Source organism: Sturnus vulgaris, chromosome 9, assembly GCF_052056855.1.
Source record: "Sturnus vulgaris isolate bStuVul1 chromosome 9, bStuVul1.hap1, whole genome shotgun sequence".
NCBI lineage: Eukaryota > Metazoa > Chordata > Aves > Passeriformes > Sturnidae > Sturnus > Sturnus vulgaris.
Window position 1 is genome coordinate 26,696,294 of NC_142251.1, and position 233,260 is coordinate 26,929,553.

At 47.9% G+C, this 233,260-nt stretch overlaps 9 protein-coding genes across 22 annotated transcripts; 3 read left to right on the forward strand and 6 right to left on the reverse strand.

Moving 5' to 3' along the window:
• Positions 1-16,386: 16,386 nt before the first annotated feature.
• On the reverse strand, positions 16,387-19,947 carry LOC106857934 (regulator of G protein signaling 1). The gene is made up of 5 exons (XM_014884308.2): positions 19,788-19,947; positions 19,332-19,415; positions 18,642-18,703; positions 17,954-18,117; positions 16,387-17,256 (listed from the first exon to the last, which is right to left on the reverse strand). Exons 1-5 carry the CDS (start codon positions 19,889-19,891, stop codon positions 17,071-17,073), a joined length of 600 nt encoding a protein of 199 aa, XP_014739794.1. The 5' UTR covers positions 19,892-19,947; the 3' UTR covers positions 16,387-17,070.
• A 29,454-nt stretch (positions 19,948-49,401) lies between these two features.
• LOC106857926 (regulator of G protein signaling 21) lies at positions 49,402-53,763 on the reverse strand. Its single transcript, XM_014884295.2, has 3 exons — positions 52,752-53,763; positions 51,015-51,181; positions 49,402-50,081 (listed from the first exon to the last, which is right to left on the reverse strand). The coding sequence occupies exons 1-3, from the start codon at positions 52,792-52,794 to the stop codon at positions 49,878-49,880; spliced, it is 414 nt and encodes a 137-aa protein (XP_014739781.2). The 5' UTR covers positions 52,795-53,763; the 3' UTR covers positions 49,402-49,877.
• Positions 53,764-60,943: 7,180 nt separating this feature from the next.
• Positions 60,944-70,347, reverse strand: RGS18 (regulator of G protein signaling 18). Of its 2 annotated transcripts, none has more exons than XM_014884311.2 (5): positions 70,084-70,347; positions 69,293-69,394; positions 66,776-66,840; positions 65,591-65,757; positions 60,944-63,303 (listed from the first exon to the last, which is right to left on the reverse strand). In XM_014884311.2, the coding sequence occupies exons 1-5, from the start codon at positions 70,194-70,196 to the stop codon at positions 63,049-63,051; spliced, it is 702 nt and encodes a 233-aa protein (XP_014739797.1). In that variant the 5' UTR covers positions 70,197-70,347; the 3' UTR covers positions 60,944-63,048. The 2 variants fall into 2 exon arrangements, with proteins under 2 accessions (XP_014739797.1, XP_014739798.1); XM_014884312.2 differs by having other exon boundaries at positions 66,776-66,837; positions 70,084-70,345.
• Positions 70,348-94,625: 24,278 nt separating this feature from the next.
• RGS4 (regulator of G protein signaling 4) lies at positions 94,626-102,653 on the forward strand. 4 transcript variants are annotated; one of them, XM_088170200.1, is made up of 6 exons: positions 94,626-94,874; positions 95,357-95,584; positions 98,254-98,358; positions 99,321-99,382; positions 100,064-100,230; positions 100,703-102,653. In XM_088170200.1, exons 3-6 carry the CDS (start codon positions 98,264-98,266, stop codon positions 100,952-100,954), a joined length of 576 nt encoding a protein of 191 aa, XP_088026326.1. In that variant the 5' UTR covers positions 94,626-94,874; positions 95,357-95,584; positions 98,254-98,263; the 3' UTR covers positions 100,955-102,653. The 4 variants fall into 4 exon arrangements, with proteins under 4 accessions (XP_088026326.1, XP_088026325.1, XP_088026327.1 ...); XM_088170199.1 differs by having other exon boundaries at positions 94,704-95,266; XM_088170201.1 differs by lacking the exon at positions 94,626-94,874 and adding an exon at positions 95,089-95,255.
• A 660-nt stretch (positions 102,654-103,313) lies between these two features.
• Positions 103,314-115,172, reverse strand: LOC106852279 (regulator of G protein signaling 5). The gene is made up of 5 exons (XM_014874793.2): positions 115,019-115,172; positions 110,071-110,181; positions 107,779-107,840; positions 107,504-107,670; positions 103,314-107,013 (listed from the first exon to the last, which is right to left on the reverse strand). Exons 1-5 carry the CDS (start codon positions 115,060-115,062, stop codon positions 106,852-106,854), a joined length of 546 nt encoding a protein of 181 aa, XP_014730279.1. The 5' UTR covers positions 115,063-115,172; the 3' UTR covers positions 103,314-106,851.
• Positions 115,173-119,210: 4,038 nt separating this feature from the next.
• HTATIP2 (HIV-1 Tat interactive protein 2) lies at positions 119,211-122,329 on the reverse strand. 2 transcript variants are annotated; one of them, XM_014874792.2, is made up of 5 exons: positions 122,133-122,329; positions 121,578-121,685; positions 121,346-121,483; positions 120,287-120,348; positions 119,211-119,713 (listed from the first exon to the last, which is right to left on the reverse strand). In XM_014874792.2, the coding sequence occupies exons 1-5, from the start codon at positions 122,289-122,291 to the stop codon at positions 119,488-119,490; spliced, it is 693 nt and encodes a 230-aa protein (XP_014730278.2). In that variant the 5' UTR covers positions 122,292-122,329; the 3' UTR covers positions 119,211-119,487. The 2 variants fall into 2 exon arrangements, with proteins under 2 accessions (XP_014730278.2, XP_088026328.1); XM_088170202.1 differs by lacking the exon at positions 121,578-121,685 and having other exon boundaries at positions 122,133-122,298.
• Positions 122,330-128,607: 6,278 nt separating this feature from the next.
• LOC106852223 (P-selectin-like) lies at positions 128,608-140,086 on the forward strand. Of its 7 annotated transcripts, none has more exons than XM_088170206.1 (18): positions 128,608-128,741; positions 129,939-130,026; positions 132,525-132,911; positions 133,001-133,108; positions 133,350-133,532; positions 135,456-135,641; positions 135,776-135,961; positions 136,097-136,282; positions 136,414-136,599; positions 136,731-136,916; positions 137,049-137,234; positions 137,378-137,563; positions 137,692-137,877; positions 138,032-138,217; positions 138,356-138,475; positions 138,860-138,890; positions 139,577-139,632; positions 139,766-140,086. In XM_088170206.1, the coding sequence occupies exons 3-17, from the start codon at positions 132,527-132,529 to the stop codon at positions 139,629-139,631; spliced, it is 2,556 nt and encodes an 851-aa protein (XP_088026332.1). In that variant the 5' UTR covers positions 128,608-128,741; positions 129,939-130,026; positions 132,525-132,526; the 3' UTR covers position 139,632; positions 139,766-140,086. The 7 variants fall into 7 exon arrangements, with proteins under 7 accessions (XP_088026332.1, XP_088026331.1, XP_088026330.1 ...); XM_088170205.1 differs by lacking the exon at positions 128,608-128,741 and adding an exon at positions 129,408-129,500; XM_088170204.1 differs by lacking the exon at positions 128,608-128,741 and adding an exon at positions 129,408-129,500 and having other exon boundaries at positions 136,731-137,234; positions 139,577-139,638.
• Positions 140,087-140,844: 758 nt separating this feature from the next.
• On the forward strand, positions 140,845-211,613 carry ATF6 (activating transcription factor 6). 2 transcript variants are annotated; one of them, XM_088170211.1, is made up of 16 exons: positions 140,845-140,946; positions 141,043-141,107; positions 142,738-142,825; positions 143,141-143,235; positions 143,717-143,846; positions 144,088-144,294; positions 146,744-146,964; positions 152,194-152,379; positions 152,758-152,849; positions 163,917-164,060; positions 165,813-165,932; positions 167,321-167,426; positions 168,449-168,513; positions 171,421-171,535; positions 194,107-194,191; positions 209,559-211,613. In XM_088170211.1, exons 1-16 carry the CDS (start codon positions 140,877-140,879, stop codon positions 209,765-209,767), a joined length of 1,998 nt encoding a protein of 665 aa, XP_088026337.1. In that variant the 5' UTR covers positions 140,845-140,876; the 3' UTR covers positions 209,768-211,613. The 2 variants fall into 2 exon arrangements, with proteins under 2 accessions (XP_088026337.1, XP_088026338.1); XM_088170212.1 differs by having other exon boundaries at positions 140,847-140,946; positions 171,424-171,535.
• Positions 211,614-212,005: 392 nt separating this feature from the next.
• OLFML2B (olfactomedin like 2B) lies at positions 212,006-225,747 on the reverse strand. Of its 2 annotated transcripts, none has more exons than XM_014874774.2 (8): positions 225,573-225,747; positions 224,135-224,398; positions 220,696-220,803; positions 217,623-217,793; positions 215,741-215,969; positions 214,388-214,855; positions 213,809-213,985; positions 212,006-213,505 (listed from the first exon to the last, which is right to left on the reverse strand). In XM_014874774.2, the coding sequence occupies exons 1-8, from the start codon at positions 225,714-225,716 to the stop codon at positions 212,904-212,906; spliced, it is 2,163 nt and encodes a 720-aa protein (XP_014730260.2). In that variant the 5' UTR covers positions 225,717-225,747; the 3' UTR covers positions 212,006-212,903. The 2 variants fall into 2 exon arrangements, with proteins under 2 accessions (XP_014730260.2, XP_088026336.1); XM_088170210.1 differs by having other exon boundaries at positions 214,388-214,852; positions 225,573-225,745.
• Positions 225,748-233,260: the final 7,513 nt, after the last annotated feature.

Sequence of the window (233,260 nt, forward strand, 5' to 3'; positions counted from 1 at the left end):
TTTTAGATTTCCCTAGTTTTTAGGGTTTTATTGTGGGGAGAGGAAAACAAAGCAAGAACCCTTCCTTGGAAGGAGGGGGAAATAGTGCCTTGTGAATTCTAACATCAACAGAACAGTTACCAGGTTAATAATAGTGTTCCCCTGCTGCCTGATTCCTCCTGTGTTCTTTACATCTTAAGCGCTTGTGTGCCAGAAAAAACCTTTTTTACATTGCCAGCCATTCTCTTCAATTTCCCACAGAATTGTTGCCATTAGTTAGAAGACTGTGCCTGAGCTTTTGGTGGAGCTGTGGTTCAGGGAATGGAGGGTAGGAATGTCTCTCCATGTGCCTGTAGATTATCCTGTGCCTCATCAAAGCCAGGACTGTGTTGAATATTCCTCATGATTGCTTTCCTTGCAGGACTGTCCATGTTTATCTGAAACCACGAGGGAGAAGCCAGCTCGGCCCTGATGATTGGGGTCAAGAGCAGGGGGCAGTCTGTGTGTGCAGAATGTGGGCACAGGGCTCCAGAGGCAGCTGGCCAGGATGAATTTGGCTTGCCCATCCTAGGAAGAACAAGAGAGCAGGGACAGTCCAGGCAGGAGCTGTCCTGTGGACACGGTTTAGATGGAGTGGCTGCAGTGGAAGGAGCTGAAAGTTGCGGGTATCCAACCCTGCTTTCCTCTGCTAAGAAATGTTCCTGGAGCTACAGTTAGATTCCAGAGAAACCCTGAATTCTGATGAGCCCACGTGCCTGGAGGTGCACAGTACCAGTGGGGGAAAAAATGACTAAAAGTGTCATGGCCTGAGATAAGATTGAGCCTATTGATCAACCTTGCTTAGGAAAAGTTTTAATTCCTAGAGTTTTCCTGCTGCTGTTCACGGTTTGTAGCAGATAAAATGAAGCTGTGCAGGTGTGTGACAGCAGAAAGGTCTGGTGGTGAGCAGAGACACCAGAGCCCTCTGATAATCCATCAGCTCATGATGAGTTCCATTGGTTGTTTTCAGCTCGACCTTGTCTGTTAGGGTGGAGAGGAGACCTCTAAGAATTGTTTGGTGCTAATGTCTTTTATGGGCTGAGATCTTTGTCTTCCAGGGGAGTCATTTGAGTGGCCCCTTTCTAAATGCTGCTGGAATTTGGATATAAACTGTGTTTGATATCCTCGTGAGCATGTAGTTTTTTAGAGTGGTAAGCAGTTCCTGTGTTAACAGTGAACATCGAGAAAATGTGAAATTGGGATGCTCTGAAGCTCCAGAAATTAGAGAGCCAATAGCAAGATTCAAGTACACACTATTTTAGAAAAAATTGCACAGCTTATATATAACTGTCCTGATTTAAGCCCTTACATTTGACTAATAAATTTGTGATTGGCAATACTGACATTTCTCTTTTGGAAGTGCAAATGTCTTGCTGAGTTCCCTATAGCTGCGCATACTAAAAATAAAAACTGAAAAAAAAAAAAAAGGACAAGAATGCATTGTCGTGCCAACTGGCATTAAAAACCAACAGAAGGAACGTTAAAATTTGCTCAATATTTGGATTAGAGGGAGTGGTTTAGTCATTCAAAGCAGCAACTGCTCTCAGCCAATATTTGGGAATGCAGCTGATTTGGGTTTGGCTTCTCCTCCAGTGCCAGCAGGGAGGCTGCATTTTGAGACTCTATAATAATTTCATTGTTACACATAAAGCAGCAAATAATGCAGCATGATCCTTTAGTTATGTCAGCCTGCCAGAGGCAGTGGCAATAAAAGCCAGTGCTGGCTCAGTTTTGCAAGAAGAGTAATAAGCAGGAATGATTAAAGGTCATAGAGCACGTCTGGCTGAGCAGGAATGAGTTTTTTCTATAGCCACGTGTTGGGGAAAAAATAGATAATTTACATACAAATCTGCTGTTTTCGTTTAAAAAAAAGTAATGCATCTTGGAATCTCTCTTTCACCCATTTTACAAAGGGGGACAGCACTGGGTAAAGTTTTGACTTTACTCTGTCATATTTACTCTTGCAAAGACCAGATTGAGACATATAGAGAGATATCTATATATGTAGCAATGGCATAATTCAAAATAGAGTAAAGTGATATCAGTCTCCTCTGGATTTGATGTTAAAAAGAAAAAAAAAAAGATAACAGATCCAAGAACTTGGTTCTTAACAGAGTTGTGCCTTTTGCTTGTGTTCTTGGTGGATGTAGTTGAAAGATCTACCTCTAGATTAATATTAAATATTTATATTAAATTAATTAAAACAATAAAATTAATACATTAATAATTAAATGTGAGTTAACTTTTAATATAAATATTTAAACTCTGTGTGGAAAAAGCTTGGGCAAGGATGAACAAGAAGTTTTCACTCCCTTTGGTATAAGAGGAGCTGGGCATTTGTTGCTGGTCTGCTGAGTGACACATTTCTGTAAAATAAAGAGCTGTGATCTTGTAATCACCTCGTTGGAGCCTGGGGGTGGATATAACTTGTAAAGAGCTTCCTGGTCATGGAAATCCTTTTCCTCTGTGATGTTATCATCTTATAAGCTTCACAGGCAAGCCAGAATTCTGTTTTCATCACTGTGTTCTGCCTTTAAGTAGATCTTGTAGATCATAGGCCCATCTGTAAATATTTCAGAAGAAAACTTATATTGCTTGTCTATGTGAATTGCCTTTAGAGTGCTTTGCAGGCAATAGGGACATTGATAAAGCAGTCTAATTCTTGATTGTGCCTTCTAAATGTTGTTAGATTATGTCAAAATGGGGAATTAATTTTAGCATCTCACCCCTACCCTTCAACCTCACATTTTCCTGCACAAGCAGGGCTCCCTAGTAAATCTAATCCCAGAGTAAATCTAAGGTAGGAAACACTTTGCCCACCTTTCCTAAAGAGCTGTAAATCCACTGGGTTTAGAGTCTCTGGCTCTTTATTGTGAGCACACCTTTCCTTTTTGTGTGTCATAAAGCTTTTAAATTAATTAAAATTCAATCAGTAGTGTTTTTAAGTGCAGTGAAGGAGGCATTTTAAACAGGGCATCATTCTGACTACTGCTGGAAGCTAGAAGTGTTTTATTTAAAGCAAACTTTCAGCATTCTGGCCTTTCACATTTGTGGAGGTGTTGAGCACAGCCTGTCCCCTGGCAGGGGTGGTGATCACTTGTGTGCCTGCTACTCCTGCTGTCGTTTTGTCTCCAAAAATGCAGTTTTCTGCTGAGAGGTTTCTCCCTGTGCTGTAATAACATCCTAGGTCGTTTCCAGTTTAAGATTTTAATGGCAAAATCTTTAGGGTTATGAATGCTGTTAATCTTCTTGCTCTTTGTAATTTTTCTGCAGCTTGGAAATAATGCCAGTCCTCAGGAGTCATTTTTAGAGGTCTGTGGTGTGACTTTTCATTGCTGTTTTGAAAAATGCAATTCAGCAGAGATGTTCTGCTGCCCATAGGAGAAATTTGGGAGAGCTCTGAGCCCTGTATGAGGCAGAGGGGGATGGAGTGGGAAAGTTCAGAATTGCTGCTGCACCTGCAGTTCTTCCCATCCCTGAACACTGGAGCTGCTTTCCAGGGCATTCCCCTGGATAGAAATGCCATTCTGTGGTGCCTTTGGGGCATGCAGGATTTCCCAAGTGAGCTCTGTCACTTTTCTGCTGCTGTAAGGTGCTGTTCAGTGCTCTGAGTGGGGATGTGGCAGATAAAGCATGCCCTCATCACATGTCTCTGAGGGAATCGGTGTGATTGCACAAATGGCAAGTTTGGGAAAGCATTTACAGCATGCCATGTTTATTTCCAGTGTGATGCGTGCTAGGCATGTCACAAAGATGTTTTGCATTAGTTGTGTATCAGGCAGCATGAATTATTGATTTTTGCTTTGTGGGAACTTTTCTCAGCCATCCATCTGGGACACAAACACACAATTACTTACATTTGCTTGTTACCCGATTTTCAAAAAACTTGGGCCCACTGTAGCATTTCCACCAAAGACACCCTTCAGGAAAGAGGTCATTATTGCAGGATTAGTTGTGGTTCAAAGTATAAAATAATTAACTTAATTACCTTGTTGAAATTCTATTCCCTAACTTAAATACGAGCTGTATGGAACTTACATTTTAAAAGGCTTTCCTGTGTCTCCTGGATCTTGTGCCTGCTATGCTGAGACAAATGTTTTTCTTGCTGTAACAAAGGCAGTTCCTTTTCAAGGTGCTCCATGTAATTCCTCTAGAAATGGCATTCACTTATTTAAACTGTGCTTAGGAGAAACACAAGTACTACCTTTCTAGACAGCAACTTCTCTGGAGACAGGAATCATCATAGAATTTAGGAAATACTGATGTTTGTACTTAGTAGAAAAGTCTTTGGGGCACAAGATCTTATTGTAATATTTAAAGGCCTTTAATATCTAGGTTGACTTATCAGAGAGCTGAATATAAGCTCCAAGCAGAAGGTAAATAACAAAAGGTTAATGCAGTCTTAGCTGGAAGACACTTCCATCTCTCACCAGCTGTTTGCAATGCAGCATGACACATTATTACGAACCTACACAGCCCTTGGAAGTGGCTAAAATCAGATTTTAATTTCATGTTTGCTATTCTTAAGCAATAAGTTCATAAGCCTGTAGGAGTCTCCTGCCTGATTCTGGGAAAGAGCCTGGAAGTAGTGAGATGAGAGACTAAACAATTTCAGGAAAAACAAATGTTTGAGGGCAGTAGCTCCATTTAAGTGCATGTAGCTCCATTTACACCAACAAACTGGTTTTCACGCATTGCAGTTTTAGGACACCAATGCTGGTAACCTGGAAAAAATGCTTATGCTTATGTTAGTAAAAGAAAGGACAGGGGATGTATTCCAGTGGGTGCTTTCCATTGTGTCAGCCAAATTTGGAGTGAGATCCTTTCTCATTGAGTATTTGCTTCTCATGGCAGCTGTAATTTTGTCAACAGCTACTTAGTATCACAGGGCTTTTTAACATTTAAATTAAAATCAAATTTGGCATTGGTATGAGTGCTGCGTGATGCTTTATAGATTTCTGCAGCACAACAGCCATTACGTGCTCTATAGCTTTTTCAAATTGATAATGATTTATAATATAACTTGATGCAATTCCCTCTTTCTCTGAAAAAGTACATGGTGTGACGAGGTGATAGTTTTCTCAGGCTGACATGGTCAAACAAATAGAGAGTAAGAGAAATGCTGCCACTATTGAAGTATAGTGTCAGTAACTCTCTAGTAACTCTTGCCACTAAAAGTTGGGTTTTTTCCTTCTTGTGAGCTATTAGCCTTCTCTTTGTAAAAACTCATAAAGCATGTGGTTATGGGGAGTGGGAATCTCTAGTTCTCTGCAAGATGGTTTTTTTTTTCTCTCCTTACAAGCTATTTCTGAGTCATATTTGCTGTTCCTGACGCAGATAACTGTTCCTCTCTGCCAGCAATAGCACTTGTATAGAACGAGTGACAGTCTCATCTGTCTCCCTGAACTTCATCAGGAGAGCCATCTTATTTCCATTTCTGATTATTTGTCTTCAGCATTAATCTGTGAAGCAGAAAGAACCGTGCCTGATGGGGCAGCTGACACAGAGGAAAACCTTTTTACTTTCCTTTAAAAATCAGGAAAATATCAAGGGAATAGGTGATTATGATCTGTATTAATGCCCCTTCAATAGCTGTTGTGCTGATAATAAATGTCTTGCTGCAATGATTTGCAACATGATCGGATTTGCTGAAGTACACATATTACACTGGGAAACAAAATCTTCAAAAATAACTAAGCTGGGGTTCAAAAATTTAAACTGTAGTGTCCTGTGGGAGCTATTTTTCACTTCTCATTCACCTCCACTGTGAGTGGCTCCCCTCACCACCATGGTGCAGAAATCCTCACCCAGTATTTGGAAACACTGTCTGGGTTTGTACCCCCAAGCTGCAGTTTCAGGGGTGCTCAGGTGCTCCTCAGCATTGCTGTGGGGGTTGTCTCAAGAAATCACTTCTGGGTCTGATGTGCTGCCAGCTGAACGGGGGCATTTTGGCTGGAAGCCCTCCCCTAACCCCAACGGGACACATCCCCCAAATTCCTGGCAGGGCTTGGCCCCACGGATCCTGGTGGCACCTGGGGACTTGCAGGAGCCACTTGGCCACCCACTTCTCTCATGCACCACTTGAATCCTCAGCCTTTGCCAGCAGCCTGAATCCTTCTAAAGGGTGGACCCAAAATATCCATCTTTCCAGTCCTAATTCCTCCCAAACCCAAATCTGGATTTAATCCAGGGGTGAGTGTGCTCCCCTGCCCGTGGAACACAAAAGGAGCTCCCGGTGGAAGGAAGGGGCTGCAGCCAGGGGCTCACCTGGGGCAGCTCTGAAGGTGTTGCTCTCTTTTGCACCATCTCAAGCTCACCATGAAAGCCTCCACTGTGAATTTTGAGGGGTTTGTTTCTCCCACTCAGCTGCATGGACTGCACAACATAAGATTCTTATCCTTACTTACTTAGAACTGATCCTGTTTTCTTCTGCTCTGAATGTCTTGCAAAGCCAGCAAGTATTTGGATTCATTCTCCTAAACATGGAAAATATGTGAGTTTTGAATCTGATGTGCTGAGCTCTGGCTTTCTCTAAATAAAAACTCATAATTTATACATATAGCAGTGCAATCAATTCTAACAGTATTCTTATTTTGTACATCTGATCTTTATCTGTGAGTAATTTGTGAAGCATTTGATGAAAATATATTTTGTAACATATGAAAAGTTAAAAAAAAACGCCCCAATGAATTTCCAGGCAGTGGAATGTCTCTCAGGGAAGAATAGAAATGTTAATAATTTTCTCTCTTTCCTTCTCCAATTGTTAAGGGAGATTGAAGCCTGACCCAAAGCAGAATGATACTGGAAGTCTCTTTTTCCCCTGAAAGCTCAGGGTGACCAGGATCAGAGATCAGAACTCAATGTAAACTGGACAATGCTGAGTAAGTTGTTACGTGAGATTAACATTGATATTTGTCCAGTGTGTATCTCAAAGTCAATAAAAGTCATATAAAAGTTGCCTTTATATAGGTATGATAGCCATAAAAGAGGGTGCAGTCTATTAGGATGAGGCAGTTTAAAATGTTTATCTAAAAAAGACAAAATTAAAAAAAATCTCTTTTGACCTAGGGCATGTTTAGTGCTTCTCCTTTGGCTTTCAAGCAATGCCAAATGCTGAGTTTATACTGGACTCTAAGTTTGTATAGACCTGCCTGAAATCAAAATAGCCTTATTTATTTGAACTTGAAGTTTCTTTCAGATTTGGGGTTGACTGGCACATATTATTCTTAAAACTATTTTTTTCCTTCCAGCTGAAGCAGGCAGTAAAACACAGGACAAGGTTTTATCTCCAGCTTTCTGAAGCTGTGAAATGTTTCCTTTGCCTTTAGTGTTGTTTTCCTTGTTTCCCTGAGGCCTATATTCAATTTGATGTTTTACTGGGTAAGACTCTCATATATTTGCTGCAGGGCATTGAGATTTCACAGCTTTGCCCAAATGCTTCCCTGCAGCTCCTGCTCACAATCCCTGCAGGACTGCCAGTGGCCACTGCCTGCTTCAGAATTTAAAAGTAACCTTTTAAAACTACACCATATTCCACGTTGAAGATGAAATTATGCAATATATTCTGGCATATGGTTATTATCACTTTATTTTAGGCTGTGATGCCCAATGCTCTCTGTTTTGGGTGTTTTCTTGTTGCAATTATTTGTCTTTTATCCACTGAAATGTAAATTAAATGCAGCCTTTGTGGCTTATTTGAAACCTGGAGAAATTAATGTAGGTTTTTTATGATACAGAGAAGTTCAAGAAATATGAAGCAATATTAAGTAATCTAGCTCAGCTACTTCCATCTGAATTCAAAGTGTGAATTATTAATTTTCTTCTTCAGGTGATGGCTGCACAAAGTGACTTTTGTGTAAGGAAATGTTACTGTTCTGAGGAGCCATTTTAATTTGAGTTAGAAGTTTTGAACTTGTTGAGAACTCACATTTTCCAAGCACACACATCCAGGGCTTTGTGGCTCTCTCTTCTAAGTCAGACTCATTTCCTAATGGACCAAGGAACAGAGCATGCTGATTTTATCTCTACCAGTGCTGATTTGGAACATCTTTTCACTGAGGCTTAGTCTGTGTTTCATTAGTCTGACATTTTGTGTTTCTGCTGGCAGTGACAGTGACTTAACCCTAAAACAAGACAGGGGCAGTGCAAAAGCTGCAACACACCCTGGAGCAGGGTGTTAGTTTAGGGTTGTCCAACCCCCACAGGACAGCCTGTTACCTGTCACAGTGTCCCATTAAATGGGAATTTAGGGTTGTCCTGCCCCCACAGGACAGCCTGTTACCTGTCACAGTGTCCCATTAAATGGGAATTTAGGGTTTTCCAGCCCCCACAGGACAGCCTGTTACCTGTCACAGTGTGTCCCATTAAGTGTCCTGTCATCTGTAGTAAATGGGAAATTACATCTTAACTGCTCCTCATAGTTTTGCAGTGCTCAGACAACTTGACTTGGATCATGGAACTTTTCTCCCCCAATGTTTATGTAGTGTCCTTCCTCTTTGCTTGTTCTAGGACATTATTGCTACAAGACCACAAATTCTTTAATGTGTAGGAGCTGTGTGCTTCCTGCAGCACTGCTAATCAAACAGAGCCACATGGCTGCAACTCTTCTGCAGAAGGAATTGCCTGACTGGTGATAAATTAATCTCTGTGCTGGAGTTATTCATGTCTGTAAAAATATAAGCAGTACTGATTTGGAAATAACTGGGTTTATATTTCATGTTGGAGAAATATGAGGAAAGCTGATTTGGTACATCAAAGACCATGCTTTATTTACCTTCCACATTACAACTTTTTTGATTTTTCAGCACCTTTATTTGTGCTAATGGATCTGTTAACTACCAAATGCCACAGCTTTTAGTGCACAGCATAACTTTCAGCAGAGAGAAACTGCTACATAAAAGTTCTGATTGCCCATATAACGTTATTCAGATTTTGCACTGACTATTACACCAAATATTCACGTGTATAGGGCTAAGGTTGGGTATACATCAGAAATATTTCTAACATAAATGCCTTTACAATGCTGAGGACTTTACATGCCACGAGAAAAAACATGTTTCCCCACCTACGCTACATTTTCTTGAAAGTGTTTCCAAGTGCCAAATCTCATACTTAGAGGGACTTCTTTTGGGGCTGTTTCCTTTGATTAAAAAGCTTAATTTAGTAGTGTCATTTGCCAGGGTAGCTTTCCAAATTTCTTGACCTTTTTTATTTTATTTCTCTTAGGCACACAATGCATGCCTATGCTGCTCATAGTAGTGCCTGACTCTTCTTTTATGCCCAGCACAGGCAAACAGTGCCCGTGGCTCCCATCAGAAATGCTCCTTTGGGCTCTGATGCTGCACTGATGGAGCCTGCTAGCACTGAGAGGATTTTGTCATGTCTGCTGATCAGCTGTAATGACACAAAGCTGTACTTTACTTCACTGAAATCTTGCATGTATTGTCCAAGTCCTGTGACTAATGTTTTCCATTTCCTTATCAAAGTTCTTTCTATGAAATCTGAGGTCCATTTTGAAATGAGACCAAAAGCATGAGTACCTTTGCACTGAAACTTTTTTCTTACAGACAGCATTATGAAACACTTTGGAGTGCTCTGGGAGAAACTTTTTCTGCTCTGACCCATCAGTGTCAGGCTTTTGTGTGCTCCTACCTGGCCATCTTGCTACTGCACAGCATCTGAGGGATGTTAAAACTGTTTAAACTTGTGTGATGTCCTCTGCCACTTTTCTTACAGCAGTTGCCCAGGTTATGGCTTCGTTTTCAGTTGAGACTCATCAAGTGTTTGGAAGGAGCTGTGCAGTGCAATAGCTCTGAAGCTGCTGTTTGTCACTGCAAGAGTGACAAAGACAAGATTCACAGTGGTGCTGGGGCTTTGAGAGAAGCACTGGCTCAGCTGCTTGCTGCAGATCAGTCACAGGAGGGGATCTTTCTGCAGGGCTTTCTGCCCTTCCTTCTGGGGTGGTTGTGACTTGGGGTCTCTGGGAATTTGCCATTGCCTGCGAGGCACAGAGTGACCCTGTAGGGAGGGGAGGGTTGGTCACGTCCTGCTCCCTCTGGCAGCCCAGCTCTGTGCTGTGACATTTCTTTCAGTCTTATCTCTCTGCTCTGACTCATCTTCTTTTCCTCTCTCACAGCCTCCCAGGCAGAGCGTGAACTGTGTAGGATTGGGACTTAATTTGAGGTACTCCAACAATGCAGTGCATTCATTTATTTTATTGCAGCTCACCCTGCTGGTAAACAGGCTTTGTGTATGGGATGTGCATCCCCTTTCCCACAGCACTGGTCCTGCTGGGGAGGAAATGTGTGTGGTGTGCTCACCTCCAGCAGAACCTGGTCAGAGCAGGGCAGCATCACACGAGACCTTGGCCTGTGCTTAGGGAAGGGCAAATATCACACGGATCTGTTTTCTGTGGATTGCTATTTCATTAAATCTCATTCTGTATTCTTTGTACACAGGATTTAGGAGTATTTTGCTCCGTTTCTCTAATGGGAATGGGCAGGAGCAAATTAACTTGAGTTGATTGTTCAAATAATCACAACAGTGAGATGTTTGTCCCATATCTCCTCCTGCTTCTAATGCTTCATATACAGGCAATTATATACTAAAGCATCTGAGGGCCAGAACCTGACATGTTAAAATATGTCCATAAAGAATCTCATTTGTGGAACTCCTTAAACTTAAAATAAGAAAAAAATCACCTTTATTAATAACTGTGACTCTGGAAAAGTTACAGAATGAAAATCCCAACTACATTGATAGTCACTAGTGATTTGTACCAGTGTTTAACTATTTGATCTACATAGATTTGGATAAACCTGATAAGTGCTTATGCACATTCTTCTGCAAGAGCCTAAATATATCTTATTTTTACTCTAAACTTTATTTGCATTAAAGTAAAACTAATCTAAAATCTCATTATTAAAATGAACAATAATGAACTATTTAGGGTTTGCTTTTTCTATCAGCTGATATTCAGGGAACCACATAAGATCATATCTTTGTAAAGTTAAATTGTGCAGTGTCTGAGAATCAGTAACCAATGGCTTTGTGTTCAAACATTTTCTTTCCTGTGTTACAGGCATTAAAATGTGCTGTAATATTGCTGAAAATTGAAATAAACTCATCCCAGGCTTTTCTCCCTAAGTTTGTTTTTACTATTAAGCTGAAGAAAATTCTTCTGCAAACCTCTCATGCCGAGGGGGGGGGTGAAGGAGGAGTGTTTAGGTGCAGGATTTGTTGCTAATTTCATGTTTTGTTGTATCCTTCACCACGTTCTAAAGAAAAAATTTGAATTTTAATGGGTTGCCAAAATGGTTTTGCAATGTGTTTCTCTGTGTCAGCTCTTTCCACTACCATCACTTACAGCTTGATACCCAGAAAGTTCCCTGCCAGAATATTTCAAGTCTTTAACTGTGGAGAGTTTAGTTGTTAACCAGGCGTGGCTGCTGCTCTGTAAAATCACACGATTTAACCCAAATCCCACCCTTCCTCCTATTGCACACAAATTCCACTAGATGTCATCTGGTGTCACGCTGAAGGAGAAGGGTTGTGCTGCACAGGAATCGATTCTTGCAGGTTTATTCAGTGGTTGGCTGGATGTGCTTTCCAGAGAGATAATAAGGGACGTGGAGAAGTATCAAAGTGAGAAAATGGCTGTATCACATCAGAGCAGCTGAATTTAGCAGTTATCAGAGCTGTTCTTTTTCTGGGGATTAACCCTCAGCGGCCAGTTTAGACAAGATCTGTTGGACATGTTGATTGCAACCATTTTTCTTACCACTGAGAATAAATCTCCCAAAGGAGTTCTTGCTCAGTGTTCGTTTTCTTTCCTCACTCACCTAGCATCACCTTCCTTAACTTTTGTGTTCTCTTCAGGTTTTCTCCCCTCCCACCCTTGTATTAATTATTCCCTACAGGGGTGTGTTAAACAGGAGCACTGAGGATGTGCCTGGAGATCCAGGCCCAAACACAGGAAAGGCAGTGGAATATTGAGAGGTTTGTTAACCCTGAGGAGAGCACAAAGTGGATTTGACTGCTACTCATCCTCATTGCTGCTTGAGTGGGTTTAGTACAGAAATAAGTACAAAATTTAGTACAGCTCAGTGCTCTTGGACCAAGCTTCTCAGTTCAGCCATAGGTGTTTCCAGAGAAGGGTCCTGTTTCTCTAATTACATCTTGGTGGCTTTGAGAAATCGTGTTGGGAACTTTCTCGCTATATATCTGAAAATAACCTCATAAAAAGTTAGGTTTTCTGTGCAAAAAAGTTCTGCTCACAGGGATGCAGGGAACAGTGTTCACAGTTTCAGTATTTACAGTGGGTCAAAACTACCAATAAGTTGCCTGCAGATATAGAGATTGAGTGATTTTTGTTTCTGGGTAGAAGTTGGCATTGCCTGCTAATAGGCACTGCATGAGGAATTTGAGTCATTTCCATATTCATGGCTTTAGGTTTTATCAATAAAGTTGGACAAATCTTACATGGTGACCCATTCCTGTAAACTCTATTAACCATTGTCCTGCTGAGTGAGAACAGACTGGAGTCTAGATAGCATTTCTGGAAACCTGACCTCAGCTGTACTCTCTGACCTTTCTGTTCCTTTTTTATTCCCAAAAACTGATGTCAGCGTGTGAGCCTGATGCTCTGTGGCCATCTCAGTAGCAGAGGAAATCATGCCATGAGAAGCTTGGACTAGTTTTCACAGGAACTCTCACCCTTCAGCCAGGCTTCCTAGAGGTGTGCTGTGGTTTGAACTCTGTGAGACTCTGCATTCACACTTCCACACAGCTCAGCAATGAGCAGGGCTTTGTACATCCCCACGGGTGTGTCCTCCTTTGGAAGGTGCCAGTTCTTCATCTTGTCATAGCTCAGTGTCAAATTACTGCTTAAAGTGTGGGCTGAGTCAAACTGTGTTAGTCCAGGGCCCCCCTTCCCTCCAGATGTTTGTTCCAGCACCTGGAGAGTTCCTGGCTGGGCTTTGAGCTTTGTTTGAACACCCAGAGTGTGTCCACAGTTTCCTCAGACTGGCAGGAACAATGAGCACGTTCCCAGACTCATAGCTGGTCAAATTCTGTTCAAAACCGAGTGTCTTCTCTGTATCTAAAGCTGCCTCTTCTTGACCTTCATGGTTGACAAACCGTTTACCACAGTAAATACATTACAGACTTTTTCCATAGGTGGTATGGAAATCATGGGTTGCTGAGTTATTAGTGTTATGCAGATAGTGTTTATCTTGTTTTATTTTTAAAGTTAGCCCTCTAAAAGCAGAAACCTTCTGGCCACAGTGACTTGAAGAAAAACCCCAAACCCCTTGTGGCTCCAGTGATGCTGAGTTTGTAGGCAGCTGCTGCTGCCACTTTAGTAGTGTACACAGTACAAAGGCTGTGTCACAGACGTTGAAGAGAAACACTGCTAATCTGCTCTTTTTCCTTCTCTCTCTCTATACAAGGCTAGAGTGGTCCTGAAAGGTTTACATTTCTGCATTTCATGCTCTACTCGGGCTATTTTTAACTTTACTAGAGAAAGGGACCGTGTGAGAGCAGGTCACTGAACGAGTTTAGATAAGTGCTTTAAGGCTGTGTGGTGCTTGAAGAAATTGAAGAGAAGTGCTCAGTAGAATGTAAATGTTGATCATCTTTGGGGTCTTTCAAGAGGGTGATTTCTGGGGATGTTTTGAGAAATGAGGGGGAATGTGTTTATTTCCAGAACAGGCACATTTGGTTCTTGATTGATGTAAATCCCTTTTTAGTGAGTAAAACCTTTGAGGTTTATCGACTCAAACAAAGCAAGGGGATAACCTCAAATCCCCTCTGACTTTGCTTCTGAGCATCCAAGACAAGTTTTTATCATCCAATGAATATTAAGTAAGAAATTGTTTTTCAGTTTCTGCCTCTGCTTAATGACTAATGATTTAATTTCAAAAAGCTTCATCTGTAGACATTACACACTCTGATACAACCAACTCATGTCTATGAATGGAAGATGAGAGCATCTATTTTTTCCATGGTCTATCTATTTTTTTCTTTTCGAACTCATTTCACAACCCTAAAGAAGGTGGCATGTGAAAAGCCTGTTGCTCCAGAGTGTGGGCAGGCATGGGTGGCACTGAGGAGTCTGCGGTGCTGAATTTGAACTGTTCACCACCACCTCAGCTTTAATTTCCTTCCTGTTTCACTGTTCATAATAATGCAATGTTTCCATGGGTGGCCTGTTCAATAGATGGGAGAGATTTATACTATGCTATACCATATTTTTATTTAGGATAATATTAAAAATATCTGTTTTGGGCAATTAAGTTTTCCAAATGGGAGAGGTCAAAGCTAGCCTTCTAAATACACAGTCAGGGTCTGCTGGACTCTTGAGTCCTTCCATAAAGAAAACTGCAACAGAGAGGAGTTAATTCACTTCAAAATTGCAGTTCAAAAGGTTCAGGTAGGATTTGGATTTTAAAAATCTGGGATATGAATCCCTTTCCATAAGGATGTACACTGTTTTTTGGGCTTCATCAGAACTTGTGTGAGTTGGGTCTTGAGCCTTTTTGGTTGTTGCTTCCCTCATCTGATAGTCAATATTGATCTGGAATAGAAGTTAGCACACTTCAAAAGCGTACCTGAAGATGGTGCAGTGATTGATTCTTCCACTGGAACATTAACAAACAATGAAAATGTTTTTCCAGGGGTAAGGCAGAACACTTAAAGAAAAGTCTGAGTCACTGCTGTCAAATCTTAAAGCTTTTCCATGCACTGCATCCTGTTTTCCTGATGGCCAACCTGATTGGGCCGTTTCTTTCAGAGTCAGTGAATGGAACAGCAAATTTCCATTCTCTTGTGGTGCATCTTTTCCAAAGAGGGGAAAGTGAAATCTAGATTTTAAAAAAGGCCCAGCCCACAGCTGTGAAACCAATGTGTGATGCTGGGGCTGTTCCTGGGCGCGAGTGGGGGGAGATGAGGGCACCCACCTTGTGAGGTGAGAGATTTGAAAATAGCCACAGTTGAGTCGTGCAGGGTGAAATAGGTACTTTTCTTCTTCAAAAAGAAGCTTTCTGCTCTCTCACTCTACAAATTTATGAAGCAGGAATAGATGATTGTGGAAGAAAAACAAAAGTCCGTTCTTCCCTCCTCAGAAACTCTGGTCTGTCCTAACTGTGCAATACAAGCTGGTGAAATTGCTATGACAGTCTCCTCTGTTAGCAACAAGCCGTTCAAAAATAAATAAAAATCCTAACTGTCCATGCTATGAAATATGATTTCAGTCAGAAATTTCATATGAGTGTTTGGCCAAACCATAGCAAAGCTGTGAAACCTCGAGGGAGGGGGGGAGCAAAGGAAGATCAGGGCCATAATAATTTAAAGGATTTACAGTTAAAAAATAACGTTACTTGGATGCAGTGTCTGTTAAGAGGGTAGCTAATATTTCAAAGTTCTCTTTTATCTTCTGTGAGCTGGAAGTTCTGCAAACAGAGACATTTGGTCCTTATAAATTGTGTCAGAGCAAACATGGTGATGTACCTTGTGTGGGAGGCACTGTTGTTATTCCTACTGCACAGCAATTAGATTTATTCCTAGTGACCCTGGAAAATTAATTCATGCAGGAATGCCAGCTGGAGGCTGGTTTATGTTATTCCAGGAGCATTCAGGTTTTGCAGTCAGGCACTCTCAGGAACACATAAAATAAAATAATACTGCAAGGCTGGGGTCTGGTCTTCTGCATTTATTAGCCTGGAAAGGAAGATGTAATTTGGAATGGCTTCCAGATACTACAGTAGGTGACAGTGGAGGATGGCACTTTTCTATGTCCCTTCCAGCTGATTTGCTTCTGACACAGATTTTGGTTCTCCCCTGGAGGTCTCAAAGTCCCCAAAAGGTGCCAATAAGAACATGTCTGTTTTCACCAAGATTTCTCTGAATTTATACCTTTTCCCTTGGGTACAGAGCAGAGTGGGACTCACAAAGCTCATGTTATTCTGGGAAAATGGAAAATTTGCAAGGGTGAGATAAAATCTTCTCTTGCCACCCATGTGATACAAGTGTCTCATGATAGGAACTCATAAAACCAAACCATTCTTTGACTTATTTTTGTTACAAGCTCTAATGTAACAAGGTCTCAAACACTTGAGTTTTGGCAGTGCTCTTGTTCTTAGTTATACATTTCAAGCATAATCACTTTTCTTTTTGGAGGGTTGTGAGGATGGGTCTGTGTAAGTCAGTATCACCTGCTCCAGGTAGCTCAGATTATGGTTGTGTAAAATGGGCAAAAAGAGAAAAGTGGTGGAGGTAAAATTAGTATTTGACTATGGAGATGAGAAGTAGTAGCACAGTGAGAGAAATTTTGTGTCTGAGTATTTCAGTAACCACAATGGAAAAATCACCTCAAGTAGCAAAACCACTATAAATCTTTATTTTTAACTGTATTTTAACGAATAGTTACTTATTTTTCAATAAATTAAACAACAAGGATTCTACATACCTGCCTCTTGAATACAAACTTAATAAAAATACAGCTTATATAATTCTTATATAATTTAAACCCTACTGATTTTGATTCACATGTCAATTTAGGATATATTTACACAGCACAACAGAGTTGTGGAGCTCACACTCACACTTAACTCTCCGTAGGTTTTTAAGAGATGTCAGTCTTGTCTTGGCATTTTCTTGTTATGCCCAAATTTGTCAGTCATCCTGGTTTTTCTCCTGAACCTGGTGATCTTTTCCCAATGCTCAGCTCGTGAGTCCTGCACTTCCTAACGATCAGCAGAGTTCTTTGGGATGTAAGACACGGTTCAGTGTTCACAGTGCAGGTCCAACAGGGTTTTCCATACCCTGCCTTGACCCCATGGCATATGGGAGGGGAGGATTTTCTCCCTGTGCTGCTCTCACCCTTCTGGCAGCCTCAGCTTTTATCCTGCATCCATTGGCCGTGGAGCTGTTTGCACCTCCCTCACACTCCTCCTCCCAAGACAGGGATTTTCCTTGGCAAGATCCAGCCACGGTGGAGGATCTCTTCCCAGGATATTTGACAGAGTCTGCTTGGCTCTTCCTGCTTCTGACACTTTATTTTGAAGTGTTGGTTTGCAGCTGGTTCAAAAGGTTCAGGTAGGATTTGGATTTTAAAAACCTGGGATATGAATCCCTTTCCATAAGGATGTACACAGTTTTCTGGGCTTCATCAAAACTTGTGTGCGTTGGGTCTTGAGCCTTTTTGGCTGTTGCTTCCCTCATCTGATAGTCAATATTGATCTGGAAGAGGAAAAAAATAAATGCCATTAAAAACTTAACTTTAAGTGTAGTCTCTTTCTAGATCTCTTTGCCAATATCTGCATCTGCAGCCTTGATAGTTCAGTGTCAGAACTGTATATTGGGGGAATTAAATATCTGTATCCCAGTTAGGCACCGAACTTGCTGTTCACTATAGAAATGTAGCTTGTTCTGGAGTCAGAATTAATAAAGCTCAACTTTGAGGAACAGCCTCCAGTTACTCAGAGAAATCCTGTGTTGGATGTCTCCAGTTTAAAGACGATCAAAGTCAAGAACTTTTAACTTTTCCAGAAGGTTGACATATTTTTCAAAGGCAAGAAATGTTCCGTGGTGCTTCCACCAGCAAACAGGAAGACTCTCCAGATGCTGTCAGCAATTCAAGCTGGGCTGGCTCAGCCCAGAGTGTCAGCACTGCCTGCTCCCTGTGACTGCTCGTGAGATCAGATCGTGCCACAGACACTGCAGACAGCTGTGATGCAAGGAGGGACCTGAAAGTGCCTGTGTCTGCTTCTTATGCAACTGTGGGAGTGTGTGTGAACATCTCAGAGGAGCCACACTCCTCCCTTCATATATACCTGCTTAATATGCATATTGTATATATATGATACATTAGAATTTATATTATACCTGCTTAATACACATATTATTTATATATGATACATTAGAATTTATGTTATACCTGCTTAATGGCATCTGACTGAACAAACTCTGCATAAATCTTCTCTGCTTTGCCGTGCAAGTGATCAGACTTGGTTTTCTTGTAATCCTCACAAGCCAGCCAGAACTCGATGTTTTCCTCGCTGAACTCGGACTTCAGGAACTCCCGAAAGACACCCTGGCCACCTAAATAAAAATAAATCATCATTCACTTGTGACCAGGAAGGAGAAAATAAATAGCAGAAGTTGTACTGAAAGCTGATGTAAAATCTTGCCAAAATACTCTTCTTCCCTTCTTCAACATCCTGCAGATAATCTAATTTTGAGGCTGATGGGAGTCTCCCTAATTATGTTCAGTGTTTTTTAGATCTAGACTCTGGATCCTGATCTACAACAATGGATTCTTTTAGGGTGTAAGTGGACAGAAAATTCCAGATTAAACTGATGTATTATCCAGGGATTGAAGTCTGATCAAAATGAGCTATTTAGGAGTTAATTGCTATATTGAAAATGGAAAAGGACCCCAAAACCCAGCCTGGAAGTCAAGCTGGGGCAGTGCCCATGTTACAGTAGAGCTGTAAAAAACTGAGGTGCAGCTGCCCATTGTCTGACAGTGTTTATACAACGCTGCAGCTTTGCCTGTTTGGTGAGATTAGATAAAATGTTGTCCCCAGGGTAAGTACAAAGTCCTACTGAAGTGACAGACTTACTTTGGCTGGCCAGGAGCTTTTCCAAAGACTGTGACCACTGAATAACTTCCTCTGCAGAAAGCCTAAGGTGACAAGAAAAAGAAAAGGCTTTAGGCAAGAAACCACGGGGTTTTGTTTGTATGTCTGAAGGAGACAAGTTTTATAATTTATTATTATATTCCAGGAATATGTACCAGGCATTTTACTAAATTTGTCATAATCAGAGATCCAGGAGACAATCCACGTTGAGAAAAATAGAGATGGAAAAAGTATGGAACTATGAGGTTATCTTGAATTCTGTTCCCAGGAAAATAGTCTTCGACTGTCACTGATAAAATTATTTTGTACCTGTACTTCTGTTTCCACATTTTTGCAGTGAGAATGGTAATACCTCTGCTCCTAATTTAAGTGAGAAGTATTTTTTCATGTAAAACTGTAGATACACTTACAATGTCCCTCTGATAAAAAATGGATTTAACTGAAGTGTCTTCTCCCTCACTGTTTGATGCAAATGTATCAAATCACTAATTAAAAATCCTTAACTCCATGAGTAGTTTCTAATTACTAATGTTCACCTCTCTTGAATTTTGGAGATTCTAGATCTTTTTACAATATTTGTTGTCCTAGAAGGTAGTTTAGAAAGGAATCAATTTACTATCCAGTAATCCAGCTATGATTATATTTCATAACTTGGTGTGTTTCTGTACTTACATGACATTTCTAGAGTTGGAAGTCTTGATCCCAGATTCAATATGTGGCACCATGCATTTCAAATAACTTTTGAGATCTGCCCCACTGAAACAACAAACAGACAATTAAAAAATCCATTAGAATTGCAGTTGCACTTCTATTTAAGTTTTCTTCAAACTTTCAAACAGAGACAGCTCTGTCCTATGAGTGAAGACTAGGCAGTTACATTTCCAAGTAATTAAAAAAAAAAGACTGAGGCCCTCACTGTATCCAAATTCTATTTCTGATTACTTAAAGTAATGAATTAATTGGTATGCCTCAGCTTAAGCTTTTTTTAGAGCTAGTGCAGTGCTGGGCTTTGAGCAGGTTTAGTTCGTTTAGCCTGAACCACAGTGCTAATTCATAATCTCCAAGATGAGCGCAGTGCTATTTTCACTCCCAATACATCAAATTTTAGAGTAAGTTGTATATACTTACAAAGCCTTTTGCTTCTTTTTGTGGACTTTGCCTTCTGCAAGCTTGCAGTCTTCTTTTCCATTTAACTCAGTCATGTTGTTGTGGGAGAAGAAGAGCCCTGGCATTTTCCTTGGTCAGGCTGGTGCTGCAGCCCCGAGTGGCAGCTCCTGCCTCTGCTGCTGCCTTTTATTGCTGCAGGCAGCCCTGGGAGCTGGGCTGTTTATCGTGTGTCCTCATCACAAACTCTGCAAGTTCCCCTTTCGGTGCTCAGTGACGTGAGTCTTTTTGAGAAAGAAAACAGACGGCGTGTCTCGTGGTTGAGGTTAAACCAGAGGAGGCTCAATTGCTGTGGGGTTGTTGTGTGATACTGTGCGCATCCGTTACCAAAAAAAAAAACAACAAACCAACCAAAACGCTACAGAACTTTGAATTCTTGACCCTTTCTGATAGGTACTTGCAAGTCAGAAGTATTTTTTTTTGTTGTTGTTTTGAACAACAGAGCTGCAAATACTGCAGTTTTTTCTTGACAAAATTCACTTGTTCCATGCCTGTGCCTTGCAATTTCATACTTTTCAGTTGGTTAGGTGGGCTCAGCAGAAGACGAGGAAAAGATACTTTAAGATGCCCCTGTAATAAAGTTCCATATGCAACAACCTACTTGCAAGTAGGGGAAAACCTGTTTCCCTTGCTGCTCTTCAAACTAGAGCGTTACTTTAGACATGCTGTGTGAAAATATTTAAAGTGGTTTTCTCAGGAAGGGGTTTTGAAGCAACGAGAACTTATTTGATTTGGTTTAATTTCTGCAAGTCGGGTTCTTTGGAAGCACAATGCCATATTTCAGGAATACCTCCCTAATTATGAGAGACTTGGCATGTATAAATATTAATTATGTTGGGGTGTTGTTATAAACACAGAGTGAATATCACAAGCTGTTTGAGGGAGGTGTGAGCTGTTTGTGCATAGTTGAGTTCCACCGTGAAAAAAAAAACAGCCATGGATATAAAGCAAGACAAAGAATTAAGTGTAACTCTATTTATCTGCCCAGGATGGTGATGTCCATGTTGAAATGCTTAATCTGGCCCCTGAGCATCCCAATTTCTGCTTGTTTGCTTGAGTTCATTTTTTTCTGTGATGTTTCAGACTTGTTGGCTTGTTTGCTTGGTTTGTTTTTTTGTTTTTTTTAACCGAATAACGTGCGCGACGCTGCTTATTTATAAATAGCTTGTGAATGATGCACGCAGGGCTGCGCATGAGGGTGATAAGTGCTGACACATCCTCAGCTTCCTCAGGAGCTGTGATGCAAAGGCAGCCCGGGAGCCTCCTGCAGAGGGAAGAGCAGGGACAGGGCTGTGAGCACAGCGGGCTGGCAGTGACACGGGTGTGTGTGCAGCAAATATCCATCTCCACGCTGGCAGTGGGCACTGCCCTTTGTGCACAGGTGTTTTCTGACTGCTCTCACCCGCCTGAACAGAAGGAAGGAAGGAAGGGGTGATATCAGTGCTGGGTTTTGGCGTTCTGCCCCTCTCAGCATCCCATCGCATTCCCTCAGTCAGGAGCTGGGAGGTTCCATTGCCGGGAAGGTCAGAGAGATGCTGCATCCAAACCCTTCTCATGGAGGGCAGAAAAAGGGTAAAAAGCAACAGGAAAAATAATTTCCCACCTCATCTATCTCCCAGAACTCTGTAGCCTCAGGCTAAAAGTGGGGCAATGTCTTGAACTTAAAGCAGCTGGTGATTGTAAGTAATCCACCAGTGAATTTCTGTGAGTGTGAGCGATGGTGTTGATTCCTTGAAGAATAGGATTGTTTGCTCTTTTGTACCAGGTAATTTTTTGTATCTGTTATCAATGGTGAGCTGTTGACAGTTCATTTACAAGATGAGGAATTCCTTTTCCCCGTTTAAAGTGAAATTACTGCCCATACCTTTGGGATTTGTTAAATGTGTCAATGGTAACAGGCGTCGGGTCAGACCTTCCTGTAGAAAAGAATTCTCGTCCTACTGAGTGTCATTGTACTTCACCTTCTTGCAATAAATATTCTCCTGAGTAAAGAAAAAATAGCATTCTTGTCATTTTACATCGGGGTAATGCTGCTGTCCCACAGCATTTGAATTGTTTCCAGGTCCCACAATATTTGAATTACTTTCCAGGTACTTTATTTGGTGGAAATCACTGATGTTAGTATGGGATAACTCACAGGTGACTCGTTGCTTGTAGAGATACCTTACCACTGGACCCTAGGGGAGCTGGAAACCTTTGCTTTTGGGATCCTGATGCTACTGGACTTGAATACAGTCAAAAGTGAAGTAGGAATAGGTGGAATACTATGCTGTGAATGAGAAAAAAGCTGTGCCTACCAAGCAGACCAACTGGAATTGACCGATGTTCTTATGTCCTGCAGTTCTCATATCCTGAATTAATAATGCTCCTAACACACTGGGGACTCCTCTCCAGTAATCCACATCACTAACCCCCAATCTCTGCATTACTACTGGTGCTCCTTATCCCTGGGAAGAAAAAAACAAAGAAAAAAATCAGTGCTGCCTCTGTGGTTCCCCCTAAGCCAGGTTTGTTCGTAAACTCGTGTAATGATCCATGCAAGGGGGCACGTGTAGAAATGTACAGGTGTAGAAAGAAGATTGGCAGTTGTGAGTGTCTGATTTGGAGAAGGGATGCACATTTGGCACATAAACTCCTCCCTTAGGATTACAGAAAGTGTAAAGGCAATGTAAAGCCCCAATACCCTCCTGCCTTCCTACAAACACTGCACAACCAAAGCCTGCTGCATTCACGAGCAGACACACCAGCGCTGGGACTAGCATTATCAGTCACTTTTTTCCTCCTCTGTGGACAAATCCTTTCTTCCCCTGAGGAACTCTCATCTTCAGGGCATCCTTTTTTTTTTTCTCGATGAATTATTTCCCTGACTCTGATTCACTCTTTCTATGCAAGCCAACCCATTTTTAGGGTTTTACTTGTAAAGCCTGGTGCAAGTTTCCCAATCTCAACAACGGGAAAAAATGTGTGTGAGACTTAGGTATGTGTACAGCTGAAGTGAGAGGGAAAACAGGAACTGCAAGATTCATAGGGCTGGCAAGAATTTATTTTTTTTCTATTGCTGGAGCAGCATTCTGCTTTTACAGACCACAGAAAACCAGGGAGACACCTGCATGGAGTTTCCCAAGTTAAAAAATCTTTGCTAACTCTGACTTTGGTTATGGTAAGGGATTCTGCTTGATGAAAGAGTTGGACCAGGTCCCACAGGTGGATTAGATGTTGGTTCCCCTACAGTTTTCATGATTCTATTGTCCTGAATACTCTGGCTTGACATTTCTAGGGACAAAAGTGCTACTTATTTTCAACTTTAAACTGTAAAAATACGATGCTTCAAACCCATACACGTTCATCCTTATTCAGGGCCACTATCCTTGTTTCCTGTAGAAGAAATGTCTGGTGGGATTTTACATGATGCTATGAGAAACAGTCGTGTCCTGACCAAGCAGAAAACTTTTCACAGACCTTCCTAATTTTCTGGATTTCTTTCAGTTTTATCATGTGAGGGTTGGTACAGGCCTGCCTTTTTCATCTCCCACAGCTTTAATATACCAATATAATACTTTTCTCTATTTCATGCATGATGGCCCATTGCTCCTTGAAATACTTTCTCAGTTAATAACTATTCTCTTTTCCTATTATTACAGAAAAATGCAACAAATATATCTTAAGCCTTACAGTTTTAGGGCTTATTAGAATAATCCTGATATTTTGTACAAAACCTTTTGTTTTAAGGTTGTCTTTGTTGATTCTGTCCAGTAAAAGGACAGTGGAAAACTTTTTGCAGGAACAGCAGCATAGCTGGCTGTCACCAGCTGGTTTCTCCTCTTTTCCACATCTCTTGTAGGTTTGTGATGAGTAATTGATCCAATTTTAGGTGCACAGAAGATGCTTATAAATATTTGCTAATATTCAGCCTGATTCTCAATCATTTTCTATTCTTTCTGGGGACGGCTTGGTGGAATATAAGAGAAAAAAATGTGAAAAAATTCCCAAGGTTACAACACTGGACAAGTTCTATTAAAGCAAAGAGGACGAAAAGTTCTGTGAAGTCCAAGTCCCATTTGCTGTTCAAAATTATTTCAAGCTTCTCCTTCTGACTTCTTCTTTTTTGTTTCTTTTTGGTCACTCTTGTCTGGCCTTACCCTCCCTCACTCTCCATTCCAGCTCTGCTTTGTTCCTGAATGTTCTGTTTTGGTTTATGTTGGTGCCTTCCACGTGTGGCCAATTTTCAGCTTTGCTGTGCTCTTGCTGTTGAGCATAAACTTCCCTGGGGTTAGTCTGGCCTAATCTGAGCTGAGCTCAAGTGCCCAGCCAGGCAGTGCTGTCCCCTGCAGAACTCTCCCTGCCTGGCACATAGCTGAGCTGTGAAAACAAGTGATTTCTTTGAAATGTGTTTCTTACGTGACCTGAAGAAATCAACTACTGATAATCCATCTCTCTAGCACTTAAGGGAAATAGAAACTAGTTTCTGTGGGAGAGGAAATAGTCTGTATTAAATTAAAAATAAAAAAAAAAAAAAGGGCAGTGTGTGCTTTTGAGCTGCAGTGATATTGTTTTGAAACTTTAACATTTTTCTCTCGTGTTATGTAGTCAGTCCATAACAGAGTAATGGTAGCCATCATAAATTAGTTTTAGAGTTAATTTCTGCTACAAGCAAAAGCTTTCTGGAAAGAAATCGTGAAGCCACCAAGATGAAAATCTTGCTGTTGGTTTTAGTGGAGTCGTTTTGGGTGTTGGACTGATTTGACTGAGATTTGGGTCTTTTTGAAAGCTGTTTGGGTTTTTTTGAAGTTAAGATGCTCCCAATGTTCTTTTGTTCCTGATTAATTCAATGAGTTCTAATTTTGCAACCAGTAAGGCATGAGTAGGGCTGAACAGCATCAGACTCCTCAAAATACAGGAGGAGTTCTGGATCTGAAAAATAAGTGGAGCTCAATGTCAGCCAGCATCAAAGAATGCCAAAAGCCAAACTTGGAGCAATGATCCACCCCCTGAGAGAGCCCTGTGGCACTGGGTCTATGAGAGACCTGACTGAAGGACAAGGGACCAGAGCTGTCCTGAAATCTGCTTTTGGCTCTTTCACTTCCTCCCTCTAAAATGGCAACGCAGGAACATTCCTGCAAAACTCCAGTTCAGCCCAAAATCGCCCCATCTGCCTCTGAAGGATCTGCAGAATGCTTTCAGGGGATTTTTTAAAATTTTTTGTAGGGTTTCCCCTAGCTTCTGAGGGAACCTTGTGGAGTTTTTGGGGTTTTTTTGTACGGTGGCAGTGAAGGAGAAAGCCTGGCAGGAGCTCCTGATGTCGCTGTGGAGAGCACAGAGTGATGTTTTCCCTGTTTTTATCAATCATATGGGGATTAAAATACAGCCCAGTCCCTGCATCCATTCTCGTAGCTCTGTAAGGAGATGACAGCAGGTCTTGCCTTAGTCTGTCTCAACCTCTCCATGTCTCCATGGGTGCTGTGCTCTCAGCCCTTGTGCCTTTGCTTGTGTCCCTGACCTCTCTGACTGCTTCACGTGGCTGCTGTAAGTCACCATCACCTGCTGGAAGCCTTTGGTTTGAAACTTTGCTGGATAAAATTGTTCTTATGGCTATTGTTTTCTCTCTGGCATCTTTTCAAACCCTCATAACTTGACTTTTCAGAGAAATATTATCGATATTTTATAATAAATCTTGTTGGCATTAAGGGTTGTGTTTGTATGACAGTCAGTGCAAGGAATTAAATGAGTATTTCCTCACCATCCTAAAGCACATTTCTCTGACATGCATATCCAGTAATTCCCTCTTTCTTACGACCACTTCTGAGTTAAACTGCAATAAGCTTAGACAGTTTATCAGAAATTTAATCCTTTACTTTCTGGGGCTTTCTGTCTGAAATAAATTAACTGTTGAATTTCTGTGAAATCAGGGGACTTTTGCTTCTCAGCCAGACTGTCTGACACCTGGATGAAGAAGAAAACACAAAATAAAAAAAAAAGGAGAAAAACCTGCAGTACAGTGACTTCTGGGTGCTGAGAGTGATGCTTCCTGTGTCTGCTCTTGGGTAGGGCAGGAAGTGTTCATCACTCACCATCTGGGAAATGCACACATTTCTCATTATCTCCTCATTTTCATGAGTCCCATACTGCACTGAACCTGCACCTTGTTTCTCTTGTGTTAAGCAAAAGAGAGAGCGAGCAGGGCCTGTGGCACTGGGGTGTGAAGCAGGGTTTGCTGAATTTCCATTGTCAGCGTGGAAATGTGATGTGTGAGCACAATGCAAGCTTGGCTTTCAAAGCTTGAAGGCTTCAGTTTCATCTTAATGGGGAAAAATCAGATGCTTTTTCTCTCTCAGAGATGGTAAAATTCTGTATCCTTCAGTGTATTATAATAACAAAGGGTTTGATTGAGCACAGCAAGCTAAAACTCACGGTATCCATTTAAAAATGTTTTTAAGAACTTTTAAACAGTAGAATTATTACTGAAGCTTTTCGTGGAGTTGTGCTGATAAAGACTTCTCACTTTTAAATATCTGTTTTGTATTTGGTGTTATGCATTTCCTGGTTGAATTTTCACTTCAGTGCCAGCCCAGATCCGGCTCCCTTTAACAAAAAAAAAAAAAAACCCTCACAAAGATGGGTTCAGCCAAAGATTGCCTTGATACTGGAGACCATTCCAGACACAAGGAGAATGTGTCCTGACATTCAGGAGAACAAGCAGATATATCAGAAGACTATCTTGGCTAAGCAAGGAACTCATGATGGTGCTCAGATTAAAAAAAAATCCAACCCCAACAAAAAACCCCCGACCAACCAAAAAACCAAACCAAAGAAACCCCAAAAAACAAAACAAAAAATTGCAGCCCCGCCTGAAAAAAACCCAAAAATGCTACTCTAACACCAACCAAAAAACCCAACGGTATAGAGGGAGTGGAAGAATGGATGTGCTAAATAAAATCTGGAATGAGATTATTAGATTGATGAGATTATTGTAAATCTGTTCCCAACATGATTTATCCTGAGATTCTATGTATAACTAGTGAATAATGGCTGCAATATAGAAGTCTAATTCAGTTACAAAATAACTACTTGGAAAGAATGGTAATTATAGAAATTAGTGCAGGTTTCCAGCTTGACTTTTTTAAATGAGAATTGCACTCTGGAAGTGTAACATTCAAATCACCTTTACTTCCATGTCCCTCTGAAAATACTAGCCTGGTTTATAGGTGAAGTAGCAGAAAGTTACTTCAAGGAATGGGAAAATGGAAGACAGCTATGAGGTCTCAGTTTAAACCTGTAAAGATTTAAAAGCTGCATGTTTCCGATGCTGATCTCTGAGAACCAGCTCTTCTTGTGATGAACCAGGAAACGAAGAGAGTTTAGTTGTATTTCCTGTCGTTTACTTTGAATCTCACCTGCTGTCTAATTTCAGTTCTTAGGAATGTTTGCAGCAGAAAGATGAATTTCCTTACATTGATGGTATTTGCAGCTTTCTGTCATGGCACAGGGACAGACCCCATCCACCCTGGTGGTGACCCTCCCTCCTGTGTGCCTGCACCTGACACTCCCTGGGACATCTGGGGATGCTCAGGCTGGCCAGGGCTCTCAGGTCCCTGGGCTGCTTGGGGCTGTTTATGTTTATGTTTACCCCTCCCAACCCAAACCCCTTCAGGATTTTATGCCTGCCCTGGGCTGGGTGCTGCTGGTGAGCTGCTGGCACCTCTGTGCTTTTTGGGACATTCCAGCTTATCATTCCTGGGAAGTACAGGGGCAAAGGCTTGTTATTAAAATACAAGTTACTGTCGTTCTTTGAAAAGGGAACTCCTCCTGGATCACACCCCATCCAGGTAAAGACAGTTATTAGTGAGAAACAAGTGGATCTGTGTTTGATAGGACAAATGTTCCCGAATGTATCCACCCATGTCACTGGTGCCTGTGTTCAAGGATGAATGAATGTTTAACAAAGCTTTCGGTGCCTGGGTTTGATTGGGAACAGCCTAATCCTTCACACACCTTCTCCTGCCAGGGCTAGGAGCAGAGTTCGTGTACTTGCCCACAGTTTTGCTAAAATGAATATACACCTCTTTGTGTCCCTGCTTATCTGTGTCCTCTCTAAAGTATGTGGGAAATGACTCTGCTCTAATTTCCATCTCAATTACAGGATATGGGCCCTTGTAATTCGGTAATTCAGAACCACTGCTCAGTTCCTCATTAATGATCTGCCTGGAAGCCGGCAGACCTGGGCTGGCAGGAGTACTGAATGTAACCTTTGTGCAAAAGAGGAGCTGTCATGGCCTCAGAATGGATTTTCCTAGTGTGCGTCATTATGAAAAACCAAACTCCCGTGTCCCCCCAGTTCCCCACCTGTGGTGAAAACTCCTTATTTCAGCCTCATTTCTCTGACCTCCACAGACAGTTAAAATTGCCATTCCTGCAGAGTAGGCTGCCTGGTTTGGAATTCCCCACGTGTGTGCTGTACATGTCAGTAAACCAGGTGAGCTTTGATAGATGCCACCACTTCCCTTTAATTTCGAAATTAATTTGAAGATGAACACCAAAAAAAAAAAAAAAAAAAACAAACTTCAGTGAGCAAAGCAAGATAACCAAATCTGGAGGGAAGGTTTCGTATGAGCAGCAGGAAACGGAACCTGCTGAGTTTCATGACAATAACAGTGCTGCTGTGAAGTGCTGAGCCTTCTTGTGTTTCTCTGACTTACTCTGAAAGGGTCACCAAACAGTGATGCACATGTTCTAACCACAGCCCTGGGGCCTGCAAACCCCAGGCTAACAAACCTGTACAGAGATGCCTGTTCTGCTGGCTGGCACTGCCCAGGCAAGTGCTGAAAGGAAGCAAAAAAAGACTCTTAAAAATATTTTTCTTTTTAGAAATTATTTTCTTTTTAGATATTTGATATTTTAGAAAATTTTTCCTTTTTTTATATTTGTAAAACTATGTGTGATGTGTGCATATAGAGCTTGACATAACCTCCAACATCCCTTTAAACTTAATATTAGAATGGCTTTTCTCTTTCCTCATGTGACACATAACAGCAGAATGTTTGCTTACACGTATATACATGTATATACATATCTACATATATATATGTAGATATAAAGCATATAGAGGTATTTTATCGATAATGTTATTAAAAAGCTACTTTGTAACACCCAAGTCACAAAGTTTCTTCTCAAAACCCAGTTTATTCTCGGCTTTCATTTAAACTGTGTCATGTTTAGCACTGGATTTGAACACCCTGTGTTCAGTGACAGACAGAAGGACACAACCTGTTGGTGTTAGAAAATAAAATACAATAAAATTATTATTGTTCTGCATAGAAACACGGGTGTAATTTTCTTAGAATCGTTTAGAATTTGATTGCACCCTTCAGTTTCACCATGAACTCACATAGTGTAGGAATAGCCCCAGCAAGTGAAGGAAAGGGAAGGTGACTTAGGTTTTCTGGTGCCACATTCTCATTTTCACACGTGTATTAATGCTTTTGAAGTCCTAATGCTCGCTGTATTTGGTTGGGATTTTTTTTAAACTGAAGAATAACAACCCCAGCTTATTTACTCTTCATGAAAAATCAAGCTAGATAATTATGCAGTTTGAATTAAAGTCAGGGGAGCTGGACTGATCACTGCCGAATTTACCCCTTAATGGTGATGGTAAGAGACACTTCCCTCAGCTTAGAAGCTTTTTCTTTTCACTTGTCACTTCCTTCCTCTCACTGCTGTTATTCAAACAGAGGAAATTCAAATTTGCAGCGCGATTTTTTTGCTCTGTTAAAATTTGTGTGGGAAAGACAAGTTCTAGATTTGTCTAATATACAAGTTGGGCTCTATGGCCAAAATAAGTAAAGACAGCAGTTCAGCAAATAAGAGAGCTCCCTTCTGAACTGGATAAGAAATAAGGCTTCACTTGTCCCAGGGAACAGATAAATAGTGGAAAATTAATTACAAAATTTCTCCTGGCAATACAAACTGGTCTTTACCTGCTTTGTTTGTCTTCTTCTAGTGGATTGGCATGCCCTGCCACTTATTTCTCATGTAATAATCAGTTATGAATTATGAGCTTATTTTCAATGGAAAAAACTTGGTAATGTTTTTGTTTGGTTACATTTTGCTTAGAATTTTGCGTGTGGCAGCTTCCCCCTCACATAAACAAATGTTGCTGTTTGGAAAATGACAAAATAAGGATGTTTTATAGCTACTGGGAGGGGATGAAATGTATAAAATGGCATTCTGCATGACAGGCCACTCTAACTTTGGCCCTCCGTGATAGTATGAGCAGCATACGCTAAACAGAAAGCTACAATGAACCTTGATGAGCTTTTAAAACATCCTTTGTGTTCTCAGGGCTCATGCAAATCACCCTGCAAAGTCAGGTCATAATAAAAGAGACCTGAGAACGCTCACTTGCGTCATTTGAAGCTCAGAATGCTCTTTGCATATTGTTCTCTTTCTGTAACTTGCTTTGCGTGCTGTTGTAGCAAGATTTGTATTTTATAGGCCAACCTCTTTTTGACTCCTCTTACGTTCATTGAATAACCAGCACCACTTTCACTTGTCAGCTGGTTTAGTCTCCCTGTGGGTTGCTATGGAGCATTCCAAATATTAGGGAGCTGTGGAACTGCATGGCCCAAGGCTCCATGTGGTTTCCAGTCACAGAGTAAAACAACCGGAAAAATCTGATCCCTGAACCCAGGAGCCTACAACAGGCCCCAGAACACTACAACACATGGAATACATCTTTTATGGAGCTCGTGGTTTGCAATGGAATGAGGATGCTGTTTACCTCACCTGCCTGCTGACAGGTTCTGGTCAAGACTAAACATGTTTTCAGACTACTCTGCTATTTCTGCAGAGGCAATTTCTGTGAATTTTGCTTTCTTGCTTTCAGTGACACCTGTTTCCTTTTTGCCTAACTTGTCATGACTCACAGAGAAGTAGGGATTTCTTGCCTGATTTCCCAGTACTGTATATGCTGCTTGAATTTTCAAGGAAAAAAGAGAGGGCTGATGTGAAGACAAAGACGCATAATTGCCCAAAAACTTTTTATCTATTTTTATTTAAATGTATATCTTTATGTATCACCTTGGATCTGTAGTTTATCTGGATTCTCATCCCTTTTGACCATCAACTTTTGCTTTTCATTCTCTTCTTTCTGCAAAGCATCTCTTCGGTGCTGGAGACCATTCAGCTCAGCCTCTGTCTCTGGCAGTGCTGCATGTAAATGTCGAGGTGATGGCAGTGTTCAGAAGGGCTGACAGGGACTGAAACAATGGAGCTGATAAAGAATAAAAGCAAAGGATTCAAAGAGTGGGAGGGCACTTTTCTCATACAATCAACTGCTGTGCTGTGGTGGAATGACTCCCAAACCTGTACTTTCTCAAGGCAATAAAAAAAAAAAAAAAAAAAAAAAAAAGGAAGCTCTCACATTGATTTTTCTCTCTAAATTGGATAGTAGAGTTCAGCTTGAAGCTTCGTGTTCTGTGAAAATAACCATGAAAGCTCAGTACTGTTCCAAAGGCAAAACTTGCCAAGGATGTGTGAAGTGAGGTTTTAGAATATATAAAAAACCTCTCAGTTTTAAACTCCTCGGTGTCCTGAGCAGGGCAGTGAGAGCTCATTCCTGTGCCCTGGCTCCAGGAGTGGCACAGGAACCCCAGCCTGCAGGAAGCTGTTCCAGAATTCCTGCCAGAGGTTCAAGGCACAGAGCTGACTCTCAGAAACTCCTGGAGCAGCTGTGGCCACCAGAGCATCCGAGCTGCTCTCCCCAGGGGCTGGCAGAAGGAAACCACTTCGGAATGAGTGGTTTTCCTCTGTCTGGGCAATGTTTATCAGCCTTTTTCAAAGGTAGCTGATTTCATCACTAGCGTGGCTGACAGCATGTGGAAAGGGGGTGGTTCACACCTGAGATTCAGGGCAAACCCAGTGCCGGGATTCTTTGGAATGAACTCGAAAAATCTGTCACCCACACACGGCACCTGTCTAGCAGTGCCACATTCCCCTTCTTTGCTTCCTTCCACATAAATGAGTCTGCCTGCCTGTGCTCTGAGTATGTGTTCATTGCAGCATATATTGCAGAGGCAGATGAGGAAGATTTATGCAGCATTCACAGAACTGTGAGATGCTCTAGAAATACAAATAAGTGACTGTTGTGAGCTTGCCTCTTATTTCAAAGGCAGATAAAAGGACCTCTAAGAAATCTGTGACACTGCTTGAGGTGCATCAGGAAGTTTATTCATCGTTCTTAGTAGGCACTTGGAGTTTTCCTGTGTATTTAATCAATAAGCTCTAATTTAAAAACAATACTTGAGTTACACCTATATTAATGAGAAAACTCTCTCAGCATAATGTGAGATAAATTTTCTGGTTCATTATCAAAAATCCAGCTCTTTAATTCCCTAATCACTGCTGAACCTGGCTAATGGTGGTTTTTCTCTTATACATGAGCAATTTGGAATAAATACCATGCAAGCATTTATATTTAAGGCTGACATCCAATTATAAGGGTATAATTGATCTAGCACAGAGTTCTGGTTAGTTATTGGCTATTTATATAGAAGTATATTCTACATAATAGAGAATTTTAATTTCTATTTTTTTTTCTGAAAAAAAGAATAAGAAAACCCCAACACTAATAAAATTAGAGCAAAGAAGTTTGGACACTCTGTTCTGGGGTGTATTGGTCTTAAGTCCCAGCATGTATATCAGTCTACATTTGCAATGCAAAATGTACTTTCGTGTTCCTGGAACAACTGTTCAGTGTAACACAGGACATGCCTAGTGCCACTGATACAAGTTTAAAAACAAAGCAAACAAGCTAAAAATGGTGGATGATGCTTTATTCCTTGGGCCTTGGACCTGCAAAAGTAGAACTCTTGTGCTTTTCCATAGAGCTTCTCTTTAAATTGTAATCTCTTTGAAGTTCTGTGGAGAATCAAGTATCCAAAAGTGGAGATTCTTACACAAACTGCCTTGTGAACCTGCCTGAATATCAAAGCACATCAAAGACATTTGTAGTTGGTGACAAAGTGGCTTTGTGCAGAGAGAGGGAAGAAAGCAGACCAGCTGGCTCCCTCAAAAGAATTAGAGGATTGGAAACTTGTATATTTTGAATTGAAATGCGTTTTGTATGGTTTTATTTGTAAGCCAAGGCTCCCTGCCAGAGAGCACACTGCGTGTGTGATTCTGCAGAATCAGATTGGCAGATATGAGACCTGGGAGCTTCAGAGGGGCTTAATCAGTGTGCTGGTCACACATCAGCATTATTTACTGATACAGCAGTGAGAACAGGACATGACAGAGCACAGGACATGACCGAGCAGGAGAAGGAACTAGATCAACTGTTTGTACAAAAATAGCTGAGAAGTGGTGTTGAAGTGATTGGAAGATAGAGCGTGGGGTTTTGGTGTCAGAGCTTGTGTAAAACAAAGGCAGTTTCTCACCACCAAATGGGGTGATCTGCTGAAACAAGTTTCATTGCAGCAGTACCAAAGGTCACATAGGTCTGGGCTGAAACTTGAGTAAGCTGGGTCTAATTCCTGTGCCGGCCTTGGATTTCCTGTGTGAGTTAGAGCAAAACTTGCCCTTGAGGGCTCACATCAGGCTCTGGGGCAGCGTGGCTGGGAGGTCTGGGCAGCCCTGGGCTCCTGAGGTGCTGAGAGAGGATCCTGTGCTACATCACGGGGTGTCAGGGGTTAATACATCACTGGGGATGTATTAATTCCATCATGGGATGGAGCCTTGCGTCTGTTTTGGACACCTGCAAAGCGACAGAAGGAGGGGTTGATTCTTGCTCCATTTAATTTCATTAAATGTCCAACAGCCAGGGTGTTCTGTGTTCTCTCTTTTTGAGCATTATTAACCCTACTGAGTTTAAAATAATCTTTCTAGAGGCTACAGAGGATATAAAGGGACTGTGTGACCTTTTTCTGAGCATTCACAGAAATAATACTGTCTCTTAAGTAACAGCAGAGAGGAAAAAAAATCCAACCAGCCAACACTGTCATTGTTAGCAGAGGTTTGAAAAACAGAATTGTGCTGTTATATTGAGGAAAAATAGGCAAGAGCCTTCTGCAAGGAAGGCAGAACCTGGCATCATTCGTACACAGGAATGAAAAGCAAGAAATACTCACACCTGTCCTGGGTATCCATAAGAAAGCAGCAAGGACAGAAATTGGAGGAAAAGGATTTCTGTGGGATTTAGCAGATGTGCTGCAGGTAGTAGAACAATAGACATCCAACAGAAAAACTTGTTGAGGAGAAAATGTAGAATGGACCTTGGCATAGTTTCATGTAAGCAAAGACCAATTTTGGGTTTTACTATCAGAATATTTGGATGCCTGCATTTCACACAGCCCCCAGGCTCTGAGCTGGTTTTGTTAAGGGTGTAGATGTCTCACCTGGGATGGGAATGCTGAGCTCAAAAGGTTATTAATTCAACTTAATGTGGATCTGAGGTGAATTAATGAGTTTTATGAGGTTGTCAAAGGTGCCTGGCCTGGGTTTGGCTGGATTTTTTGGGGGGGTTTGCTCAGGGTGTGAACAGCCAAAGCACACAGACTTTAGTAAGGCCTCAGACAGATCCTGCACCACAGCTCACAATACACTTGATGCTGGGGAATACCTTTAAAGTGTTCTTTCTCTCCTTATATCATTAAAAACACAAAAGAACTATTTTTTTTTTTCTTCCTTGCCTTGTCCCGTGAGTAAAGCAGAACACGGGGAGCTGCTGGAGCCCTTGTGCCTGCAGAGCTGCTCTGCAGGTCCCAGGCGTGGAGGGCAATGAGTAAGAGCAGTCCCTGGCTGATGAGTCAGCCTTTTAAAACGAAAGCAGACAGCTCCCACCCAGCCCCAGCTCAGGGGACTGCAAACAGGAAAAAGGAAATTGGGGAGCAGGAGGCTGAGGCAGTGCGTGTGAGCACACGTCCCACAGACACAGCCACAGACACAGCCCGGGCTGCTCTCACACACCATCCCCTCAATGGCCACGCCAGGGCTTCCTTAAATAATAAATTAATTATTTATCAAATAAATATCTATTTCAGTAGATAGAAATATATATACTGAAAAAGAAATCCATTTATTTATAAATTATATATATTATATTTATATATTAGTTATATTATTAAACTTATAAATCCCTCCCCTTTACAGGGATAAAATGACAGCACATGTCCACACCACTTAGTGGACCTTCATAAGATCAAAAGATGTAATCTCTTCTTCAATTACACTCTAAGTCATTTTCCAAAGGGAAAAAAAAAATCCTTAGATTTATTAATAGTGTGGTGGATTGTAGTTCATGCTAGATACTAGACCAATAAGAGTATTTTCACTATGTGTAATACAATTTTTAATGACTGGTTCTAACAAATATTACAGCAGTTAACCCTGAGCAAAAGGGTTCTAACATATCTTAATGGCCTGGCCAAATGAATTTCTACCTCACTTATTCCAGTATTTGGATCTGAGGATGAAGCAGATGTTAGGGCTGACACTGAAAAGAATATCTTTAATATATTTAACTGACATCTCTTTAAAATGCATCAATTATGATATTATGACTAAGAGCCCAAGCTCAATCATGTAATTGTGATTCACAAACACAAAAGGCAATTTATCAAAGGAAGTAGGACTGATCAATTTTTGATTTAAATTTCTGTGATTCCAACATATGTGACATTTATTTGTGCAGTGAGAAGTAACCTGGGCCTGTTTAGACACTGGAGACAATGAGGAAGGTTGGGTTTGTTTGGTTTGGTTTTTTTCACCTGACTAATAGTTGGGAAAAAAAAAATCATGAAGTCCCCCTAATACCACTCAGCGTGGGAAAAAATGTTCTGGAAAATGTGAAACATCTTAATAAAAATAGTTAATGAAAAACCAAAGAAAGTCTGTAGACAAAGAATTAAGGGGATTTTACTCCTGTCACAAAATGAAACAAGTTTTTGCCACTGCCCACCAAGGCTTTCCTCTACAGAGCCCCATCTACTTCCACCTACACTTTTTTCTGGAAAAAGTGACATCTTTTGCAATATATTTATACAAGACTATAAAAGGAAATATTTTAGACTTATCAATACATTTTGAGTGTCCACACAAATCAATAATTTCAAGAAAAAGATAATTAAGCAAAAACACTACACTATCAATTCTTGGACTGTGAAAGTGCCTCCTCCCTGGAAGTGAATAAAGTGGCAACCCATGTTTACACCCTGCTACTCTACATTTAATTTTTCCTCAATAGAATGCCTCCCTCCTAAGTTTCTCATGTCTTCCTCCTCACAGAAGTATGGAAAAGTTTAAAAAATACATATTCACCAGGTCACAGAGGCCTTGGAGTTCCTCTGCTGTCCCTCTCTGTAATGTTGGCCATGCACCAAACCCCAGGGAAGGGAATAGAGCATTTCCTATGGGCAAAACTGAGAAGTACCTGGGAAAATCTACCTCTGGAAATAGCGGTGGCTGAGAAAAGGGAAAAGGTGCTCAGCACACTAAACTGATACAGGTTTTAGCCTTATGAATATGTGTAGACATACTCAGGTTTATTAAATTTTGCCTTGGACAAAACTACATAAAGGTTTAAAGGAAATGCTAATCATTATTAATATTTGTGGCCTGGGGGTTTTTTATTATTTTTAGATTAGACACAACAGGGACAAGACTGTCCTGGTTCAGAGATCTATGGCTCCAGTTGTGAGTGAACCTGTAAAATTTAGGTGCATTCATATGCACTCCCTTCCATTTTAATGTATCATAACCTGGACATCTTAATGCCATAGTTTAATTTCACACTTCTGATAGTAAGGGCGAGGTAAGATGAAGTCTCTAAGAAATAAAACCCCCTGGTTCTGTGCCTGTAGCTCTTCAGCCCTCAGAGCTTCAACTCACTTCGCTGGGATCTGCAAAAAATGTAACTGGAGGAATGCTGCCTAACCCAGGCCATTAATCACTGGCCTGATTTCCATGTTCTTACAAATCCTGTTGACAGTGAAACAACACAAGTGCCAGAAGTTTAAGGCTGTTTCTGGCTCTTACTAGCAACCAGTGTGTATCACAGAATAAATGTCCAGCAGCCAGGGTGTTCTGTGTTCTCTCTTTCTGAGCATTATTTGATTAATGTTGGTACACTCGGCTTGCATGAAGTAAGATTTACTGAGGGGGGAAAGCAGGTGACAGGCACAGTGCTGCAATTTAATTGTGAAGAGCAATAAACCAGCAACTGGTTTGTTCTGCTGGTTCTGAAGTCCCTGTGAGGAGTTCTGAGCTTCATGGGGTTTGTTGTAGACTCCACAGTGAGTCCAGATGTCAGATCACAGGAGTGTTGAGAAGATTAAAGGGTTAAAAATACCTGCAAAATCAATTCATATAGCAGATTCAAAGGTTTTTAAACCCCTAAAAGACCTAGATGACCTAGTTTGATGTGCTGCAAAATAAAAGCTTTACATCTGTGGGCAAGTAAAACGTTCATTAGAATGCTAACCAGTCTGGATTTAGAGCTTAGTACCAATCTATTGTGTCTTAACATGGTCTTGTCATTAAACACTGTCTCATTCTAGTTTGAACTGGTCTTGCTTTTGTATTTCTATTTCTATTATAGGCTGTGATGACGTTATTTGTTGATCTGTTCCATGACAAATTAAATCGATTTAATTTCTTTGTTTCTTTATTGGTAAGGAGATTACTGGGCCCCAGTTCTGGTTCTTTTTGTGAGCCTTTTAAATTTGGAAGTGATGGTTTTAGCACGTGGAGATCAAAACTAAGTATGGGATTATATTTATATCCTACTTGATATGCAAGGATGTTAATGCTGCTCTGAGTAAATAATCAAAGTACATAAATGAACTCCCTAATCACATTTGGAATTCAGATGCATATGCTGTACTGCATTTGGGGATGGTCTCATTCATTTTTCCATATTTTGAGATTTTTACAAAGTAGTTCACATTCTTGGAAAACATTTTCAACAAAGTAAAAATGTCTTATTGAGAGTGTTTCAAAAAGGACGCTCCTTATTTGCCAAGGTTGAGAAGGAGAAACCTTGATTTTCCCTGGTCTTTTAAAGAAGAAATCTCTTGTTCTGATTTTTAAAGACACAACAGTGGAGGCTCGTGTTAATTTGTGGTGGGGGACTACGTAAACGTTGTCATTCCTTGGTGATAAAGTGTCATTAAGTCTTGTGGAATACGAAGTCATGAAAAAGGACAGCTATGAGCAGAAATTACTGCATGCATTTCAAAATTTCTTCCTCATCCCAAGAGCCAGCGAGTGTGAGGCAGCTGCCTAAACACAGGTGCACACTGTCACTGCAGGTGCCCCAAAATCATGAAGGTCCAGGGTTGTCAGCTGTGACATTGAACTTGCAGTTTCTGCCCTCCTGAAATAACAACTAAGGGCGAGTGGGAACCCTTTCAGAATGTAAAATAGCACTAAATAGCTTTAGTAAATAACAGTTAATTCTCCTCCTGGATACTTTTGGTGAAGTAAAATAGGGTTTTGTGTTTCTAACCCAAGACTGAGCCTTGTGACCTGTACTCCAGGTGTTTCACTATTGCTGTCCCACAGTTCTGGCTGAATTTGAGCCTGGTGCTGAAGGCAGGCAGGATCAAGAGCTGAGGTTTTCCGTGTCCAGATGATGTAACAGCTGTGCCAAGTGGATGGCTCAGTCATTTCTCAGGAGGTTTTTGCTCCTGGAGCTCGTTTATGTGAACCCTTGGCTCGTTCTCTTTGGAAGCCTTTGCCCAAGGATTTCTAAGCACTGGCCAGCCTCGTCTCCCAGAGCAGAGAAGCAAAACAGTCTCTCTGCATGTATAAAGCCCTGCTGTCCTCTGCTGGTAACTATTACAAACTTCTAATTTCTTGAAAAAAACCTCGAAGCTAGTCTGAGCCCACTTTTCTGCAAGCTGCTGTTCTTTGTGTCCCTCCAAACCTTGGTGAATTTGGTTTTTGCTCTATTTTTGTGCCTGTTTTGGGGTCAGTGAGGCCCCGGTGTCTCTGCCTGCCCTGCTGCTCTCGCCCTGGCAGGCAGTGGGGAGGGAAGGTGTGAAACAGAAGGGCCGTGGGTGCAGGGAATGGAACCTGGGGTGAGGTGGTGTGTGGGAGCAGGGTGAGATTTTGCCATGCTAAGAATAGCAGGCACGAGTTTCCCCAGAGAAAAGAGGCTGCCCTGGGCTCTCAGAAAAACTTGTTTAAATGGTGCTGCCAATGCTGCAGTCAGATTTACCCCTAGAGTGGGCAGGGGATGTCTTTGAGCAGCAAAGGGGGTCGTGCCCCAGCCTGGGGCAGGGCAGCAGTGGCCAGGAGGGGAACGCCCCAGCATGATTCAGGGGTGCAGAGCAGATGGGCACGATGGCAGGAACTTTCCACCACCTTCTGTCTGTTTTTTGAGATGGCTTTTAAACCCTCCAGTTGTGGAAACATCACGAGTAGACGTCTGTATATAGATGGGGAGGCTCAAGTGTGGGCCAGAGTGCTATCTCCATCACCCTCCCCAAGGCAGACTAACCAAAAAAAGCTCATGAGGCCACAAGTCCCCCCCAGAATGAGTAACTTTTAGCCTCTGTGGGCAGAGACAGGCGTGGGATGGCATCACCAGCACCTCAAAAACCAAAGTTTCACTCCAAATCAAGGGAAAAGGCGAGAGGGGGCAATGGGAAGTCGGGGGACAAAGAGTTTGGCGTAAAAAGAAACCCCAAACCAGAACTGAAAGTGTGTTCACAGAGGAACCCACAGCAGCCAGCCAGACACCCCTTAGTCACAAGATAAGCAGTGGCTGGAGTGAGGGAGACTTGACATAGCTGGCCTGGACTCTGCTGCATCTCCACACATCCCAACTTAGCTTGGAAATCACTGGTTATTTCCAAACGAGGGAGCAAATATTGCACTCACGAAGAAAATAGTTTCTATTCTTGTTCTTTCCTCTCCAAGCTTATCCTGAGAAAATCTCATGACAATCCATTTGAAACATACATTTTTTTTCCCCTATCAAAAATCCTGGCCTTGACATGCAGAAACACAAATTTTTTCAGATTGTTCATTCGTATTGCAGGGTCTGAACTTACAAGGGTCTTGCTGGCAAATGAGGTACAATTAAGTTGAGAGCAAAAAAATGTTCTCTATTACAGCAATATGTGATGAAAGCCTCCTCCAGCTCTGTGTCCCTGCCACCTTTCCATGCCCCACTTTGCAGATGGTTTGTGCATGGTGTTTTACAGCTCCCTTACCCAACCTGCAGGGACAGTGTTCAGCCCAGTCTGAAGCAGGGAAAAAAAAAAAGCCAACCCAAAAATGCTGTGTTTTCTCAAAATGTTCTCTCTCTTCCTCGGGCTTTTTCAGCAAGGACCTGACTTTCTGCTCAGCAGCTGGGAGGTGAGCTTCAGAAACTTTAAACACTTTCTGAACTGGCCTTCTTTCCCGAGCAGGGGATGTGTGACGTGGTGTGCTGCAAGCACAGAGTGATAAATGGGAGCTTGGTGTGTCGAGGTTAAAGAAACTGTTTAAGAAACCTTCCTTTAATTAGCTCTATCTTCCCTTTCTGCTGCCTCTCTTGCCATGAGTTACGAGTTATTTAATGTAGCATCAAGGCACGGGCTTATAGCTCCCATAAATGATGGATATTTGGGGAGATTATTTGACAGGTCACAATCAACATTGCCTTATAGAGTAGGCAGGGCAGTTTGGAAAACACATGTCCCAGGTACACAAGTGCCTGCTTAGTGGAAAAATGTTTTAGTGTTGTAGCAGGCTGGGACACTGCTAACAGGGCAGTGTGAGCCTTTAAAGGGCAGCTTTTAAAAGTGAGAGAAATGGCCAAAAGCATACATCTGATCATTGTGGCAGGAGCCAGTGTCCCTGTGGGGGCTTCAGGAGAGAGGGGTTTTACTCCTCTGATGGCCACCCTGGCACTCTCCTGTGATCTCTTTAAATCTGAGGTAGAGAGGTGGCACAGGGCTGGAGAGATCAGAAAGGCTGACGGGAAGGTGCCTACACAGAGAATGCTCCTGGGAGGGTGTAAGAGCTTTTGTTCACTTCTTCTCTGGCTTTGTGTTTTAGCCTCGTGCTGCACCCAAACCCACAGCAATTTTGCATTCTCGTATTTAATTTCTGACCTTAATCAATAGCTGCAAGGCACAGTACCACTGCTTTTCCCTTGGGGGCTCAGCTGGGGACTGAACAGCAGGATGCTGGAGAGCCAAGAGACAAAAGCCTTTGCTTCAAATTTGGTCATCCATGCCTGATTTCTGTGCCAGTTTTAGTCTTTTTTACACTGAAGTGGTGCTGGAAACAGAAGCACACCTGAGTTTAAGCTGGGATGTGGAAGCTGTTTCATATTTGAGGCATGAATTTGAAAAGTCACAGAGCTTCCTTGTACACACAATAAACAACCTGTGAACTCCTGTTCTCAAACAAAAGAAGCTCTCCTTCCTGCTCTTTGTTTTCAAATCAGTCAAAGCTGGAAGAGAAGAATTTGTCCCTAAGCTTCAGTACCCTGAGACAGCCTTCAAGCAAAGCACGAAGTGTAAACAGATGGTTCTTCTTGTTTAAGGGAAGAAATCTCATTTCCTATAGTGATGTGTAAAGGCTGAGGATGGCTGTGGGAGGGGCAGCCCAAAAGCTCCTGGATACACAATTGTTTGTTACACTTTGGAGTCTCTAAAAGGACTCAGAAGCAGGAGAGTACAGAGGAGCTAATCAGCTAAAATAAATGCTTTTTCACTTGGCCAGCTCTCTTGGTTGCCTCTTGTGCTGCTGATACCTGCAGGCTCTCAGCAGCTCCCTGAGCTGTCGGTGCTACCTGGCAGACAAACCTGGCAGCTCCTCCCACCGTGGTGCCTCCAAAAGAGGCTTGTGTGGATCCACAGAAATGTTTTTCAGTAGTGCTGGGACATTGATATCCAGCATTCGCTGAAATACGTTTAAAATTTGCTCCAAATGTCAGCTGTTCTAATTAATAGGAGGATGCAGATGGTTCAGAACACAGCTTAAAACTATGAGAGCAAGTGCTAGCCGTTCTAATTTAATTTTAAAAAGCCATTCAGTCGTAATGCCAATAGAGCTATCTATAAAGCTGCCACCAGGTGGTACCACAGTATTTTGTAAGATTTTGACATTTTTGTGTTAAAACAACTATTTTCTTAGTAGAGGTGCAGTGTAGAAGAGATGAGGGTGCAAAAAGGTGCCTTTATTTGAAGGAAATGCCCCTTTGGTGCTGCAGAGGGGCTCTTGCAGAACTTGGCACTGCTCCTGCAGAGGTTCCAGCTGTTGGGTCTGTCTGACAGCACCAATTTAACCAAGGTTTGCAATGTGCTCTCTCTCCTGCCACAATTATGCAAGATGGGTTGTTTAGGTGTTGAAATTTAAGCAGATTGATGTTTTCCTAACAATGGTATCTGCTTGAATAAATAAATTAATTTTGATGTCTGTCCTGATTTTTTCCCCTTCCATCTCCCACACGTTAGCCACTCTGGGGTTCTCCAGATAAGGACAGCTGTGCCTGGACTGTGCAAGGACATTCCCCTGAAAATGCCAGGATGTTTAAGTGCCAAGGGAACAGGAAACCTGGACAGTTCTGCTGTCTGGGAATTAAAAATTTTGGTTTTAAGCTCCTTTAAAATTCATGCTTCACATCTGCTTGACTGAGACACCGTTTTTATGATCTTCTCTTTAATGTTTCTCCATAAATCAAACCTCTGTAGTCCTAATTACCCAGTCAGAGTCCCTGCATCTCTCAGATAACTGAGCAGCCTCCGATTTCAAAATGCCAATGTATGGAAATTTTAGACAGCAACAGTTCTCTGCCTGTTGCATGCTGATAGGATTTTGAAAAAGAAGTGTGCCCTAAATAGTTCCAGACTGCAGCATTCCAGAGATGTATTGAATTCTAGGGCTCTGTGTGGGTCTGTGTGCTCAGTTCCATCTGGACTGCTTTTGGTCCTTGCAGCAAAGCTCAGTGGGTTGTTCTTAAAGCAAGACCGTGCCCCCCCTAATTCCAATTCTGGGCTCAGTGCTCTCACTGAAACCCAAAGGGGCATTGTACCCGTGTTATCCATGGGCTCAGACTGATGGCTTTGGTGGGAGTGAACACAAACCCGTGCAGGAGCAAGTTCCAGCAGCAAGGCACAGAGAGTCCCTCAAAAACACCCCCTGAGCTGTCACCTGCCCAAGGGGCTGCACTCCGAGCTCTCCTCCCTCTGATACATCGCCTTAACATTTATAAAGCTGTGCATTTGTCTGTCATCATCCTGCTGCCTCTGTGCAGCTTCTCTGCAATTACATTGTGCTCACCTCCCTTTTATAATGCCAGTGGATTCCATTTGCATATGAATTTCCCTCGCTTTTGTATAATTGAAGAATTTAAGGGCTCTCCAGTGGGCCGTAATTCCTTTTGTCATTTCCCTTTTGTTCATATGGACTGCCAGCAAAAGATCAATCCCTCGGCTGCTTTTAAACACACAATTTTTTAAAAATGGGTAGCAGTACAAAATAATATTGGAATGCGCTACAAAAATAAGACGTGAGATACAATTTTCTTGTACAATAAAGCCAGACAATTCTGTAGCACAGACTGCATTGTTTTGTAATGCTCTGTGAACACTTTGTGCTCTGTAAACACTCTGGTGAGAAACAGCCCTTTGGAAATTGAAGTTCAGCAGACAATTCCCATGCATAAAACTCTGCTTATACAGAGGATAGAAAAGTGTGAATTAATTCATATTTCCACCCATCCTAAAAGGAAACAAACCAAACCATTCCCTTTAAGAAAGGAGCAAAAGGGTTTATTTTTGTAATTATTAAATCCATAGATACCGTTACCCTAAATGTAAAAATGCAAAATACATTTTAAAGTTATGAAGTAATAATGGTGGTAGGCATATGGTTTTATTAATTCACTTCATAGAAACCTGGAGAGATTTTTACGAGCTTTTCTTAAGAACCAGAATCTTTGTGCCCTCCTTTACCATTCCTCTAATTCTAATTTCAGTCCAGTCTATAGACTTACTACCTCACGGTGCATGGCAAAAAAAACCCAGTGTTAGTTCTAATAAAAATGGGAGAAGAAGCTTGAAGGATTGCCATTAACAGGCGATTTCAGCCAGCAAGCAGGTTTTCAAAACATCAAAATATTCGGTATTTAAAATGTATGCCAAAATGCAGTCTCGCTATGAAAACCAATGTCTTTGTGGCAAACAGCATTGTCCCTGCAGAGGGATCCACATAAAGGGTGAGAAAAGCTGGGAAAAGGGATAAATATCAGGAAGTATAAAGTATGATCCAAGTACAGTTTGTTCTGGTAATTGCTGTCTCAGAAGATATGATTTCCAATACTGAGTCACTATCAACAGTGAAAAACATTTGGGGCTGTAAAAGGTGTCAGCACTAATGAGTCTGTCTAGTTTGGAATATGTTGTACTTGCCATTTGACATGAAAAGATATCATGCCACAAAAACCCCTCTCATGCCATTTATCAAGCTGCACTTTTCATTTTATTCCCCTGAAAAGCTCAGCTCAGACAAGAAATTCAATAAGTACGAGAGCCTCTTGCTAGTGCCTTTTTATCTCATTACAACGGGCAAAATGATTGCATGGAGATCAAAATCCAGTCCATTTGTTCTGGAAATTAAATTGTAATCAATTTGAAACTATTCCCATTGCACAGTCGCTGATGGCACTGCAAGGCAAAGCCGTGGTGCTGTGCAGATTGAGAATGGGCTCGGAACAAGAGCAGGGTGAGGAGCCTGGCTAAGAGACCCGGAAAGAAGAGCACAGAATTGGGGAAAATGCAGCTGCTGCCACAAGCAGCAGTGTCCTGCTCGCAGGCACAATGCCTTGGGCTGGCATCTCCTCGTTTGTGGCATGTCACTTCACGGTGCCATTTGCCTATGCATCTTCACTCTTGAGTGTAATGTTTTAAATAACAAACTAGTTCAGCCCTTCAAGGAGCTTCCCCTGCTCTGTGACGTGGGGAATGAGCTTTCTTGGGTTTGTGGCATTTGCATTTCTTTCTATTTTATGTAATCAATCTAGAAGTGAATGCCCCTTGAGCCCTGGGCATTTCCCAAGGCTGGCAGCAGAAATTATCTATAAGCAGATGAGAATGACTATTAATAACATTGTTTATGTGTGGTGGTGGCTCAGAGACCAAGGACTCTGTGGCCTGTAGTTAATGCAGTGCAGTTATTCGATATCTTGGAGGGATAAAAAATAATGCACTTTGACAAAAGTCTTTTTGCTGCTGGGATTGGGTTAAGAATTGAAAGGTGAATCCACTGCAGCTCAGCCTTGGGCTGATTGACCAGTGTGGGAGACTGGGCTGGGAAATCTCCCTGTATCCTGTCTCACTCTATTCCCCATGCATTTGGAGTCATGGAGGGCTTTTTGCAGCACATTTGTTTGTCCAAAATACCAAATCATTTAACTTCATTATTTCTTCTATTCTCTCCATGAAAACATGACATTTAGAAGTACAGCATATTTGAAATTGTTCAAGAAACAACTTATTTATGGATTCCCCTCCTCCTCCTCTTCTTCCCTGGTTTATGAGCCTGTAAATTGTAACCACTGTATTAGGAAAAAAATGTTTTCCCTACAGTTTTTACTGAGTACTTGCTTCTGTTTGTCTTTCCAGGACTGTTATGCATAGTAGAGAAACTATTCATAGAAGTAAAAATAACCTCCATGCAAACCTAAATGGAAGCAGATATGGATTGAGAGACAAATTCAGCTCTACTCATTTTATATGCAAATAACCTAACCCATGCAATACAGGGGGAAAAAAAAGACATTGGCACTTTGTGACAGACAAATTATGACATTGCAGCTAGAAACCATAGCAACAATATACATTTAAAAAAAAAAAAAAGTAGAGAAGCATTTGATCTAGTATTGACTCATTTTTCTTACTAAAGATCAAAGCACCCAGGGCCTCCTTTGAAATATGTAATACTACATTGAGTCTAATTTCCAGGACCTGCTATTATAGAAGTTGAAAAGCTGGGGAAAAAAAATGGAAAAGAAACTTTGCTGGGAGGTGTTTGTTCTCAAAATGAACAGCTTCAGAACACTTGAAGTAGATAATTTTAGCGATAATTTTGGTGCCGCTTGTCAGTTTGCCAAAACACTTTCTGTTACTAAATAAGTATTTCAAATTAATTCAAAATTACCATATCAAACAATTACGGTTCCTAGGCAGTGCACTATTTGCTGAATGAAGGTGAATATGCATGAGGATCTCTTTTTCATTGCTCAATTTCATTTTTTCTTCACGAGCACGGGCTGCTCCTAATTGATGTCAACAACTGTGACAAACGCCTCTCTTCGTGGTGTTCTCCCCACCTTGTTTTCCAGTAAACCAAAAGGCAGAAAACGTGCTTCAATTTCAGATCCATAACGTGCTTTAAAATTGCACCAGCACTGCAGAGTGTAATTGTCATGCAGAAATAAAGATATTCCATATTATTCGTTAATTTAATGCCCCTGCCTTGCTTTTGGAGGAGTCAAATTATAAATGGTAGGTTTCCCTTTCTAAGACATAGCAGTGAAGTCTAGAAGTAGCAGCTGCTCTCCCCCAAAATCCAGGGGAGGTTTTTTTAGTCAAAAAGGGTTAATTTCGGTGCTTCAGAATTCCTGGAACTTTTCTGTGTCTGGTTCAGGCTGGGTTTTGCTGCCTTGTGTCTGATCTGTCCCCCACAGAGGTGAGCAAAAGCCTGGGAGGTTCCTGAGCAAAGCCTGTAATTCTGTGTGTCTGTTCCAGCACGCTTCTGCATTAGTGTTAGCAGAGGCAAAAGAGAAAATACTGAGTTTTCATCACCAGCATTGACAGAAATTTGTTGAATTTAACAAACCTTGGACACACAGAAGAGTGTCACATAATCCTGAAAATGCACCTGCCTGCCTTTAATTTGTGCTCCTGAGCTTCAGAACAATCCTGATATCAGTCCTGTGCTGAGGACTAATTTGCATTTGCTATCTTTATGTACATGCCTTTATTATTTTTCTATGTGTATTTTATAAATACTACATATATGAACAGAATGAAAACAGAGACTGTATGCCTTTAATTTTAACCCTGGGGCAATCCTGTCACAATATAAGTATGATGGATGTGTTGGGATCTCTGAGTTTAGATGCTATTGGAGCTTTAGGATTGGCACTGCATGAAGAAACTGAGATTTTTTTAATTTTTTTTTTTTAATATGTGGTGTTCACATTTTTTACTCTCATTTCTATTTGGTAGGATTTTTTGGTAAATCTGCCTTTTTGTGCTGAACAAGATTGAGTCTTTTTGGCAAAGTTCAATCTAAATCCTCTAAATCACCCTTCAGTTCTTGGCCTTTCCTCAGTCAAATTATCAGAGCTTGGATGCTAAGCTGTGACCTTTTTTTGGTGATGTAGGAGTATGAAGCAGCAGTTTTAGACCTAGGAAATAAAGAGAAATAAAGAACTACTGCCTCCCATCTTTCACACCTGGGTGTTTTCAAACACTTTGTGAAATACATCTTTTATAATGCTTAAATGATAAGTTGCATTACAGAAATTTGATTGCTAAGATCCAAACCATTTCAATATGCTGTAGATTCTTTTGTGTAACTGCATGTGATACAGGCAGATAGTGCTCTGAGAGTTTGAAAAATTACTTGTGGATGGCAATCCAGTGGCCTTTGGATATGTATGAATTTATAGTGACCCTTTGTTTAAATTCTGCCAAGTTTCATCTCATGTTTAGCATCTGAAACAGATTAATAAAAATGTTGTGAGGCTTGATCAACAGCAAAAGTTTAATTAACTTTGTCAATTCGGAGTACCAAAGTTTTCATTAAGAGGTTATGAAAGAATTAGTACTGTTAATTCACCCCTGAGTCAGGGATACCCCCTAGGAGTGCCATTCCTGTACATTCCTCTTAAAAGCATTCTAAATTAATTGGAAATCTGTTAAAACCATTCAAGGTTCTTCGCTGTGTAATTATTAAAATTAATGTCATATGTGAAAATGCCAAGAATTATCACTTTTTGTGACAACAATGGTGCTGCTGATAACAGAGGGTCAGCCAGGCGTTGTGTGTGATGCTTCCTGATGCCGTTTTCATGCAGCTGCCAGAATTTGACACATTCTATTTTTATCACGTTTCACTGTTGTATATGTGATTGTCACTTCTCCTTGAGCTGTGTTTTCAGGAGCTGGAACCATCATTCTGGCACTTTCTATCCCAGGATGGGGCAGGGCCAGGAGTTTATAGGGGCACGCAGAGAATTGTGAGGTTTCATTGCCACCCATTGGTTTTCAAGGCACAGAAATTTTGGGTTTCTGCTTGCTCCAGCTACAAAGAGTGAGCCCAACACTTCATGTTCAGAATTTCAAGATTCAGTGGGAAGTGTCCGTTCTGAGAAGGAGGTTTGTGGGACACTCTGGAGTCAGTGCCATCACCTGGGCTCTCCTGGCTGCTGCCTGTGCCGTGAGCTCAGCCAGGAGAGGCGATTTTTTCCCCCGAAATGTCACCGGGGATGGGTGACACGGCAAGAGGAGCCCACATCCTCCTTGTCACCTCACCTCAGCCTGCGTGCTCGTCCTCTGCTAACCACCATTGCTGGGGGGAGAAAAGAACAGGAAAAGAAATGCAGACAGCAAAAGTTAGAGCTAGGCGATAGACTAGAGGTTAGGTGTCGAAGAACAGATATTTTCCACCCTGCCTGCTTAAGATGTGGCAGGGTTTTCACCTCACTTCATAGCTTCAGGCTTTCAGGCTGCTTCGTACCCTTTATGACCTAAAGGAGTCGGTTCCTTAATGCAGTTTGATAAAATAGAAAGGATATTTTGCATAGAGGATGTGGTGGGGTGTAGAAGGTACGAGCACAGCTCCAAACAGGGCAAGATCCTGGATGTTTATGGCACCTCAAAAGCATCAAATTTAAATGAAAGATTTAATTTTTTTTAACTGAAAAATCTTATTGCTGTCTCTAGTATTTAGATTTTTTTTTCTTCCGTAGCAAAGATTACTTCTTCCCTGTATGGTTTAAAGTATTCTTTCTTCAATACCATGGCACAGCTCCTCCCTTCATCTGAATATGTGCAATAAATCCTCAGGAGCAGTGAATTTGATCAGTGTGTGCATCTGTAGACACCTGAAGATTGCAGGTTCCAATCATCTCTTGCTGATTCAAAAGATAACACCATGACTAAATCCTGATTACATGTTTACTTTTCAGCCTGAAACTGTTTCTCATGCCTGCTTTTCTTCTTATTTGTATTTTATTGAAATGAAATTAGTAAATGAATTTCATTGGTAGCAATTAATGAAATTATTTCTTTGTGGGTAGATGGGGGAGGACAGTACCACCAATATATTTGGAAAAGCTAAGAAAATTAATTAATTGAGAATGCACAAAGGAAGATTTACTCAGCTGTGGTTTTCTTCCCAAATGCCTATGCAATTAATAAATTAGATTTTTCAATAAAGAATTAAATTAACACAAAGAAACTTGAAGACTTTATTGAAGACAGCTGTATTATGAAACATTAATTTGCTCTGAATGCCAAGAACATTTGCTATAGAGCAGCTGCTTATTTATTAAATATTATCATAGTGTGTTCTCGACCATATTTCTACATCTCCTGTTTTGAATTAGTATAAAACATGTTTAAAAGAGGATTTAAATTTTTTTACAAGCTACCAATAAGATGACAAATGAAGAAGTAAATGTATTCCAGTCTCCTGAAAGGGATTTATTTTGGAGGCCATACTTCTAAAGAGGAATCAACAGCAAACAAGAAAACCAAAACATTCTGCTTAAAAATCTCTTTGAAAAATGAAGCAAACACTGGGAAAAAATAACAATGGCAAACTTTATTAGGAAGGTAGCTCAAGTGCCTGGCATATTCCATCCTGCTCCTTGAATAGTTCTCTACTGTTGTTAGAAAGCATCACGTGCAGTTTGTACTTAAAAAAAAAAAAAAAATTAAAAATGAAAGTAAAGGCCCAGGTGATTCTTGAAAGTGGCTTCTGCAATCCCTGTAATAATGAAGAATGATCTGTTCTGAGCTGCAGTGGGAGGCATTATCAGCTCCTGAAGGCTCACAGAAACGGGAGCCACCTCTTGTGGTTTCTGTCCTGGTGCTTCTGCACCAGCTCCTTGTACAGGTCTGACCTCAGGAACCTGGGGAAGGAGTCCTTGGCCATGAGGGAGTAGATGGAGCTCTGAGCAGCATCAAAGCAGCTCCGGGTGGGCTCTGAGATGTGCTGGGAGATGTCACTTTTGGTGTGGAAATCAATGTTAATCTGTGGGGAGAGAGCAACGTGAAAGCTGGGTCAGTTTGCTGCAAAGCTGAGGGCTCTTTGTTGTCCAGGACACAACGGGAATTTGAATTTCCTCCCAAATAACCCAACTGATGCAAATGAAAAGGAAAACTCAGCCCTTCCTTTTCTAGCAGGGCGAACTCTTCATTTTTTTTGGCTCTTAAAAAGATGGCATCCCTGAAAAAAAAAGAAGGGGAAAACTTGCTTTTCCTTCTCCTCTTTCTGCCAGACCAAATCCTGTGAAGTACTGATTATCAAAGAGTAAATTAAAAGTGAAGGTACTCAGCATCATTTTAGTTTTTGGCCCTATGTATTTTTAATGGATTTTTGGTTTTTAACAATAAAAAGGTGGATTTCAATCATATGTAAGACATGGGGACGTTTAAAGCACTCATTGCCAGCAAAGGCAAAAACATCAGTGTAAAAGTTTAAGGTGCAGAAAGTGAGTAATGATTAATGAGAAGTTTGTTCTTTCAAAGTAAGTCTTTTTAAATAACCATAAAGCTGAATTCTGTGATGGAAATTTTTGCTTTCTCATCATGTCAAAAATACCTATACAAAAGAACAAATGCAATCACAAACCTATTAATGCCCTGGAACCTTAAATATGGGAGAAATGGTGCTTACTGCACTACAAAAAATGGTTAGAGAAAACAAATTATTTTGAGCAAAAACTTCCTTAAACCTTCAGGCAGAAAGTTCAGAAGGTGAGGTAAACTTTTTCCCATATGAGGAATTTAAAGTGTAAGCCACAACATCTTTGCTTCCCAGAACTGCACAAGGTAAATACCATGGAAATGAGAGTTCCAGCCAGACTAAATTGTATTTTCTGTCATTCCTTGAGGTCTGGATCCAAATTTCCACTTCATCCCCATCCTCAGAACCCAAAGCACACACAGAGAAAAAACTCTTTACCTCCTTTGGAGCATCAGCTTGTATAAAGTCAGAATAAATCTTCTGGGCTTTCAAGGCAATCTTGGTGGAGGATTTGGTTTTCTTGAAGTCCTCACAGGCCAGCCAGAACTCCACGTTCTCCTCACTGAACTCAGACTTTAAAAAAGTCCGAAAAGCTGCCAGGCCCTCTGGGGAAAATGCAACAGATAGTGGAGAATGGAAAGAGCAGTGCAATTAATGTGTGTGCATGCTCACACACGTGTGTGTATATTTATAGTTACAGCTATAGTTATATCTATAATTACATTATATTTATATTATACTTCTATTTATATTTATCTATTATTTATATTTACTTATACTTATTTATTTTTATATTATTTATATATTACTTATATTTACATTTATAGTTATAGCTATAATTGCATCCTATTATATTTTTATTTTTTTATTTATATTATAATTCTATTTACATTTATAGTTATAGCTATAACTACATTCTGTTTATACTTATCTTTATACTCATATTTATAGTTATAGTTATAGTTATATTTGTAGTTATAGATTATTTATATTATGTTTACAATTATAGCTATATCTATAACTACATTCTATTATAGTTGTTAGACTTATAGTTAGACTTATATGCTATTTATATTGTATTTACATTTATAGTTATAGCTATATCTACAACTACATCATATTTATAGTTATAGTTCTATTTATAGTTATAGTTTCAGTATAGTGTGACCTATCTGCCACTCCTTGACATGTCAGCCAGCAGTCAGGTTTGCTGCAGGGGAAATGAATAGAGGTTAAATTTTAGTGCTGATAAAGGGACTACTAAGAACTTTCTGGTGAGTTGCCAGCAGGGATTGCTCCCAACAGCTGCCTGCTGTGGTTTGCTGTCTTTAGCACAGGTGCATTTGTTAAAAGAGTTGTTAAAATCAGAGATTTGAGGCTGAGCCCTGGTTGAGGAGCAAATACAAATGTGGGTGACACTGCACGTGTGCTCCCCCCAGGGCTGAGGTGCCCACATGGGGATTCCCAAATCCTTCCTTGCAAGGAAAGATTGAGGCTTCCATGAAAAATGGGACTCCTTGCTACTTCTTTGTTCCCCTTTTTAAACTTTTTTTTCACTTTGGAGGGGAAAACAATGAAACTAATAAAGGTCTGTTTGGAAGAAAGTGTTTTAAAGTGGATCCAAATCACAAGGTCTGAGTAAAGAAAGCTGACAGTACCCAAATTTGATTGTGTTAGTCAAGTTAATGCTATCCAGGAACAGTGTGGAGGCACCCCAGGGTCCAGGCCACAACATTACTGCTGGGAAATGGAGCAGGGGCAAGGAAATTTCTAAGCTGCATGTGGTTTGTGGTGTCAGGTCTGTAGAAATGACATTTCTAGGAGAAGTGACTTTAGTAATGTCATTTTTCGTTTGACTGGAAGCCACTGCACAGCATGCACACTTCTCAGGAATACCCAAGCAAACGTTTGTGGGGTTTTTTTGTGTAAAAAATTATGAAAAATGAAACCATTGCAAGGGGAGTTTAGCAGTCACCTTAATAAAAACGATTTCGTAGCATTTCTGCCTGGCCCTGAGCACTGGCCAGAAGGAATATTGTGTTTGCAGCTTGGACAAACCTCTCAGCACAGCAGCTCTGCTGGGTTCAGGGCTCCTGGGGAGCAGTGTGAAAACGTGTTTGGTGACTGGGGTGACAAATGCTTTAAAATCACATCTATTTTTCCATCACTTCTTACCTTTGTTGGCCAGGACTGTATCCACAGACTCAGACCAGGCCATGCTTTCCCCAGCGTTTGACCTGTGGAAACAACACCTAGCCCTGAAAATAGCATTGTGGTCTTTGCCCCGTGCAGCCTGGGGTGGCTGAGAGCTTGGGAGAGGGGCCAGCCACTCATCCTGCCTGCCCTCCACATGGGAAAACTGGGATATTGGCACTGCTGACCTGCTTGTCCATCCTGGAAACACTCTCCAATAAAGCACAGGAGAGGCAGGAATGTTCTAGAGGGTGCTCTGAATTTCTTCTCGAGTTCAAAAGGGTTAGGCATTAATTTATAGGGTACTTTTTGCTTGGAATGACTGGGATTATGTGAAGTGTTACCAAGCTAACACTGGTAGGAAACAGGGGCCTCAAACGAGCTGCTCAGTGGTATAAATAATTGAGTAAATTCATAGTTTTGGCTCTTCCCATGCAACTTGCTGTAGGCTTCTGCTAGACGTGAGGGCAAACACTGTTATGTATAATATCTTGCCAGTTTTCTTCAAAAAATCCCAAAAAACAAACCAAACAAAAACAACTCAGCCCAAAAAAATCCCACTCTCCAGTTCTATAAAGAACATTTGACATTCCTAAGGGGGCTCTGAGAGCTCAGCTGTCAAAACCCTGCTCTCTGAATTATAGAGGCTGCTTTGAGAGCTGTGTTCACAAAATCCCACTTCTCAGCATCAGCAGTTATGGTGTTCTCTAATTGCAAATTCATAAAGAGATCATATAACAGTGTCAGGATATTACGTGGCTGTAGTTATAATTCTTACAAGGGATGGTGGCAGTGACACCTTAAACAAGCAAGCTTTTCTGTAGCTCTCAAAAATGATATTTAGGCAAGAAAAAAAATGTGCATATTTATAAGTATATATAAACACATACATGAGGGAAGCTGGAGTGCAAATATAGTAAGCCTGTGAAAACACAAATGAAAACTAAACATAACATTATGTCGTACTTTGTGAGACATCATGTGCTGATGGAATTAATCAGCAGGGAATTTGTTTTAGCAACGATAAGAAACTTTTATCGACTATATAACAGGTTTTCAGGATTTTTATTAAATGTTTATTAGCTTTCTTGTCAAGCAAAAAAGCAAAATGAAAGAGCAGGATAAGCCAGACAGTTTTGCTTCTTGTTCTTACGGGTAATATTAGTTCTTTTAATATTTACTCACCACTCAGAGAATGATCTCACTGACCATGTGGGATTTACTTGAATGGGAATGGCAAGCAGGATTGACAACAAGGAATCAAAATAGTCATATCCCCTTCAAAGGGGAAGGAAAATAAAGCTGGACAGATTATTCAAACTTGGTCATCCCGTCACATAAATGTCCTACGATTAAAATAGCCATAAACAGCAACTCACTTCACTGGCATTTTTTGTTCCACTGTTTGTCTGTCTGACTGTCTCAGGGAAGGCAGAGTTTCCTTTTCTGACTGATCTTCAAGCTGAAGGTAATGTGACAGCAGGAACAATACAGTTAGCATGTGAAAAACCAAGCAGGACAACGCACACTGACAAACCCTTCTCAACATTTGCTTTAAATTGTTTTTTTTTTTCACAAACACAGCCTGTTTTTAAACTGTGCCATTCTCACCTAGCAGTGGCCATAAGGAAGAGGACTGGGGGCAGGGGCAGCAGTTCCTGCCCAGGGTCAGGGTGGTGGGGCAGGTCCAGGGAAGGGCAGGAGGGGCTGGAGCACAGCTCTGATGAGGAGTAGCTGAGGGGTGTTCAGCCTGGAGAAAAGCCCCAGAGGGGACCTTGCTGCTCCCTAGACTCGCCTGAGAAGGGACTGTAGCCAGCTGCTGGTCTGTATAATTTGTCTCTTGCTCTTGATAATTATTCTGTCATCCCCAGCTCTTTGCTTCCTCCGTGCAACCCTTGCTGTCCCTCTCTCTCCTGAACCAGCAGACTCACTGATTGATTTCTTGCCTCCCTCCAAATCTTGTCCTGAGGCCAAAGCCTTTACTCAGGTTACTCGGATTCCTGGTTCTCAGTGTCTCCACTTGGCATAAACTCCCAGTGGTTCAGGATCTGAGATCCCAGCTGTCCCAACTCGCAGACTTAGGGATTTTTCTCAGTTAAAATATCTTACACCTAGTAGAGCAGTCTTAGGAGCTTAGATCCCGTTTCATTTTCCTCTATGGTAGAGCCATGAGCAAAGCTGCCTCCTGCCTGCTTGAAAACATCTTTCTTATTTTAGCTATGTCCATCTTCTAAGGTCAGAAAGAAAAACCCCAACACCACATGCCATCTTTCACCCTCAGCAATGTTAAGAGGTTAATCCTTACCTTTACCTTTTGTAGGTCTGTAAAAGAAGTTTCAGGCCAATCTATTTGATGAACTTCACATGGGACAAAAAGAACCTCAGTGAATCTGGTCAATTGTGCTGCAGGAAGATGAAATCAGATGGAAGCAGAGAGGGGCATTACTGGGATGAGCAGGAGAATGGAACTGTCTTGCAGGAGAAGAATGAAAGACCAGTCAGTCTCCAAGATGAAAGCAGAGAGGATCTATGATTGCCCCCTGAATACAGAGAGGTAACCTGGTGAGAAAAAAAAAATATTATTTTAGCATAATAGTTATATTGACAAAAGAAAAAAAGTATGTAAGCAGCCAGTGAATTCAGACTGAAAAACCAGAATAAGGCTTCACAAACTGTTGTTTTTTATGGTCTCCCAGTTGAAATTTTTTGCCCTCTCTATTCCTTTGTACTTTGAAGATGGAGCTTCGTGTATTTATGAGATTATTTTAAATTGTTTTGTTCATTAATAGAACACTAGAAATGATGACCTGAGATGCCATTTTAGTCCCACATATCACTAAAAAAGATTCCTGGCAGCAATTTCTGTAACTCCTTAGCTTTGCATCTGCTTGCTTCTGAACTATAGCAGAATTATATTATTATTCTGAATTATAGCAGAACAGAAATGTTAATTATCATCCTGATTTTCTGCCGTGATTCTTCTTTTGCTTCATTGGTTATTTTCTCTTATTTCCAGAGTACATCTTGTACATCCCAGAGAGGACCAAAAGTGCATTGTGCTAGTGAGACTAACTTCAGCATCTTACAGCTAGGGAGAAAACTTTCAGCATCTGCATTGGCATCAAATCCTTTGTGCCTGATTCAGCCCCAGGTTTGAGCTTTGGTAAAAAAGGATATACATAATACAAAATCCAGCCAATAATTATCTGTGGAGCTTCTGGCTGGGCAGAGTGTAAACAGTTTGAATTGTTTAACAGTGTCATGCCAGAAAAGTCAGTCCTGTTGTGAGAACAGAGGTGACACTAATTTAGGCAACTCATAATTCTTGGCTGGCCCAATTGATTTCTTAGTGTTTACCCTGTGGCTAATCCCAGTGGTTCTACTCCTTACCCACCTTAAAACTGTGACCATAAATTAATTCATTTTGCTTTTTTAAGAGGTATCATTGTTATATCATAATTCCATGATACGCATTAATTTCAAAACAAAATTCCAGATAGTGGCACACATGTGTTTTTAACATTTCTCCCTAATAGCCTGTTATCTGAATGAAGCACTCATGAACATCTCTTCATGAGATTTTTCAGGATTTTTCTCAAGATTTTTCAGGACTGATGGGTATTTTTCAAGTCAGTCTCAGCAGCCACAGAGCTATGCTAAAACCCAGGAATATTCTAGCACACACAATAACTGGATGGATGCAGTCAGATTGCTTTTGCATTCTTTGGGGTGCTGCTCACAACCCACAAAAGCACAAAGAAGCTGTGAGGGACTCTCATCACTGTACAACATTGTCAGCGACTGCTCAGTCTCTGCAAGCTGAAAATACTTCAGGCACCCAGCAGGTTAATGGAGTTGTTGTGATGTTTGTACTGGGACAATGAAAATAATTCACTGAGCAAAGTTAGGCACAGCCACTTCTTCCCATAGAAACCATAGGCTGGTATTTCTCTCTACTTCCTCTGCTTGGAACTTAATAATGTCTGGAAAGAAACTCTGGTATTTCATTGAAATGTCATAAGGGGAAAAAGTGACCTTAGTATTAAAACAAGTGCATCAGCTGCTTGTGCAAGCTGTTGGCTGTTCAGAATAAACAGCATCATGCAAACAAAAGGAAATATGAATATGTAGTGGAGATGGGCTGGAGATTGCGCCTAGAATTAGTGCTAAGCTTTTTGTGATTCTGGCCCCAGCTGACACACCCAGTCACAGCTTCAGTTCTCTCATAGGTAGGGCCGGACCTGCAGGGTCACTCAGCCCTTACCTGCTAATTACCCGATAATTAGCTAATTGCGGGGCATTTTTCTCTTTATCTGTCAAGCCTAAGGCTTAACCTTTCAGTCGCTCTGAGGACTGGACTGTGGATTTCTGAGTCCTCTGATGGCATGGGAGAGATGAAACCCCAGGAAAGGGAATTTGGATCTGACTCAATGTTCCAAACTTTGCCAGTATTGCCCCTGATTTACTAAGCATTTAAATCTCCAGAACTTTTTAGGCTCACAGCTTGACTTTTACTGATGCTCACCTTTTACTCTCTAACTATCTTTAGACATTAGTTTTGCTGAGTTTTCTTCCTTTATGAGAAGCTATTGGCTGTAGAAGGTCATAAGGGTTGCCTGTCATTTTTTGTTCCTCTGACCTGGGTACTAATCACAACAGACAGTCCAAATGGTCTAGGTTTTTAAACCATTGGTTTATTAACCTAAGAAATCATTTCCATTTCCATTTGTTTCTAAAGGGCTGCCTTGTACTCACCTGAGCACAAAGTGAGAAAAGCTCACTCTCTCCAGTGGATGTGCTGGGGTTTCCCTGGATCAGGTCCAGATGTGTTAATGCTCCTCAGCACCTGGCCTCTGTTAATTCCATTCCATGCAGAGATTTGCTTGGGCAGTGCTGGCTTGCACAAGGTAACCTCAGCAGAACAAAAAGTTGATGTCCTGCTGCCCTGAGCGTGGAGCCCTCGGGGATTTGGGTGCATCCCTTATGTTGGGAGAAGCCAACACGATCCAGGCACTGCTGCCATCCTAAGAGCAGGGGAACACCTGCTCCACGGGGATGCAAATACACCTTAATCACAGCACTATGGAAATGCCACCTTCCCACAGCACGGCACAGCATGGGCAAATCACATAATAGTGGATTTTTTTCCATGTGAATAACTCTGTGTGCCTTCAGTATGCCACAGAGTTGTTTTGCATAAGAAAATGAGCTGTTATTTTCCACCCAAGCAAACTGTGCCCTTCAGGTGAAGTGCTTTGATTTCAAGAACAATCTGTCAAAATATTTTACAGCACTCTGGGCTCCTCGTATTCAGGATTTCCAAGTGTTGTACAGTCACAAACCTCCGTTGGAAAAGAACTGGAAACAATCCTCAAGAAAACGTGCAGCCAGGAAAAACTGGAATAGCATAGCTATAGCAATAGCTGCAGAAATTTAAAATGAGGCCATGAAGCTGTGAAGAAACAAGAGTGTCTTAATTATGTGCAAATTTTATGGTGAAGAAATGAGAGTTCAGAGTTGTCCTTTTTTTAGGTTTCAGCCATATCTTCTGTCCTGCTTGAAAACCCTCAAATGGATGCTGTAGGATTGTATTTCTCGCTAGTTAATTTTAATTTTACCTTTCTTGGAGAAGGCAATGGTAGAGGCTAGATTGTAAATCGAGGAGTCCAGATAATTTTCTGTAAAGCATGAAGGAGAATTAGGAGGAGGTTACACAAACAGATTCTATTTAGCAAAGGAGAGAGAAAAGCTTCAGTATGAAACCAGAGAGAGCTTTTGTGAGACCAGCCCTAAGTGACTAGGGCACAACAAATGGAAGACAGCAGCACATTAACAGGCAAAAAAGTAAAAATGGAAGCAAGCTTGGGTAGTAGAGAGAGGAAATACATTTTTATCTCTGGCACAGAGCCACACAGGAGCTTAAAAGGCATTTGATTGAGGCATTTGACTAAAATGCAAAGAACAGAGTGGGATCTGGGATAGGCAGCTGAGCAAGGCGTAAGTTCATGGGCATATGAATCACTGATGAGAGGAAGATGATTTTCTGCAATTTTTTTCTCAGCTGAGGTCTTTGGCAGCATGTGTGGAAAGGAGAGGGAACTGCATTCAAAGCAGTAGCTAATTAAGGCAGGCTGAGCAGCTGGAGACAACAGGAAAATGAGGAAAATGATCTGCTGCTTGTGAGTCACTTGAAAGTTGTAGCATGTGAAAGCATGTAAGAGCTGTGTTATTGAGTGCCTGCTGCACTGGAAGATGGAAATCAGTCTTGTTCTCTGAGATTCTTTATCTTAGATTTCATTCTCACTTCTTGTCAGTTGAAAAATCAGTCAAGTTGTCTTTTGTTCCATAACAAATCCACAACCCAAAGAAGATATTTGGTCTCGTGTGTTTCCACCTCCCTCAAGTTAAACAAGAACAGCAGATCATAATTAAAGCACCTAATTAGACTGAAGTATTGAAACAGGAGGCAAACCTCAGTGCCACACAAGTCAGCAGATTGTTCCCCTCGTGCCTTGTGTCTTGAGGCTTCACCTATGTAAGGAGTGAAGTGCAGTGTTTGGGTAGGGTAAATTACTGTGTTGGCAGGAGGAATGTTTTGGGAGCTCTTGCTGAACCCTAAATGGCAAATATAAATATATAAATATCTGCTACATGAAACAATCTCCAATGAAAGCACTTGCCCAGCAGGTTTGGTATATGTGTTAGTTGCATGAGGACAGCTCAGTGAGAGGATTTACAGAACTGTGGCACGGGTTCTGCCAAAACTAGAGAAGCCTTGCTGTGTTCTCTGGTGCTGCCCCAAGCTCTGTGCTGTAAATACATCTGTGCAGGGCCAGTCCTGAGGCTGATCAATCCTGGAACAGCATCCCAGACTTGTACTAAATCCATGCCTAGTTCATCTTCAGGACTGCAGCACAGCACTAAATAGTAGAGTGCTCATTTTCTCTCAATAAAAGGAGCCCCTTCTAGAAAAAACAAAACCCTTTGCCAGATAATTATGTCTTTTTGGTTTATCTTTGTGTCCTTTGCCTTCCTTTCTCTGAGTTTATCTTGACTTTCTTTCTTACAGTAGTTCCCATGGCATTAGTCTGCTGTAAATTTAGCTAGGGTTCGTAATTATCTTTGGAAAACACACATGTATAAATAGCTACCAGGAATATCTTATTTGTTTGTTTTCATTACAAAACTCATAAGAGGGACTAGCACTGTCAGTACCACAGACTGATGGGTTTGAGGAAGGCCTCCCTGGAGATAAGCAAAATTTTCCATGTGTGTGTGGAATGAAATAAAGGGCACCTGATGACTTCTATTTATCATTGCAGATCCTTCTGACTAACAGCTGGGCTTTTGCTAGCAAGAAAAAGTCTTACTCAGGGTACTATATTTGTCATTTGGTTGGATTTTGCAACAGTATTAAATATATGTATTTTTTTCATTTCTTTCCTTCGTGGCAATCCATCCAAGATATGGATTCTTTGCTGGTATGAAGGGAAACAATCACACCAGGGCAGAATTTAGCTGCAAGTGTGTAGGTCTCATGTCTGTGTGACAACAAACCTGGTGCCAGCACTCAGGTGGGGCTGTTCTCAAATCTGCTCCCTTCCTCCAGCAAGGATCCCAGTACCTGACACAGGAACAAGCACATTTTAGATACCTGAGAAATGGCATTCAGACACTGCTGGGGACACTGGAGAATCCTCAAGGTCTGGTCCCACCATTAACCTTCTCCACCCAGAGTCACCCCCAAGCAGCAGCCCCCAGCAGCACAGCTCTGGAATTCTGGCAGGGAATGACCCCACTGCCTCCCTGGGCTCATCCCAGTGCCTGGCCGTTCCTTCAGAGAGAAAATCCCTGTGCCCAGGTCCTGACTGCTTTCCCTGGCAGAAAGAGACCATGCCTGGTGCTTTGAGAGCAGGGCAGGGTGATGAATAAAGCAGCAGGGATCATCATTACAAACGTGTTTCCTCTCTGTGTCCCAGGTAAAGGTGAGAGCTTGGAGACGGCTCCTGGGTCACTGTGGAAATGCTCAGCAGCATTTCCAGGTGAGTTTGGATCTCTGTGCACTACAACAATTTCATTAACGTGGCAGTGACTGCAGCTAGAATTGAGCCCTAGGTGAAGTGTCCACATCTTCTTCATCAACGTACTGATGATAAATCAAATCCTGACAACTCTTTCAGCAGATCAGATTTATTGGAATAAAGCAGACAGGGAACCCCCACAGACCCAGCAGTTCATACACACCCCAAATTAACAATAAACACCAAGTCCCATCCTCAGGAACTGCACCTCTTCTCCTTCACCACTTACAAAAAGGGGAGGGAAAGGGAGAAAGTTGAAATTCCACAAGAAGCAACTCCATATACAAGTCATAGTTACAGATAAATCCTGCAGCCCCTTCCTAAACTGAACCAATGTTTAAAGTTTTAAGAACTGCCCCAAGCTTCAAGGCACATCTGCATCAACTGCAAAAGAAAAGGACAGAATGGCTGTGTGTGCTGACTATAAAAAAGTATGTCTGTGTTTGATAGTAAAGAAATAAAAAAGATTTCTCCTTCCTCTTCTATAACCTTTGGAGAGGATGTTAATGACCAGTGGAACTGAAAGTTCTCTGCCTGAGTCCAAGAGCTGTTAATTTTCAGATACATTTTCAAAATAAAAGGCAGGAAAAAAATAAATAGAACAAAGTTTAGTAAGAAAGTTGGTATACCACAATAATTTATAAATAAAAGTAGATATATTTTATATATATATACACATAGACATGACCTGGTATTTAAGGATATACATTGTGTTAAAATAGCCTTGGCCTTTTGTTGCTGCTCAATTAGTTGCAAAATATTAGAATGCATGTATTTGATGCCAAAGCTAATAAATACAGCATAACTTAAAAATAAAGAAACAGATGTGTGGAATAAGAAAAATGTACCCCCCAAAAATTAAATAGGTATTTTTATGTTCCTCTTAAAATAGGCAATGGCTGCATTTTAATGATAGATTTAATTATGCAGTGTCTTTAAATTCATGTAACTTTGCATTATACCTAATAATGTTCCCGTGTGTTTTACAGTATGAGAAAATACCACAAATTCTCTGTGCTTAGTATAGGAAATATTGCAAAAACATAAATGTGTGCAAAGACTGGATACAGAGATTCTAACTGTGATGAAACTCTGGCCTAAATGGTACAGACACAGAATACGTGTTGGATAATATCAAATGGCACTTTATGAGACTTTTTAAAGCAGGAAATTCAAATTTTTCCCCCAAACGTGATCACGGCTTTTGCCTGAGTTTTAAAAAATATTCCTGTATGAAATCTCTGCATGCTGTGACTCACCAGTACGTTACCTACTCTTCTACAGAAGTGAGATTGTGCTCCAGACTCTGGCCTGGTGGAAGTGCATTTTATTTTGCTTTACTGCTTAGTTACAGCTGCTGAGGGTTTGGGGCTTGAAGCACACCCAGGTTGCTGCAGGAGCTGGGATGGAGGAGGGCTGAGCTCTGTTGGATAACATCAAATGGCATTTTAGGAGACATTTGAGCTCTGCTGTCACCACGGGGTGAGGTCCAGCAGCGTGCCCTGGAAATCATTGACGGTGAAGGAGCAGGAGGTGTATTGGATAATAATAAATGGCATTTAATGAGATATTTGAGCTCTGTTGTCACCACGGGGTGAGCTCTGGCCATGCACCCTGGAATTCATTGATGGTGAAGGAGTGGGAGCTCTGTTGGATGACATCAAATGGCACTTTGGGAGACATTTGGGCTCTGCTGTCACCATGGAGCGAGGTCCTGCAGCATGCCCTGGAAATCACTGGCAGTGAACGAGTGGGAACTCTACTGGATAACATCAAATGGCACTTGGTGAGACATTGGAGCTCTGCTATCACCACAGGGCAGGGTTGGGCCGTACACCCTTGAAATCATTGGTGGTGAAGGAGCAGGGGCTCTATTGGATAATATCAAATATTATAGATATATAAAATGAGATATTTTGGCTCTGCTGTCACCACAGGGCGGGGTTTGGCCGCGCACCCTTGAAGTCGCTGATGGTGAAGGAGCAGGAGATCTATTGGATAATATCAGATATTATATATGTATATATATATATATAATGAGATATTTGGGCTCTGCTGTCACCACAGAGCAGGGTTTGGCCGTGCACCCTTGAAATCGTTGGTGGTGAAGGAGCAGGAGCTCTGTTGGATAATATCAAATATTATATATGTGTATATATATATATATATATATAAAATGAGATATTTTGGCTCTGCTGTCACCACAGGGCGGGGTTTGGGCGCGCACCCTTGAAGTCGCTGACGGTGAAGGAGCGGGAGCGCCGGCGGAGCGGGGCGCGGGCGGGGGCCCTGCCCTGCAGCATTCCCAGGTAGGGAGCAGACCTCAGGAAGCGAGGGTAGCTGTCCTGCTCCATCAGCCTGTACACCGTGCTCTGTGCCGCCTCGAAGGTGCTGCGACCCGGCTGCCCCATGCTCTGGCTTGTGACCTCCTTGGTGTGAAAGTCCAAATTCACCTGGAGGAGGAGGGAAAGCGAGTTTGTTTATTGTGCATTCATGGATTTCCTGTGTTATTATCCACAGCACTGATACTGATTGCTGAAAGACTTTTCTGATAAGAGTGATGCCTCAAGTTTTATCTTTCATCTTTTCCAGATTCTGCACTGCATTGGGGTGTGGCTCTGAACTTCATATAAAGTGTTACAAGTTCTTCTCACAGCTCAGGCACACAAAACAATCCTTTGCCAGCCCCACAACCAAGGACACCGCTGCAGCTTCAGCCCCAAAAAGTGCAAACAACAGCGAATTGAGGAGAGAATCTGGGAGGATGGGACTGCAGAACCTGGAGCTGGGATTGGACAATGAACCCCAAGATGGAAATGCACCAAAACTTATAAAAGTGTGAGAACTTGGGACTCTGAGTCCATCTTGGGTGTAGCCACACCTGGGCTCTTGTAACTGCCCAAGGTGAATCCTTTGAAGGGTTTTTAATAAATCCCTGCTTTATTCCTTTAACTCTGCCCAGCCTCTGTTCCAGGGAGCCTCTCCAGGCATCAAGAGGACCTCGAATCCCCCATCCAACAGGATATTTACAGCACGGAATTCGTGCATTCACCTTCAGTGCTGGCTCTCAGAAAGTCTCCACAAATGTATCCTTTACCATGGAAAACTGGTGAAACAGAAGATAAACTCTGATGTTTGACTAGAAGTAATTTTCTAACAGTGATCCCTGTATAGTTGCAGCTTCCCAGCTTTGCAATACCAGACTATTATGGATCTCCCCTGCTCTCATGTAGGATTAAATTAGAACTTCTTCTAATGAGATGACATTAGTGAATAGCTAAAAATTTCTGGTTTCTGTGTAGTCTGGGTAATAGGAAGGTGAGAAAATTCTAGTTTGGTTTTTTTTTTTTTCAATTTAAATGGATCTCTGGAGGCTCTAGATTGGAAAAGCATATCAAAATGACTATTTACTCCATGTGCTGCTGCATTCACCCTGGGAAATACTTAATAGTATAAGAATTTTAATTAAGTGACAGGCACCAATTCAAGCACATTATTTTGAAAAATAAGATAGAATACATATAAAAAATTGTTGACCCAGTCAAAAAGTGACTTTTATAATGTTTTTCTTTTCCTTCCTGAGAGCTGCCTGTCATTTCCATACAACTAGTTGGGAAAAACAGCCTAGATATAAGAGCTGTAGGGTGATGAGAGAAGGTTCCACTCATGCGAAATGTTATGTTCCCACTGAACTGTAGGCTCAGAAATTTGTGTGTAAAAGAGTTCTGCTGGACAAGGAGTCAGAGGAGAGGTGCAAGCTCCGGAGCTGTGTGGTCTCAGCTGGATCCAAGGCAGAAGTCACACCAAAGCCAAGTGCCCAAGGTGAGCCACAGCCCCCCTGCTGCCTGCACCAAACTCAGGAGTGGCAGAGAAAGAAATTGTTCTGTTACCATGTCCCCTCCTCAGCTTTCTCCTGCTCATCTCTTTTCTTCCATCAGTCCCCAGCACTGACAGTGTCAGCACTTGTTATCTGCCCAGGGCTGCTTCCCCCCAAAGGCACCCAGCAGGGACAGGAATGAAAGGGGACCTAAGCCCTTAAAAGTGGGAATTGCCTAGGAAAAGCAGATCTGAATACTAATGCAAGCTATGGGAATTGCAGTGGAAACTGCACCACTTTGCAATCCTTCCACTTAAGATGAGAATTGCACCTTTTTCACCCTCACTACAAGGAAGCAGAAGTTGGTGTTTAACTTCTGCTATTCTGGCAAATTAAGAAGAATACAGCTGTTGGCAAGCGACATATTTGATCTGTTCAAATGTGATAGAATTACAGCAAAATGTAAGCACAAAATACCTATTCAAGAGGATGATTTCACAGACAAGTTGATATTCTCTCAACCTGTGCATCTCCTTCTTAGGGCAGGCAAAAAAATATTTATTTTGTTCATTTGTGAATTCTTTTTAATGCACTTCAGTAAAATGAAGAAGTTGGAAATACGAAAACTTTTTTCATTCTTGGGATACTAAAAAAAGCTCTCAGTGTTGGTGAGGATTGTCATATCAACACCATTTTGTGCTGGCAGTAACACACCAAGGATATACAATTGGGGGTGGAGGGGTGGAAAAGGGAGAGGGAGTCAATCAGGACAGGGCCCTGCTCCTTCCAGAATTCTGACTTTTATGGAATTCTTCTAATGCCAGGGGACTGCAGGATTAGCTCTTGAAGCATTTCTTAAAAGCAGATTTCAGCAGATGCAGTTGTGTCAGTCAGACACTGTGTATAATGAGGAAGGTCTTTACCTCTTTTGGAGCATCTTTCTGTATGAATGTCTCAAAAATGGTCTTGGCTTTTGGCAGGAGTTCATGTGCACTTTTGCTTTTCTTGTAATCCTCGCAGGCTATCCAGAACTCGATGTTCTCCTCGCTGAACTCAGTTTTCAGAAACTTTGTGAAGGCATCCAGCCCAGCTACAAAAGGGAAAGTTGAATTCCATGAAAAAACATTTCCTTATCAGACAGTTACTCTTTCAAAGACTTTCTGCAAGGTAATAAAGTATGTTTTGCTCCCTTGGAATATTATCACGTTACAGGTTATTATCTTAAAATACATAAGTGTTTTAAAATAAGTGCAATTTCTCCATTGTGATCCTGCAAATCTCATTACAGAATTCTCAGCATCAGTAAAAAATGGTACCAAGGTCTCATAAATTTAGAAAAAACATTAAGGAAAACATGTGGGATCTGTGGAAGTGGTGGACTTCATTCCAGCTGAATATGAATTTAGGTAGATCAAAAGGCTATTTGACTCTTTGCTCATAAGTAAACTATTCTTCAGAAGCAATTTAAAATGGATGCCTTTCAGCATCTCCATCATTTGCTTTATGCTGCTGTTGTTGTGCTGAGGATATTTTCTTTCCCGAGCACACTTTATCTGTGGAAGCAGTGCACTTGTGGGGATGTGAACTGCTCGAGGAGCAGATCTGAAAAGCACACAGTGTCCAGCACTGTAGCTCACACATCCCAAATGAAGGCAGGAACATATTTGTGCATTTGATAATTGTGGGAGCAGCAGGGCCTCCCACATGATGTCCAGCTTGGATCCAGTCACTGCCTTAGAAACAAACTCTGTCAGGAGTAACAAAGTCTTTTCTTAACTACATGGCACATATGCAGCCAGGAATATCTGAGCAATATTCAGATTAAATGCTCCTGTTTACTGAAGGGGCTCTTTGCTGTCTGTTGTATTACTTTGTTCAATAAAACACCAAACTCAAATACTATTTTAAACTATTTTCACAAGTTGACAGCAAGCTATAGCCTAAGAAAAGGAGAGCAGGAGGCACATGCTGCTATAAATGATCCATCATGCCTAGTTTAGGTAACTGCCACATCTATTTAAGGCCATAACTGGATTTTATCATTTTCCATCCTTTACCATTAGCTTTCCATCCTAACAGTCTGCATGGAGAGAGAAAAAACTACTGACCTTTCTCAGAAAGCAGCTTGTCAAAAGACTCTCCCCATTTCACTGCTTCTTCAGGAGACACACTGCTTGAGAAACAGAAAGGAGGTTGAAGGATTGTTCATGCTGTACATTTAGGAAGCTGTGACACTCATCACCTGGGGCTCAGGACTGTTTCACAAAACCTTTGTGAAATGATCACCTCACTAAGGGAGATCATTCCCTTAGGGACTTCGGGAACATTTCCTTTAACTCTTTCCTGACATTTTTCCCTGCAGAGTTAAAGTTCTTTTCTCTTTTTATAAAAAAAGTCAGAGCAGAGGTTTTTTAGCTGTGGTATTTGTGTTGCCCTACTGATCTTTGAGGGAATTGAGATCATGTAGCACGGTAAAAGTCACAAAGGAAGCAGGTCTTGTCAGCTATTTAAACCTGAGATACTCATACAGAGATGTGGTTTTGAATGTGCTCACTCTGAGGCTGTTACCACAGTCTGCTTTTAATGAAATATGCAGAATTCTATAGCCCGGAGACAAAATTGTAGCGATATGGTTTAGGTGTCAGTCTTGCAGGGCAGTAGCACATGTAGTCTGGTTTGTCTACCACAGACATTTCCAAGGCCATGTTGTTCTGTGCCTCATGTATAAAACTCCTCGTGTTCTTCATCAGGCATGTCAAGCTGCACGTGTTTCACTTTGATTTCAAAGAATCTGCCCTAGGAAACAGCAAAGAAGAGGGGGGGAAAAGCAATTTTTCTCAGTTACTCTGTGGATATGAATGCTTAGAACCATTTTCATTCCAGGGCAAACCACAGGACACTGAAAGTATCAATAAGTGACTGGTCCAGGTTTAGCTGGTCAGATCAACTTCTCGTGGACTGAACATGTCTGGAATGTGATCCCACTTCCTCATCAAGGCTTGCTGTCCTGTTGCCTGATTTACATACCTTGGGGTCCCTTGGCAAAACCTATAGGCACATGAAGTTTAGATGAAAGGAAATTCCAATCTCTTTGGGATGGAATTTAAGCCAGCAATGACCATGGTTTTGCACAAAACTCAAAAGGAGGAATTTTTTTCTTTTTTTCCCCAATTTTGATAGGTGTCACATGTTTCGTAGCTGAAGTCATTGCTTGCAGGAATGAAAATTTTGACTAGGGAGAGGAAAAGAGTTTGTGAGGAGAGGTACAAATGCTGGAGAAATGGAATTCAGGAAAGCAGGAGGATTCTGGAGGCAGGGAAAATGAGACCTCACTCCCTTAGAGAGTTCATTAGTTATGAGAATGACAAAAATTCCTGTACCTACAGAAATTAATTTGGTCATAGTGAAAGATAAAGCTTTATGACTTCAGAGCACACAGTCCACAAAGGCATGGGATGCTGGAGAGGATCTTTGCTGGGTTTGGAAACTCCTGCTGTGAGTTTCTGGTTTTCCTTCAGAATCTGCAACAACCCAGGAGCCCCAGAGACCCCCACAGCTGAGTGCAGCAGTGAGCTTGTGCAATAAGAGACAGAAACCAAGACTTGTTCAGCTTTGCCACTTTCTAAATATGAGAAGAGACTAATTTAAACATCTAAACTAAAAATTAACTTTTAAACTAACAGATTAATTAACTGTTGCCCCAATTTCCATCTGCAGTGTTTCATTAAATTCTCTTTCTACTTCTTTTAGTAACTCTGTGTGAAAAATGGAAATCATGAAAGATAAGCAAATCACTTTAAAAATGTCAAACTATTATCTCACTTTATTATATGAAAAAGAGTAAAATTTTGGGGTTTTTTTTTCCAATTTTGACAAATGTAATTGTCACTTTAATCCAAATATAAAGACCAGCAAGAAAGAAAGGTGGAAAGATGGTACATTTTTATAGGCCATGGTGGTGTAGAATTCTACATATTCCTTCTTCTCATTCAGGACCTACAAATGCAATTCTTAGTATGTCAGTGAGATCTTGCTACCCCATTGAAGTGAGGAATTAAACTCTTATGGAAGCCAGTAAACCCAAGATTGTGCCCTGCATCTTTATGGCAAATACTGGGACAATACTAACAGAGTGTTTGAATTTTGGAGACAAGAGTGTTCAACCAATTCCTGCAGTTACTGAGGAGCTCTGCATTCAGTATTTAACACATCTGTTAAATGTGTGTTAAATGCTGAACGAGGCATTTGTACATCACACAAGTCTTTGGAAAAGCTGCTTTGCCAGGAGCTGTATGGTTTTCCTGCAAGCTGCATTTCTGAGTTGGTTATTGCTCTGTGCAGTCATTATTGCTCTGTGCAGTCATTATTGCTCTACTCAGTCCCACCAAGGCTCCTGGCACAAGGTTTAAACCTCTCTGCAAGTGTTTGGGGACCAGTGGTGAGGAGACCCTGCTGATCACCTCGGTGCACACCAGGCACTTCTGCAGTGTTTGCCTGCTTGGGGTGCACTGAGAACTTCCCAAAGTGTGACTCTGCCCAGTCTGGGTGCACACACAGCTCCAGGAAACATCCTGAGCCACACAGGTAAGGAACCCCCAGCCCACACTGCCTTTTACAGTGTTTACCTTGCTGCTTTTGGCAAGTTCCCAGGTTTGCCAAGGTGATCCTCCTCATGGAACTCAGGTTTCTGCAGGAGCAGGCTCAGCCTGTTTCTCTTCTGCTTGGTTCTATGACAGAATTTGAGAAACTTTTCAAGAAACATTGAAGAAAGTTGGTTTTTCTCTCTGAAGCACTCTCTGCTTCTGCATTATAGATGTCCCTATTTTCACTTACAGTAATGTTGGTGTCACTTCTCCTACATATATTATTCACATTAATGGCTTTTTCTGCATAGCTTAGCACAAATTTACATATGAAGCACTGGCAAAGAAAAATCGAAACCCTTTCATTTTCAGCATCCTTTTAATTTATTTCAAAAACGAAGGGGCCAAACTTCCCATTAGAGAACATAAACAGTTGGCTCAGCGTCTTCTACTTTTAATGTTTCTCAAAGAAAAAAGGAAGTATTGCTTCCTGTCATTCGAAATGTTTTGAAAAAAAGCTTTCCCGGATCATATTCATGCTTTAGAAAACCATTTCTCAGAACTTCTTGAAACCTCTCTTTCTTAGTAGTTTCAGATCATTAATTTGATTTGTTTCTTGACCTCAAAAAAAAACAAAAAAAAAAACAAACCCCAAAACAAGAGTTTTTTGAGATAAGTCTTCTTAAAGAGTTTCTATTTTGCACATACAATTTCTAGCATTGCAGTTCAGGAGTTCTCTCCCACATGTCCACAATGAAATCAGCTGTGCCCTCAATTCAGAATTCTCCAGGCAGACAGAACGCTCAGAGGGTCGGTGTGACCCCAGCACTTACCCAGCCTTGCCTGCCTTCTGTGGCTCTTCCTTCATCACTGCCTTCTTGTAATAGCCTTTGTCCTTGGGAGCAGAAATGTTCAGTTGGGGGAATAAAAGAAGTGGGTTCTCCATCTTGCTTCCCTGAGCAAGGTTCCCTGGGCTCGCTGGCCCCGGCGTGTGCTGGCCCAGGCTCTCACATGCTGCAGCTGCCCTGGCCAGCCCAGCCTGTGCCCAGAGCAGGAGGTGGCTCTGTTAGTGGCCACTGCAGCTGTGCCAGGCTCTGGGGGCAGCTGTGGCTGTGCCCTCGTCACTTGGGGAAGTGACACTGCAGCTCCAAACCACAGCCCTGAGCGCGGCTGCTCAGCCCAGCTCAGCTCAGCCCAGCTCAGCTCCTGCTGCCTGTGGTGACACCAGCCTGTGCTCCCAAACACCTGCACATGCCCTGAAATTCCCCTGGATGACAATAATGTCACACGGAACGACACACAGCCTCATCTTCAGCTCCCAGAGCCATCCCGGGCTCCCTCAGCTGCCTGTGCAGCCCCGGTGCCATGGGCAGGACACAGCTCCATCCACTGCCAGCCTCTCCCCCAGGCTTTGCCTGATCAACCGTCCTGCAAGCAGATATTTCAGTTTTTACTCCATCCTTCAGAAATGACAACCACTCATTTCTAGTTCCCAGTTTGTCCACTAAATGCTCCCTCTTTCACTTCTCTGTCTGTGGATTCATTTTTATTGCAATCTCCCACCCAGGATAGAAAGTCTTTATAACAGATGGAAAGTCTGAACTAAAGATAGAAAGGCTTTAGTTCAGAAAAAAAAAAAATCTGTGTTTTTTAAAAGTTTTATTTTGTTACTAAATAACCCCAAACTTCTCATTTCAGTTTGCATAAGGTAAAAAATGTATTAATCTTTGAGGCTGATCAGCACAAATTATCTTCACATACCAGTCTGATGCCAGTTGTTTCTTGGGTTTAAGTTCAATTTCTTTTGGAGGTGTCATAGGAACAATGCATCTAATAAAGAAACATCTTCAGTGCTAGCTGAATGAGGTACTGGAAAGGGTTAAAATTAATGCAGTAGTTAATTGGTTAAGAATTAAATAGTTCTCATGTTTTTAATGGCAGTGTCTCGTTTTGATTTCTCAGGTAGGACACCGAGCTTTGAGGAGAAGACATGACCTCATTACCTGCCATAATTGTGTTGTGGTTTATTTACATAGGTAGTTCTGGTGAGAACTTTTCCTTGTGGAGCTGGGGAGCACAGGAATGGGAGATACTAATATTCAAGGAAATTTAAAAAAAAACCCAACTCTGCTAGGAATCCAAATTTGGGAAACATTAAAAGAAGAAAAAGATGTTATCTATCATGATTAAATTTTTTTAGGAGTGAAAAACTGAAAAATTCTCATGTGTTATATGTGTGATAAAATTTTAAAATCAGACTGAATGGGAAACTGCACAAGTGCCTTTTGTAACCCAAGGGACTTCAGAAGCAGGCTTACAGTTTAAACCTCATTTTCAATTTCAGAGAAGGCTTATGCATCATATCATGCATGTTTTAAACTGGCTTGAACTGCAGCTGTGTTTAATAATTTATTCTGCCTTTTACATATAAGTAAATAAATATAGACTCAATGATTTTATTTCACTTTTCTGCAATAGTGGTGGTCACATGAGCTTTTTTTAGCTGTTATGTGTATAAAATACATAATTTTGTTACCTGCTAATTTCGGCTCCCAGAAAACATTTTTAATTGTAGCCTCCACAGTCCGTCTAAGTGGATTTAAGAAGGATTTGGAGCATGGAGTATAATTCAGAAGTGAAAGATGAGTGGCCACTCAGGCAGCTCTGGATGGGGATGAGCAGCTGTGTCCCCTCTCCCAGCCCCACCAGCCATGCTCGGAAGGTCCAGCTCACTTTTCAATCGCCCCACATGGGTTTTATGCCTTAGACATTGGAATTATTCCTGTTCCACACTGCAGCAATCGTGCCAGTCCTGCTCTGCACCTCCTGAGAATTCACTTGGAAATCTGGAGGAGTGTGGAGAGGGAGGGAATAATCACAAACAATCTTTCCCCGAGGCACACACACTTTTTTTTTTTTTTTTTCTTCTCCATTAATAGAAAGCCAATATTAAATCTAGGCCACAAAGTAGCCAAATTGCCTCCAAGTCAGTCTGTGTTTTGTCAGCACTGTTGCTGGTGCTAATGAGCATCTCTGTTTTGCACGGAAGGCTACAGTAGTTATAGCAACAGGATTTATTAATGACCCTGGAAATGCTTCTGGGCCATTTTGGGTGCTGCAAGATGACGATAGAGGAAAATGAATAAGTTATTTTAAAACCAGAAAAAGCAGACCCAGAATATTATGTTGATGACATGACTAGAGATCTAGAAAGCTCTAAAAAACTTTGTGATGAGAACCAAATGTCCTGATTCCCAACTGTTTCACTGAGACGTATTCACAGATCTGTGGGGAAGGATGCTGCTAATTTTTAGTCCCTGAAATCAAGATTCTCTCTGAAATGTGAGAACAATATTGAGTTGATGTTCTGTTACTTGTAGAAATATATTTTTCAATGGTTAGATGAATACTAAATGTATTTTCATGTGGCACAAAAGTAGAATTGGATAGAGCATAGACTTCACTGAAGAGCATGGGCTGAAAACATGGATTTCCATATTTCTTTTTCATGCAAACACCTTTGAAGACTTGAAAATTAAAATTACGTGTTTCGAATGAATTCGGTTTTAATTAACAATTCTGCTCTTCTGACCAATTTATCACTCCTCAATATTTATGTTGTTTATCCCTCATTGAAAATATAAAACAATTGGAAATATTGAAATTTAAATATGTTTCCTCATTGGAAATGACAATTGGACCTAAAATTTAATAATAATTTAATCCAAGTTATGACTGGGTTTATTTAATCTCTTCCCCACGGAGCAAATCCAGAAGGAAAAGAGTTTACTTGGAAATGTCTCGTAGAGGAGCCTGCTGTCTGCTATTCCAGGGAATTGGTTTGGTGGTGCCCTTCAAGGATGCATCAGCTCATTGCACACAGCTCTCCTTGGAAAACCCTCCTTTGTTGCTGCTGTTTAAAAGGAAGGAAACGAAACTGCGTTGTTTCAGATAATGCAACGCAATAATGATGATAGTCAGATAATGACAGCAGGAACACGACGCTTCGTTTTGGGGTCTGCCAGCCAGGCAGTGCTAAAGGAATTCCGAAACTCCAGGCTTGGGAATCCCGGTGGCTTCATCGGAATTTGTGCTGGGGGAAGCACAAATTTACACCCGTGCGGAGCTGAGCGAATTGATGGGGTCCCGGGAGAGGTCGGGACACCAAAATTGTCCTGAAAGCCTCGCCTTCCTCGCTCACAGCGCTCCTTCAAAATGCGGGTTTTTCAGCCTGCTATTCACAGGAAACGCTGGAGGCGGGAATGTTCTCCAAGCCCTGCCCAAAATATCCTTCCCACTGGGGTTCTGCGCTGCTGGATTTATTTCTGTCTTGCAGGAACCCAGAAGGACTCCTCACATGACCACCCTGTCTTGGGGGTTTTTTTGTGTTTTTTTGGTTTTTTGTTTTTTAAGAGAGAGATTTTATCAACCCATGGCAATGGAGCAAACAGCAGAAAATATTGGGCTGAGAGTTTTCTGGTCCTCTTGGTCCTCCTAATCCACCGCCTGTTAACCATAAAATCAAATTCCCTGCAGCACACAGGGGAATAAAATCTGTGTTGCACCAGGGCTGAGACTGCTGTCACTGATCCACTGAGTGGTTTAAGCAGAGCCAATGTGCTTAATGCCAGGCATGTCCTTACTCTGCTTTTCCAGGCAGAAAAAAATAGAAAATATTTTTATTCTATATTTTATCTAGATATATTGTATTTATAGAATAGAAAAAAATGTAGGAATATCTTGGGATGCTGAGCTACCAGGGCAGGCATTGCCAAACCTCCACAGTGCTTCTGTAATTTTTTTTTCCAAAAAATATTATGGTAAATATAATATTATAATACATTTTAATATAGTAAAATGGATATACTTTTACTATATTTTATTGTTACTTCTTTCTGATAACACTTTGTTCTCTCGTCCTGATTTAGCTGAGGCAAATAGTCCTAGGGCTTACAAAGAGGTACAGTGCATTTCCCGTCAGAGCAGTAAAAAATTGGTGCCCAAAAAATTTGAAAATATATAGCTACATTTTCATGTGAATATGTAAATATATTATCTCCAAAGTCTGTCAAAAGAAGACAGCATCTGAAGATATAAAAGCTACATGTCACTCTGATTTTTCTCTTCAGTAATTACCCAAAGATGTTCATCACGAAAATTAGGTAAAAATAATAATGTTACATCACATTTCAGTGCACTCTTCAGAATGACTGAGAAATTTCCCAGGAAGATTCAACTGATGTTTGAAGATTGAAAAAAGCTGTATTCTACAGTGCAAGCTGAGACAGTTTTATTTCCTAGATTAAGAAAGTTTTGCAGTAGTAGTTTTCTTTTCCTTCTCAAAAAATGTAGAAATTTAATGAGGAGTTTGGCTTCGAGGCAGGGACACTCCTCGTTCAGTCTTTACCAATCTGTCATAGTCTCTCTTCCTCTTTGCTAATACCAGAATTTCCAACAAAAGCCTTCTGTCACCAGGCATCACTCAGGGTACTCATCTTTCCCAAATCTGCCACCCAATTTCTTCAGATTTGCAGGAACCCTCAAGAAAACTTGCTGGTTACCCAACCCAGGGAGAGGCTGTGAGTCCTGGAGAGCCTTCAGGGAAGCTTCAGGCACAGCAGAGAATTTGCTCCAGTGGAGTCCTTGTGGGAGTGTTTAATTCCAGTCATGCAAGAAATCTTCTGTGATTCATTCGTGGTGTTGTGTTGGAGACTCTGTGATCTTTATCTGTTTTGGGACCCAGCAGATGTGAGCAGCAGCAGCAGGAACCACTGAACCCATCCTTCATTCTGCACTCCAGGCAGCAGGATGGATTTTATGGATTCCTCACTGTCACCCGTGCTGGCATGACCGTGACAGAAGACCTTGATATTTGGGCACTATCCATTCCTGGAATTTTTTCAGGCTTGGAGCCTGAGTCACGGCGAGCTTCATGATTATTTGATGGTGGGTTTGATGATACATTTCTTAGCTTTTGCACGAGCTGTCCTTGGTGACCTCTGCTTTTCACACCAGATTCTCATCAGGCCCGTGCTGCCGCTCCTGCCTTTCTCCTCTGAGTTTTTCTGCCACAGCTAGAATAACTGGAATCACAAAAATAAGTTCTGCAAAAAAAAACTTCCTCAAAACAGAGGAAAGATGATATTTGCAGTTTCAGTGTGCACCCTAGGAAGGGAGCTGTTCTAGTCCCTCTGTTGAGTGAAAGCAGGTGATCATTTATCAGTTTATGCCTTCAATTTGATAAACATGAAACTTTAATGAGTTTGATATTGCTGTGGTCACCAAATCGAATTCAAATGCTGCACTTTATCTGTTTCAAATCAGCCCAGATTGCCTGAGGACAGACCCTTGATCTGAAATGGGTCTTTGTGGCATGCATGAAACAATTTCCATCCCAGTCAGAAAAGGTTTTGTAATTTCTAGGGAAGGTCTGCAGATCAGGACAGTTTGCTTAACTTGATCCACAAATGCCTTTCAAATCCTAATTTAGAGATTTTCACTGAGGCTATTTTTTTTTTCCCAAGCCAGAATGGTCTCCAAGTTTAAAACGTTTTGCTTTCTGATGATCAAATTCCAGCCTCACCCTGCCAGCGTAGATACATGCTGCCCAGAGGAAGGACATATGGGCACCCAGCTCTTCCAGTGCCAAAATAAGGCACAGCAGGTGATGGCTGAGAGCAGCCACGGCTGTCCCGCTGCTCCCTCTATTGGAAAAGTCCTGGCATGTCCTTTCTCCCCCGCAAAAAAGAGGACATGAACGCCTCTGCCTGGGAGCCAGCATCCCTCGTGTTGTCCAGAGAAACGCAGCAGAGCTGTGAGCATCCCTCTGCCACTGGTGCCTTCCATCCCCTGGGGGATTGCCTCAGCAGCAATGCACAGAGCAGCTCTTAAGGACTGAGAAATAATCACTGCAATATCTGATCTTCCAGAAATGTTCTTCCCAGGTGCTCCCCTGGTGAAAGGAATCAGTTGTGTGGGGTTTTCCAGGAAACACAGAGCCTGGTTTCCAGCACGGGGCACAGCTCCTCCCAGCCCTCCCACCCTCCTCACTTCCATTAACATGCTCTGTTTCTTCTCTGGAGGTGGTTTAGCCACAGCCTGCCCTGGCAAGGTAAAACCCCGAGGTTTAGAGCTCTCAGGGAGCAGGGTCAGACCTGCAGCCAGCAGAAGGAGCAGCTTTGGTACCCCACGTGTCCATCCCACACCTCCAGCACATCCCTGCTGAGTCACACAGAATCACAGACTCAGTTTGGTTGGAGAAGAGCTCTGAGATCAGCGAGTCCAGAGCCCCTTGTCACCCAGGCCATGGCACTGAGGGCCGTGTCCAGTCCCTAAACACCTCCAGGGACAGTGACTGCAGCATCTCCCAGGGCAGCCCTTCCCAGTGTCCAGTCCCTAAACACCTCCAGGGACAGTGACTGCACCATCTCCCAGGGCAGCCCTTCCCAGTGTCCAGTCACCCTTTCTGTTCAGAAATTCTTCCTAATATCCTAATAGCCTGGGAGGAGAGGCTGGACCCCACCTGGCTCAAGCTCCTCTCAGACTTCCCTGGTACCTGCAGTTTTGCTGCCTGGCTCACATCAGCTCATCCCAGACATGTGCCACTCTGTGAGGATCCTTGTCAGCTGCCTGGAGCGTTGTCCCTTGTGACTCTGCAAACTCAGAGCACCAGCTCTCAGTTTAAGGATGATCTGTATCACAGAACCCTTCTGTTCCTGCTGAGGAGGACCTGGATGCTCACTTCTGATGGATCTGCAGTACCTGGAGCTGAGTGATCACACACTGCCCTCCTGGTCACCCTCTTCCAGTGACAGACCCATCCATGACAAATCTTTGTGCTGATGGCACAGGCCCTGTTTATTTCTGCTCCTGTGTCTGCTGTGGCTGGGCTGTGCAGACGTGGCCAAAGCCACAACTGTTCCCTTGGTGTTTGCACCTGGAGTCCTTATCTGGCAGCTGAGTGCGTGCAGGAGCCCACGTCATCTCAGCTGTAAAAACCAGGGAGCTGGGAGCTGGGGTCCTTGTCTGCCTGATGAAGGATCACCTGGCACTGCTTTGCCTCAGTGCTGCACTCATTTAGCTGGTGTGATGGTTATCTGAGCAGAGCTGCACACAGGGAACCCCAGCAAGCCCCTGGGGCAGAGCCAGAGCAGATACTTCAAAGCAAAATCCCCCTTTGTGCCCAGGACATGTGAAGGAAAGCCTCCTGTGCTCTGAAGTCTCACTCAGGCTGCTGCAAAACGTGCTGCTCTACAGGTGCCTCATTTATCTGCACTTTCTGCTTCCCATCACTTGAGGGCAGTTAAGTCATGACAGGTCCTGCTCCAGCCAAGTGTGATTGGATCAAATGTTAGCATTTTAGCTGTTAAAGTAAAACCCAGCAAAGTAAATTGCCTTGGGGCTGACTGTGTCCAGGCTGTGCCAGGGAAGCTGTAGCTGTGGATCACTCTATTCCTGGGTGGGAGAGGATGCTGTCCCTTTGCTTGAATACCTCCTGTGTTGGCCAGTGCCCCCTAAGATCACAAATGCTACCTGTGAGATTGCCCTGCAGCATTTCTTGACACAGTCTGGCCTGTGCAGGGCTAGAATTCTTGGACGGAATTTGCTGGCAAACCGTGTTAGTCATATGAAAAAAGTTGTGGTCCAGTGACTAGTGTCCATCTCTCAGTGTGTGACTGCAGATGAATGCCACAGCAGTGACAGGAGGCTGAGTAAGTCCAGCCAAAATCAGTTTCTTGGAGAGGATGGAAATTTCCTCTCTCTCGTGCCCGCTCTGAGTGACTCAGTGGCTTTGTAGGGACACCGTGTGGGGTGTGTGTTGGCACACGAGAAATGAGCACCAGAGCTCTCCAAAGAGAGGGGTGCAGGGTCCAAGAGGGAAGGCCAAGGTGTGTGTAGGGCCATGAGCCTTCAAATCCCACAAGGTGTGTGGTGAAAACCACACCAAGGTGATGCTCAGGGGTGTTTATCTACCCTACAGCAGGCACAGAGCTACTGCTGCCCTTGCTGCCCTTCTGGCAGTCCCTGTGCCATCCCTTCCCCTTCCCTACGAGACCACTGGAAGGTTTCTCCTGGATTTTTCCCCTCTCTACATTAGCAGAGGTGTGGGTGATGGACACACACAGCTCCTGACCCTGCCCTTAGTGATAAACACTGGGATAAAATATAAGGTGAAGTCTGCAGTGTGATCTGAGGTGACACTGAAAGAATGAGCAATATTGCTGTGGCCTTGCAAAGCTCTGGGTAGGCTAATTAGCCAGGATGATGGCATGGCTAATTGGACAAGGCTGGGTGTGGTGCTGGTACAGCTGTTTTGCTCGTCTATACAGGGAGGAAGCCTTCTTGATTGAAGCTGAACTGCCTCTGGATCCTTCCTAACATTCCTGATTGAAGTTTCCTTTTGGTGGGATGCCTCCTGACCTATAGAAAGGATACAGGATGTCCTCTCTCTCCTTGCTCTTTGTGAGTGTTGGACCAGCCAGGCTCTGATTCCCTTCAGACCTCGGTTATTCTGTCAGTAAGATTTGAGAGTCTTCCTGAAAACAAAAACAAAAACAAAACAAAAAACAAAAACCAAAAAAACAAAAACAAAAAAAAACAAAAAACAAAAAAAAAAAAAAAAAAAAACCAAAAAAAAAAAAAAAAAACACCAAAAAAACCCTAAAAACTAAAAAAAAACCAGCCAACAAATCGCCCCCAACAAACCAGAAAATCACAGACCAACCATCAGCACAAACCCCATTAATCCTTGCCTCAAGCCAGCATAGCAACAGAGGAGCTGTACCTTGGACTCTCCACCAGTGTGCTCTGGGACACGTTCCAGGGCTGCAGCTCCCTGGTCTGGCAGGGAATGTGGCTCTGGCTGAGCCAGGTGCTGCTGCTGCTGTGCCTGAGTGATGGGCACAGGTCTGTGCTCCAGCGAGCAGCTGCTGAACTGAAATCAGGGGGGAATTGAGCTGAAGTGACAGCAGAGCCAAACAATGAATCCTCAGCCAAAGCAGCTGTGCTGTGCACACCAGCAGTGGGCACTCCAAGTCCATCCCAGTGTCCACCCAGTGTCCACCCAATGTCCACCCCAGTGTCCACCCCAATGTCCACCCCACACCCGGGGCTGGGGGCACGGAGAGGTGTCCCCCACAGCTGGCAGAAAGCAGAAGTTTTGCCTTGTGTTAGATTTCCCCTCGGGTTTAGCACTGCCCTGGAAATTTGCACCTGACAGGAGCCTGCTCTTCCAGGCAGTGGAAGGAAGAAGGTAAAGCAGCTTTGTTTTGTTTTCTGAGATTAATGAGGTAATTTCTGCCCTCCGTGTCCCAGTCCCAGGCTCTTGTATTTTTCATGCTTCATTAAAAGTGTTTGTAATTATATGAGTGGCTTCAGAGGCCAATTAAGCCTTCATTTGGAGGCTGCTCTGGGTGCTGGAAGCCCTCCATTAGCCTGGGCTTGTGCCAGGGAAAAACACTACATAGTCTTTAACAACTGTACCAGCTCCTATCTGCTTAATGTTGATTTTCCTATTAAGTTCAGCTAATACTTTTCTAATTGTGTGAGCTGGGCCTGAAGCCAGGCCCGGTGACTTTTGCCAGCTGCTTTCCAGGCTGAATCAGAGATGAGCAAAACCCTCCTGAACCCTTCCCTGCACACGTGCTGGGCCCCATCCGAGCCTGGCTGCTCTCCCCAAAAGTGACTCAGGCTTTGCTCTGTGCCCAGCTGCTGATTCCCAGGGCAAGCCCCATCCAGCCAGGAGGTGTGGATGCCAGGGAGCACACTCAGCAGAGCACCAGGAGCTGCCAGAAGGACTCAAAGCCAGCCCCCATCCCTGCCTGCCCATGAGGCACAGAGCAGGAATTATTGTGTGGGCTTTCTGAGGCAGGTGATGCACTACAAACTGTCCAAGGGGGGGATTTACAAATATTCTATTCTATTCTATTCTATTCTATTCTATTCTATTCTATTCTATTCTATTCTATTCTATTCTATTCTATTCTATTCTATTCAAATTCTATTCTATTCTATTCTATCCCATCCCATCCCATCCCATCCCATCCTATTTATAAATAGAAGGGCATTGACAGCTCTTCCACAGCGTGGAAGGGAGGATGCTGACACGTTGGTGGGGCAGGAGATTTCAGTCAAGGGGTGCCACTGACCTGCTGTGGATCTGCTGCTCACGAGAGGCTGGTATGACAAACTTTCCAACCCAAACCATCCCATGGTTCTGTGAAATTTAAGCAGATGTGTAAAGTCATTGCTGACCAGCAATGAACCTAAGCATATCTGATTTTATTTAATAATTGAACTGCTTTCTTTAATTAAAAATGGCCAGGCAATTAAATAATTTGATTTTTAAAATCTTATTTCATTTCAATTAGCTCTGATTAATGGCTATTCCTTCGAATCAAAATATCAACATGATAGAAAACATCAGTTTTGAATTTTTCATTTCAGGAACATTACTGTCTTTTAACTTTAAAACCCTCGCAGCTCTAATACAATTATCATGTGCCAGCCAAGTTTCAATGCCTTATTACACCCTAGCACTGACAAATACAAGAGGCTCTGAGCTTGTGTTTGGGGCTGATTGGCTTCTGCAAAGGCCCTTGAGTGAAGCCCCTGTGGGCTGCAGGCAGTCATTCACAGGGAGTGTGTCACCAGGGGTGGCCCCGGGGTGACAGCAGTGACCAGAGCTCACTGACAGCCACAGGGCTCCCACGTGCTTGGGCTCTGCAGATCTTCTGGAGCATTTGTTCTTCAAGAGTTTACTCCTCTGCTAAGGCAGGATTAAGATTTGCATGTTTGAAGTAGGAAATAAGGTCTGGAAGCCAAAATTGTATTTCTTTTCTTGAGCATAAAGATTAAAATTTAAAAAGCTGCCATATGACAGGTTCAAAACCCAATTCATGGTGGAATTTCTGGCAGCAAAACATGGCTTCTGTGTAAGGTGTTTGGTACACAGGGAGGGAGGTTTAGAGAGCTTGTAATTCACTGCAACACAGCTCTAGACATCCAAGGAAGTCATTATTGTAGATGGTTTCCTGGCAGCATAAAGAAGCAGGAGGGAGCCAGGCTGTTCCAGAGCAAAGCTAAAAACACTAATTGACTTTTACTCGCTGAGAGAGAAGATGTAGGATGACAAATGGCTTTGTGGTTAGGATCATTAAAGGCTGAGGAGAGAACTGTTGGTTAATGGGGTGTACTGGGCAGAAATGGCCACGGTAGGGTTGCTGTGGGCAATGTGCAAGGTGTGCTCACAAAGCACAGGAGGAGTCAGCAGGACCTGACTGGCAGGGCTGGCCAGGGGGAGCAGAGGCTGGAAAGGGTCAGTAAAATAAGGTATGAGTCCAGTGCTCCTTATTTCACATCATACACATCAGGGTTTATTCCAGCGCTTGGAAGAAGTGAGCTCAGAAATAATCCAAGGGTCAGTTTTCTAACATTAGGCTGGGATTGTCTTTATTTACTTTTACAGACTTGGCCAAAGCTCAAGGCACTCTAATGCTATGTATTCTTCAGTAAACACAATTAACTGGAAACTCAGAAACACTGATATCATCTTTTCCCTCGGGACTGGTCACTGTGAACTGCTGCCTCCAGCCAGAAATTCAACTTCCTTTTCCCCCTGGGGTTGCAGAGTAGGTGGAAATCCATTTAGATAAAAAAAAAAAAAAAAAAAAAAAAAAAAAAAAAGAAAAAAGTGAACCATTTTGATGATGCAACCCAGCTTGGCTTATGGCAGTGGGGAAAGGGTAACAAAGCTTGGGAAGAGTGGGAAGGTCAGGGCCAGGGGTCCCTGCTATTCAGCAAGGGCTGGGTGTTTGTCCCTGAGGCTGCCAGGTGGGATCAATAGGACCAGGACACACCACGCTCCCAACACTCAGGCACAAATCTCCACAAACCTAGAGACCAAGCTGAACTTTAAACTCCTGTTTTACCGTGTCCCCACTGACCCTCTCTGAAGGAATGCAGGAAGGCCCTCTAGAGCTTCACCAAGCCCCAAGGCAGAGGCAGATAAATTATGTTTTTAGTGGGAGCTCTTCAAAGTGGTGTTATAAGCCCTTGTCCAGGTGATCCAATCTAGTACTTTATGATCTTACAGCCAGAAAAATCTTGTCTGCTGCCTAATCCAATCCTCACTTGGTGTAATTGAGGACAAACACTTCTTGTCCTCACCCAGCATGGACACACTAACAGTTTATCATCTTCCTCTCTGTAAGTGCAGCCTTTTATGGCTGTGATGTTTAGGTACTTCATGTATCCTTACCCCGTGTCCCTTTGGTCACTGCCCACTTCCAGATTGAACAAACTCTCATTCTTCCATCTGACCTTGTAGGTCTGCAGTCTGGACCCCTGCCAGTCTGTCTGCAGCCTCCTTGAAGAGCAATACCCATCTTCCAGCCTCTCACTGAATGTCTGAAGGAGGCAGAGCACAGTGATTATCCCACATGTAGGTGTGTGAGAGATTTGTAACAGGAATACTAAGGTTGAAGTGAAGCCTGAATTCCAGTGCATGTAAAGAATGGGGAAAAAAACAACAGGGTGAGGATTAAAAGAATGACCTGTACTGATAAGGCAGAGCACTGCTCCCAGAACTGGGTTTTTAGGATGCCATTCCTGGTTGTTAAACGGAGGAATGTGTTTATGGCATGACCCAAAGGCCTGCACTCTGCTCAGATCACAGCACAGACCCCACGTCCTGCCCAGAGAATGGCATGGAGGTTGCAGCAATCCACACACCACTGCTTTTCCACCAGGAAAGCAAACGTGTCCAGACCAGGAGAAGCAGATAAGTCCCAAATCTGAAGAGTTTAGCCTGTGCAGGAAGGGCAGTGTGTACAGCTCGAGGCTCCCTCTCTGCACACTGTCCTGTGCTCCTGGCAGCACAGTCCCAGCCTGGTGGCCTTTTACCTCCTGGGAAAAAATTTTATCTGCTTAGCCATGTGGTTGATTGAAAGCTTCTGTGTCTCATCCATTCATCCTTCTGCAGCCTGTCTGTGTGTGTGGCACACTCTGCTCTCCCTCCCCTCGTTCCCTGCAGGATTGCTCATGTTCTCAATCTCCATGCTCATGTTCTCAATCTCCATGCTCATGTTCTCATGCTTTTCCCCATTTCCAGTCTGTAGTTAAACTGCTCCTAAGCTCTGCACATGCCAGGTTCAGCACTGCCCTTCCATGGCTGTGTGTTTGGGAGTTCTGGACTGATTGGGAAGGGTGGGAGAGTCTCCAGACAAGCCCCTGGAGCTTTGATCTGATGTACTTGCTGCTAAACGAAGTATTTGCTTCACTGAATTGCAAACCCTGGATAATTAGGCCAGTCAGTTCATCAGTGGAGGCTGGTTGAGATACTCATCTTTCTGCACCAGTACTGACACAGGTTCACTGAAAATGCATTAGAATAGCTGGATAAAAATCTGATGGGGTTTTGGCTGGGAATAATTTCCATGTCCTTATTTAATAGTACCTGATTTGGGGTTCCAGGTGTGTTACTGTTGTGTTGTGATACCCAGCAGACACTGTTAGACAGATTTATTTGCTGCAAGACTCTGTTGGTTGAGGGCTGAGGGCAGAATATCCTGCCCCTCCCTCTCATGAACAACTCCAGGCAATATATGAGAGGGAAATTGCAGTGGGGGAAGAAAATCCTGCTTTTAGAGCTGTTTCCATTCCCCTTCCTGTATGTACTGCATATTACCTTGTGTGACTCATACAGAACAAAGACAAGCAGGATTTTAGAGATAATTTCTTCAAATTTGGAGCCTCCTTTGGTCTCTGCTGCTGACAGAGTCCAGCTTGCCCCCTGAGCTGCCCTGATGGGGTTTGGACCAGGTATACATATGCTGGAGAATTAAAAAGCATAGTGGGGTTCAGCCTCTGTTGTCCAGGAGCTGTAAGTAAAGGCAACCTGTAAAGGTGGTATTTGCACCACTTAATTAGTGGCTTGTCTGAAGCTTCTTCTGTCTTCACTCAGAGCCAGGATTAAAAAACACAAAGGAGATGAATTTTCTCATGTTCAGGCCTGGCTGTTTATTAAATCTCATCTAAAATACAAAGTGTTCTGCAACACTTCTAGCTACCACCTAAAAGTGAGAAAAATTGAGCTGAATCTAGCTAGTTACAAGGTCTTTTAAAGCTAAACAGTCCAATAGAGAATTAACACCTATATTATTTATACTTTTGATCCAATAACCAAACACCTGTGACCTGCAGTGCAGCACTAACTGTCCAAATAAGAATTACTACCTGAAATCATGAAGAAGAAGGAAGAATACAGAAAGGAGACAACACCCAAATTCCTCGTCCCATACCTATTACTATATTATAAAAACCTCAACTTTAAAACCCTTCACCGTGTGAAATCACACACTTTTGTTTTAACTACACACCAGTGATTTTAACTCCATCACTCAAATTTGGAAGCTTCTCCAAGGCCCCAGATCAAAAGCAGTGTTCTCCTGGGGGTCAGTGCCAGAAAGCACAGAAAGCTCAAAACTCCCAGGCTTCTGGGATCCAACAGCAACCCACAGCTGGGTTTAGGAAAATGAAAAAACACAGCAGCAAACCCACTCTTGTCAGCACCAGGTTTCATGCAACAAAGCAACTCTGAGCAGCTCAGCAAGACCCCAGGGACGTGCTTAGGACATGAGGGCACAATGTGGGTGGCATCTCCTGTCAGACCCCGTTCCCTGCTGGTGTGAGCTCAAGGTGGGAAATGCTTTTGAGGAGCATCCCTGGGGATGTGGCTGAAGATGCTACAGTGGGATGTGCTGGCTCTAGGGCAGTGGAGTCTTGAGTGGGATCAGTCTGATCCCTCATGAGAAATGCCTGGAGCCTGCTTTAGGGGTCAGGGCACTGCTGGAGCAGGTGGTGCCCTTGGCCACAGCCCTGGGACTTTAACTTTGTGTGATGGGGATGCAGCTGGGCTCTGTGCCTCCTGCTGCCTTCCTTCACACCTCACGGATCAGAATCTGCTTCCAGAGGTGCTATTAACCCTCAAAGAGGAAAAGTCCTGCCTGAGCACAGCTTTTGCTGGGTACAGAGAGTAGTACCCCAGCACTCACCGGGAGGATGCAGCAGAACAGAAACACGCTCAGGGTGGTGCCTCCAGACCGCTGCAGCCCCGGGATCTGAGCACCAGCCATTAGCAGGGAAAGCAGGAGCCTTCAGGGCTTGTTTGGATTTCTGCTCCGTCCTCCCAGTCCAACACACTCAGCACACATCAGGGAGCAGGGCGAGGAGACGAGCTGTTCTCACATCCTGCAAAGTCAATCAGTTACATAATACGGAACACAGGCAGCAGGAACGTGATCAAGTGCAGGGAAGGGACGCATCAAGCACTTTATTGTGGCTGTGGGAGGGGTGAGCCAGGCCTCTCTCTACCCAATTTATCTTTTCCAAACTGCCTTTGGAGCCTGTTTTGCATCAGCTGCCTGTCATTCTAATTACAGCTCTGATTTCAAGGTAGCTTCCCCTGGTGCCCTAGTCTAAAGAACAGGAGGGGGAAGCACCCCCTGAGCCCCTGGAGCAATTCAGAGAGTTTGAATGAGCCACTTCCTCTGCATTAAACTCACAGCAGGGCAGGGATTGCTCAGGGGCTGTGCAGAGTGTGGGGAGAGCCAGCATTGCTGTGAGACAGGTAAGAGACAGCAGCAGGGCAGGGGGTCACCCTGTTGAAAGGGCTCCACCAAGGCTGGGAATGGTCTTTTTCCTTAAGATGAGGCTTAAACTCAGAGCTCCTGCAGCTTTTGAGAGGTCTCTGGGCGGCTAATCTGGTGAGGTGCAGGTAGATTTTCTCAGTGTGAGTGTCCTCCTGCAGCCAGGGGTGCCTTTTGCACCCTCTGGAGGAGTGAGAGCACCAGGGATTGGGGTATGATGGCAGCCTGAGCTCTTGGCTCTTTCCACTCCTGACTCTTCTGCTTGTCTCTCACCAACAAGTTCTTGGAGATTTCACAGATCCGTGGTGCTTGTTCAGGGCTGGAGCTGTGGGTGCACAAGCCCACGTCAGAAGGGACAGAGCCTCTGCACGTGGCAGGAATTGCAGCACCGTGAGGGTGAGCCTGGAAAAGGACAGGCAGAGTTGCCCTGTTGATGCTGACTTAGAAAATGACAGATGCCTATTCTGTTCTGAAGGCTGGATGTGATGGTTTACCAGATACTCTGCACAGCTGCTGGCAGCCCAGCCCCGTGTATTTTGGTCGAAGGAAACAGGGTTAAAAGATGGAGAGCAACAAGGTGTTGTTGAAGGAAGAGGGGGCAAAAAGAAATCACTCCAATGTGAAGCCTGTCAGGCATCTGCCACTGTCACAAGCAATTTGCTTCTTTGCCTAGCAAACAGCAAGAGCATTTGCTGTTCAAAGCATGTCTGAAAGCTGTGGGAGGATATAATGACAGTGAGGGGCTTCTGGGTTTTCTTGCTCCGTTTTGAAATTCATCTCTCATCCTTGTTATATTAGGACTATTTTTAGCTGCTCCTACTCAGAATGTAAGTGATTCTCCATGATGCATCTCAAGCACAAGATGACAGTGAAGAAGGTTGGGTGTTGCTGAACTGAAGAATCATGCTGGTGCCCATGTGTGGCACAGTTCTCCTAGAGATCCTACTGCACTGTCCCTAAAGCACTGGGGCTGCTTTTGGCTCACTGTGACCTCCCTGCAGGTCAGCAAGGCCACTCAGCACGTGCAGATGCTCCCTCCAGAGACAGCTGAACGTCCCTGGAGATCCTTGGCTGCTGGACAGCGTTCCCAAGGACGTGTCCTCCCCCTTCCCATGTTCCTGCTTGGGGCCTCTCCTCGCAGAGCTTCCTGCCCTGCTCTACATCACTGGTGATTCTTTCCCTCCCCAGCTCTCACGACCCCAGCCTTTCCCATTCCCAGCCAGCGTGTCTCCAGCCCATTCCTCAGCCTGGCCTCCCTCCAGAGCACCCCAAGATGTTGTGAAGGTGCTCACAGGACGGGAGAAGTGCAGCTGGTGTCTGGTGGCAGCACAGGGGCAGGACGTGTCCCTTGGAGCAGGGTGAATGCACAGGGCAGAGTGCCCAGGGACAGCACAAGCAATGCCCAGGCGGGATTTGCTGCCTGATGGGATGTTGGGCATGTTTTGATGGCCATCTAGTGCTGTGTAACAACCCAGGGTCTGCATCTGGCAATCCTTCCAGGTGGGACAAGTCCATTAGGGAAATTAGGCTGAGTGGCAATCTCACGTTAGATTTTGGTAGGTGAGGTTTAGCTGGGACTGCAGCATGATTTCACAAAATGGGGAAACACAATTTGTCACAAACTGTAGTTTCTTATGATGAACAAATTATAAGAAATTTGTACTTATGGAGTATAAAACTGTTTGTGCATGATTGCAGTCAATTTATACCATGACCATACTGAGCATTGCTACTCCTTTCAGTGTGATGCATGTCTTTAGGGCTGGCCTGTCTCTCCAGTGACCAGAGACAGTCCTGGAGCTGAACATACTCCATCTGAGGAAGTCCAGGTCCATCATGTACCTTTGTGGCTCCATTTATAAGATTATCCAATGGAGTATCTCCTTTGATTTTCTACATTACATCCTTAGGAGCACAAATCCTCTGTGGGTGACTGTTCAGGATTGCTGCAGTAGGTGTTGGTCAGATTCCTGGGTGAGCCAAGTGGTCCTGTGTTAGATGAGCCAGTTATGGATATACTGGAGGCTTGATTCATGTAGAAGCCCATATTTTTTTCCTTTAGTGTTAAAACTGATTTCTATCTGCAAGAGTGAAGCATAAATGTGCCTTGGGATAGCAGCTTACTGGAGGCTCACCTGCTGAGCCAGTAATTGCAGTCTTTAGCATCCAGCCTGCATCTGGAGTACCAGAAAGACTGGTTTCAGAAGAGACACTAAAATCTCAGCCTCTTGCATCCTGCTGAGAAGTTCAGAAGGATGAAATGTACCAACATGAAACAATTATTTCCTCTTTTTTTTTTTTTTTTTAAAAAAGCAGAAATTTCCAAATGATAAGGCATTAAATGTTGTTCCTCTGAGCATCAGCTGCAGGGCACAGCCGTGTACCATGTGCCATAGATTTTGCTCACAGCTCTTTATCTTTTCTTCAAATCTTCCTCTGTGGCACAGTGAAACTCGGGTCTGCTCGAATTTTCAGCACTCCTGCAAGATGAATTTTAAATAGCAAGGTGTCCTGACAAAACAGGGCTCAGCAAACAGTTGTTTTCCAGAAGCCTCTGCATGCCTGTCATACAGGGTATGCAGTCCTGTGCAACCAGTCTGCAGCAATTCACATTTTCCCGGGGTAGCAATTCCACATTTTTGCTAGACTGGATGTTTCCCACTTGCAATTTCATTTGTCCAAATCATCTCCACGACAGAGGTCAAGAAACTCCAGGCAAGGATCAATTGCTGCCAGCCTTTTCCTCTTCTCCCTGTTTGTGAGGTTTAAACTGGCTGCACATCAGAGCCCCTGGACACTTGGCACCTTTCAGAATTGCCCCTCAGGCTGAGCCACATGGAGACCTTTTACTTCTTCTCAAGTCAGCCCAGCCATTGTGTGCAGCAGCTGGCACCACGCAGCGCCTTTGAAAAGGTGCTGCCTCTCTGCTGCAGCCCCTTGTCCTTGCCTTTGTGTTTCCTTAGCCTGAAATCGTCATTCTTGCTTGCACCCCATTCACAGGCTTGTCAGATGTCACCTTTTAAATAACAGGCATACCCCTGAGACAGGCTCTGACAGATGCTTGCTGCTGCCTTTTGTGAGCTGGCTCAGAGAACTCAACATCTAAACTGTGACTGGACCAGAGAGCGACGTGCTTGGGACACAGAGCCACGACCTCGCTGACAAAACCTCCCCTGGGCTTTGCAGAATCAATAACGCTCCAGCTTTTGTTCCCTGGCATGGGCCTTGTGGTAGGCAACTCTAATCTTGCTAAGCTGCCACTGCAAAGATAAGAGGGGAGGGAGCCAGAAAGGTCCATTTGAGGTTAAGACAGCAGATCCCACTACATCTGCAGTGATGAAAGATTTCGTTTTGCAGCTTGTAACTTCCCATCCTGCAGGGCTTGTCTCGGCAGAAGTTAGCTCACTCACACTGGAGGGTTGGGCTTTTCAAAGCTGGAGAGCAGGAGCCGCTGCACAGCTGGGTTGCCAGGGTGCAGAAGGCACGAGAAGTGGTTTTGTTGCACACTGTACATAAAGACATCCTAATTTCTGACGCATCAGCTCTCTTCCTGCCCCCCTTTATGCCTCCTCTACACCTTAGGGTGAAGCAGCCAGCCCACGAGTGAGAGGTGTGTGCCAGCCCCTGGCTGTGAGCATGCTGCTGATGGGTGGGCCACACAGGGTCACTCTGAGCAGTCCCAAACACCCATCCCAGCTCCTGGCTCCACAGGAGATCTCCCACTAAGCCTGGAGCAGTCAGTGCAAGCAGCTCCTGAAGAGCAGGAAGGAGCACAGCGCTGTGCATTTAAATAAACAGCTCAGTGTCCATTGCAAAGACAGCGAGGGTCTCCCTGCACAGCCCTGGGGTGATCCAGTCCTGTGTCATCTAAGAGCAACAGGCTGGCACTGAGACCCTTGGAGGAACAGGCCAGAGAGCTCTCAGGACAAAGAGTGGTTCTTTTCCACTCATTTCAAAACCAAACAATACTGGAGGTGCTGGTCAGGAGTGGGTGAGCACGGGCCAGCTGTGCCCAGGCGGGCAAGAAGGCCAAGGGCAACCTGGCCAGGATCAAGAGCAGTGTGGCAGCAGGACAGGGAAGGGATTGTTCCCTGGTTGTTCCCCTGTACTGGGCACTGCTGAGCTCACACTCCAAGTGCTGTTTCCAGTTCTGGGACCCTCACTGCAGGAAAGACACTGAGGTGCTGGAGCAGGTCCAGAGAAGGACAGTGAAGGTGCTGAAGGCTCTGGAGAGCACAAATCCCATGAGGAGCAGCTGAGGGAGCTGTGGGTGTTTGGCCTGGAGAAAAGGAGGCTCAGGGATGACCTTGTCACTGCTGGAAAGGAGATTGGAGCCAGGCAGGGGCTGGCTTCTTCTCCTGGGCAACCAGGATGAGAGGAAATGGCCTCAAAATGAAGAAAATGAACCTCCAGCAGGGGAGGTTCAGTCTGGACACCAGGGAGAATTTCTTCACTGAAAGGGTGGTTGAGGATACAAAGAAGCTGCCCAGGGAAATGGTGACGTGACCATCACTGCATGTGGCACTCAGTGCTATGGTTTAGCTGGGATGGAGGTGCTCAGTGAAAGGCTAGACTCGCTGATCTTGGAGATCTTCTCCAGCCTTAACAAGTCCTCATGATTATTCTTCATGGTTAAAGTGGCTCCCCAAGAAGGGGTGAGCTGTCCAGTCACAGAGCTGTTAACCTGCTGATGAGTGCAGGAGCACTGTTAGTACAGACAATACCATGCACATTGGAAAAGGTGGTGATGTCATTGATACCATGATCTAATGGAAAAAGAGACCTTTTCTAATGAGCTTAATGGTTTTTTCATGAGGAAGTTATGGTGGTGAAATAGATTTATAAGTGAATATGATGTGCTATCAATATTTGGCTTAAAGTGTCAAAAAATCCATATTAAATGCACTAAAAGTGGCTAAATGAGACATTTCAAAGTGGTTTTTGTATTGAGAAAGCATCAGTGAACATCCATATGCTGGCTGGCTTGTGGTGCAGTGTTATTCAAATTGTCTTAGTGATTAGCAGGAAATGTTTAAGGGGCTGTTAATCAAAATGGATGAGGAGACAGAGATTCGGGAAATTGGAAGGCAAGTTACTCAAATAATAGATTTTCCTGTGGTCTGATGGCCATGAAAAAAGAACAATAGCCAGACAGAAAAAACAAACCAAAGCAAAAAAAAAAAAAACCCCAACCAACCAATCAAACTAAAACCAAAACGAAACAGAAAACCAAACAAAAAAATTAAAAGAAAAAAAACACCAAAAAACAACAGTTATTTCATTAGCAAATCCAAACCAGGAGAGGAAAAAAACCCATCCATTTGGGCTGAGGAAAATTCTTCTTTTGACACAAGTTGAAATAATTTTTTCTGGGTAGTAGGCAGCCCAAAACCTTGGGCTAAATACGACTCCCACCAGTCTCTGAGGATGACTAGGAAATTCCAAGCCCTTAGAAACGACAAAATGATGTTGTAGGTGCACACATAAATAGGAAACAAGTGAGAGCACGGGGAAATGGTCTGGGTTGCATGGTCGGTTGTGTGAACTGCGTGAAGCAGAGCTAAGGGAGGCTCCAAAGGAACGTGCTAACGTGTACAGAGCATCATTTCAGAGAGGAGCAGGGTCACCAAGGAACGGTGACAGCAAACCAAAGCTGCTCTGCCTTTAGTTCAGCTGTGCCTTGTGAATGCAAAGCACACCGGGGGCTGGGTCAGCCTGGGGGTACATCCAGGGGCTCACAAAGTTTCCCTGTGAGTGGGGAATGACCTGTGCTGCAGGAGGGTGACTGGTCCCTCCTGGTCCCTCCTGGTGCCACCTGCCAGGGCTGCCCTGGGAGGAGATGGCCCCAGGGATGGATCCCTGTGAAGTCGCACCGTGCATTGCAGATCCATGGGAAAGGACAATTCCCCCCGACTCTGCTGTGGGACAGTGTTTCTGGGAATGCCAGAGCTGGCTGGGGGACCCTGTGGGGACGAGTGTGGCCCCTCGGTGTCTCCCAGGGAGGTCAGGCTGCAGTCAGTGCCCTGGGACAGGAAATGTGGCTGCACGCAGTGTCAGGCACAGACATGGGCTGAGCTCATCCATCCCCGCTCAGACCCCATGGCCCTTCCAGGGCTCTCTGCTCCAGCTGTAATTCACGGCAGCCACACGCCTGAGGCAGCCCTCGGTGCTGGAAGGAAACCTGACCTGCCAACAGGTGTCCTGGAGAAAATACCAGCGGTAGGGGCTTACACTGGAAGGGGTTTTGTGCAAGGAGTGCTTGGGGCTATGGAGGAAGCCCACCAAGGAGTTCAGCAGCCCAGGTGCCCTCCCCACAGCAGGGCTCAGCCTGGGGGCACTCACCTGGGCAGAAATGTCACCACAGTGGCTGCATGTGGAGGGTTCTGCAGCCTGGGGGCTTGGGGACCAGTGCCACCCCGGCTGGTTCTCCTCAGCTGCGTGGGAGCTGCTCCAGTTCCTCGCCAGTGCTGTCTGCCAGGCAGTATTGGATGTGGATGGCCACGGGAAGGATGTGCAGTGCCCTGCCCGGTGCCCACTGTGCACACCCGGGCATCTGCTTGCCCCTAGGCTGGCTCTGGGAGATGTGAGGGATGGCAGAGGAGCAGGGCTGGATCACAGCCCCTGGGGCAGGCAGGAGAGGCCCTGGACAGCAGCACATCCTCAGAGCCCCGTGTCACTCCGTCCCCGGTGACGCAAAGACTAGAATCTTCCTGGAGCGCTCCCTTCCCACGGCAGCGCTCTGGGATGGGCTGGGATGGGATGGGATGGGATGGGATGGGATGGGATGGGATGGGATGGGATGGGATGGGATGGGATGGGATGGGATGGGATGGGATGGGATGGGATGGCAGCAGCGTGTGGCAGCTCAGCCCCGGGCAATGACCACGGGAGCAGCAGCGCTCATCATGCTCCTGCCTCCTTGCACGGGCTGCCTCTGGCTGCGGGGAGCCCAGGGACACATCCCATCCCCTCCCACACGGGCAGCCGAGGGACACATCCCATCCCGTCTCATCCCACACGCACTCGTGTGCGGGGATGAGCACGTCACACGTATGACGTTCTTCCCGGCAGTGGTGGGAGGGAAGCTCCCGTTCGGAGTTCGGGATGCAGCAGGGATGAGTGGGGCGCCCAGGGATGCCGCGGTGGGTACCACAGAGGTTCCTGAGAGCCCCTGAGTGCCCCCAAAGCACTGCACGGCCCAGGAATAGTCCAACCCCACCCCAGACCTGTGTCCCAGCCCTGCATCCCAGCCCATCCCATCCGAACCCATCCCAGCCCTGCATCCCAGCCCTGCATCTCAGCCCATCCCAGCCCTGCATCTCAGCCCATCCCAGCCCTGCATCCCAGCCCCATCCCAGCCCACCCCCAGCCCCATCCCAGCCCATCCTCCCGCTGAGCTCTCCATGAGCAGGTGAAGCAAGCCAGGGATGACGTGCCAGACGTAAAACGTGGCATGAGCTGCTGCTTCACTCGCTGGCAGTGAGGAGGAGGAGGAGAGTTTGGTGATGAGCACAGCACAGTCTGTACCCTGGGAGAAAAGGCCTGCCTGTGGTGGTGGGAGATGGAAGGGGATACTTCAGATTGGAGACCAGCTGGAGTAGCTGAGAGGATATTAAACTGCCAGAGCAGGGAAACACGGCTTGGAGGAGAAACAGTGCACAAACCCAAATTCCTCTCGTGGGGGCCAGGCTGAGCCAGTCAGTGTTAATGAACTGGAAAAAAAGGGAAATTTCAACTGCAGCACTTCCAGGAGTCTCCATGCCCAGTCCAGGGAGGATGGTGGTAATTGCAAAGCCCTCTAGGCTGGCTGTTGTGATGGAAGTGTCAGAGATTCCTGATTGCAGCCTGCTCACACAGAAGCTGGGAAATGCAGAAGGTACCCTAATGTGACAACACCAGCATCTGAGTCTCATTACAGCCATGCAGCAAACGTGCTTGCAATCCACAGAGAAGTGTGACATTCCTAAATCTGGCTATACAACATTTTGCAGACAAACTGCAGAATTTTTGTGCTCTGCACAGAAGTTCCTTGCCCTAGCAAGCAGCCTTTGGGACCAGCCTGAGCCAGAGCTCTAACCTTGCCAGAGAGAGCAGCAAGATTAAAGCTTGCAACACCTTGATTGTGTCAGCCAGATGAGCTCTTGAATTGTTTGAATGTCAGTAACGTTGCACAAGTTTGATAGTCAAATAAAATTAATTGTATATTTAATAATTAGTTACATTTTTTTCTCTTGGCCATATTCTGCCCTCCCCAAACAGAAGACACCAGAGAGCTCAGGCACCAACTCTGCCACTGCTCAGTTGCTTCCTACAGATCCACCCAGGTGCTGTCAACTCACCAGTACTAAAAGGACCAGGGCATTCACTCAGGTAAAGTTTTACACAGCCCCGAGCTGGAGTTGACTTTTAGTCCAAACAGTGCAGGATTCGCAGGCACATTGCCTCAGCTTTGGCAGCATGACAGTCACACTCCTACAAAAGCATTTTACAGTTAATTACAGCACTGCCTTTCAGCACAATTAATGATCTGAGAGGATGCAGTATGCCAAGACAGGTAAACTCTTCTGGGGTTTGGACTCTGTGCTGCTGGCTGTAGGCTCTAGAGGCACAGGAGGGAAAGGCTCATCCTGCACCTTCTGCAGATCATGAGCAAAGCACAGAAAGGTTTGTGAGAGAGGGGAAGCAGCAGTGGGCAGTGTGGGCAGGCAGCCTGCTGCTGATCCCCTTTATTTCACAGCAGGAGCAGGACTGGAAATGCAGCAGCCCATATGCACGTCCGTCTGCCCAAAGCCTTCCCCCTTTGATAAGGATGGTACAGGCTGTGCTGAGCGGCACCTCGATAAATATCAGCCAATTCTCTCTCTCTCTAGAGGGGCAGCTGCCTTCTGTACCATCCAAGGACTGAGGACAAGTAGCTGAAGTCATTCTGCTCTCCTTGGAAGCATAGCAGAGCCAGGGCAGTGCAGGCAGCCCCACAGGTGTGTCAGGGGTTCATTCTTTAGCACAAAGTACCCTCAGAACTGCTTCAAAGACTTCTCTGGGCAGGCACAGTTAAGCCTTTTATTTTAATTAACCATCTTTCCTTGGGTATACCAGAGTCCCAAGGTCTGGCTTTCAATTTTGCAAAAGGAAAAGGTGTTGCAGTGATACACTTATCTAAGGCAGACGTGCTGCCAGCCTCCTAAATTCCTTTTTTCCACGCATGTACGTGAGCTGTCCTCAAATCTGTGTGCTGAGACATGCACATCTTATATTCCAATAGTGCTTTGCACCCCCCTCCTCGAGCTTTTGTTGCAGCCCCACCAAAAATATATATTCACATGACTCTGGAATAAAACAGGAAAGTCTCATCTGCCTGGGTAGCTCCCTGGTGAATTTACATTCTTCTTTCCTTAAGAGCTCTATTTTTTGCATTTGTTGGGATTATGGTAACCTTTTCTGTTTAAAATTCTTGATCCAGGTTTCTGTAAATAGAAGAGGAGAGGAAATTAACAGTGGAACCAGCGAAACTCATCTCACTTCTCAGAATTGATTCTCTGACCTTTTTCACTGTCTGTGTCCCACCCCCCCGAAGATCTGCTTTTCATCTGCACCATTCCAACCTCCCGCAATAGGGGAAGTCCCCGAAGCTTTCTGAGCCCTTTTAAAAGAACCCACGCTTGCAGCCAGACGCCGAGCTCCGTTCCTGGTAAGGTTTTCAATCTCTCTCACCCCTCTGTCTGGGTTCTGTACGTCACCCCCTTTCCTCCGGGGTGGGCAGGAGGGGGACGGGGCTGCTGCTGCTGTGCTGACTCCTGACTGGGTCAGCAGCGCGGCTGGGCTAGGCTAGGCTGGGCTAGGCTGGGCTATAAAACCGAGCCGAGGCAGCGCAGCTGGCTCACACGGCCGCCGGAGCCCCGCAGCCAGCGCAGGACCCGTGCGCAGCTCTGCCTCCTCCTCCTCCTGCTGCCTCCTTGTTTTTCCTGGAATACTGACCCGACCCCGCCAGCAAGATGTGCAAGGGACTCGCTGCGCTGCCAGCCACTTGCTTAAAAAGGTACTGTTTATTTCTGAGCATCTGGGAACGGTCTCGGAGCCCGGAGACGCGCTGATGAGCTGAGCTTTGTGTCCGATTTGGCTCCGATTGTTTTGCAAGATTAGATACAAATGATTGCTTTGAGGCTTTTGTTTTTTCCCCAGCTAGAAGCAGAACCGCAGAAAGGTGTTGTACCGAGCTGTGGGAACTCTAAAGCCTTCCTTCCTTCCTACCCTCCCCATCATCAAACCCAGCAGCTTTCAGCATTGCGATGTTTTGATATTCCTGTCAGCTGCTTCTGCTGCAGTCTTTGCACCCTTTTTTTCCTTTGGGTCCTCTCTGCTAAATTTTCTTGATTCTTTGGAGGGGGGAAGCAAGGCAGGCAGGATATAAATCAAGGATTGTCCCCTGAAATGCGTTTGGGATGCAGAAATGCAGCCTGGCAGGAGTAGAGAGCCGTGTGCCCGCAGGCAGGGATGCGGGACACGGGGGTCGGGATGCGGCACCAGCTGCTGTGGGATCAGCCCGAGGTCCTGGGTGATGCTGAGGGGCCAGGTTAGGCTGAACCCCGGCGCTGTGGGGTAGGTGTGGGGCTCAGCACACCCCTGCTGTGTGGTGCCAGCCAGGATGGGCTGAGCTGCAGCCCTGCGGGACTGGCTGCACGCCGGTGTGTGGGATCAGCAGAGCAGATGTGCACAGCCCCAGATGTGCAGCATGGCCTGCCCCACAGCCCAGCAGGAGGGCTCTGCAAGTGGGACCAGCCCTCCTGGAGGGTGTTACTCGCTTTCAGGTGCTCTGGGGCCTGGAGGTGCCCAGGAGGGAGGCACAATGCTCCCTTCTCATCCAGCCCATCCAAACTCTGCGGGTCCCTGATGGTGCAGTGCTGCCTTTCAGCAGCTGTGCAGAGGGCTGGGAAAATGTGAGCAGACACTCAGGTGGCTCCCATCTGGAGGATAAACCTTCCTGCCCACGGTTGGATTTGAAAACAGGTGCTGAAAATGCAAGGGAAAAGTGTTGACATTTCCAATTTGCAGGAACATTTGATGAGGATTTAAAAAAAATTGAAAAAATGCAATGAAAAATAGTTCACATTTTTAAACACCTCTGTCCAGGATTCCCAGCAAAATGCCTCTCTCCCAGAAAGCTGTGGGACTGGCTGCAAGCAGCAGTGTCTTGTTTCTTCCTGCTGCCACCCTCCTGCAGACCTGAGCAGTCTCCTTCTCTGGGCAAGGAGCACGACAGTGCCAGGCAGCCCAGAGTGCCCATGTGTGCCTGGGCAGAGCCTGGATGGTGGTGCTGGCCACAGACACCCTGCTCTAAAGCAGCTGTGAGCTGCCTTTGCTGTCCCCGAGTGCTGGAGCTGTTAAGGAATCATTTCTGAGGCCAGCAGTGGGTTCAGGTATGGCCAGGACACCTGGCAGGGGGCTGGAGCAGGGAGCAGGGCTGGGGGGTGAGAAGAGCTCAGCCCTGTGGCACAGCCTCCTGCTCTTTTCCAGGCTCAGATCTGAGGAGAAGGAGAAGAATTTCCTGCTTTACCCTCTCACTGCACCTTGGGGCAGGCCAGGGCTTGTGCCCCTGGGCAAGCAGGAATGGTTTACCCAGCCCTCCCTCATTCTTAAACTAGAAGGAAACCCAGAGAAGGTGCCAAGGTATCAGCTGCATATCTAGAAGCTGCTATGAGGAAATGGTTGTCCTGAGCCTGCTGGGAGGTGGAACAGAATTCAGGATGAATCTTCAGAGGAGCTTGCTGTGGAGCAGGGAGTAGCTTGCAGTCAGCGTGGGCTGGTTGTGGTGGAGCTCTTGGCTCATCCCCTGATCTCAGCCCACAGTCCTGCTCCAAACCATTGGCTTCCTCCCTCTCCTCTGTGTCATGGGCTTGCTGGGGTGGCCTGGCATGGCCCTGCTGCTCCTGTGGCTGGCTGATGAGGTGGGGAAATGGCAGGGGCTGCAGGAAAGGATTAGTAAGGGTGTAAGAATCACACACTGGCAGCTGGGCAAATCAGCTCAAGGAGAGGTGACACACACAGCATGGTGATGCTTTTCTGTCACAATATTTCTACTGTAAACAGTAGGCAAACAGCAGCTTCTCCCTCTTTGCCATCTGCTTCCAGGCTGATGACCTTCTCAGCCAGAAGCTGTTCAACATGAAAAATGACTTCGTTGGCATGGTTGTATTTGTCTAGAAACAAAAATGTGCCTTATGTGATGAGTGGAAAACCAGCCCTGGAGTCCCTGTCAGCGACCTGCATTTGTGTCATTGAGTAATTCTGGAGGAGGCTGCAGAGGGAGTGCAAAGAATTGTCTTCAGCTCCTCCTTGATTTTTTTTTTTTTTTTTTTTTAGTGCCAAAGACATGAAGCACCGCCTGGGCTTCTTGCTGCAGAAGTCAGATTCCTGTGACTACAGCTCTTCCCAGGGCAAGAAGGAGAAGATATCTTCAAGCCAGAGGTAAGAGCAGGTGCTGTCACCCAGTCAATCCCAGACTGGCTGCAGCATGTTACTTCTCCCCGAGCTGGACTCCATCAGTGTTTGTGCTGCTGTTCCCAGTTCTTCCTGAGAACACCTGTGCTTGGATCCAGTGTGGCAATAGCTCCCAGGTGCTGATGGTCCTGTCAGGTGACTGTCAGCACCTGAGGACTTCCATTGCCACGAATAAAGCTGAAATAGCCACTTCTGTGATTCAATATGGATGAGCACAGGGGAGGGCGTGTGCAGTGTTCTGCACAGGGGAATGACTCCATTCCAGACCCAGTGCAACCAGACATTGCAGAATCAGCATGCCTGCCTCCTTGAGCTGGATTTGTGCAGTGCTCCACACAGCTGTAGGCACACACAACAGCCAGCAGCCTGTCAGGGCATCACTGCTCTCCCCGAGCTCCGAGGAGACAGTACTCTCTCCAAAGAGAACTCCAAAATCCAGGATTGGCTCCTGGAACAGATGAACCAACCCTAGGGTGTTCTAGTATGGTAGAGCGAATGAATGCAGGATGTGCTCCCCATGTGTTCCTACATTCCTCTCTTCCACATAGCTACTGTTCCCCTGGCAGGTTAAAGGAATCAGCCCTTTGGAGTTCACTGATCAGACCTTGAAGGGTGATCCCATGTCTGTGCTCCAGCAAGAGATGCAGCCAGGCACAAAATAAATACAAATTCCACAGTAATTTTCCAGGAAAATTAATTTCTAGCCCATGTCTGGTGATGAGGGTTGCAAACCGAAATTTCTGTAGGTTAGATCTGGGATCCCTGGGGGTATCTGTAAAACAAGCTGGTATTTCATTCTCAGTCTCTTGTGTATGCTCTTACAACAACCAGAAAAAAGATTTTCTAGTGGTGCTGAGAAACAAACCAAAATTGTCCTTTCTGTACTCTCTTTAACTCAGCCCTGTGTTTCTCCCTTTGTCTCTCCTTAGGCTTAGCCAAGAGGAAGTCAGGAAATGGGCAGATTCCTTGGAAAATCTGATCCATCACGACAGTAAGTGGAGAGGGCTCTCACACTCGTGCAGAGCATGTGTGCTGTGAGCAGGCTGGGAGGGGACAGGGGACATCACCTTATGTCTCCTGGGGCACCCAGGAGCTCCTCAGACCCCTGGCAGGGCTGGGGAAGGGGCTCTTGCTCCCATCCGAGGCAAGGGTCAATCCCAATGCAGAATGAGTGTGTTTTTTTTTTCTGAGCTGTCTCTTTTGTGAAGGCAACTGGTTTAGCCCTTGTGCAAGAAGAGGGCAAGTGGGACACGCAGTTAGTGGTGGGTTAAAGAAGAGCCAAAAAGTGGAGATGTTATTTGCAGCTGAGCCCATGGGAGACTTTGTCTTCCCATCAGCTGTGGGCTGCACTGGTGTCTTTGAGGTTTCCATCACATTGTTCCCATGGTCTGAGGCTCTGTGGAGAGTGCTGGATGTCTCCTCAGGGTCTCCTGGGAGCACACGAGCTGCTTGTGTTCCCCTGGCAGGAACTCTGAAGGTCACAGGGGGGGAAAAGGCAGCTGGGGCCCCACGTGTGACATCCCCATGGGGTCAGCCTGAATTCCTGCAGGCACCAGCTGTCCCCACTGCCAGCCCAGGGCAGCTCTGGGAAGGAGAACCCACAGTCACTGTGTGCTGGGGTCCAGGGACCAGCACTCTTACCTGACCTGCTTCTGCTCTGAACAATCCCTAGGAGGACTGGCTGCTTTCCGTGCTTTTCTCAAGTCTGAGTACAGCGAGGAAAACATCGAGTTTTGGGTCAGTTGTGAGGAGTACAAGAAAACCAAGTCACCAGCCAAGCTCAGCCCCAAGGCCAGGAAGATTTATGATGAGTTCATCTCAGTGCAGGCCACAAAAGAGGTACGTGGGCAGAGGCACCTCCCTAAATTCTGAACCAGCAGCACAAGCAGAGGTCAGCAGTTTCACAGGAGATGAAGGCTTCTGCTTCTCTGCTAGTTAGCAAGGACGTGGTGGGGTTTTTATTGACTTGATATTAAACTTGGATAGGGAGAAAGTGTGTTTACTTACAACCACACAGCCATCCATGGGCACACCCAAATGGGAGAAGCCCAAGAGGATTCTGATTTCCAAGGCTCCAGGTGCTGCCATGCAGTTTGAGTTTCCTGGCTGGCTGGATGTGTGTCAGTCCTCCCTTCTGGTAGCAGGGGAGCATTGATGTCCAGCTGCACAGGTTCTGCTGAGGCCACAGGGTGTCCATGGCCATTTCAGACAACTGCTTGCCAAGCACACGTGCTAGGGAGACTCTCGGATTTTCCCTTTCCTCTGCCCTTTCTGGGACAGGTTCCTCTCACACTGTGCCTTTGGCCCACAGGTGAACTTGGATTCATGCACACGGGAGAAGACCAGCCACAATATGCTGGAGCCCACGCTGTCCTGCTTCGATGAGGCTCAGAGGAAAATATTCACCCTCATGGAGAAGGATTCTTACCGCCGCTTCCTCAAGTCCCCTTACTACCTGGACTTGGTCAGCCCGCCTGGCGCCGGCTGTGGGCCTGAAAACTGCAAAAGAAACCACACTCACAGCTTAGACTGCAACTCCAACATCATCTCCCAGTGTGCCTGAGCCTGCAGCACGGCAGGGCTGGGCTCTGCACAACATAGGGCAGCAAAAGCACTCATTGGCATGAAGCAACAGAGCTGTCTCCAGTAGCTGTCTAATGTCCCAGTTGTGTCCCATGTCATGCAACAGCCAGCATTTGTAACCCCATCCGGGCTCAGTGTGTGCAGCAAAGCCTCCTCTGATGGGTCGGGGCAGGAGCTGGGGGCAGGGTCCAACAGGAGCTGGGGCTGCTTTTGGCAGGAGCTGGGGGCGGTGGCTGTGTGTGCCAGGCTTCTACCAGCCCTGCCAGCCCAGGAGCTGCTGTGCCAGCCCTGGCTCTGCCCACAGAGAGACCAGGCTGGCAAGGTCACCCCGTGACACCCAGCGAGGTGCAGGGCAGAGAGGAAGCCCAGGGAAGCGCTGGGGACTGGGATCTCCCCTTTCCAATCTGCAGAGGTTTAGGTGAAGAGGGCTGCTCTGGTCCTCAGCTGTCCATAGCTCCTCGGTGTCCAGGCTGTCAGGAGTGTTTGCCCAGGGCTCAGGCTGTGCTGCATTGCAGTACCAGGCACAGGAAGAGCTCCTGCTCTCTCTTGAAGGGAGACCAAAGCTTTTTGGACAGCCTCCCTCCATCCCCACAGCTAGGGTTCAGGGGAGCCCAGCCTCCCTCCATCCCCACAGCCAGGGTTCAGGGGAGCCCAGCCTCCCTCCATCCCCACAGCCAGGGTTCAGGGGAGCCCAGCCTCCCTCCATCCCCACAGCCAGGGTTCAGGGGAGCTCAGCCTCCCTTGGCCACCACGGGAAGCTCTTCCCTCCAGCCCTGCTCCTCTGTGGCATCACGTTCATGCTGGCCAAGGATCCTCCCTAGGGCTGTGCAGAGCTGTCACTTTGGGGGAGGCTCGTTATTCCCTGTGTTATTAATTGTGACCTTCACACTCCTGGGTTAAACACTCCAGCAGAGCAGAAACGTGTTCCTGCTCTCCCAGCCAGGTGTGTATTCCATGCTCTGGGAGGGCCATTTGGGTTCAGGTTTGCCTGTCCTGGCTTGTAAGGAGCAGCTTGTGAGGGAACAGGACCACAATATCTGAGGAGGAAAGGCCTCGCTTGGGAGTCCTTGAAAATGAGTTTTTTGAGGTGTTATTTATGTATTTCAGTAGTAGCATGGCTCAATTTCCTGAAGATGGCAGGAGGAATGTGTCTATCTCATTACTGGCAAAGCTCACTGTTTAATTGCTGTGGTGAGACACGGCCTTTGCTGTGGGCTTGGGCACTGCCTGCAGTGGGAAGCACGGGAGGCAGCTGCAGCATCCCTGCAGCTCCTGTCCTCTCCTGCTGCAGCCCCCGGTGTGTCACTGTCCCCAGCCTTGGTCCCTCCTTCATTAGGTACTGCTGCTCTGGCCACGGTGCATCCTGCACTGCATCCCAGCCCAGACAACAGCTCTCACACCGGGGTTTTGGCATGGCAGGAGGAGGCTCTGGCTCTCCAGGCCCATAGAGAAACTCCATTTTTAACGTGTGCTTTATTTTGTATTTATTCAGTGTACTAACACCTATCACCATGCATGTTCAGCTAAGAGGTGGAGAGGCTTGCTAAAGCTCTGAACATAGCCAAGCATGTGGCTATGTTTTATTTCCCCCTGGTACTGGGAACTCTTGGTAACTATTGAAAAACCGTATCAATATTTAAATAATGATGAATGCAGTCTAAATAAAAATGTTTGCGTTACTCCCTTCTGAAGTGCCATTATGTGAACAAAAGAAAATGCACGGGGATCCAATTCCTTGAACAAGGCTGCTCTGCAAAGTTATGTTACAAGTGGCTTCACTCAGAGATTGTTTTAAGTCACAGGAAGATGAAACAACAATTATATCCTGCAGACACCTTCAGCACCACGAGCCTGGGGGACACGGGGTTTTTATGGCTCTGTGCCTTGCCTGTCCATCAGCTCAGCATGGGGACCAGCCATCCTCACCGAGGGTCTGAGGTGAGTGTGGGGCCCCCCTTGACAGCCTTGGAGTGGGGAACATCAAGGAGCCCTTCCCTGAGCAGACAGAACACATTTTATGTCAAAGCTGAGCCTGTCCCCCTGTGAGGGCAGGGAGCAGGGCTGGTCCTTGCTCAGCCCCAGCCCCTGGGCTGCTGCTGGAGCATGAGCTGGCCCTGGGAGCCAAAGCCCGAGGCAGCAGTGGGGCTGGGGGTGCTCCTTCTGCATCAGCGCCCTAGGGTGATTCCCTTTCCACTTTACTGAGAAACCACTGCATCATTGCAGCAGAAGCTCTCAGAGGATTTTGGTCCTGCCAAACCTGGAAACAGGTTTTGGGAGTGTAGTGTAGTGGGTAAGAAAACGCTGCACCTTCAGGACAAAGAGACAAAATGACCAGTCCATTGAGACAGTAGCAGAAATACGTGTTTATGTGTGGATTACTGAGTGGTACATGAATATGGGTTAACACAACTCCTCGGTGCACACCAGCACCTCACATCTTCCCCACGTGAACATCTCCAGTGGAAATCCCACGGACAGCTCCAGCCTGAAAACCTGCAGCTCATGGCTGTGAGGAGCTGATGTGCCCTCCTGTCTGTGCTCCAGCCCTGGGCCACGGTGTGCAGCACCCTCCAGAGAGTGAGGGGAGCCTGGATGAGCTCTGGGACACCCTCACCACTGGGCTTGGGCAGTGCCCACGTCTGGCACTCAGGCACGAGCTGCGTGCTTCAGAACCCTGTGGCTGATGAGGTGCAAGGCTCCAGGTTGCTGAAGTCACCTTAAAACACGCATCAAACCATCCCCTGGTGCTCCTCTGAGGGATGCAGCTGCAGGGAGCCCCTTCCCACCTGTGCCCATGGCAGGGAGTGGGTGCCAGGGTGGCATGGAGGCAGTGCCTGGTGCCCCATGCCCTGGCTGCAGCGTGGGGTTGCCTTGCCCCACGGCAGAGATGGGGGTGCCTCGGGGAGCACGAGACCTGCCAGGGTGGCACACGGAGGCCACGGGCACAGGGTGATCCTGGAGGATGTGCCTGCTCAGCTGGGTGGCCAAGGTTTCCCTCAAGAGGGTCTGGGACCAGCAGAACCCCCACACATTTTCCTGTCTGTGATGAACCCCAAGCAGCACACCCAGAAACTCTGCTTTTTGGCTTTCTGACCCTCAGGGGAGCAAGATGCCCGTGTTACAAGTATATATGTGTGTGTATGTGTATATATGAATACAGGAGTACAGATGTACATGTTGTGTTTATATATGCTGCTATATATGCCAGATTTCACGAGAGATAGAGTGATAAAATAAATGAAGTATCTCCTACCAGGAATATGATGGTTGGCATCAGCCCAACAGTTAATACCTCTGGGCCTGGGGAAAGCTGGGCTATGGGGTTGGTACAGGTGTTGGCATCTTTCTGGGCAAGCCTGCTCGAGTAATTAGCCAAATGACCTTTCTACACAAACACAACTTCCCTAGAGCTCCAAAACACTTCAGTGGCCACATTTTCTGGCCACCCAGCAGATCACTAGCAGCCCCCAAAGTAGACTTCCAGCATTTTAGCAGAAATTGAGCCAAGGAGGGATTGCCAACAGAGCTGTTTCACCTCTCCTGAATCCAGCCTGCTCCTTTCTTTTCAGCACATACATACCTAGACACCTTCTCCCTGCCCTACTGCTGCAGCAGGGACATCCCAGGGCTTGATGGTGCATTTCATTGAACTGTGAAACGTGTGAGGGAATCTGGAAACAGCTGCCAAGGGATTAAGTGGAAATGGAAGATCCAGGTGTTTCTGCAGGGAAGCCTGTTTGGTTTTGCATTTCTGAGTCACGCTGTAAATGAGGAGCTTGAACATGCTGAACCCACTTGCATTGACACCAGTTGGTGGAGAGGTCGGGAGGGTGCAGGGGGCGTGTGCAGGCAGGGCTGGGGGAGCACCCTGCAGCAGAGCCAAGCCCCCATCCCACACCCAGCCCTGCTTTGCCTCGCCCTTGCTGCCCACCTGAACGGGGGCACCTACAGGGGGTCCTGTGCCCTTTTGTTGGGACCCTCCTGCTGCTCACGGGCTCCCCTGGGCTCTTTAGGGTCACCCAAGCCACCCCCTGCACTCACCCCAGGGGAATGCCTGCCAGCATCGCCCCTGCTGCTCCAGCACCGACTTTCCCAGGCCTTTTGCTCCAGAGCTTAAAAAAAAGAGTCACGTTTGTGACTGCCTCCATCCTTCCCCTGCCTCCCCACTCCTCCCTGGAAAACACAGCCCATTTCCTGCAGCTCGGGATGCGTTTTTCTTCATCGCCATAGTGACAACGTGTAAATATTTGGGGCTGGTGGGGTTTTGATCAGAGTTTGCAAGTCTGGAAGAGGCTGGCAAACGCGTTGTTTATGTTATTGCATTTTGCACGGAGTGCCATGACTTGCAGAGAGGACGAGCAGCCTGGGGAAGGGGCTGCTCTGGGATGCCTGTGGGCAGCAGGGCCATGGATGTTTGCTGGCACCTGTCAGCTCGAAGCTGAAGCAGCTCTTTGCAAGCCATGACCCTGGGGATGATGCAGGAAACAAAGCTGGGGATGAACCATCCAGGCCCTGTGGAGCAGGGGTTTGTCACATTTTCCTCAGGAATGAAATGAGACCCTGGGGGCTGCTTTTCATGCATACCCTTGCCCTGTCCTCAGGTGTGATTTATTCTGTTAGCAGAGGGCTGGCTTTGAACCATTAGAAAGCAGCTGGTCCTGTTTAGAGACAGCCTATGGAAACACATGGCCTGGGCAGAGAGAGAGAGAGAGACGCAGGCTACACAAACCCAACAGGGTCTGCTCTCTGTTCTAGAAGCCAGGGGGTTATTTTTTTACATTTCCAATGATGGGTTTGGTTTTTGGGGTTTGGTTTGGATTTTTCAGATTGGATCTGAGCAGCTGGAATTTCAGCTTTCATTTCCCTCCCTGCTGTGCTGGACACCCCCGTGTTGGGTTTGGGCAGAAGTTTTGCTTTGGCGTGCCTGCTGCAGAGAGAAGGGGCTGAAACAAGAGAGCCCTGCACAGCCCCAGAGCTGCCATCCCAGCATCCCAGCAGGGCTGTGCACTGGATGTGCACAGGATGTGCCCTGGGAGCTCAGGGCACCGTGCAAAGGCTGGGAAGAGCGGGAGGTCTGGGGTGCTGAACAGTCCTGGTGTTTTGGACCAACAGGTCTCGTTTTATCCTCTTGTTTTTGTGCGTGGAGTGAAGCAAACAGGCTGAGTGGAGCTGTGGGGAAAGCGGTGCCAGGCTCGCTCTGCTCAGCCCTGGTGCCAGCCAGGGGCACCTGGCTGTGCCGTACAGCGGTCCCTGCCATCCTGGTCACAGTGCCATCCTCGCTGTACGTGTCACTGCTGTCCCTGCCGTGCCCTGTCCCTGTGCCTGACAGCTGCTCTCCAGGGAAAGCGATGCCCATCAGGCAGTGGGAGTGTCTCACCTCACCTTGGCCAGGGAGGGGAGCACCTGCAGGGTACCTGTGCAGTGTCAGCAGCACCCTGGGAAGTTGGGAGAGGGAGCGAGCCTGGGCCAAGCCAGCCGTGTGGGCAAGACTGGGAGAGAGATTGTCATGCTCTTGTGGGAGAGGAATTGTCACGTTCTAGGGAGTCCCAAGAAGGCAAAGTCAGCACCTCAGAGCCTCCAGCTAATGCCAAGCTCCGCAGCACCAGGGAGGTGTCAGCTCCTGGTCACTGCAGAGCTGGGGCTGCTCCCTCACCCTTCTGGGTCCCGACTCCAGGGAGCTTCTGCAAATTGGTCTTTTGTGGGAGAGGGAAAAAGATGGAAAAAGAGGAAACACCAGGACATCTGACAGTCCAAAGCATGGGGGGAGGTGTTTAGCAACACCCCTGGGTGGTATGAAGGAAGCAAAGCGGCTGCAGGAGAAGGGGCAGGTGTTCAGACAGAAGCAGGGGGGGTGCCTCACACAGCCTTGCTGAATTGCTACTTAATTAACTCGTGATAAAACTCCGACCGCACAAATCTGGGCAGGGAGTCTTTTTCCATCAGGGCAAAGATCCTCTTCTGGGCCATGTCAAAGCTGCTTGGTGATGGCTCCACCAGGTTCTTGATGGTCACAGCCTTGGTGAAGTGGTCGATGTTCACCTGCCATGAGAGTGTAGGAGGGATGGGACCCTGCCCTTGGAGGGCTGGGTGGTGTCTCCCCTTGCCTGCTCCATCCCACCAACAAGCACACAAAGGGTGAGGACAGGGACTGAAGCAGGTTCATTCCTCTGGAAGAATTATTGGTGGCAAAGGTGTCAGGGTGAGCTCTGTCCTGCTGCAAAGCTAACTTGGGGAGGAAGATCACTGTACATTGTCATCCCTTGGGATTGATGTCACACCTCTGTGGGGAAGGGGGAACAGATGTGCTGGGGGTGTGAGCACAGGCTGACGTGCAAACTGAGGCTGCAGGGTTGTGAAGGATGGGAGTGCAGCACGTGGGGATGGGGCTGCCCCTTGCCAAGGACACAGCCCTCAGAGCCCCTGACCACGGCACAAGGTGCCCTGCAGCCATGGCTCTCCTTTGGGATAGAGCTGACAGGGAGCATCCTCATCCCTTCCCAGCGCCATCTCCTGCCCCATGGCCACTGACCTCTTTGGGTGCCTCAGTCTGGATGAACTCCTCGTAGATCTTTTTGGCCTTCTCTGCCATCTTCACAGGGGACTTGGTTTTCTTGTAGTCCTCGCAGGCCACCCAGAACTCGGCGTTCTCCTCGCTGAACTCGGAGCGCAGGAAGCTGCGGAAGCTGGCGAGCCCGTCTGGGGACAAGGGGAGGGGAGCCCTGGCTGAACAGCGGTGCAAGGGGTCCAAGTCCTCCCTGAGCACCCCAAGGATGTGGAAAGAGCCACAGGGGGATGTGAACTTACAGGGGTTTTGCAGGAGCTTCTCCAAGGAATCGCGCCACTGCAGAGCTTCCTCCGGAGATGGCCTGGGGAGAGGAAAGAAAGCCCAGGTGGTCCATGGTGACCCCACAGCCTCCGTCTGGGCTCCAGGCTTTTTAAAACGTCCTTTAAAAACGGGGAGGTACGGAGGGACAAGTTGCAGAGGCTTTCAGAGGGGAGGCAGTGGTCTGGGGATGGAATGGGGATGCAGCTCCATCACAGCACAGGGGAGAGGGACAGCAGAGTGCAGGGAGGGCGAGGATGGGCTGGGGAGGGCGCGAATTCCCCCGTGCTCGAGCAGAGCTGTGGCTGAGCTGCAGACGAGTCCCTTCTGCGGCCACAGGCTCCTCCGCAGCCCAGCACACACACGGGAGGCAGCGCAGGGGCTCTGCGAGCGGCTGGGAAGCATCTCTGCGTTTTCCCTGCGTTTTCCTGCCGGGGTGGGGAAGGATGCTCCCCGCTGGCCACAGGGCTCGGTCGCTGCGGGGTCAGTGCCCCCGGCTCCCACAGCCCGCTCGCCCCGTTCCCACGCCCTGCAGCCGGGGGTCACTGGCCTCGGCGCCCTTCCCACTGGAAACCTCCTGTGTTTTCCATCTGCACCGGTTTTCCTCTTTTTTTTTTCTTTAATATATTTTTCAATGCGATGTCTGCAGTGAGACTGAAGAGTTTTGCGGTTTTTTTTTTGTTGTTGTTTGTTTGTTGTTGGTTTTTGGGGGGGTTTTTTTGTGGCTTTCTTGTTGTTTTATTTAAGCCCCGAGGAGTTTGACCAAGCTGCCCTGGGCTCCCAGCTCCTTCCCTGCATCCCTGCCAGCGCTGGCTGGAGGGCAAGGGAAGCCCCTCTGCTTGGCACTGAGTGCTGGGCTGGCTGTGGACCTTCTCCACTCCCTGCAGGCAGTGCTGCACTCTCTTTTGCTGCTGCAGGGGCCACACATGGGGGTGAAACCCCCTGGCTGAGCAGAGCATCCCTGGGAGCGAGGAGGGAGAGTGGGCAGGACAGCCTGTCCTGCTCCTGGGGGCCAGGAGCTCCCGTGGTGGGTCTGGGGGAATTACAGGTGCTGGTAGCCAGCCATTCAGTGTGCCAGTCACACTGCCCAGGTGGCTCCAGCAGGGAGAGGAGAGGGGCAGGAATGCCAGGCTTGCTCAGGTTGGGTACCAGCCCTCACTTGGCACCAAACCATCAGCAGTAGGCACCATGACAGGGGGTTCTTATCCTTCATTTTGCCGACCTTGAGCTGTGTTTGCACTTCTGTCAAGGATCAAAGCTCTCCCTGCCCCCATGTCCCTGTCAGGTGATTTCTCACCCCAGTGAGGAGGAGCATCACTGCAGCAACCTAACACAATCCAGATTTCCTGGAAACCACCAAATTCACTTTCCCATTATCTGAGCGTCCCTGGGATGATATTGACTGCGAGTGAGAGGCTGACAGGTGAGTGATGCCAGGGCTGCACGGTGATGCAGTGGAGGAGAAAACAAACAGCTCCTCCAGACAGTGGGGATGGAGATGCTCTCTGGCTTTCTGCAGGGGTGGCTAATGGAGACAAATGTGTCTCTCTCACAGAGGCATCTGGGGCACAGCAGCAATGGAGTGAGAACCACACAATCCACCAGGCTCTGCCAGCCCTCCTTGGCAGCTCTCACCAGGCAGCCCTGTGGCAGGCAGGCACCGTGCTGGCAAACGTCCCCCTGCATGTCACCCTTCACACCCTGGATTGGCAGGCAAAATAATTCATGTTTCATGTGCTTTAAATTATGTTGGTAAGCCAGTATTTTACACCAGCTGTATTATATACCAGCTCAGTGCTGGAGAGCAGTGGTCAAGCCAAAGGCCATGAGGTGAGGCGGGTGGGGGGGGGGGGTCCCATCACCACAAAACTACCCCAAGCCATCATGCCATGAGGTTGTGCACCCAGCTCAGGGACACGCTGCCACCTCACAGCCACACGGCTGCAAAGGCTGGCACCTCTGGGCTGAGGCAGGTGACTCAGAGCTAAGTCCAAGTGCCATATGCCTCTGGGAAAACCTTTATCGAATAACATGAAATCTCATCAAAAGCAAATTGAGTTTCCATGGGAAATCTAGTTTCCATAGAGCTGTATTGCCTGACATGCCTCATGCTGCCCTGACACAACTTCCTGAGCCTGCACCCAGCATGCTACGTAGAGCCTGCTGTGCCAGCCCACAGCAGGGCTTCAGCTCCTCTGCATCCCCAAAGGGCTTTACCCACCCCAGTGGCTGGGCACAGGTACCTCTGCAGCCCAGCCCAGTGCAGGACTCACTTCTGGGCCTTGGGTGGCTTCTCCTGCTTCTCGGGGTAGGGGATGATGAAGTCAATGGTGGAGTCAGGCTTCTGGAGCAGCGTGCCCAGCTTCGTCTTGATCTCCTTGGCCCTGCAGCAGGGGAGGGGCAGACACAAGTCAGGCAGGGGAGCAGGGCAGTGGGGCACTCAGTGCCTGCCCTGCACCCACGGTGTAATTAATCCCAGATGAGTAAATGGATGCTGGTGCTGTAGGAGCTGTGCCTGTGTTTCTGAACAGGCACTGAGCATTAGCGGCAGCCTTTGATCTGGATGTGCTCCCTCCGTCCCAGCAGGACAATTGTATCGGTAGGGCTGTTAGGCTGCTCTGGGATTGAGCTGGGGATGTGTGTGAGCACTCAGTCTATAGAGATGAGCTTGGAGAAGGGCTGGTGAGGAGGTGAAGGAGCTGCCCTTGGAAAAGAGGTTGTGTGGGTGCTGTGCTGGGGGTACCCACCCCACGCTGCCTTCCCACATTGTGCCACCAGCCCTGCACTGCTGACAGCACTCAGAGCCCTTATATAGATATGTAACGTGTTTATCAACAATATATAAGCCTTATGTCTGCAATGGGAAGGGTCCTGTAAACTGGCACCTCCTGCGTGCTGCCTCCTCTGGGCAGAGAGGGAAAAAAGGCTCCAGGAGCTGCAGACTGCCAAAGGCTCACTGCCACTTCCACTGCACCCAGGCCACGCTCCAGACCTGCATTTGGAGGGTGCAGAGAAAACAGGAGGTCCCGGGGCTTGGCAGCAGGCCCAGCTGTCTCCCAAAACATTCCCTTTTGTGCCATACAAGTAGTAATTAGATCTCGAGCATCTAAAAATGCTAAGGAGGCTCCCCCCCACTGCAGCTCAGGCATGGTAGTGAGAGCAAGCTGAGTTTTGCAGGGAGGACTCAGGTGTGCTGCACGGGGCTGAAGAAATAAAGGGGTGAAAACAGACCCCTCAATCCCCATCTGGGCAGGGCTTTTCTCTGGCACAGCAGCATTTGGTGACTTCCAGGCCATCTTGCTGGCACAGGAGGTGAAGGAGAGGGGACAGACTGCTCCTCTCAGGCTGACTGGGCTGAGCTTTGGGCATGGCTGGCAAAGTCGGGCTGTAGCTCCCTGTCTTCAGGGCTCCCTGCAATTTTCCTCTCTGCTGTTTATTTTCACAAGCTCTCTGTGGATGATAGCTCCCTTGCTATGTCTGCTATTTAATTTCAATTCCTTTGATTTTTTCCCTCCTTGTAAAAGCCTCTCTCTGTGTTTTGGTTTCCACCCACCAGTCCCCACGGGTGACATTTGGAGACCTGGCACAGGGGTGTCTGCTCTGCTCTGCTCCCTGCCAGCCGCCTCCACTTCTGCTGCACAAACCTGCCCTTGAGCAGCCCCCCCTGCATGGAGGGGGGCAGCAGGAGCAGGCAGAGAGAGCAGCCCAGCCTGGGGCTGCAGGGACCCCCCAGAAACACAGCTGTTGTCATGGACAAGGTCAGCAGCTACAGGGACAGCTTCCATTGCTTCTGGGAAAACCTGAACCTTGGAAAGCTCAGGAAAAGAGGGACAAGGTCACCATGCTCCCACACTGAGGTGTCTGGGACAGGCATGCTGCCCTTCTTCCTGTTGCAAGTGAATAAGTAGAATGCAGATGAGTGCTCTTGATGTCCTGGGGCTGGCTCTCAGTTGCCCCTTGGCTCCCTGCTGGCCAGCACTGCTGTACTGGGACTGCCTGGCATGGCCTTGACCCATGGGGATGGCACAGGTGAAGGGGGCAGGGAGCAGGGGAAGGGGGCAGGGGAAGGGGGCAGCTCCCTTGGCACCAAGGCAGTAGATGGCTGCGGAGGGTGCTGCAGGAAAGCTGAGAGGACAGGCTGGCCTCTCCCTTGGCTCTGCTTTCCCACACATGTGGCCACAGGTTCCTGCAGGCGGGGGACACATGGGCTCACATCTCTCGGCAGGGGCTGAGCAGAAATGTTAGGTGCCACCTTGTCCCTCTCGGGAGGGAGGAGTGGGGATGGCACCCCAGTCAAGCCCTGCCAGTGCCAGGTGCTGTGCAGCAGGGACAGTCCCTTCCAAGCCACTGGACCCTGTGTCACATCAGGGGAGTTCACCCAAGGGGGTAAGGTCTGGGGCTGTCCCACTCTGGAGCAAGGACTGTGGATCCCAGGAGTTCCTGAGCAGGCAGACAGGCAGGATGACAGGAGCTGTGCTGGCAGCAGGGACACCAAGAGCCAAATGTAGCCCATGATGGCCCAAGGAGCTGGGAAGAGAGAACAGGGACTCTGCTGCTGTCAGAGCAGCACCTGGGGACCCCTGCCCTGGTGTGGATGAGCCCAACGCTCTCACAAAGTCTGGATGCAATTGATGGTGGCTTCACACAAGTGCTCAGACCTGTTTCAAAACCTTGCTCTCTGATTCCCATCCTCTGGCAGTGACTTATGGCCAAGTCAGGCTCAAAAGGCACTGAGGCCCTCAGCAGTTCCATCCTGCTCCATCCCATGGGGTGCCAAGGGATCCCCAGAAGCTGCCCACCCTGCTGGAACCCTGCAGGTGTGGGGACAGCAGCAAGAGCCTCCCCCCTGCACCAGGGCAACTCCCTGGCAGTGACAGGGGCTTCATGACATCTGTAGAGACAGCAGAGATAAGGAAAGTCTGTTAAAAGGAATCGAGGAAGACAGGAGTGGGCTGAAAGCCTGCAGGCTGAGGGAGGGAAGGGCTATTTAAAGACACCATCCTGGCGTCCTCCAGCAGATGGATTACAAGCTTTCAAGCAAGGCTTCAGGGAAGGCTAAACAGCAGGGGAAAAAAGGCAGCTATAAACAAAAAAGGCATCTTTTAAAAAAAAAACCCAGCTGTGACCGAGTGAGAAAAAGCAAGAGGACTGTAAATGGTGGAAGGTTAACTGTGAGACCATGTGGGAGCAAGCCAAGAAAAAGTCTGAGAAATAGCTTCCAAGAAGCATTAATAGAAAATATGGGCTCTGTCAAATGTATCGAGAGCAAGAAGGGCTGCTGGGGAGGGCCAGGAGAGACTCCAGCTTTAAAAACAAAACAAAAATAGAAGCTCAAAGGAGTTTAAAGCCATAGCCGAAAGCTAAAGGTGATGCTGTGCCTGAGGGCAGGGAGGTGCCAGAGGAAATGCCCGTTCATGTGCAGAAGCCTCCAGAGGGGACTCGAGGAGCCATAAAGCTTCGAGAGTGATGCTGTATGGACATGTCAGTGGTGTCAGACCCGTGCTGGACACATGGACAAATATGGGCTATTGGAGAGGAGTCAAGGCTCCTCTGGCCCTAGGAAGGAATTCCTTCCAACCTCTCATCCCTCTCTGAGGAGGCAGCAGACACGTGCTGTGGGGACAGCCGGGGGCAGCAACCCCTGGGGCCAGCAGGGCACCCCGGGTGGGCTGTGCAGGGGAAGGTGAGTGCATGGATGGCAGGCTGGGGAAGGCAGCACACACCTATGGGGATGGGGAACGCTGGGATGCTGGGACCGTGCTGTTCAGCACTGGGAGAAGGGGTCAGGGGCCGAGCACAGATCCTGCAGGGTACAGCACTGGGGATGAGCTGTGCAGAGCTGCACAGCTCTATGACATCTGCAGAAAAGCAGCTGGGAAGCCTCAGAGAGCAGCACAAGGTGATGCACAGGGGGAAAGGCAGCCCTGACTCTGCACTTCAGTGTGAGTGAAGCCTTCGAGAGTGAGGATTTGAGGGCACAGCAGATGGAAACATCAGCACAGCAGCAGTGGGAGAAAATCTTCATTAAGAAAATTTACTGTTAAAAAGTGTCAGAAGAGTGACAACAAGGGAGATAACAGAGCAGAAACATGTGGATCACCTACAATTGGAAGAGTGCTCTTGGCTGCCCATGGCACAGCAGACTGCAGAGGAGCAGGCAAGGTCAGCATGGATTCATGAGGATGGCTCAAAGACAAGTTTCCAACAACAAAACCATCACAGGCCAGTGCTCCTGTTTGTGCCTGTGATGAGAATTTGCCTTTTGGGCAAACAGCATCAGCCCCCAGCAGCACTATTGCAGCTGGAAATTCTTTGGAGCTCCCCTCAGGATAGTGAATTCCCACTGTCACTCTCATCCAAAAACCAAGGCATTTGCAGGTGTGAGGGAGCCCCCACTGAGGGGTTCACTTGAGTCTTTCCTCCGTAGGTGAAGCATGGAGTGCTCTGCTGGTGAAGTCTCAGGTGCTTTGCACCTCTGCTTCTCACTGGACCCCTCCAAAGCCCTGGGAGCAGAGGACAGGACAGGTTCCAAGCAGCATGGAAATGGCCAGGGGCTGCAGCCTGCCTGGGCTCCCGAGGGGCTGAGAGGAGCTTCTGCCACCATCAGGTGCAGGTTTTGGGGTGAGCACCAGGGTAGGTAGGGATGAAGGTGAGGATGGGTGCCACAAGGGGGGCAGAGCTGGTGCTCTGTTCAGGGCTGAGCCTCAGAGAAGGGCCAGGTCTGGCTATTCCATGTGTGAGCAACACCCGGGCAGTTCGAAGAGGATCGTGAGGCATTTTGGGGACAGGGCTGTTTTCACCACAGAAAAGCAAAACCTCTGTCCTGATTCTTTCCTCCTCTCCTCCTCTGTGTTTTGAGGAAATGAAGGTCTGAGGATGAAGCACTCCTCACCACTCCAGAGTGCTGCAGGGCTGGGTTTGGAGCAGCCCAAGCTCAGCCAGCAGCAGGGTGAGTTTGAGCCCCAGGGCAGAGTGGGGAGTTTGGGAATCAGCATTCACCCCACCAAGGATCTCACAGCACCCACTGAGCCAGCCCCAGCGAGCTTCCCTTCGCTCCCCGCTCAGAGATGCAAAATCCCAGCGCCCACAGAGATGCCCATGAGGGGATGTGCTGCAGGAAGAGCCCCTGTGCCCCCCTGTGTCCCCCTGTGCCCCCGGCAGAGCCCTGCGGGGAGGCAGCCCCGGTATCCCGCACATCCCGCACATCGCGGCCGCTCTCACCTCTCCAGGCACGTGTGGGGCAGCGCCGCTAATCCCTTGCACATCTTGGCAGGCTGTGGTTTCCCCGGCCGTGAGAAGAGTGTGAGTGACGGCTGGAGCGGGCAGCGAGGCTCTGTCTGCAGCCCAGCCGCCTCCCCCGTTCCTATATAGCGCCGGAGCTGGAGCCCCGCCAGCCCCGTGTCCAACGCCGGCCGCAGCTGGCCCCGGCCCCGGCGGCTTCTGCAGCTTGTTTTCCTCTCTCTAAGCTCACACGGGGGGAAGAAAAATGTGGATTTTCTGGGGCGAGGTCAGGTAATGAATTTGGAAGGTCCCGTTGGAAGTCCAAGCTGATGTTTAGGGGGCTTCAGGAAGCCCACAGCATTTATTTTAATGATGCATCAGGCCCCAGGTCAGTGTTTAGAAGAGCCAGGTAGAAATGCTTCATTCAAGTGAGCTTTTTCTAGTGCAAAGCAGAACTTTCAGAAAAATAAAAGTGCTTATGAGAAGGCTAGCTGTTGATTTCAAGGCTGTGGCTAATATCAAAATACCCACCAGTTCAACAGCGATGCTGGCTAACAGAGATTTTGTTTCAGACCTTGGCTCCTGGGTGACCATGAAAATGTTAATCTCTGCTTTGTTTAACACTGGGAGCTGGGAACAGGGACTGCTCCACACCCAGGTGCACTAACAACCATCATTTCCCTGGGTAAAACCCAGGGTTCCATTTAAGCTCAGCCCTTGCTCCTCTTTCCCTTGAGCTGTGTCAGAGCTGTGCCTGCCTGGCTCTGGCTCCTGCCTGGATTTGGGGCCTGCTGTGGGATTATGCAGCAAGACACTGTCTGTGATCAGGCATCTGAGTGCAGTAAGTGAAAGCTGGAAGTCTGCTGGAAACTCTGGAAACTGTGCCTCCCTGGAGAGCTTGGGCTGGGTTTGTACTGCTTTGTAGTGGAAACTGAATGAAAAAAAAGCACAGCTGGCAATTTCAGAAGATGAGATGCTCAGATAACAATGGCTTGGGCTGATCAGAGCCCCCAGGATGCACTCAGAGCTGGGTCTGGTGGGCTGCCCTTCCCTCTGGTGGCATGGAGGTGCCCACCAGCCTCCCTCGTGTCTCACAGAGTGGGGAAAGGAGGAGCAGCAGCCACAGAGGACGGAGGTCCTTTACTCTCCCTGTCTGTTCTCATTGTGCCCTGTTCCCAGAGGACTCAGGAGGAGCCTGGAGGTGCCTCACCCCAATCAGGGGTATCACACTGGCCCCATCTCCCAGCTGGGATGCAGCCCCTGCTCTCTGAAGGAGCACAGCCTTGCAAACTGCACCTTTGCTGGGCTGTGCCAGTGTCCTTGGGGCCAGAGGGTTCATCAGGGCCACGCATTTGCTAGCAGGGATGTCACTAGGATGTCACTGAGTGTCAGCTCAGAGGCTGCTTTGAAGAGCTCCTGTGAAGTGTGGTGCTGTTGGCAGGAGGCTTTGCCCGCTGCTCAGGCAGCCCCTGGCTCGGAGGGAAGGCGGTGGCAGCAGGGGCTGGGCAAGAGGGGCTGGTGGTGGTCACAGCTCGGGGCTGGGAGGGACAGCGGGGCCGTGGCACCTCCTGGGGAACCCCTCTGCTGATTCCTTGGGAATGCAGCTATCCTTTCATCATGGAGCTTCTGTAACAAAGGCAGTTGGAATCCCAGAAGAACGAGGGTCTGTGGGACCAGGTGGTTTGTGTGATGCTGCCCAGCCCACTCTGAGCACCCTGCCCTGCTCTCCCCCAGCTGCAGCCAGGGCTGTGTGCCCTTGGAGCAGAGCAGAGAGCCCCTCCAGGCGTGCCAAGGACACGGCTCCATTCCTGCACAGCTCCTGCTCCTCTGGAGCTGTGCCCAGTGGGACCTCCTGGAGGATGTGGATCTGCTCCCTGCAGACTTCCATCTGCTTCACCTCTTCCAGCCCGAGGTAAGCAAATCCCCTCTGCCGTGATTCAGTGACCAATGGTCTAAAATCTCTTCCAAAGCTCGGGGGTGGGGGGTTGAGGAGTGCACAGAGCAAACTGGGGAACTGAGGTCCAAAGTGTGTGAGGAAACTCCGTGTGGGAGGGTGATAAGGATGCTGTACTGTGTGCTGGGATTGCAGCTGTGCATTTTAACACAGATTTATCTGAAACGCTAAAAAAGAAACTGTTACCACAAAAAAGGTTACACAGAAATAGCCTGTGCTTTCCACAGACCTTTGTCTAGCAAGAAATGTTTGTTTTGTGTGTTTCAAGGCTTTGGAGTGCTAAGGAAATATTTCCAATAAGAAACTACACAGACCTTCCTTGTCTTCCCACGACAGCTTAATTTCTTTAAGAGCCCTTCTGGGAGAGCTTTTTGGAGATCTGAGTGCACTCTGAGGAGCAGATTGTCTTGTGTACACAATGGCTGGTTTCCTCCACAAGGGCTCCAGGCTTGTGCCTTGCAGCTGCCCCCTCAAAAGCCACGTGGAATCTCCCATTACACCCGATTTATCCTGGGCCCTGTTATTTCCAGACCTTATTATCCTTTCTAGCAACATGCCTTTTATAGAAGGCAGTCTAGCTGCTCTGCAGTTTCCTGGTTCCCACTGGAACTTTTTAAGAACTAGCATCATATTTAACAATGTTGACCTTCTGGTAAAGGGATCACTGCAATTCTCACCCAGGAGAGTATTTGGCCATTCATCTGAGTGCTCCTTCTGGCAGACTTTTAACCACGTGTTCTAAAAATGGGGTTAAAAATATTTTTTTTCCCCTGCATGCCTTTGGGACAGTCGTATAAATGTGGGTCCCCTAAGGAATGATGGTAGTGTGAGCTCCCTAACAGCAAAGGGCAATGCAAGGAACTCACTGAGGCTTTCTGTGATGGCTCATTCCTTCCTATAGAGCCTGATCACATCCTGTCCCTGAGCATCCCTGGAGAACTCTCTGCTTCTCACATAGTTATAATTCATGTTTATGCCTTTAGGATGCTTTCCTCACATCTTCTGTGGCTTACCTTTCACCTGTAACTTTCCAGAGCCTGAATTATTATTTTTAATTATCTCAATTTTCACTTATTTTAAGGTCTTACCACTTCAGATGTTCATTTCCACTCCCTTGTACAAGCACATGCCCTTTAAAAAAAATTCCGAGTGTTGAGTGCACCATGGCTGTATAACCCAGTGCTGCAGGTGACCAGCTTTTGTGCTCCTCATACTTGTGTGATGCTGACCAGCCTGCCCTAATTCCCTTTGTGCATTAATACCGTTCTGAAGGTGTTGTTTGTCTTATCAGTAGCTGTGGCTCTGTGGCCCCTTTGAACTGAGCCCCACACATGGCTGAGGAGCTGTCTAGGTGCAAGCCTTACATCATCTCCTTGCCTCCACCACCCTCCTGAGGCCCAACCCAGCGATGGAAATGTTCATGTAGAAGGAGGAGATGAGATCTAGGCTCCCTCCATTTGCCACATCCAAGTCACTGACCCAGGAGCCATGGGTGAGGTCAGAGAAAATCCTGGAAAGCAGCGTTCCCCGGAGCACTGGGACTCTGGCCAGCAGAGAATTTGGGAGTCACGTATGTTCTGCATCCCATCTGAAGAGCCACCGAGTTCCTCGACCCTGAGCACGAGGCCTGAGAACAGCAGGGGCCGTGCCTGGGACACCGCACTGCTCCCTGTGCCTGCTCCACGCCCCCAGGAGGAACCTGCTCCCTTCTGGCACCTGGAGCAAGTCAAGTCCCCTCCGAGGTGTGCACAGGGCTGGCCTCAACCTTTGCACACGCAGAGCACTCTTGGGAACATGGGGCTGGGCTCAGGCTCACTTGTGCCTGAAGGAAAGCAGAGGGACAGGCGTTTGCCAGTCCACGGAAGTATTGCACAGTGTTTTTGTGACTGCAGGTACCGAGTGGCAGCCCAGGTGTGAACAGCAGCGTCCCTAGAGCAGTTCCTCTGCATCTTGAGTAGATGAGGAGTGTCTGCAGCAGGCAGAGCCGCCACTCCTGGAGCCTCAGCAGCTGCTGCTGAGCATCCAGGAGCTCTGCTATCCAAGCAGCACTAGTGCCACCGTGTGCTCGGTGAAGTGCAGCCTCCACACAGGCAGCTGTGCCTCGTCTCTGCTCTCCGGTGCCCGTCACCTGCCTGTGAGCATTCCCTGAAGTGACACCATCTGAGCACACGAGGCTGAGCCTGGGTTGCTGGTGTGTGGGTGACAGACATTATTTCAACACAAAGCCGGCACAACCAGATCAGTCACAGGTTTTATTCAAGGCCTGGATTACATCATCTTTACCCATATTTGTGTCACGGATCCAGGCAGTACATTGTTTATCCTCACCCAACAGCACCTGCGTTTTTGATCCCCCTGACAGAATCAGCCACTGTGCAGAGAAGTGGATGTGCAAAGAACCTCTGTCTCTACACTAGCCATGCCAGCACCCCACACCTGTCCCGTGTGTGTGTTCATCCTCAGCCCCAAGAGCACCGAACGGTGACCCAAGCTCCTGCCTGCCATCCCCTCTGCTCTACGTGCCCTGCTGTGGCACTGCCTTTCCTAGCTCATGGATGGCCCTGTTCTCCAGCACCTTCACCTTCCCCTCGCCTGGCTGCAGCACACAGGCCACCATAGCCCTGGCCACCGTTTCCACAGGCACTGAATAAGCAGTGGGGAACAGCCGAGCCACCATGCCCAGGAACTGCTGGACTATCCACTCCATGGGCCGGGACTCCTGGCGCTTGCACAGCAGCACCCTGCAGAGACAGGAGGGGAGGTGGGTCAGCCTCAAACAACCCTCGCTGAAGGCTAGAGACTGAGCTCTCCAGCTGCACCAGGGCCCAGACAAGCTCCCTGAATCGACATGGGCTTTGGGGCTTTGGCAGGGTCATGGAACGTGACGGAGCTGACACTAAACTCCTTTCCCCACTGTGCTGCCAAAAGCAAAAAATTCCAGTTCTCCTAGGTAGCAAGAGCACAATACAGCTGAAAGGACACAGGTGAGTGTTTCCCCTGCCTAAGGTCAAGGTCTATCTGGAGATAAGCTCTGACTTATGTGCCTCAACCTGTGCTTTCAGCCCAGGTGTGCATGTGCATGGCACATGGCACTAGCATTGGGATGGGCAACAGGAAACGGCAGAGCTTGCTCCCTGAAGCACTGGGAAGCATCCCTCATCCATGAGCTGCATTTGCAGCTGCTGCCATTCTCTACTTCCTTCCCCATCCCTGCACTTATATATCCTTTCTCTTCCTCCATCTCCCAGTGAAGCATCTCCCTGCTACCCTGGCAACCCTCCACCCTGTGCCCTCCCTCCTCTACCACTACTCACGCTGGCCGGAGAATGGTACAGCGATCAAAACCAACAGCCTGGACCAGGTTTTCCACTTCTCCCTGTCAGAGCAGCCAGGCAGGATGAAAGGAGACAAGGATGACTGCAAGCACCATTCCTGCCACCTCATGAATGGGCAGGACAGAGCTGCTGGGCCAAGGGCAGGAGGATGGCACTAATGCCAATGCGAGGCTGGAGCAGGCCAGGCTGAGAGCAGCTCTCTAGGCCAGGCAGGGATCAGCTCTCTAGGCCAGGCTGAGAGCAGCTCTCTAGGCCAGGCAGGGATCAGCTCTCTAGGCCAGGCTGAGAGCAGCTCTCTAGGCCAGGCAGGGATCAGCTCTCTAGGCCAGGCTGAGAGCAGCTCTCCAGGCCAGGCAGGGATCAGCTCTCCAGGCCAGGCTGAGAGCAGCTCTCTAGGCCAGGCAGGGATCAGCTCTCTAGGCCAGGCTGAGAGCAGCTCTCCAGGCCAGGCAGTGGGGCAGGGCCCCTGGTGGACACGAGTGCAGGTCAGCAGCGCACCCTTGCAACCATCAGCTAAACTGCAGCAGGCTGCTCTGGAGAGCATCTGGACTCAGCATCCAGCCTGGGGATGGATCCAGCCGGCACAAGACGCCAGCAGGCAGCTGAGTCCAGCAGGTGGTGGGAGCTGCAGCACACAACATATGGAGAACAAAGCTTTTGCGATGGGCGTGGTGCTCCCTGGGGAGCCTTTCCATCACGGGATTGTCCATGTCTCAACTGAACACAGCCCTGAGCCTCCCACACAGCTGTGAAGCCATCCCAGCTTAAGGCTGGGGAGCTGCTCCTGGGCTAGAAACCACAGCAGATGTGTCTGCAGTTTGAGGAGGGAGACAGAGGCTGCATGCAGGTGTTGTGCTGCTCTATAAGAAGCCAGTTGCACAGCTGTCCAGCCAGCCCCTTCCCCTGTCCCGCAGCAGCAGGAGGACCCCCCAGAGCCATTTGCATCTCAAGACCTCAGCTCCTGCTTCCTTCCTGAGCATCCCGGCATCCTGTGACTCCTGCACGAGCATCAGAAGCCCACCCTAGCTGCCCCCTCACCTTCACACGGAGGTAGAGGAAGTGGCTCTGCGCGTTTGCCCCCCGGGAGGACTGCAGGACAAAGTGTTTGCAGCCCCCTGCCCGCGCCAGCTCTGCTGCCTGCGCCACATAATCCCGGTCCACACGGACAAAGCCGTCCTGCGGGGAGAAGAGCAGGGTCAGTGGGGCAGGGAGACGGCAGCCAGGGAAGGGGAGAAGCGGGACCGCCGGGGTCAGGGGTGTCCCCACTCACGGCGCCAGCCCTGGCCCTGGTGGTGCCCAGGCAGCAGAAGCCCACGTCGTGTCCCTGGAAGGCGGCGGCGTGCTCGCCCAGCCGCTCGAAGTCCACCACGGCCTGCTCCTGCGGGGAGGCCGAGGGTCAGAGCCACCGCCCTGTCCCCGCACCACGGCCAGCCCTGTCCGTTGTCTCTGCAGCACGGCCAGCCCTGTCCCCTGTCCCCGGCCCGCACACCACGGCCAGCCCTGTCCCCGGTCCCTGGCCCGCACAGCCCTGTCTCCTGTCCTCGGTCCCCACACACCACGGCCGGCCCTGTCCCCGGTCCCCACACACCACGGCCGGCCCTGTCCCCCGTCCCCATACACCACGGCCAGCCCTGTCCCCACACACCACGGCCAGCCCTGTCCCCTGTCCCTGGTCCCCATACACCACGGCCAGCCCTGTCCCCGGTCCCCATACACCCCGGCCGGCACTGTCCCCCGTCCCCGTCCCCATACACCCCGGCCGGCCCTGTCCCCTGTCCCTGGTCCCCACACACCACGGCCTCCCCTGTCCCCGGTCCCCACACACCACGGCCGTCTCCGCCTCGCCCAGGCTCAGCCGGCGCCGCCCGATCAGCGTGACCCGGCCGAAGGCGCGCTGGGCCAGCAGCTCCCGCAGCAGAGCCCGGCCCGTCTCCCCCGAGCCGCCCAGCACGAAGCAGCTCCGGCCGCTGCCGCCCGCCGCCATGCCGAGAGCAGCGGGCGGGGCCGGGGCGGGGCCGGGAACTGTGACAGGGCAGGGACGGAGACCGGAGAGGGACAGGGACGGGACAGTGACAGGGATAGAGGAGGCCCTGGCGGGAGCGGCTGCGCCCCCGCGCTGCGGCTCCGCGGATGGAGCGCTCCTTGCCCGGGGAGCCGCGGACGGACGCGACACGGGACAGGTCCTAAGGCCGGGACGGCGACAGCCCCGGGATCCCCGGCTCAGCCCAGGGACCCCGCTCAGCCCCAGGGATCCCGCTCAGATCCCGCTCAGACCCAGCGACCCCCGGCTCAGACCCAAGGACCCCGCTCAGACCCCGCTCAACCCAGGGACCCCCAGCTCAGCCCAGAGACCCTGGTCAGACCCCGCTCAACCCAGGGACCCCCAGCTCAGCCCAGAGACCCTGGTCAGACCCCGCTCAGCCCAGGGACCCCCGCAGACGGTGCCCCCTGTCCCGTCCCCACCGGCTGCTCCTGCACTAGCAGAGGATCGCCCCCCGAGGATACATCCCTGTGCCCGGCCCGCTCAGGCGGAGATGTGAGCGGGAGGGATGCTCAGAGGGGTCTGTGACCTGTCCGGAGCTCCTCTCCAAACCTCGCCGAGTTCAGTGTGTGCTGCCCGGCAGCTGTGTCCCCTGGGCAGGAAGGGGTCACTTCCAGCGTGAAGCAGTCCCTGGTGCCTGAAGAGCAGGGAGATGAATCCCACTTCCTTGGGAACTCCGGCTGAGCAGGTCCCGGGGTGTTCAGGCAAGCACAGACCCCCTGCTCCGGGCACAGCCTGTGCGTTGTCCCTCTGACGGGGATGCCAATTATCACCAGGGTGGTCCAGGTCCCAGGAGGACACGGCTCTGGAGCAGGCATGCGGGCACCCCGCGGCTCTGCGCAGCCAGTCCCGTGGGCAGCATCAAGGGGCCCCGCGGCGCCGCGATCCCGTTTGTCCTGATTCCTGGGGAGGGAGGTGCGGAGGCCTGTGAATGGCTGCTGTCGGGATCAGCCAGGTGGTTTTCCAGCCTGGTGTGTCGGTCAAGCGTGCTCCTTGGCCGAGGGCTGAGGATGAATCCCAGGTGCACGTGCCGTTTGCGAGGCAGGACGCGCGTCATGACTGTCCCCGGGTTAATGGCTGGCATCCCGCTCCACCTGCCACTGTGCCGCCGGCACCCACGGCCGCGCAGCCCAGCGGGCTCTGCTCCGCAGCCACAGGAAAACCCAGGTGGGTAAACGAGGGGCAGGCTGGGGCGTACCAGGGCTCGGGGGTACTGGGACGGGTGCTTGAGACTGGCAGGGGAGCAGCACAGTGCGACACAACGTATATGGGGTTCATGGGGTGTGTTATAGGGCGTGATGTGCTCTAGAGTTTCATGGAGATGCCACCGGGGAGGGTGGGATCTGGACGCAGGGAGGGGGGGCATGTTCCCACAGCTCACGGTCTGCTTCTCCCCACGGCAGGGCTCGGGGGGCCAGCCGGGTGCCGGGGTGCCCCGCTCGCCCGGTGGCATGGAGACATGGTCCCGGCGCGGCGCTGCCTTCGACTGCGTGCCGCAGCCGGCAGCCTGCTGCCCTGACTGGATGGCGGAGCTCCCCGATGCCCTTCCCCTCTCCCGCCTCTCCATCCCCGGCACCCACGACTCCCTCAGCCTGTTCGGCGGCCGGCGCCTGCGGTGCCAGAGCTGGGGCCTGGAGGCGCAGCTGGCGGCCGGCATTCGCTTCCTGGACGTGCGCTGTAAGCTGTGGCGGGGCGAGCTCCGCATCTACCACCTGTGCACCTTCCAGCGGGCAAACCTGCGCGGCGTCCTGCGCCGCACCCTGCACTTCCTCCGCGCCCACCCCGGCGAGGCCGTGCTGATGCGCATCAAGGAGGAGCTGCCCATCTTCTCCCGGCCCGGCTTCGCTGCCCAGCTGCACCGCTGCCTGCTGGAAGAGGGCCAGGGTTGCGTGTGGTGCCGGGAGGAGGTGCCCACGCTGGGCCAGGTGCGCGGGAAGATCGTGGTGCTGGAGGCGCTGGCGCGGGAGGTGCTGGGCATCCCCTACGACGAGCTGAGCATCAGCGACGCCTGGAACGTGCTGTCGCTGGAGCGCAAGTGGACCCGGGTGCGGCGGCATCTGGAGAAGGCGGCCGGCGGAGACCCCAGCACCATGTTCCTCACCTTCTGCTCCGGCAATGGGCTCTTCACGTGCCCCGAGCAGGTGGCCCGCTTTGTGAACCCCCGCTGCCAACAGCACCTGCGGCGCCGGGCCGGGCAGCCCGTGCGCTGGGGGGTGGTCATCATGGACTTCCCTGGCGCCGGCCTCCTCCGCCTCATCGTGGCGAGCAATGGACACGGCACAGCGGCCCCCGGCACCGCCAGGGTCCAGTCCCGACAGCTCCGAGGCAGAGGGGACAGACCGCGGCGCGGCCAGCACAGCTCTGCGCGCTGGCCCTCGGCAAGGACATTCCTCCCGGCCCCGCGCCTCCGCCGAGCGACCTCAGTACCTGGAGGGCAAAAGCGGCTTCCTAGGGCTTGCAGAGCATCGGGGAGCCTTGGTGTGACAGCGGTGTGACAGCGGTGTGACAGCCAGCCGCAGAGGCAGCGGAGGAGCCGGGCAGCCCTGCCCTGAGGAGCCAGGTACGGTGCCGGTGCGGGGCTGCGCCGCCCGAGTCCCGCAGGGCAGCGGGGTGGGCGGGGGTAGAACGTCCTGCCTCACCTCCTGTCCGGCCAGTGAGGCCTCCCACGATACCTCTCTGCAAAATAGTCCTTCTATTTAAGGGTAAATAAAAATAAAAAGAAGCTAGGAAAGCGCTGCCTATGTTGCCTTGCCATTTCCTGTCAGGAAGGTGGAGAAAAGACCTTTTGCTTTCAGATGTGAAGGAGCCTGTACCCCTCTGCCCGTGGATGAAGAACAGTTAAATTGTTGGCTGTGACCCTTTTGCTCTTAAAGCAGAGCTGCAAGAGGTCATAGGAGTAAGAATTAATTTAAAAAGGTGACGACAAGTGGTTAGGAACATCCCTCCCCTCATTATTTTAGCTTCTGTTTCTCCCTTGCAGGGCCTTGCCCCAGAAGTCAGGACTCAGGCAGAGCCAGCTTCAGCAAGGGCCACCCACCCTGTGCATGGAGAGCTGGATGGCCACAGAGGCAGCGATTCAAACAGGGCTGCCCTGTCCCTGGGGTCACACACCGAGGGATGCTGCTCTGGGCAGAGCCCAGCAGTTTGCAACAGCTGGGGCAGTGCAGACAGGGCAGTTTGTAGATCCACGAAAGCAAGGTGGTTGAGGCATAAAAAAGACTTTAAAACATGTTGTGTCAGAGTCTGCCCTACCAGCAGATAATAAATCACTGCTCTAAATAGACAACACAATAACTCCTCGGAGCAGAAAGGTAACCATGATCCCAGGGGAGAAAGCATCACCCCGGAGGGTTCCTGCTGCATCACTGGCAGCAGCTGAAGCAGGGAGGTGAGAGAGAGAGAGGAACTTTTAGAAGAAGAAAGCTCAGCCCTGGCTTGCCAGAAGGTAATGTCCTCAAAGTTGCTTCTGTCTCAGGTGAATCACATCTGGGCACAGTGCCTGCTGGATCTCCACAGGATTTCCTGGCCAGAGGAGAGGATGTGTTTTGCTCTGCAGGGGCTAGCCCTGGCTGGAGACACAGCTCCTGGTGCTGGGCCGTTCATCTGCTGCCCTGGAAGAGGAGCAGGCAATAGCACACAGCGGGTGACAGAGATGACAGGCAGAGGAATCTGACTCTGCGTTTGCCATGTGAGACAGGAGAAGGTTGAAATCTCTGCATTAAACCAGGCATGCGACAAAAGCACTGGTGGTGGCCAGGGTGAGGGTGGCCTGGTCCATTGGCCTCCAGTGCCTCTTGTGCCTGGGCTGCCCCCACACCAGGCCAGTGTGGCTGGTACCCTGTCCTGCCAGGAGGATGGGTTCTGCTGGTGGCTTGCCTCAGCATTCCAGGGATGCACAGTGCCATGGAGAGCCAGCAGGGCACCAGCAGAACAATCACAATTCTAGGAGCTGTAGGCTGGGTGGTTTGGCTGTCACTTAGGGCTGTCCCTGGACGTGGCACATCCCTGCAGCTGCACTCCAGCACCCCGTGCCCACCCTGTGCCCAGCTGGCTGGCAGGGCGGAGGAGCCGCCTGGGATTCCCCGGGTGGGCCGAGTCACTTGTTTACGTCCCGTCACTCAAGCAGTGAGATAATGTCAGTGGTATCTGTGCCCCAGGCATCCTGTTTGGCAAACCCTCATCTGTGCCCTGCACATGTGGCTGCTGCCAGGTGCCAGGGAGGCGGCAGGCAGCACGGGCACGGGTACCCGTGTGGCAGTGATGCCCAATGAAAAGGCTCTCCATCACCAGCTTCGCAGTGAGAGGCAGGAGGCAGAGAGCTGTCCTACAGCTGAAAACAAAGAAACATCTCTGAGAGGGTCTGGACAGGGTGGGCAGGAGTGATTTGCCCAAAACCACCCCTTTATTCCACAGCCAGGGCTGTCCCAGTGCCTCACGGGCCCTGTGGGTGAGGAGTACCTGCCCCTGGACTTCTAGTCCTGGCTAATCCTCGCCATTATCTCAGTCCCTCCAAGCCAGGATATCACTCTTAATGCATCTCCCGATGTCCAAACGCTTTCAATTTGTGAGAAATATTTTATCAGGCGCTGCCTGAGGCGGGGCAGCAGCTGATAAAGAGGGTGGAGGCGGCTCCGGCTGCTGGAGCTGTGCGCTGGCAGCTTTGCCCAAGGGCACCCTGCAGCTCAGGGACACCCTGTGGGTCAAGCGCTTCCTGGGGACCTGTGGTGGAAGGGAATCGCCTGCCCGCGCTCAGGAAATGCCTCTAAAGTTTCAGGGAGAGCCGCCCGTGTCCCCAGGGAGGAATGGGTTCGGGTTAGGGTTAACGTTAGGGTAGGGTAAGGGAAGAATGGAGGGACGGCAGCAGCAGCGCGCACCCAGGAGTGTGTGTCCCCGCCGGTGCCACTCCTCAGCCCTGTCGGGGTTCGGGGATCGAGCCCTGCCGTGGGCTGGGCTGGGGCGAGCAGGGCTCGCAGGAAGGTGGCCGCTGTATCGCGGGCAGCAGCCCCGCCGGCCGGGCTGACTCGGTTCCGCTGCGGTTTGCGGGGGCATTGCACAAGGAGGGAGGGGAACAGGCTGTGTGTGCCACGCTGGGCGGGATCTGTGCCGCAAAAACAGGGCAGTGCCCCTTCCCCAGGGCTCTGCGGCACACAGAGCATCACCCTATGCTGCTCAGCACCGGGGCACAGCAAAAGAGCCGCTTCTCCATCCCAGTGCCCGGCTCCAGGGCGGAGGTGGCACAGGAAAGTGTCTTTGTAGCTGCCCCCAGGCTGAGCAAAGCCCTGGCTGGCAGCTTGCCTTGTGCCCTCGGAGGGATGGCAGGGGAACAGCCTGCACCATCCTGACCCCTGGGAAATGCCTACATTACTCAGGCAGGGCCAGGCCCTCCCTTGGGAAGCAGAGCAGCAGGAATCCAGCAGGAATCCAGCAGGAATCCAGCAGGAGCGTGTGCCCTGCAGCATCCTGAACCCCTTCCAGGGAAGCCAACCTTGGAAATAGCCTGACATGTGAAAGGGCTCCTGGTGATTAACCAGCTCCCAGCAGAGCTGATTCGGGTCTGCTCTCCCTCCTACCGTGTGTACCTTTTTCCACTACCTGCAAAGCAAGCCTCAATATCCACCCTGCCATGCAGAACCCCCTCTCTGAGCCCAGGCATGGGCCACCTGCCTCCACACAGAGCTTAAACTTGCTCATGTGCTGTCTTTGCAGCAGCAACAGCCTCTGCACCTCAGACACCTTGATTCCGTTTTTAGAGCAATACCAACAACTACTTGTAGTTAGAAAAATAAAGGTGGGGGTGTTTTTTTCCTGCCGTTCTGCCCTACCATGCTGGGTTCCAGCAGAAGTGAAACTGGCAGGGGCACAGCCTGCCCTGCCCTGGGGCCATGTACCTTATGAACATCCCTCTGAGTCCCAGCAGTGGGAGAGGCAGCTCCTGCCCTGCCCAGGTGACCCTCAGCCCTTGGAGCTGCTCTCCTGCCCAGCAGCTGCCCCGAGCCTCTCTGCCTGCCTGGCTGCTTCTTCCCTTCCCATAAGTGAGCACTCTGGGCAGAGGAGCTGCTAGAAAACAAGTGCTCCTGAATTACTGGATATACAGACTCGGCAATCCCATAAAAAGAGACAACTGCATTAAAACATTTTCCAAGGAAGATGTCCAGAGACAGGAAACAAGGTTCATTTACACTGGCCAATGATAAAGTAATTGTAGTGGGTTATGGCTCTTGTGGACTGGGTTCCTCCTTTTGTCTAGAATGAGTCCTGGTGGAGCAGCATCAATTTCTTTGGAACTGGAAAATACAAGTGACCTGCATGGCTCTTGTTTGGCTTTAGCTGGAAGTCAGCAGTCATTTCTGCAGAAAACCCGGCCAAGGCAATTCTACTTACGAGCAGGACAGGGTAAGGAAAGATTTATAATTATTATAATGATCACAATGATCCAAGGGTGGGTGGACACAATTAGATGTGTTCCTGAAACCCTGGTGGAAAAAAAGGAAGTTAGTAAGTTGGGGAAATTCCTCTGGCATATTCCTGGATCTTTCTCATAAAGAAGTAAAGGTAAAGACAGGAAAATACATTGTGTAAGTAACTCTTTATAAATGGTATATCGAGAGTCACAGCCAGATTAAAACAGCTGCATGCCAGGAGAGCGTCTGGCACAGGAGCTGGGAGACTGTGAGCCGCGAGGGACCTCATCACACCTCAGCCTCCTCTGAGGCTGTAGGCACTGCCACATGGACACGGTGGGTCAGAGAGGTCTCGGAGCTCTGAGCACCATAGACTGGGGCTGAGCACTTTTCAGGGGGCCCTTCTCCTCCTTCTGGGGTGCTTGGGTAAGCCTGGCTCATGGTGGGTCATCTCCTGTGGCTGTCATGTGCCCATGGCAGCGGGGATGCAGCCAGCTCCCATGGCATGTGGGTCCATGAGGACCATGGCCAGCGCTGACCCCACTGCTCCCCTGCAGCCCCGGGCTCAGGGAAAGGTTTCTTGGGGCTGGAGAGCCCTGTAGGGGGGAGGAGGGGGTGTGGGCAGGATGTGGGCTGGCAGCAGGGCTGGGATGGGAGGGGAAGAGGCCAGGGGCAGGGAGCGATGCGCTGCACGCTCGAGGGAAGCGTGAGCAGCACTGCCCACCGAGGGACAGCTGACCGTACCAACATGGTGAGTCCTGCTGCTTTCCTTGGGGGTGACAGGGGGTCTGCCTAGACAGGGGGATGAGGGGAGGGCAGGGCTGTGGGCAGGCACTGGCAGGAACCACAGCTGGGGGCTGTGGGATACAGCTGCCCCAGTGACCCCAGGCTCACGGGACACTGCCAGGCACACAGGGCACTGCTGCTGCAGAGACATGCCAGCCCTGGCTGGGCAGCAAGGGGCTCGGGGGGCACAGGACTCAGGGGCTCCCCAGGAGTGAAGTGCCCGAAGTGGGGGAGCTGAAGGGGCCCTTCCTGCAGCAGAGCTGTACCTGGCTGGGAGCACTGTGTGTGCCCGTGTGCCATTGCCACAAGCACTGCCCCTGTGTGAGTCAGGACTGCCTGGCAGCGCTGTGGGTGCAGTGTGAACCCCTTGGGATGTGCACACTCATGTCTCCCTCCCTGCCAGGGCACTGCTGTGGGACTGCAATCTGCTGGGAGGACACGGGCTCTGGGCTCTGCTGGCACCTACCTGGGCATCGCTGCCATCACATGGGGTAAGCACGCACCACCAGCAGTGTGACCCTGCTGCCAGGGAGTCTGGGAAACTGGAGAAACGTTGCATTGTTATTTTGGGGGCTCATCAGTCACATCCCTCTGGATCCCTCGGGGCTGGGAGGGAGCTGCCCCTGCCTGTGCCAGCTCCCTCCGGGCACACCATGCTCCCCTGGGGATGCAGGGCACTGCTGAGGTCCCTGCAGGATGTTTGGTTCCCCAGCTGCAGCTCTCAGCTGCTGCACTGTGCTGTGAACCAGGGAGAGGCAGGGCAGCTCTACCCACTCCTACACCCCTGTTTGTGCTGGGGAGTTGGGCATGGATGGAGTGACAGGACACACGGCTGTGAGGGTTCACAGCCTGGTTCACAGATCTGGGGCTGCTAATTGACATCAGGAGTATAGAAACTAATTTGGTTTTGCTGCCTGTAGGGTATTTACTTGACATGCTGGTATTGCACAAAGCAAAACCTACTGGTGCCTGCTCTGGCCCTGGAAATCCTCTGTGAGATTGTTTTCCTAAGAAAACTTAGGAAAGTTTTAGTGACTTAGTGACTGAGTTAAGGAACAGAAATGATGCAAGTGCAGAAGTGTCAGGAGGAGGCTGAGATTTGGCTCTGAGAGAAAACAAAAAGACAAAGGCACCTCAACTGCAGAGGGTGCTGAGCACCACCCTGGGAACAGGTATCAGGGCTGCCATGGGAGCCATGGGGTCAAAACACAGGAAAACAGCACCCATGTGGGACTCAGCACCCATTTGGGGGCTCAGTACTCATTTGGGGGGCTCAGTATTCATTTGGGGGCTCAGCACCCATTTGGGGCTCAGCACCCATGTGGGGGCTCAGCACTCATTTGGGGGGTTCAGCACCCATGTGGGGCTCAGCACCATTTGGGAGGGCTCAGCACCCATTTGGAGGGCTCAGCACCCATGTGGGAGCTCAGCACCCATTTGGGGGGCTCAGCACCCATTTGGAGGGCTCAGCACCCATGTGGGGCAGGGAGAGGCAGCATGAGACAGGGAGATGAGCTGTGCCATGGGGAGGATGTAACTGGTGGAGCTGGAGGAAGGAGGTAGGAGAGTATGTGGAGAGCATGTGACAGAGCAGATGTCAAACTTTGGCCCTTGTCAGTTTGGGGATGGGCTGTGTGAGGGTAGCAGGCAGCTGCCATGAGCTGTGCTGGGAGCAGTCGGGGCCAGGAGGAGGGTGGTGGGAGCTGAGGATGGGGCAGGGTCCCAGAAGGTCCCTGAGTTCCTGTCCTGCAGCCCTGAATTCCCAAAAGGTGAGCAGGGAACCACATTTTCCTCGGCTTCGGTTCTGTTGAACAAAGAGAATAGTTTGCTCTTTCACAAGAAAATCTTGAAAAATTATGGGAAATTACTTACAAAATTTATATAGCAATGGACCAAAGTCCAGCCCTAATTAGACTTTAGAAGGCACGTATTCACATTTAATCTGCAATGCCCAGATCCTTGCACAACCACAGTGTGATAAAGCTCTCCTGAGATACAGAGTAAGCCAGGCTGCTTGTTTGACTTTGATCCCCATCTCACTTTCTGCACAGATGGAGATATGGTATCCCCACATCACTTTCTGCAGTTGTGGAGATAGCTGCTTCTGGGCAGAATGGAGGAAGCTTCTTTCTGTGGCTACAACCCTTTGATTGCATAAAGTTGTGGTGTGAAATGCTGTAAATAAGAGCAGAGTTTCAGCAAAGTGCCCTTCACTTCTGGGTGTGGGTTCCAGTTACTTTCTGGCTTTGCCCTGCCTGGTGGGAATGACCATGATGTGAGCTTGTTTTTGAAAGACCTTGTTTTGCAACACTGAGTTTTACAAGACTCTAGACCATCCCTGTCTCAGATAAGCAGGTTGGGGTCCAAGTGCTTTTGGGGGTGAGGGCACACTGGTTGCTCTGCCTTGCTCCAATCTGGCTTTCTCAAAGCAGGGTAAAGCAAAAAAACTGAAGTGTGTGCATCTGCACTCAAGGAAGGAACTGTGTTTACAGAACCATTTGAAGTGGGACTTTCCCCTTTGGGAAGCTTTTGTGAGCAGAGGAACAGAGCCACGGGGCTGAGCTTTCAATCCTTGTGCTGGAGGAGGGGTTGGCATCACTGCTCGGGGCTCTTCTGCCTCCTGAGCTCTGTCTGCCCTATCAGCCTTCATTCACCCTGTCACCTCCACCTTCCTCATCCCTGTGCCATCTCCCCTGTCCTCAGCTCCTTCTGCCATGCCTGATCCACCCACAGAGTCCCATTCTCATCCACACTCATCCCTTCATCCAATCCCTTCACCCAGCCCATCACTGGCATCTCTTGGCCATGAATTCAGGCTTAATCCACCCTCATGTCCTGAGGGATCCCATCCCTGACCCAGCTCCCGTCCTCTCTGCATCCATCCCAGACCCCATCCTCTTCCCAGACATGGTGTGTGGGTGGAGGTGGGTGCTGCTGACCCAGCTCCCATCCTTTCTGCATCCATCCCAGACCCCATCCTCTTCCACAGGCATGGTGCTGTGGGTGGAGGTGGGTGCCTGGACGTACCACTACAGTGACGGGGACTACACGTGGGAGCAGGCCAGGAATTACTGCCAGACCTTCTTCACCGACCTGGTGGCCATCCAGAACCAGCAGGAGATCCAGTACCTCAACAGGAGCCTGCCCTACCACAGGCACTACTACTGGATCGGCATCCGCAAGCTGGACGGGGTCTGGACCTGGGTGGGCACGAGGAAGGCGCTGACCCAGGAGGCAGAGAACTGGGCCCAGGGGGAGCCCAACAACCGCCGCTCCAACCAGGACTGCGTGGAGATCTACATCCAGCGGGCACAGCAGGCTGGCAAGTGGAACGACGAGCCCTGCAGCCGCAGGAAGAAGGCGCTGTGTTACAAGGGTGAGCGGGGACACCAGAGCTGGCTGGGTGGGCCGGGGAGCTCGTCAGGGTGGCCAGCAGATCCTGATGGCCATGGCCTGTGTGTGCAGCCTCCTGCCAGCCCTTCCCGTGCAGCCAGCATGGAGAGTGCGTGGAGACCATCGGGAGCTACCGCTGCGAGTGCTACCCCGGCTTCCAGGGCCCCGAGTGTGCTGATGGTGAGACAGCCATCCCATCCCATCCCATCCCATCCCATCCCATCCCACCCCACCCCATCCCACCCCATCCCATCCCATCCCATCCCATCCCACCCCATCCCATCCCATCCCATCCCATCCCATCCCATCCCATCCCATCCCATTCCATCCCATCCCTCCCTCCCTGCTGCAGAGCCCAGATCCTGGCATCAAGGCAGGGTTCTGGTGCTCCTGACGGGCTGTGGCACTGTGTCTCTCCCAGTTGTGCAGTGTGCCAAGCTGGAGCCCCAGGGAGTGCCCATGAACTGCAGCCATCCCTACGGAGATTTCAGCTACAACTCCACCTGCGAGTTCAGCTGCCACGAGGGGTTTGAGCGGCGAGGGGCGGGCGTGCTGCGGTGCCTGCCTTCCCAGGAGTGGTCAGCAAACCTCCCCACCTGCACAGGTAGGGCCTGCCAGGGACTGGGGGTCCAAGGGATGCAGCCCTGATGCTTTGGGGGGACCAGCCCTGTGTGCCCAATGCTGTTCAGACAAGTGCCCTTACCTATTGTGAAAGCATCTCCCGGTGCTGCACGTGGAGAGGGATTCCCTGGGGAGGCTGCACTGGGCAGAGCAGCTGTGAGTTGGGAGTTCCTGTTCTGCCTGGCTGTCCCAGTGCCCTGAATCCCACTCAGATATCAGCACCAAGTGTGGGGTCAGGATGGTGTCCTGGCTCCTCTGTCAGCCCCGTGGCACTGCCTCTCTCCCCTAGCTCACCCTGATCTGCCTTGGGAAGGTGTTTGGCATCTTGGGAAAGGGGAAAGAGAAAAGAGGGGCTGCTGTTCCTCAGCCAGGGGATGGGTGTATCCTGGCAGGGGTGGCCACCTTGAACAGGTATAAGGACTCATGAAATGAGTTTACATATAAGGTGGGAGGGACAGAGTGTGGCAGGAAACCATACAGGAGAGAAAGCTGCGGTATGTTATGCTGCAGGGGCAGAGAAAGTCTTCCTGTCAGTGGCTTGAGGGTTTGCAGCCAGGCACCAGCCATCCCAGAGAACTGCTGGGTTTTTTTCTTGCTCCACCTTTCCTGTGCTGCTGTGTGGTACCCCTGCAGCCTTGCACAAGGACTGGAGCAGACAGGGAACACAACTGGGGACCCTCTGTACTGAGAAGCATCTTGGTATATATATTCTTTTTAAAAGAAGCCTGCCTTGAATTTAGCGCTGCTGCTGCTGCCTGTGCAGGATGAACCTGTGATCCAACCCAGGACCTTAGGTAGCTGAGAGCAGCAAACAGTCTGCAGTTAAGGGGAACAGGCATGGAGATGAGATGTGACTGTTCTGTAACCAGTATCCCCAGCAGTGGCAAAGGCAGGAGCGGGCTCCTAATTTTGTGAAAATCCCCACAGTCAAGCTGGGCTGAGCCTGTGTGCTCCAGGCTTTTTAGGTTCCCAGGGACTAGCTTTCCCAGCTTGTTTTTTCCTGCTGGCTGCAATATGATTGATTTTTGTTTTATTACAAACAATCAGATGAGTCAGTAGGTCTCCCGTGCTGATAACAAAATGATGTTAGCAAGCTTTGCCAGCTGGGCTCACTCCAGAAACGAGCAGAGCAAGGCTGTGAGCAAGGCTGGGGGTGCTGCAAGGACTGTGAGGGACAAGGTAAGGCTGCCTGCCCTGCCCCAGACTGTGCCCCATGCCTGCCTGCAGCCCCTGTGTGCCCATTGCTGGCTGGCCCCAAAGGGCTGGGCCAGCTGCTCCCACCTGCACAGCATGCTCACCTACAGGCACCTCTGGGACTCTGGAAAAGCAGAATTGCCTGTAAAATAGCTATAAAAGGAAAAGTCTGGCCAGGAAAGTGCTTGGTGTCAGTCTGGAAGCAGAAGATGCAGCGAATGCAGTCTGTCTCAGCTGGGCTGGGTGGTGTCAATGCCCTGCTGGCACTGACCTCTCGTGGTCCCACAGGCAGCAGAGCCACTTGCCCTGGCATGCAGCAAAACACACACTGGGCACAGGCTGGGCAGGCTGGTACATAACTTCTTTAGCCAGTGCAGTGCTTTATGGTCCCAGAGCCATCCTCCTGCCACTGTGACCAGGACAGAGGCTGCTCTCTGCTCCAGGAAAGGGAGGGAGATGAAGGGGACTGCAGCAGCTGTGATCCTTCCTTCCTCCCAAGGACTTTGACCCAGGGTAGTGAAAGGGATAAACAGGGCTGTGGCAGAGCAGCAGCTGTGTCCCCCCCAAGGAAATCACTTGTAGGGCAGAAAAATCATTGTACCACCAACAGTTTTGAAGAGGTGAGTCTGGATAAGATTTGATTTTGGTTCAGCCTGAATCATTAGATTTAACCTCATCTATCCCATCTCTGAGATCTGCTCTCCCATTGCAGCCATCACCTGCCCAATGCTCAGAGCTCCAGCCCAGGGAGAGCTGAACTGCTCCCACCTCCATGGCGACTTCACCTTTGGCTCCACGTGTGCCTTCTCCTGCCAGACAGGGTTTGCACTGGTGGGGTCAGACAGTCTCAAGTGCACGGCCACGGGGACATGGACAGGGGATGCCCCTCGCTGTGAAGGTATTGCTGCTGCTGGAGTGCCAGCTGTCACTACACTGGGGATGACACTGTGGTGCTCCCCAGCTCCTTGGTCCCACAATTTTAGTCTCCCAGTTCCCAAGCTGCTCCCTCAAGTGTGCTTCTTTGTCCTGCAGCCATCAGCTGCCCAGTGCTCAGAGCTCCAGCCCAGGGAGAGATGAACTGCTCCCACCTCCATGGCGACTTCACCTTTGGCTCCTCCTGTACCTTCTCCTGCCAGACAGGGTTTGCCTTGGTGGGGCTGCAGAGCCTTGAGTGCACAGCCACGGGGACCTGGACTGGAGACACCCCACACTGTGAAGGTATTGCTGCTGCTTGAGGTGTCACAGACCTCTGGCTCACCCTGGAATATTCTCCAGTGCCTTGGTCCTTTCATTCCAACAGTTTAGCGTTGTAGTCCCCAGACTCCTGCTCAAAGGGTTTCTCTGTCCCTGCAGCCATCAGCTGCCCAGTGCTCAGAGCTCCAGCCCAGGGAGAGATGAACTGCTCCCACCTCCATGGCAACTTCACCTTTGGCTCCTCGTGTGCCTTCTCCTGCCAGACAGGGTTTGAGCTGATGGGGCTGCAGAGCCTTGAGTGCACAGCCACAGGGACCTGGACTGGGGACACCCCTCGCTGTGAAGGTATTAATGCTGCTGGAACTCAGGGTGTCACTGCCTATGGGGTGACACCAGGATTTCCCAGTTTCTCAGACCAAGCAGCTTAGCCTTGTAGTTCCTAGGCTCCTCCTTGAAGTGTTCCTTTGCTCCTGCAGCCAAAGCCTGCCCGATGCTCAGTGCTCCAGAAAAAGGAGAGCTGAACTGCTCCCACCTCCATGGGGACTTCACCTTCGGCTCCTCGTGTGCCTTCTCCTGCCAGAAGGGGTTTGCACTGGTGGGGCAGGAGAGCCGTGAGTGCACAGCCACGGGGACATGGACTGGGGACACCCCACACTGTGAAGGTATTGCTCCTGCTGGAACTCAGTGTGTCACTGCCTGTGGGGTGACACTGGGTTCCCCTGAAGCCTCTCAGGCTGGACGATTTAGACTTGCAGTCCCCAGACTCCTGCTCAGTGTCTCTCCACCCCTGCAGCTGTTGCCTGTCCAGTGCTCAGAGCTCCAGCCCAGGGAGAGATGAACTGCTCCCACCTCCATGGGGACTTCACCTTTGGCTCCTCCTGTGCCTTCTCCTGCCAGGAGGGGTTTGTGCTGATGGGGCTGCAGAGCCGTGAGTGCACAGCCACGGGGACCTGGACAGGGGATGCAACAAGATGTGAAGGTATTGTTGCTGCTCAAGGTGTCACAGGCCATGGGCAGAGCCTGGGCTGTTCTCATTTTAGTCTTCTCATCACAAGAGTTCAGCCTGTTAGTCCACAAGCTCCTGCCTCAAGTGTGCTTCTTTGTCCTGCAGCCAAAGCCTGCCCGGTGCTCAGAGCTCCAACCCAGGGAGAGATGAACTGCTCCCACCTCCATGGCGACTTCACCTTTGGCTCCTCCTGTGCCTTCTCCTGCCAGACAGGGTTTGCCTTGGTGGGGCTGCAGAGCCTTGAGTGCACAGCCACGGGGTCCTGGACTGGGGACACCCCTCACTGTGAAGGTATTAATGCTGCTCAATGTGTCACAGGCTGTGTGTTGAGCATGGGATATTCCCTAGAGGACTCTCTTGATCCTCTTGTTTCAACAATCTAGCCATGTAGTACCCACATTTCAGCTGGAAAATGTTTCTCTGTCCCATTGCAGCCATCAGCTGCCCAGTGCTCAGAGCTCCAGCCCAGGGAGAGCTGAACTGCTCCCACCTCCATGGCGACTTCACCTTTGGCTCCACGTGTGCCTTCTCCTGCCAGACAGGGTTTGCACTGGTGGGATCAGACAGTCTCAAGTGCACGGCCACGGGGACATGGACAGGGGATGCCCCTCGCTGTGAAGGTATTGCTGCTGCCACAGCTCAGGGTGTCACTGGCCTTGGGGTGACACCGTGACGTGTCCCCAGCCCCTTGGTCCCAACAGTGCAGTCTCCCAGGCTCCTTTCTGAGCTGTGCCTCTTTACCTTGCAGCTATCAAATGCTCAGCACTGACCACCCCCAAGATGGGCCAGGCTGCCTGCTCCCACCTCCATGGGGACTTCACCTTTGGCTCCACGTGTGCCTTCTCCTGCCAGACAGGGTTTGTCCTGATGGGGCCAGAGAGCCGTGAGTGCACAGCCACGGGGACATGGACAGGGGACCCCACACACTGCAAAGGTAAATCCTGTGATCTCACACGTGTCTGGGAGGACTCTGTTGTAGCAGAGTGCTCTCCCCAGCACCCTGGGCTATGTCAGTTTATCCCTGGCCTGCAGCCCACATGTCCCCATCCCAGTGTCCTGTTGATGCTCCTACTGTGCTTTGTCCCCAGCCATCAGCTGCCCAGAGCTGTCCCCCCCCAGCAGAGGCCAGCTGAGCTGCTCTCACGTGTACGGGAACTTCTCCTACAACTCCACGTGTGCCTTTTCCTGCGAGGAGGGCTTTGTTCGGATGGGAGCAGAGCTGCTCCACTGCCAGGCCACGGGCAACTGGAACAGGGCTGCCCCTGTGTGTGCAGGTACAGCAGGACCCCCAGCTCCTCCAGCACTGCAGAGCTTCAGCTCTCCTCCAAGCACCTCCCGAATGTGGTGGGACTCCCCAGAGGCTGTGGAGTGCTGACAATTTCCCAATGTGTGGCTCTGGGGCTTTGTTTCAGAGGATGGTGCCTTCCTAAAGCAAGTCCTGGCTTACAGCAGCGGCTCAGCCCTGGCACTAGCTGGTGTTGTGCTCTCTGGGGGACTCATTGCCCTCCTTGCCAAGAGGCTCAGTGACAGAGGTACAGAAATGCTTCCTGCAGCCCACCCCAGCTTTGGCCAGGGGCTCTCAGGCAGGGTGGTGACGGTCCCAGGGGAGGCGGGGGTGATCAGAAGGGTTTAACAGTGTGAGTGCCTCCATTCATTTGTTTCATCTGCTGAGTTGCTTGAGTCCTTGGCAGTTTGTCCAGCTGAAAGTGTCAGCAGCCAGGTTTGGAGGGCAGAGGCTGATAAACATCATCAATGTGAAGAAGGCAGCAAATGCTTGCTGAGGCAGCCTCACCCCTTGTTAAACTCCGTCAATTTCAGATGCTGCTGCTGCAGCTTCTCATGACCTTCACTAAACAGATCTGCTCATTTCTTTCCTATGTGTTTTATCCCCATGAACATTTCAACACCGTGACCAGAGGAGAAAAGGAAGCTCCTGAAACCCACCAGGTGAGAGCTGTGCTCTGCAGGAGGGTGGCTGTGCTCTCCTTGTTCTGCCCTGTGTGACTGTCACAACCCTGTGCTCACCCTGCTCTGCCTGTGTGACTGTCACAGCCCTATGCTCACCCTGCTCTGCCCTGTGTGACTGTCACAGCCCTGCTGACACCCTGCTCTGCCCTGTGTGACTGTCACAGCCCTGTGTTCACTCTGCTGACACCCTGCTCTGCCCTGTGTGACTGTCACAGCCCTGTGTTCACTCTGCTGACACCCTGCCCTGCCTGTGTGACTGTCACAGCCCTGTGTTCACTCTGCTGACACCCTGCTCTGCCTGTGTGACTGTCACAGACCTGTGTTCACTCTGCTGACACCCTGCTCTGCCTGTGTGACTGTCACAGACCTGTGTTCACTCTGCTGACACCCTGCTCTGCCTGTGTGACTGTCACAGACCTGCTGACACCCTGCCCTGCCTGTGTGACTGTCACAGCCCTGTGTTCACTCTGCTGACACCCTGCTCTGCCTGTGTGACTGTCACAGACCTGTGTTCACCTTACCAACACCCAGATCTGCCTGTGTGAGGCTGTTTTTGTATGGTAGCATCTGTGGGGCCGACAGGGCTGTGCTAACCCTGCAAACCCCTGTTCTGACCCCTGCCCTTCACTCCCAAGGTGACACACTCCCTTGTGTTTGCCTTGCAGTGACCTGGGAGCGCCGGGCACCTTCACCAACACAGCGTATGATGCCAACCTGTGAGGTGAGGGTGGGTGAGACCCTCGCAGCACCCTGTTCCAAATTCACCCGGTGGCCATCCTCCTCCTGGCTGGGGTGCTGCTGGGTGCCACTGAAGCGGGTCTAACTCTCCAGCTCCATCTCTCCTGTGCCTCCAGCCTGCCCAACACCAAGACCCACCGTGTCCCCAGGGCAGGAGCTGCTGCTGGAGCACAGAGGGGCTCCGTGCCCGTGGCTGTAGCCTGGACCAGCGCTGTCCCTGGACACTGCCACCATTCCACATGTGCATTCTTCCCTGAGAAGGGGAGCAGCTGGAGACCCACCAGGGGCCAAGAGCCACGTGCTGGGGACAGTCTGCCACCCCGCCCTTGGACATTCTCCCACCAGGAATTTGGACATTCCCTGGTGGCTGCTCCACTCACGCTTCCACCTCTGAGCTTGTGTCAGCGGGGTCTGAATAAACACCTTTTTCTCACTAACTAATGCCTCCTGCGTGCCTGGGCAGGAAGAGAAAGTCCTCATTAAATAATGTGGCCAGCAGAACTAGGGAAGTGGTTCTTCCCTCGGACTTGGCACTGGTGAGGCACTTCTCGAGTGCTGTGTCCGGTTCGGGGCCCCTTGCTTCAGGAAGGATGTTGGGGTGCTGGAGCATGTCCAGAGAAAGGCAACGAGGCTGGTGAAGGGTTTGGAGCACAAATCCAATGAGGAGAGGCTGAGGGAGCTGGGGGTGTCCAGCCTGGGGAAAAGGAGGCTCGGGGGTGACCTTGTCACTGCTAGAAAGGAGATCGGAGCCAGATGGGGTTTGGATATTTGGTTCTCCCAGGCTATTTGTGATAGGACAAGAGGACACAGCCTTAAGCTGTGACAGGGGAGGTTTAGGATGGACATTTGGAGGAATTTCTGCACAGAAAGGGTGACTGGACACTGGGATGGGCTGCCCTGGGAGGTGGTGGAATCACCATCCCTGGGGGTGTTTAAGGACTGGACACTGGGATGGGCTGCCCTGGAAGATGCTGCAGTCATTGTCCCCGGAGGGGACACGGTCCTCAGTGCCATGGCCTGGGTGACAAGGGGCTGTTGGGTCATGGGTTGGACTCGCTGATCTCAGAGGGCTTTTCCAGCCGCATGGAAGCGGTGATTCCCTGCGGAGCTCGGAGCGCCGCCGTGCGAACCGCGCTGCTGCGCCGCATGTCCGCCGGCGGCCGCCGTACGGGGCGGGCCCAGCCGTACCGGAAGCAGACGTGTGTGTATCGGGAGGAACGGGAAGCCATGGCGGCGGTCGAGCCCGAGTGGGAGCCGGCGGGGCTGTTGCCCGCCCCGGGCGGCGGCCTGGACTGGGGTGAGCGCGGCTTCGGGGGGCTGGGAGCGGGGCTGGGCCGGCGCGGAGCTCCCCGGCGGGGCCGGACCGGCTCTGAGCCCCCTTGTCTCTCCGCAGAGGCGGTGCTGGGCGAGGAGCTGAGCGAGCTGCTGGGCGCCGCGGCCCCCAAGGACGAGCCCGACGTGAGTAGCGGGGATGGCGGAGCCGGGCTGGCTCTGCCTGCGGGGAGAGCCACGAGCAGCCCGGCGGGACAGCGGGGCCGGCCTTCGCCCCGCTGAAACACTGCGGGGCACGGCTGCGGAGAGGGCAAAACGGGGAGGGCACGGTGAGGGTGCCAGGTGCCCTGGAGGAGGAGCAGTGTGGTCACTGCCCCGGGGAACGTGAACCCCAGGGCAGTGCTGGCGGAGCGCTGTCTCCGGGCTGCCTAAGAGAAGGGTGGGTGTGTCACACCTGCATCCACGTCGCCTCTTCTGTATGCCTTCGCCTATTAGATTCCTTCTACTTCTTATTGTATTCTTCTTTAATGTAGGATTTTCTCCAAAAACCTTTGCTTGCAGCCTTATGCGTCAATCCCTGTCTTTTTCACTGCCCACCTGTCCGAACTGCCGTTTCTCTCCTGGGGCATTTCCCTCGTGGATTCTCCAGTCGGTATTCTTCCCCTGCCGTGTCTCTGCTCACTGTGTCCTAATCCACCTCCAGCACGTGGGGTTATCATCCCATGGATTATCAACCCAGATTCTAACAGCTCTCCTATAGGTGTAGAACCAGACACTGGAGAAAATGTGGGAACAGACTGATTGTGCAAGGGAAAGGTATTATTCCCCATCAGCAGGTCGGCATTACTTGCCTGGGCAAAGGCTCTTAATGCACAGCTCACATTGTGGTTTTTTGGTCATTCTTCCTTTTAACGTGCTCTGATGAGCTTTCTTTTCATTCTAACTTGTAAATACCATTCTCTGTGCAGTTTGCAGGCTTTTTGAGCCTCTCTTCACAAGGCAAGTTGAGAGTATAAGGGAAAGTATAGTTGCAGTATAGTTTTTAGGAAAATCTTCGTTGTGTATTTGTATAAGCTGGGTAGGTCATGTTTGTATTTTTCATGCAATGCTTATTAAGGGCCACATTTGTATAGGAAACTGAGACTTAGAGATGCACAAGCAGAATAAATGGAGAAAAACCCCGACTGCTGTTTTAAAGGTCATATAATAAATAATATGTATGGAGTGATTTTAGGCTGTTTTGATTTTTGTTGGAAAAGGAAGCTGGTATCCTTGGCTTTAGATGTTGACACATCAGTGTATTCAGGTATAGGGAGACCTAACACATGCTGTTAATCAGGTCTTGGGCAAATCAGTCTTGTGTCTGTTTTCCTGCTGGTAAACTGTCCCTGATGTTGCTTTTGTCTGTAAAATGCTTTGAGATGTGATGGTAGAAGAGCATTAAATGAATTTTTTCAAGGCAGATGAAGGAGAGGATGTCATCGGGTTCCTAAGACTTCTGTTTTATGTGAGGTGGTTCAATGGCTGAACTTAGAACTTTTGCTTTACAAATAACAGTATGATAATTAGTGATGGTCTTAAACTGACCTTCCCCTTCCTAAAGGTGTAAGCTTAAAAGAAGCCTTGTTTTGTGTGTTTCAGTTGAGAATTTCTCCTTTAAAGATTTTCATCTCTGCATACCTTAAGGCACCTGAAGTGATTGGTAGTTCCATTGTTTGTTTTGTTTTCTGGAGCTGTAAGAATGTGAACATAATGACTGATGGTGTCAATGCATCTTTCTTTTTGTCTTATCTCGTTTGCTGAACTGTCATTTCAGGAGAATGATCTCTATAACTTTCACTTTGATTTGGATTTGATGTCTTGGGACTCGGATCTTTGGAATATTACAGGCCATGCCTATGCAGGTAATTAACTTCTATATTTGTAGGTGTTGCTCTTCCCCTCCTGCCCCACAAGGGTGAGCTCTTAAAACTCATGTGGAGCTGTTTGATGCCCTACAGCCTTTTGCTCTGTGATGAGCATTAGGCTGTGTTTTTATAGGATGGGTACATCTGGCAAGGGCTGCCCTACAAGCCAAGCTGTTTAATACTTTTAATCTCCCTGCGTTTTCTGCTGTGCCTTGCTTTGGGAATTAAATATCTGGTGTAGGACAGCGTGTTCTTTACTTTTTCCATTGCTAAAAGCTTGTGCAGTGAAATGTCTTTACCTGCCTCTTGCAGATGCCAACGTGAAGACAGAACCTTTGTCACCAGCCACTTCCAGCTGCTCGGTCCCTTCACCACCATCTGTGGACTCTCCAATGCAGAATGTGCCAGTATGCAAAACCCCCCATGGAGCACAGACAGCAGCAGCTCTGACTGACAAACACCCCTGTGATCTACTCTGATCAAATTCATGGCATGAGAGGAAACAGCTTATTTTCCTTAACCCGTGCAAAAACCCCTCAGTGGTGTTTTTTTATCTCTTCTCTGTGACCCATTTGAATAAGAGCATGTTCAGCTCTCTTTCCTCAGCCATGTTCATTAGCCTTGTTGCCAAACAAAATGCCTTCTAAAGGCTCCTGGGCCTAGCAGGTGTTGGCCTCTGCCTCCCATTGCTCTGCTGATGGGGAAAAGTACTTGTTGGGTTTTTTTAGTGGTATCTGGCATTGGCCGGAATCAAATTGCAAAGTAAAACCTTTCTCCTGTTGGCTGCAGCAGCAGCACAGATCTGATGAAAAGCAGATGTACCCTAAGCTGCTAGAGATACTGCTCTGAGTTTCTGAAGTGTTAATCTCCTGTGCTTTCTGTCTGCAGGATGATGTGGACTTCAGCTGTAGCTCCCAGATGTCTCCCATCTCTCTCTACAGCAAGAGCTGCAGAAGTCCTGCATCCCCTGAAGGAGATGGAGGGAAGAAGCCTGCTGGGAGCATCTCTTCTCGATCTGGTATGAGAGACAGAGTTACTTTCATCCTATAGATGATATGTGTGCTGTCTTGCATCCAGATTATTAACTAACAGACACTACATGTCCTATCATTTATGACTTGGATATGTGATCAGATGTGTTTATTGCTAGCAAATATTATAGATGGAGAAAAGACCCCACATTAAAAGCCACTTCATTATTGCTTGAATTATGTATTTTATGCCTCTTGGTCCAATTCTGACTATTTTTCCTTTCCTAGCAAATAATTCTGCGAGGAGCCTGAAGAAGTGTGGTCAGACAGTGTCCAGGCCTTTGCTACAACCCAAACCCCTTTTGCCTGCTGTGCCTGAAGCTCAGGCTAACATTGGCATCCCAGCTAAAACCATCATTATTCAGACTCTGCCCACGCTTGTGCCACTGCCAAAGAATCAGCCAGTTGTTAACATCCAGCCAGCTCCTCCTAAAGGTAGGTGAATGGTCCTGACTGGGCCAGGTCTTGGTGGTAGCATTGTCTGTTTAGGATGACTGATAGAATGAAGTTAGGTTTGGTGTATGAAAGAGGAGGAATAGGAGCAAAAAGGATCCTACATGCCTTGCTGTAAAAGCTTCAGGCTGAGAAGATGGCCTTACTCCTCTCACACTGTCCCGTGGGAAACAGCACTCACATGAGCATGGTGTAAAATGGAAGGCTGGATTATATAATTCCACTATTTAGAATGGAAAACAGAGGCTGTGCCCAACACTGGCAGCTGTGGGGATAAAACTGCTGATTTGGAAGGATCTGTAGGGATGCTTTGCTCTGCTCTGCTTGAAATGTCAGGTGGTGCACAAGGTGATTACAGTGCTGTTCTGTCATAACCAAAGGAAGATCCAGTAGAATCAGGTAGGAAAGCTTGAAGGAAGCTGGAAAGCTTGGGAGAAGTGATATAAGCTTTTTTTTTTACCCACATGGATCTCTTCCACAGGATGGTGGGAGCATGAGTTAATGGCTTTTTAGCTCACTAAACAGCACTAAATAGAATGAAATCTGCTGAAAATTGAGAGCTGTGTCAGAGGTTAGAAAAACTGCTGATGTTAACAGCAGGAAAATTACTTCCTGCCCCCTGATAATTCTTCATTGGTACAGTTACCCTGTTACCCGTTTTTGAAGTAGCTTGAGCTGTCATTTCTGGATCCAAAGCACTGTTTAACTCTCCAGCCTGGGCTGTAAGGACACTGCTTGCCTTGCAGGAATTGCCAGCTGCAGTTGCTCCTTTCACCAGCTGATGGCCACAGTCCCTTGCAGTTGATTGCACAGGCACTGAGGCACAGAAGGAAAAGGAGACAAATTCTTAAGGGCACATATCTAGAAATTATTGCAGTTGGGAAAAATTTGTCTCTATTACTGATTTCTCTTCCATTAGGGGTTCAGCCAAATCTGGAGACGCTGACATTTGTTATAACATGCCTAAGATTGCTAGACTGCTTGAAACACAGCTCAGCACAGTCAGCATGACCTAATTCTTACTCCTTTTGATGTTCCAGCTGATAAAGTGTCATCTGGAGTAAAGAATGCTGGGCATATAAGTCTAGTACTCTGAAGATCAGCTTCTCCTTTTCCCTGAAGAAAATTCAGGACAGTAGTTTCTGTGAGACAGTATGGAGGAAATACTTTTGAGAAAGTATGTCCATGCTTTCCTTTAACTGATGGTATGTTTAAAAATTCTCTTGTGCAGCTTCCATAACAAAAACCATAAGGATCTTTTTTCATTAGTCTGAATCCCCTGCATATGACAAGTTGGAACTACCAGTTTGAAATATGCCATTATCTTCAAAGAAGCATGATAAATTTGATTTTCTCAGCCCATTTTATAAAAGCTTAAAGGAGAAAGCATGGTCTTAGAGCATCATCTCTTTTATACATTACAAAAAAATTGAAACAATCTCAAATTCATCATTTAAGATTCTTAAACTGGGTCACACTAAGTTACAATGTCTTTGAGTTTTTTGTTGGTTTTTTTTTTTTTTTTCCAGAAACAGTCTAGTTTTCCCCCCATATATAAGATCTTGGCACTAGGTAAATTAGTTCACTTTTCACCTTCCAGAAGGCTGGATAAATGCTGTAATCCATTGTGGTGCATTTGTGTTGGAATGCTCAGCTGGAATGTGTTCTTTCTGAAAGCTGGCGAGGTCATCCTGTTACAAAGGATTAGAGAGACATTAATGTGTTTTCAGAAAACAAAATATTACTCAAGCACCTGCTTGAGTTAAATGTAGTTGTTGGACTGAAATTTCTTGGAAGTGACTGTTTTTAATTCCATTTCAAACTCTGTTAAAATTACCTCATTTTTTCTGCCAGCTTTTCTTTAAGCTCTGTTCAGCTTGTGTATAAACTTTCTTGCATAAGATATCTTCCTAAAAAAATGGTCTTAGTGTGAATTGAAGCTTCAGTGTAAATTTTGAAAGTGTAACTTGCATTTTTCTTTTTTGTTCATCTTCCATCTCTCTGCTAGTTTGAATTGGTCTGTGTGGCAAGAGTCACTTCTGTGTAGTAAGTTTTCCATTGAGTGCAGCAATAAAGTAGTTAGAGACAAAAGGAATATTGAGGTAAGTTGGCTAAATTCTTTGAAAAGGTTATTCAGAGTGCTTCAGGTATTAGCAATACTGAGTAATGTATATAACAAGTGTTGAATTTTATTAAGTTTTGGGGAAGATCTTGGTTTATTGGATTCCTTTAAAATCTGTAGTTTTGGTTTGCAGGATGGATTAAGAGTCCTGTAAACTTTGGAACAATTTCTTTCCATCCCTGTTCTGTGGAATGTGGATGGATTTGGGATCAGTTGTGCAGGGCAGGAGAAGGCAGCAGTGTGCCCCTGCAGAGTGGTGATGTACAAATTCATTATATCCGTGCTGAGTGCTGCTGTTCTTTGTTCCAGGTCCCTCGGTGGTGCTGCCCCAGCCAGCAGTGGTACAGCTCCAGGCTTCTGGGGTGCTTCCTGCCTCCCAGCCAGTGATTGCAGTGGCTGGAGGAGCCCCAGCTCTGCAGAGCCAGGCGGTGAAGGCTCTGTCTGCAGCTGCTGGGGGCGGCTCCAGCAGCGCCAAAGTGACGGTGACAAAGCCCCTGCTGCAGAGCAGCGCCCCAGCCACGGGGCTGGATGTAAGTTCTGACTCTGACACCTGCTAACCACGCCTTGTCTCTCCCTCAGTCACTTCTGCTGCATGTGGGGCCTAAGGGTCCCTTCAGAGCCTCAGGAAAGCTCTTAGTAGGAGTTGCAGCTGTAAACAGGGAATTAGCAGCTTGGCTCAGAACAGGGAGGAGCTGTTAAATACCTGCTGGCCTGCCTGCAGCTGCAGAGCAGGTGTGCAAGTGTAGTGGCAGAGCACAGTGCTGGTAGATATTTTCTGTCACTTGTCTGCTCAAGTGCAAGCTCTCAGTGCCTGGCCCTCTCTTACATAAATATATCTGATTTTTGATTAGTGCTAAATCACTTTTCTAATCCATATAATAAAAATATTTTTGGAAGCAGATGAATTGCATCATTGAAATCGAAATTTCAATGCTTATTCTCTTTCCATACCCGTTTATCTCTCAAGATTTTGCTCAAGATTTTTAGAAACTTGAGTTACTGAGTTCCATATGATCTAATCTCTTCAGACTCCCTTTTGATCTTGTATTGTGTGAGTAGAAGAGGGTTAAGCTCTTAACAATTACAATGCAAATAAGTAAGTTTTTCCATAGCAGCTCACATTAAGCAGTAGGCATAAACAGTAGCTTTTAAGATTGTGGGGTTTTTTTTTCCCTTCAGCTTTGCCATCTTAACCAGCTAGCAAGCTGGGAGTTAACTTGATTAAGCTCCTGCTAATTTGGAGCTGCTCTGATTGCATTTTGTTGTCCAAAGAAGACATGCTTCTGGAAAGGACCAAAGCTTATTGTTGGTGACTTGAAAACTCTGTGATTCCCCAGTGTGGTATTCCAAGCACAGTTGTGAGCTGAGGGTCCTATCAAATCTCACTGTGAGGGTGAAAACACATGGAATTTTGCTGTATAGATACCTGCATATTAGCAGTGCAGGTACTGTTTCCCAAAAGTAGTGGGAAGTTTATTCCTTCAGCTTCTTTGGAGTGACATTGTTGTATGGTTTCCCAATGTCTGGGATTGCTGCTCAGGCTTGATGGTAACTTTTCCTCACTAAAATCGTATTTGTGTGTGGGCTGCCTTTTATAATGAAAATATTGTGCTCCAAATAATTCAGCAGCCAGAGTGCAGTGGAAACTTGATATTCAGTGTGCAAGAAGCAAGCAAAGGTCTGTCAGTAGGCAGAGCAGTTAAGTGTGCTGCATTAGTGATAGTTCCCTGGCTGCAAAATCAATGACCTGCAGTCACTGAATATGTGACTCCCTGTAAGCCATTGTCTGAACGGAAGGTTTAATTGACAAAACCGATTGTCCCCATACTCCATATGCATACCCATGACATCAGGAGTCAGTGTGTAGCTGGGGTAACAAACAGGTTTGTTTCTGAGTGTGGTTGTGTGGGGATTTCCACCCAAAGCCTTTCAGACTTGTGAAATGCTGCACGTGTTTCCTATGTTTGTTACAACATGAAAGAACAGTTGCAACTGCTCTTTGGCACATATTGTGAAAAAGTGCTTTAGCAAAACTCATTGTTTTGGGATTGAGCTGGGGCCAGCAGGGTTAAAACATCTCCTGGCTGCCTTGGATGTCGTTGGTGGCGCTCGGGCTGCACAGATGGAGCTGTCATTTGAGCTCGGTAGCACGGGTTATTGTTTGCTAATCTGAGCAGATGTTGCAGGACAAAAAGCAACACTGCAGGACTTTGTTTTGGGCTTAGGAGGGATAAAGTGTTAGCTTAGCACTCAGACTGCCCGTGGATTACACTGGGATGGGCTGAGGCAGGCTGTAGGCCTGAGGTCCTGTCTGTGCTGGTGGCACATATGTGCAGCCTGCCAGCCATGGACAAGTGGCAGGATACTGAAAATCCAGAAAAGATTAATTATGCAGAATAACTTGAGGAAAAGTGTGGATTTCTGTTGAAGAATCCTCGCCTCTGTGCTGTACATTGTGTAATACTTGTGCAACATAAGCTCATTAAGAAAGTTGTGTTCTGTTGAGTTAGAGACAAGAAAACCCAGAACTTCCATAAGAACAATAAACCTTGCATGTGTTTTGTATTCCTGCAATCAAAGGTGTGTCTTCAAAGACAGCAGCTTTCATAAGCTGAGGTAAGAATCCAGCTAATGCTACGTTGAGTGGTTTGTACTGTGAGCTCTTTGTTAACTTTCCCAGCACGTGTACAAAAAACTCTCTGGAGTATGAGAGACATTCCTGCTTCTAGAAGTACAGCTAGTGTTGGAAGGGAGGTGAAATTTTGCTCATAATTTGAGTTTTCTTTGGAATTAAATGGAGGTAGCAGTGTTTATTTGTAAAGTACATGACTCTTTGTAAAACCTCTGAAGATAAAGGATAATCTGCATCTGGTTAGTGCTGTTTGAAGCAAGGGTTTGCAATGAACCTGCCAGTTCTCCATATTTGCAGCATTTTTGTGTGTGTTACTGGTAGTGGTGGTGTAGTTTTCAAAGCTAGAAAGCAGAAGTTGCATCACTGATGGTTTTTAAGGGCAATATTCTCTCTCTAAGATCTGTATTTCCTTAGAACCAGAAGTTGCTGTCCTGAGTGGAACATCAATACAATACAACTTTAAAAGTTGGAGGCTGCAAAAGAAGTTAGCAGAGGCATTTGTTACCTTTAATGTTGGTTTAGCACTTGTGCAAGGCAATGTTGCTGAAGCAGCCTGACATTATAAATGAGTTCCTCTCCCTCCTGAGTATCAGAGTGCTCGAGCAGGGGGCATGTTTGCCTTGGTGCTGGGCCAGCTGTGTAATGCTGATTGCCACACTGCTTCCAGGTTCAGCATTCCTGCAGCATTTCACTCACGCAGCTCTTTCCTTTTCCTGCAGCACATTTAGGTGGGATTGGGTGTGCAGCTGTGGCACATTCCCCAGGAAAAGCCAGGCAAGACCCACAGGGCTGAACAAGGAGCACCTTAAGCTGTTTAAGGACTGTAAATGAAAGCAAAATAACTTAAGGACACAAATACTGGATTTCATTTAAGCAAGCTTTAGATCTGAGTCAAAACGTAGTTGGTGTGGCATAGACTGAAATGCAGACACTGCACAGAGTACCTGGAGTCAGGCTGGGGAGAGCTGTGAGTAAAGCAGAACAATCTGGATAAATAACACACAAAATGTAGGTTGCAGTGTCTGAAACACTGACAGATGTCCCTCAGGATGTAGTGTAGAGGCACTGCACTGGTGCTCTAACCTTATTTTCTTCAGGGAGCCATGTAGATTTGCCAGAGGTTCCAGACATGTAATTAAAAGCTGTCCAGTAATGAATAATCCTGAGCAGGTCTGCAAACAAGAATGGATGTAAACAATTTGGTCTTCTCCGAGTTCATAATGCAAAACCTCTTTTTAAAAAGGGGAACATAACTCCTTGTTTGGAATAGCACACAACTTGAGCCAAAGCTGCTGCATGAACTCATTCCTTGTTTTTTCATCTCTGAAGTGATCCTGGCCCCAGACTGGTGTGTTCTATACACTGCAGTTCTTGGCTAGCCTGAATCTTTTTTTTTGGTCAAGTTTTTATATGTCTGCAGAAGCTTTTTTATGTTAAATGTTGTAGTACTTAAGAAAATTCAAGACAAAGCTTAGTGTTAATGAAATATGTTAAAATATTTTCCTTCTCCACTCTCTTCTAAAGAGAGAAACTGGAGTAAGTACAAACAGCTTCACTTTCACAGACTTTTGTTGGTGTCAGCAGACTAGACATATAATAAATGATCTTTATAAAGAGCAATTAGACCAACATGGAGGCAGCCCAGAATGTTAATGCACTGTAACATGTTTTCTTCATCTTTGTTACCAAACTGCAGCATCCTGAAGGAGAATGTTGTCTTCAAACAGCTTGTGGCCATTTTTTTGTTGAAGACACCATTGCCCTAGAACAGCATATTTGTCAGTATGCAGGTAGATACAAGGAGAGAATTAAAAAGCTGTGGTTCAGGTTTTTTCCGTAGCCAGACTCAAAATCTGAATTAGTTAATGTTACAATTCTGTGATTATACTATTTCCCTAGAATAACACTTCTGGAATAGTTCTTATCTTTTTTCTTCAATGTTTCTGCTCTGAGAGATAGAGGTTACACCAGTGCCTGTGGTGGTAGGTACTGAAGGGTAGCCAGGTCTGTGTAAGATGGATCATTCAGTTATCTGTCAGTGTAATCCAGTTGCAGCTTAAAACTGTGATGGAGGTCTTCTGTTCCTAATGAAAACAGAGTTGCTAATCTATGAGGGAAAGAAAATCAATAGACTAGTGTTTAAACTTAGGATTTCAAGTAGTTTTGTATAGTTCTACAGTGTTCATCATTGTTATCCTTGTCAGCAGCAAGATGCTTTTGGTCTGGGTCGTCCTACTCAGTACAAACCACAAAATGAGTAAGTGGTAAAAGATGATGGAGTGTTCCTGCTTGGGAAAAAAGTCAGTCATCAGGACTGTTGGAGGATGGGGAGGGGTTGCTTTGAGCTGTCCCAGCCTGGTCTTGCAGACTGAATGCCTGCTAGTGGTTAGAGTGAAGTATGTGCTCTCCTGGAGCATGTTTGCTGGTGGAGCTTCATCCCGAGGGAATCCAGTTTGTGTGCTCTCATAGGCTGTTCTGTGATGTGAAGCAAAGCACATTTAGTGGGACAGTCAGGAAATGTGAACCCAAGCCACAGTCCTGACCTGAATTAAGATGTTAGTGTAGATGCCCCCAGAGACTGCATTTAAACTGCTGTGTAAGTGCTTGATGCTCATAGAATGTGCAATCTGAGATGGACAACACTAGTCAAAATCTCCAAAACTGTGTAGCATAGGTGGGAAAGGTACAGAAGCAGGTGTAATCAGTGTGGAAATGACTTCCATACAGAACAGACTGGGAAACCCTAGAAATTTCCTGTTAGGAAAGCAGGTGACTGATTGTAGCCTGTGAAATGGTGCAGGGAGAAGCCAAGGTGAAAGATGTTTTTGCTCTCTATCTCTGAAGATAGGTATTTTCTGTCTTTGTGCTTTGATGGGTCAAATCAAACTGGAGTATATGTTTGGTGACCCCTGCATGTAGGATGTTGGGAATACAGAGGAAAACTGAGCCAGTGCAGGACCTGCTTTTTCCTTGAGTGTACCATGGTCCCGAGGTGCCTCTGTGCTGACCATTCCAGCTCATTTGAAGCAGAGAGTGGGAAGCTGTCTGTGCAGACCTTTGACAAAGCAGAGAGGCAGAAATTCTGTGTGGAATGGAGGCAGTTTGAACTTGTGTATTGTGTGCTCAGGTCAATGTCTTGAGGCGGCAGCAGCGCATGATCAAAAACCGTGAGTCTGCCTTCCAGTCACGCAAGAAAAAGAAGGAATACATGTTGGGACTGGAGGCCAGGCTGGAGGCAGCCCTGCTGGAGAATGAGAAACTCAAGAAAGAAAACAGCACGCTGAAGAGGCAGCTGGATGAAGTGGTATTAGAGGTAAGGGATTGTGGTGAAATCTGATTTTATATGAAAATGGTTGTTCCGGTGGAAGGCACTAGAACAGAGCTGGGGAAATGTTGACTGGAAGAACTTTGTGGGTTTCTAGCCCATGACTTTCACCTAGGAGAGGACAGCTGACACATTATCTGGTAGACTTTTAATTCTTCATGGTGCTTCTGAATATTTCACTGGATAGAAGCTGAACGTAATGTATAAACCAAGGTTTTGTTTTTAAGTAGTTCAGGAATGTATTCACACATAATTAGGCAAGTGTAGAGCTAAAAATCAAGTGTAATTTGGTGTTCTTGGCTTCTGACATACCCCTGCACATGTGTGCCCCTCCTTTGCTCAGTATCTTCTGTTTTCTCTGTATAGAACCAGAAGCTCAAAGTATCATCTCCAAAGAGAAGGACACTGTGTGTGATGGTGATACTGGCCTTTATCATGTTGAATTATGGTCCACTGAGGTAAGCAGCTTCAAAATTCCTCTTTGCCTAACAAATTTACTATCCTGAGGTTTTTGTTTGAATCGTTAATAACAGCCAGTGTTGTGTTTTAAAGCCTTGAGCTTGAAATCTGAAATCTGTCCCTTATTCTCCTCCTGCTTTAGGGGAAGATGTATGTGTATGATGGTTCCTCTTTTGGAATCCTTCTGGCCATAAGAGTTAGATCTTGTCCATCTCATTTCTCCTGATTTGGCATTTTTTTATTCAGTGCAGCATACAGCAGTTGGTCTGCTCCATTTATACCTGCAGAGATTAAGTACTGTGTTTAGAATACTTTTAGGAAAAAATGTCAGACTTGGAGAGCTTATCTGCTTGCTCATACCTGGGCTAATTTCAGCAGCTATGACTTGAAGCTGCTTTAGTACTCAAAATCCTCAGGAAATCCTGCTGTATATTCCATGCCTTGCAGTCCTGACCCCTAGATGTGTCCAGCTGCAGTCTCCCTCATGGAGTGAGCCCTTGTCCCCCATGTCTGGTGAAGAGGTGTTCCCTCTCCTTGATTAGCTGAAGTGGTAATTAGAAACCTTTCGTGTGTGAACTGTGATCAGTAGGGCATAGGAGCCAGAGAGCAGCAGGGAAATCACTTCCCACATACCTTATAGAGAAATCTGTGAAAGAAAGGAGAATAAAAAGAAATACTTCTTGCACATACCTGTCTATATAACCTGGCTTTGGAGCATAAAGACCTTTTAGATGGAGCTATTCACTTTTTCAAAAAGGCATAATAGTTCAGTAGGATCCCAGTCAGCAGTGTCTCCATTTGTCCCCCAAATCCCAGTCAAACTATGGGAATGGGATAAATATGGAGGAAGACTTTGTTTCTGACTGTGATAAATTTTTAGAAAACTATGTTTGTATTTTTTGTATCCACTAAATCTGAAATTACTCCTGAAGTGTTTGCACTTACTGCAAATATTGTTTATTTCAGGAAGTGAAATACAGCTGATAACTGTGCTTTGAAGGTAGACAATTTCTTAGTGTATTTAGGATTTGTATTGTGGTTTTTGACGATCAGGCAGAAAAACCATCTTCCAGATATGAAGGGATTGATTTGTTCATCCCATGTGCATTTCAAGCACTCCCAGTCACTTGATTGAGAATTGCTAGACCCAGGCATGTGTGTGAAGCTGGGGGCAATGCACTTGTGTGTGCACTGCAGTGAGGTGATGGAAGGCACGAAACTCCTGTTAGTGCTGAAAGGCTTGGCAGCACAGAGATGGGTGGGAGGTGTTTTAGCACAATGCTCTGGAGTTCTGGGGCATCTTCCCTGCCCCAGGAACGAGCAAGGTGTTGAGCTGGATGGCAAAGGCACTGCTGTCACAGGGGCTGCAAGGTCACGTTGTGCTCACGTGTCTGCAGCACTCAGTGACTGCAGCAATGTGACAGGGTTAACTTCCTGACATCTTTGATGTTTAATAAAGTAGATAAAGCAAGAAGAAATCCTTGGATGTCTGCCTGTTCCTGGCCAGGACAGTAGCTGAGCATGCCAGTGTAAGTGCTGTGCCTGAACCAGGTGGTTTGCCTCAGCACTGGATTTAGGCAATGAACAGAAATGTAATTGCAAATTTTGCAATTTCTCTTTCTGGCTTTTTTTTTTTTTTTTCCCTCCCTAGCAGAAGAAATGCTCACACTGTAGTTAAAATTCTAGCCTGTATCAAGGTGATGTGAATGTTTGATTGTGCAATGCTCTTTAGAAGACCCAGAATGTGGGATATACAGACCATTTCTTTAGATTGCACTTCTCCCATACACATTTTCTTCCTTTTATAAAGGTGTCACTGAATGGCAGCTCCACAAACATGACAGCATTGCTATTCTGCTTAGTCCTTAACCACAGAAGCTTTTTTTCAGTCCCTGCAATTTCTTATAGAAATAAGTAATTTTTTGTGATAATATCCATGCTAGCTTATAGTTCAGCAAAAACATTCTTTTCCCCCAAATTAGCTAACTGTGGAATCCCTAATTTCCATGCAGTGATCAGCTGGGGGTAAATATGCTCTGAAACCTTGTGTTGCCATTTCTTCTATGTAAAAATCATTTCACTTGCACATATGAAGGGAGGTGTGCCAGCATTTGGGCTCAGGATGTTTTGATCCAAACATATTAGCAGTAAATATTTTGTTACTTAAAACCAATGAACCATTGCAAAGAGAGAGTGGCATCCAAAAAAAGCGAAATTGTGGGAAATTCACCCCTTAAAATCTGTAGCAGACTTTGAAATTCCCTTAGGTGGCCTTATTTTAAGATGCTTCTGAGGTTCCTGTGGGAAGTGGTAGATTTTTTGAAGACTAGAGGTAAAACATAAAGGGCAGATGTATAAGTTGCCTCTTCGTGTCAAATCAGAGAAAGCAGGGGATTGTTGGATTGTTCAGGGTTGGGGATTAGGGCTGAGGTTCAGTCAGTCCTGCAAAGCCTCCATGCCTGCAGTGTTTGGGCACTCAGCATCCCACAGAACTATCCCATCTGGATGGGTGGCTCTGGAGTTAGTTCTGTGTTTTCCTCTGCACTAATGGGTGTGTGATGCACTAATAAAGACTAACACACAGTTTTTAAAATTGGTTTTAAGTCTTGTTGACTGTGTGTGTGTGCTGAGATGTTTGGGATGTTTCTTGGAGGACTCTGAGACTGCTGTTCAGCTGCTTTAAGATTATGGAAAACAGTCCAGGATGTGGCAGCCCTTGGCAAACAAGTTTAGCAGATAAAGCTATTCTGCTGACACATTTTTTCAGGCTGACAGATGTGTGGGGGTAATCTGTAACTTGGGAATTTGGGGGTGGGGGTGACAGTCTGGTAGGGAAGTTGGCCTGTTGACACAAGAAATCTGTTTGAAAATACTGGAGGAAAAGTTCTGCCCAGTCTGCTTAATTACCCACAAACCTTTCAGAACATCCTTCAGTCTTTGACACAGCACCATGGTATCTCTAAGAAAAGAATGCAAGTCTAATTCAATATAAATTGAATGCCAGTGTGGTTTGAGGAGGTGAAAGGAGCTTGTGTGGAGTCAGTGGTCACTCTGCATTAGGTAGTTCTGTGTTACTGAACTCTTTGGGCTTGTTGCTACTTTGTATTGAAAACTGAAACTTTCAGTTATTAAAAGCAGAAGTAATTTAGCAGGAATTCTGTCAGTGTTTCTGTTTTATCTGTTTGTGTTACACCAGAAGAAAGGCGCCCAGGAATTTCCCATCTGTGTGTCAGTGAACTATTCTGTAATCTCTGTGAGTTATTTGGATTTGGATTCAACATGTACAAAACTTCCTTTTATTATTATTTCAGAGTGATTGGTGAGGTGTGTGGAGGGAAAAGGGTACATTTTGGTTCAGTTCACTGCAGAGGTCACCCCCCTGCCCCAGCCTTGCATTCTGTGAGGGGCAAGGCAGGAATTGGCAACCAGCAGGGTTTGCACAAGAGGCAGTGAGCACACTGGCCTTGGCACTGAGCAGGGCTGGGGGCTGGAACAGGGCACCTGGAGCCAGGTGTGCTGGAGGCTGGAACAGGGCACCTGGAGCCAGGTGTGCTGGAGGCTGGAACAGGGCACCTGGAGCCAGGTGTGCTGGGAGCCAGGCTCTCCTGCCTCCATGTGTGCCTTCTGTGGAGCCAGCCTTGATGCCACTCCCAGCTGGCACAGCATGCCTGAGACATGGCTGGCTGCTGGCCTTGACAAACATCTAATTAGCAGTGCTGGTTTTTTAGCACTTACCACATCAAACCTGGTCATTTTCAAATTACTGCAGTTCCTACATGCCTTTTTTTCCTTTGATTTCCACGTTTATGTTGGACTGTGCCTTAGAGTAAACACATCTGAAAATGTGTTAAACAAGCACAAACAAGGCTGAAACAAATGGCAACCAAGCACATGTTCTAGTCTAAACAATCTATGTATTTATTTTGGGAACATTTTTATTTTGATTTTCTTCCTTGTTCTCATTTGAATATAAATTGTCCTGTATGCTTGTTTTGGTTTTCTTAATGCAAGTCCTATGTGACAGTAAAATATTTGCAGGAAAACAACCCAAGTCATGTGTAAAAAGCAGGGAAAGGAGAACAATCACAGAAGATGCAAAAGAGAAATTTTCTGTATCTCTTCTTGGGGCAGTAGCAGCAAATCATGTAAGCTAGGTATTTGCTGGTTGCTGTAGCATTATCTTTTTGGCTATAAAAAGTGTTCAGCTGGTTATATTTTCCCCATAATCAGTCTGTGTAAGCTTACACAGTGGTTGTCACCTGGCAGCAGTCTTAGAGCATTCATTAAGATCTCAGCCAGCCAGAATGTGTCCTAACTACCACTTTAGCTATGCAGTGGACAGAAAACAAAGAAAAATATGAAGTTGGAGGCAGGAAGGGCAGATTTGCAAGGAGATTGGAACAGAAGGTTTGAGAGGGTGGTGTGATGCTGGTTTTTTTAGTATTATTATTAATTCTATGTTTTCTTACAAGTTGGCCACCTCTGAAAGGGGCTGGGACCCCTTTCAAGCTGGAGCACAGACATGGTGAGATGCAGAGAGCTGTGTTTGGGGTGGAGGATGGCTGAGGTGGTGACTGATCCATGCAGCTCAGTCCAGCTGCTGCTTCCAAACCTCCTGTGTCCCTCTGACCTCCAGCAGCTGCACTAAAGGGCTGGCCTTTAGCAGAGACTTCAGTGCAGCTCCTCTCCAGGGTGTCCTCGTGGATCTTCCTCTGCTTTCCAGGACTATCCTGGAAATAGGATAATCTGTTAAAAATTTAGATCCTCTGAGCAGTTGCAAATAAAGGCACTGGCTTTGCTGGCTGAGAAGTGTGATTTGTCTGCTGTTGTCATAGACTCAGCAAATGAAGAAGCAGTGGCTTTTGATTCCTGAAAGACTTAGGGGTGTGTCTCATTTCTTAAATTGGTAGCACAAACAGGGGGAAAAAAAACAACCCAGAAGTGCTAAGATTATACCTTATAGCTAAGATTAATCATCTTTTACGGAAAATGAGGAAATTGCCTCATTTGAAGTTGATTGCTCAGCTTACAAGCTACCATGACCTTCTGCTTGTGAGGATAAAGTAATGAAAACACAAGTCTTTGATAGCAGTACCCAGATTAGCATCCCACCCCGTGTGCAGGGTGCTGGTCAGCACTGCTGGGGTCTGCTAAGCTTTTGGAGCATGAAGGATTTGGGCTGCTGGCAGCACCATCCATTGAGCACACCTGTACTGGTGTCACTATTGCCTAGTGCCCTTATCAAGCTGAGCAATCCTGAGCTGGGGTGTGGGAGAGCAGGGTTATTCTGAGCCTGGTGCATTCTGCACTGTTTCTGTTCTCCTTGATTAAAGAAGCAGACCCATATTACAGCCAGCAGGAGTGTAGGGGTACATCAGGGATGGGGTGTTGGAAAGCTGCAGGAACAGTGCCACTTGCAGTGAGTGCTTGAAGCATCTCTGAGAGGTGTTCTGAGAGCAGAGAGCTGCACATCATGGGCTGTACTTCAGCGTCAGTTTCTTTTCCTCTGTTCATCCAGTCCTGGGCTTTTTTTGCTTTTGGTGAAGGATAGAAAAGGACTGGTTTTCTGCTTTTGCAAGCCTCAGTAGCCTCCCATGTGCCTTCAGGAGGTTGGTAGGCTTAAATGTGATGTACAGTAAACCTACATACAAATGATGACAGTCAAATGCTATTGATTTCTTACACGCTCCTAGAGAGGAACTGGTGAAATGTGAAGAAAAAGCTGAGATGAGTGCAAGAGGCATGAGAACAGTGCCATGGTAGCCAGGTCCATGGCTTCTGGCTGCCAAGGAAAGATGAAGCCCTCTGGGTGTTTTAGCAAAAACAGTTGAAGCATCAGAAGACATTTGAGGCTCTTAACACTTGTAGTACAGGAAATTTAATGTAATGTTTGAGACACTGAAAGAACAGGTCTCAGTGCTGAGTTGAGTGTATATCTGTGTTGGAGATGGCCCAGAGATACAAAACTGCTCCTGCTGCACACCTTTGGTCTTGTGTTATAGCCTCTCCTTGAAGACAGGGAGAAATCAAGAAGAAAAGGACAGGCTGAGTTAATTGGACATGGGTCTAGGTTCCAGACCTTCCAGTACTTCTCTTGATAGGTTGATGCTTGAATAAAATTGGACACCTTTTGTTTTCTTGCAAACTACAACTCTGGGAGCAGGAAGGGATTCCTTCCTCTCTCCTCTGCTGATCATAGCCACAAGCTTTGGCAACAAAGGCCAGATAATGGTACAGAGTTTTCCAGGAAAAAAAAAGAAAAGCGCTCTGGGTGTCAATATTTGCTTTCTTCCTTTCTTTTCCAGAGGTTTTTTTTGAGAATAAGTTGCTATTTAAAGCATGCAAAACACAACACAAATGCACAAAGCCTCCACTTTGGTTTGCTTTCCTCCTGTTCCCCTGCAGAGGAAGAAGGCTGGGCTGCTCTCAGAGAGGGCAGCTCTGGAGCAGCCCTGAGGAGGAGGCAGAGCCTTGCTGTCAGCAGATGGTGCACTCATCAGGAATAGAAACAAGAAATACTTTCCAGAGAGTGTCTGGCACTATGGCAGCCTTGTCTGGAATCAGTTAGGAAGAGGACAAGAAGGTCTTTGGTTGGTGTCTCCTTGCAATGTCAACTTTAGCTTGTTGGAAACTTCCCAGCTCATACTCAGAGATGGTTCTGTCCCCAGAAAACTCTTTGTTATGATATCACTGTTGGCTTTCGTCTGCAAATTACTGTACAACTTAAATGTCAGTATTCAAAACTTGAAGTGCACAGGATTTGTTCAGCCAGAAGCACAAATGAAATTTAGTTTGGGCTCCTGGCAAGACTTACATTCACATTTATCAAACTGACATTCAAACCAAAGAAGTAAAAATACAGCTAAAATATCAGGTGCCATTGAATGCCTGGAGAAACCATGGCAGGAGTGCTGCTTTTCTTTCCCTCTTATAATCAAATTTATCTACACTTCTGGACAAACATCTGCATGGAGTATTTAGTGGTTCTCTCTTTTTTCCCTTGGATCTGTTTTTGCATCTGAAATAAGCTGAGAGCTCAGCCAGCTTGGACAGGGTGTTTGTGGCTTGTGAAAACCCTTTCATGCTCACAGTGTCTGGGATGTCCAAATGCAGCCTCTCCAGCCTTGCTAGGCACCCCAGGTGTGTGAGTGAGCCAAACAGCAAAGATTCCAACTTCTAAAAGGCTGTCTTGCCCAGTAAAGCCAGTTCTGAGCTCCAGGCTTTTTGGACTTTTAGTGTGGGGCAGTAACTGGGTTCCAGCAAATAGCAGGATTTGCACAGGGCAGGTATGCCAAAGTGTTCTTCCTTTTCCAGCTTCTCATCTTGTAGCTCAACAGGATAAAAAAACTGTCCATGCTTTTGCCATCTGTCATATTAAACCAGTTCTTAAACTAGCTGTTGATATCTTAGTTAAAAATACTGTTTTTCTGAAGCTTTTGTCCCTCTGAATGGGATCTTCCACCTTTCTTTTTCACCTTTTCAGGCCTCTTCTGCCTGATGTTTTTAAATGGCCAATATTTACTTCCTCTTCAGTGCCATGGTGCTGGGATCTGTTCTGCAGACCCTTCCTGTTGCTGCTTGCATTGTTGCTGTTCTGCTTGGCACTTGTGAAGCTCAGCATGCCTGAGGTGGGCAGATGTTTCCAGATGTAGCTCTGCAGGACAGGTCCATCATCATGCCAGCTGCTTGAAGGGATTCCTTGCTCCTAAGTCATGCTTTTCCCCCCATGTGAATTTGAGATGTTGAAGAAGGAATATTTCTGATACCCTGTCTCAGACCCTTCATGTGGCAAGGAAAGGCCTTGGAGAAACTGGAGGACGTGGATCATTACCTGCACGTCCTCCCCTGTTTGTTTCCTGAAGATGGAGCCCTGTTTATAGCCAAACTGCACTAATGTTCCCTCTGGGGAGAAGGGAAGAGGAAGAAATGATCCAACAGGACACAACATCTTCTGCTCAGATGGGGAAAAAACTAACAAAACTAAGAAAACTCCACGAGTTATTAGAAGGTGGAAGTGGGGCAGGATTTCAATTTGTGGGGCATATCCAGAACTAAAGTTATTTTGGTTTTGGGTCATTGCCACAAACGAGAGGAACAACTTACATTTATTTTCAGACATATCTGAGATATTGAGAAGGAACAGTCATTTTCAATGTCCAAAACAAAGAATGGGAAACAGGGAGTGCAAAAGTGGCCCATCTAGCAGAAATTGCTGCTAGCCCTACTTCAAAAGAGAAATAACAATTCTGTTAAAGGACAGGGCATTGGAAAAAACACCCTGGTACCGTGTTTTGTTCTCAGGTTTGTGTTCACAAGCTGTCAGAAGTGGGCGCCATGGTTTATGGTTTGTGCCTTTAAGGATGGCAGAACATGCTCTGCCCACCTCCTTTCTTTGTCTTGTGCTGCTGCAGATATCTTCTTTCAGGTTGAAACATCCCGTGGTTAGCTGATATTTGATGAAAAGATAAAGATGTTTTATGCTTCAGAAGAGGGAAATAAACATTTCCTCTCTTCTAGAGCTGATGCAATAAATGAGGCGTGTGTGGCTTAGAGTGGGTGTGTAGCTAAAACAACTAAATCACAAAAAGGAAGATTAGCTGTGATTGTAGAGCAGTGTGTGTCTTTATCCTTGGTTTGGCTTTGGCTCTGTTGGTCAGAGTTCAGGGTGAACTGCAGGAGGAATGAATTGTATATGACACTTCACCTCACCAGGCTGGAACCTGAAATAGCAGGAATTGCTTTTGCAGAATGAGACACACAGGAAGGAAGAAGCATCATGGAAAAAAAGCAATTTGTTGCAGTTCTTCTGCTTAGATTTTTTCTCAGCTTTAACTAACTGATTACATGGAAAGTTTCTCTGGTTCTGTGTGTCATTTGGAATGGGAAAGGAGAGAGGTAGGATAGGCTAGAACAGCAGATCCAGGAGGTCCAGCAGCACTCGGCATGGCTGGTACACTTCAGGCTGTGGAGAAAGGATTTGCTGGAGAGTTAACAACCTTCAGATCTTCTGAGGGCTATTCTTGCTCTGATGAATGAAGTACCATGTACTTTTGGCTGTCATGACTGCAGATTAAGTACAGCAAGGACATTTCACAGGTGAGTGCCTTCCAGCAGGCACGTGAGGCATCTGTTTAGACATCAGCCTTAGTTTTGAGCTCTGGTTCTTGGGCTTGAGACGCTGCCAGTTGTGCTGATGCTTTCGTTGGCAGAGAAGAAATGTGATGTCATAGAACCTAGTAGGTAGTGGAGATTGTTTCTGTAAAATTGGGTAGGCCTGGTGTTGCCTGATAGGAGGTTTTGAATAAAGCATCCAGCTTTCCCCGCAGTAAAAGCATTGAAGTGTTTGGATACCCGTGTACACAGGCAGTAAGGAAAGTGTCACTGCTTTCCTGCCCATTGGCACGAGTGAAAGCAGAGCCTTCACATTTCTGCTGCCCTCATTCCGTGCTGCTGCCCAGAAACCTGATGGAAAGGAGGCAATCAAAACAATGGCAGCCTGGGTCTGGGATTGTCCTGACCCCTGTGGTTCAGAACAAGACACAACTGCTCACAGGGACACCTGGGTTACTCACAGGAGTGCAAAAGTGTTGGCAAAAGAGAGGCAATTTCGAGGCAATTCTGTCTGCCTTCTACTAACTTGTGGGGTATTTAATCTGCCCTCCTTGCTAGGTTTTGCCTGTCTCTATTTGTATTTGTTGCCTGTTACAAAGTGATGCCATGTAAAACCAGGAAATCCTTCCCTGCAGAGTTTATGCTCTGCTGCACAGGAGGGCTGAGGTATGAGTTAAAATGCACTGTGTGAGCTGTGATCAGCATGAATTGCAGAGATTTTTATGTTTTCACTCTGTTGCTGCTGGTGATGCTCTGCTGTTGTCAGCCAAGAAGGTTAGGGCTTGGGTTTGTAAACATGCATATTTCAGGAAGCAACCGTGTTATGAAAGAGGAAGGCCAGCCTTTGGACAGGACAAATTGAAGTATTGCTTCTGTGCTTTTGAGAGTTCTCCCTTGCAGCTCACCCCCCTGTGCCTGTAGGTGTGGTACAGCAGTGGTGGGGTTGTGTTTCCAGCTCACACTGCAGTGCTGCTCCCTCTCTGCATGGGGAGCAGCACAGACACCCCTGTGCTGCGTGGGGAGCAGCACAGACACCCCTGTGCTGCGTGGGGAGCAGCACAGACACCCCTGTGCTGCGTGGGGAGCAGCACAGACACCCCTGTGCTGCGTGGGGAGCAGCACAGACACCCCTGTGCTGCGTGGGGAGCAGCACAGACACCCCTGTGCTGCGTGGGGAGCAGCACAGACACCCCTGTGCTCTATGGGGAGCAGCACAGACACCCCTGTGCTCTATGGGGAGCAGCACAGACACCCCTGTGTTCTATGGGGAGCAGCACAGACACCCCTGTGCTGCAAGGCTGCTCCTCTGAGCAGCCTCCAGGCCAGGATCCTTCAGTCCATGCCAGGGACAGGGTATCTGTCACCATGGCCTGCTTCCCATGGGGCTGTTGGCCCTGCCAGTTGTTCTAAATCCAAGTAGAATTGAACATATTTAGATTTGTGTGCAGTCCTGGTAGATGTCTGGCATAACATTCCAGCAGCTGTGTGGAATTTGATATCTATGTTTTCCTTATATGTTATATTTGTATAAACTATGGAAATTGTACTTGGAGGCTGGTGAAAGTTAAAGTTTAGGGGTGCTTTGATTTGATTTTAGAGAATTTTCTTAGCCCTCAAGACCGGGGTTACAAGCAGTTTTCTTAGTTTCAGCAGTTGAAGCTTGTGTGAGCATCAGAGTCCTTAAAACAATCAGAATCCTTCAAACATTTAGAACTGAAAAAGAACAGAAATGCTTTTCTGACTACTACTGCTTTGAGCAATGATAATATAATGCCACATCAGTTTTTTACAGTAGATGTGACATGAACCTTATCCATGTGATGTAACAGCAGCCAGAAACTTCTCCACCTGAGTATTTAATGCCTCACAGAAAAGTGCCTTGCAGACCCCTTCTGTATGTGATACATTTTGCTGTTATATTTATTATGTTATGTTATGTTTATTATGTTTTCCAGTGTATTTGAAAAGGATGCCGGTGGAGCAGATTCCACTGTGAGTTCTAACCACCGCACCAGAAATCTCCTGGAGTTCTCAGCTGGCCAGGAGTCCAGCACAGCTCAGGAGGTGCCTGAGGGCATCGTTTCTGAGGAGAGTAACAGGTGAGATGGAAACCTATGACATATTTCAGGTGGCAGGGGGCAGTGGTGCTTTTAGCCCTCACTGCCTTGCTCACCTTCATGGCCAGTGCTCTTGCTGCTTTTACAGAGTACCTGAGTCCTAAACACAGTGTTTTGAAAGTTGATCAGTTTGCTTTGCAGATGAATATGGTGTTTTATCTCCCAGAGTACCCAACACACACAGCTTCAGAAGTGTACACGTGGCTGTGCTGCACAGTGTTAGGGAACAGAGCACATCCACAAGTGCTTGTCACCAAGACTTTCAGGACCTTCTTAATTCAGCTGTTTGCTTTTTTCCTCTGATCTATATTTATGCTTGCATAGTTGTGATATTTGTCATATTATCTAGCTCTTTTTACTTTTCAAGCCAGGGTATTTATTTTCTTAGTTGCTCAAGAGAAGACTGGGGAAGTTCACAACTAAGAACACACTCTGAGCTTAGCAGTGTCTTTTTCATTTTAAAAAGTCCATCTGAGTCCATCCCTGTGCTTATCCATTATTTCATTAAATACTGGCTTTCAGACTTCCTAGATCTCCAGCATGCAGTGCATAAGTGAACATATAATTGCCTCCAGATTGAAGTCTGGCTAATACAGCTCATGTTTTCCCCTTACAAGATTTATCCTATTAGACTGTCCCTTTCCAGTGGAGTGTTTTGGCTGGTTGAACAAAGCCAGGCACAGATGTGCAGAAAGCCCTCATGTATTTTGCCATGCAGAAAGAAGGCAATAAATCAGGAGCATTTTAAGGCTGTAGCCATGGTGAGGGCTTTGTATCCTACGTGGTACATTTCAGACCATGACCTGTGGGATAGAAGAGTGCAGTGCTTCTCTCAGGAGGATGTGCTTGTGCCTGTACCTCCTTTTCTTTCACTCTTTCACCCTGGGTTTGGCAAGCTGTGAGCTCTTTGCTGCATATTCTCTATCAGTCCTAGATGCAGTAGAGGGGAGAAGCAGACATGAAGTTGGAGAGAAAGCTGGGAAAGGGAGGGGACTATGAATAAGGCTTTCATAAGCTCTTACACCTGATTTTTCAGAAAGAACTTGAGGTTCAGGAGCTACAAGTGTGTGAAAACCAAGAGGACAAAAGCTGTTACATTGATAACCTGTCAAGAGAGAAACCCACACTAGGTATTTGGTGATAAATAGTTAATCCCTCAGGAACTGCTGAGAGTGTTATGGATTTTTGTACTGAGAAATACATGCTCCTTTTCACTTTTTATCAAAACCAAGCTAGATTCTGGAGACAGAGATATAAATCCTCTCCACTCAGTTGTAATATAGTTTGTGGCTGCTCAATTGTCACATACCTTATGGTCTTTCTAGCTGCATGGTTTTAGTGGATAATAAATTCAGTATTTCTGTAGCAAGTCTTGCACAGCTCTGGAATGAAAAAGCAAGTTGTGTCTGCTGAGATCACATAGTTTGCATACTATGAGAAATATTTTACAGACTACATATTCTATCAATATCTGACCTTCTTGGGAAGAGATCCAACATCTGCTAATGCTCATCTGTCTGCCCTGCATTGAGAGCTGTCAGCCCCCTTTGAGGGATTGACTGAGAACGTTGGATGTTTGATGGGAATTGTTTCTCACCTGTTTCTGAGCTCTCACGGGAGCAGCTGTAACATTCATGGGTCTGCTGGAGTTAGTGCTCGTTCTCTGGCTTTGGTCAAAGGGTCATGAAAAAGTTTTTTAAGGGGTCTTGACGTGGTTTTGTTGTTTTTTCCCAGGTATGACCGTTCTGTGTCTGATAACAAAGCACTAATGATAGTCTCAGAAGAACCACTGTTATACATTTCACCACCACAACCCCCCTGCCGGCCTCTGATCAACAGGACAGAGTCCCTGAGGTGAGCAAACACCCTGCTGTGAGCACTGAGAGTTTACTGGGAGTTGATCTATGAACTCTGTGTTGGCTGAGTGCTCCTGGACAGCTGGGAATGGTGCTGGTGTCCATTCCTGGGGTTTGTCCAGTACATGTCCAGTGTCTCCTAAGAGTCTGCACTGTCCAATGCCTGCTGTAAGGACAGATCCACTTGGATCTTTGTCATCTTCCCATGGATTTAGTGATGATTTTCACCACTCTCTTTTCACACTGGTCATTTGCAATAACCAAACAACAATTTTCTGATTGTCTGGGGGATTTTAATGACTTAAAAGAGAAATCACTTAGTATGTGGAAATGTTAATGATATGGAAATCAAGTCCAGCTAAAAGCCTTTCCCTAAAAGTTATATAAGAGTGGTCTTCTATTCTTCAGCTTCTGATAGAAGCAGACTGAACCTGACATTGCAGATGTTCTTTGTTCACTGTTAGAAAACACCCAGCTCCACTTTTCCTTTAGATAGGAGTCACTAACCTTATCTCCATTCTCTTTGTCCATTCTTTCCCTCAGATTTATTTGCCATAATTTATCCTTAACCAATAATCTGTCTTGAATTGATCAACTTTTGATCATAAATTTCAGTAGTCCTAACAGTAATTTCAAAATTACTGTTTGTTTGCCAAAATAAATTACTGTATCTACTTTATGTGGGAACACCCATGAATCTAATACTGTATAGATAAATCTTAAAATTGTATTTCCTTCCTGTGATATTAAAAATAAGTTATCATAATAGTAAAATTCAGTGTCTATGATGCCTTGTAGTGGCTACCTAGAACAGAGACTAGACAAGATTAAGAGAGTAAAAAGTTAAAACACACCCAGGGGTTACACCCAAAATGGACCATGGATCACAAATTTTCACACTTTTATAAGTTTGGTCTATTTGCATATTGGGGGTTAATCTTCCAGTTATAACTTCAGGTAACGAAGTCATTTACCCCAAATTTCCTGCCCCCAATTCACTTTTGTTTCCATCTCTCGGGACCTGAGGCAGTGAGGTGTCCTTGATTCCAGAGAGGAATTGTTGTGTCTGACCAAAATGGGAGAACAGCAGCTGACACTACATATGGAGTTCAGAGTTATACACTAAAGAACTTCAGGATTACAAATACATGAAGAATATAAAATCTGGAATCCTGAGGCATCACCTCTGTGGTGGCTAAGCTGCTGCACACCCCTGAGCTGCTGTGCCAGCGTTGCTAGCAGCGTGTGGTGGTGGTGGTGCACATTTTCTTAGCTGCTCAAGAGAAGACTGGGGCAGTTGACCACTAAGAACACACTCTGAGCTTAGCAGTGTTTTTTTCATTTAAAAAAGCCCATCTGAGTCCATCCCTGTGCTTGCTTCCCCAGGCTGACCCACGAGCTGCGGGGATGGGTGCACAGGCACGAGGTGGAGCGCACGCGGTCCCGGCGCCTCAGCAACAGCCAGCAGCAGCACAGAGCACGGGTGCCACAGGTGGGCAGGACACAGCTGAGAGTGCCCTGGGGCATCCCTGAGAGTGCCCTGAGCATTCCCTGGGACATCCCTGAGTGTGCCCTCACCATTCCCTGGGACATCCCTCACCATTCCCTGGGACATCCCTCACTCCTTTCCCTTGGCATAACAGACCGAATTGACCATCCTGCCTGTTACCAGGGCAGCCGGCACTTCCCATTTTAAACTGCTGGGTTTGGTTGATTATTATGTTGTCAGTTGTTTTCTTCCATTCCTGCTCTTGGATTCAGGGTTTTGAATTTTGTTAGCAGCCATCAAAATATGCTGAGCATTTTCTAAAATGAAATCAATCGTTATCCTTTTTATGGCTTCTCTGTAAGGATAAGCAATTGCTTAATAAAGAGAAATGCAACCTACAGCACATTCATCTGATTCACTGATAAGGGCCACAGCTGACTGATTGTGTTGAAATATTTCTATTGTTTAAATTTTTTGCTAGAGGGATTATTTTTTTTTGTAAGACTACGGAATTATGAGACTTGTGCTCTGTTTCCCATTTCTTAAATTCTCTTTTATCTACATGGCATACTGATATCAAGGCTGAAATTAAGAAAATGAATTTTCGAAGTATTTAAATTGATTAGATGTAGTAACAGCTCTAAAAGGAATCGAGCATTACAATGTGGGAAATACTGCAGTTTTCTTAAGAAGAAGTGTTGTGTATCTTTCAGATCCTTCTCACTGGTGTCCAGAGAAGAATGCTGAAATATTTAGAAATGTTGTCTATGGTACCAAGCTCCCTTTCTTGTCTCTGAAAGCTGACTTAAAATTTGGCTGTATTAAAATCTTGCTGGTTTTGTTGTTCCAGCTTGATTGCTGACCATTGCAGTTTCTCATGTTTCAGTGGAAAAATGCACATTTCTGGTGCAGGGCACTGATTGACCTCTGCCCCCCATTCTGTGTTGTATTTAATGCAGTGGCAAACCAAGGGAATGCTTATTGGTTTCACTTTGTGTCATCTTTTCTTTCTCCCCCTTTTTCAGAGCTCCCTCAGTGACAAGACAGATTCCCAGCTAATGGCCATGCCTTACAGAGACACCAGTCTCAGGTAAGGCAGAACAGCTCCTTTGGTATTGATTTCTGCTTAATAACCATCAGTTTTACCATCAGTTGGTAAAGAATGCTCATTTTCATCTTCTCAGGGTTCTTAATGCAGCTACTTTTCTACAGGGCCTGATTCTGTCCCTTAGCAAATAACTGCTTCTAATTATTTATATTACACTTAAAGGGACCCCTGTATCACAGCTCATGTATCCAGGGCCTTTCTAGCCATGAATTTTAAGAAAATCCTTGCTTTGCTCTCAAGAATCCCTATCTAAACAGATCTGAGAATTTAGGGGAAAACCAGGGGAACTGACTGGACTCTCAGTGAGAATATCCTAAGTAATTTTGTAAGAATATTTCAAAGGACCCTGAGTCTGCTAAGGGAAAGGTTTCTCTCATGTCTTCAAGAGTAGAGCCATTACAGCCAGCACCAGATTATCATGATGAATTTAAAGTACCATTGCATCTCACTTGAATTCTTTGTCTCCATCTGCTGCCTTTTCTCTGCTGATTATTGGGGCATGTTATTTCCTGATGTCCCCTCCTCATAACTACCCTGTCCCTCTTCCCTTCCCAATCCTTCTAGTGACGGGAAGTTGTGGACAGAAAAGATTTAGGAAAGCAAATTTCTCTCCCCTGATCTCTGTGTGAGACTGTCTGCTTTGAGAGGAGTGTAGGAGCAGGATGGAGCACAGAGGGGACTTTTGGTGAGAACAGCACCTGAAATGGTGCTGTGGGAAGTAAGGCAGCTGTGGCCTTTCCCTTTGCATTGCTGCTTTGAAAGCAGGATCAGCCTGGGGGAAAAGAGCAAGCTGCAGGCAAATGTTACAGAAAACAGACTGTCCAATTTTGGTAGGTCTTGACTTACAAGGAAAAAAAAAAATCTTCTTGAGTTCTACAGGCAGATGAAGGATAGCTGTTTGAACTGAGCACTGATGAACAAGCCTCATGCCATAAGGCAGTTTAATGCACATCCTTGCATTACTCTTGAAAAGAAATTATCTGGATTATTGGAAAGAGTGTGCAACAGCATGTAGCTCAGCATCTGTGGTGCTCCAAAGGAAGTGAGATTTTTTTGGGGTTTTTTTTCAGATTAATGATGTTTATATGAACAGGACCAGTGAGTCATGGCAGCTGCATGCTGAGGCTGTCCTGGAGCTGCTAAGAACATAGAACAGATTTCCAGTTCCTCCCAGAGCCACCAGCTATTAGGTGCTCCATGAAATCATAGAATCATGGAGTAGTTTGGGTTGTGAAGGACCTCTGGAGATCTCTAGTCCAACATCCTGCTCCATCTCATGAGTGCCTTGCTGGCCCTTGGTGTTTGCATGAACGAGTAATCAAGCTCAGATTAGCTCCAAATTAATCTCTGTTTGCTGTGTGTGGAGGTTGGGGGCTGATTGCTCTTGTGCACAGTTCTGCAGGAGGGGATGTGCAGAGCAGAGCTCCCTGCTCCAGGACTTCCACCCCCATTCCAGAAAGGGCAACTGACCTGGCAGGCTGCTTGCCACAGGACTCTGGTAGCAGTGGAAGGTGACAGCCTGCTCTTACTGCTGCTTGAGAAAAATCTCTTGGTGATGGATTTATTCCTTGTTGTATTTTAGAAATGTACTAAAATAATCTAATTCAAAACCTGGGTCAGCAGGAGACAGCCTGGGAGGGGAGGGATGCCTGGTCAGTGTCCTCACCACAAACACACGGTGTGCTGTTAAAGTGGAGGGAATTACAATGACAGGTTCAAGCTCCAGCTCATGGTTTCCTTGAGTACAGCTTTCCAGCATGATTAAATAAGTTATTTTGGAATGGGATTGGGGAAGTATAAATGATAGCAATATATGCTAGGAATCTCTCACCTTTCCAAGGTAAACAGTGGATAAGTACCCTGATTGTAGAACTCACCAGTGTTTTGGCTTGGAATGGTTTAGGGCATCTTTTCCTTGTGTCTCACATGTGTAAGATGAGAACCGTGGAAAAGATAAGCCAGAATTATGTGAATATCTTATTTTTGCTCCTCTGTCTCAATTGAAAATCAAGAGCAAACCAGGGGAAAGATCTTTGAGTTGACCAGAGGACACAGCAGAAAAAAACAAAAAAAAAAAAAAAGAAAGGTGGGTGAGAAAGAAGGTGGATTTGTCATTTGATAGTAAATTAAAAGCTCTGTTTATGCTTAACTTTGCACTTCTTTCAATTTCAGTGGTTTGGAGTCTTAGCAATAAAAGAAAATTATTAAATTATTAAATTATTAGATATTTTATTTCAGAATGACATTTTATTCCTAAATTTATTTTCAGAAGTCATCACAAGTTTTCAGACACTGTAGGTTGAAACTTTTTTTTCTGTTGAGCTAGCAGGCAGGTTTTTGCACAAACAGAAACAAATGTGGAAAACTTTGCCACAGTAAGACCTTTGAAGCACCTTGAACTTTCAGAAAGTATTGAGTAGTTTCATTGTCTTCACCTGTGTTCTGTGTTCCTCGTGCTTCTCTCAGTGGAGGAATATACTTGTCACCAAGACTTTCAGGACCTTCCTCAGTTCAGCTGTTTGCTTTTTTTTTTCTCTGATCTATATTTTAACTTGCATAGTTGTGGTGTTTGTCATATTATCTAGCTCTTTTTACTTTTCAAGCCAGGGTATTTATTTTCTTAGTTGCTCAAGAGAAGACTGGGGAAGTTCACAACTAAGAACACGCTCTGAGCTTAGCAGCGTCTTTTTCATTTAAAAAGTCCATCTGAGTCCATCCCTGTGCTTATCCATTATTTCATTAAATACTGGCTTTCAGGCTTCCTAGATCTCCAGCATGCAGTGCATAAGTGAACATATAATTCCTTAAAAAGCAAGTCTTCAAAGTCATTGTCTGCCTAGAATTAACTGTCTTGTCTAAAATAATTACCTTTGCCCTTCTCTATTTCAGCAGGAACTCAGGGAATGAGCTGCAAGTGTATTATGCCTCTCCCAGGAGCTACCAAGACTTCTTTGAAGCAATTCACCGGAGGGAGGACACGTTCTACGTGGTGTCATTCCGCAGAGTAAGTGTGCCACGGGCTCATCCTGCCCTTCTCCTGTGTCCCTAAAACTGCTGCCCACAGACGTGCCAAGGATGCCTTAGTCCAGACTGAAGGTCAGTTTGTTCCTTCTGAAATGATGCTCCTCTGTGTCCTTTGCAGTAACACGGCCAGATCATGGTCTGTGCAAAGCATGCCCCTCACATTGGGAAGGGAAAGAGCTTGGAAGAAAACGTTGTAGTGCCAGGGCAAGAGAGCCCAAAATTGCATGAACCCTGTTGTCAAACACACATTAGAGCTATGTAATAGGGGTACAAATCTTTTGTGTTTCTGGGTTTAGGAACAAATGCACCCTCTGCATCAAGTATTACTGTTAACACATACAGTTTCTACCTTCCCCTAAAACTCTTGCATTTGCAATTTTATATGTCACACACTGCAGCTGTACAGGACTGTGATTTTTTGCTGTCTTGTGATTTGTAAGTTGACCCAAGTGAGCATGTCTGCTATCTGTGCTGAGATACAGCAGAGGCTTGTGCTGCAGCTTTGTCAGGCACAGCCTCACGTCTGCAGCACAGTTAGTGATTTTAAAAGCTGTTATAAAATGGAATTTCAGGTGTCTAATGTCACTTTCTGCACTGCAAGCCTGACTAGTGTTGAAGCCAGGACAGCTGCAGCAGTGAGAAGCTGGTTGGGATGTGGTGATGGAAATGATCAAGGCAAACAACCTGGAGCTGGAGGGATTTGTTTCCTGCGTTCTGCAGAGGTCTTGATGAATCATTAGCTGTGTCTATATTGCACGTTGGGCTGACCCTTGCTGAGCCTCCTGCCCTGCCATTTTGCAGTGGGGGTGTTAGGTGAGAATTGTTGTGTGCATGTTCACACCCAGCTGTGATCCTCCCTGCAAAGCTCCATTTGTCTCCTCTTCATACGAGTGTCCCCAGAGGGGTCCCAAGGTCGTGGGGGACCAGAAGTGGCCACAACAGCAGCTCACCCAGCTAAAGCCAGTTCTTGTGAGAGCACACAGATAAGCACAGCTGATTTTAGCAGTTCCTGTGTTGTCAGAACTACCAATCTAGAGATGGTACACAGGTAATACAACCCTGTTCCACCTGGTGCACAGCAAGTTTCTTCATTTGTGAGGTGCACATCTGTAGAGAAGGTTCAGGCTAAATAAAAAGAGCAGTGCTCTTCTTCTTAGGATTGAAGTTTTGTGCTGAGTAGAAATATGAAGTTGCTTTCCAGTCTTGGGATTACTGGGTTGTGTCACAAGGCTGGAATTTTGTTATTAAATGCTTGGCATGTTCTGCTGTTCTTTCAGCTAGCAACACAAATACAGCCAGCACCAGGCTCCACATATCCTGAGGATGAGGAGAAGGGAGAGGAGAATATAAAATTTTTCCTGGAAGCTCTGAAGACAAAGCAGAGCAGTGTTTGTGGAGCTCTGCACTTGGGGCCATTGGTTGCAGCCCACCTGAACGCTGTTCATGTCCATAGCCCTGTTTACACTGTCGGGTTAATGACCTGGAAGTTGTCAGCTCTCGTTTCAAGTCACAGAGCTGTCCTTGGAAACACTGAGCCTGTGCCACAGAATCCCTGCAGCTCTGCTCTCTTGCAGGGAGAGCTGGGGGGAGGCTTTTAAACCCCTCTATGAAGTTTATTTGGTTGCAAAGCTTTTGGTATTTCTGTTTTATGAATGAAATGTCCTCAAATAGAAGGCAGTTCCATGCATTACCTCATTTATTGTTTTAACAGGGCAAACCTGATCTAGCAGCAGGCTCTGCCCTGAGGCACTTTTCAATGACTTGCTTGGATTCCTTTGTGAGTGCAGAAGAAAGGACTCCTGCACAGCCCGAGGGGTGCCATCAGCAGGGCCCCAGCCTGGGAGGTGCCCTTTCACCTCCTCCTGGGGACTGCTGACTTCATTTTCTCTGGCCCCCAGCTCCCCTTTCAGTGCTGATGAGGAGCTGGCAGGGGGCTGGTTCCTCCCCACGGCTGTCCCACAGCTCACTCGTGCTGCTTGGCTTGTCCTGGTGAGGAGCCCAGGCCTGGAGATGAAAGGTTTGTTCTCCTCTCTGCTGTTTGCCCTGCAGACACTCCCCCACCCTTAATAAGCTCTTAAAGCCCTGTGACATAAAAACCAGAACAAGAATCACTCAGTTCAAAGTGGCAGGGAGTGGGTGCTTCTGGTGGAAGGTGGGACTGTGGATCTCAGGAGTTCCCTTCCACTGATGTCCCTAGATCCTCTGTCCCCATTTCCTGCTCTGTGCCTGCATTTCTCCTGGATGCATCTGATAAAATGTATTGGGCTTTGTGTGTTCTCCCTTGCACTGCAGGAGCTGTGCCCTGAGTTCCTTGGATTTTCTAGAAAATGGGATTTGCTAGGGCTACCCCTGCCTCTTACATGGTAGGACTCAGCCAAGACTTCTGGAAGTGCAGGGTTGGGAAATAAAGCTCCTGCACACTGCCTGTTCTTCTGGTGATGTTTGTTACCTGTAAGACTGAGATTCCCATGATCTCAGCAAGTTAATTTTCTTTCCTTGCCTTGGAACACTTGCAGGTCTGCATATTTACAGTTGAAGTTTACTTTTTTGGGTTTTTTTTTTTCCTTTTTAAGGAGGAGAGAGGAAAATAAAGTAGCATTTGGATAAGTCCATAGAAGAAGCAGGGCTTTTGCTCTGGGTGTCTAGAGAAATTAATTTGTTGCTGTTATCAGGGGAATTTGTAATGTCATTTTTAAACACAGGAAGAGTCTGCTGCTCTGCCAAGCCCTTTGATTTCTGCTCTGTAATGTCTGTGATACCAAGTCTGCTTGAGGTGTGGGTACAAAACCCCACCTGGCTGCCTCCCTGTGAGCCTGGCACCCACACAGCTCTGCCAGAGCTCACATCTGGTGTGCCACAGAGTACTCAGGCCTTGAGATTGGTTCTAGAATTACCTGAATGGCTAGCTTGATTTGAAAAGTAATTAAGTAAATCGTTGGAGAAAATAAATCCCTTCCAATTTTCTTTGGCCTGTAAATGCTGCTGCAGATCATTCCACCCTGGTGTGGTTGGGATCAGAGTCCCCACAACCTGGAGTGATTAAGCAGTAGATTTCTCCATCCTGGAAGGTTCACTCAGTGACACTTTGGTGACATCTCTGCAGGCTTAGTTAAGGACAGTGACATTTTTTAGGGTAAGAATGTAATTGCTATTCTTAAGGAAAACACAGTTTAAAGTTTAATTCACTTGGGAAATTCAAGGGACTTCTGGCATTTCCTCTCACTACTTTTTCTATTTCAAAGCACAAATGTCTCCTAATATCAAAGTTTGCCACTTGCATATATTGCAGTGCATATAGAGAATCTTACAGTAGAATGTAGTAAAAAGTAGATATTAAATGGTGATTCTGTTTATTAGAGCAAGAGTGATGCTGGGCCTGTGGGAATCAATGACAAAGCCTTTACCAACTTCTCTAAGACCAGGATTTTGCTTTGTAAATTTCTGCTTCAGTACCATAAACCATGGAGCTTCAGGGAAACCTCTTATTATGAAAGTAAATTTCTGGTCCTACAAGCCAACATCTGCAGTAAGCATTTAAGGGTTTCTCAAGTTCTGCAGACAATTTTTTGCTGAAATGATTAAGCCAAATTTCAGTCAGAACTTTTGTTCTTTCTGTGTTTGCTAGGAATAAAAATGTCTTAGGTTCTGATGTGCTTCTGTTGGTAATAAGGCTGTGCTGTGCTAATTGTATTTGAGGTGATATAATTGTATTTGGGATGATCTGTTACGTTCAGGAAGCAAAAGATTATAAAGCCTGGCTTTATGACATATATTCTATATAACATGCTTGTGCAGCAGCAGTTTGCTGTGCTGCACACACTTCTGGCAGCAATAATTTGAATATATCAGCATGAGGGAGGTTGTAATTCACTGCACTCCTGATGCCATCTACATCCTGCAAGCAAAACTGCTCCATAAGAAGTTGGCTTCAGATGATGTTTCACAGCCAGAAGTTCAGTCCTAACATATACTTTTCCTCCTACTCTGTTGCACTTGACAATGGGTGGTTTTTACTGAACATGGAATTTTCTGCTGTTGACTTTCTTGTGGATTTCTGCAGTCTGGGATGTGTAATTTGGTGTTTCATTCAGATGAATTGATTGGATCCACATAGTCCTGCTGCTCTGGAGACAGAGCAGCTCTTCTGTGTGTTTGAGCCCTGTGGATTTGCAACTGCTGCAAGTTGACATGCAGATTTTGGAAAGATTTTACAAACTGCCCTTTTTGCTGTGGAGCTATTCAGAGGAAAAATTTTAGGATTTTTAGATCTTGTCCTATATTTTATAAATATGCTGAGAATAATATATGGTAAAAGAACCGAGGCTCAGGGCTTAGTATCCATGATGAAATTGTCTGTCCTTTGCAAAGCAGAGGTCACCCTTTAGCCTGTCTTCTCTCTGATGCCAATTCTTGCCTCTCTGGGAGAACTGCAGAAAGCAAACAGTGTGATTGTGCTTCAGCATGCCCTGGAGCTCAGTGAGTCAGCCTGTCAAACTACAGCTGTATTTGACTTTCAAACTTGAAAATCCATTATGAAAACCTCCTGTTTCCATCTAAGTGTCGATAGTGAAAATTAAGTCTGGCCTGTTGCATTCTTTGTTACAAATTCCCTCTTTTCTGGCCAGACTTTGGATTCTTTCTGTGTCAGGGAATTTTCTCCTTCTGAATCCCTGGTGAGAAAACAATGAAGCAAGCTTTCTTTCTGGTCTTTCTTGAACTGTCTTCCTTTCTGATATGGAATATTTCAGGTAGGTGTGGAGGAGGGAGAGATGACTTTCAAAGGGACTCAGAGGTGATGGGGAGAAGGTTTCTCTGTGCTCTTGCTGTTACTGAGCTAGGGAAGATGTTGCTTTTGGTAGCATCTTAGAGCTTAGTCTGAAAAAATCTCCAGAGAGAAATCTAATAATCTAAAATCAAGTCTAAAAAATTATGTTGGTCTTTAGAACACAAATGGCCTCACCTCAGTCCTGGGATTCTCAAAATGCTTGTGTATGAGAGCAACACAAGTGTGAGTTAGGTAAAAGGAAACTCAAAAGAAGTTAATTTAGGTTTGCAGATAAAGGCCAGCAGTTCTTTAAAAAGTGTTTCTATCAACACCTTCTCCTATTTTCCAGAAAACTTGAGTGTGCAAGCATTTGTCCTTTGGGGAGCAGAGCAGCAGAGAGCTGTGTGTGTGTGCTGAGGAGAACAAGCAGGCTGAGAGGAGGGGGAAGAGGAGGAGCAGGCAGTGAGACAGCCCAGGTGTGTCCCCAGGGAGAGGCAGCCAGAGTGCAGCTGCAGTGCAGCATCTCCTGCAGCCTCCTGGCTCTGCCAGCTGCATGGGCACCCCTGTTCAGGGGTGGGAGGGAGCAGAGCAGCAGTGCAGAATGGCCCTGCTGGGAAGGGAAGTAATGCCTGCCACAGCAAGTGGGGTTTTGTTTCCTTTGCTCTGGTCTTAGCTCCTGCTTGGAGAGCTGCTCCTGCCTGGGAATCTCTCCCAAGGCGTCTTGGAAGCAAAGTCTTAGTCACTGGTTTTCATCTCCTTGGGTCCCTTTGAACCCCACTGTCCTCCAAATAAAGTCGAGAATGGATGTGGTGTTGAGGACAGATGTGTAAGCAGAGGCAGAAAAGTCAACTCGAATGTCTGGCATGAAGCAAAAGCTCCTCTTGGATTTTGTGTGTATAGTCCTGATTGGTTTGTCCTCTCCACGGTTTCTGGAACTTCATGAATCACATTAATGCTGAATTTCTTTACATGTCCCAGATCTAACTAATACTTTGTTATTTTTAAACTAGTGTTTTGAAGGACAACATACACAGCAGATAATTATAGTGAAAATAAAATATGCCACAAGAAATGTCTCGAGAACCCAAAGCGGTTGCAGAGAGACGTGATCAGTAATAGCATCCATGGATTTAAAATGTGCTGCATGCTTGAGAGACACAGAGCTGTGGGCAAGAAGGAAAGGGAGATTGTTGGGTTTGGAAAACCTCTGTGAAAGACCCACTTCTTATGAAATTGGTGTGGACACAGGCTGGAGAAGTATAATTGGGGAGCGTGGGAGGAAGATGTGATTATACAGTGGGAATTGTCTCAGCAAAGGAAGTGACAGCAGTACCTCACTTAATGAGAGTACAGAATAGCACTTACTGCTGTCAGCAAAGTGAGCAGGAGCACAAGTTTATCCACAGACAATTTGTGTTCAGTTAGAGCAGGTGGTGAAAATATGTAGCTCTGAAGCAGTTCCCTTCCTTCAGGAAATAACCCAAGTTCAGTAATGCATTAATAATACTTTAATTTTGCCAGATAACAGTGCATCTTTCTTTAGTGATGGCATTGAAGAAAGTTTTACTGAGATTATTGTGAACAGTTCCCAGAAGGAAATGATGAGCTCCTGCTTGTGATCTGTAGCAGTATTTAATTATGGGGTTGATGCTGACCAAGCCCTGACCGTACAGAGACATAAATGGTACCTTCAGCTCTGGAGCTGCAGCAGCCACTGAGACATTCACTTGAATCTGGTAGGAGTGAACTGCTTGAAAAAATGATATTCATGATACTTCATTTGCCTTGAGTGACAGCACATGCAGAGAGCACTTTAAAGTACCCATGCTTGCTATCTTAGCTCTACTTCACACTTCCACAGTTTCAGACTGGTGATACTTTTCTGTTCATTTTCAGTTTTTATATCTGACTCTCTAGAGTTTCTATAAAAGTAAAGCATGCAGATAGAGATGGGTTTGGTTTCATTGGTGTCCTACCTTTTAGCCAATGTTAATCATTACAGTGTTATATTTGAGACCATTGTTTAAAATCTTTGGAACACTTTTAGAGTTAATTCTGGTCAGATGAAGTTATTTGCTTCCAGTTGGAATTAATCCTTTTTCCAGATTTTTAGCTGGACAGCACACAAAGCTTATTTTATGAAGTAAGAGCCCAGGTGCTGTTATGAGTATGTGCAGATTATCATCACCTCCCACTGGACTGAACAGAACTCTTGCAGCTTCCAGGTTTTATTTTTAAATAGCTGACACTCCTAGGACAAGAAATGTAATAGAATTCACTGTACATTTTTATCTTTAAACTGACTTTGAAACTGCTTGAAAGTGGAACACTTGTTTTCAACTTCCTGGTTGCTTGTTCTCTATCTGCTGGGTTGGTGATGGGTGTGAGAAGAACTTTTTTTTTCCTCGTGCCTGGCATGGCTTGTTCCTCACCCTGCAGCTGGATAAACTCCAGTTTTGCCAGCACATTTGATAGAGACTCTGGGGCTTTGAGTTAGTGAGTAAGAATTGGGAATGCCGTGGGCTAAGCTGAGAGGTCCTTCACGCTGGAAACCACTGTTCAGGAAATCCTCTTTGTGTTTGGATTGCAAATGCTAAAATGTGCCTGTGAATAATTCTGACACTTGGAAGTGCTTTTCATGGAGGGAGGGCAGAGCTGTGCAGGGGGGGCACATGCACAGCTCCAGCAGTGTGTTGCACCGTGAGGATGGGCAGGAGTGGCCTGCTGGCTACATGCCATGGGCCACTGCCCTTGGAGCAGGTTGGCAAAGGGCCACCGAGCATTGCACAAATTGTTGTTAGTGTTCCTTGGTTCCCTGACTCTCCAAAACAAGGTAGGAAGTGTCAGCTGTCTCAGAGAGGGTTGTATCCAGTGAGGGAGGTGGTTTGGGTGTGCTCAGAGGGGTCTCTGTGCTGTGTGAGAGGGTGCACAGACCTTCCTCTCAGCATCTGAGTCCTGCCTGCCAGCTCCTGTGTGTTAAACAAAGCTCTCCTGAGACTCCAGAAGTGCACATTCCCAGGCTGTTCCTCAGCCTGGAGATTCTTAGGTTGAGTCACTTGTTAGCATCTGGGAGGCTCTTGTTTAATCTCCTTTCTAGGAAATCAGCGTGGGGCTCTTCTCCTCTCTAAGAACAGTCCTGAGCACTCAGACCTGCAGTTTGCATCAGCAGCTCAGTGGCTGATCATGGGCAGGTGACTCCTGGAAAAGGTGGCTGAAAAGAAACCATTCTGCTGTCACAAGTAATCTGGGACCAGCACCTCCAGAAGGGCATCTCCTTAACATCAGGGAAATAACAAAATAACTCAGGGTTTCTCTTTGCTCTTGCTGGACCGTGTTTGGCATTTGTTGACCAGCTGTAAGCCTTAACTCTGCAGCAGACGTGCTGCACAGAGTCCAGGTGTGAAGTTTCCTGACTGCTCAGGCTCAGTTTCCAAAGTGCCAACATAGAGAAACGTGTACAAAAATGAAACTAGACATAAACATGCTGTCATTTGGGGAAAAGCAACAGATGCAGCAGTTTGCTTGGTGTAAAATTTCGACAAAATCGGGTAATTGTAGCTCTAGGAGAACAACAGAAAGTGTAAAGAACTACATTTACACAACCAGGAAGAAATTTTAGGTTCAGGTTAAACACAGGTGGGGTACTACAAATGCTGAAAAAAGGGTGTGAAGCCAGCTGGGTAAACAGCAGTGTCGTGACAGATATTTCCATTGCAGGGCAGAGTTGGTTGGTGTTGGCTTGGTGTGGCAGTCCAGGAGGAGGATATTGCCCACAGCATGGCACTTGTCAAAAGGGTGTAAGAAATGCATGTAAAAAGCCTGCATGGCCCTCAGTCTCATTGTCATGCACACATGCAGTGTAAAGAGTGCAGGATAGGCCATAGAGGAGGACCTGACATCCCATAAGTTCTGGAATAATGACCATTTAATTCCCTACAGCACCCCATCCCTCCTCTGCTCTCCTGGCAGAGCCTGTATCCAGCAGAGTCGAACCTCTTCCCATGACACCCTTATGACTTACTCTCCAAATCCTGATGGTTGATTTGAGAGTTTACCTGTTTGCTCATAAAGGTCACTTCCAGCACGTTAATTCCTAGGAAACAGGCATCTTGGAACAAGACTGGTGTGGATTGAAAGAAGGAAACCAGAAGGAAACTTGTGCCTCAGCTGTGGCACCTTCTATCTGGTTCTGTTACAAATCCCCTCTAGCTGCTTGCAGTGCCTTTTCTGTTTGAAAATGCCCTGACAGAGCCTTGGTGCAGCTGCCTGGGCTTGTAGGAAGGTGCAGTTCTGAGTCTGGCCCATCAGAGGATGTGTTGCTGTGCTCCTGCTCTGCGTTTCCCTCCCAGTAAAGGCATGTACAGTTCTTACAGAGCTGTGTGTGCTTACAGACAGATCTGTGTGGGATCAGAGGGACAGGGGGAAATGATCTGCAGCTTGGGGACTGCCTGTAGTTCACAGTGCCTTTGTGTGGCTCAGGGATGGCTCTGCAGAGCCAGAGGCGTTCAGAGGGTAGGAGCCAATGGAAGTGGAAGGGAGCACATCCAGCAGGAGAAGTAGCCTCAGGCTCTTGCTTTTCTGTAGAGCTGCACATTAAGAGCCTGATAAGGCATTTTTGTTGATGAGTTGAGGTAATGGAGAGAGTAGTGACTGCACATATTGAACTGGTTAATGGCAAGCTGAGTGGTCCTCCAGCTAGAAAAAAAGATTTGGGTTGGTGCCTTCAGGGTGCTCAGTATCTCTGATATTTTGCAGAAATGTTGAGTCCAAGATGTTCAGTTATTTTGTGTAGAATTAAAACCAGTACTGTAGTAAGAAAAAAGGGGAGAGTTCATATGGAAACATAATGCAGGTGATTTTAAAAGTGCCCATGCAATTGATGTAGTGAAATCATTTTTGTACATTATTTTGCCATAGTATTTGTAGCCTCAGTGTCCAGGAGAACACTGATGTATGTACTCATCTAAAATCCTTCATGCATCATTCCCTACATCTTTATTCTGTGATTAGAATTCTGGTAGAGCCTTCTTTGACCTGAAAGTCCCCTGTATTTTGAAACAAAAAGCTGGAAGCTTCAGTGGCTTGGTGAAATGTTGTCAATGGGGCATTTCATTTTTAAAACCCACATTTATGAAAACAGAGCTTCTGTGGTTCTCTGATATGGTTGCATCATACTTTGCAGGATGCTTGTAGAAAATGTTGAAATTAACTCAAGACTTCTTGTTCCACAAGCAAAATGTATCTAAATAGAAAAGCTGAAGGCAAAAGCCTTTACTGTAGTTCTGCTGCTGGCACATGTCAAGTGAGAAGTGCACTGATAAAGACTTAGGTTTGCTTAATTTGCAGTGTTCCTCTCATACTTCTGTTTTACTTCCTTAATTTCTTCACATCTGGCTTTCTTTCTTAAATCATTTCACAGATTGCTGTTGCTACTTTACAGACTACCAGGCACCACAAATTCTCAAGCACCACTCAAGGCTCCTTCTCTGCTAAGTGGAGCCAGAAAAGCTCTTCTCAATTTTCCCCACCTATCCCAAACACCTACCATTGTGTGGACTGGATTTCCTTCCAGAGGTGCCTTTCCTCCTGTAGGTTTTAAAAGGAGCCCAGACAACTCTGTGAGACAGCTGAAGCTGGAACAATTAATCTCACCCTGAATGGAGAGATGAAAGGCTTTTATTTGCTCGAGCTGTTATGTTTTAAATGTGGTGGGGAGCTGGCAAGTACTGATAGAAGAAAACATATTATTGTGCAGGAAGAGACCCAGCCCCAGCCTGAAAGCTACAGCCTGATGGCTCCTGAGTGGCGTGCAGGCAAGCATCTCCACGTTTTTATCTTCCCAAAGCTGACCTTTCCCTCTCTTTTATCTCATGTGGTGCCTGTGATCTCACTGATTCAGTTGCAGTGGCAGACAGGCAGTTACTCACATGCACAGAGCTGGACAAGGAGCATGGTGCTCATGCACCACTTTATGCCTCTGTTCATCCATTCTCAGGCTTCAGAGCAGGATCCACGTGAGCCATTGGCACAAGAGAAAGTGTTTTTTTCTATGCAAACTGCTGTTTTCTACCAGCTGCACAATGGACAAGTGCAGGTGGCTTGTGTGCTGGCTTGTACAGCACTGTAGTGCTCTCACACTGTGCAAAACCAATGATTTCTTTTCTTCCCGACCTACATGAGCAGGTCCCAGGACTTTTTAAGGGTAAAGAGCTGTGAGTCATTCATTCACAGGCTTTATCAGCACCAGAATTAGGGTTCCTGTTGTCCATGCAGTTCCTTGGCTGTGAGTGCTCAGGTCCCTCTTTGGGCCATTTTGTTGTCTTGGTGGGAAAACAGCCTGAGGAGTTCAGGGGACTTTCAGGAGAGTCTGACAGTGCCAGAGGCTGGCAGGGAAGGAGAAAGAATCCTCCTGTTTCAAATGGTCATGGGGATCAGACTGCTCAGGCTGTGCCCAGCCATTCTGAAGTGCACTTAAGGTAGCTTGGGGGTGATTAATGAAGAATCCTCAGTGTCAGGTATCCTTTATGCTTCCAGGTTAATCATGAACCTTATATATGCTCTTAAGACCATATTCCATCAGATTGCTTTCTTGGTTTGGTTTGAGGGGTTCTTTCTAGGGGAAAATGCTACTTTTTCCCTTACAAAATGATCTCTGTTTCTAAAAACTGATTTATGTCTTCCTCAGCAAGACTAGAAATTCAAACAGAGCAGACGTTTGGCAAAAAATCTGGACTCAGAATTGAGATTTAGAAGTGAAACTTAGCTACAAAAGTGAAAAGAGGGAAGCTCATTGGGCTGGGCTTCAAATACAAACCAATTGGCAAAAAAAAGAAAGGGAACTTCATGCTCTCTTAACTGAGATTATTAATAACAGAGACAATAACTTCTTGAACATTATTATATTGAATATCTCTTTAATTAGAAGAAGCTATTAATAGTTGATGAATCCTTAGCCATACAGATGTCCTGGGATCTGCAGAATGAGAAACATCTTTCCAGCAAGCAGCTGTAATGCAACACACATTGCACAGCTTAAAATGCTGCCATCCAATTTGGATTCATCCTGATATTAAAACCTCGTTTTAATAGAGAGGAAACAGGACGCAGCTTGGCTTTGGAGCCCCAGCCTGAGTGTGCCAGGCCCCTCTGAGCTGAACCCATTGCAGAGCTCTGGGTGAAGCTGGGGGGTTCAGGCAGGAATGCAGCCTGACTGAGAAGTGTTCATTTCTGTGGTACCTGCGTGTGTCTCTTTCCATATGTCCCCTGTTGCTCTGTTCTTGTGGCTTTGGCAGTGGCATTTGCATTGTGGGTGATTATAGTTATATAAAGGTATTCTTTTATTCAGCTTTGGCATGATTTGGAGGGAGGGAGAAACCACTTTCAGCAGTGAAATCAGAGAGAGAAAATGTCAGATGGATAGAGGAGAAAGAGCACCCAATTCTTTAGGTTCCATGGAGAGGTGCTTTCAAAGCTGCTTCACCCAGCAGCCACTGACAATGCAAATGAGACCTGTGCTTTTAAAACCAGCTCAAAGGCAGTTTAGTAAAAGTCCTGCCTGTGTTTGTAAAACTATCATCATTGTGATCTGAAGTATAATTTCTTGCTGCTGCCTGGGAGGTGATGACCTCCATCTCAGTGAAGAGGAGTTAACTTTGTAGAGGTTTAGAGGGAGATTCAGGTACCCTGAGCATGAGGCTGAAGGATGGGAGGAGGAGGAGATCCCCAGAAACATAACTCAAGGTCAGTTGCTTTTTCCAAGAATTTGAGGGATAACAAACACTTCTAACCCAGACTTTCCACTCATCTGATGTATTTTTGTGTAACTGATGCAACTTCCACAATTAGGAAAGATTTGTTGCCAATTTCCTGTGCATCTGCTGTGCTCTCAGAAGCAGCATCTCTCTGGCTGCAGATGTGAACCAGGCTGCCACTGTCTGCTCTTGGGCAGTACCATGGTTTAACCCCATCCACTAAATAAGAACTGGAGGAAAAAAAGAGTAAAATAAAAGCAGTTTAATAATTAAAATTAAGCATGATTATAAAAGTGGTAATAATCAGAATGAAAAGGAGAGAGAGGAGAGGAGCAAATGATGCACAGTGCAGTTGCTCACTGCCTGCTGCCCAGCCTGTAAGAAGAAGAATCCTGACCTGTTCTCCCCAGTTTGTGTACTGGACACAGCATTTTGTGGTGTGGGGTATCCCTTTGTCCAGTTTGGGTCAGCTGTCCAGGCTCCCAGCAGTGCACCTGCTCACTGCAGAGCATGGGACAGCCAGAAGTCCTTGATTTGGGGTAAGCTCTGCTCAGCAACAGCCAAAAATTGGTGTGTTATCAACATAAATTCAAAACAGGCACTGTGCCAGCTGCTAAGAAGAAAAATAACTCTGTCCCAGTTAAAAGCATGACAGGCACTTGAGGGCAAGCACAGCAAGCTGGGGCTGTCCCAGCAGGGAGAGGAGAGGAGAGAGGAGCACCCTGAGTTTGGCTCCCACTGGGTTTGATCTGAGTTTAATTTAGGCTTACTTTATTCTCCCTAGTCATTAGCCTTGCTTTCAATTTGTTTGTTTAGCCCTCCCAGTGAATACAATTCCAGCAAGCTGACAGCAATCACAGATCAGTGGATGGATCAGGCAAGGGAGGAAGTCTCAGTGACTGTGAGATGTAAACTGCAGTTGTCATTTTATTCCCTCAAACCAGATCTGAGCCCAGTACCTGATACCCTGGCTGCAAAGGACACATGTGCTCTCTTTGCAGACACTAAAACATATTTTAAGATAAATCCCAGGTATTCAAGTCAACAATGCAACTGTGTGTGCTCATTTTTTGGGCTAATGAACAGTTGGGTCCTGTTGTGCCGAGTGTGCCTTTTAGAATAATTTTTAGAATAATTAAAAGCTTCTGTAAAATGAAGTTTTGTAGTCTAGTAGTATTTTTACCCAAAACTTTAAATGTATATTCACCTGTGCACCAGTAGTATATATAATTTTTCTTTGCATGGGAACATGTTTGGATCCACTGAATAAAAGTTGCCCTTCGGCTTGAATCCTGCATCTTGTGTCCAAATTCTGGCTGTCTCAGCTTCCTCAGCTGAGCTCTCTGAGATGCTGAGTGTGCTGCACTGACAACTGCAGGTGATCTACTTCTGGGCTTGCAGCTGTCTTACATAGTGGGGAGCTTGAGTGGGAGGTTTTAAATTCTTTCTGTTTCTTTCTGTTGCTGCAGAAGGCAAGAAGACAGCAATTTCAGATCAGGGCTGGCTCTTGTGCCATATGTGTTGTAGGACTGAACACACTGTGATCAAATTAATTGCCTTGATTTAAAAAAGATTGAAGTCTTGACTCTGCTTAGCAGTTGTTTCTGATTAAGATTTTAAAGTTCTCTTGAATCCCCAGCTGCCTGCATGTGTGGGCATTTTTGCTCTGTAAGAAAGCATCCTTTCTCCTGCTTTGAAATGAAATTGTTCTGCCAGAAGAGCGTTCAGTCACAGGCTGTGTGACCTTTCCTGGGCTTGTGTAGCTATTCCTGAACTGCTTCTCATGTGTATTTAACCCTGATTGCTGTCTTTGATAGCTTTGTAACCCTGATTGCTGTCAGCATCTTTCTCAGTCTTTTCATGAGAGGTCAGTGAGTCAGGGGAAAGGTAAGGTACAAGTATGATCTTAACAGTGCTAAATTGGAGCCCAGGTCCTTCTGGATGTTGGAAATGCTGCTTAGAAGAGCCCTCTTCGTGTGTGGAGGAGGCTGTTGCTGACACAGTGAGTTGGCTATGGCATTGTCAAGTGGGCTCTGAAGAGCTCTCAGGATGGAGATCAAAGTGTTCTGGTACTTCCCTGTCCTTTGAAGTCAGCTGGAAGGGAGAGCAGAGGACAGCTGTATTAGCAAATGGATTTGGAACCATTTGCAGTGGTAGGTTGAGCCAGCATTTGGGGAAAGCCTGGCATCAATTTCTTTTTAGCCACACAGCTTCTGTTTGACAGGAATGTGGTGTGAAGAGATCCTTCTCCACTCCCAGGAGTGTGCCCATGGCACTGCCCTGTCCCTGTGCTGGCTCTGTGCTTGTGTGCCTGGGCTGCCAAAGAACAGCACAACAGAGGTGTTTGCTGATAGGAGCATTCCCCTCTCTGTGTGCTTTTTGGGGCAGTCTCCAGCTGAGCAGTAATTCTGGGAATCCAGGATTTGTCTCCTGGAGAAGACCTGAGGTCGTGCTGACAAGTATAGAAACTTTGGGTTAATGTTTTGTGAGAGAAGCAAAGAATCTGGATTCTATCCCTTTTGGTTTTACTGGGCTGGATTCACATGCCCTACCTAAATTACATGTTTTTGCAATTACAGATTGCAGTTGCAAAACTAATAGCCTGCAGATGCTATGCAAAAGCAGAGCTCTGCTGCAGTGAATTATAGGAGGAGGGGTATTCCTTTTTATGGGTAATAGTAATAAAACAATTAATTCCTTTTGGTTCCTACAACTTTGTAAAATCTGCAAAGACGGTTGACAGACTCAGCTGGGAGTTACAGATGAACTGCATTTCTGTGCTTCTATAGCCCCTGGGAAGGACAGAAAATGGCAGAGAAACAAAACTTTCAAATAAAGTGGAGCAAACATTTATAATTCTGTGGTGCTGGTTAGATTGAGAGAGCCTTTAGAAGAAAACCTGAGCCTTATCAAACATCATGGAGAAACTTTTCCACCAGTACAAGCAGGGATTTGTTTTCACAGAAGCACAGAACTAAGCTAGACATAGCTTCTCCAGTTTGTTTTGAAACTCCAATAATTCCCACAAATAGCACACACACAACTTATCAAAGCATCTTCAAGTCCTTTAGAACCTTCCTATATGACTTGAACCAAAACTGTTCACTTAAACATAGAATTCTGTCCCTCACATCCTCTTACTTGACGTTTAGGAATTTTTTTAATCTGCTGCCAAACCAAAATTACATCATAGCAAATGCATGCATTGTTCTTTACTTTTGGGCCTGCAGAGCAGTTCTGCAGACAAGTTTAACTGGCAGGATTTCTGTCCAGTCTCTGTCCTGTGCCCTCCACATTCACATGGCTTTTTTCCTTCCTATTCAAATCAAAAAGGACAAAACTACAAGGAAAAATACATTTATGAGAGAAATAAAGTCCAAAGGGGCTTCTTTCACCTCGTTCTCCCTTGCAATTGGACTGGCATTGGTGTGCCCCATTCAGGCTTCTGCAAACTGTGATTTCCTGGGGCATTCCCTATTCACAGGACAGCGATGATGGTATTTAGTGCCTCTTATTTTGGATGTCCTGCAAGTCAAAAATGATCCTGAAATAGCTTGGAGAGAAATGAGGCAGGTTCGTGTTGGGTAATTCCAGAAGGAGGGATTTGCAGAGGAGCAGGGAATTCTGCTGCTCTGGTGTGACTTTAACAGGGTGAAGATGGATGTTCCAGTAGGACAGGAGGTTAATGAGCCTGTCTGTGCAGTGGGCTCATGTTCCACTGCCTGGAGGGACACCTGGTGCCTTCTCAGGGCCCACTGGGATACCTGATTATTTCATATTTCTGTGTTATCTTAGGGCATGATGCCTCCTCTTTGGCCTTGTGTGTTGAACAAGGGGATTATAAACCATGAGAATAGAAAAACTGAGCAGTGTATCAATATTTTCCACCCTTCTGTGACCCTTGCTTTACAGCTACCTTTTGTGCACCTCCACAATGTTTTGCATGTTTGTGGACTGCAAAGGACACAGCTCCCAGCAGGTCTCTTACCCTTAGGAGTCTCCATGACCTTTCTAGTTCTTAATCCAGGAGAGATCCTGTGCTGCTGGTTCTCCTTTACACAGAGAAAACTCCCCAAAGCTGAGCCCTGCTCCTGGACAAGCAGCCTTTGAAGGGAGGGGGGGAAACTTCCTCCCAAGGAAGCTTGTGGCAGAGTGAATTTTCCATTCCTCTGAGGTCTCTGGGATTTTCACAGGGCTCTCTGACTCACAGTGAGGTGCTTTCCAGTCAGTTTGGTTTTGGACTCCAGGCCATATCACATCTGGCAGTAGCACAATTTACAATAAAATGCACTAAAGACTTCTTCATTAAAAGGTCTCTCATGTGGGAACTCAGCTGGATAGCAACTCCTTCTTCTGCAGGGACAGTGACTGGAGGCTGTTCCAAAGTGCAGTGAGGTTTTATTTATGAAAATTTGTCTGGGAATGGCAGAAAGGTGTAATCTTACACCAGAGGACATTTTATTGACTGTGGGATGGAGCTATTTCTGGTAAAACACTTAAATAAAAATCATATCTCATCACTTCATTCCATCACTGTGTGCACAGTATAGGCTGTAAAAACCACCTGTGCACAGAAACACTGGGATTGAAACAGCACTTGGGTGGAAAGGAGCAATTTGGCAAAAATGAAAGCAGAAAAAGAATCTCTATTCCCACTGCTTTTTGGAACTTTCTTGTTCTGGGACAATCTTCTCTCCATCCCTCAAAACAGGCTTAAAACCTAGAAAAGTAATTAGACACTATGATTAGGGGTTGAATTCTCAATTACAAACTCTATTCTTTAAGTGTGCAGCAAACTCAACCTGTGTTAATGTGGGCTAACATCACAGTTAACACAGGCACAACTGGTACAATTTCAGACTCAGTTAGATGGCATTGCTAAACTCACAGTGGTAAAGCTGCTCTCAGGGTGGGCTGCAGAGAGGCTGATACCTTGTGAAATTTCATTGTGGGTTTTCTGTGGCTTCCTTGCAGTCACTATCCCATTCTTTACCTGCTCCCATACTCTTCATGTCGTGGATTCCCTGTAAGGATCCATGATGACGTAGGTAAATCTCCTTGGATTTCTAAGGTCTGCCTTGAACAAAAGCCTCAGAAACCAACCAAACAAAAAAACCTCAACACACCAACTTTAAAAACAAGCTTTACTGAGTTCCTGGTATGATGAGCAGGAGTGGTGGCTATGAGTCACAGTTTGTGTAGAGGTTTCAATTGGTTTCCTCTCTTTTTTTTCTTTTTCTAGTCTCAAAAACAACCCCCTGCTTTTCAGATATAAGGGTCAGAAATGTTCCCAGAGGCAGCCTCCCCTCTGCATTTCTACCCTGTTTAACATCCACTGGTGTTGAAGGCAGTGTTCCAGGAACTTTGGCATTTTCAGATGGACCAGTGCTGCAGCCAGTGTGGTGTAACCTCAGGGCACCATGTGGTTGCCATCCCCCAAAAGAATCAATAATGAAATTACACAGCCATTTCCTCTACAAATTTGTAAACTTGCATGCACATCCTTTTTGAGCTGGCAGAGGCCTGGCTCCCATTTCCATCCTGATTGTGCTTTGGGAGCTGCTGGGGTAGGTGAGGATCAGCCCTTGGCTCTGAGTGTGCATTGGTGAGTTCTCCTCCCTAGGGAACAGCTCCTTTTGAATTCAGAGAGCTGCTGGCATCCAGCCCTGCATTCCTGGGAATGGAGTTTTCAGGTAGCATCGCTTGGCCAGCAGTTGTGTGCCAAAGGCTGGGATGCTGCTCAGGGCCAGGTCAGTGCCCTGGGTAGGAGAACAGGACAGACATATCACACCTCTGGCAACAGCAAAAAGCCTGAAACAACGATCCTGACATTTTTTAAAAGTGTGAAATCTGTGGTTTGTGGAAAAAAAAATGTTGGCTCAAGGGTTCTGTCAACTCAGGGGTTTAAGAAGTCTAGCTTCTTGGAGTATTTGTACTCTGAAGTGACATGCAGTATTTTGGGCCTGGGAGAGCACATTTTTATTGCACATTCTTTCTGTTGTCAGAAGCACACCTGGAAAGAAGGTTCAGTGTCATGTCAGACTCAAAAAACTGAAGATGATGAGAAAAAAAAGAGTTGAAAGACCGTGCATGGGTTTGATGGCACAATTTTTGTATGATCAGAAAAGCACGCTTGTTTTCTGTCTGCTCCATCTTGAGATCACTCACTAGGTGTGGTCAGATAAACAGATAAGGTTTTTAAGCTGTCAGGAGGTTTTGAGCACTGCCAGGAGTTGTGCCATGAAAGAAGAACAGTGAGATGAGGGGCAGCAGCAGCTGTGGTGTGGTCCTGCAACCACAGCAGGAAGATTGAGGCTGGAAGAGGTTGAGGCACACAGTTCCCTGGGAGACTTCTTAGTCATAAACAGAGATGAAGAAATGCCCAGCTGCAGTGTTTGTTTGCTGTGAGAAGCCCTGGGAAGCTGCTGGACAGACAGAGTGCCCTTTGGCACTCCTGGCTCCTGCTGCCCCCTCTGCTCTGGCAGCTGCCTTTGTTGGTTGCAATAGTTTAGCACGGAGCTGGTCTCCAAGGCAATGGGAAAGATCAAATCTCCTCATCAAGGCAAATTACCAGAACAGCACATTAAAGTTTTCCTTTGGTATTTTAATCCAGTCTCCTCGGAGCTGTTATTGCTGTAAAGCAGCAAATGTCACTTGTTTTTACAAAAGGTTATCCTTGGTGTGCCAGAGATGGATCTTGTAACGAGCAGCAGGGTTCATTGGGACATCCTGACAAAGTCTTTGTGGGCTGGGGGCTGTGTTCCTGAGCCCTGGCTCCATGGATCACATCTGTGCTTGGCAGGGTCTGTGCTCCAAGCCCTGGGAAGGCTCTGAGGCTGGGCAGGACCAGCAGGGTGCACACAGGGAGATGTGCTGAGTGTGCTCCAGCAAAGCATATCTCAGTCAAGTGTCCTTAATTAGGACCTCAGAAAAGCCCTTTGAAAAACACTTCTCCATACCTAAGCACAACAGCTGAGAAGGTAAGAAAAATCGGAGGAAATTGATTTGACAGACAGAAACCCCTGGGACAGAGAAAGGACAGCTCCTGCTGGGAGTGCAGAGCCTTGCTGGGATGGAAATCCTCTCCTTTGTGTCCTTTGTGTCCCTGTCACACAGGCTTCTCCCAAATGTGTGCCCCTCTCCTCCAAACATTGCCTGCAGTGTTTTCCTCCATCGTGGGCACGCTGTGAGGGTTAATTCCTGTGTGTTTCTGTCACACAGTGAAGCAGGGATGGAGGAGGTGCATTGCAAAAGCCAAAACAGGCAATATAATATGGCCAGTTTGTTAATTTAAAAGCCAAGAGTCCAGCTTAGAAGTGATGGTGATAGTTTAAGAAACAAAATGAAATCAAAAAGAGCCATGACTAGCATTTTTTTCTGTTTAATGAAACCTCATGGTAAGAAGTGGTGATGTTTTGTTTACATCCTTAAAACTGTGAGAGTTAAAACCAATTTTTTAACAAAAAAATGGAAATGCAAGCTAAAATGTTTCCATATTTTCATGCATCTAGGTGGGAGGGACTTTGGGTACAAACCACATGTCATGAGACTGAGGCTGAAGCTGCAGGAGGAGCAGGACTTTGGGAATATTCTAGCACAGTGGAACAGGATTTCCATTGCCATTTGGCTGTAGGGTTAGAGATACATGAGGCTCTCAAGCTTTATCCCTGCTAGAGCCCTGATAACACTGATCTGATATGCAAAAAATCTCAGAATCCTTCTGGCAGTCCCATGTGTTGTTGGGACTTGCTGAATTGAGGTAAGGCAGTATCTGTGTGTCTGTATTGATCTGTCTGTCCATCTCATCTGGCTGCAGTATCACACAACTGCACAGATGATCAAAAGCAAAATGAGAATGCTGAAGCAAGGGTCTCATTTGGAATGTTCTTTCCAGGCTGATATTTTTCCAGTCATTCTGCCAGCAGTCTCAGGTCTGCTTTGTCTGTTTAAACTGTCATTTTAAGTGCAGCTCCTGCTCCAAACCAAGGCCATCTGTTGTTGGGTAATAGTTCTGATTTATTCTGCCTCTGGTTGACACTCATGTTCCTGAGCCAGATGCTGACTTGCAAAATTTGCTTTTATTCATTTTCAGTTTTATGCCATGTGTTAATATCACAGTAAACAGTATTTTAATTTAGATTTTTTTTGTCTACTGTTTAAAATTAGAGATGAGTGACAGTGTCACAGCCCCCTCTGGGATGCAGTTCAGCATCCTTCAGAATGTCACAGGACATGTTAGAGCTTCTAAATGTCTGATATCTTCCAAATCATTAATCTGTACACTCATTTCTGTGGCACAGAATTAATTATGTACTGCTTTCAAATAAAGTTTGGACTACTTGAAGACTTTTGGGCATGAGAAAGTTGTGGGTGCTAACTGTGGTCAAAATATCTGATATTCTACAGCATACCCTTCAACTTCAGTGAAGAATGAGGGTACTTAGGTAACCCTGCAGGTTTGCACTGATATGCACAATGCATATGAAGGATAAAGATGATTAGAGAGATGGATAAATTTCACCAATTCCAGGTCTATAAAATGTCTCTTCATACATGGGCAGCTTCCAGCCAATGTGTGCATCTTGCACATTAGCTCCTGGTGGCAGTCTGGGTTTAGAGCTTTTTGTTGGCCTGTGTTCTCCAGAGTTGGTGTTGGATCCCTGGGATCTCCTGCAGCAGCTCCAAAACACGTCTGAATGCAACTGTAAAGTCCTTGTGGTAGCTCTTAATGCAATTTATACATCCAGTAAATAGAGGTGCCATTATAAGGCAGCATAAATTAATGCTCCACTCTTCAGATAGGTTAGCAAAGAGCAGTTGCTACTTGTAATGACTCTCAGGTGATCATCTGAGCAGTGCTTGTGGTTTGGTAGGTAATGATGGACTCTCAGAAGCATTGAAAAAGAAAAAAAATCCAAAGCATAAGCATTTTTAAGCTCTGCTAAAAATAGTCATCGAATCATGGCAAGGGCACTGTTAGAAAATGTAATTTAATGGACATCTTATCTTTGGCCTGTTCCTTTGGGAACGTTGGGTTTCAAGAGCAGTTTTTATGTAATGTTCATTGTCTTAGTGAATGTTGTCTTAATCTTAAGTGGTTCAAAAGTGAAATGGGAATTGCATATGTGATCTGAGAATTATACCAGAGTGGTTTTATAATTTTGGTACCAAGATGTTTTTTGCAGACATTTATTTAAGTAATGTTTTCTTCTCATGGTCAGTCATTTGGTGTTTTAGGGGGAAAAATTTTTGATGGGAAAAAAGGAGAAAGAAAGTGATATTTCTGCAATGTATCTACAGAAAATCTTGATATATTTAACACTTAACTTTGTGTGTAACTCAGTTCCCCAAATCTTACACATAACACTGTAGTGTTTATATTTTCAAATGGCAGAATTACAGTTAGCCTGACATTAATAAATTAACGTGTCCTGAAGGAAATCTAATTCAGTTTGCCAAAAAGATAACCTTGCCCAAAAGTATGAGATGTTTTTATGGGAAAAGCATGGGAAAGCTTGAAAGGAGAGCATCAGACTGGCTTCATAATATGGGAGATGCCTGGACCAGAGCTTTTAAATGCAGTCCTGCTGCTCAAGGTGTGTGGTGCAGAGCTTCACTGAGACAGCAAGACAACTTATATAGAAAGTAAACAGCTGTGCAAGTAAAAGCTTCAATTCAGCAAGGTCCTTAACCATATGTTTAAATATCACTGAAGTCAAGTTAAATTACTTTAATCATATACATAAGCACTCTGTTGAATGAGGGCTTAATAGTAGTTTCCATCTCTTTCCACATGATCAAGGCTTTTTCATATTCTGCTGCATGCAACAGGGATTTCTTCTTGGTTACACAGCGTGAGCAATTGCTGTGACTTTTGGAAGACTCCCTCGGCAATATGAATTTTCTGAGCTGTTGTAAACAGTTCAGTGTGGAATGCCAGTAAGAGAGAATGGAGAGGCATTTTCCCAGCTCTCTGAGAAACAGATTTAACTGTTGTGAGAGCAGATTTAACACATCTTCTCTGCTCTTTTCCAGGACCACCTGTTACTGCCAGCCACCACACACAACAAGACCAGGAGACCAAAGATGTCTATAGTGCTGCCAGCTGTAAACATCAATGGTAAGTGCAAGAGAAGAAAGGGAACTGTGAGAGAGAGCAGTTTCAAAGAGATGTGCCTGACTCGTACATGGAAAGCAAGCTTGGGCCAAGTGTCTGTCATTACAGCTTTTGCAGAAGAAGTCAAACTCATCATTACTGGGGTTTGGCTGCCAGGGTCTCTGTTGGAACAGGAGCACTGGCAAATCCCCTGTGCTTGGTCACCCAGACTGTGGGGAGAGGTGGCACTTGGCCAGGGGTTGTGCATTCTGGCTCCATCAGGGACCAGGGAGGTGCCATCGAGTCCTGGTGGTTTGTACCCAGCTGGTTAAGGGTTACATGGATGGCACTGAACTTCTCTGGCTTAGTGGCCCGTGGGGATTGTCCTCATCTCCTCGTTTGGGTTCCTCCTACGCCTGCTTAGCAGGGCAAATTCCTTGGCCCTGCTGGTTTGTTGGGATGCTGAGTGCCTTCCCTGGCCCTCCCCAGCTGTTTACCACGCTGTTATACAACACTCAGTGTGAGTGGGACCTCTCAGCACTGCCTGCTCAGGATTAATAATCATCACATTTCAGTGCTGCAGGACAGCAGAGAAAACAGCTTTGCACTGGGGCACGGGCTTATTAGTGCACAGAAATGTTCTGGGTCAGCATTTCAGCCCCACATGAGAGACAGGACATGACCTGCACAAATGTATCCTGGATTCACAGGGGGAGGAATTGCCAAGTTAGGGACACAGGGTCACTGTCACCCTCATCAAATGCATTGAGAACCCTGGAGCAGTGTAAACTTTACTTTCTGAGCAACTGTGCACGTAATGCTTTTTTAAAACATCTGTGTTTTACAGTGCATGTGAATCATAAACCCGAATGTTATTGTTAAATCCCAGCATACCGAAAGCATTATCTGCTGATGCGAATTTCCATAAACTAAGAAAAAAAGAATCAGTTCAGGCTTTCGGCATTTTGATAATTGCACTTTCCCATGCAGTACAGCTGAGTGTGATAATCTGTACAGCGATCCTAGGGGAATTTTTATTAGATGTATCAGAATTATTTTTGGCATTTATCTGCCTGAAACTCCCTTTTTATGTCTATTACAAAAATCCTTTTCTGGCTGACCTGAATTATCACATGCAAGTGGGCACTTTATCAGTGAAGTACAAACACTATTTCTAAATTACAAATTATTTCTTCTTAACGTTTTAGTGAGTCCTGTTTTTACTTGAAATAACTTTTCATTTGTTGGAGTAAATATAATTTGGAAAATGCGCATCAGGCTCCAGTGACAAATCCTATCCATAAATAATGAAACATTGTGAAATTATATTTTCATCAGTTCTTTGGGATTTTTTCTTTGGAACATCAGCATAATCCAGGAAATAAAAAAAAAAAAATGTCCAGGGATTTGGGCAGAGATGTCGAAACAGATGAGACACGAGAATAGCATTAAGTAAACAACGGCATCAAACACCCAGCCAGGTGTTGGGAGAAAAGTTACAAGACACACGAGGGCCAGTAGGTAACTTGGCTTGATTTTTAATTTTACTATTGGTAACCTATAGGAAATGATTCCCTAAAATGTTCTGCCTGGAGAAGAACCCATTTCTGTCCTTTGAGAACTTTGCTTCTCCACCCTATTCTGCCTCCGAGGGGACTGGAGATGATCTGCACGAGCATCTGGAGTTAGCTGACAAAAAAAAGCTTTCCTCCCAGCTGTTCTTTTAAGCCCACCTTCATTCTCTGTGCACCTGCAGAGAGTTGGCTGCTGGAGAAGGACGAGTCTCCTTTGGAGAAATTGGGAAAGCTTTCAGTGAAAGAACTTGTCCCCTCTTTCCTTGTGCCTCAGCCAGATCTCTGTGCGAGGGGAGACTTTTCTACTGCCACTTCCTTGCCCTTCCTTTTTACTGTCACAGCCCTGGCAGAGGAGATGGCAGGAAAGCAAGTGAGGGGAGCTTTGTTTTTAAGCTTTTTCAGACCTCCATCACTTGATTCTGCAGGGTCTTTTTCTGTGTACTAAAGCCTACCCATGGTAGTTTCCAAAGATGAAATACCTGACAGGGCAGTTGAGAACCAACCCTCTGAAATACTTGGACAGTCCTTTCCCAGCAGGGCAGTCACCCTTTTCTGGTCACACTTTGATCGTTCTGGTGCCTTCTAAGGTCCACTAGAGACTGCCTTTAGCTTGCTTGAGCCATTCCCCCATGGCTGCAGGGACAGAGAACAGGTATGGACAATGAGTGGAATGAGCTGTCCACTGCTGTCCTGCATGGCTCTGCATGCTGGCTCCTGACGTGGCCCTGCAGGACTGAACTGGCAGTTTTCACCAGTGTACAAAGCAGAGCCAAGGTTACAGCCTGAAGAGTTTTTCTGGGAGGAAAAGTGGCAGTCCTTGTGCTGTGAGGTAGTGGCAAATGTCAACAGACAATCTTGTAATCGATGTGCACATGCACTTGTGTGCAGTCAATAAAATGGGAGTTTAAAAGAAGATCTGGTACAAGGCAATAGCAGTTTGGTGTTAATTTTCCAGATAAAAACTTGCTTTGAGGTATTCAGTTTCTCTGTGCTGGAAAAGAGTAAAAACAGCCATTACCTTTTAACACTGTGCCATGTGCTCCTTCTCACAGTCAGCCTGAATCACCCATGCCCCTCAGAGAGCATTAGGATAGAGCCAGATCCTCACTGTGCAGGTGCACAGGAGCATATTTGCCTATTTAAATATGTTTAATATGTTAAATATGGTTAATCTTTTTTAAGTATAGGAGCTTGTTATACATTGGTACATGTTATTCCTCCACCTCTTACTCCCTTTTCCTTCTTCCCCCCCAGTCATGTCCCCTTTCCAAGCTTGCAGGGCCATCCCCCAGTTCAGAGCCAATGACTGGTGGCAGCTCTTCCTTTCCTGGCTCCCCAGATGCTCTGGCAGCCCTTGTCCCATGTCCCTGCTGTACCCTGTGGTACAGCTCTGCCCTTGGCCCTGCAGCCAGCCATGCCCAATTCCATTCCTGCCCAGCAGTTGTGAACATGTGCAATACTCACAGAAAATCTGCCTGGTGGTACCTCAGGACCTCAGCACTGGGAAGCCTGGAAGGAAAAAAGCAGAACTGAGGAGTCCTAGTCCCACTCTAGGTGGTTTTGGAGGCACCATTGGTGTGCCTTCCTGAGAAGTAACTCCTAGAAGAAATATCTTGCAGTTTCTCATGGGAATGAAAACGAACTGCAATCTACAGTTAAACTCAGGCTTTTGTTTTCAAGCAAGTCATGTTTGTTATGCTGGATTGCAGCTATTATTTTAGAAATCTAACTATGCACTTGAGACCAGTTAAGTCTCCAGTAGGTTTCATTCCTAAATTTGCTTTTATTGTAGTTCAGAATGTTGTTGGCTCATTACACCAATTCCAAACTGACATATAGGCGGTGCCTTTCTTGAAGTTTAAGTGGAACCATCTGCCATTAGCCCTCTATTTATTTAGCTGCAGTGGGTTACTTTGGATCCAAGTAACCTATAGAGAGCAGCATAGCTGAGCACTCTCCCCACCCTGAGCACAAGGCTGCTGTGTCTGCAGCTCCCTGGGATTAGGTGAGGAGCTCTCACAGCTTGCACTTGCTCTTAGTAGGAGCAGTCCAAGTGTCTGTGCAGGTGTGGACTCACCAGCAGTACTGGTGGCCTCAGCAGCAGCACAAAGACCAAAAAGGCCTTTGTTCTTCTTAGGATCCCTGTGCAAAACAGTTCCCTGCATGAGAGTCTTTCCATCGTTCATTCTCGTTAAACTGAGGGTTGGTGTCTGTGCTCTAGGCCAAAACAAAAGTGAGAGACCTGATGAGAAAGCCCTGGTGAAATCTAAGGCTCATTTTCTTGGAATTCGCTGTGACAGAGAGAGTTTTGAATTTTTTACAAATGTTCTGGATAGATCCTTAGTCTGATGTAGCCCAGTCTGCCTTTGAGAAAGCTGTCTGTGTGCCTGACCCTTGATAACCTCTGTGTTTCTGGGTTCTTAAAGAGCCCTCTTCTCCTAAGGGTTGCTTTCTGCCATGAAATCCAACAGCAAAATAATCTCCCAAAGGCAGAAATGGAATGGAGTGGTGACTTCAGCAGAGTCCATGTGCTCTGTTGTGTTGGCCAACTTCTGATTCCTGACCAGTTCCATCAGCTTTCCTTCTTGCCATCCATCATCATACTGATGTAACAGACTTCAAAATGCTCTGAAATAATACAGGTTCTAATTAATGAGGTGGAAAGCAAATCTAGTGGTAAGACTTTTTGATCAAAACTGCAGCGATTTCTGCCATCAAGCAGCATGATTATTTGCATGCAGCTACAAAGAACCTCCTTTCAGCTGACAGCCATGTGCAGGCAAGTCACAGATGTCCCAGGCTGGTAGCAAACTGTCTGTGAAAAATCTGTACTGCAAACAGAACCCACACAGGCTGAGGAGGAAAATAAAAACAAAAGCTCTTTGGGAAGTGACAATGGTCTGTAAGTTCCCATGTCTTAGGGTTGAATAAATAAAGTCTTCAACTTCCTCTGCCTTTCAGGGTCAAGCAAACAAAAGATGCTGTTTCCTTTTTTCAGAGCAAGAAACAGAATTCATAGTCAGTCATTGAGGAAGGTCTGAAACAATGCATATCTGACCAAACAGAACTGCCTTCCCTGAAGGTGACTGCTTGATATTTTGGGAGGCCTCTCCCTCTGTTTGGATAGCTCCAGAGTGGTTTCAGGAGGGTGATGGTCCCTGCTATCCATAGCTCTTGTCCTTCATTGTCCTCCCTGTCCTGATGCCCATGGGTCCCTGTCACAGCTGCTGTCCTGGGCACCAGGCTGGGAAGCTCATGTCACAGGTGTAGAGGACACATCTCTTGGCTGCACAAGCATGAGCTGCAGAGATACTTCCCTCAGTGTTGCTGCTTCTTACTGCATGTAGCAGAAAGTGCTGAGAACTCAGCACAGCCTCACAAGCTGCAGTGTGTGACCAGAAAGCTCTGGAAGTTGTGCATGTGAGATCAGAACCTGGATGGGAGATGGAAGAAGGGTGACTGCTGAGGTTTTTTGGGAAAGTCACTGAGAGTCCATCGGGTTCTCTGAACAGGATGTAGGGAAATGCATCTGAGAACGTCTCCAGTGCTGTCATTCCAGTTCTGAAACTGCCATTATTTTGTTCTTGAGCTGCCAGTTGAGGGATAAAATTTGGTGAAGTAGGGAAGAATCAGAGCTGTGGTCAGAGCTCAGTGCAGCAGCTGATTCCTGAGGCTGGGCTGGGACAGAGGAGAGCCTGCAGAGTCCTGTGTGCAGCCATGGACAGCAGCATTAGGAGGATCTGCCAGGGTCAGACTTGGACTTCTGCTCCCATGCTCATGTAAAGCTGTGCTGCAGAGGTCAGGATGGAAATGATGGCAGAACATTGTTTGACAAGGAATTTTAACAACAGATTTTAGTAACCTTGTAGGATGCTGCTTATTCGCTTTTCTGGTCTCAAAGTCATGTGGAAGTGCAGTTTGTTAAAACAAAATATTCCCACAAACTTTGCTCCACTTCTTTGAATCAGAATTGCTTATTGCTTAGATTAAACCTTAAATAGAAGTTTTCAACAGCTTTTGTTACCTTTAAAAGACTTTGCTCTCCCCAGCCATGTTTGTTAATATGTTGTCTTTGACAGAAAGGAGGAGATTAAATTATTCAAAAAAGTATGAAAGAAATCATTCAAGAATTTGTGCACAAAAGTAATGGAATCTGTGTCCCTTGAGTTCATGTTTATTTATTTAGACAGGAAACGATCAAGAAATGAAATCATGAAGGCTTATTCCCTAATGACTTTTCATAACGAGCTGTTTACCTAAATTGCTAAATGAGTAATCTATTTTTATGCATTGGAAATAACAGGAAGGTTATTTCAGAGGATCTTCAGTGCCTTTTGCCCCTTAATGAATACAGAGAAGAGTATCTCCTGGCTTTGGCTGCAGCAGACATGCTCCAGATGCTGCAGATGGCATTTTGCTAGGAATGTGCCATTCACCAAGGGGGCAGAGAATTACTCATAAATTAATTGCACTTCATACTGTGTATTTCCAATGCCAGTGTTGAGTTATTACAGCAGGTTGGTTTTTCCATAGGAATGACACACTTGTGCAAAATTCACAGTATGATTAGAAAGAAGCCATGCCATAGGCTGGCAGTGTGGAATTGCAGAGTTGGTTTGAGCTGAGGGTGTTGGTGTCTGCTGGGTGTTTGTCAGCCCTGGATGCTGATGCTCTCCCAGGGTTCACAGAGAGCACTGCGAAACACTGTGAAAAAAGCAAAGAGGGAACTTTCACCCCAATCTGTGAGCTTACTGTTGCAGCATGTTGTAATTCCAGCCTCCAGCTCAGCCAATCTGCCTTAATCTATCTTCAAATGTTGTAAATTCAGGATTATATAATGCCTCTTGGTGTGAAGTTATGGGTGGCAAACAGTTTTATGTTTGTGATACACGGGCCAACTTTGGTAGCTCTTTATTTCTGCAGTGATCTGAAGCATAATTATCCATAATGAGCTCACCCCATAAAAACATGAAAAGCTGCAACAGAGCTGGTAGAGGAGGTTCACATTTATGAGTTCTGTCTTGAGGACATCACTGGGGTAAACCTAGAGCCTGGTGAAAACACAGCAGTGTGAGAGGGCCTGCTGGAGTGTTTGGGTCAGTCTCTAGGGACACTCCTGCCACCAGGGCTGGGAGGCTTTTCCCTGCTCCTCAGCTCTGTGCTCCAGGCTGCACTCCTCACCTCTTCACACAGCCCACCTCACCCCTGGTGCTTCCTGCTCTGCCTCCTGGGCATCCTCCGGGCTTGCAAAGTATTTGAGAAACGCATGCTGAGCTCCTGAAGGACACTTTTGCTCATTGCCCACTTGATGAAGTAAATGATCTGCCTTCATCCTGCATGAGCCTGCAGCAGCTCCAGGGAAGAGGCTGTGCCATGTCCCTGTCCAGCACAGACACCCTCTGGGTGAATGAGGATGCAGAAGTGACTGCCAGCCCCAGCTGCCCCTCTCGTGGGAAAGGAGGAGCCCTGTTTGAGAGCAGGGCTCACACATTAAAGCTGTAAATCTGCTGTTGCTGTAGTGGGAGACAGAAATGTTTGCAGTGTCTGTCTTTATTAGCACACTGCGTTCAGACAGTGCTTTCATCATTCACTGACACGGCTCTGAATCACAGAGGCTCCTGTGGAGGAGAGTGCTCACCCCACACACACAGAAGATGCTGCTAAAAATCCTCTCCTGTGATCAAGAGCTGATTGCAATGTCTAAATAAATGAGGTAACTTTATGTGTCCAAGTGAGACAGGTGGAAAATTCAGCTCACTCTTTGGATACTGTCCAAACTATAAAGATATTTCAGCTGTAAGGAAATACCAGCCTTCAGTCTTAAATCAGTGACACACTTTAACACCAGGGTACAGGTGATACTGGGTGACAGGCAAGGTCCATGTCAATGAAAACATCATGCTACCTCTTGAAAATTCCAGTAGTTAAATTCATTTTATCAGTAAGTCCCTGCAGCTTGAAACGCCGCTGTTCAAAGGTAAGGGCTAAATAAAATAGGAGAACATGAAAGGAAAAACTAGTGGGGGTTAAAATGCTGGCAAATGAAGATTGATTAAAGGTTAAAAGCTCACTGTGAAAATCTTTAAATGAACACTAAAAAATCCAATGGGCTTAAGTAACACATTAAAGTCAATTCACAGAAGTAAGAAGATATCTTTTAAACAATGGACATTGTAGCCAAATGAGGGAATAGGAAAAAAAAAAAGGAGGATAATTTCTGGCAGACTAAATGTCAAACCATAAGAAGTTAAGCCAGAAAAAGATACTGAGAAACAGCATGCCTAAGGCATAAAAAAAATAGCAAAAATATTTTTCAGAGGAGGCCTGCCAGGGAATCTCTTGTGCCTGTGAAGGACCAAAGTGTAAAGGAGCACTTGAAGTGGAAGTCAGCACTGCTGAAGGAAGGAGTAAAGTGTTCTTGTGCTGGTGTTAAACACTGAGGCTCTGTAAATATCAAGAGAATGGCAGGTGACAAATAAGGCAAACTTTAAAAAATGGCTGCACCCAAAGTGTCAGTTTGGCACCAGTTGACAGAATCTGTGAGCACTGAGTGTGTCCTGGCATGTGCAGCAGCCTGGGAAGAGAGCACAGCTCCTGCAGGGGAGAGCCCATCCTCTGTGTCCATCCCCAGTGCCCATCCCCAGTGTCCATCCCCAGTGTCCATCCTCAGTGTCCATCCCCAGTGTCCATCCCCAGTGCCCATCCCCAGTGTCCATCCCCAGTGCCCATCCCCAGTGCCCATCCCCAGTGTCCATCCCCAGTGTCCATCCCCAGTGTCCATCCCCAGTGCCCATCCCCAGTGCTCCCCTGGAGGCCCCAGAGGCAGTGGGTGGGGGTCAGGCTGGGCTCTTCAGGACAGTCACATGCTGAGGGCTCAGAAACCTGGGCAAAGATGGTTCTTTGAGCCTGCTGAAAGGAAGCCAGAGGGCAGGCACACGCAGGGTTAGTGTGTCCCTAAAAGGTACAAACAGCTGCAGTGAAGGGGTTGCTCCAGTGGGGTCACACACAGGTCTGTGCTGGGGACATGCCCTGGCTCCAGTCCCTGCTGCACTCACAGGCAGCAGTGCCCTGGTTCTGGGACAAGCCCCCAGCCCTGCTTCTCGAAAGAAGCCTTTACTGGGATGCTTTTCCAGGCTGCTCTCCTGTGTGCAGTTTATGTCTTGTAAAGTGAGTAGGTCGGGATCTGCAGGCAGTGTGGGAAGTTTGTTTATCCTTTGAGTGCCTCCCAAGTGGGCATGGGATGGTTGTGACTGAGAGCATTGCTCTTCCTCCAGCCTCTTCCCTTCACTCCCAAGAGTTTTCTGTGCAGCAGAGCTCCTTACCCTTGTCTTTGTTTGCTCTTTGGGTTTTTGCCTCTTGTCATTAGCATTGGCGGCACAGCTGGTTAGATTTAAAATATGGTCATCCTGCAGCAATGCTGCCCTGCCAACAGCACACATATGCACAGCCAGAGCTGTCAGAAATGTCTCTGTTTTTCCGAGAAATGCTCCATGTGAGGGAGTTTTAAATGAAGTGCCTGCGAGGGTCAGCACTGGAGAGTCTGATCCTCCCTTCCTGAGGTGACCAATGGCTCCCCCTCCAAAACAAGAGCAATCACACCAAGTGCACACTGCACTTCATCACTGCACTCTCATCAGCAGCTCATGTTCTCTCTCTTAGAGGGAAGTTATGCAGCATGAAAGAAGATCGGAAAGGGAGGTGAGAAATGGTCCCTGGGAAGAGCCAACTTTCCTTCCCTTTCCCTGCTCCCAGTCTAGAGCAGGTCCTGCAAAGCCCCGACTGGCACAGGTTGGCCACCGACCACATTGCTCACAGGGCTGCTGACCTGTCCGAAAACCACACTGGTGTAAGCTAAGGGCAGGTGATGCTCCTCACCCACAACCAGTGCCAGTCTCTCTGGTGGCTCCATTGGTTACTTCAGAGGCCACAGAGAGCTCGTTCCCTCTGGTTTTCCTGCTTAGCTCTCCTGCCTGTGTATATCTCCCTTGGATAACACCACTGCTGCCATGGATTAGGCATGGAGACCCTGTCTCCTTGCTGTCAGCTCATGGCTGGTCAGGGTGACTCTGATGCTGTGGATCCAGTGTTTCTGTACTCCTGGAGATGCCAGGCTCACAGTCTGAGGGGTGGTAGGAGACCTGGAGACTGAAATGCCAGGATCTCACTTAGCCTGTGCCCAGGACTGAGGACGGCTGAATTCACAGAGGTGACACCACTGCAACCCGTCTGTTTGGAAGTAGTTCCAGGTGGGAATTTGCTTTTAAAAAGGGAAGTTATTTGGGTCACACTGTGACTTTCTCCCTTGCCTCAAACAATCCTGCCCAACAAGCCAATGTGTAAATGTTTTAGCAATCCTGCTGCGCTGCTGCAGCGAGCGTATTTTTAGTCTGCAGCACTGCTTCATTTATATACTTATTTGGTAGTGTATAGCAGCCCTTGAGATGGAAACACTGTCCAGATGTGTGGGTAGTCAGTCAGGGCTTCTCAACAGAGATGAGATGGAAGATTGCAGCAGTGACAGTGTGGAGAGAGCCCCTGAGTTATGTGTGGGGACAGCTGCAGCCCTTCAGCAGTGCCAGAGTGCAGCTGGTGCTTCAGCCCCTGCAGCTCAGCTTTCTGAGCCCTGCTACCCCAAACACAAGCTCTGGATTGGGCCAGGGCAGGTTACAATAAAAACTATTTGGGTAATTCGGTGCTAAGTCATTCCTAAAGCTGAACTTTATAATTGGCAGCTTGGCACAGCTGGCACAAAGCACCCAGGTGCTGGAACACCTTAGTGGCTTTTTGAAAGCTGCCCTGGCTTCTGCTGCTGGGAGAGATGGGCCTGAGAGTAGATTAATGCTGACACAGACTGAAAACTTTCTCTTCAGAAGGAATTGTGTGAAGTCCAGAGTGTGAGTAGCAAAGTGTAGTAGTTCAGCAAAGATGGTTTTGTTAAGTTGGTGGGTTTGGATCACCTTACCCAGGGATGATTCTATTTTGACATCAGTTAAACTGGTTCCATGGATAGCAGTCACCCTCTGCTCCCCCCACACGGAGGGAGTGATTCTCCAGCCTTATTGACAAAGGTAGTTAAAGTAAGGATGGGGCAGGTGATTGCCCTCCCTGTACCCTGCCAGGAGCAAGGACATGTAGTCCACATCTATGTGGTTTATAGCACTTTCAATGTGTGTTCAGTGAGCACAGTAGATAAGCCAGGCAGGCTTTGACCATTTGAAAATCACCTACTCAGAAAGGTGCATGGGTTATCTGCTTCAATGGCAGCTGGGGCCTTAGGAAAGGGCCTGAGGACCTCACTGAATGTTAGAGTATTGGTCCCACTGAGTATTTTTTGTGATATTGCCCAGAGTAAGGTAAAATTCATAGTTGTGGTAAAGCTCTTTAAATGTACCTATGGCATGAATGCCCCTTCAGAAAGCTGTAAAGCTTTTCCATGGTGTTTGAAACAGTCCAGCCAGCTCAGGTGGCCTTCAGGGAAGCTCTGTTTCAGTTCCTCTGCAGACACCAGTTGTCACAATGAACACTTGCTGCAGCAAAGCTTTTTGGGGAAGATGCAAGTAGGAAAGGATAAATTATCAGAATTGCATCTCTTTTAAGACAGATAGGGCCAAACAGCCTAAATATATGTGTAAAGTTGAAGTCTGTGCAGACAGTTGACATCATCATTTGTTCTTACTAACTGCAGAACAAAAGTTTCACTGCCTGCCTTTCAAGCCCTCTGCCTGTCTTGTGCCTTTCTCTGAGAGAGCATCTCCCATAGAAGCAGGTGCTCAGTCTCACAGATATTTGAACAGTCAGCTGGTTGATGGATGTCCATGCTACTGAGGGAGAAAGGAGGGGTTTGGTTTTATGGCCTTTTCAGTAAGACAGTTTTAAAAATCTAGTGCTTCAGATATGAAGACAATCTTCCATCATCCTCAGTAATTTGTAGCAGTAATTTATGCCCTCAGCCTTATTTGGTTTTGGTTTGGACTACAGGCTTCAGCCTTCATCTGTTGGATGTTGCAAGATGATTGTTTTTAGGGGGAGAGCAGAATTGGGAATGATGTTTCTGTTCCCTAGACCATGGGAACTCGTGCTGGGAGTTTGGTCCAGCCTGCAGGAGCCAGCAAGGCTCTTTGGGGAAGGGCAGTCAGAGCAGCAGTGCTTGGCACAATTACCTTTGCTATTAATCTGGAAGAGTCAATCATCTGAGGCATGGCTTTTAAACCTGTTAACAAATAATTAACTGCAGCACAGGCTCTTGGCCCAGCAAGGATGGCTTCTTAAGCCTGTGTGAGAAACTGTATGTTCTGAACTTCAAAGAGGAGCAATAAATCTATTTATAAATCCAGACACCTCTACAGAAGATCCCTTCCTGTGTTTTCACTTACGTAATCCCACCAAGCATCAGGCACAGGTAATTCAGACAGTAAACTTTGGGAATCACTGTCAGCCTTGCTGGGCAGCCTGTGTAACACACACTGACCTTCCAGGCAGCAGCCTGGGGCTGTCAGCTCTGCTTCACAGACACCCTGCTACCTGTGCCTGGCTGCAGGGCTGGTGGCTGTGTGCTCAGGCAGGGCACTGCAGGCTGCCTGAGCACTGCCTACACACACTGACCCCTCCAGGGATCAGCCACACGCAGCTGGTGAGCTCAGGGCTGGGCACAGCCCCTCTGGACATCCACCCTGTGCCCCTCTGGTGCTTCCAGGTGTTGGTACTGCATGGGAGGGGAAGGAGAGAAAGCCTGACAAGGCTGGGTTGGAAGGATCTGAGACAGGAATCACCAGGCAAAATCATTTGCTTGTTCTGAGAATCAGATCAGACCATGGAAGACCTACAGCTCCAGGTGCAGGGAAGGTGCAGAGCACAGCTCTGGTCATGAGCAGGCACTTGGAGCTCACAAAGGGCAGGGCCAGGGGGACCAGGAGCAAATGCAAGTGTTTGTGGAGCTCTGTACCCAAGGGCTTGATGGGCAGCTGCTCCTCCAGCCTTGCCTTAAAAACTCTTCGCCGTGGAGATGCTCTCATCTCCCCAAGGTACTTTCATCCAGGGCTTGTATTTCATTCTCTTCAGAAACTCGGTCAGAGTTAAATATATTTCCTTTGCAGTTGAGCTGTTGTTTCTAGTCCTGTCATTCTGCTGGCTTACCCACAGTGATCCTCTGCAGTCCTCAAGGTTTTTCTGTAGCACTTCTGCCCAGCCCCATTTTCACTCATGTTTTCCAGCTCTGGCCGTGGTTGAAATGCATTCTGAAGATTTTGGACAGCTTCTCTCTTTTATCAAAACTGCAGTCTCATCCAATCTAGCCACTCCAAGGTGGTTGGAATCTCCCCAGTTTAGCATCTTCCAGAAATCTTCCAAGTATGCTGTCTATTCCTCATCCAGATCCTGAAGCATTTAACGGCCTGGAGCTCAGGATGGAGCCGTGTGCAATCATTTCTTACAATGACAGTGAGCCAGTCTTCCCAAGCAGGGATTGTGCCAGCTGCACTCGGCTCACGTTTGCTGTCATTGTGCTGAGACCATCACATGGGTGTTCCAGAGCTCCAGCCCCTCCCTGGGCTGAGTGTCCCAGGGCTGCCACACTTCCAGACCCCTCCTTACAACAAAGCTGGTCCAGGTGCCTGGCAGCAGCACCAAGCTGTCTTTGGGGAACATCCCACCTCCTCTTCTAGGTTGGTTTGGAGCTAATGCTAATGAGAAAGGCTGCTGGAAATGCCTGTGGTGGACATTGAGCCATTCCCCCTGCTCAAAGTGAGATCAAAGCCTTTGCAGAGGCTTTCTGCAGCAGTTCAGTGCCTTACCCCAAAAAGGGAAAGAATCAGATGCCACCTTCAAACCTGACTGTAACTCCTGGGCTAGCTCACAGGCTGAGGGCAGGATTTGGGTACTTTCTGTGAATACCTGTGGGGGGGTGGGCACACCCTGTGTGCCTGCTGGCCAGAGAGGCTCATCCTGAGCCTCCTCCAGCTCTCTCTGCTGTGGTGGGCTCAGAACACACAGCCTCTCTTGCCATGGGCTAGCAGAGCTGTGGTTTTACTTTATCCTGGCACACTCTGCTGTGAGGGAGCTGTGTCAGCACAGAGGGGCTGGGATCCCAGCTGGCCAGAATGGGCTGGGCTGCTTCCCCAGTGCCACCCACACAGCTCAGCTCCCTGCCTTTGCCTGGGCAGCCCTTGGGATTGCTCTTCTCCTCTGTCTTGTGCAATGTCCAGACCCTAATGACAGCCCTCTGTGCTGGCTGCTGTGGGTAGTCAGGGAAGCTCTGCATTACCAGGACTTTTTCCTGGCCCTGGCCACCATCCCATCCCATCCCATCCCATCCCATCCCATCCCACTCACCCACTTGTGGCTTTGGAGCAGTTTTCACAGGGGTCCTGTCAACTGCAACATGAGAGCTGAGGAGCTGTTTCCAGCTTGCTGGGTCACAGGGAGCCCATCTGTGCCCATTTGCTGGCTCCAGGCTCTGTGCCCCTCGTGCCCCTCTGCTGCCCTTCCCAGCCCCCTCTCCCGAGTGGCACAGGCAGCCCAGCCCCTCTGCTGACTGTCCTGAGCCTGTGGGGTGGGAGCCAAGAGCACATCCAGAGGCACAGAGAAAGGATGACCTGCAGGGATGGGCACATGGCAGGGCTTCAGCAGCAGTGCAGCACCCAGGAGGGATCAGGGGCTTCTCAGGGGCTTGGGTCAGTGGCACAAGGACTTGCACAGCTGCTCCTGGCTTCAGTCCCTCAGTGGCACATACAGAGCTTTTTCCATTCCATTTCTTGCAGGTGGGAGCTTTGATTTCCCTTGCAGGCTCTCAGCCCCCTTAGCAAGGGTTTGCTGCTGCTTTTCATTACTGTAGCAGACACTGTTGATCTGATGGCTTCTGCAGGTGCTGTGGGGTACAAGAGGGTCCGGCCACGGTTGTCAGCTGTCATCCAGAGTCAGAGTTAATCAAGGAAAACAGTAAAAATTAGTAATGTATATTGCATTCCTGCAGTCCATACGCTTTCCATTAGGTGATCTTCCATCCTCCTCACACAGAAAGGAAACCCTGCCAGTGGCAGACTCCTGACTCTGAAGGGATTGGTCGTGCCTGGAAATCCGATCTGGGCTCTTGCATTCCTGGGCACGCTGTCTATGCAGGGATAGTCTCCCACCTTTCAATGCAGGCAGCAGATGCTAGCCATGTGCACAGTCTGCAAGCCCAGCAGCTCCTGTGGCTGCAGATGGGGCCTGGGGCTGCACTGGGGTCTTGTGTGCTGGCCAGGCTCTTGCTGTGTGCAGGGGTCTGCCAGGGGAGTGGCTTTGCCCAGTGTCACCACATAACTCATGTACAACAGCCATGTGGGAACGAGGCACAGTTAATTCTTTTGAGAGATCACATTTTAGCTTTTTTTAATTAATAAACTGGTGAAGAAATTCCTCAAGATCCTCAGTGTCAGGAGTGTTACAGAAAGTGAAACATTCAGCTTTCTTAAATAAACCTTATCCTCAATCACTCCCATGCTTTAGTGGCTCAAGATCAGCAGTTCTGCAATAAATGTTACACAGTGCAAACTCAGTCGGTAATTATGTGCAGATGAAGAAGGGGAAATAAAAGACATCAATTTCGAGGTGTGACTGCACATGCTAAGTGTGCCCTGGGCTCTTTGAGGTGTCACGAGCAGTCTGGGGCTCTGCTGTGTGAGCTGGAGCTCCATGTGTGCAGCTGCAGAAAGGGAGTTCCCCCACTGCAGCTCCTGCTCCACACTAAAAATAAGGTCCTGGGAGCTCTGCCTCTAGTGCTGTTGGATGCCTAGCTTGCAGGGCTACCTCTGACCTGTTCTTTTTTATCCTTCCTTTTGCAGAGAACGTGATCAATGGGCAGGACTACGAGGTGATGATGCAGATTGACTGCGAGGTGATGGACACCAGGATCCTGCACATCAAGAGCTCATCTGTCCCTCCCTACCTGCGGGAGCAGCGCAGGAATCACAGCCACCCCTTCTACAGCTCGTCCCCCTCGGTCCCAGAGACCCCCCACGCCCTCAGGGCCATTGTCAAGTCCCTGCAGTAGCTCCTGGGACAGCACAGGGAGCAGCCGGCATGCAGCAGGTCCTGCTGCCAGCCTGAGCCCTTCCCTGGCACTCCTGGGGCTCCTGGCCCGTGGGCACAGCAGGGACAGTCCCCTTGAGCCCATTGCTGGGCCTGACCCTACCCAGCGGCCCCATCCTGCCCGGGATTGTGCAGCTCAGCTGGCTCCTGGCCAGGGACAGTCCTGGGGACCCCACACAGCGTGGGGGACAGGGGCCATCCCTGCCACTTCTGCACTGTCCAGAACTGGGGTTGTTCTGCATTTTTGTCCCTGTTGGGCTGCCAGAGGTGGGCTGATGAGCCAGAGACGTGGCAGCAGACGCCCACACTTGGGGTCACACCCTGCAGTGTGCCTGGGCAGCAGGAGGAGGCTGTGCCCAGCTGCAGGTGCTGGGCCTCACCAGGCAGCCCCAGTCCACACCATTCCCTGCCCAAATCCTGCCTGCACAGCCTCCCTCAGCAGGAAGCCCTGGCATGCAGCAGTGGTGGGGTAGCCCAGCCCCCCAGGAGGGTGCTGGGACCCCCCACTCACCCCTAAAGCACTACAGGCAGAACAGCCCCAGTGCCCCGGGGCTGGGCTGCCACTGAGGCACTGCCCACCCCGCACCTGCCTGGCTCTCCAGGGTCCTGCTGCTGCCTTCCCCAGCCCACAGGGCTGCACAAAAGGCTTGGCCCAAAGGAAGTGATTTCATGCAGCAGATGCATTTGTAAAGTTTGGGTTTTTTGAGTTTGTTTGTTTTGTTTTCTTCCTGGTTTTTGTTTGCGTGGGTTTTTTGTGCGTGCTATTTAATACTCTTCACTGCTAACAGCAGCCCATGGAGCAGCACTGGCCCTGCTGGGGCAGAGGGGCTGCTTCAGTTCCGTGGGACACAGCCACAAGCACCTTCTCCTGAAGCCACACACAGGTCACACACAGCCCCACTCTCTCCCTGTCCTGCCAGCACTGACAGCCACCCGCCGGGCACTGGGGAATGGCCCCTTTACCCCAAACACTGGCTGAGCCAACTGCTGCCATCCCAGAGTGTCTGTGAGCTCTGCCACTGATCCCACATCTCTCAGCCGAGCCCCAGGCCCCAGAGCTGGGCTCAGGAGCTGCAGCGCACCGGAGCATAATGACAGCCTTGCATAATGACTTCAGCATGTTGTTACATTATTTTTTTCTCCCCTGTGCAGTTCACAGAGAAGATGATGAGCTCCAGCTTGCCAGCCAGCTGCCTTCATGGTCTGAGTGCTAACTGGCTCATGTGGGGTTTTTAATTATTAATTAGTAGTATTATTATTGGTGTATGTGTGTGGCTGTTAGGAAATGAAGGTCAATGCCACAGCAAGACAAAAAGAGCTCCAGGGGCAGTGAGGAGGAGGAGGATGAGGAGCAGTACACCCCTGTGAAGAATGTGCCTTGCAACACCACCAAGAGCTATGCCCTTTGCCACGTCCCCGTCCCTGCTGGGAAGGAGCCGGGCTTGGCTCTGCTCACACCAGTTCATTTTCCTGGCCCAGCCCCACCTGACTGTGGGCCAGCTCACAACAGGCAGGAGTGAAAACCCCAGCAGTGCCCCAGGCAGAGACACACGGCTCCCTGCAGCCGTGGGCAGGGGCTGCTGGCTGCTCTGGGGGAGTTTGCTGCCAGGGGGCTGGGGAGGGCACTGGGCTTGGCACAGCCTGGCACCTTGGGAAGGGCTGGGGGCTCGGGACTGCTGCAGCACCACATCCTCAGCCAGCACCCCTGGGCTCTGGTGGTGGAGAGCATCTCTCATCCTGTGTAATTCTGTTCTCTGTGTCCATAGTACTGAAGGCAATAAAATCCTTCTTTTATTTATTACTAATAACTTTATTATTGTGCTTGTTAGTACCGTTTTCCTTGGGCAAATGACTGGAACAGCTGCCAGGTCTGCCCGCTCTTGGGCTGCAGTGTGGCTCTGCTTGGCACAGTGTTGGCACTGCCCATGGCATATCCACCCTGTCCCCCTCCTGCTGCTGGGGACGGGGCACCCTACACGAGCTGCTCACCCAGAGCCTGCAGAGGAGCCCATGAGGGCTGGACGTGGCCTTGTCCCCCTGCCCCAGTGCCAGTCCCAAGCAGCCTAAAGCCATCTGGGGTGTGTCCCCACCTGGTGTGTAAGCTGATTCTCCCCAGACCGACCAAAACCCACCCAAAACAGCCCTGTGCCTTTTCATGCTCCCAGAGGCTGAGCCAGAGCCAAAGAATGCCCCGAAGAGCTGCGAAGGTACTGGATCCTTTATTACTGACAGCAGGTAAATACAAGATGCTGGTGGGCAGGAGGGCAAGGGCGGTGCCTCTGTGAGGGATCCTGATGGTCCAGGAGCAGGATGGGAGTGAGAGGGGATGGAGGAGATGGAGCGGCACAGGGAGGGCTGTGCCAGCCCCTGTCCAGGCTGCCCAGCGCCCAGCAAATGCCAAGGGGGACTACTTTGGGTTACAAAATGAACAAACAAAAGCCATCTACACCTATTTACAGCATGCCCCTCCTGTCAGCGGCTCCCTCCAGGCGTGAGTCAGGGCAGGGCCGTGCCCAGCCCCCAGAGCTGCCCGCAGGGAGCAGAGCCCCGGCTGGAGGGGACAGTCCTGGGCATCAGTACCAGCACCAGGGGCTGCTGGAGCTGAGCTCGCAGCCCCGTTGTACAGCAGGGTGTCCAAGGGGCCTGCTGGCCATCAGCTGGGCAGGTGGTCCTGAGAGGTGGGACATTCCCACGGGACGTGCAGCTCCTCCAGCAGGACAGGCAGCATCCCGCTGGGACCCGGTGTGTGCAGCTTTGCACTGCTTCAGGGTGGCTTGCTGATCATCTTTAGCCGAAAACATCAGCAGGAGGATCCTCTGTCCTCCTCTTCCCTGGGCAGGAGAGCCGGGCCTGCCCTTCCTAAGGAGAACCTCTCCTTCCCCTGGGAAGGAAAATCAGAAGCAAGGATACAGCAAAGACGAACGGGGTGGTTCTGGCCTGGGGATCGATCTACAATCCGCCATAAAAAACCAGCTCGAAACAAAACCCATCATTTACTCTTCGATTTGTACAAAATAACAATAATAACAATAAAAATAATAATAATAAAAGGTGCTGGTGGCCCCTGGCTTGCAGTGCCCCACTGTGGTGGGGGGGTCTCAGTAGGCAAAGATGACATGGTAGGTGACTTGGTGGCCATTGTCCCAGGCGTAGAGCAGGCGGTCCTTGGGGTTATAGTCTATCTGCGTGGTGTAGGCGTACTCGTTCTCGAAGAGCAGCCGGGGGATGATCTGCGTGTTGGTGTGCGTGTCGAAGGCGTAGGAGATGTTGGCGTTCCTCTTGTTGTAGCTGTCCACGGCGTACAGGACCCCGCAGATGACGAAGCAGTTCCCGTAGAGGTTCTTGCGCAGCCCCGTCCTCCACGTGGTCTCCTTCTGCGTGCTGAGGTCGGCGGCGTTGAGCTTGCTCAGCACAATCACCTCCTGGCCGGAGCCCTCGTAGCTGATGGCCGGGTAGATGACCCACAGGCCGTTCTCGTCCACGGCAAAGTCCACGTCCGAGTGGCCTCGCCAGCGCCACGGGGTGGCCTCCTCGTAGGCCACGTCGTGCAGCATGGCCCAGGCGGCCACGTAGCGCTGCCGCAGGTCGTACTTGATGATGTTGCGAGTGAAGGCGCGGTTGTAGTAGAAGGAGCCGTTGTACACCACGTGCCCTGTCCCGATCCAGCTGTAGGGCAGCTTGTAGGAGTTGCTCCAGCGACCTGCAGGGGTAGACACACCTGGCTGTGACACCTCGCTGTGCTGTGGCCATGCCAGCAGCATCCCCTGCCCCCAGCTCTGCCTGCCCTCCCTCCCTGGCCACCAGCCACAGCTTGAGCTGGCCCACACCCTGTATCCCCTAAAACCCGAGACCACCAGCCACAGCCTGAGCTGGCCCACACTCTGTACCCCCCACACCCAAGAGAGATCATCCCCCCCCAAGATGCAGCATCCCCAGGAATGAGGATGCCACTTGGACCAGCTGAGTGGTGGCTGGCATGGTACCAGAGATGTTGCAAACCCACCTTGCTTGAAGTTGTCAAGGTTCCTGAACTCCACCAGGGTGTTGCCATAGTAGTAGTTGGTGACATAGATCCGCTCCTCCCGCGCCAGGGGATCCTTCATCCAGGCTCCCTCGTTGCGCCCGTAGGTGTTCTGGGTGGTGGGCCCCGAGATGGTGGACAGCGTGTCCTTGCAGCGCCCTGCGTGGGCAGGGAAAGGCTTCTGAGCCCAGAGCCAGGGTGGCCACACTGTCCCTGGAGCCACCAGCCCCCTCCAGTCCCTTGCTCACCCAGCAGGTGCCCCTGCCACCTCGGCCCTGGTGCAGCAGGACTGGCCACACCCCACAAACATCTCCCCCCAGCCTCAGCCATGTCCCTGCCCCAGCTGAGGCTGCTGCCTGTCTCAGGTCCCGGCTCTTTTTGCTCTGCCCAGCCCAGCCCCAAAAGGTGGCAGGAGACTTCAGCAGGTTCCAGAGTTAATAACTGAACCTGGCACCTCAGTGAAGCACTGTCCAGCTGCCACCTCTGTGACACCTCCCAGCTGTGACAAACCCAGGGCATGAGCCACCCCCCTCACAGAGCTGGAGACCTGCAGGCACTCACCAATGATGTTCCTGATGTCCTCCTCCTCCAGGCCCTCCTTTGGGGTGGCAGGGCTGACCGGTGTCATGGGGGTGTTTGCCTGCACCCAAGCTCCTGGGCTGCTCTCCGTGTCACTCCAGCCTCCAGCGGGGGTGGCCGTGGGCAAGTCCTCCGTGGTTGTGGCCACCACTGTGCTGGCCAAGGCTGTGGGTAGCTGTGGGGTGCCCTCCTCTGCCAGCCCAGCCGGGGCAGTCACAGACTCCGGGGCAGTGGCCAGCTGGCTCACAGTGCTGGGGTGTGGCGTGGCAGGGGACAGGGACACTGTGGCTGTCACAGCAGCTGGCACGGTGGTGGGAGCACTGCCAGGGGTGGGTGGCCACCCCACTGGGGAGGGTTTCCTCATGGGCTCTCCTGCCCTGCTGCTGGGCCTCAGGAGCTGGTCCTCTATCAGCAGGTCCACCGTGTTGTCCCCACTGAACAGCTCATCTGCTGCCAAACACAGCACAGGGGTCAGCCCCACAGCCAGGGGAGTGAGCCCCCACAGCCCCTCCAGCTGCTCCCTGCCCATCTCTGCAGGCTGCCTGGGACCAAACCCACCCGTGTGCCCTCCCCATGTCCCTGCAGAGGCCGACAGTGCCCATGCCAAGGCTGAGTGACATCCACCACTCATGCCAGGCTGGAGCTGATGGAGATCCATTCTGCCCTCACCTCCAGAGACTGGGCAGGATGGACACCCAGCTGCACTCACACCCTGATCCCACTCACCTAACCCAGGGTGCCACAGCAGGTGCCTCAGCCAGGGCATCTCTGGGGCTCCCCAGCCAGCAGGGGCACCCCTTGCTCCTCCTCATCTCCAGGAGCTCACAAACCCCCAGGGCCAGGGCAGTCTGCAGAGAGGGCATTGCCTTGTGCCCTGCTGCCCGCCCTGCTGGTCCCTTTGTCCTTGTGCCCTGCTGCCCACCCTGCTGGTCCCTTTGTCCTTGTGCCCTGCTGCCCGCCCTGCTGGTCCCTGAGGGCTCCGTCCCTGCTCCCAGCTCCGAGCTGCCTCCCAGCACAGCAAACACTGCTCAACCCTCCAGTTGTGCAGATTTGTCTGTGGCAGGCAGATTTGAAGCACGAGCATAATATTTCATAAACCTCCATTTACTTCTGGAAAGGTGTTGATGCTGGGTGTTTTGAAGCAAAGCAGTGAGCGATTTCCTCAGCTACCAGGGATTTTCCATGGAATAACAATGCCACATGCCCCACAAACGCAGCTCAAAGGCTGCACAGCGTGAGGCTCCAGCTGTCCCACCTCCCCCTGCTGCTCCCACACATTCCCAGGGGATGAGGCACTGGCTTTGCATGCCCAGCATGGCTGCAGACCCGACTCACGTGTCTCCTCGATGTCGTTCTCCGACTCGGGGGACTGGGCTTTGTAGTAGGTGACCCCCCGGACGATGGTGGGCTTGGAAGGAGGCCGGCTCCTCACCCCCAGCTTCCTCTGCAGGAGCTGCTCGGGCTTCTTGTCCTCCTGGGAGAGGTGCAGCTCCGGCAGGGACTCCACCGAGTTGATCTGCTGGGAGATGGTTTCATCCTTCAGGAATCTTTCTTCGTATTTTCCCTGGAAGAGACGCAGGAGGTTGTCACCAGCTGGGCCAGAAGTGCCATGTTTTGGCCACAGGGCAGGTCAGGCTGCACAGCCCCAGCCTGGGCAGGGGGATCTGAGCCCCCTCCCTCCTTCCTCAGGGTCTCCATCGGTCCATTCTGCCATGGGAATCCCTCCAGGAGACAGCAGGGTGGCAGACCAGCGCTGCTCCTGCACATCCTTGGTGCCACCCCGCAGTTCTGGGGCTCAGGGCTCCAGAATGGGAGCTGTGGGATGCAGGGCAGGCAGGAGGAGCAGGGTCACTTCCCTGGCAGCCAGGGGCTGGCCCCAGCAGCTGCTGTGCAGAGTGTGCAATGTGCACTGAGCTCTCACCCGGCACAGAGGCCGAGGGCACCTTCCCAGCACGAGTGGGACCCTCCCAGGCAGGGACCAGGAACCCCCCGGGACAGGGAGCAGCTGCCACAGCCCAGGTCTGGAGGATTCCATCTCATTAAAGAAAATGGGAAAGCCAGCCCCAGGGTTGAAGCCGTGCCCATTTGGCTGAGAAGATGGGCCCTGCTGCAATTAGCAGCGAGAAAAGGGGAATATTGGGAAATGAGGTCACTCGGGGTAATAAAAGCCCCACGCTCCGCTCCCCTGCCTGGCCAGGGCTGGCTCTGCTCCAGCAGGGAGCAGCTGCCCAGCCCAGGGGTGGGAGCAGGGAGTGGGGCAGGGGCACGGCCGGGCACCCCTGACTGGGCACGGCTCTACCTGGGCACAGTTCTACCTGGGCACAGTTCTACCTGGGCACAGTTCTACCTGGGCACGGCTCTACCTGGGCACAACCAGGCACCCCTGACTAGGCATGGCTCTACGTGGACATGGCTCTGCCTGGGCAGTGAACACTGGCACAGCACAGTGGGGCCATTTCCCAGTGCCATTTCCCAGTGCCATTTCTCTGCCCGCTGACACACAAAGCACCTGTGGGAGCCCATCCCTGTCCCCACACAGGATCTGCAGAGTGGATGGGGGGCAAGCACAGGCTCCTGCCATCCATCCTCAGGAACTGAGCACCCCTGTTTGAGCTGGAAATGCTGCCCTTGCTGTTCCCCCCAGCCAGACACCGCCTGTGCCCTGCCCAGGGTCACTGGGCTGCGGGCAGGATGCTCCAGGAGCCGCCTGGCAGGGATCAGATGGAGCAGCAAGAACCCCAGGACACCGTGGACAGAGGTTTTCCCAAAACATCCCACTCACATCCTTGTGGGGCTGCACAGAAACTGCTGGCATGTCCCCATGGGGACCCCTAGTCTGGTGCTGGGTGCCAGAACCAGAGCAGGGGGGCTGGTGATGGTCTGGCAGGGAGGGAGGGAGGCGACAGGCTGTCCCTGCAGCGAGCCCCAAGCCCTTTAATCAGAGGCTGTGCTTCCCAGCCGGCCCCACAATGACATCAGCTTTCCAAGCAGCTCTGCCACCGCTGACCCCGAAACCAAGAGCCCCGTGGGAAGGGGGAGCAGCTTCCCTCTGCTCCCACCCACATCCCATCCCAGCAGAGGCTGGGCTCTGCAGGGACACACGGCTTGGAGCAGGAGGAGCACCAACAGCGGGGACCACAAACCCACCCCGGGGCAGTGCCACGTCCAGGGGACACCGCGGGGCTGCCCCAGCAGCAGCAGTGACACTTTGCTGTACCTCTGGGTGAGCGTAGGCAGCCTCAGCATCCCTCTGCAGGGAGCTCTCGATGTCGGCCAGGCTGCTGGGGAGGAGCCTGGAGCAGTTTTCCCTGCCAGGGCCATCCTGCAGGGCATCCTCCCCGCTGGCCCCTGCCCGCTGGCTGTCCTGTGTCAGGTTCCTGGACATGCCCTGGAGAAGCAAGAGAGGAGACTTTACCCCACTGAACCACCAGGGATGTTCTGTGCATCCTGGGCTCACAGCTGGGCATTCTCCAGCTGCTGAGAAGATGCTCCTGGCCCCAGTGGGATCCAGGAACCCCATCCCTGGTGTGCAGATCCCAGATCCACTCTTTGCTGCAGGTTCCCATGGGGTGGGAGAGTGGCCCTGAGGCTCTTCCACCCCCACCCTCAGCCACACTCACCAGCTCACAGAAGGAAAAGACAAGCTCAAATACCTTAAGCCAGCCTGGTGTCCTTGGCCTGTGGCAGCAAGTTTATCTTGTATTTTTTAAATTTATAAAAATTTTTTTAAAATTTTAAATTTTCCTGGCCTGGCCACACAGTGCCTGCACTCAGGGACTGCTCCCCCCCAGCACCCTCTGCTCCCACAGAATCTGAGACTCTGGGGACAGGACAGGAGCCAGTGACCCTCAGAGAGCTGTCCTGTGACCAGCAGGGAGCTGGGGCTGGCTGCAACTCCTGCAGCAGGAAAAACCCTTCTCCCTTCTCATTCCCCCACACCCCGTGCCCAAGGGATGGTTGCAGGCTCTGCTCATCTCTCCTTGGGCTCCTGCACCTCAAACAGCAGCAGCTGCTTTGGATAGGTGGCACATCAGTCACAGCACTTCAGCACAGGCACCCTGATCCCTCATTTTCAATCTGTCCTGCCATTAATTTCTCCTAAAACCCGCCGTGACCTCCATCTGTGACCTCAGCATTGCCAGCTGATGTGACAGCTGTGGGCTGGGGACAGAGCAGAGGAGCTGCCTCACCAGACAAGGCACTCCATGGACCAAAAATCAGGGGCTCCTTCCCTCTACCAACACCACGGGTCTAAAACACCTCGTTGTACTGGAAAGAACTCATGAAACCTTCGAGCCTCTGCAAAAACAGAGGGGTTAACCCCCCAGCCCCCTCCACGGGCATTGAATTCCCAGCCTTTACCCAAAATCCTAAGTCCCAAATTTAGCAGGACACTTTGGGGCCGAGCCCACTGGCACAGGGATTCTCCAGCAAACATTTTGCTGCAGCAAGCAGAGGAAAATGGAACTCCTGATGCTCTCCCAGGAGCAGCTCTCAACACCATCCTCCTCTGGAGAGGACGGCTGAGTCCAGCAGCCTCATGCCCTCACCACTTCTCCTGTGTAATGTTTGGCTCCTGACCTGCCTGGGGACCACATTTGTGTCCCCTTGAGCAGAGAGGCAGCACCAAAGCCTGGCTGTGATGGTGCCCTGAGGCTGCTCAGAGCACCAAAGCCTGGCTGAGATGGTGCCCTGAGGCTGCTCAGAGCACCAAAGCCTGGCTGTGATGGTGCCCTGAGGCTGCTCAGCTGCTGCCAGAAGCACTCCTGCCTGGGAGGGCCATGCTTTGAAGCCATGCCAGGCTCCAGCTCAGTGTCTCAGCTGTTGTCAGACCCCACAGCTGGTGCAGGGTGATCCTCCTCCACATCCCCTCTGCAGGAATTCGGAATTCCCGTGTTATCCAGCAGCAGGAGGCATTTCACACCTGCTGCTCCATCAGCTGGGCTCTGCCCCCAGCAAGGGCAATCTCCTCCTAACTCAGCCTCTCCTGTCTGTCTCCATCCTGCCCAAGTGCCTGCAGGCAGCTTCAGCTGCTTTTAGATGATCCTGCAGCCCCCCTTCTGGGAAATTAGAGACCCCTGTGAATTCCCTGCTGCTACACCTCTACAGCTCCATCTCAGCCAAACTCCTCCAGCCCCAGGAGCTTCCTGCCCATCTGCCTCCTGTGATGGGCTGTGAGCAGAGTGACCAGGCTGCAAAGGTCACCCCAATGTGCCACCAGCACTGCTGGCTCTGATCCCCCTGCAGAAACTGGCTGGCAGGCAGGGCCACCTTGGTACTGGGGCAGAGTGCAGTGACAAACCCCCCTGAAATAATGGCAAAGCCAAGAAATGACCAAAGAGCACACTGAGCCACCGGGAGAGGGTGGGATTGCAAAGGGAACATTGGTGCTTTGTTATTTTCAGACCTCAAAACCCCTTTTGGGTGAATTTCCATGCTTGGAAACCCAGAGCCCCCCAGGCAGGTGTGCTCCCCTCAGCTGTCTCCTTCCCAACCCCAGGATGGAGCACACTGTGCCTTCCCAAAACACTTCATAAATGGAATTTTGGCTGTATCAATCATGGCCTCTCAGCTCCTGGCTAGAGGTGAACAGGACTGCTCCACCCCGACAGGAACGTGGAATTACCATCCCAGATACAGACCACGGGAGAAAACTCCAGTATTTAATCTGGCAACCTGTCACTCCATAGCTGAGCACAGCCTGAACTGCAAACCCCACTCTGTGCTAGCCAAAGAAATATTAAACTGTGTGGAAGTGAAAATTATTTCGCTGGAAGTCTGCTCCAAAATAAAATGGAAGGTTGAGGGTTCTGCTCTGTTTTAACACGGGCCAAGACGTAACTTGGTCCGTCAGGAATCTGAGCTCTTGGCTCCCCACAGTCCTGCTGAGTGCACCCCAGCACCAGCCCCGAACCTCTCACCCCACATCAAACAGCTCAAAAGCTCCTGGTTGAGGGCAACCATCACACCAGCACACAAGGAAACCTGAGAAGAGGAAAAACTGACCCAAAGGGGATGCTGCTCCTGGTGAGGCCACAGCTGGGATCCTGATCCCAGTGGAGAGGGAGGGACTGGGAGAGCTGGAGAGGGTCAGGTGAGGCTGATGGGGTGGGGATGCACTGGGCACTGTCTGTGGGCTGGTTCAGACATCCAGGTCTGGTCTGGCTTAGTTTCAGCCAAATAGTTAATGAACATTTCTTCCCAGGCCGTGAATGCACCAAAGGGAGCAGGAGCTGGGCTGGAGGCAGCTCCCACCGAGGACAAGGACACTGAAGGAGGGCAGGACTCACCTGCTCGAGCTTCTCCACCCGACCCACCAGCTTGGTGGTGACCGAGTGCAGCTTCAGAAGGTCCAAGCCATAGAAGGCACTTTCCAGCATCTCGACGATGGAGGAGAGCTGCAAGGCAAGGGGACAGCACAGTCAGGCACCAGCACTCGCTGTCACGCACCCCCATGAGCTTCCTTTTCCTTTCAGCCAAAAATTCAAGGGTGATGCACCCATCTGAGTGCAAGAATTTGGATTAAAAAGCAGGTTTTCCCTCACACAGCCCTGCTGCCCTGGTCAGAGCACGGCACGCAGAGCAGCACTGGAACCTCCACGGAGCCTCAGGGCTCTGAGCACATTTTGGGTGCTGGGGATCAGCAGCAGAGCAAGGTAAAATGCTGCTCTCTTTGCCAGCTCCAGGCAGGCTCTCCCACAAGCCCAAAGGCTTAACTACTCCACCAGTGATGTGACTGCCAGCAAAAGAGGCAACAAGAAAAAGGCAGCTCAGTTTGAGATCAGACTCTGAGTTCTTGCCATCCTGTGCTCTTTTTCCTGGAACAAGAAGAAACTTGTTAAAAAGTTTTAAAGTACTCTCAAATTGCAAGAGTGAAGAAATAGAAATTGGGTGCAAGCCTGGCAACAGTTGCCTGTCTGAAGAACAATTTTATCAGAGGGATGCTGCCCTGTCCTGCATTTCACAGAAACCCTGCATTTAAGTCACCCCTGTGCCTGTGTTGTGCCCAGCCTCAGCCTTTGGTCAGCGTTCCTGGGGTGCCCTTGTTCTGCATTTGGTGCAGTTTCTTGTGCACAGAGGACAGTGCTGAGCACGGCATGGCCACTGGGAAGGGCTCCTGGGCCACCTCCCCCTGGTCCCCTGTGTCCCCAAACATCCCCACGTGTCCAGCGTGCTGCTGCAGACTCTACAGCCCCCATGGCTGAGCAGACTTTCAGCGCACAGGAACTACTGCAGGGTGGTGACATTTTCTCCCAGCAGCTCCAAACGGGTCAGCAGAGTTTCACAAACATGGGGGAATCACAGGCAGCACTGCTGGCAGCACTCGGAGTTTCCACCCCAGCCTCTGCAGCCTCCCTGCGGAGCTGACAGCAAAGGAAAGATTTTCTGGGCCAGATAAAATGGCAGCATGAGGAGACAAGAGCTGTTTTATGGCTGTGCATCCACTTTCCACTGAGAGCTGGATGGAGACGGCCGATACAATGCACACAGCCTGCCAGACAGCCACTGGAGACAGGAGCTTCCCTCCAGGCTGGAGAACTTCCATCAGTGCACAAAGGTTGCAGACTGCATCAGCCTCCTTCCAAACGATCCTGAGCACAGCGTCCCTGCACTGACTCTGCACCAAGAGCCCCAAAACCCACTCTGTGCCTGCAGGAGTGTGCTGCCATTCCACAAAAACAGACCTGAGATTAAGCTAGTCCCTGCCATTCCACAAAAATACACCTGAGATTAAGCTAGTCCCTGCTATTTCACAAAAATAGACCCGAGATTAAGCTGCTCCCTGCCAACAGCACACTGACCTTTCCCTGGAGACCACGCTGATGTTCCTGTCACTGCTTCCTTCCCTTCAGCCACTGTGCACTTTGGCTCTTGCTGGTCTGATGGCCCAGGAATTCCCACTGGACATGACTAAAGGCATAGATGGGATTGAAACCATCAGCTGGGAAGCCCAGGGCAGGCATGTGACTGAGTTTGGTTGCCCAGGGCTATGTTCATGCTGCCTGGATTTCCCTCTCTTCCTCACCATTCCTTCATGGACTCATCCTCCAGCCCAGCCAAGGGAGGGACCTTCCCACGGCTCTCCCACACAGGGAGTACCCAGATCATAAAAAGCACAACAGATCATGGTAAAACACAACATACAAATGAGCCTGTTCCTCTCCTGATGCTGGACTGGGTAAGAGCGATGCTTGCTGGACCAGCAAAGAGAATAAAACCCCTCTGGGGCTGCTCAGGGCTCAATGATGAGTTGTGGGGGCTACTCCTCATCGGTGGCATAAGAACTGGAGCTGTGTCCTCTCCTACTCCCCAGATTCTGAAGGGGCTGTTCCCGGGGATGCCCAGCCCAGGAAGGCTCTGTGCCTGGCAGGGAAGCAATCCTGCTGCCCAGGGATGGAGCCTGGCACACAGAAACTCGTGTTTGGACAAACGCTGTGGAGTTTGGCCACAAGTCCTTGCGCAAGGAGGGGGAGCCGGGGCCAGTTCCTAGAGGACACACAGCCCTTCACACCACAGCTGGCAGCGAGCACATCCCGCTGGGAAGCACAGCTGGAGCCAAGGGGCAGCCAGGCACACTCTGCTCCTCCTGCAGGAGGAGGACAAGGAGGGAGCTGGGAGCTGCTGGGACACAGGGGTGGCTCTGTCACCTCGGGGCTGTCCCCTCTCCCCCCTCACCATTCTCATCCAAGGCCACGTGGGACCTGCTGGCTTTTCCTCAGACGAGGGACCACCAAAGGACTCCAGGCTGGGCTCCTCCTCCCCTGGAATGATGGATTGTCTGCCTGTGCCTGTTTATCTTCCCTAGCTGCAGGGGCGCTTGGACAAGGAGCTGCTAACTGTCTGCAGTTGGACAAGATGAAACACATCCTCCAGCTCCAAATTAATTACAGCAAGCCCATCGTGGTGGTGGCCTCGATGGCAGCTGCCTTGCACGCCTCCTGCCTTCCCAATCCAGAGGGATTGAGGGGCACCAGTGCCACCAGCACCCAACCTGCCACCCCAGGGACTCGCCCGGGCTGGACCAAGACAGTGGCACTTTCTGCTGCCCTACACCAGCACCAAACTGGCACTTTCTGCTGCCCTACACAGACACCAAACTGGAAAACCCAATGGGATCTGCTGCCAGCTGCTGCACCAGCAGAAGGAAGCGCCCAGTAAAAGTCAGGAGTACTTAAAACAAACACTGTCACTTTTGGAAAAGAGGTGTATGTTACTAGAGAGATAAAATACTGAATAGTAGAGAAGTGTCAGTGTTTAAAACAACAAATCCATCCTGCCATCAGCCAGCTGTGCATCACACCCTCGCGCTGACGCATCAGCAGCTCTTGGCCCATGGAAGCCAAAACAGCTTTTTTGCGTGGGTCCCTGGGAGTCCCTCTCTGCAACAGAAAAAAGACCTGGCAGCTGCCGAGCGGAGCAGAGCTGTCCTCCAGGGACATTCGGAGCTTGACAGAGGGCAGGGCTGGGCTCTCAGCACAGAAAGCCACGGTGGACCCCAGGCAGCACGGGATGAATCGAGTGAATCATCCTCTGCAGCTGCTCCACTCAATCCCTTAAGCGGCGCTTGATTTTTATATCAAACATGCAGATATACACGCAACTAGGAGATGCTTTAGGAAAAAAAGGTTGGGAAATGCGGTGTTTTTTTTAGAGAAAGCTCGGAAAGAAAAAGCTAAGAAAGAAGAGCTCCTTGTCCCCAAAGAGTCAGGACTCAAGCTGCTCTCCTACCTTCAGGTCGCTGCTCTCTGCCTCCCGCAGCTTCTGCAGCCTGAAGTCGCCCTCGCAGGGGTTGAGAGCTGAGGGGGGGGCCACGCACGCACACTTGCAGCTGGGTCCTGACGTGATGGTTTCCACCGTGTAAAAATCCTCGGCTTTGAAGGCGCCCTCGTTAATCCTCTGGCAGGCGCCGCGCCCCAGGGGTCTGACCAGGCATTTGCAGCGGCAGTCGGAGCCCTCGGACACCGCCTTCACCTTGTCGTAGTCACCTAGCAGCTGAGCACAGGCCAGCAGGTGAGCACAGCTCCTGTCCTGTGCCTGCACCGCCAGCCACCAGCGCCAGCCACAGCGCAGAGCCCAAGGGCCAGACAAGGACACTCTGGATACCCCGAGCCTCGAGGAAACCGGCCGGCTCTTCCAGGACCTGCCAGCCAAGGAGCTTCTAGACAGCTTTTCTTTTTTTTTTTTTTCTGATCACTGCCTACAAGGGGCTTCTTCCAACAGGGTATTTTTTTTATTCCACTGTGTGCAGAACTCTGCTTTTATTTAAAAGCATTTAAAATTTTTCTGCTCTCTGTGCGCAAAAGCCACCCATAAGCCACCTGCTACCCAGAGCAAGACTGTTTAACACAGGCCAACAGGGCAAGGGCACATTGGAAGAGTGGCTGGAAGCCACCCTATAGGCAGCGTAACCTGGTGGTGAAGCAGTATTTCTGATCAGCTCTATACAATGCCAGGAATTTCCTTTACAGAGCTTTGCAGACAGCGCTTCTGGAAGCCCAGGCACAAAAATAACTTTGGCGGTACATTTCCAATAGTCTGTGCGTTAGCCATTTCCGAGGGCAGATAATAACACACTGCCTGATCAGCCAAATCTAACAGGAGCCTCCACCGCATCCCACTGGCAGGGAAAGCGCCTGGATCCCTCCCCTCGGCGCACAAAGAGGCCCCACCAAGGAGTTCTCCTTTTTCTGAGTCCCCCCCGGGGAAAATGATAGGACGGAGTCTGTGAGGTGCTCCCTGGTGGGCTTCAGTGATTTCACCGCGCCCCGGGTGATGAACTTCCTGCAGTGCACAGCATCACTGAGCTCCACCGAGAATGTACACCCAGCTCCACCGAGAATGTACACCCAGCATCACCAAGAATGAGCACCCAGCTCCCCCAAGAATGAGCACCCAGCATCACCGAGAACGTGCACCCAGCTCCACCGAGAATGTACATCCAGCATCACCGAGAATGCACACCCAGCATCACTTAGTGTGCACAGCATCCCCCAGCACCGCCGAGAATCTGCGCTGAGCAGCACCCAGCATCACCCAGCATCATCCAGCATCACCCAGCAGCACCCAGCATCACCCAACAATCACCCAGTATCACCCAGCACCCCCAGCATCACCCAGCCCCAGCCAGCACGGTGCCCCACAGCAGTGCCCGCAGCCCCGGCGGTACCTGCGAGAGGATGTTCTCCTGGTTGTCCGCCTCGTCCTGCAGCGGCTCTGCGGAGGGCCCGGCCGTGCCGGCGGGGGTGGTGCCAGCCCGGCAGCCGGCGCCCAGCGCGGCCAGGCAGAGCAGCAGCGGCAGCGGCCGAGCCATGGGCGGGCGAGGAGGGGCCGGGGCCGGGGCCGGGGCCGGCGGAGCCGCCGCTGCTCGCTCAGGTGCGGAGCGGGGCGGGGGGGGCCGGCCCGGGCAGCCCCGCTCCTCCTCCTTCCCTCCCACCCTCCCGGTCCTCCTTCCCTCCCTCCCTCCTGGTCCTCCCTCCTTCCCACCCTCCCGGTCCTCCCTCCCTCTCAGCTCCGCTCCTCCCAGCTCCTCCGCCGGTCCTTTCCCGTTCCCGGCGGGACGAGCCCCGGGCGGGGCCGAGCCCCGGGTCCTTCCCACCTGCCCGGGGGCTCCCGGAGCCGCAGCCCGGGCAGCATCGCCGCCTGGAGCGGGCAGCGGAGCCCCGGGACACGGGTCTGCTCCAGGGAGCCGCCACCACCGCCCCAAAGGAGAGCCTGAGCATCCCCGCTGCCGTGTGCCAGGCAGCTGGGCGGACCGAGAGCCGTCCCTACGGCCTGTCTGGCTCCTTTTGCAGCTCCAGGAGCAGCCTGGCTCTCGCTCTCCATCCTTTGGGTGGCAGGGAGGTGATCCCCATGGCACGGCACGGGTCTCAGTCCGCACTGGGGTCAGGCAAGCTGTGTGTTCCAAGACAGGCTCCCAGCCATGAGCGCAGACCTCTGTGTGCTCACTGAAATTCGGGAAGTGACTGCTCTGGCAGTGCTGTATCCTCGTGCACCTCCTGCCAAACGGAAATGTTCTGGACACGCTGTTCCCAGGGAGAGCACAGGCACAGCATCTGCTGCTGTGGAGGTGTCTGCCCTGCCCTGGCCGCGGCTGGGCCTCACAGGCACACAGGGAAACCCGAGGTGCCCTTGTGAACACACCAGAGCAGGCCAGCACCGTGTGCCAGGGATGGCACAGGCTCAGGTTTTCCTAAAAACGTGCCCACGGGTCACAGGCAGAAGTCACAGGAACAGCAAGTGGCGCAAGAGGCCACCTAAGCTCGTGATGAAGCAAGGCTGTGCACAAGCCAAGCATCCCCAGTCCCTAATGCACGCTTGTCCCAAAACCACCCCAAATGTGGTGCCTGCAGCCCTGGGAGCAGCACCCTCCCCGGGGGAGCTGCAGCTCCTCCGTCCCATCGTGTCTCCCACGGTGGCTCGGCGGGGATGGGGCTGCCAGACACAAAGCAAACATCCCGTGTGGCACAGGGATGGCGAGGACGCTGACCTCAGGATCCGTGTGGGATGGCGCTGTGCCTCCCCGGGAAGGGAAGCCTGTGGGAAGGGGGCAGGGCTCTGTGGGTCCCTGCAGCGGGGCTGAGCAGGGCAGAGCAGGAGGGGAAGCGGCCAGGGAGGCCGGGGGGAGGACAGCCAGCCTCTGGCAACTGGAGAGCAGTGGAAGGCGAGGGCATCTCTAAAAGCCTCTCTCAAGGATCATCGGTCCCTTGAGCACTGGCTCCTTCCCTTCTGTTTCCATGGCTCAACTTCCCTGCGGGCAGCTGCCCCATCTGCCAGCACGGGCTGTCCCGGGGCTGCCAGGCCAGCGCCTCTGGAGTCCCAGCCCGTGCCCAGCTGGCCCAGGGCACCAGATTCCCGTGCAGCCATGGCACTGCCAGGACTGGCAGTGACTCCAGCCCGGAGAGCTGCCACAGCAAACAGCACCTGAAACCCTGCAGGCCTTTCCCCAATGATCACTTCCAAAGGCTGGAAAAACATAAGGAAAACAAATCAACCACGGTATTTCAAAACTAAAAGGAAGGATTTCATATGTTACTGACATCCTTTGCTGATTTCTTTCTAAGGGGAGGGAAAGCATTTCTGGTGGTATTTAGTTTGGGTTAAAGATGGGTTTAAGCCCATCCTTTGGGGGCAAGGAGAGAAAGTGACAGGCACTTTGGGTTCAGAGCACTCATCTCCAGAGTCTGAACATTCTTCCTTCAAGAAAAAACCAAGACAAATCCACAGCTCGAGGAGGACAGCAGAGCAAGAAGGTGTGGTTCTGGCTTTTCTGTCTTGCTGGTGGAGACTGGCCCAAACTTTGCTCAGAGCAGGAGGCCCCAGTGTCCCCATACCTGACCTCATTCGGGGCTTGAGCAAAGCCAGGGCTGCCTAAGGATGCAGAGTCCGTGCTCTTCAAAGTGCAACAAGATAAAACACCACCGGGTCTGGGTAAAAGGGAATTTAACAGTCTCAAGACAGATGCTCTGAGCTGGATCCTGCAGGATGTTCAGGGCTGGACCCGCGGGATGTTCAGGGCTGGACCCGCGGGATGCTCGGGGCTGGACCCGCGGGATGCTCCGGGCTGGACCCGCGGGATGTTCAGGGCTGGACCCGCGGGATGCTCGGGGCTGGACCCGCGGGATGTTCAGGGCTGGACCCGCGGGATGCTCGGATCTCGGCCGGTCCGTGCGGGCGCAGCTCCCCCGCGCGGCATCGCCCGGCCCGGACACCCGGGCGCTCGGGGCTGCGGTTCCTCGCAGCTCCCGGCGATTTAAACCCTTCCTGCCGGGGCAGGATCCTCCCTGTGCCTTCTATCAGCCCTCAGTTAATGCACCAGGACACCATCCGCCCTCTTCCCTGCCGAGGTGTGTTCCTGGCTCCTGCCCAGCCTGCTCCCTGCCAGCACCCTCAGGGCTTTCTCTGGCAAGCTGCTTTCCAGCTGGGTGGCCCAGTACACCGTGCTCTGGGGGCTGTTCCTGCCCCCTGCCCCTCTCTGTGTTGGGCTGTGTGAGGTCCCTGTCACCCCATTTTCCCCAGCCTGCCTCTGCAGGGCCTGGGCAGAGTGCAAAAAGTCAGATAACTTAGGGTCAAGAGCTGAAAGATTCCTAGCATCACGTGGATGGGACTCATCATCTTCCTCATTATCTGGCCCAGAGGTGGGCAAGGTGAGCTGCAGACTGTGGTCGATCCTTGCAAGCTCCTGGGATGTGCTGGAGCTCTTCCCAGAATCTCCCTGTGGCCTCAGCTCGTGTGGCTTCTGGTCCCATGGCCTTGGGTGTCAGCACCACATCCTGCTGGGAGCCCAAAGCCTCAGCAGGCAGGAGGTGTTTGCATTCCCATGCTGCATCCTCCAGGCCATCCCTGCGCTTTCCAGGGGTCACAGACAGAGAGGGGCTGGTGGAACGTGTCAAACGTGTCACCCCGTCCCTGGGCTGCTCCTGGAGGCAGCACCTCTGCAGCTGCCAGGGAGATGGGTGAGTGTGTGAGGTGCTGCCACTCACCTGGCACCACGTGTGGCTGCGATGGCAGGAGGCCACAGCAATCAGTGGCAGAGCCTTGTGCAGCAGCTCCAGCAGGCAGGTTTGCTGCAGGTGCCCAGGGTGAGGGCAGCTCCCTCTACGTCCATCTGCTGCAGGAGGAAATCCATCCCAAGGGTGAATTAACAGGCAGGAAAACTTGTGGTGTGACCCTGAGCTGCACAGCAATTTGAGAGGTTTCCCTTCTGACCTCAGCAGGGAGATTTTTGGTGACGTCTGTGAGTCAAGTGACACCTGGGTGAGCAGGCTCATGCTCCGGAAACCATTCCAGGGCTGTCCATGGAGCAGGAGGCACCACTGCCTCAAAAAAAAAACAACAAAACAGAACAAAAAATGTATTTTAAAATATGTCCTGAAACCAGTAATAATAGAACTTTCCAAGAAGGGTTTTAGAAACCAGGAGGAGGCCAGGTGAGGTGCACTGTGCCAGGTGGGTTGGCTGGCTGGGATGGGCCCCAGGCTTCCTAGGCAGGTCTGTTCCACCTGTCAGAGCTCATGAGAGCAGCTTAAAGCTGGGTTCAGGAGAGCCTGCACTAAACTGAGCTGTGCAGACACTGATGACAAAGATCAGGACAGATTACTGCAGTGTGAGGAAAGTGGGATTTCATACAAGTTCTGCCTTATAATGATATTTTTGCTGAAATTCCTGCTCCCAATCACCAAACAGCGGCAGACGCTGGGGCCTGGCATTTTCCTACCAGAGACTTTTGGGATTCACCTGGGCTTTCCTACACATGAAGGGATTCTGTCCTGTGCTGGCTCTGGTACCTGGGGAGCAGCATGGAAACCCCTGCCCCATGGCTACCCCGTGCATGGCACAGCCAGGAAATCAGGACTGCTTATTAGTCCTGGTTTGAACAGCACAGAAGGTGACAAAGAGATCCGGTGGGTAAATACAAGGGTGTGTCCATAGCTCTGACCCCTAACTCACAGCCAGCACCTTCAGGGATGCAGCTGCTCCATCCAGCATCCCTGAGATGCCAGCTGAGTGTACCCATCCCCACCCCACACTGTAATTAACCCTGGCCCCTGTGATCAAGGCAAGGATCTGCCTTGCTGTGTTTAAAAATACAAATCTCCTTGAGCAAACACATCCCATCCCATCCCATCCCATCCCATCCCATCAAAGCTGACCCTGACCTTTGTCCTGCAGCAATCAAATCACCAATGAGCATCTCACTGAGGGATGCATGGGCAGGGGAAAAGGTGGAGAGAAAACAGGGATTAGCAAGGGCTGATACAAACATGAGCCTGTGTCACAATATTGACAAGTCCCTGGGGAATGGATGAGCTCAGCTCCCCGGGCAGGGAGCATTGGCCTGAGCAGCAGCATTCAGGGAAGCTGATTGATCCAGTGGGATGTGCTGGGACAGGTTTCTCCAGCAGTCAGCACATACCAGCAGCACCTGCCACCGAGGTGCCCTGGGCAGCACATCCGGAGCAGTGACAGTGCCACCAAACCTGCCCAGTGCCACCAAACCTGCCCAGTGCCCGTCACCTGGGGGTCCTGCTCGTGTCCCAAGGAGGATGGTGAAGGGCCTGGAGGTGAAGCCATGTGAGGAGGCTGAGGGGACACCTGTCAGCAGCCTGAAGCTCCCTCAGGGGAAGCAGAAGGGCAGGCACCAACCTCTTGTCTCTGGTGACCAGCAACAGAGGGAGCAGCAGGCAGCTGTGCCCAGCAAAGCTTAGGCTGGATATTAGGAGAAGGTTCTTCACCCAGAGAGGGGCTGGGCATTGGAGCAGGCTCTGCATGGGTGCCCGAGTTTCAGAAGTGTTTGGGCAATGCTGCCAGGCACTCGGTGTGACTCTTGGGGTGTCCTTTGCAGGGCCAGGAGCGGTGCTTTGGTGATCCTTACGTGTCCCTCCCAACTCTGTGATTCCATGGAACCTGTTCCAATGTGCTCGGTTTGATCACCCTGCCATGGACAGTGCCCACACCTCACTGAAGGTCCTGTGGGCTTTTGGGGGCCCAGGAGGTGTTTGGGACACCTTCATGCCACCAGCTTCCACCCTCACCACTCGGCTCCGTGCTCTCCCTGCTCCCCTGTATCCTTGGCAGCTCTGCAGCCCAGCAGTGCTGTCCCTGAGTCTGGGGAAGGAGACGAGAGCAGAAGCTGGACCCAGCTCCCAAACTGCCCAGAGAATGACTGTGAGCATGGAGGAGCAACCTTTGCTGCAGGAATGTCCTGCCCTTGTTGTCCCTGCTCATTAGACACCGTGCCTGCCCCACCAGGAGCAGCGGAAGGGCTTTGCTGATGATGAGGATGCCAAGGGCCATCACACGTGGGTGGCAGGATGCCACCGGTGCCCACGGTGCTGAGCTGGCTGCCCCTGGCCAGAGCTGCTGCTGGGCTGTGCTGCTGCTGCCTGACTCACTGCCTGCCTTTCAGAGAGGCAAGGCTTCAGTCCCAGCAGGATTTCTGGTCCCCCTGCGTGTGGCAGAGGGTCCCTCAAAGCCCCTCTGTGGGACAGAGGATGTGCCACAGCACCCACCCCCTGCATCCATCATGGATGTCCCCACGGCTGAGCACTCCAGAGCTACACTAACCCATGCAGGACATGAAAGGAGAGCAGGAGAATGGCCAGCACCACGTGGGCCTGCAGGGAACCCAGAGGTGGATCATTAATGCTTTCCTATTCCTGCTCCAGGAGGGACATCCTTGACCAGGGGGCTCCCAAGCCCATGGCACCATGGATGTAACAAACCCCTGCAGGTGTGACCCCAGAGCCGAGCCCAGGCCGCCGGGTGCTCCTGCCATTCCAATTCTCTGACCTTGATCCGGTGCTCCCAGCCCAAACACCAGGCACGGTGCCTGCTGTGGGCTCCTCCCCTGGCTTCACTGACCTGTGGCACTGCCTGGCAGCTAGCCCATGGCCCAGAGGAGGAGCCATGCTCACCCTCCTGTGCTGCACACCTGTGCTGTCACACACACCTGAGTCGTGCCTCCCACAGCCTTCCTTCTACAGCCCAGGCCCGGCTGACAGCACATCCCTCTCCAGACAAGGATGCCCATCCTGAGCTGGGCACAGCAGGAAGAGCCTGAGTCAGCCCAAGAGCTGCCCAAAGCCAAGGAAGCCATGACCTGCTCCGAGGTATCCAAGGAATTCAAGGCAGGGATGGATCCCAAACCCCGAGATGTAGCAGCTGCTGCCAGGCAGAGTGTGGGTAGGTGCAGTGAGGATCTGCTCTGCTCTCAGTGCATTTTGGGGCCGTCAATAAACCCCTGGCACCTGGAGGCTGTGCACACACATCCCAGGGCTCCTCAGCAGCATCCCCACAGCCCTCACATACTCCTGCTTGGAAGTGACTTACCCCAACCATCACAGCCAGTCTGGCTTTGCTGGCTCACCAGGAATGAGGCACCTTCTGCTCAGGTGACAAAGACACCAAATATTGCTGCAGCTGCCCAGAGGGGAGCCAGCCACGGTGACTCACGGAGGGACACAGCTCCCCTGAGCCAGGCTGAGCTGACCAAAGCTTCTGCTGAGACACACAGAAACACAGAGAAGTACACAGAGAACCACACCATCTTTGTCTTTAGCAGCTCCTCCTGCACCAGAGAGGGTCGTGCACACACTCAGCATCCTTGCACATGCCCTGCACAGCCCTGTGGTAGCCAGCCACATTCCTGTTTGCTGTGCTGGAGGCAGCTTGAAGGGAGAAATGAACGCACAATGAGCAGCTCGGCTGCTCTGCCTCAAGCTGAATCTGCCTGCCAGCACTTCGGTTTGATAGAAACTCTTGCATCTGCAGAGGGGTTCTGGCAGGGCAGCCTTTGCAGGCCCCTCTCACTGAACATTGGTGCCAAAAACGTGAATTACAGCATCACAATCACAGCCCCTCCAAGCTCTGCTCATCCACAGGAGCATCGACTGATGAGTTAACAAAGAATTTACCATTCCTACTGACTCTTCTCGCAAGTTGTTCCTGAATTCAGGCCCCAGTTCCCTTTTTTATTTCTCCTCTCTTTCTGATTCGACAGCTCCGTTTTTCAAAGCAGCACTGACAGTCTCCCCTGACCCTGGGGGCAGCCTTGGCTCTACAATTCACCCATTCTCAGCAAAACCCACCCAGATCCAGGTCCCTCTTGGCTTTTCCCTGCCAGCCAGCCAGGTCATGCTGCTGTGAGCCTCTCAGAGGGGTTTCTGCTCCCTGTTCCTCACCCAGCTCTCCAGAGCTGTGTCTCTCCTCTCCCCACCCTGGGCAGCTCCACTCCAGGACTTTCAACATCCAAGCTGCCATCCACGGAGCCTGGATCTTTCCAAACAAGCTGCCTGTGTTACATCCTCCTGTTTACAGGGACATGCCAGTCCTTGTTCTCTCCCATCCCGTTCCCTT

Excerpts from the sequence above, each read along its gene's own strand:
- LOC106857926 (XM_014884295.2), bottom strand. The coding sequence starts at position 52,794 with ATGGCCTGGTCTGAGTCTGTGGATACAGTCCTGGCCAACAAAG. Across the intron at positions 51,182-52,751 it reads TACAGTCCTGGCCAACAAAG|AGGGCCTGGCAGCTTTTCGG; the intron begins GTAAGAAGTGAT and ends CATTTTCCCCAG. Across the intron at positions 50,082-51,014 it reads AAGCTGATGCTCCAAAGGAG|ATTAACATTGATTTCCACAC; the intron begins GTAAAGAGTTTT and ends CTCTCCCCACAG.
- LOC106857934 (XM_014884308.2), bottom strand. The coding sequence starts at position 19,891 with ATGCCAGGGCTCTTCTTCTCCCACAACAACATGACTGAGTTAAATGGA. Across the intron at positions 19,416-19,787 it reads AAAAAGAAGCAAAAGGCTTT|TGGGGCAGATCTCAAAAGTT; the intron begins GTAAGTATATAC and ends TTGTTGTTTCAG. Across the intron at positions 18,704-19,331 it reads TCCAACTCTAGAAATGTCAT|GCTTTCTGCAGAGGAAGTTA; the intron begins GTAAGTACAGAA and ends TTGTCACCTTAG.
- LOC106852223 (XM_088170204.1), top strand. The coding sequence starts at position 129,432 with ATGCGCTGCACGCTCGAGGGAAGCGTGAGCAGCACTGCCCACCGAGGG. Across the intron at positions 132,912-133,000 it reads GAAGGCGCTGTGTTACAAGG|CCTCCTGCCAGCCCTTCCCG; the intron begins GTGAGCGGGGAC and ends CTGTGTGTGCAG. Across the intron at positions 138,218-138,355 it reads GGCTGCCCCTGTGTGTGCAG|AGGATGGTGCCTTCCTAAAG; the intron begins GTACAGCAGGAC and ends GCTTTGTTTCAG.
- RGS4 (XM_014874822.2), top strand. The coding sequence starts at position 95,889 with ATGTGCAAGGGACTCGCTGCGCTGCCAGCCACTTGCTTAAAAAG. Across the intron at positions 98,359-99,320 it reads AAGATATCTTCAAGCCAGAG|GCTTAGCCAAGAGGAAGTCA; the intron begins GTAAGAGCAGGT and ends GTCTCTCCTTAG. Across the intron at positions 100,231-100,702 it reads CAGTGCAGGCCACAAAAGAG|GTGAACTTGGATTCATGCAC; the intron begins GTACGTGGGCAG and ends TTTGGCCCACAG.
- RGS18 (XM_014884311.2), bottom strand. The coding sequence starts at position 70,196 with ATGGAGAACCCACTTCTTTTATTCCCCCAACTGAACATTTCTGCTCCC. Across the intron at positions 69,395-70,083 it reads CAGAAGGCAGGCAAGGCTGG|AACCAAGCAGAAGAGAAACA; the intron begins GTAAGTGCTGGG and ends ATTCTGTCATAG. Across the intron at positions 65,758-66,775 it reads CAAGCTGCTTTCTGAGAAAG|CTGGGCTGGATGCCTTCACA; the intron begins GTCAGTAGTTTT and ends TCCCTTTTGTAG.
- LOC106852279 (XM_014874793.2), bottom strand. The coding sequence starts at position 115,062 with ATGTGCAAGGGATTAGCGGCGCTGCCCCACACGTGCCTGGAGAG. Across the intron at positions 107,671-107,778 it reads GAAGCTCCTGCAAAACCCCT|ACGGGCTCGCCAGCTTCCGC; the intron begins GTAAGTTCACAT and ends CCTTGTCCCCAG. Across the intron at positions 107,014-107,503 it reads AGACTGAGGCACCCAAAGAG|GTGAACATCGACCACTTCAC; the intron begins GTCAGTGGCCAT and ends CTCTCATGGCAG.
- OLFML2B (XM_014874774.2), bottom strand. The coding sequence starts at position 225,716 with ATGGCTCGGCCGCTGCCGCTGCTGCTCTGCCTGGCCGCGCTGGGCGCC. Across the intron at positions 217,794-220,695 it reads GGGTGGAGAAGCTCGAGCAG|GGCATGTCCAGGAACCTGAC; the intron begins GTGAGTCCTGCC and ends TTGCTTCTCCAG. Across the intron at positions 213,986-214,387 it reads GGACATCAGGAACATCATTG|GGCGCTGCAAGGACACGCTG; the intron begins GTGAGTGCCTGC and ends CTGCCCACGCAG.
- HTATIP2 (XM_014874792.2), bottom strand. The coding sequence starts at position 122,291 with ATGGCGGCGGGCGGCAGCGGCCGGAGCTGCTTCGTGCTGGGCGGCTCG. Across the intron at positions 120,349-121,345 it reads TCCTCTACCTCCGTGTGAAG|GGAGAAGTGGAAAACCTGGT; the intron begins GTGAGGGGGCAG and ends CTGCTCTGACAG. Across the intron at positions 119,714-120,286 it reads TGTACCATTCTCCGGCCAGC|GGTGCTGCTGTGCAAGCGCC; the intron begins GTGAGTAGTGGT and ends CTGTCTCTGCAG.
- ATF6 (XM_088170211.1), top strand. The coding sequence starts at position 140,877 with ATGGCGGCGGTCGAGCCCGAGTGGGAGCCGGCGGGGCTGTTGCCCGCC. Across the intron at positions 140,947-141,042 it reads GGGCGGCGGCCTGGACTGGG|AGGCGGTGCTGGGCGAGGAG; the intron begins GTGAGCGCGGCT and ends GTCTCTCCGCAG. Across the intron at positions 168,514-171,420 it reads TACAGAGACACCAGTCTCAG|CAGGAACTCAGGGAATGAGC; the intron begins GTAAGGCAGAAC and ends TCTCTATTTCAG.